This window comes from Astyanax mexicanus, chromosome 13, assembly GCF_023375975.1.
Source record: "Astyanax mexicanus isolate ESR-SI-001 chromosome 13, AstMex3_surface, whole genome shotgun sequence".
NCBI lineage: Eukaryota > Metazoa > Chordata > Actinopteri > Characiformes > Acestrorhamphidae > Astyanax > Astyanax mexicanus.
The window spans coordinates 5,712,061-5,994,096 of NC_064420.1; the positions used below are offsets into that span (position 1 = coordinate 5,712,061).

General features: G+C 37.9%; 3 protein-coding genes across 10 annotated transcripts; 1 reads left to right on the plus strand and 2 right to left on the minus strand.

Annotated features, from left to right (window-relative positions):
- Positions 1 to 1,589: 1,589 nt before the first annotated feature.
- Positions 1,590 to 9,955, minus strand: slc48a1a (solute carrier family 48 member 1a). Its single transcript, XM_007258796.4, has 3 exons — positions 9,729 to 9,955; positions 6,863 to 7,030; positions 1,590 to 5,783 (listed from the first exon to the last, which is right to left on the minus strand). The coding sequence occupies exons 1-3, from the start codon at positions 9,856 to 9,858 to the stop codon at positions 5,647 to 5,649; spliced, it is 435 nt and encodes a 144-aa protein (XP_007258858.1). The 5' UTR covers positions 9,859 to 9,955; the 3' UTR covers positions 1,590 to 5,646.
- Positions 9,956 to 18,984: 9,029 nt separating this feature from the next.
- rapgef3 (Rap guanine nucleotide exchange factor (GEF) 3) lies at positions 18,985 to 109,256 on the plus strand. Of its 6 annotated transcripts, none has more exons than XM_022677261.2 (28): positions 18,985 to 19,174; positions 34,896 to 34,975; positions 51,891 to 51,935; positions 67,191 to 67,297; positions 67,625 to 67,746; positions 69,026 to 69,206; positions 74,195 to 74,279; positions 74,359 to 74,419; positions 77,255 to 77,331; positions 77,494 to 77,640; positions 79,657 to 79,769; positions 80,155 to 80,243; positions 86,297 to 86,375; positions 87,272 to 87,422; positions 89,072 to 89,154; positions 89,581 to 89,611; positions 91,670 to 91,769; positions 92,412 to 92,546; positions 94,878 to 94,975; positions 95,276 to 95,401; positions 100,093 to 100,274; positions 102,588 to 102,678; positions 103,890 to 103,940; positions 104,053 to 104,140; positions 104,266 to 104,330; positions 104,767 to 104,821; positions 105,020 to 105,091; positions 106,200 to 109,256. In XM_022677261.2, exons 1-28 carry the CDS (start codon positions 19,078 to 19,080, stop codon positions 106,316 to 106,318), a joined length of 2,730 nt encoding a protein of 909 aa, XP_022532982.2. In that variant the 5' UTR covers positions 18,985 to 19,077; the 3' UTR covers positions 106,319 to 109,256. The 6 variants fall into 6 exon arrangements, with proteins under 6 accessions (XP_022532982.2, XP_022532983.2, XP_022532985.2 ...); XM_022677262.2 differs by having other exon boundaries at positions 18,986 to 19,174; positions 91,691 to 91,769; XM_022677264.2 differs by lacking the exon at positions 18,985 to 19,174 and adding an exon at positions 29,006 to 29,147.
- Positions 109,257 to 112,614: 3,358 nt separating this feature from the next.
- itga5 (integrin, alpha 5 (fibronectin receptor, alpha polypeptide)) lies at positions 112,615 to 212,886 on the minus strand. 3 transcript variants are annotated; one of them, XM_022677267.2, is made up of 30 exons: positions 212,385 to 212,886; positions 183,972 to 184,102; positions 174,101 to 174,201; positions 171,841 to 171,964; positions 170,270 to 170,331; positions 170,118 to 170,163; positions 169,657 to 169,785; positions 168,085 to 168,129; positions 167,600 to 167,643; positions 167,401 to 167,454; positions 165,375 to 165,427; positions 162,397 to 162,605; positions 161,312 to 161,512; positions 160,790 to 160,835; positions 159,342 to 159,455; positions 154,924 to 154,979; positions 152,968 to 153,125; positions 152,728 to 152,865; positions 144,667 to 144,734; positions 137,691 to 137,838; positions 135,924 to 136,016; positions 133,623 to 133,702; positions 132,705 to 132,785; positions 132,474 to 132,579; positions 130,794 to 130,952; positions 126,555 to 126,656; positions 121,108 to 121,221; positions 116,923 to 117,024; positions 116,676 to 116,798; positions 112,615 to 114,728 (listed from the first exon to the last, which is right to left on the minus strand). In XM_022677267.2, the coding sequence occupies exons 1-30, from the start codon at positions 212,576 to 212,578 to the stop codon at positions 114,648 to 114,650; spliced, it is 3,162 nt and encodes a 1,053-aa protein (XP_022532988.2). In that variant the 5' UTR covers positions 212,579 to 212,886; the 3' UTR covers positions 112,615 to 114,647. The 3 variants fall into 3 exon arrangements, 1 of the variants encoding a protein (XP_022532988.2); XR_007441601.1 differs by lacking the exons at positions 112,615 to 114,728; positions 116,676 to 116,798; positions 116,923 to 117,024; positions 121,108 to 121,221 and adding an exon at positions 122,704 to 125,416 and having other exon boundaries at positions 125,752 to 126,656; XR_007441602.1 differs by lacking the exons at positions 112,615 to 114,728; positions 116,676 to 116,798; positions 116,923 to 117,024; positions 121,108 to 121,221 and adding an exon at positions 122,704 to 124,870 and having other exon boundaries at positions 125,543 to 126,656.
- Between the last annotated feature and the right edge of the window lie 69,150 nt (positions 212,887 to 282,036).

Below are 282,036 nucleotides of genomic sequence, written 5' to 3' on the forward strand. Positions count from 1 at the left end.
CAGACTTAGAAACTGCAAATAAACAGAACGCCAGATAATAGCTCCTAAAAACTATTTTGGTTTGTTTTACACTTTTAATTTGTTACATGATTCCTTATGTGTGCCTTAATAGTCTGGATGACTATAAAAACCTTCAAAAACATTGAATTAGAAAATGTGTCTAAACTTTTACCTTGTGATAATATGTAAACTAAGTACAAAAAGGTTATTTTATACCAGTGCATCTCTAAATATTTTCCAATAATAAAATAAATAAATGTTTATAATAGATCACTCTGTGTATAATACATATATATAATGCATGAGTTTCACATTTTAAACTTAATTATTGAAATAAAGTAACTTTTCAATAATATTCTAATTTTTTGAGATGCACTAGTATTTAGGTTCAGCTTAAACACAACTTGGAGATCAGGTAAATTGGATACTCTAAATTGTCCAGAAAAATTGATTACTCTAAAATTGATCTGGTGTGTATGTGTAAAGTGTGTGGTATGTATGTAGGTTTGTATGTGTGTAAGTGTGTGTGTAAAATGTGTTTAAATGTATGTATGACTGTGCCCAGATATGGATTGGCACTCCGTTCTGGGTAATTGCTGTAGTGCCCGATGCAGTACTCCCGGTGGAAGGTCGTTTCCGGTTGAGAGTATGCTGTGCGCTTTTGGCTGCCGCTTCTCACCGGTGTGTGGATGAGTGTTGATGTGTAATGTTGTGTGTAAAATGTGTTAATTGTAAAGCGTCCTTGGGTTTCTAGAAAGGCGCTATATAAGTTGAAATTCATTCATTCATTCATTCAAATTATCAAATGATCCATTATAAATTAGGTTTATCTATGACAGTTTTTGAAACACATCAAAGGCGTAATTCACTACTCTAACTCATTGCCACATTTCTTCACAAAACAGTCTGCACTCAGTTCTGGACATGTAAAATCTTTAATGGGTCTATGTGCACTTAGACAGTAGTACAATTTAAAAATCACATAAACGTACATACCTTCGTTGTGGGGATGAAAAGAAATAAAAAGTGACATTAAACGATGTAGATTTTTGAGATGAACCATATAAATATACACTTAGTGACCTAAAGAACACTGCACAGCAGTTTTGGGTACATATTAATATTGTTTTCTACCTTAAATATCAATCAAATCATCTCAGATCACTAGATCTCACCCAGAATGATGAACATTTGGCTGCATAAATGTGAACTCATTTGGATGCAAAGTGCAAAATATCGATATATTCCTTGAACTCTTACTCTGAAGACTTAATAACAGATTCAGATCTCATAGAAGAGGGAAAGGCAGGCATTTATTCATGTTTAAAAGACATCAGTGCATCATCGAGCAGTATGCTCAAAAAAACCCTCCATTAAAAAAATCCATTGTTTAATTTAAGAGAATTTTACTGTAACATTTTAAAATGTTTAATACTGATACTAGGCCTGTCACGATAACTGTTTTTGTTTGGACGCTATACTGACACATATATAAGACCATTTTATGCCACTCATATAATAAAACTATAGTATCATACCGTAATTTCCGGGTTATAAGCAGCTTATAAGAGTGTGCGGTACTTCGGTACTTTACCCTCTCATAAATTTATATTAGGCTTACAAATTAATTATATAAAAAGTCCCAAACTGTCCCAAAATCCATTATATACACCAGGGGTGTCCAAACTACGGCCCGCGGGCCATTTGCGGCCCATTTCCTTTTTTGGAGCGGCCCGCGAGGTATTTTAGAAATAGAATGATAGTTGGCCCGCTGTTAAGCAGGTTTTTATAATGTGAGATTCAAAGTTTGAGCGCTAGGTGTCAGAAACGGGTAAAAGAGTCTAAAAGCGGAGAGGGTGCGCATTTCTAGCGCAGAAAAACAGGGCAAAGAGTCTAAAAGCGGAGAGAGTGCGCATTTCTAGCGCAGAAAAACAGGGTAAAGGGTCTAAAAGCGGAGAGAGTGCACATTTCAAGCGCAGAAAACGGGCCAAAAAGTCTAAAAGCGGAGAGAGTGCACATTTCTAGCGCAAAAAAATGGGACAAAGAGTCTAAAAGTGGAGAGGGTGCGCATTTCTAGCGCAAAAAAACGGGACAAAGAGTCTAAAAGCGGAGAGGGTGCGCATTTCTAACGCAAAAAATGGGACAAAGAGTCTAAAAGCGAAGAGGGTGCGCATTTCTAGCACAAAAAAACGGGACAAAGAGTCTAAAAGCGGAGAGAGTGCGCATTTCTAGTGCAGAAAAACGGGCCAAAGAGTCTAAAAGCGGAGAGAGTGCGCATTTCTAGCGCAAAAAAACGGGACAAAGAGTCTAAAAGCGAAGAGGGTGCGCATTTCTAGCGCAAAAAATGGGACAAAGAGTCTAAAAGCGAAGAAGGTTCGCATTTCTAGCGCAAAAAAACGGGACAAAGAGTCTAAAAGCGGAGAGGGTGCGCACTTCTAGCGCAGAAAAACGGGCCAAAGAGTCTGAAAGTTGCCGTAATTAAGGAGTTTATTATTAAGAGACATCATAAAATTAAACATTAATTTGAAAAATCTTAGTTTAGACAACACTGTCAAAGATAAAGATAGTAAGTCAAGTAAAATGGTGTGTAAATGAAATAATCAGGAAAAATGTATTATTTAAAGTGGTATATTTGATTATTTGTTTTATTACGGAGTGTGGCCCGTGACTTCAAATATATTTCTCCTTCTGGCCCCCAACAAAAAAAGTTTGGACACCTCTGATATACACTTTTATATTATATTTCTTTCCTCATTTTTACAGTGTACAGTTGGAATTAAGTCAATAAACACAATTCTTTTTTGTATTGTATTATTATTTGACTATTATTTATTTTATTTATGACTGAAATGGTTTGTATTCACATTGCTTTGATTGCAATAACTAAAATAAAGCAGCGGAACACCTCTGCTGAAGCACAATTTAAGCTAGGCTACCGGTAGCGACACCTCGCAAAATCTGGACACTATATTATGTAACTGTAATGCTTTCGCATTGATAAGCACCAAGTTATAAATTTAGATAACTGATGGCAAGCACAGCAGCCCTGTAACAGATCATGAGCAGAAAATGCCTTTTAAACTGGCAGACGCTGTAATTAATCTACTTTTTTTTCCCATGTCGTAGCATTGTTCGCGGTATGTAATGTTATTTGTATACATAGCCTACTTAATGGCTTATAATATAATGGCTTATAATGTTATAATCAGGTGCGGCCTGCATATGTACACTTTTTCTTTTTATTAGTGGGTGCAGCTTACATTCAGGTGCGCTCAATAGCCCGGAAATTACAGTAACAATATCAATAATGCAGTTACATCCTTTAAAAGAACAATGAACTTTTAATCATTCTGAATATATTAAGACATTTAAACATTTGAATAGAAATATATATTTTTATATATTAACAAAACAACAAACAAACAAACAAACCTAGATAAAATAAGTTGTGTTAAAATGAGTTGGCATGGACAATATCAAGGTAAGCAAAATAATTATTCAAATTAAGGTCATATCCATATATTGTATGATAAATTAGTAATATAATTATCGTGACAGGCCTAACACTTACTTTCCTCAAAGCCCACCTATGTGTCCTACTTGGACAGGGGCCAAAACATTATGAACATAATCAGCCTAAATAAGCTTTTTACTTTACGCATTTATTTGATGATTAGTGGCTTTTGTTGACATTTACTGCAACTCCCAATAAGGTGAACATACAGCATTAACTGCATAAAAAAACCTTAAAGAAATATTACATATATAATAATATAACTCACATTCAATACATAAAAAATATAGATTATGGCCTTCAATGCAAATAGTGTTTATACAACATGTAACCAAATGCATTCTCCTACATTAAATCAAAGAACAGAGTCCACAATCATAGATATAAATTTCATCACTGCTCAAATCATCATTCATCATCAGATACTCTCTCAACCATTCACACATATATATACACTGTAAGCCTGAATACGTTAAATATACTTAAAAAATGCAGGCAATCTGTTGCATCAATTTTTTTTTAAAGTTAATTAGACTTAAAACTAGGGGTGATGAGACTCTCATCTCACAAGATGAAGCAAAGCATTGGATTCACGAGAACAAGACCAGATTTTAACAATATATATTTTTTTTAAGTTGAAATATATGATTGAGAATATTTGATTTGATTAAAACTCGCAAAGTGCAAAACTGCAGGTGATTTTTTTTGTTTATATTTTGTAAGTAATCATCTTGTAATAGATGTCAAACTATTTTTACCCTGATCATGATGAATTATGTATGATTTATCATATGCAGTAAAATATAGTATGCAATTACCTGACAACTTCTCTCCTGTATGATCTCACATGAGTCCCTTCAGACTTTACAACTATCACCAGAATCCCCTCAGTGACGATTCTGTTTTCAAATGGCAATCAACCTTGAGGATTCTATACGGACCCGGCAACCTATGACCGAATCTCTATGTTTTTTTACAGCGTTGCATCAGCATATTGCCTCCACAAGTGTCCACGGTTTTGCGCTCTGTGTGTGTGTGTGTGTGTACAGCGGCTCATTCAAGCAGTCCAGCGCTTCTGTTTTTCGTCCAAAATTGATCAAACATTTGTTTTGGTTACCTGTGAATAAGTCTCGCGAGACACATTTAACACCTGAAGAGAAATATTGTACCATTTTAATCTACTTAAACTTTTAGTAATTATGCTGAATTATAAATTAATTTAACTGATTTGTATTTCATTTCAAATGCCTTTTTTGTTCAATTTTCCTCATTATTTAATTCAAGTAAACTATAGATTTGAAATACTTGTAGAAAACGTGATGGAGAAAGAAAACACTATAGTATGAACAGTACAATATACAGGGGTTGGACATTGAAACTGAAACACCTGTCATTTTAGTGTGGGAGGTTTCATTGCTAAATTGGACCAGCCTGGTGGCCAATCTGTATTAATTGCACATTATTGCACCAGTAAGAGCAAAGTGTGAAGGTTCAATTAGCAGGGTAAGAGCACAGTTTTGTCCAAACATACCACGTCTTGCTGGCGCATCTGTGACCAAGACAGCAAGTCTTTGTGATGTATCAAGAGCCACGGTATCCAGGGTAATGTCATCATACCACCAAGAAGGACGAACCACATGCAACAGGATTAACTGTGGACGCTGTAAGAGGAAGCTGTCTGAAAGGGATGTTTGGGTGCTAACCCGGATTGTATCCAAAAAAATTGAACTCACTTATTGTATAAGTTGATTCAACTCAAAAGTCTTAGTTGGAATGTACATTTGTGGCCACAAATTTAAGTAGTTTAGTTAAGTAATGATTGGACAGGGTTTACAGTGTATGTATACAGATAAATGTGATTGGTTTAAATATTAAATATCATTCTTGCGGTTAAACAATGTAACAGGAATGGGATGTAGACGTAGATTTCCTACAGGACTGATTCTGGAAAGAGGGAAAGCTGTTCTGGGGTATCCAGGGTATCCAGGGTGGTATTCTGTAGTGAAAACAGGAAGATCATCTCTCCGCGTCTTCCTGCTCAGCAAGCTGGATCTCTCTCTACCCACCTTGAGATTGACAGGCGAGCCGCCGACGGGCAAAACCAATACATTCAGTTCCGAACAAGCAGCCAATCAGAAGTCACTGAGGATGCTGATGTCAGCAAACTCCTGGCGGTACCGGTAGGAATACAGGCCGAGGAGGAAGGCCCACTTGAAGGTGAGGAAACTCCAAACACACGACAGATAAAAGCTCTGTGGGTCTGTCAGCGCTGCGGATAAGAAAAAGATAGATTAGCTGAAGTGAACAAACCGATACTGGCACCGTTTCTGCGCAGTGACGGCATTGTTTGTTCCAGTAGATTAGACAGACTGCATTTGTGATAGTGACCTAATAGACCTAGACTGCACTAGAGGTCGTTGCATGCTTCTGCCTGGATTTATACCCTTCTAATATCTCCTGATCTGGTAGTAGAAGGTAGTTAGTTAGAGGTGTTAGGAGAGTAAGTGCTCTTTGAAGAGCTCTGTCTTCAGGAGTTTATTAAAGATAGCGAGAGATTCTCCTGATCTGGTAGTAGAAGGTAGTTAGTTAGAGGTTTTAGGAGAGTAAGTGCTCTTTGAAGAGCTCTGTCTTCAGGAGTTTATTAAAGATAGTGAGAGATTCTCCTGATCTGGTAGTAGAAGGTAGTTAGTGTGTTAGAGGTGTTAGGAGAGTAAGTGCTCTTTGAAGAGCTCAGTCTTCAGGAGTTTATTAAAGACAGTGAGAGATTCTCCTGATCTGGTAGTAGAAGGTAGTTAGTTAGAGGTGTTAGGAGAGTAAGTGCTCTTTGAAGAGCTCTGTCTTCAGGAGTTTCTTAAAGATAGCGAGAGTTTAGCGAGAATGAAACATGAAAATCAGCACAGGTTTTCCTAGAGACGCGAAGTAGACGCTTAAGAACACTGTTCTATGTATCATCACAAAATAATTCAGTAGTTAGTTTTAATTTAAATCAAAAGTGTTATGTTTAGAGAAAAGAAACGACTGCATTCTAGCATAAGAACCTTATTCTGTCTGTGAAACATGGTGGTGGTAGTATCATGGCTTGGACCTGTTTTAATAACATAATAATGACAAGGAGGGGGCCATGTTTACTTTGTAGTAGACTTCCAGTGATATACAGATTACAGTGACAGTAAAAATAAACACTATATATATATATATATATATATATACAGTAATAAAGTAATGCAGTATAATTCTAAGTTTCACTGGAGCTTCATAACTACTTCCACAGAAAGTGGGTGTGGCAGAAGAAGGTGGATAGGACCATTCTGACAGCGTGTTTATATTATATACGTGTACATAACTCACCTTGCTTTTTAGTAATCGCAAGAGTCATGAAAGTGGCGAAAGCAGCGACAGCCAGCATGGAGAAAACAGCACTGGCCACCATGAAGAGCTTGAGTCCCTTTAGCCATGTGCGCCAGTAGTCCTGAATATACATAACGTGTGTAACCAATACCCACAGAGCCAGCACTCCTGTAAACACACACAGACAAACAATAAAGTACAAATTATTAATCTCCTTTAATTAAGTAGAAATGTTGATTATCTATACTTTACTGCAGTAATTATTTTCAGATTACTTTTTACTACTACTCCTTACATTTTCACACATTTACCTGAATTTTCTACTCTTTACATTTTATAAATAGCCTTGTAACTCCTTTTTTATTTCAGCTTGTTTTTATTCTGGCTTCTCATCCTTCAGAAAAAAACCCTATATAAATCTCTCCATCCAGACAGAGTGAATCTGATTGTAGTTAGATGAGATGTATAAACATATACACTCTCTGACACCATATTGGTTTTTACATGATTCATCACACCTGCACACAGAGCTGGGCAATATGACGATATTTTAGAAAAAAAAATGCTGACCAAAATGCACATTTCTCTACAGATTTCACTGCAGAAAATCCTGTTGAACTCAGTATTCAGTATATAGTTTAGTATAGTAGGTTCAGTATATAATATATAGTATAGTATGTTCAGTATTCAGTACATAGTATAATAGGTTCAGTATTCAGTATATAGTAAATAAAAGGTTTTAGTATTCAGTATACAGTAAATAGAAGGTTTACTGTTCAGTATATAGTCCAGTACAGTAGGTACAGAATTCAGTATACAGTTTAGTATTGTAGGTTCAGTATTCAGTACAGTAGTTCAGTATTTAGTACACAGAATAATATTGTGGGTTCAGTATTCAGTATATAGTATAGTACAGTTGTTCAATATTCAGTGCAGTAGTTCAGTATATAGTATAGTATGGTATGGTAGGTTCAGTTTTTAGTACGGTAGTTCTGTATCATGTGTATTAAATTGTATAGTGGGTTCAGTATTCAGTACAGTAGTTTCAGAATTCAGTATACACTATAGCAGGTTCAGTATTCAGTAAACAGAATAATATTGTAGGTTCAGTATTCAGGATATAGTATAGTACAGTAGTTCAGTATGAAGTACAGTATAGTATGTTCAGTTTTCAGTACAGTGATTCCGTATTCTGTATATTAAACAGTATAGTGGGTTCAGTATTCAGTACAGTAGTTTAGTATTCAGTATATAGTATAGTATAGTGGGTTCTGTATTTAGTATATAATATGGTACAGTAGTTCAGTATTCAGTATATAATATAGTATAGTGGGTTTAGTATTCAGTATATAATGTAGTACAGTAGTTCAGTATTCAGTATATACTATAGTATAGTGAGTTTTGTATTCAGTATATAATGTAGTACAGTAGTTCAGTATCCAGTATATAATATAGTATAGTGGGTTCTGTACTCATTATATAATGTCGTACAGTAGTTCAGTATCCAGTATATACTATAGTATTGTGTGTTCTGTATTCAGTGTATAATGTAATCCAGTAGTTCAGTATCCAGTATATACTATAGTATTGTGTGTTCTGTATTCAGTGTATAATGTAGTACTGTAGTTCAGTATTCAGTATATAATATAGTATAGTGGGTTCTGTGCTCATTATATAATGTCGTACAGTAGTTCAGTATCCAGTATATACTATAGTGTAGTGAGTTTTGTATATAATGTAGTACAGTAGTTCAGTATTCAGTATATAATATAGTATAGTGGGTTCTGTATTTTGTATATTAGTTTAGTATTCTGTATATAATATAGTATAGTTGTTATAGTTATTATTCAGTATATAGTATAGTATAGTATTCAGTAACTTAACGTTACAGTAGTTTAGTATTTAGTATGGTATATAGTAGGTTCAGTATTTAGTACAGTAGTTCAGTATTCAGTATGTATTACAGTAACTATATAGTTGGTTCAGTATATAATATAGTACAGTAGTTCAGTATTCAGTATGTATTACAGTAACTGTATAGTTGCTTCAGTATTCAGTATACAATATAGTACAGTAGTTCAGTATTCAGTATATAATATAGTACAGTAGTTCAGTATTCAGTATGTATTACAGTAACTGTATAGTTGCTTCAGTATTCAGTATACAATATAGTACAGTAGTTCAGTATTCAGTATATAATATAGTACAGTAGTTCAGTATTCAGTATATAATATAGTACAGTAGTTCAGTATTCAGTATATAATATAGTACAGTAGTTCAGTATTCAGTATATAATATCGTACAGTAGTTTAGTATTCAGTATACAATATAGTACAGTAGTTCAGTATTCAGTATATAATATAGTACAGTAGTTCAGTATTCAGTATATAATATAGTACAGTAGTTCAGTATTCAGTATATAATTTAGTACAGTAGTTTAGTATTCAGTATATAATATAGTACAGTAGTTTAGTATTCAGTATATAATATAGTACAGTAGTTTAGTATTCAGTATATAATTTAGTACAGTAGTTTAGTATTCAGTATATAATTTAGTACAGTAGTTTAGTATTCAGTATATAATTTAGTACAGTAGTTCAGTATTCAGTATATAATATAGTACAGTAGTTCAGTATTCAGTATATAATTTAGTACAGTAGTTTAGTATTCAGTATATAATTTAGTACAGTAGTTTAGTATTCAGTATATAATATAGTACAGTAGTTTAGTATTCAGTATATAATATAGTACAGTAGTTTAGTATTCAGTATATAATATAGTACAGTAGTTTAGTATTCAGTATATAATATAGTACAGTAGTTTAGTATTCAGTATATTGTATACAGTGTATCAGGCGGTTGTTTACCTGATAAGCCGCCCATCGCCGCGGTCCAGGGCTGCCAGTAAAGCACATTCCAGACGATAAAAGCGGAAAGTCCGAATAAAAGGCCGAGTGTGGCATAGCCGGTACTGATATAGACCCGGTTCAGACCCATTAATGTTCCGATACTGTAAAATCACTGCATTAAAACCAGGCCAGCTCTGAGAAACGGGCCGGAGCGGATTACAGTGTTCATATGATTATGTAATACCACAGCTGTCTTATAGCGAGACTGATCACTTCCCACACAGAGAACCACTGCTGACCGCTAGAGGGAGCCCGCGAGGGAGTTCTCAATGAATAGCGGTGAATAGAGCTAATAGGCTAAAAAAATACAGCTAACTACTTCTACAGGATATTTATGTAATATCACAAATTAGAATAAAATTGTTCACTAAATATGTAAAGAGAACTTACCTGTATGTTTTTATATTTCTACAGCAAACGGGTTTAAGACAGTAAGGCGCTAGCATTATTGCTAATCTGTGCTGGCTGGTTAGTGAGCTCATTCTGTGGCTGTAGATCCAGCGCTTTTAAAAAGGTAAACATATTTTTTGTTGGTTCTAAAAAAGTGTTTATTGTTTACTGTTGAAAGAATTAGAACCATATTCAGTATAACAAAGATAAAGTATTAAAAATCTATAATTTTGCTTAAATGCTCCATAGAAACCCATTCTTTTTGGTCTCAATTGGGAGCGCCCTCTAGTGGTCCGAAAACCCGGAAACACATCTCAAGTTGGTTTTCTCCTGTGTGGAAAATCGCTAATAGTAATAGGCAACGCTTCTTCATGCTTTCCTCGAGCTCCATATCTTCATACCTCACGAGCTGTGCGCCATCTACTGTAGTAATAATAATAATAATAATAATAATAATAATAATAATAATAATAATAATAATGTAAAACTATTTTTTTTTTCTTTTTTTCCTTAAATTTATTTTCTACATTATATATTAATATTAAAGACAGGAAAACAATTAAGTTACACATATGGAATTACATAGTAAACAGTAAGATAAGAGTTTGGCTTCAGCATGTGTTATTGTATAGCTTGATTAGCTTGATTAAATGATTAAAGAATGAGAAGATGTGTGCTGAAACCTTTTACTGATACTATATATTTCCAGAAAAAGTAAGATGATAAATATATGTAAATTTGTAGTTTTGTAGTAGAGTCTGAACATACCTGTCAAGTTTTAGATTTAAAAATAAGGGATATTTTCCTCTGTCCGCTTAAAGCCGTCCCACCAGCCCAACGAAGGTTCAGTATCCCTTACATTTTAAGACACATGTAAACCACCTACACACTGCAATTAGATTATCAGAATCTGAAATGTTGTGGACATTCCTACATATGTCATTCTTTTAATACAGCCAAATTAAAAACCCTTTTCTAGATATAAAAAAAAAAAAGTTAAGATTTCATGTCTTTTTTGGCATAATGCACTCTTTTATATGATATATTTTTTATTTATTTAATGGATTTAAAATTGAACAAAGGGTGCGCAAATTCTGCAAAATTACTGTTGGTGACCTAAAAATAGTATCATGAGCTTTTACTAAAAGGACATGGACCAGATATATTCCATCAGTAAAAATTAGTCCTAAGGGGCCTACACAATTAATAACTTTTAATTAATACTTCTTTCTTTTGATCACTCCACCCCTGATCAGTTCAGATAATTTCGGTCCTCTCACAAGCTGTATTTTTTTTTTTTTTTTAAAGGTTTAATCTGTGTGTTTTATTTCAGAGACGAGTATTTTTAAGCAGCTATCAGAAAAATCTCATCATAGTTTCCATTAACCTACCGTTGCCTTTCTTTAAGAAAAATCGCTGAATATCCAGATATGTTTTAACATCAGCTGCTCCGACTAGCTGCTTGAACTCACAGCGACGGGGGGGGGCTTCCCCACACTGACCCTCCTTTGCAAGCTGATTGGCTGTTTCTCCTGAAAGGCGGGACTTTCTCCTTGAACCGGCTCCACGATTGGTTAAGAGACACAGAGCGGTCAGTGCCCTGTCTCCTCAATAATATATATTTTATTATTTTGATAAAATACGGGAAATTTACGGGAAAATACTAATACAGGAGGACGACGGGAAAGAGGAGTAAAATACGGTAGTTTCCCGGCCAAAACGGGAGACTTGACAGGTATGAGTCTGAATCAGTCAAGACTCAAACCGGGACATGTCGAGTCAAGACCAAGACTCTTTAGTAGTCGAGTCTGAGTCAAGACCGAGAAAAAACGAGGTCTGGAATACATTAATGTATCTTCTCCATTTATATAAATGATGATTAATCTGTGTCTCCTCTAAAACTTAATCAGAAGTCACCACATGAAGTCAACTGAATCAAACTCTATTTATTTTTAATCATAAAATGCGAAAACAACCACAGTTAACCCTCAAACAAAAAGTATTAAAAAAAGGAAAATTTTTTCACAACCAGCAGCAAGCAAACTTCTGAGCTCGTCACTAAGGTTAGCTAGTTCATTGTTAATGTAAGTTAGCTTGTCGCTAACGGTTGTTCTCTCCCCAGTAACATTAGTATTTTAGCTAGCTCGTCGCTAAGGGTAGCTAGCTTGTCACAAGGTTTAATACTCTCCCTGGTAACATTAGTATTTTAGCTAGCTCATCAGTAAGGTTAGCTAGCTTAGCTAGCTTTCTAATGAACTTCACCTTAGACCAAGGACTCAGACTCAGCCGTTCTCGTCCACAGTCTCCAAGACCAAGGCAAGACCGATTCCAAACTCAGAGACACTGAAAAAGGTGTATTACCACCCACAGTGGACAGTTCAGTTGGTAGTAATGATTGTGACTGGCAGTGTCTGGCTAGAATTGTCCATTTGAACAGAACCTGATGGGACACAATACTAGTTCCTGTGCTATGCCTTTCCGCATCTCAGTGTACGTGCACCATGTTGAACTCACACTTGCAAGACGAATATTTCCTTTGTGGCCTCTGTAGTGGTTAGACAGCGCACTTCCTGCACATTTACGCTTACCAGAGTACTTACAGGCAGAGTATTAACCCCTTAAACCCCTGAGGTTTGGGGTACCACTCCAGGTTACTACCTATTTTATAAATAAATGCCATCGCAGACACCAGATACCTTCTAGTCGGTACTGAATACAAGGTTTGGGAATGTATTAAGAGTTTTCAGACCTAAGAAGAAGAAGACTTAGGGGACCCTCAAATTAACCCTCAAATGGCTTTGTCTAAACCCAACTCTAATGTTCTGTGTGGTGTAATTTAGTATAGAGTAAAGGCAGCAGGCATTTCAGTAACAATTGGTTAATGATAAAAAGTTTAACAAGAAGCTCTCAGTCATGGTTACATACTCGCCAGATAGTTACTTAGGCCATGTAGTGCTGTTCCACACAATAATTATGTATTTTTTGTTTTGTCACCCAATATGTATAGTCTTACATCCCTCTCCCAATTCCACAGAGTTAGTAAGTTAGCATCCTAACTTGTGAAACAGAGCATACTAACTAAATTCAATAAAAAAAACTGTGAGTTTTTCACCTGACTCAAAGGTGTAAAAAGTGAGATTTAAAATATTTCTGTAGATGTTGAAGTATCAACCAGAGACTGTAAAAGAAAATGGACGCCGTGTCGCTGTTCCCATTTATTCAGTGAAAATGAAGCCAAAACCGTCCGCCATGTTGGCAATCCTGGTACCCGAGTCTGCGCATTAGAGACCAGTAGAGGGAGAAAGACTGTGGAGAGACAGCCTACTCATTTGAATAACCCCGCCCCTGAGGGCTGCCTCGAGGTGACAGGCTGCAGAGCGGAGCGGAGCGGAGCTGACGGTCTGTTATTGGTCCCGCCCATAACTAACCCTTTTACAATAACCACACCTTTTTAAATAAAGCTGAATAACGTTTTAAAAATCGAATTCTGTGGAGATATAAAAAATGAACAATATAAGCAGAGGTCACATTAGCTTCTGCATTTAAATAAAGGAGGTAGAATTACATTATATTGGAAAACAATGTGATTGAAAGTTGTTTGTTTTGCCATTGAAACCTATGGGGATGGGGGGGGTTACGCAACTTTCTGCAACCGAATAGCAGGGGGCGCCCGACCTGTGGTGGCTTCACTTTTGAGAGATGATGCTCTGTCCAGCTATACACAGTCTATAGTATCAACTCAAGTAAAAATGTAAAAGTACTGGTGTCCAAACTACTTAAAGTATAAATGTAAAAGTAATGTAAAGCCCTATCCGAATAGGATTAGTTTTTCAGAGGGTCCTGGGGTAAGTTTCTCTTTTATGGGGGGTTCTTTTTTATTTTATTCCCATCCGGATGGACCATACATGTGTTTTTCTCAGACGTCCTCTAAGAAAATAACAGGCTGAATTATCTACTGTTTTTCGCTGAACTCTGGTCCCCCAGTAATTTTAGTCCTGTCCAGACACACATCTCTGAATTTCCTCACCTTGCATTTAATAAAATAGCTATTTGTCCTCTGCCACGCACCGTAATTACACTGTGGTCACGTGTTTCTACGGAGATCCACAGAAATACAACAGAGAGTGGAAATGGAGGAGCTACTGAACTTTATGTCATGTGACCGAGAAAGCCCAAAAACTCACTGGTCCTCCTGTTCTTTCAATCGCAGCCTGGATGCAAGAGTTTTATCACTGTGTAGAATTGTAAAATATTTTTCACAGACGCCCCCCTGAGAAACTAATTCCATCCAGATAAGGCTTAAGGGAATAATACTATTAAAAGCTTAGTCCACACCACAACAGCCTATAGTGCACTACTATAGTGCAATTATATTTATATTAGTGGTGTTAATTCAAATAATTGTACATACTTGTATGTTTGAGGGGAGATAAACTCAATGTTTACTTTATTGTAAGGATTTCTGTATCTAGTTTTAAGTAATTCTTAATTTGCTGGGTAATAAATGGCATTTTCACACCTGTAGTTGGTTGATGAGTTCGTTCGTTGGTCAGAGCTGTCTGGTATGGGAGCAAGAAAACAAATATAGTGAGAAGATTCTGTGTTCCAGTGTGTATACCTGTGCAGTGAATGCAGCACATACCATGCTCAGGGTGTAAACAGTATGGAGCAGCAGAGACAGCATTTTATTAAAGTAGTAAATTATATGGTTAATATATCAGATTAAACTTCGCCTTATCAACAGTTTAGCTCAATTAAAAAGAAGTATATTTGATAGCAGGTCGGATCAAGACCATATCACATTCTAATCACACGGAAACCGCTTAAGAAAATAAATCTGCACGTTGGGGTCAAACTTGGTGACAATTAATTTGATAAAAAAAAAAAAAAAACTTGTTACTGATTCCAAATTAGTCGTCCATTTGAATCAGATTATTATGTACTTGCTGGAGTGTTGCGAGACATGTGCAGGTTCGTGTATAAACCAATAGGGAGTCTAAATGGTATATGTTCATATTAGAGGTGTCAATCAGGTAAAAAAAATAATCAAATTAATCACAACATTTTTCTGTGATTAACTGTGATAAATCACACTTGTTCTTCGTAAGACGCTTTTTTAATAGTCGATATTTGAATTGAAATAAAAGACTGAGTGTAAAAAATATAAAATGCAATTATATTACAGCAGAAGTTGGGGTCAAACTTGGTGGAGTAATTAATTAGCATAAAAAAGTAATAACCTGTTACTAATCCCAAATGAATCGTGTGCAGTAATGGTTTAATGTTGTCTGCCCTAGTTTATACTTCCTATTCAACCACAATCAGATTCACTCTATGTAGATGGAGAGATTTATCTGGATAGATGTTTATTTGAAATCATGCTAAATAACTGCTCAACGCATTATTAAAAAAGTGGAAAAACAGTATGAATTTCAACTTATACAGCGCCTTTCTAGAAACCCAGAAAGCTTTACAATTAACACGTTTTACACACAAGGACATTACACATCCACACACTCATCCACACACCGGTGAGAAGCGGCAGCCAATAGCGCACAGCGTACTCTTAACCGGAAACGACCGTCCACCTGGAGGACTGCATCGGGCACTACAGCATTTACCCAGGACAGAGTGGCAGTTCATATCTGGGCACAGTCATACACACACATTTACACACACACACACAAACCTACATACATACCACACACTTTGCACATACACACCAGATCAATTTAGAGTAATCAATTTTTCTGGGCAATTTAGAATATCCAATTTTACCTGGGGTGGGTTTCCCGAAAACGATCAATCTTAGGGAATAACGAACGAACTAACGAATGACGTGAGTAAAGAACGAGCCATTTCTGCGAGTGTTTCCCAAAGAGCTTCGCAAAGTGAAAATTAACGAACAAGGTTAAAGAACGTCTTTGTTGACTCCTCCTCCGACACAGCGCGCTCAATCGATCCACAAATATCGATTCAACACTGCATATATGCAGTATTTATTCACTATTAGACCATAAAAACGTAGAACTGTGTTGTAATCATCAACATTATACATATTCTGAAATTTAAATTACAAAAGGATGTACTTTGGCATTAATAAAATACTCCTAAAGATACATATGACTAAATAAATAATAAAAAATCTAATCTATTTTAAAACATTAAACTTTTCTTACTTTTTAAAAATTATTATAGTTAATATATATTATATTAATAGATGTTATACTAATATTATTAATAGTAATATTGATAGTAATATTAATGTATTATTATTATTATTATTATTATTATTATGAATAATTATATAAAAATAATATAAAATATATAAAAAATAAATTATATAAAAATAATATAATAATACTTATACGTATGTATATAAAAATATGTTTTATATACACTCTATGAGGCTCCTGCTCATCCTAAATCACTCAGTTGAGTTTAGGTCAGGGGATTGTGAAGGCCATGCACCTTTTTGTTTACTAGACAATTCCATATGCGTCAATTAATCGTTTTCATGGTTTTAATATTAATCGCCAATGTAAAAAAATAAATAAATGAGACGTGTCCAACTTTTGACTGGTACTTATATATTTGCGAGTTGACACACCCCAGAGTTTGCCCAGATGAACGGCCACAATGTTGGTTAGAAGCACCTGAATAAGGAATATTATTAAATATTACCTGCACATTCACCGATACCCTTTACAATACGTATAGGTGGGATTAAAGACACCGCAGGCGTCCCCTGCACCGGACCTACTTTGCAGCTTTGCTTAAACCGTGAGCATCATCTGCAGGAATTCACTGATTGCATTTCTTGCAGCATTAATGTCAAGAACTCCAGCATCGCTAATCTGGATTTTAATGATTTATTCGTGGGTTTGATTGGTCAATTCCAATATGCCCAGTTATACTACAAGCCACAGACAAAGTTGGCATTATAATATAATATAATATAACATAACATAACATAACATAACATAATATAATAATATTGATAATTATATAATAATATAATTGATTATAATTAATAGTAATATAATATAATTGTTCAACCACGGAAATAATATTTTTTCTTCTTCAAAATTGGCGGTCCCTGGTGTTTAAGGTGCTGAACTGCAAGTCGAGATCCCCTAACGAAGCTCTTTAAGAATAACGACTGGGTCAGAGCACTCGTTAATCTGCGAGTGAGTTTACGTAGTACTTTAGTTACGCACGGGTTTGGGAAACACTCTTTAATTAACGATCAATCTTAAGTACGAGTTAACGAAGTTCTTAGCGTTACGAAGCTTTCGGGAAACCCACCCCTGATCTCCATGTTTTTGGACTGTGGGAAGAAACCGGAGTCCCCGGAGGAAACCCACACAGACACAGGGAGAAACATAGAAACTCCACCCAGATAGGGACTTGAACCCAAGACCCCAGTGCTGGGAGGCGAACGTGCTAACCACTAAACCACCGTGCCGCCCAATTTTTTTGGGGGGGAAGGAATGTGTCTGGAAAAAAATCTTAAATGATAGTGATCGTGATCACACAACACTAGAATATGTTTAATGATGAAAGTAAGAGCATTTCCACACACATAATGCAAATAGAACTCAGAATAGAACTCTGAATATACCGCTGTGTAAATTTAAGAAATCATTTTCACACATGGATTGAGAGAGTTCACCACAGAGTCCAGACCTGAACCCCATTGTGAATCTTTGGGACGTGCTGGTAAAGACTTGGTGCAGTGCTCCAAATCTCCATCACATACCAATACAAGATCATGAGGGAAAATGAATGCAGCTCTGTACAGAAATGAATGTTGTGACACTGGCAGAAGCTTGTGGAATCAATGCGAGAGCTAATGCATGCTGTTATCAAAGCTAAAGGCGGTCCAAACAGATATTAGATATAGAGCGTGTGACTTTTTTTTTTTTTTTTTTTTTTACAACAGACAGTGTATAAACTAAGAACCTTATCATTCTGGATTTTTTTTGTTTGTTTTACATGAGAAAAAAGGGGGTCCGCATTGCTCGGAATGTTCTTGTTGACCCTTTGAGTGTGTGATACATTTTCAAGCGCAGATTTTTAAAAACGCAGATCAATATTACACTCGATAATCGATGCGTGAGTGCTGTGTGACAGAGGGCACTTTTTGACAGCACATGGATTGATGCAGCTTCGCATGTGTGATCAGCTGGAAGGCCCGGCTGTGTGTGTGTGTGTGTGTGTGTATGAGAATGAGAGTGTGTGCAGACAGACATACACAGCTGTGTCTTGTCCGTTTCCCTTAGTCACTCTGCTGCGTACAGTAAGGTCAAGATGAGGTTTACACAATTTTTTTTATGTGATCACATGTCATGAAAAACATGATCATAATTATCATTATCATTCTAATTTACATTATTCTCACATTTAACAATATAATACATATAACTAAGGATCGAATATAATAATTTAATCTAAATAATCTAAAACATGGCAAATTGTATAATAAATAAAAACCATTCTGCACTTTTAATTGCCAATTTTTGTATTGTAATCCAGCAGTGGGTTTGTATTTTTTAGTATTTGATAGTATTTAATCATATATAAATTCTAAATTTTGTATTGTAACTCAACAGTGTTGATAGTATTTTGTAGTATTTTGTACAATATTATATATAAATAACAAGAATAACACACACATACACATAAACACACACACATGCGTACAGCCCCAGGAGTCATTTCACATGGCCAATCACAGAAGGGCAGGAAGTTGGCAAATATCTTACTTGCACTCACTCGACAGAAATCAGCTCAGATACATCCTCTCCCTCCATCAGACAACACCAGCACAATCTGAGTGAAAGAGAGAGAGAGAGAGAAAGAGAGAGCATAAGAGACAGATAAAGATAGAAACCGACAAAAAAAAGAAAGAAAGATGGAGGATGAGGAATCCTGTTTAATAGCCTGGAGTAAAAAACGTACAGAACAAAGGAGAAGTGCAGAAGCTGCAACTCGGGACAGCATCACTACAAGTAAGTACATCTTTACACCTGTGGGGGGTACTGAATTTTCAGCATTAGTGATTAGTGCTAAATCATTTCTCCAAAAAACATTTAATTTAGAGCATTTATAGTGGTATTTAGACAGCCACTGATTGTGAAAGCTCTTCTACTTAAGAGAAAGGTAAGAGAAAGATCTATAAATGATGGTGGAAAATAAGTATTTGGTTATTAGCATATTATATTATGTCCTCTATAACATTATATTACATTACATTTGTCAGACGCTTTTGTCCAAAGTGACTTACAATACTGATGTACGTATAGTAATAGAAGTTAGAATAGAAGGGTCTAAAGGAGGTCAAATGGAAATAGTGGGATAGAAGAGGAGGAAAGAAGGCGACGTTCATTGGAGGAGCGCAGCGGCCGGGAGGTAGCGTAAGCCTTCAGGAGTGATCAGTGCAGGTAGGAAGGAGCTGTTCTGTCATCACCTTTGTAGGTGATTGTAAGAGCTTTGAATTTAATACGAGCAGCAATTGGTAGCCAATGGAGCTCAATGAGCAGTGGGGTAACATGTGCCGATTGGTTTTGGCTGGTTGAAGACTAGACGTGCTGCTGCATTCTGGATGATCTGGAGTGGTTTTACTACAACAGGCCATGAGACCAGTTAGTATGGCATTCCAATTGTTGAGGCGTGAGATGACCACTGCTTGTACCAAGAGTTGGGTGGCCTGTTGTGTAAGAAACGGTCAAAGTTTTCTGATTTTACACAGTGCAAAGCAGCAGGATCGAGCAATACTTTGTAACATAACCTTTGTTGGCAATGAAAGAGTTCAAATGTTTCATGTAAGTCTTCAACAGGTTTGCACACACTGTAGCTGGTATTTTGGCCCATTCCTAGGACTAGGACACCCCAGGACCTTAAAATGCTTTTTATGGAGCTACTCCTTCATTGCTCTAGTGTTGTGTTTGGGATCATTGTCATGCTGGAAGACCCAGCCATGTTCCATCTTCAGTGCATCAGCAATGCTCTCACAGATGAAAGGAGCTTTTGGCTTAAAATCTTACCATACATGGCCCCATTAATTTGTCCATTAACTCTTTAATTTACCTTTTGAGGACTCTATTCAGTGCTCCAGATTGGGCAGCAATGTCCTTTAATAGGTCCTTGATTGCACCATACTTAAAACTTAAAAAAAAAAAGGGTCGGTACTGAATTGGAATTAAAATAGCCTTTGGAATGCATCTACACATCTACATACCTATATAACTTCTGAGGTGTCAACTTCTGAGGTTAAAGACTGACCTGTGTGCTCATGGCAAGGTGATGTAGCGAGGCCTAATAGTTGAAGCAGATGGATGGAACGTTCCATTTTTGAAGTCGTGCAGGTATTTAACATTCTTGATCCATATTGTTACATATGTACTGGGAATGCATAATAAATGGCATTACCACCCACAGTGGACAGCACAGTACTGGATTGTCATGATTGTGACTGCAAGCTTCTGGCTATAATTGTCTATGCAATCAGGCAAACAACTTAAATTTACAGAAGTCAAATACATATTCAGTGCAGGTCACTGCAATGTTTATTACCTTTCATGGACATGGCTAAACTCATGGGACACAATAATCATTCCTGTGTTATGGCATGTGGCATGTCAGTATCGGTGTAAACTGTATTACGTAGTAAAGAAAAAATATTATAAGAAATGAAGGTCAGTCAATCCGAAACATTTCAATAACTTTGAAAGTATCCTCAAGTACAGTCACTGCAAAAAACCATCAAAAACATTATGATGAAACTGGCACTCATCAGACCTGCCCAAGGAAAAAAAGAGCAAGAGCTTCAAAGTTACCAGCCTCAGAAACCACATGTTAACAGCACCCCAAGATAAGAGCACCTAAATGCTTCTTCACAGAGTATTTTGGATTCTATGTAACTTTTTAGTTACTACATGATTCCTTATGTGTTCCTTCACAGTCTAAATGACTTCAGTATTCATTTACATATATTTACTACATACTACATAAAAAAATAACACATAAATAAAATAAAAAACATTGAATGAAAAAGTTGTGTCCAGACTTTTGACTGGTACTGTACAGGAGATTAGATTGTGGGCAGCAGTGTTTTTTTGTATAGGTTTGGGCTGGTGTTACAGTCAGCAATTGTTAAGAGTTCAGTAGAAGTGAAAGTGCTGTAATGCTGAGAAGACAGGAAACAGAAGAAAATACTGTGGGTTTAGATGTGTAAAAGATTAAAACAGTTGCAGACCTATATACTTACAACCTTAATTCTGTATATAATTAAACTATTTTAATTAGATATTGGATATATATTAAAATATTACTCAACTACTTTAAATTAAGTGAACATTTGCAGCCACAAATACAGTTCTTTGATCTTTGAGTTGAATGAACTTAATGAACAATAACTGAATTCAGTTTGTTGGCATAGCCAGCTTCATTTCTATTGGGTTCTGGCACCAGCAATTTGCATTCTGTGTGTCCCCCAGAGTTTCTGACGTTCACCATCAGTGTGTAGTCTTTCCCCCATAGGCTGCCTTAGGTAAACTTGTACATCGTCTATTATGGTTAAATGTCTGACCTCAATGTTGTAGGCTGTAAGAGCAAGCATCATTTTCTGAGCTGCTAACTTGTGCTGGTTGGGTCTTACTGTTATACTGTTTACTTTATATAGTGTATCACAAAAGTGAGTACACCCCTCACATTTCTGTAGATAAGTACAATGAAAAGTAGTCTGTGTGAAGCTTTTGAATGTGATGCTGATCACATGCACTCAGCTTCTTTGGACGACCAACGCGAGGTCTGTTCTGAGTGGTCCCTGCTCTTTTAAAACGCTGGACGATCTTGGCCACTGTGCTGCAGCTCAGCTTCAGGGTGTTGGCAATCTTCTTGTAGCCTTGGCCATCTTCATGTAGTGCAACAATTTGTCTTCTAAGATCCTCAGATAGTTCTTTGCCATGAGGTGCCATGTTGGAACTTTCAGTGACCAGTATGAGAGAATGTGAGAGCAGTGCTCAATTTGGACGTTTAGGCTTGTAGTCTCTTAGGGTGTAATCACTTTTGTTGATGGTGGTTTAGACATTAATGGCTGTATATTGAGTTATTATGAGGGAAGAATAAATTTACACTTATAAAAGTTATATAAGCAGCACACAGACTACTTTGCACTGTGTCAAAGTGTCATTTTTTCAGTGTTGTCCCATGAAAAGATATACTTAAATATCTATCTATCTTCTTTCTTCATCTAACTTCATCTAGTTCCTTACTTTAGATCAGGGTTGTCCAAACTACGGCCCGCGGGACATTTGCGGCCCGTTTTCTTTTTTGGAGTGGCCCGCGAGGTATTTTAGAAATAGAATGAAAGTTGGCCCGCTGTTAAGCAGGTTTTTATAATGTGAGATTCAAAGTTTTAACGCTAGGTGTCAGAAACGGGCCAAAGAGTCTAAAAGCGGAGAGGGTGCGCATTTCTAGCGCAGAAAAACGGGCCAAAGAGTCTAAAAGCGGAGAGGGTGCGCATTTCTAGCGCAGAAAAACGGGCAAAAGAGTCTTAAAGCGGAGAGAGTGTGCATTTCTAGCGCAGAAAAACGGGCCAAAGAGTCTAAAAGCGGAGAGGGTGCACATTTCTAGCGCAGAAAAAAGGACCGAAGAGTCTAAAAGCGGAGAGGGTGCGCAAAAAAGTTTAGACACCCCTGCTTAAGATCCTCTAAATGTATACCTAAAAGACAAAATTCAAACCAAGTGATATAGCAAAAATCATCAATTAAATTAACTTACAATTTAGGCATAATTACCTTTCTAAGTTGTACGTTTTCAGTAAACTTTACTTAAAAAAAGTAAACTCAACTCATCCAGACTTACTTTGTACTGTTCTTCACACCACCATCACTCATTTCAACTCAGCTGGCATAAAGTGGCCTCTCCCTTGTTTCCGAGCTGGCAGTTGGTTGGCAAAGGAAGGAAAGAACTAAGGAAAGGTGGATTTATAGAAGGATTTATGACAATTACTGTGTACAGACTGTTCTAAAACATGAGCTACTGTCTTTATTTAGCTGTGTGTGAGTCTGATCATGCGAATGTGTGAAAAAAATCCTGTAAAAATACGGGCAAATTACAACAGTAAACCTTTTTAACAGTACAGTTCAGTATTTGGTTTATATTTGGGCATGTCAACCTTGAGTAAAACTCACATCTTTTCTATTGGCTACTGGAAACATCTTTTTGCATACTGGAAGTGTCCTCTTTTCACTGACACTCACCATCAATGTGTAGTCCCTACACTTCCCCATGGATTACCTTCTCATAAATATACTTGAATTATAATTGTATGGAATGGTTGGCTACTTGGACTCGGTGTTGTAGGCTGTAAGAGCAAGTTATTTCTTTGCTATTGGTAGCATTATACTTAAGTAGTTACTGAATGGAATTATAAACATATTTAACACATTATAAGCATATTATACGTTTTTATGGGTTCTGAATCATAAGCATAGTACATCACATGCTGTGTTTGTAACATGTTAAATGTCAATACCAAGAAACTAAGTTCCAGCTTGTATATTGCATTATAGATGCCTATAGCCTACTTAGATGAGCTAAATTTAGCCAAAGTGCTTTCAGTGGGCCTGCACAGTTAAATTTAACACATAACATGTGGTCCCACTCGCTACCACGTTAAAATAACTCTACTACAAAAGTTAATTAGCATGCACCAGTGTTAATTTTTTTTTACTACATAGGCAGAATTTAATGTTTTATTTATCATCTCAATTTAATTTTTAATTTATTTTTTTATTACTCTGTTACTTTTTAAATTCTATAGACCAGAATATACTATATACATGAATTTCTAACATGTTACATATACCCCAGGAAAAAAAAGGCCTGAGAAAGCTTTATTTAAACAGGAGAATCCATGAAAGACTACCAAATAAACAATGATTTTTTAAATAATACAGCAAATCTCCAGTGGAGACCCTTATCCACCCTCGAACCCAACACCAAGAGAGTGAATAACACGCCACCAGAGACCACTGAAGTCGTGTCGTCATTTTGTAGTCGGCGCCATGTTGTTTATGCCCATATTTGGGGTCCCTTTGGGGTTCCGTGTCTAAGCGGTTCAAGTCAATACGGGATTTGAATGGGCTTTTCAAAAACTGGCCTCTGTCACATTCTGTGGTAAATAAATATGTTCAGAACCCTGTACGTTTTATTCTGTGTACATTTACCTCCTAAATATCACTGGATCCTCTGAATTTCGAGATCGTTTAAGGGGAGTAATCAGAAAAATGCTAACTTTAAGCTAATGCTTTACTGACGTCATAGCACAGCGGCTGGAAATGACCCCGGACTGGATTCTGTATCACAACAGTGAACTCCGGTCAGATCGCGGATTTGATTATTAGCAGATAACAAGAGAAAGTTCAGCAGCGCTTCCCCGAAGGGTTTAATCACTGACCTGTTTTAGTGATTTTATGCTGTATCACTCTCAGCTCTCCTCAGTAAGCGCAGTTAGTTCATTAGTTGGCTCAGCTGTGTTTAATACGCTGTATATTTACTGCCGGAGTTCTCTGGTGTTGCGCCGAAAACAGTCCCCTGCTAATCTCTGCAGCGGCGCCGGGAGTTCAGTTCACTCCAGTGCTGTAGCATTAGCTTAAAGTTAGCATTTTTCTCATTACGACTCTTAAACGATCTCGTAATTTAGAAGATCCAGTGATGTTCAGGAGTAAAATGTACACAGAGAAAAATGTACAGGGATCTAAACAGATTTATTTACCACAGAATGTGACAGAGGCGGGTTTTTAAAAACCCTATTCATTTTTCTCATTGGGAAAAAATGCTTAGACACGGAAGCCGTACGAGGACTACAGAATGACACACAACTTCAGTGGTCTAGTGGAAACGACAAAATTCAATTTACCTACAAGCATATATAACCCATATATAAATATATATATTATATATTATAAATATATATAAGCATATATATTTGTTTGCTTTGCAACAAAATTAGTATAAAAAAAATATTTATTTTTAATCCTGATTCCACATGCAACATCATTAAAACACAATTTTGTGTGTGTGTGTGTGTGTGTGTGTGTGAGTCAGAGAGACACAGAGATGTTGAAAATAGCACTGAGGGAATGTACTCTATGTTTCAGCAGGGCGGTGATGATGGGCTGCAGGAAATCCCACTCCCTCTCCCACAGGAACTGTGTATATACACACACACACACACACACACACACAGACCCACAGAAAGACAGAGATAACACTAAAAGTATCTTTCCCTTTAGTGTTTTCAAAGCTAATTGTGTGAGATAACAGGATGAAAAAAGATGAGATAAAATGAAATAAATAGAAATAATCGTCATCAACCCGCTCCCTATAACCACAGTCACTCCTGTTATTTTCTCATATCCTCTGAATCGTGAATTAAAGGAGAAAGAAAAACATTCTTAATTTGTAAATTAAAGGACCGTAAAGGATTTTGTAAGTGATAAAATTTCAGGATGTGTCATTAGATATGAACTCTTTCAGACTCTGCATCCATTACAATGGACATTATGTATTTTTTCTAATTTTAAATGTTTTGTTGCACATCAGATTAGACCTTAACCCAGCAAATAAATAAGTTTATAGACCAATGAAAAAGTAACTTGGCCCCGCCCACTGAACTAGAAAACATTAGTAATAGAGCCCTTGAGGCAAAGGAACAGTTTAGAACACATTATATATATATATATATATATATATATATATATATATATATATATATATATATATATTTTTTTTTTTTTTTAAGGTTTAGGGATGGTTTGTGAAACAAAAAGGTCAACATAAATGATAAATTATAACACACAGGCTTCCAATGCAATTAAAATAAAATAAAAAAAACAATTAATTATGATTATAGTTAATTGGAATATATATATATATATATATATATATATATATATATATATACATATATATATATATATATATATGTATATATATATATATATATTATTATTATTTTATTTATTTTTTTTTTTTACTGAAAGGGTTAAAGAAACATTTAAATGTAAACACAGTTATTTCTTGTCAGTTGAGCTAAGGCCAGTAATTTATAACTAGATCTGTGTGGTATGTGACGGATATCTGGGTATGACGTCTGACTCCAACTGCTGCTTATTCCCCAAAATTACCTCCACTCCAGGTTGCCAGGTTTGCAGTTTATAGACCAATGAAAAAGTAACTTGGCCCTGCCCACTGAACTGGACAAACATTAGTACTAGAGCCTTTGAGGCAAAGTAACAGCTAATTTTTACTAATTTAATGTGATTTAGAACACTTTTTATTCATGTTGTTTATGGTTTATGAAAATAAAAGATCCATATGACATTATAAAATACTCCACACTAACACTTTTACAATGCTTAGTAACACAAAAGGTCTTTAGTTTTTTAAGTGTAGCAGGCATTTCAGGTAGTTGGGGTAGTGGAAGGATGTACCCTGCAGTATCTGCAGCTAAACACTAGATGGCAGTTAGAAGCTGTGTTGGATAAGAAGGAAAGGTTATAATGTTTTGATGTTGTGTTGCTTTTTTTAGACTGAGCTGAGATGATCTATACGAGTTTTGGAGTTTTTTGGAGTTTTGCCATTGTAATGACATCAGGTACTGTCAGAACTCTTGAGATGAGTTAAACCATGGCTGAATCAGGGTTTCGGTGATACAGTCTTACAATACATCTGAAACATCTTGTCTCCATGTGCTGATAATCATCTGTGTTAGTTTAAGATTGATCTCGGTCTCCTGTTTGTTTTATTAAAGTGACAGTCCATAGGTGAGTCCATTTTGGTGAGAGTGGTAGTTGCACCGAGCATGTGAAAAGTACTTTTAAAACGTGCATTATGGCGCAGTCTTTAATCGGAATGAAGGTATAAATGAAAATGTAAATATGTGGACCCACAGCAGCAGATGATATGTCTCTTCAAACCCTCACTGATCATCAGTCAATTTTGCATTTCATTTGTAAATCAAGGGAGCAGAGTCTGAAGGAAGAGTGGAGAGACACACAGTCCAAACTGCTCGAGGTCTAGTGTGAAGTTTCCACCAATCAGTGATGGTTTGTTTGGAGAGACATGTCTGTCATCTGCTGGTGTTGATCCACTGTGTTTTATTATCAAGTCTAAAGTCAGTGCAGTTTTGTTTTCCCTCAAAATCTTACAGCACTTCATGCCTCCCTCTGCTGACAACTTTAATAGAGATGCAGATTTCATTTTCCAGCAGGACTTGGCACACTGCCCACACTGCCAAAAGTACCAATTAGTCTTAAATAATATTCAAACTTTTTTGAGACACTGATTTTTGGGTTTTCATTGAAATAAAGGCTTAAAATAGATCACTGTCTTTAATACATCTATATAATATATGAGTTTTACATTTTGAACTGAATTACTGAAATAATTAATAATAATTAATAATAATACATATGCTATCCCCATGTTGGGTACTATAAACTGATATACTTTAATCTCCAAAAAGGTCGCACATTACAATATGCAATACCAGTCAAATGTTTGGACACACCTTTTCATTTAATGTTTTTTTATTTATTTATTTCTTTAATGAATTCATTTTCAACATTGTAGATTAATATTAAAGAGCTGGATGAGCTGGAGCTTCACAGTGTTGCAGCTACTATTGTTTATTTTCTTTCCTACATTAAACTAATACTTATCCAGTCATTCACACTATAAAGAAAACATATAGAATCATGGAGTCACTGAAAATTATTAAACAAACCAAAATACTCTGTGAAGCATTCAGGTGATCTTACCTGTGAGGCTGATAACTTTGATAAACATTGATAATCCTGTGCAACAGAGGGAACTCTTGCTCTTCCTTTCCTGGGGCGGTCCTGATGAGAGAGAGTTTTATCATAACGTTTTTGATGGTCGTTGTGACTGCACTTGAGGATACTTTCAAAGTTTCTTTCTTAAAATATATTTTTCTTTACAAAGTCGAGTAGTTCTTGACATAATCTGGATTAGAACTTTACTCAAATAGAGTTATTTACTGTATACTTGTAACTCTACCTCTACACAACTTTACAACTGATGCTCTCATCTGATGACACATTAAGAGACAAGAAATTCAAGTAATTAACTCTTGATGAGTTCAGCAGCACAGCTGTTAACTGAAAGCCTGAATTCCAGGTGACTCTACCTCATAAAACTGACTGAGAAAATGCAGCCAAGATGTGCAAAACTGTTAATCTAAGCAAAAGGAGCTTATTTTGAAGTTTAATGTACTAAATAATTCCATATGTTTTCCTTCATAGTTTGGATGACTTTAGTATTAATCTACAATTCAGGACATTATTTAAAATAATGAAAAAAAAAAAACTAAATTAATCACCAATATCACCAATGTATGGTGCGTCTAATCTTTTTACTGGTACTCTATAGTCATTAAACTATTCTATAGTGCATGTAAAGCACTGTTCTGACAGCTCAAGTTTGGGACATGTCACATAGTGACTCGCTCAGTAGGAGAACAGTAGACAATAGCACTCTATCTTAATGATGCTATCTGATCAGGGGTAACTGTGTGGTGTTCCTTATCAAAGCAGAAAAACAGGGCAGACGTTACCACGTGGAGGTCACGAGCGGGAAAACTGGATTCCTGAGACTGTTTCAGTGTGTGTGTGTGTGTGTGTGTCTCTCTCTCTGTCTCTCTCTCTCTCTTTCACACACACTTTCTCTTTCTCTACCGCACACACACACACACAGACTTACACACATAAACATACACACAGAGAAACAAACGTCCAACAGTGTGCAGAGAGGCTGAGAGGCTCAGAGTCAGAGCTGCTGAGCTGCGGCTGCGGAGCTCTGTGACCCTGTAGGCCCTGGTGAGGACATGTGAAAGACTTACGATGTACAGTCTACTCAAGCAGCTTCTGTTCAGGCGGAGGAAAGGCAGCATCGGTGAGTTCTGTTGGGCTTCTTCCAGGTGATGTGTGGGAATGTGTGAGTATATATGCGTCAGTGTGCGGGGGAACGAGAAGAACATACTGTGTGAGCGTGAATGTGAGTGTTTGTAAACGTAGTGGAGTGTGAAGGCTGATGGAGGCTGATCATACACTATAAAATCGATCTGCTGTATTTATTGAATTAATTAAGCTAACCTAAATAAATGAATGCAACAGAAATTTAAATCTGATTTCTCTTTTTTTATTTCTACTCCTTGTTTTCAAGTGTAAACCTCCTCTTTTTAACCCTTGTGTGGTGTTCGGGTCTGTGGGACCCGTTTTAATTTTTCATTAAATGATACAAAAAAAATATTTTTTCTAACTCAAACTCATTGGCATTGGCTCATTTTTTGTGAAAAACATATATCATTTTCGATAAACACACACTGTACACCCCCCCCCCCTACACATTTATATTGCATACAGTATGTTTGGCCAAGGGCTAATAAACATTGCTTCATTTGTAAATTTAAAACTAAACAAATTTTCTACTCATATCTTGAGTTTAATTCATTTTCTTTTACATTTTATTAAAAACTAATAAAAAAAAGAGTAGCACTTTTTGAAAGAAATGTAACATAAGAAAGGTAAAGGGCAAATATTAACCATGTAAGCTGTTTATATTGCTTGCAGTTTAGGTGAAGCGAGCATGTGTAAAGCATTTTAATGTAAAATTGCTTAACTTTGCTGAATTAAATACAAGTAACAAAGTGAACGAGTAACAAAAATATGAACACCACACAAGGGTTAACAGGTTATAACAGTTATAATAGGAAGGGGTAAAATCATTTAAGCACCCGATACAGACACAGATATACAATTGTGAACTGGAAGTATACTTAAGAGCATTAAAGAATGTTTAAATTAGGTAACGAATACTAAAAGTGCATTTTGAATTTAATATACTTAATATACACATTCAATATACAGGGGTTGGACAATGAAACTGAAACACCTGGTTTTAGACCACAATAATTTATTGTGGTGACAGACAGTTCTGGTGGAAACAGGAGAGTTGAGATGCACATTGAATTCTGCCGTCATTTGATCAGCCGCGGTTTTATGTTTTTTATTGGATGCAATCCGGGTTAGCACCCGAACATCCCTTTCAGACAGCTTCCTCTTACAGCGTCCACAGTTAATCCTGTTGGATGTGGTTGGTCCTTCTTGGTGGAATGCTGACATTACCCTGGATACTGTGGCTCTTGATGCATCACAAAGACTTGCTGTCTTGGTCACAGATGCTCCAGCAAGACGTGCACCAACAATTTATCCTCTTTTGAACTCTGGTATGTCACCCATAATGTTGTGTGCATTGCAATATTTTGAGCAAAACTGTGCTCGTACCCTGCTCTTAGAACTGCTGATAATGCAGCATTGCTGAGTAGCATCACAGCATGCTCGTAGGAAAGTGCAGAGACTCGGTTCTGATGCATCAGCTCACAGATGCAGCCTTGTGCTGATCGACATCACCCTGGGAGTGATGTGGGGATAGAGCTTCATCTACCCACACAGAGAGAGCAAGGCCAATTGTGCTCTTTCAGGGCTCCGGCAGCCGATGGCAAGCTACATGAACGGGATTCGTATCGGTGATCTCCTGATCATAGTGGCATCGCTTAGCCTGGACCACCCGGAGCCCAAATGAACTTTTTAAGAGTTGAATTTAACACTGTCCTAGATAAAATATAGTCCCACTGACTAGTCCCAGTGTTAAAATTGAGTTAATTCAACATTGTATGTAGTCATATATTAACTAATTATATGTAACCCGCATCAGTGTTAACACATCTTACCCCACAGGCTAAAACAACTTTCAAAATTGTTCATTCGGTATTTTTTCGTTTATTCGTTTGAATCTATTTTTGATTTTTGTAATTTTTTTTTTACTTCACCTAAAACTATATACTAGAGTATCTATAAAACATTATCAAATGTGAGCTATACCACAGAATTAATTATTTTTTTATCCTATCTAAGCTTTAATAGATAAAAAAGCATCAAAACCTGAAAAAAAAGCAATGGTTCTCCACAATCCAACCCAACACCAAGTGGGTGATTAACGCTTCACCACAACTAAATCCCATTTACCTATAAACACATATAAGACACACACACACATAATATAAAAAAAAAACCCAAATCAAGTTTACACTGTGATTTTAACACTGTAGATTTTATTGTGTAGGAAGGATCATAATGTATGAATTATATATTAGAGACAATCCCACATTGTGTGTGTGTGTGTGTTGCACTCTGAGGGGAGGTGTGTGTGTCAGTGGTAGAATCTGGTGGTCTTCTGGTTAGCTGTATCTGTTATTATGGAGAGCTGTTTGTTTCTGCAGGCTGTGCTTTCAGTCTGTTATAGGAACTCAGCCAGACAGAAGAACACTCTCTCTGGATTATTTGGGGAAAGTTTGTTCTCCCTGGAGGGAGTCTGTGTTTTTGTTTTTGTGTATTAGATAAAGATCCACAGAGTCAATGTTTATTGCGAGAATTGCTGTTTTTGGGACTGTTTTGGACAAAAATCTGATTTTGACAATTTTGCCTCAAATATAAATGCTTCTTTTAGTGCTGGAAGGTTAATTAAATAGTTTAGTTAATTGATTTACTGTTTTAATGACAGTTTCTAAATGGGGTGTGCCATATTGTTTTGTACGCAATAATAATATAACCAACATTTAAGCAATAATACACGAGAGGGAGTGCTATGACGTGTCATATTGGCACTTCTGTGATGCGGTATGCGGTATGTAATACATGGAGTGCATTACCGGCTGATAATGTCATTCATAAAACGCCTCTCAGCCAATCAAATTACAGGATCGGAACTAACTGTGGTATAATTTTGAATATCCTGAACGATATCATACCCTGAAATATCATGCCATATCACCCATCCTATCTAATTATCACATCAGGGTACTATATATATATATTTTTTTTTTTTTGCTGTTTTTGGCAAAAGAAAAATTCACACTGTTCCTATTTCCCATTATATATCTACTAGAAACAGATTAGTATCATTTATTTTACTTTAATTCTGGATATATGGAGATAATTGGGCTGCATAATTATTAGCATAATCATGACATTCTGGATCACTGACTTCTGTTACAAATCTGATAAAATTCTTGTATTTTTTAATATCTCAGTTAGCGATGTGCTATATCTAATCTGAACTAGGCGTTAAAGTAGCTGAATATAGCATTCATATGGAGCCCCTAGAGGGATATCATGTTAAAAAAAAAAATGCGTGCCCACAGCTTATTAAGGCATGGGAACAAGATCGTAATGCGTGGGAACGAGATAATTAAGTCGTAGCCAGAGAATAATAAAGCTTGCTTTTCTGTAAATTAATGCCCATAACGAAACTGAATAGTACATCAAAGTGTTTTGTTTAATTGAGTGTTTTGTCATATTGCCAAGTGTATCGGTATCACTAAAATACAATGAATAATCGTGATATTATTTAAGGGTCATATCGCCCAACTCTAAATCCTTGATTCGATTTTATTTCCGATTTTAGGGTCACGATTCGATTCGATTCTCGATTTTCTTTTTGCTTTATTTTTTTTTTACAGCAGACTGGCCTATGCCAGTTTTAGATTAGTCTATGGTCAGTCCTTGGTTTGATTCATCTAATTTACAATATCTTATTTCAAAAGGTGGGCTTGATATAAGTGATATAAAGTGATACAAGTGATCTGTAATACACCACATTAGGCACTAATGGTCAAATTTAAATAATTTAATTAAGATATATATGTAATGCCATCTAGTGGCTTTTTTGGGTAGCAGCAGTGTGCACTATTAAAACAGCAATGTAAAACATAACAAAATGAATATTAAAAAATACAGAAACAGTCATGTACAAAATAACAGAACAATTAGAGCCTTAACAAACTGACACCCCTACAGCGTATCATGCCATAACCGCTCTGAACGTGTCTGTTTAGAGGAGGTGAAGAAAGAGAAGGATAAAGGTCTTTGTGAGAGAGGCTGGATGAAGTTTGTAAACAGCACTGCGGCTCCTTTCTGGCCCACAGAGCTCCTCCCAGGATGGGCCGCCCCGCTCCTGGAACAATAGACGGGGTTTTAAATAAGCATTATGTAACAGGACCAGGCCCAGAGTCAGAAATTACTCACGGCTGGACAGCAGAACGCGTGAGGAGGTCTGCTCGGACATTCCTCAGATGGACATCTCCATTATCTGACCTGGGTGTGAACTCTGGAATGTGAGGACCCCTAGTTCCCTATTGGGTCGATCCCTAGTGGATGCTGTCTGTGTGTGTGTGTGTGTGTGTGTGTGTGTGTGTGTGTGTATCAGTGTTTTTCTCAGTATGCACTCGTTTACAGCTCATTTTTTCTCAGATGCAGCGCCAACAGAAACACATAACATTTACTGTACTACCTCATATCTATGACTGATTACTTCCACACTTTCTATAGTTTTTGTTTTTTATATATTTATGTATATATTTTTAATTTTTTTGTTTAGAGTCTTATATCCCTCAATGTGCTCTTGTATTGTACTACACTTATTGTTTGTTTCTACTGTGTTGTGTAACTGCTACTGGCTGCCATCCATCCATCCATCCATCCATCCATCCATCCATCCATCCATCCATCCATCCACCCACCCACCCATCCATCCATCCATCCATCCATCTATCTATCTGTGCCACAAGCATATAACTCTGCTTTAAGCATGCTGGTCATACTGTAAAAAAAATAAAACTGATTGCACTGAAAAAAGTAAAGTTGAGTAAATATAACTTATTTTCCAGTTACATTTACATAATGTCTTTTATTTAAGTGTACTTTAAACCCAGCTTTTTTACTCAATTTAATTGAGTTGTGCTGACTTTAAATAGCATAGTAACCCTAATGTGTAAATTTATTTTAGTAATTCAGTTCATTATATAGATGTATTACACACAGGTTGATCTATTTAAGCGTTTAGGTATTTTATTGTTGATGATTATGGCTTACAGCCAATTAAAACCCAAGAATTTAGAATATTATATAAGACCGATTGGTACTTTTGGCAGTGTGGGCAGTGTGCCAAGTCCTGCTGGAAAATGAAATCTGCATCTCCATAAAAGTTGTCAGTAGCAGAGGGAACATAAAGTGCTGTAAGATTTTCCGGGAAAACACAAACTCTGCACTGACTTTAGACTTGATAATAAAACACAGTGGATCAACACCAGCAGATCACATGTCTCTCCAAACCAAACCATCACTGATCATCTGTAAATTTTACATTTCATTTGTAAATCAAGGGAGCAGAGTCTGGAGGAAGAGTGGAGAGACACACAGTCTAAACTGCTTGAGGTCTAGTGGGAAGTTTTCACAATCAGTGATGATTTGGAGAGACATGTCCATCATCTGCTGGTGTTGATCCACTGTGTTACATCAAGTCCAAAGTCAGCACTTAATCCTTCCCTCTGCTGATAACTTTTATGGAGATTTCATTTTCCAGCAGGACTTGCCACACTGCCCACACTGTGCTTGTCCTGACCTTCCTAGTGTTGGGAGCATTGCCAGAGAGTGGGTGGGTTAATTAGCTTAGAATAACTGGAGACAACATTTGTTCATATTTTTTTAAATAAAAATGAAACAAAAATGAAAATTGAAAACTTACTAAACTGTAATTTTTCAGCTTTTTCTTGTTTTAATGCAATTATTTTCTTCTGCATTCCAGTGGCCTCTGCAGGAATCTGCTCACCAGACCCTTTAGTAGTGTCTTCATTGTTGGCGCCCGGGAGAACAGCATCTGACCAGGTAAGATAAGGCTAGTCAAACTGATATATTTTCTTTATTTTGGGTCTCCATTTTTGTTACTTACATATATTTTTACAGTATGTGCATTATATTGCATATAAAAGTAGTCAGAAAGCCAGGCTAAAAACTTAGCACAGCTAAAGTGGTTTCCATTGGTTCCTAACATGCTACTGTGGTGTAGTTGATGGTTGCTATGGTGTAGCTATACTGTAGGTGTTGGTTGTAAAGGTTACTACTGCGTTATTATGCAGTTGCTGTGGTAGTAGGTTGGTTGCTAAGGTTTTGCTAAGCTGTTGAAAGGTCTTAGTATTGAGAAGGTGTTGCTAGGAGGTTGTCATGGTGTTTACTGAGGTGTTCCAGGAATGTTTCATATGGTTGCTAACAAGGGAGTGAACGGGAGTGAATGTGAGGAACAAGGGATGAAAAAATGTAAAATAAACCAATCAGCATGTCACCTTGTACTGCCTTGGGCTGATTGACCTCACCCATTGGAGTAACATGGGGAGAGAGCGCCATCTACTGTACCCACCCAAAGAGAGCAAGGCCAACTGTTGGTAGCCAATGGCAAGCTACATGAACAGGATTCTAACCGGCGATCTCCAGATCATAGTGGCAGCGCTTAGCCTGCTGGACCATTTGGAGTCCCATTTACCGCAAATTTGGTGTTTAATCTGAAAATATTTCAAAACATGGAAAAATAATGATTCAAATTAAAATGAATCAACTACACCATTAAATATTTTAAGTTAATCAGAATTTAATTAAATTCAGATATACAAAATGCAGATTGAAAAACTCATGTCAACTTTAAAGCTCCATATTAGCTTCACACTTAGCATGCTGCTGTGAAACGAGGCGTGTAAGCATGCCGCCTTATCCCCTCCAAGGTTTACCAGGCAGCTGTGAGCTACAGATAAGAAAGTATAGAAGAGAGAGGGAGAGAGAGAGAGAGAGACAGAGAGAGAGAAAGAAAGAGAGGGAGAGTTACAGAGCTAGAGAGAGTTAGAGAGAGCTAAAAACTGAAAAACAAGGTACAGAGTGTAATACTGTGTCACCCTGAGGCTTTAGTTTACATTAGCAAACGGTTCCAGCCCATAATTAAAGCTGCACTCATTATAAAATCATTCTACTGTACTGTATGGTGCTAGAAGCATTAGATACATTCTACACACTATGAAAAATATGTACAGATTTTTACTTAAAAGACTACAAACCTTATATTGAGGTACAACAAGTTATAAACATTTTTATCAACTTAATACAAGAACATAATGATCCAAAATTGTCTGGGTTTAGATGTTTAGATGAAAATATATATATTTTAAATATATTTTGTTTATTAGTACAGTGATACAAACGCACCTTTTGGCTGGTTAAATAGTACAAATCTGTACTTCCTGCTGTTAGGAAAGACTTTATACTTCAGAGGGAACACATCTGACCCTTTGCTATCTCAGCAGGCAGAAAACACAGGTACGCCACTGACTGATTAAAATCCTGACAACAGTCAACTGTCCTTCAGTTCCTTCCCTATCTTGGCTACGAATTACACTGTACTCATTACGCACGCACAAAGACGCTTAGCAGTTCACAAACCCAAACTTTTATATTAAGAATAAACGGAATGCACAATAAAATAACATTGCTGTTCACATTAGTGAGCTGCTCATGCACCTTCAAAGCACTGTGCCAATAAAATTCCAATGCACCAGAGTCAGAGCGTGACTGGCTCTTAAAGGAAATTGGCAACTTACACACTGATAATAGCAGTATTTTGTCTTTAATTGTGTGTATTTACTGTAAAGCTTTGGGTGTAGTGTTATTTAAGTGTTTATGTTTGCAGTTTATATGCATTGTAATGGTGAAAAAGTGCATAGTGGTGGAGCTAGGAGGGAAAAGAAGCTAATTTCTGGTTTATTAGGGGACACACAGACATGAAAACACTCCATGCGGGATAGAAGATGTGTTTAATTCATCAATAATTCATAAATAATTCATTTAAATAGCAACGGTGCTTGTGAATATGTCTACGCTGGTGCCTGTGGTGGTCTGGAAATGAGGTGTGTTTAGGTCAATTTCTCGTGTATTGCTATCTTAGCAACGGAAAACACAGAGGTGCACCACTGACTGAATAAAACCATACAAATAACAAGAGTCAAATGTTCATTGCTATTTTGGCAGTGAATTGTCAACACAGGTGCATCCCCAATGTGCATATACCCACCCTCACTTGCTATGCACACATGCACATACAGCAGTGCACAAACCCATAGCGCATGCCTGTTGACAGCAATGCAAACTTTTACATCAACAATAAACGCAATGAACAAGTGTGAGCAAGCAGGTCAGTTTCCTCTGCTGAGAAGCGCATAAGCGCTGTGCCATTAAAATAGCAATCTGCCAAAATCAGAGAACATCTGTTTTTTAAAGGGAATGGCAATTGACACTCTGATTGGTTTATTATAGTTGGGGGGGGGGGGGGGATGAAGTGGTGATGATTCAACATCCCGACCTCACTAATACTCTTGTTGCTGAATGCAATCAAATCCTCACAGCAATGCTCACAGAAAGAAAATTCAACTAGAACAGCCTTTTTCTCTGGAAAGTAGAAACAGTTACTCAAAAAAAAGCAGGATAAACTCTTTTTAATCACATTGAATGAGCAGGTGTCCCAATACTGCAGACATAGTGTGCATAGTTTAAACCTTAGCTAAGCATATTTACTCAAAAACCTTTAGTGCCCCCGGCAAAAGCCTGCAGTGCTGGTGGAATTAACAGGTTAATCAAGGTGGGTAAAGCCACCTCGAAGCAGTAGCCTAATTAGTGTGCACTTAATGAGAGTGCATTCGTGTGAGCTCAGACTCGCCTGTAGTGTAGCGACACGCACGTAAATCACGTTTCCCTGTGATACAATTATGCTAAAAAGAGAAAGAGAAAAAAAAGGGAAAAAAAGTTGCTAAATGGAACAAAAACACTCTCTTTGTCAGAACTCAGGCTCAGTCCCAGTTGCACACTATGCACTAATAATATAAGATTGCTATCCGGATTTGTACTAACAGCAAGTGATAAAGCAATCATATGCCAATATATATATATATATATATATATATATATATATATATATATATATATATATATATATATATATATATATATATATATAAATACATCATTGTAGGTTTTCCAGACAACGTAATCAAAGCATTTGCACGAATTATCTATTTTTTTGTAGTATTTTATCAAATGTAATAGCTCCAAAGTCTTTGGTCGCAGGCATGAGTCGAAGGCGACACATGACCTCCAATGTTCTATTGCTTTTATACAATTTTTTTTTTTTTTACTAAATGAATAAAGAAAATAAAATACCCACAAAAATGTATAATGAATATGCTTTAATACAGACTGTGCATTCCACCAAAATGTAGTTCCACAACAAGGGAACTGTAACAGAACTGAACTAACACGACAAAACGGCGTATGGTTTAAAAAGTTAGCTTGAAATCAAAATTGGGGTGAAAGGGGGTTAGTAAACGTTAGGACATAACGCTGAAACTCTCCTCTCCCGCTCCGCTGAGTTGTCTTCAAGTGAAAGCTCGGAACGAATTGTTGTATAAACTTGTTGTAAAATCCATTAATAAAAGTTTTAACCTTAAGATGGTTAAAATGTAATTGAAAACTGTGCAATGAATCGAGAGCCCTAGTTATAATGTGTTTAATCAAAGTAATATCTTAAATTATGTATTGTTTTCTATTTCTTTTAAATAATATATTTTTTTTTCATTGTAAATTCAATGCTGACTATATTAAAGCTATACAGGAATACATGTGGAATTATTTATTAAACAAAAAGTGTGAAACAAACCAGAATATGTTTTAGAGCTACTAAGCAGCACATTTATCTTTGAGGACAGATCTGCACACTCTTGGTGATATTTTAATCTAAGTGTCTTCATGAGGGAGAATCACCTGGAATAGTTTTCTCAGCGTCTTGAAGGAAGGAGTTCCTGGAGGTGCTGAACAATAGTTGCTGCTTTTCCTTCACTTTTCATCCCAATTAAATCACCTCAAATCACAATCTCAGTTCACCAGGTTTAGATGAGGGGATCTTTTTTTTTTTACTGTTTACTACATAATTCCATATGTGTCCTTTAATTGTTTTTATGTCTTTAATATTAATCTACAATGTAGAAAATCAATTAGATAAAGAAATATACTATTGGCAGTTAAAGGTATTCAGAACATTTATAATAGGCTTAATCTGGAGTGTTTTGTCTGAATACAGGTGGAAAGATAGTCACGCTACCAGCCAATCATAGCGCATGACAGCGTATACCACTAGCCAATCATAGCGCAAGGGGCGGGCACTGTCAGAAAGCGTGTAGGAGTAGGAGAATAGCCCCGCAGAGAGCAGCGCGAGGCAGCAGTGCGGGGCAGGCAGGTGCGCGAGCCGGGCAGTGAGTGGATGTAACGGGCAGCTGGAGCGGAGCTGTGCGCGTGAGGATGGTGGAACAGATCTGGATCAGTACATTTGGCCATGTGTGGAAACTGCAGAGCTCCTGAGCCGCTTCTGAAGTCCAGCCCGTGTTTAAACATGCATCTGTTTCGGAGTTACAATTACCAAGTGTTCCCTGATCGATACTCCATGGAGAAGAGCACTGTCCGGGGCATCAGCTGGGTGAGTGCATCCATACAGTGCTGAAAGGAGCAGATGGGTTCTGATTTTAGCTTTAAAGACGCTGCAAAAGCTGGTAAATACATAAAAAAAAACATACAGCTCTGGAAAACATTAGGAGACCACTTCAGTTTCACGGACAATTTCAGCTTTCAAATTTCAGACCTTAAATAATACAAATAAAACATATTCATATCAAGTTTTAAGAGTTCAGAAATCAGTATTTGGTGCATTAACCCTGGTTTTTAATCACAGTTTTCATGCATCTTGGCATCATATTCTCCTCCACCAGTCTTACACACTGCTTTTGGATAACTTTATGCCTTTACTTCTGGTGCAAAAATTCAAGCAGTTCAGTTTGGTTTGATGGCTTGTGATCATCCATCTTCCTCTTGATTATATTCCAGAGGTTTTCAAATTGGTAAAATCAAAGAAACTCATCATTTTTTTTCCAGAGCTGTATATATATCGAAAGACAGTTCTCAAAAAGAGTCAAAAAAAGTACTGACATTAATAAAAATCAGGTATAAGTACAGATACTAGGGTCTAAAATACTTCTATACAAGCTTTTTGCTCCTTAAGTAAAAGTGTAAAAAGTGTACTGGTTTCAAAACTACTTATAACATTAAAGTAAAAAATATATAAAGAGAAAAAATGCCATTAAATACAATATCTTATGTCACCCCACACTATAATGTATACAATATAATATATTGTATTTTTCTGGTCGTATCATAATATATAAAAACATGGCATCAAATATGGATATTTGTATTGAAACATAGATACTCTAAACGTATTAAGACTCATCCCCCAATTGTTCTCACTAAAGTTACTGCTCATTCCTCCACCTGGTGGCGCTATAATCAAATGAAAAGTGTAAATCTGCGGTGAAGAATATTGGTTGTTAAAATCTGCGAAACTGACACCAATAAATCCATAATAATTCCTGGTATTTGCTTATTTAGGAGTATTTTATCCTCATCAGTAACAATAACAGATGCTGGGATGTATCGTAGAGAGTTGTCTTGTGATATATCGATATATCACAGTATCGTGATATCATCGTAATATCGTATCGTGGGATGCTCTGTAATTGTCATCCCTAATTGGACGTATTGGTTATGTAGCTTGCTTAAGTTGTTCATGCTTATAGATAGGATAGACTATACCCTAAAGCTATAACCTAATGAAAAAAACAGCATGATCAGATTAAGCTGGTCAGACTGGTTAAGCTGGTTGACTTGAGGACTTGATCTTGCAATGCTGTTTTTTTTTTTCCTCAGAAAAAAATCCTATTTTTGAGACCAAGCACTCGTCTTGCATAAAATGTATCAAATGTATTATAAACAATACGTAGTGGTGTCAACTGATTAAAAAAAATTTATTGGATTAATCACAACAGATTTTTTTCTTCTTATTTCTGCTTAAGACTAAGCTTTTAATAATGGGTAATTAAATGTAAATAAGGACGTTTTCACACCTAATGGTCAGGACCAAAATTTGAAACAAAGTTTGTGTGTTTGTTACATTGTATGTACTCTATTTGGTCCGGTTAGTTTTGGTTTCACACTGCAGTTTAGCGAATAAAGAACTTATGAGTTAAATAATGAGTCATAATATTAAAAAAGACAGAAATAATTGAGAGCTTGAAGGGAGAGAATTAACTCTAGCTCCATATTCCACTTTCAACAACATGAAAAGCAAACGTGCCAGCAGTGCCGGCTGTGTTTAAATGTGTGTGTGTTTTTGTGTGTTCATGTTCACATGCAAAAAGATGTATTCTTTATATCAGCATGAATAAAACTAATCTACCTTCTGAACTGGGAAGTAGTGACGCTGTGTTTGCATTGTTAAATAAAACCACTAATACATTAGGAGGAAGTATAGCCAAACCTTAACTTGATGATTCATGTGCATTAAAAAAAGAAAGTTTCCATATTAATTGTGTGCATTAACAAGACAGCTCTAATAATAACCTAAAACATTGGAGTAGAAGGTAATGTTTTAGTCTAAGTGTCATGAAACATCATCCTTTATTTCTCCATACTGCATAATCCATACCGCCTTTCCATCTTATACTTTTTGTATCACCATTCCACAAAATGTTGTCCCAGAACTTTTGAGGTTTCTGTAATTCTTGGCAAATTCCAGCTTGGCCTCCATATTCTTCTTGATACAAATTTGCGGTTCGCATCACAGTAGATTGTGATAACTTCACTCCTGCCCCCTGGAGGTTGTTGCTGATGTCACTAACAGTTGTTCAAAACCTGTTACACCAGTGATGACTTTCTTCTTTAGGACATTTCAAACAGCTGTACTTGCTCTCTCAACTTCAGAATTGCTTGTTTTTCACCCATAGACGGCTCTATGTTATAAGACTGGTTTGAAGCATACCATGTAACCAATACATTGGGAAGAAAGTGTGTGTGTGTGTTTGTGTGTGTGTGTTTGTGTGTGAGTGAGAGAGAGAGAGAGAGAGAGAGAGAGAGAGAGAGAGAGAGGGATTTAACACTTAACCACATCCTCCGGAGGGTGGACATGACCCCAAAATAAAACACAGCGAAGCTTCTGAGGCACACACTCACAGCCTTCCATTGTCCTCGCAAGGGTGTGTGATATCTGGCCAAAAAGTTTATTAAGAAAGTAACTATTTATAGCTTATTGTCAACCTCAAGGTTCGACTGCTTACAGTCTGAGAAAGAATGTGTGAGAGGTCTTTTCTCTAAGCCTGGCAGGCTAACGCGGAGCTTGTGTGAAAATCCAGCTCTCAAAACTTGCTTCTTTTTGTATGTGTACTGTTATTTTATAGGGCAGTAATACAATAGGTTTATGAGGCACATAAATCATAAAGATTCTGCATATAACATATAAATCAGTAGAATGTCTGTGTTTGGTTAGATTTGGTTTTATCCTGCTCTCTAGACCTACTTGGCACTCGTATTAGCATGTATTAGTTATAGGGAAGCTAAAGATCATGGATTAACTGTGTGAAAGCATTAAGAGCTTTGAGAACATTAATAGTGAACACATTATACGCTAATGGTGTAAACAGTGCTTTGTTAAATGATTTGTACAAATATGGATTTATAACAAAATTACAAAATAAATCTAGATTGGGGAGTGGACAATAGTAATTAAATGCCGCACAATTTACCCCTTTTCTAAAGACATATGATAAAGCCCTAAAGTTAACTTATTTAACAGAAGTGTACCAGAAGGGTTACACTTTATGAATTAATGGCATGTGAGAAGTGCTCTGGTGTTTCTATTTAGCCCTGCTTTAGATCACTGAATTAGAGGTCTCTGAAGAAAGACAGGATTTGGCTCTTGCTCATAAATATTCATACATGCAAACATATCGCCTCTGATTGACTAACATCACTGCAGCAGAGAATGTGACCTGCCTGCCCCCATTTTACGGCTCTAAATCTCATAGGACATTTTTTTCAGAGATACAGCCTTAGTTATAAAGATATAGCTCTGAGTGCTAGGTAAAGTTAACCCTTAAACTTCACGAAATCACTGGTTGATGTAGACATCATAACATCTCTCTGATCAACTTGTATTTCTGAGGATTTTCTTTTACTAGCTACTGCAGACAAGGGAGGCTGAAGAACAGTTTCATGTGCAGCATCATAAAAAAAAACAAGAAAAAAATGGATTGAATGGAATGAAACCTTTTATCTAATAGCATGAGATCTCATCACACCCCTAGCAGGGGAAGTACTGATATAGCCACTGATATGTAGATTTATGAACCTAGAAACATTTGAGTGAACAGATAGCAGTTAAACACATCCCACATTGTGTGCTAATCTGTGGTATTGAGCAGTGTAGTAAATGTACTCTGATGTTTGTCACCTGCCTCTCTGATTAACGCATGGAGACAGAATCTGGCATCTCTACGCATTCCAGCACAGAAGGTGGTGAGTTGCAGAGACTGAACAGGGCATAGTTACCCACAGTCTTAAAGAGGAAGGCAACAGTGTGACAGAACACAGTGCAGAGGAGGGTTAACCTGCCTGTGCTCGGCCCACAAATGTTTTTTTTTTCTTCTTATATAGCAGTGTTTGTGTGGTTGGGCAGCTTTTTCAGTATGTTGGCAAAATTCACAATCTAATAGTGGAGTGTGAAACTTGTGGCGAGAGACAGTTCTGGTGTTAACACCCGAACATCCCTTTCAGACAGCTTCCTCTTACAGCGTCCACAGTTAATCCTGTTGGATGTGGTTGGTCCTTCTTGGTGGTATGCTGACATTACCCTGGATACCGTGGCTCTTGATACATCACAAAGACTTGCTGTCTTGGTCACAGATGCACCAGCAAGACGTGCACCAACAATTTGTCCTCTTTTGCTCTTTTAAACTCTGGTACGTCACCCATAATGTTGTGTGCATCGCAATATTTTGAGCAAAACTGTGATCTTACCCTGCTAATTGAACCTTCCCACTCTTACTGCTCTTACTGGTGCAATGTGCAATTAATGAAGATTGGCCACCAGGCTGCTCCAATTTGCACATTTTGAGCCACACAAAGGTGTACTTTTCCCATCGTTATGATAGCAAAGACACATTGACATGCCCTAAATCAAGCTGTACGGTGCACGGCTGACGGCTTGCATATAGATCACTAAAATAGGAAAGCTTATCACATAGAAAGTTACGTTCATTACACAGATTTACAGTCCTGCCCAGGACAATTTTAGCTAATTTTGTGTGCAAATTTGAAAAATTTCCCTAGTACTATTATCTAGTCTGTCCTCACAATGTGACCTTTTGTACACAAACAACAACAATAAATATAATAGTCATCATTCTGTCGAAATGTTAACATTTGGAATAGGAAGATTTTTTATTTAGATTTTTTTAATGACATTTGAGTGGATACACAAATATAAAAGCCACTACATTGCATCAAACCATGTTTTCTAAGCATGATATACTGAAAGAATTATGCAGTTGAATCCAACTGTATTTAATTTATTTTACAGTTCCCAAGAATAAAGTAAATCATATCAGTAAATCTAAATGCTCCATTTAAACTCAAAAAATATCTCATCAATTTTCATAAAATTGGTTAATGAAAGTTGGATTTATTTAAAAATTGAGATACACAATAACACTGGTGACACAATTCAACAGGACAAAAATACATTCGTTGTAAATTTTTGTTTTTTTGTTGATTTTCATATATTTTATAGGATTGTATACAGATAATTGTTGATAATTATTTATTTACTTTAATTTGTACACAGAAGTTTTGCTGTATGGAAGACACTAGTCCACTTCATCACAAAGACACATTGTGAAATCTTTCTCAGGTCCTCATTAGCCTTAGTCAATAGCCCTGGGTCATTTCCCTCCTGTTCTATAGCATGTGATCCAGCCAGCAGCAGCGCAGCAGAGCCTGCACAATTTACTCAGTCAACAGAGGCAGTGGGTGGAGAGAAACTGCCAGGATACACATGATAGCAGAAATTCACACTTTAACACTTTATTCTCCTCTATTTGCTTTGGGAAATCAGGCATGGAGAATTAATGGAAGAAGATTTACCTGTTCTACCAGGTTCTACCTGCTTCAGTACAGTTTATTTTTTGATTATTATTATTATTATTATTTTTCAAAGTTTAATAAAAGCACTGCTGCCCAATATTTGACAATGAACAATAAAAACAACATATTAGTGCTGTCATATTTAATGCAGTAATGCATGCAAATAATCTTGAAACTTTAACACATTTAGTTCTTTAATACAAATGAATAATTTAACTTTAATAACCAATACAATAAGCATAATAAGCATTTTTACTCTAGTAAACGTCTAGTGACGTATAAGAAATTTCGGAAACACTTTCTTTGAATGTCATCTTTATAAGACTCTATAAACATACTCATAACACATTATAATGCATTCATAAGGCATTATAAACATGGCTATACATATTTATAAAAATGTATAATTCATTATAGCCATGTTTATTATGCATCATGAACTGTGATTATAATGCATGAATAGCTGTGTTTATAACATGTTATACATCAATACCAAGAAACTCAGTCCCTGCTTGCAGACTGAATCATGACTAAAAAAAGCTTCCAACTTATAAACACACCCTCAGTAATCCTATAAATATATATTTTAACCACTCATAAATTATTCTTGTCTTGAATATAATATTAATCATAGTCAATATAATGTATTATAAAAGTGCCAGACTTTCATTGTAGGAGTAGATTATTAATGACAGATATATACTATTTTAACATATATATTATCAGCACAGCTTATAATGTATTATTATCACAAGTCATAATGCTTAAGAAACATGGCTATAATGGGTTATGTGTTTTTATAAACATTTATAGCCATGTTTATAATGCCTTATGAATGCATTATTATATGTTATGAATGTGGTTATAGTGTCTAATAAAGATGACACTTATAGAAAGTGTTACTGAAATTTCTTTAGCACTGTGAAGCTGGAGTGGCTACTGCTAAGTTCCAAAGGTAGATGAATTTTCATTTACCATATTTTTCATACTATAATTTTCCATTTTTCATACTAAATGTCTATTTTCTGGTCTATTTTCATATATAAGGTGCACCGAATTATAAGGCTGTTTATGCGACACTAGTTTGCCTTCTAATTCAGCAGGTCTCACTACTGGATAGTGGGGGTAGGTTAACTAGGTTAAGGAAGCTAAGCTAAGCTAAGCTAAGCTAAGTAAACAACACTGTACGTTAATTCTTAAAAAAAAGACTTTCTATCAAAGTCAAACAAGCTCTGGAAGTTAATCTACACAGATCTCTATGTTAAAAAGAGTTTATTTGGGTAAGTACAGCACTTCTGTTTATTTACAGTAAGCCTAGATTAGAAGCTGGAGTATTAGCATTAGCCGCTAACTGCTAGCGCTACACCGAGGAACCCTGGGTGTTCTGGTAAGCCAGGGTGATATTAGCTAGCGGTTTGTGTCACATAGCTTGTTTTAACACAGTAAACATGCAGGCTACAGGTTGATAATACTCACCTCTGAATGACAAAAGAGCTAGCATGGTTAGAAGCTAATGCTCATACTGCTCTAGCAGTGGTAGCCGGGGCTAGCAGCAAGCTACAGGCTGAAAATAAATACTCACCTCTGAACAGCGAAAGAGCTAGCACTTAGCATAGTTAGCAGTTAATGCTAAAACTGCTCCAGTTTCTGTGCTGGAAAAACTGTATTGTTTTACAGTTTATTTTCTTTACAACCTGACTGGTAAAGTTCATACATAAGGCACACCAGATTATAAGGCGTACTGACGATTTTAGGGAACATTTAAGGATTTTAAATGTGCATTATAATGCCTCAATAATGCCTTATAATGGCTTCAATAATAACATATTCTGCATTAATAATAAACTACAATATATATACAAACTATAACTACAATACAATATTTTTGAGAAATATCTCTTTTGATTATTTACATTTTGAGTATTTTAGGACCATGTATAGTGTTTATGGAACTATTTAAAATATTTATTAAAATTATTTGTAAAGGAAGCCGTGTTATAGTTGACGTATCTATTTTTAAGGTCTATTGTTAACATTGTTTAGCTGTTTTTCCGTTAATAAAGTCTGATTTCTTCATATATTGTGTAATTTTGTGGGACAAAGTAAATCCAATAGTAATCAATGCCTTAATTTAAGGCTTGTTTTATAATAAAGGTACTCCTTTACAGTAGAGTAAGTCACAAACCTATACATAAAAAATATATAAAAATACAGTGAAATACCGTTAAACTGTCAGAATCTTGATTACACTGTTATTATTCTTTTATATTTTTTTTATTCCAGAGAATAGGCAGAGAATAAAAACATTTTCCTAACTCATAAAGCCCAAAATGCTTCAGTACAAATGCAGATTTATAAACAGACCAGTGCTGGTCCTATTTAACACTTTCTCATTGCACAATTTAGATATCAGAACACCATGAAACTGCTGACCTTGAGAGGTCATAAAAGCTGAGTTATAAACATGTCCTGCCAGCAGCAAAGCGGAAGTACGAATTGGTTTAAAACATTACATAGGGCCTAGTGTGAAGATGTTTCTGTGCCGAGTTTCCCCAGAGCTGACACTGTGCTAAAACTGACACAATGAAGGCAGTGTATTCACAGGCATGCTTATAAACACAGGTGTTGTTTTTTGCCGCTTGATACAAAAGGAAAGGCCACTCAGTTCTTAGGTCTTGTGACGTATCTACCATTTTATTCAAATATTGGACACACAAAGTGCATTATTTATGAGAGATATTGGAGCATCGACTTCCACTATAACATGATGAAACTCCTTTATTTCTTTAAATTGCAAGAAGTTGATAGTTTGGTGCATGTGAATGTAATGTTATAAATATGAAACAGTCTAGATACTAGTCTTGTCATGTCCTTGCCCTGTTTCCCTGTGTTTCCCGCCTGTGCTCGTGTTCCTGTGAGTTTGTTTAAATGATATTCTTTTTTTCCTGTGTGTGTTCTTCCCCAGTACTTTTCCATTCACGTGTCTCATTTGTAACTCCGCCCTCCTCATTACCTGTTTCCCCAGGTGTCTCCCATTTCCGTTTCCCTCCTTGTGTATTTATACCCCTGTGTTTCTGCGTTACCTTTGTCGGCCTTTGTTGTTTCTTATTCAGCGTTTTTTTTATTGTTTTCTTCCCGTTTATTCTCCTTCTCGTTAGCACTCTTGTTTACTTCCCTAGTTTGTTTTATTGTTTTAAGTTAAGTGTTGTTTCTTTGTTTGTTTCATTGTATGTAATAAATGTACCTGCATTTGCGTCTGCCTCTGCTTCCTTAAAGGGGGACTAAACCCCCTGATTTTCCACCCTTAGCTGAAATTAGAAAAATGCTAAAAAATGGGAGGGGTAGTTTAGGAGGGGCACTGGTTGATGTATGGGTTTAGAGACGGGGCAGAAGGGAGAGCTGGTTGGGCTGAGCAGTGTGCCTCTGATAGCGATGAAACACAAATGAATGGGCGGTAATTTTGAGTTATTGATTTGCACATTGTAAGTGTTTGCTAAAATTACATGAGTAAAATCATTAGGATATTATGATATCATTAGCGTCTTATGTATGAATTTTTCCAATTAGGTATTAAAGAGCAGTAAAGCCACTCTGCTGAAGTACAGTGTTATACAGGAGTTTCAGGTTAGTTCTCCAGCACTGGAGCTGGAGCAGCATTAGCATTAGCCGCTAACCGTGCTAAGTGCTTGCTCTTTCACCATTCAGAGGTGAGTATTATCGACCTGTAACCTGTTGCTAACCTCGGCTAGCACTGTTGGAGCAGCATTAGCATTAGCCACTATCCGCACTAGATGATAGCTCTTTTGCTAGCTGCTACTCAGGGTTAAAATTACAACTTTACTAAAATAACATGAGTTAAATCATTAGGATATTATGAAATAAGTACATTTTTACTAAAGTTATTTGAGAAAGTACTGAATATTGTTACTTTTTAGAGTATGCCAGCTTTATGCCATATTGAAGCAGCATGGGTAAACAACATTACATATACAGTAGCTGAGAGCAGGCTTTGATTGCAGGAGAATTTGATGGCTGCGGGAGGTTGCGTGCACTTGATAAGTACAGAGACACAAGCTTCTGAGATGTGCTTGATTGATGATCCCATTATGCATGCGCCTCAAGACCTAATACATTCTCAAGTGACACATTAGAGCCCGTCCGATCTCTTAAAGAGCTTTGACTTTGAAGTGTAGCCGTGGCGACAGCGTGGCTGCTGTCTGCATCCGTCTGCGATGCTGTCGCGATTGACATTTTTGCATAAAATACCTTTTTACGAAAGAATGAATCATTAGCATGCTTGTTGGATTATAAAAAAAAAAGATAAAATACTTTTGCAAAAATAATTAGCATTCTTGGCCGTGCTGTTTGGATGCAGGACATGTTTCTGTGCTGCTTATGCAACATATACTGCATATCTGTAACTCCTCTGGCATGTTGATGAGCCGGTTCTGACGGACTGAAGCCTGTATTGATTTGATGTAACGAAGAATAAACGAGCCTCATTCACGATTCGTCCATCTGTCTGTCTGTCTGTCTTTCTGTCCTGTCTGTCTGTCTCTCTTTCACTTTCTCTACTAGAATACTCACAGCCATGAGTCATGAGAAATTCCTCACACATTCCACTATGTATCATAATGGTTTGGAGCTGGTTAATGAGTGTGCGGCAGGTGGAGGATTATAAACTGCACATGCCTCAGCAGCCTAGCATGCTTTCAGACATACAAAGAATATCACTACCGTTTTTTTTTTCACTTAAAATCCTTAAATTTGTCCAAAAATCATCAGAACGCCTTATAATCTGGTGCGCCTTATGTACGAATTCTACCTGCCAAGTTGTAAGAAGCAGTAAAGCCACTTAGCTAAAGTACAGCGTTATACAAGAGTTTCAGTTTAGATCTCCTGCAGTATTTGGAGCGGTATTAGTATTAGCAGCTAACTGTGCTAAGTGCTAGCTATTTCTCCGTTCAGAGGTGAGTTTTATCGACCTGTAGCATGCTGCTAACCTCGGCTAACACTACTGGAGCAGCATTAGCCTTATGCACGTAGTGCTAGCTCTTTCGCCATTCAGAGGTGAGTATATCAGACTGTAGCCTGCATATTTACTGTGTCCAAAACAAGCTACAAACCGCTAGCTAATATCACCCTGGCTTACCAGAACACTCAGGGTGTAGTGTAGCGCTGTCAGGCAGCATCTTTAAATCTAAGCTTATTGTAAAAAAAACAGAAGCGCTTTACTCACCCAAATAAACAGTTTTCAAGACAGAAATCTGCATAGATTAACATCTAGCACTTAAAAAAATGTTTTTTTTAAGGATTACAGTTTTGTTTACTTAATTTAACTTTACTTTACAGGTGTCACCACCCAGTGGCTAGACATGCTAAATTAGATGGAAAATATGTCGACACCTCTGATTCTAACTAGTATCCAGTGTGCCTTATGTATGGAAATTGACCCGAAAATATATGTTCATTAATCCAGTGTGCCATATAGTGCAAAAAATACAGGTTAACACATCAGACACTGTTACGCCCTCGCTATGTTTTCCTGTGTTTTCCCCGTTTCCTAGTGTGTTTCTCTTGTACTTTTCCATTACGTGTGTGTAATTTGTAGCTCCGCCCCTCGTTACCTGTTTCCCCAGGTGTTCATTGTTTCATGTTTAGTATAAATAGTACTTGTTAGTCTACGTTTGCTGTCGGTCTTTGCACCTTCCCGTGTTGTCTGTCTCGCTTAGTTATTGTTATCCCTCGTTTCTTGGTTTTTGCATTTATACGCCCTTGTTTATTTCTTGTTAGTTGTGTTCACGTTTATTTTCTAGTCACGTTTAGTTCCTGTTTGTTTCTTTGTTTATTTTGTATATATTTATGTAGTTACCCCTGTATATATCCCTAGCCGTGTTTTGTTATATTCTGTTTATCGTTATTCCTTGTTTGTTTGTTTATGTACATATTTATTTTCGTCATTCCCCTATTTGTTTATTTGCTATTTGTTATTTATTAAAGTTATGTCTTACCCGCTCAAACGTCCGCCTCCCGTCGCAACCCAGCGTGACAGACACAGCTTAAATTCAGTCTTTTTTCATTTTTTAAAATGTTCTGCATTGTAGATTAAAATTAAAGTCATCCAAACTATGAAGAAAGGAAATATTCAGCAGAATATGTTTTATATTTATATTCTTCTAAGTAGGCACCTCTTGCTTAGATGACAGTAGATTATATAAACAAAATCTACGATCTTAGAGTCGACTTCTAAGATACAGTAACTAAAATATACACCAGTGAGTGTGAGTTACGAAGTGTAAATTAGCATTTTATTTGAATAATTTACTAAAAGACTGCAGAGAAGTTCCTCAATTTAAAGTGAAAGTTTAATATGTGGAAAGTTCTTCCGCACGGCTCTTTTGCACATGCTCACTAAAGAATCTGAAAGGCTGGAGTGTAGTTTATTTAAATGTGTTTAGTAATAGATTTTTTCATACTAAATTACAACTTTACTAAAATAACATGAGTTAAATCATTAGGATATTATGAAATTAGTAAAGTTCACTAATGTTATATAAGAAAGTAGTGTTGTTTCATTTTACAGAGTATTAATTATGTGACCTATAGTAACAGCACTATTAAAATAAAATGTTTTGCCCCTGCTCTGTTCATTCTGTCTGCCTCACTCTCTCTCCTTCTCTCTTCACAGACTCCGCTGCCCGAGGCCTTGGATACACAGGACACTATGAAACAGGTATGTACTGAACGTCCCAAATCAACAGCACGGCCGCACAGTTCTGCGACCTACAACCAGCTCGACCTCAACATTTCTGACTCCTGGAAGTCGCTGATATCACACACATGTGCAGGAGATTATTAAGGGGAGGGCCTCCGCACTGCAGAGATATGGGGAATGCAGGCCTCGTCAAAACATTGCGCAGTGGTCTATATGTGCTATAAAGGGGTCTGGATTTGTTTAGGGTCTTTTTTAGGGTCAAATGTTAGTTTGGTTTGCTTTTAACCCACATACCCTGTAAATATCACACTGTAAAAAAAGAAATCCCCGTTAAATTACATTCAAAACTGGCAGCAGGGTTTCCAGCTATTTTCTGTATGTTTTACAGCGGCTATACTGAATTCTCAGTTGCAGTTTCTGAGAGTTTTAAAACATACAGCCAAATACTGTAAGATACAGTTGCTTACTATTTATTAAACCACAATTAGTTCCGACCCTGCAATGTGATTTGCTGAAAGGCATTCTGTGAGTGCCGTTATCAGCCGGTAATGCACTAAATGTATTACTCCGCCACATACAGGTAACTTTGCAACGATGCGGCACTTACAAGCCAAACAGCGCAGCTACAAACAGAGCAGTAATGGAACTGTGTTTATAACCAAACAGATCGTATTTTCTCATCCTCTTTAACTCAAAATCTTTCAATAAACAGTGATAATGGAACTGTGTTATAATCGCAATAATACACTTGAGGTTCATGCTATAACATGTAATATTGGCACTGCTGTGCTGATCTACTCTATACTCGGCCTGCGGCACTGCCAATATTTAAGCAATAATACACTTGAGGTTCATGTTATAACGTGCAATATTGGCACTGCTATGCCGCAGGCGGAGCTTAAAATATCCTATATTAGCTGGAAAATATATACACGTAAGCTTTTATTTTAATAATAACAACTCTTAACTTGATATTGGTGGCTGATAATGTGTGTAGTAATGCGTATTTTCAAATCTATTTATATATTTATTTGTGGGATCGCATTTTTGCCTGCGCCGCCTATTAGAGACATGGCCTAGCGTTTCTTCACTTGTGCCTCTGTGGGATCCAGCGGCTCCCAGTGGTGTATAATGGCATTGCATTTGGTTTGTATTTGGTTTGTAAGCGCTGCATAATTGCTAGGTTATGTGTATGTATGTGGTGGAGTAATACATGGAGAGCTTCGGTTACAGTGCATTACCAGCTGATAATGTCACTCATAAAACACCTCTAACTCTCTTATAATGCACGTTATAGTACTCTCTCTCGTGTATTATTGCTAAAAATTAAACTTCTTATTTTATACTTTGGAAAATGGTACTTGTTCTTACAGCCTACAACACAGAGACCAAACAGTTAATCAAAATATACTGAATGATCTACAAGTTTATAGTATATATTAGGTAGCCCAGAGGGAATCACTACACACTGATGGTGAGTGTCAGAAAATAGGGGACACACTTAGTATGCAAATAGATGTGCCAGAAGCCAATAGACAAGAAACTGCCAATGGCAACAGACTCAACAAACTCAGTTATTATAAGTTGGTTCAACTCAAAGATCTCAGTTTGAATGTATATGTGCCAACAAATGTTCAGCTAACTCAAAATAGTTGAGTAATGTTTAGAAATATATAATTTTAATTCATTTGAGTTCAAACAAGTTCAACAACAGTGTAGATAACAGTGTCTTAATTGCATATGCATTCCCACAGCATGATGTGTTTGGCGGTTCATATGGTGCAAAGAGGTGTTGATAAGGTTCCATTACTTGCTGGCTACAGGGCTTCATGGTAAATCTAAAGAAGCAGAGCATTTTTTAAAGCACTTCGTCTGAGTCTTATCAGAGCCCTTTTAAGAGGAGCCTTAATCAGAAAGCTCTGCTGTGGATAAGAGGCCTGAAGCAGTGGAGCTTGGTCAAATCCTGATTGAGCCCTGCCTCATTTTTCAGAGCTGGAGTGGTTTTAAATTTGAATGATGTATATTTATATGCACACAAGCTGGCGATGTTCTGGGTGCATGCCCACATCCACTGTAAACACCCTCCACTTCACACCTATTTTCTTCACTCTCTACACCCACGACTGCTCTGCTAAGCACAGCTCCAACACCATCACCAAGTTTGCTGACGACACTACAGTCATTGGCAAAATTACCAACAATGATGAAGGAGCATATAGGGAGGAAGTGGAGCTCCTGGCAAAGTGGTGCACCGTCAACGATCTCTCCCTCAACGTCAACAAAACCAAGGAGCTGATTGTTAATTTCAGGCGGGGGAACAGAGTGCACGCACCCCTGAGCATCGAGGGAGCAACAGTGGAGAAAGTCAGCAGCTTCAGGTTCCTTGGTGTCCACATCTCCGAGGACCTCACCTGGTCACTGAACACATCTCACATCATCAGAAAAGCCCAGCAACGCCTCCACTTTCTCCGGCGGCTGAGGAGTGTCGATCTACCGCAACAGCTCCTCTGCAGCTTCTACAGAGCCACTGTAGAGAGCATCCTCACAAGCTGCATCACAGTATGGTACGGCAGTGCCACTGCTGCTGAACACAAGGCCCTGCAGAGAGTGGTGAAGTCTGCCCAACACATCACCGCAACTACCCTTCCATCCATGCATCACCTCTACAACAAGAGATGCCTGAGGAAGGCTATCAGCATCTCCTCCGATCCTACCCACCCCAGCCACTTCCTGTTCCAACCCCTGCCTTCCAGGAAAAAGGTACAGGAACATTAGAACCAGAACCACCAGACTGAAGAACAGCTTTTTCCCACGTGCTGTGAAACTGCTGTCTCCAGCAACACTAACTTCAACCTGAACAGTACACAGACTGACCACTGACCACTCCCAGTTTCCTACATGGCCACTGATTGCTTCAGCACAGAGACTGTATGCACTTTGCACTTTAATCATTTCACTTATATGCACTCTGCACTTTAATCAACCTGGCCTGCCTCTACTATTATACACATATGGACTATATAGAATGTACCGCTGTCACTACTGCACTTTAAACACTTTAACTTTAAACAGTACCTCATCACACAAACATAAACATACCAAAATAATCTTATTGTAACTATTGTTTGTGTCCCATGTACTTTTGCCCTATAAGTGTGTTTTATGTCCCCTGTACCTTCTGCCCCTACACTGTGTGTTTTGTTTTGCACTTCTCTGTATCTATCGTCTGAGCACTATTTACTCTGTCCTACACTTTTCTTGTCTGCACTGGAGATCTAGCCTAATAGTGTTTCGTTTTACTGTACAACCCTGTATCAGTATAATGACAATAAATTGAATTGAATTGAATTTTAATATTTAGCTTTCAGGTCAACCTGAACAACACAAACACAGGATACCTGGATTATCATCTGTCACTCCGTTTAATGCTTAGAACATATCATATATTAATACAATATGAAACACATGCTTTAAAGTAAATGGAAGTTGTCAGATCATCAACAGTTTTGTTGGTAGCCAGGTTTGGATGGTCTATATTGGGAAGGTTTGGTGAGTTTGGCGTGTTGGGTGTGTTTGGTGTTTTTGGAATGTTGGGTCTCTTGGATAAGTCTGGCATGTTTGGTGTATTGGGTGTCTTGGATGAGTTTAGTATGCTTGGTGTGTTTTGGGGTGTGATGAGTTTGCTGTGTTGGGTGTGTTTTGGAGTGTATTGGATGAGTTTGCTGTCTTTTGGGGTGTGGTGAGTTTGCTGTGTTGGGTATGTTTGGTGTGTGTTGGGTATGCTTGGTGTATGTTGGGTGTGTTTTGGAGTGTATTGGATGAATTTGCTGTGTTTTGGTGTGGTGAGTTTGCTGTGTTGGGTGTGTTTTGGAGTGTATTGGATGAGTTTGCTGTGTTTTGGGGTGTGATGAGTTTGCTGTGTTGATTGTGTTGGGTGTGTTTTTGTGTGTGTTGGATGAGTTTTTGAAATGTTGGGTCTCTTAGATGAGTTTGGCATGTTTGGTGAGTTTGGCAGGTTGAGTGTGCTGGATGAGTTTGGTATGTTTGGTGTGTTTTGGGGTGTATTGGATGAGTTTGCTGTGTTTTGGGGTGTGGTGATTTTGCTGTGTTGGCTATGTTTGGTGTTTGTTGGGAATGTTTTGGGGGGTGTTGGATGAGTTTGCTGTGTTGAGTGTGTTTGTTGTGTTTTGGGATTTGGCGAGGTAGCTGTGTTGGGTATGTTTGGTGTGCTTGGTGTTTTTTGGGTATGTCGGGTGTGTTTTTTGGGTTGTGTTGGATGAGTTTGCTGTGTTGAGTGTGTTTGTTGTGTTTTGGGGTTTAATGAGGTAGCTTTGTTGGGCATGTTTGGTGTATGTTGGGTGTGTTTTAGGGTGTGTTAAGTATGTTTAGTGTGTGTGTGTTAGGTGTGTTTGGTTTGAGGTATGTTGGATGAGTTTGCTGTATGGTCGGGTATGTTTGGTGTGTTGGGTATGTTTGCTGTGTTAAGTGTGTTTGTTGTGTTTTGGGATTTGGTGAGGTAGCTGTGTTGGGTATGTTTGGTGTGTGTTGGGTGTGCTTAATGTTTTTTGGGTATGTCGGGTGTGTTTTGGGGTGTGTTGGATGAGTTTGCTGTGTTGAGTGTGTTTGTTGTGTTTTGAGATTTGGTGAGTTTGCTGTGTTGGGTGTACTTAGTGTTTTTTGGGTATGTTGGGTGTGTTTTGGGTTGTGTTAGATGAGTTTGCTGTGTTGAGTGTGTTTGTTGTGTTTTGGGGTATGTTGGATGAGTTTGCTGTGACGGGTATGTTGGTGTGTGTTGGGTATGTTTGGTGTGTGTTGGGTATGTTGGTGTGTGTTGGGTATGTTTGGTGTGTGTTGGGTGTGCTTGTTGTGTTTTGGGGTTTGGTGATGTAGCTGTGTTTGGTGAGTGCTCTGATTGGTGGTGTGTGTTTTCTGCTGCAGAGTGTGGGCAGAGTCTGTGTGAAGTAATGAAGGGTGAGTGAGGAGGCTGTGGGAGGTTTGTTTTTCTGTTACTATGAAGAAGATCTCCAGTAGGAATGTTACAGGCGTTTGTTTGGTTGCTCTGGTCACATGCTTTTCTCTGTAGGGAGGAGGATGAATTAGAAGTGTGAGATCTGAACACACAGCTTATTTACTCTCATTACAGTGAGTTACACTAGCGCTGTGTATTGATGATACGGTACTTAACATACATACAGCAGTTATAATTCAATATATTGCAATACTGTAAGCAAAGTAAAATACTGAATAGTTTGGGAGAAAGCGGTTATTGCATAAAGCACACCATCATCTGCATAAAATATAAAGAAATGTTGGTAACACTTTCTATGAATGTCATCTTTATTAGGCGCTATAACCACATTCATAACATATTTTAATGCATTCATAAGGCATTATAAACATGGCTATAGATGTTTATAAAAATGCATAACCCATTATAGCCGTGTTTGTTAAGCATTATGACCTGTGATCATAATACATTATAAGTTGTGCTTATAATATATATATGTTAAATAGTATATCTCTATCATTAATAATCAATACAATATCAATACAATGAAAGTCTGGCACTTCACTTAGAGCGCAGAAAGACCTGTTATAATACATTATAATTGACTATAATTAATATTATATTCAAGACAAGTATAATTCATGAGTGGTTAAAATATATTTATAGAATTATTGAGGGTGTGTTCATAAGTTGGAAGCTTTTTTAGTCATAATAAAGTCTGTAAACAGGGACTGAGTTTCTTGGTATTGATGTATGACATGTTATAAACGCAGCTATTAATGCATTATAATCACAGTTCATGATGCATAATAAACATTGCTATAATGAATTATAGATTTTTATACATATGTATAGCCATGTTTATAATGCCTTATGAATGCATTATAATGTGTTATGAGTATGTTTATGGAGTCTTATAGAGATGAAATTCAAAGAATGTGTTACCAAAATGTTTATATTTGAACCAATCTTAACATGTAAACTAATGATTAAAAATCGATACTGTTTTTGAAATTTAATACAGCATTGCAAAACATAATATTGCGATAAATCAATATACCAATATTATCTTATAGCCCTAGTGTAAACATTAGCCAGCATCCTTCCAGTCCACTAATGGTTGATGTTCTGTCCACAGTGTTGTAGGTTATAAGAGCAAGTTACCATTTCCTTTAATATAAGGCATGAATTAATAATCCTATGATTTAGGATGGCAATATTATGCATGATTACACATTGATGGTGAGTTAGAGGTGGGCCATTTTTATTATTTAAATAAATAATGTAACGAACCAATGTGAAAGGACATATGCCGGAATTTAATGTATAATAAAATTCTGGTGATATTTTTAATTTTTAACAGTGTACTGTTTAACCTCATTCATACTTACATACAGATGTGAGAATTTGTAAGCTGTCCTCTGAGGTAACACCTTATGATCCAATATCCAATTGCATACCACTGTCCCATGACTTTTGGCATGTAAATGTACAGCTGTGGAAAAAAAAAATCTGAATTTCTGAATCAACATTGTTGTTTTATTCTATAAACTACAGACAACATCTCTCCCAGATTCCAAAAAAAAATTGTCATTTAGAGCATTTATTTGCAGAAAATGAGAAATGGCTAAAATAACAAAAAAGATGCAGATCTTTCAGACCTCAAATAATGCAAGAAAACAAATTCATATTCATAAAGTTTTATGAGTTCAGAAATCAATATTTGGTGGAATAACCCTGGTGGTTTTTAATCACAGTTTTCATGCATCTTGGCATCATGTTCTCCTCCACCAGTCTTACACACTGCTTTTGGATAACTTTATGCTGCTTTACTCCTGGTGCAAAAATTCAAGCAGTTCAGTTTGGTGGTTTGATGGCTTGCGATCATCAATCTTCCTCTTGATTATATTCCAGAGTTTTTTAATTTGGTAAAATCAAAGAAACTTTTTTATTTTTTTTCCAGAGCTGTATATATTTTAATCAGAATATGTAGCAATATAATACAGCATAGAGTCCGCAGTAACTACAGTACAGTGATCAGTTCTGAAGTGTGAGTTTCCACCAACGCCTCCTCCACCTCTGCGAGTGAAGGAAGGAAACTCGGTCTCTGGCTGTGTTTTCCATTTGTGGGCGACGCTACTAGCGTCAAGAGCAGTGGCAGCACAATGACCTTGGTGGGCTGGAAGGAAAACTCCATAACTGTACTGTACACACACACACGCACACACACACTCAAACACACACACAGAACAATATAGGTGGGCAGGCAGGCCGGGTAAAGAATGGTCACTTAAGTATAAACAACAGTTATGAAGAATATCTTTGTTCTACTGTTTTGTTTTTCTATATCATCCCCGAATTCCTCTAAAGAAGAATGAAGGCAACCCAATACAATAACATAGTGATGGAAGATTTATTTGCATCACAGTTAGGGCTGTAACGATAAGTCGATATAATCAAAATGTCAATTATTAAAATACATTTTATTCATTTTAATGTTGCCTAAAAAGTGCTCGAATACAATCAAAATGTTCCACATTTATAGAGCCACAAAACCGTAAACCATATTTTTTCCATTATTAGCTGAAATGTGTTCTTTTGATTTAATGAAACATACTAGACCTGATTACAATTTTTATAAACATTTTTTAACCTTTATAAACTCTTTTATTGTGGTCATTTCTGCCTCTGCATCGCCCTCTCAGGTTCAACTGTGCTATAGCCGTGGATGATGTGTCCATGTATTTTGGTACACAATAATACCGCCCCCTGCGGAAGTCCAACCACACTCTGATAGCCAATCAGCTCTCCCTCCTGCCCTGCCCTCTAAACCCATACATCACCCAGTGCCCCTTCCAAACTACCCCTCCCATTTTTTAGACTTTTTTAATTTTGAGCTGAAGGTGGAGTCAGCAAAAATCAGGGTTTTTAAAGAACATTAAAATCCCACATTCAGCTGTTTTTTTGTGTGTGTTATATTTAAAGTATCGGACGTCGTGATAGGAATTAATGACTTTTCGACTAATCGAACAAACCAACAGAAGATTAGTTGTCTAACAAAATAATTCAGAGAACTTTCAAAAACACAAAAGAATTACAAATATTAAAATTAGAAGAAAGAGAATTTTACTCTATTTTAGCTGCACATATATTAAATCTAAGTATAGTATATTTGTTAAAATAGTATATAGCTATCGCTAATAATATAGTCCCACTTAGAGCCGTTATAATACATTATAATTGATAATTGACAATAACTAATGTTATATTCACGACAAGAATACATTATGAGTAGTTAAACATATATGTATAGGATTATTGAGGGTGTGTTTATAAGTTGGAAGCTGTTTTAGTCATAATACTGTCTGTAAGCTGGGACTGAGTTTCTTGGTATCGATGTATAACATGTTATAAACACAGTTTATGATGCATAATAAACATGGCTATGATGAATTATACATTTTTTATGAATATGTATAGCCATGTTTTTAAAGCCTTATGAATGCATTATAATGTGCTATGAGTATGTTTATAGAGTCTTATAGAGATGACATTCATAGAAAGTGTTACCCAATAGGTCACATAGTTTATAACTATCTGTGAGGGTAATCCGTGATTGGGCTGTACTCCAGAGTTTTTCAGCAGGACAGAAAAGTTGCCACGGCCCTGTGTTTGACACTACCATCAATTTCTTATTTTTATTTTTATTTTTTTACCGTGGGACCAGGCCAAAGAGGGAACATGACAGGAGTAAGATTTACATCTCTGGGTCTGTAGACATAGTGTCTACTCAGGCCACAGTCGGTGGGAACTAAACAGCATGTAGAAGGTCATATACCACCAGAAAAACATTGCACAATATTAACAAATATACTTATTTTTCCTACATTGTAAATTAAAACTGAAGTCATCCAGACTATGAAGAAACACAAGTAAATTTAAAAGTACAAAAAACAACAACAAAATACTCTGTGAAGCATTTAGGTACTCTTATCTGTGGTGATGTTAACTTGCGGTTTCTGAGGCTGGTAACTCTGATATATGAACATATCCAGTGCAACAGAGGAAACTCTTGGTCTTCCATTCCTGGGCCGGTCCTGATGAGAGCCAGTTTCATCATAACATATTTGATGGTCTTTTGCGATTGCACTTGAGGATACTTTCAAAGTTCTTGAAAAAAATTGCATTAACTGACTAGGGGCGTGCCATATCGTATCGTACGCCATAATACCGCCAAAAAATTTCGATATCGTGAACGATATTATACCCTGAAATATCGTGCCATATCACCCACCCCCAATTATTACATCAGGGTACTACTTTTATGCTGTTTTTAGCAAAAGAAAAATTCACACTGTTCTCATTTCCCATTTTATATCTACTAGAGACAGATTATATCTGTCCAGTCTCATTTATTTTACTTTAATCCTGGATATATGGAGATATGTAGAACGCATTATTAGTACCATGACATTTTGGATCATTGACTTCTGTTACAAATCTGAGTAATTTCTGGTAATTTTTAAAATCTCAGTTAAGGGTGTGCCATATCATATCGTGTGCAATAAGAACATTTTTATATTCATTTTGGTGCACTAGTGTATTCTTGCAATCATTTTTTTAATTCAGTATTTTGTCATATCGCCAAGATGAAAATACCATGAAATATCGTGATATTATTTTAGGACCATATCGCCCAACCCTATAACTGACCATTTGTTGTACAGTACTTTACTTAATTGAGTAGTTCTTGCAATAACATGGATTAGAACTTTTCTCAAATAGAGTTATTCACTGTATACCAACTTTACATCTTCACAACTTTACAACTGATTCTCTCAAACTAACATTAAGAGACAAGAAATTAAAATCATTAACTCAACTTGATGAGTTCAGCACAGCTGTTAACTGAAAGCCTGAATTCCAAGTGACTCTACTTCTAAGTGACTCTAAATCTGACTGAGAAAATCCAGCCAAGATGTTTGAAGCTGTCATCTAAGCAAAAGGTGCTACTTAGAAAAATCTAAAATATAAAACACATTCTGGTATGTTTATTTTTTTTTTGTTGAATAAATAATTCTATATTCTTTTCTTCATAGTTTGGATGACTTTAGTATTAATCTACATTGCAGAACATTTTAAAATAGTAAATAAGTGATAAGTGGATAAATCAAGTGGATCAGATGCAGCAGTGCTGCTGGAGTTTTTAAACACTGTGTTTAATCACTCACTAGCTGATCCACCCTGTAGATAGTCTGAGTTGAAGTGGGAATCTTTTGCCCAAACTAAAAAAGGCAGACGGCACATATATTTTATCTGACTGGTTCTATATGGGCTGGTAATACTTTTAGTGTGATTTACATTGTGTGATTTAAAAGTACGTAGAAATGCAGTTTACATTGTTTCACATGTGTTTACATGAGAACTGTGGAGGCTGCTGCTCTCTGGACTGATTAGACAGAGGTCAGCCAATCCCTCATGGGTCAGAAACCAATTACATCATCATGGGTGAAAGGCTCAGTCTGAGGCTGAAGGGGAAGGCAGTATAGAAATCTCTTCAAGTGATGTAAAACAACAGTATAGATATAGATATATATAGATATAGATATACAGTATCTCAAAAAAGTGAATACATCCCTTAGTGTTTTGTAAATTTGTACTTATATCTTTTTGTGCACAGCTTGTACAACAGTATAAATTTGCTTTTCCCCTTTAAAATAACTCAACACACAGCCATTCATGTCTAAACATTGGCAACAAACGTGAGTACCCCCCCCCCCCCCCCCCTAATTAGGAAGGCCAAATTGTGCCAAATTACCCATTTCCCTCCCCGGTGTCATCAACTCATGACTTGTTAGTGTTCAGGTGTGAATGGGGACCAGGCTTGTTAAATTTGTTGTTTTGGGCACAATTCTCTCATACTAGCTACTGGATATTCAACATGGCACTTCATGGCAAGGAACTCTCTGAGGATGTGAGAACCGTAATTGTTGCTTTCCACAAAGATGACCTAAGCTTTAAGACGTTTGCTAACACCCTAAAACTGAGAAACAACCCAATAGCCAAGGTCACACGGCAGTTAATAGAATAGTTTCCTTCCTCAGAACAGGCCAGGGGTTGACCAAAGAAGTTGAGAACTGTGACCTGCTTTCCGACCTTTAGTTCTAACAGTTCTACAAGGACTACTGGTTCATTCTTTACAAACTAACATACAGACACCCTGGCAGAAGCTGGAAAGAGACCGAATATGTCTGTGAAAGCCAGCAAACGAGAAAGAGAAACGAATCCGCCTGAAACATTTATTACACTCTACAACTGTAGGGGGAGCCCACGAGCACAAAATCTCAATCCTAACTAGTGGAGCTTTAAATACAAATAAAATCTGAAAAAATCTGGGGGTGTTCTTAAACTTTTGTTATGTTAAGAATACTGCACACCTCAGGATTAATAAATAATCTGAATTGAGTTGAGTAGAATATCTGAATAGAAATGATGACTCTATGGTTAATCCCTGTTCTTTACTCCACTGAGCTTCATGAAGCGCTGCTTTATTCTCAGACTGCACAGTTTCACGGTTTTTGGCTTGTGTCTGATGATCAGTAGATGTGGCCTGGCAGGCATACAGAGAAACATTGGGGTGCCATAGCAACAAAGATGGCACGCTCTGTTAGCTGCCTGCATCGCAGCTTCCCTCAATGAGGTCAGGCTCTTCCACTCCAGCTTTTGCAGTCTGTTTGGGTGCTGGAGCGGGACGGGTGGTCCGGGGGGGGGGTCCGGCTGAGGGAGAATGGGATAGGCAGGGATAGAACAATTACTTGACAGAGATTTAAATTAGCATTTCAGAGCAAAATATGTTTTTTTAATTGAAATTGTTATTATTAGATGTTAAAAATGTAACTATAGTTTACAATCACTGCGTTTTTTTATATCCTGATTACATAATGCCAGTATTTAGCCCTGGAAAAAAATGAGAAATGGCTGAAATAACAAAAAAGATGCAGAGCTTTCAGACCTCAAAGAAAACTAGTTCATATTCATAAAGTTTTAAAAGTTTAGAAATCAATATTTGGTGGAATGACCCTTCAGTTTTCATGCATCTTTCATGTTCTCCTCCACCAGTCTTACACACTGCTTTTGGATAACTTTATGATGCTTTACTCCTGGTGCAAAAATTCAAGCCGATCAGTTTGGTGGTTTGATGGCTTTGGATCATCCATCTTCCTCTTGATTATATTCCAAGAGTTTTTTAATTTGGTAAAATCAAAGAAACTCATAATTTTTACGTGTTTTTTATTAATGTTGACCACAATCCAAAAACAGGAGAGACACTAATAAGTGATATTATATACAGCCATATAAATGTAGGCCTATCTTCAAGCACACCAGCCCTCCCTTCCCTTGGGTGTAGGACTGAATGTCATGTAAAGGCCTGTCCTCAGTGTTAAAGGCTAAAAGAGCAAGTTACCAGATTATTTAAAATAAAGTCTTACTTCCTGCTTGCTGAGAACTGTATTCTAAAAACTCTTTATTTATATTTTCCCATATAAAATAAATATAAGCTTATATAAAAAAGTAGGGCTTCTACTAAAAGTCAACCTACTCCTCCCTCCTTTAGTGATGTTAGTCATGCTCTTGGCAAGACTCACATTGATGTGTGATGTTTAGTTTTAACTCCTGAACAGAGTTAACAGATTAACTTTTAAGATTAAAGATTAAGAGTGTTATTTTATCCCTCTCCTAGAGTCTATTAGATTCCAGTAAATGTAACATTTACAGATTAAGAGAATTGGTTAGCCTGGGTTAGAGATAAAAGAAAGAGTGCAGGGAATGAGGGAAAAGAGAAAACAGAGAGAGAGAGAGAGGTGTATAAACAGAAGGGCTGAGGATCTTTAAAACACTTTCATCAGCCTCTGCAGAGGAGGTGTGGGAGAGCCCAGCAGTGTGTATATTACACGTTCTTACCAACCACTCACCCACACACACACACACACACACACACTGACCTACACACACACACACACATACCAATACACAAACACACTGACCTATACACACACTCACCACTACACAAACATACTCACCTACGCATACTCTGACCTACACACTCTCCAATTCACAAACATACTCACCTACACACACACACGCAACACACACACACACACACACACACACTGACCTACACACACACATGCTCATACACCTTCATAAACACACACTCACCAATACACACAAACACTGACCTATACACACACTAACCACTACACAAACATACTCACATACACACACTGACCAACACACTCACCAATACACAAACACACTCACCTACACACTCACCAATACACAAACACACTGACCTATACACACACCAATACACACACGATCATACACCTTCATAAACACACATTCACCACTACACAAACACACTGACCTACACACTAACCACTACACAAACATACTCACATACACACACACTGACCTACACACTCACCACTACACAAACATACTCACCTACACACACACTGACCTACACACTAACCACTACACAAACATACTCACCTACACACACACTGACCTACACACTCACCACTACACAAACATACTCACCTACACACACACTGACCTACACACTAACCACTACACAAACATACTCACATACAAACACTGACCTACACACTCACCAATACACAAACACACTCACCTACACACTCACCAATACACAAACACACTGACCTATACACACACCAATACACACACGATCATACACCTTCATAAACACACATTCACCACTACACAAACACACTGACCTATACACACACTAACCACTACACAAACATACTCACCTACACACACACTGACCTACACACTCACCACTACACAAACACACTCACCTACACACTCACCAATACACAAACACACTGACCTATACACACACTAACCACTACACAAACATACTCACCTACACACACACTGACCTACACACTCACCACTACACAAACACACTCACCTACACACTCACCAATACACAAACACACTGACCTATACACACACTAACCACTACACAAACATACTCACCTACACACACACTGACCTACACACTCACCACTACACAAACATACTCACCTACACACACACTGACCTACACACTCACCACTACACAAACATACTCACCTACACACACACTGACCTACACACTCACCACTACACAAACATACTCACCTACACACACACTGACCTACACACTCACCAATACACAAACACACTCACCTACACACACACTGACCAACACACTAACCACTACACAAACATACTCACCTACACACACACTGACCTACACACTCACCACTACACAAACATACTCACCTACGCACACACTGACCTACACACTCACCAATACACACACACACTCACCTACACACTCACCAATACACAAACACACTGACCTATACACACACCAATACACACACGATCATACACCTTCATAAACACACATTCACCACTACACAAACACACTGACCTATACACACACTAACCACTACACAAACATACTCACCTACACACACACTGACCTACACACTAACCACTACACAAACATACTCACCTACACACACACTGACCTACACACTCACCACTACACAAACATACTCACCTACACACACACCAATACACACACGATCATACACCTTCATAAACACACATTCACCACTACACAAACACACTGACCTATACACACACACTCACCACTACACAAACACACTCACCTACACACACACTCACCTACACACTCACCAAGACACATACACACGCTCATACACCTTCATAAACACACACACTCACCAATACCAATACTCACCTGTACAATCACTAATACACGGACACACTGACCTACACACTCATCAATACACACACACACTAACCTATACACACACTTACTAATACACAAACACATGCTCACACACCTTCTCCTATACACACTTTTAGCTTCTATACATACACTTTCTCTCTTTCTCTCTCAAATTAATCCAAAACAAAGAAGCTTGATTGACATAACAATATTAGGTTATAGCATTCTTTAAAGAATTAGCTTAATTATCAGTAAGGACACACACACACACACTCACACACAACTTTCACACACATTCAGCTCCATAAACACTTTGAAAAACAAAAACTGCAGTCTGAAATTTTACATTTAATATTTCATAAAAAATAAAATTAATTTAAATTAACATTTGATTTTCTTATTATTATTTTTTTATTCTTTCCAGTTTTTGTCAGATCGGATCTTGAAGGCGGCGCGGGTGGTGTTCAGTGCACTGATGGAAAGAAATCCAGGCCTGATCAGAGACAGGAAGCACCACCTCAAAACCTACAGGTATATATTAATTCATTCACTTTTTTCAGATTGATTTCTGTGTATCTCTGTGTATTTTATAGTGGATTATCACAGATTTTGCTTTCCTGAAGAACCTACTTTTGTTGATTCATTAAAGACCCACCCAGAGAGAGCAAGGCCAATTGTGCTTTCTCTGGGCTCTGGCAGCTGATGGCAAGCTGCATGACAGGGAATCGAATCATAGTGGCAGCACCTTAGACCGCTGAACCACTTTGCGCCCTTTTGTATGCCAATTAGGTCGAAAAATGCTGGAATATTCCATATCATATTTCTGTGTGTGTGTGTGTGTGTGTGTGTGTGATACAGACAGTGCTGCAGTGGGAAGGAACTGGTGGATTGGCTGATTAAACTGAATGACTGTTTCCAGTCACGGAGTCAGGCAGCCGGCATGTGGCAGGTTTTAGTGGACGAAGGCATTCTTGTTCACAGTAAGTACCACATTCAAGAAATACCCTAAACTTTTAATTATAGATATTTAAATGTCAATAAAAGATTCAATATAAGAAGTGGAACTAAAGTACCAGTCAATATTTTTTGTTCAATGTTTTTATTATTTTATTTTTTCTTACATTGTAAATAAATACTGAAATCATCCAGATTATGAATGAACACTTCACACGCTTACTTGCACACTTGCTTGGTAATGTGAATCATTTCTGTAAAAAAAAACAGTTGTAGAGTGTAATAAATGTTTCAGTCGGATTAGTTTGTCTTTCTCGTTTTCTGGCTTTCACAGACATATTCAGTCTCTTTCCAGCTTCTGCCAGAGTGTCTGTATGTTAGTTTGTAAAGAATGAACCAGTAGTCCTTGTAGAACTGTTAGAACTAAAGGTCGGAAAGCAGGTCGCAGTTCCCGTGAGCGTCGGTCGCGGCCGCCTCGGAAAACTTACAGAGTCTGGTTTGAGCTCAGAGGAGCTCCGGCACAGACAGGAGAGCACCGCTATTCCTCCTATTACACCTCAATGCAGCGCTGCAGTGAGTTTCAAGCTGTAATTTTACTTCTTTAAAAAGATCAAAAATCAAGTCTTTAAATCAAGTCCTACCTAGTGCTTCTTTTCAGGTCTTTCAGGTCAATTAAGTAACTTGAAATGGTAGAAAATCCAGTGAGCATAGATGGTGTGAAAGTTAGCTGTAAACTTCCAGGTCTTTTAAAGGAGAACTTTGGATATAGTAAGACATAATAAAAAGTACTTACCTTTTTTAAATATCCACCTCCGCACTCCTACAGCTTTCTGAGATCCAGTAATTTTGTGCTTATTGCCCAGCACTCTGTACAATGGCTGTGTTGGGGCATATTTTGCCTCGATAAATCGCTTTTTACACAATTACCCAGGCTCAAAGTAGCTTCACACCTCATTGGTAGGAAAAAGTAATGACTTTTAATCATGTTTTACTACACAATTTTACACCTTTAAAATAATTATTTAAAAAAAAAACTTTTAAAATGCTAAAAGTATAAGTATTTTCTTTAAAGAAATTACAGAGGATGCCAGAGAGCAGTTAGTACTGTTTCTTGCACCTTTAAAAGACCCTTTTTGAAAAATTGAGAAAACTGCTACAGGAAGAGTCACGTCTGGCCGACCCACATGGCAACAGCTTCAGCCTTTAGCTCAGCTTAAAATGATAGGGTCGTAAACAATAGGGCTGTTCAAAACTTTTGACTTGTAGTGTATTTTTTAAATTGTCTTTTTCCTTTTTTTATTTTAGTGAAACAAGAACTGAACTTCCATGACAAAGACACACAGTTTTACCGCTTCATGGAAACAGAGTTTGACCTAAATCCCTCGACCAATGAGAAGGACTCAAAAGAAGATGAGCTTCAGGAGGGTCTGGCGCTGTTAGTACAGATGGGTCCTGATGCTCTTCTGAACATGATACTCCGCAAATGGTAAGAACCAGAAATCACACATGAACGTATTATGATATTATCTACTGTGTGCAATACAGTCAACTGTTTACTTATTACTGCTTATTACTGCTCTAGATAGATAGATAGATAGATAGATAGATAGATAGATAGATAGATAGATAGATAGATAGATAGATTTATTTGATAATTGCTTACCACAACACATACATACATGTATAGTAAGGAAGTAGAACTCCTTCTCTATTGTACCTAAGTACAATAATAATTTTTTATGATTTTTCTTTATAAATCATTGGTTGTTTGTATCAGCAATTTCAGTTAAATATATCATATATTAGACAAACACAGTGATTAATGAGAAGTGAAATGAAGTTTATATGATTTACAGAAAGTGTGCAAAACTAAACCTTTTTTAAACTAAATTTTAGGCAGGTGTATACGTTTGGGCACATAGGTTTTGCACACATATTTCCAGTTACAGCTGAATTCACGCTTTAAAAAGTCATTTAAATGCCTGATTAAAGGGCCGATTACTGTTGCTTTGCTCTTTTCCTTGGGTTTTTAGTGTTCGTCGCTGACTCAGCTCTTGATGGGTCCGGATGCAAGACAGTGCGCAGGTGGGGGTGGGGCTGGTGACGTCATGGGCCCTGCATTGTTTAATCTTGCGATATATATTGGCAAAAAAAGAACATTTGCAATGTAACATTTTTCCAACATTTTTACTGCTCTAGATAGATAGATAGATAGATAGATAGATAGATAGATAGATAGATAGATAGATAGATAGATAGATAGATAGATAGATAGATAGATAGATAGATAGATAGATAGATAGATTTATTTGATGATTGCTTACCACAACACATACATACATGTATAGTAAGGAAGTAGAACTCCTTCTCTAAGTACTAAAATGCTACATATGTTTCTATATCTACTGGAGTACTGTTTTATCTCATCGTTCCACTTTTACTTCACTTTTACTTTGCTGCTCTCGCTTCTGCCTTTCATTCTGAGAACTTTCCACTGCTTTCTGTAATAACTACACTAATAACACAGTACTGAACTTTTATTTTCAGTATTTTAGTACTACATTTTACAATAAAGCACTTGCAATAATTAAAAAAGTACCGAAAATATCAAATACTTTAGTACTTCCACCTAACTGCTTAGAGTGCTTAAAATACTGCTGGGAAATCATGCTTCTTTTAATCTTAGTTATCTATATTCATATTTTTTTAGATTGTGTATATTGTTTGTTTATTTCCCGACACTTCTGTTCTGTTTTCTGCAGTGCTGTAACATTGCAAATTTGCCTAAAATAATAAAGGATTATCTAACTTCTCTAACTTTTAACTATAGTGCCATGAAAAAGTTTGGGCACCCCTGAAAATTTTTTATGATTTTTCTTTATAAATCATTGGTTGTTTGTATCAGCAATTTCAGTTAAATATATCATATATTAGACAAACACAGTGATTAATGAGAAGTGAAATGAAGTTTATATGATTTACAGAAAGTGTGCAAAACTAAACTTTTTTTAAACTAAATTTTAGGCAGGTGTATACATTTGGGCACATAGGTTTTGCACACATATTTCCAGTTACAGCTGAATTCACGCTTTAAATCCCAGGAAAACACTCTTTTTAACCTTTTAAAAAGTCATTTAAATGCCTGATTATAGAGCCGATTACTGTTGTTTTGCTGTTTTCCTCGGGTTTTTAGTGTTCGTCGCTAACTCAGGTCTTGATGGGTCCGGATGCAAGACAGGTGGGGGTGGGGCTGGTGACGTCATGGGCCCTGCATTGTTTAATCTTGCGATAAATTTTGGCAAAAAAAGGACATTTGCAATGTAACATTTTTCCAGTATCGTGTATTCCAATCGGAAACCATCAAACCTGACTGAACTGGAGGTGTTTTGTAAAGAAGAATGGTCCAAAATACCTTCAACCAAAAGCCAGACTCTAATTGGAAGCTATAGGAAGCGTTTAGAGGCTGTTATTTCTGCAAAAGGAGGGTCTAATAAATATTGGTGTAATTTTTCTGTTGGGGTGCCCAAAAATTATTCACCTGCCTAATTTTGTTTAAATAATTATTGCACACTTTCTGTAAATCCTGTAAACTTCATTTCACTTCTCAATTATCACTGTGTTCGTCTGTTTTTTGATATATTTAACTGAAATTGCTAATCTGAACAACCAATGATTTATAAAGGAAATGATGATAATAATGATCAGACTTTTTCATATCACTGTACATTACCTTAGTGGATTATAGAGTTAGCAGCAAATAATGCTAAAAGGAATAGAGACAGTTTCAGAGTTTTGAGTGTGTGTATGTAGAGTGATGGGGGGGTGTTGTTTCAGTACAGTCTTTGTGTTGTGTGTAAGGAGTGGTGGGTTGATTTCAGTTCATTTAATCCCTGTGTGGGTGTGTGGTGAGGGTTCAGTTCCGTCTCTGTGTGTTAAGAAGTCTGATTGCCTGGTGGAAGAAGCTTACCCCTCGCCAGAAGTCTATTTTCATATCTTTCCTATACATTGTTTAAATAGCAACACTACACTGATGGGCGTGCTGGTCTGGTAATGAGGTGTGTTCAGTTAAATGTCTGGTGTATTGCTATCTTGGCAATGGAAAACACAGATGCGCCACTGACTGAATGCAACCTAGACAGATGCCATCACTCGTTAATTGCTATCTTGGCAGTGCCACAGTGCACAAACCCATAGCACATGCCTGTTGGCAGCTATGCAAACTTTTACATGAATGAGCGTGAGCAAGCAGATCAGTTTCCTCTGCTGAGAAACATTGAACATGTCAAGGTAGCTGCGCCCCAGTAATAGCAATGCGCCAAAGTCAGAGCTCTTAAAGGGACTGTGATGCAAGTAACACAACGTTTGGTTCAATTCATGTTACGCCCAAAGCACAACCATTATTAATTAAGAGAATTAGTACATGCCTTTTGTGCTTTTTGAGCTGCACAATGTGTACTTTTCCTGTCGTTTCGATAGCAAAGACACACTGACCACTTGCCTAAAGATCAATTAAATAGGGCCTATATCTGATTTGTAATTTGGTGACCGTAGTGCATTTACTTAAGGACAAAGTTAAAGACAGCTGACTGAGGGTAAATAGGTTTGAGGATTAGACTTTGGCAAATTGCCCTGAAGGAGAGCATGCAGTTTTGTGGCTGTCAGGCAATTGAAACCCTATGCTTTGGGCGTGAACGAAAATGAATGGAAGTGACTAAGTGGCACGAGGGATGGAAAAAAATGACGAATAGAGAAATATAGGTCAGTATAGCTGTGGGTTAGAGCTTAGTTACCTGCCCTGAGGGTAGGGCTGTGCGATGTGACAATATATTTAGTGTGACGATAGGAAGATGTCTATTGTTTAATACATAATCTCTATCATCTGAATTGTGTTGTTGTAAAATACACATTTTACAGCAATCTTTTTTTGTTTGGATAACTGCACCACACAAGAGGGTTATTCTGAATAGGAGTTACTCGGCCATATAACATTTTACTGAACTAAACATGTTGTGTTATGCATGTTAAAGCTTGGATGAGTGCCAATACATCAAAACAGTGCGAATATAAGTTAATTCAGTATGTCGAAATCTGGTTTATGCAAAACCAAATGGACATTTTGACTTCTCATTACTCCAAAATGCTACAGCAATATCACGTGAAACATATACGTTAAATACATATTGATATAAGATATTCCAAATTCAGTAGTGTGATATAATAACCCTTAAACTCTATGGTCTATATACAACTAAATAGGCAATTTTACTACATTTGCCATCCCAATAATTCAAATTTTTACTGTCTAATAATTCTTACAGAATACTATTACAAGTACATATCTACGCTTTTGGGTGTGGTGATCTGTAAATGAGATGTGTTCAGGTAAATTTCTGCTGTATCGCTGTCTTGGCAACGGATAACACTGGTGCACCACTGACTGAATGGGACTCAATCAGATGTCAACACTCAGACATTCATTGCTATCTTGGCAGTGAATTATCAACAAATGGAGAAGCAGAGAAGTGCTGAACAGCACCCCTTAAATAGCAATGCGCCCATTAATTCAAATTCTTACAGTTTTATTATAATTACAGAATAATATTACAACTTTTCTTTAAGTCTTCAGTGGTGTCAATTGATAATCCTTAGATTTTCTTATTTTATAAGAGTTTACATTTCCGTATAAATACAATCAAATAGACAATTTTTCTTAATTTGCCATCCCATTACTAATTATATTTGGAGTAATGTAGGTAGTATTGAAACTTACATGATTAATACTATGTAAAAGTGTTTTTCAAGACTTCAGTGGTGTAATTTTTGGTGTTATTTTTCTTATTCAATACGACTTGTGGTAGAATTGTGGTCTAAACATAACACTAAAATATTTAAAATATAGTTTCAAATATAGTGGATTTGAAAACAGGTGTTATTTTATTTTTTGTAAGAGAAAGGTCTGGCTTTCCAATATTTTAAACTGTTCTACAGATATTTACTTGTAGTTGTCTGGTGTATATTTGGTGATTAGACCTGGTTAAATTATCATTTTTGAGCTGTAACTCATTTTCTGTCTCTGAGGGGTGTGAAACTGTTGACCAGTACTGTATATTGGGATGTGATTTTTTGGACATATCGCACAGCTCTGCTTGAGGGAGTACATGAATTTTGTGAGTGAATGGGAAAAATAAGCGTCAGCATGGCTGTGGATGGTGGCTGGTGGAAAATGGGGAGACTGGGATTTGGTCTGGATTAAAATGAATGGGAGGGAATAAGAGCAAATAAAAAAAGATAAAAATGACAATTAATTAATTACTTATTTACTCTTCCCACCAAGACAGAGCATGCCCAGTTGTGCTCTCTCAGACTCCTGCTGCTGATGGAAAATCGGCATGATCTGGGATTTAAACCAGCGATCCTCAGATGATAGTGAAACTTTTCTTTTTGTAAAACGTTCTGTTTTCTATCTTATTTCAGTCCAAGCCAGAGATCATCTGAGGATGTGGAGGTCATCTATGAGGAGCTGCTGCACGTCAAGGCTGTGGGCCACCTATCCACCTCCGTGAGTGATCAGTCCTCATCAAGTTCTGTTCTGATTTCCCTGTACATCTCTTCATTCATTCATTAATTCATCTCTCTAGGTACGGAAGGAGCTGGCTGCAGTGCTGGTGTTCGAGTCGCATGCCAAGGCGGGAACAGTGTGTGAGTGAGAAAACATGGCTGACGTTTGAGCAGCAGTGGGCGAGAGCGGAGGATAGCGCTAGTGACAGTACCGACACTGACGCCCGTACACAAATACCAAAAAACACACACACACACACACACACACACACACACACACACACACACACACACACACCACAGTGACGTAAAGCAGATGCACTGGTTAAGGTTATCTCATAACGTAACATCATGGCGTTTATTTAATCCAGTCTACAGTCATCACTCAAAGAGCAGGTCGTCCAGCTGCTGCGTTGATGATGATGATGATGATGTTGATGATGTAACAGATGCTGTTAATGACATTATTACACTCTTCAGTTCATGGCGTGTGAATCATAAAAGTTATTATTTAATCAGAACCCATAAAATCTCTACTAGAGGAAGTAGTTTCCCCATCTAAAACCACTGTAAAGAGAAGAGCAGACACTCAGCATGAACTATCTAATAATTACTGACTCTCTCTCTCTCTCTCTCTCTCTCTCTTTCTCTCTCGGTATATCCTACAGAGATAAACACAATGTTCTTACCATAAAGGAACCATACCGTGTTATATACAGCTTTGGGAAAAAAAGAGACCACTTAAAAATGATGAGTTTCGTTGATTTTACCTAATTGAAAACCTCTGGAATATAATCAAGAGGAAGATGGATGTTCACAAGCCATCAAACCAAACCAAGCTGAACTGCTTGAATTTTTGCACCAGGAATAAAGCAGCATAAAGTTAACCAAAAGCAGTGTGTAAGACTGGTGGAGGAGAACATGCCAAGATGCATATATTACTGTGGTTTCTCAGCCTTGCTCCAAGTTCAGTAGTGGGTTCTGATTGGACAGTGATTACATTTATGTAATTTATTTTGGCATGAATACCGTGCTGCTCCTAGACAAAATGCAATCCTGTGCATTGTGATTTGCTTTTGAACATTCACAGCACCACAGAGTGGAATACAATGCCAAGGATTGTGTGCAATTCTGACATGAATTCTGTCTTCGGTTTTAAAACTTAAATACTTTTGTATTGTTCTTCAATGAAGAGATCAAGTGCAGTGAAATGTAATGTATAATTGATTTTGCATTTTGTTTTGGCACATGCTCTTCATTTTAATGAGGAAAAGCAATGCACCTTGTGGATTGTATTTACATTTTTCCACAGTATAGTGTATAGTATATAGTGTTAGTGTAGAGCTAGCTAACATTAGCAGCGAGCTAGCTAACATTACTGGGGAGAGAACTAAGGTTAGCGTAGAGCCAGCTAACATTAGCGGCGAGTTAGCTAATGTTACTGGGGAGATAACTAAGGTTAGAATAGAGCTAGCTGACATTAGCGGCAAGTTAGCTAATGTAACTGGGGAGATAACTAAGGTTAGAATGGAGCTAGCTAATACTAGCGATGAGCTAGCTAATACTAGCGACGAGCTATCTAATGTAACTGATGAAATAAATAAGGGTAGAATATAGCTAGCTAACATTAGCGGCAAGCTAGCTAATGTAACTGGTGAGATAAATAAAGGTAGAATAGAGCTTGATTACATTAGCGGCGAACTAGCTAATGTAACTGGTGAGATAAATAAGGGTAGAATAGAGCTTGCTAACATTAGCAGCGAGCTAGCTAATGTAACTGGGGAGATAACTAAGGTTAGAATAGAGAAAGCTGACATTAGCGGCGAGCTAGCTAATGTAACTGGGGAAATAACTAAGGTTAGAATGGAGCTAGCTAATACTAGCGACAAGCTAGCTAATGTAACTAGTGAAATAAATAAGGGTAGTATAGAGCTAGCTAACATTAGCGGCAAGCTAGCTGATGTAACTGGGGAGATAAATAAGGTTAGAATAGAGGTAGCTGACATTAGCGGCGAGCTAGCTAATGTTACTGGGGAGAGAACTAAGGTTAGAATAGAGCTAGCTAACATTAGTGCAAGCTAGCTAATGTAACTGGGGAGATAACTAAGGTTAGGATAGAGATAGCTGACATTAGCGGCGAGCTAGCTAATGTAACTGGGGAGATAACTAAGGTTAGAATAGAGAAAGCTGACATTAGCGGCGAGCTAGCTAATGTAACTGGGGAAATAACTAAGGTTAGAATGGAGCTAGCTAATACTAGTGACGAGCTAGCTAATGTAACTAGTGAAATAAATAAGGGTAGTATAGAGCTAGCTAACATTAGCGGCAAGCTAGCTAATGTAACTGGGGAGATAAATAAGGTTAGAATAGAGGTAGCTGACATTAGCGGCGAGCTAGCTAATGTTACTGGGGAGAGAACTAAGGTTAGAATAGAGCTAGCTAATACTAGAGACGAGCTAGCTAATGTAACTAGTGAAATAAATAAGGGTAGTATAGAGCTAGCTAACATTAGCGGCGAGCTAGCTAATGTTACTGGGGAGAGAACTAAGGTTAGAATAGAGCTAGCTAACATTAGTGCAAGCTAGCTAATTTAACTAGGGAGATAACTAAGGTTAGTGTACAGCTAGCTAACATTAGTGGCGAGCTAGCTAACTTACTAATGGCGAGTTAGCTACATAATCAGGGAGAGAACTACATTTTGGGGCTTTAATTATATTTATTGGGGTCGTAAAGGTCTTAAAAAGCATTAAATTAGACTTTTAAAATGGAACAAGAACCCTGTATTTTAGTGCCATATCGCCCACATCTAGTCCCAATACTTTTGCACGTATTGTGTATTATTTAAGTAGTGTTATGTTTGTAAGTATTATGCTGGCATGAGTTTATATCCTGCACACTGTTATGACTAATACAGTAAGTGTGTGTGTAGTTCACAGCTGATGAGCCCTCTTAAAACAATGTGCTATTATTTTATAGTGTTCAGCCAGGGGGACAAAGGCACGTCCTGGTACATCATCTGGAAGGGCTCTGTTAATGTCATCACACACGGCAAGGTAAACACATCAGGGTGACCCTTTATCACACTCACTACATCACCAGGGAATGTTCAGCACTGTAGGGGACTGTGGGGGACATTTGAGGGTAATTATAGGTCTCAGCATTGTTCTAAAAACGTGGGCCCTGCATGTGTGTGTGTGTGTGTGTGTGTGATACAGGGCTTGGTGACCACCTTGCATGAAGGAGATGATTTTGGCCAGCTTGCTTTGGTGAACGATGCTCCTCGTGCTGCCACAATCATCCTGAGAGAGGACAACTGTCACTTCCTCCGAGTGGACAAGCAAGACTTCATTAGAATACTGAAGGTAAATTAGTGTGTGTCTGTGTGTGTGTGTGTGTATAGAAAGTTATCTTCATTTATACAAAACCAGCCTCCTATTTCTATGAATCGAGACAGACCAAAATACAGGAAATTGAAGATCAAATTATAATTTTAACTACATATTTTAAATAACTGATAAAATCAAATAAAAAACTCCAAAAAATGGGTCGTTTGTAGCGTTTGGCCCCTTAATAGACAAAAACTGATATTTTTACTTGTTCTGGCTCCTGCGCTTGTGCAGAACTCTACATCCTATCCACATCTTCCATATATTGATACCTTTCCTTCTGAAGAAAGATATATATATATATATATATATATATATATATATATATATATATATATATATATGTACTAAATATGATTCGATTCCCTCAGTGTCTGTTTCTTAAGGCCAGACATCAAATATATAGTACCAATCGTAATGACAGTCATATGAGAGCAGCCTCCTATTTCTATGAATAGGGAGTGACAAATATACTAAAGGTTAAATTACTCTATTTTAAGCGTTTATTTATTTTATTGTTGATGATTATGGCTTACAGCCAATGAAAACCCAAAAATCAGTGTCTCAGAAACTTAGACTATTATATAAGACCAAATGGTACTTTTGGCAGTGTGGGCAGTGTGCCAAGTCCTGCTGGAAAATGAAATCCGCATCTCCATAAAAGTTGTCAGCAGCAGAGGGAAGAAGCATGAAGTGCTGTAAGATTTTGTTGGAAAACACAAACACTGCTCTGACTTTAGACTTAATAATAATAATAAAACACAGTGGATCAACACCAGCAGATGACATGTCTCTCCAAACAATCCATCACTGATCATCAGTAAATTTTACATTTCATTTGTAAATCAAGGGAGCAGAGTCTGGAGGAAGAGTGGAGAGACACACAGTCCAAACTGCTCGAGGTCTAGTGTGAAGTTTCCACCAATCAGTGATGGTTTGTTTGGAGAGACATGTCTGTCATCTGCTGGTGTTGATCCACTGTGTTTTATTATCAAGTCTAAAGTCAGTGCACAAAATCTTACAGCACTTCATGCTTCCCTCTGCTACTGACAACTTTTATGGAGATGTGGATTTCATTTTCCGACAGGACTTGGCACACCGCCCACACTGCAAAAAGTACCAATTGGTCTTATATAATATTCAGATTTTCTGAGACACTGATTTTTTTTATTTTTTTTATTGGCTGTATGTATCAACAATAAAATAAATAAACGCTTAAATTAGATCATTCTGTGTTTAATACATCTATATAATATATGAGTTTCACATTTTTAACTGAGTTACTGAAATAAAGTTTTTTTTTTGCTACTAATTAATTCAATATGTTTTTCTTCATAGTTTGGATGACTTTAGTCGGTACCACTTTAAAATTAGACTACCTTTATAAAGGGTTAATAAATGGGGGTTTATAAATGGTTTACAATTATGTTATTAATGGTTACTAATTAGGTTGCAAATGCCTTAAAAATCATTAATAATCAGTTATAACAGATATGTAGAAAGGGCAACAATATAGATGTCTGTGGGTTCACTATTTGGCAAACAACAGGTCATTGTTGCCCTTTCTACGTATGTGTTATAACTGATTATTAATGATTTTTAAGGCATTTACAACCTAATTAGTAACCATCAAAAAACTAATTGTAAACCATTTATAAAGGTAGTATTATTTTAAAGTGGTACCCTTCAGTCTTTAATCCACAATGCAGAAAATTTAAAAATCATTAATAATCAGTTATAACACATACGTAGAAAGGGCAACAATATAGATGGCTGTGGGTTCACTTTTTGACAAACAACAGGTCATTGTTGCCCTTTCTACGTACGTGTTATAACTGATTATTAACTATTTTTAAGGCATTACAACCTAATTAGTAACCATCAAAAAAATAATTATAAACCATTTATAAACCCTTTATAAAGGCAGTCTTATTTTAAAGTGGTACCCTTTAGTCTTTAATCTACAATGCAGTGTTGTGTCTGCCTTTGCAGGATGTGGAGGCTAATACAGTGCGTTTGGAGGAGCATGGGAAGGTGGTGCTGGTACTGGAGAAAAGCTCAGGGCAGGAGTCGCCCCATCAGGGCGGATCAGGAAGCGGCAGCAAGTAAACAAACCACATCTCTGCACTCAGTCATATTGTTCAGCACATCCGAGCACGTTGCGCTCACATTAAACCAGAACCAAAGCTCAATCAGAAGCCTGAAAACAAGCTAATTCACTGATCAGAGGAGGAGATGATTAAAATAATGGTTCTATTGTGTGAAATGACTGCTAATAAAAGCTTTTTATAAACATCTCCAGAGCTCTTCTTCACTTGTTCAGCTGTAAAAGGCTGGAAAAGCAGTGGATTAGTCAGACAGCCTCAGTTATCTACAGTCAGCCAAACCTAATTCATTCTAAATGGAAATCACTGATGAAGTGGGCCCTCATCAGTGCTGCCGTGTTACTGCCGATTGTGAATCGCTCACACTTTTCTATTTGTTACTCAGATACACAGTGATGTCAGGAACACCAGAGAAAATTCTGGAACATCTCCTGGAGACCATCAAGCTGGATACTAATGGCAGTGAGCCAATAGGTACGACATCTATTCGTTTTCTCATGATAATGTGTTTTAATGAGTAAAATAATAATGCTCAAGTTTTATATGCCATGTTTGTGGATGATGGACAATCATGTTTAATGTGTTTCCCTGTTTATTGCGTTCCCATGAAAAGAAAAGAAATGGATTCAAAGCACTTAATCGGGCATAATATTCATAACTAGAATATATGAAAAAAAAATGTTAGGTGGTTGCTGTGGTTTACTAGGTGGTTGAAGTTGTGTCAGTAGGTGATTGCTAGGTAATATAATAATAATAATATTAGAATTTAGAACAGAAATGAATAGTAGAAGTACAATAAATTAGAAAATGGCAACCGATTTACTAATCGGTTGCTGCGGTTTACTAGGCGGTTTCTGTGGTCTTACTCACTAGTTGCGGTGGTGTTTAGAACTGGTTGACATGGTGTCACTAGCAGGTTGCAAAGTAATATAATAGTATTAATAACTGGAATATATTAGAAAAGTGTTAGATGGTTGCTGTGGTTTACCAGGTGGTTGCTACGTGATGTAATAACACTATTAGGATTTAGATGATGAATAGTATGAAATGAATAGTAGAAGTAAAATATATTTGAAAAGTGGTTGCTGCGGTTTACTATTCGGTTTCTGTGGTCTTATTTGCTAGTTGATGTGGTGTTTTGAAGTGGTTAACATGGTGCACTAGGTAGTTGCTAAGTATCATAATAGTATTTACATTTAGAACTTGAATAGTAAAATGAAATAAATAGTAAAAGTAGAACATATTAGAAAAAAGGTAGGTGGTTGCTGTGGTTTACTAGGTGGTTGCTAAGCAATATAATAATAATAATAATATAATAATAATTTAGAACTTTGAAATGAATAGTAGAAGTAGAATATATAAAAAAATGGTAGGTGGTTGCAGTGGTTTACTAATTGGTTTCTGCAATTTACTCCCTTGTTGCTGTGGGGTTCGAAGTGGTTGACATGGTGTCACTAGGTGGTTGTTAAGTAATAAAATAATGATAATATTGACAACTAGAATATATTAAAAAAAGTGTTGGGTGGTTTCTGTGGTGTTATTTGTTGGTTGCTGGAGTGTTCCTAAACAGATGACATGGTGTCACTAGGTGGTTGCTAGGTAATAAAAACAGTATTCATAACTAGAAGTGTTCCGAAGTGGTTGACATGGTGTCACTAGTTAATTGCTAGATAATAATAATTCGAATTTAGAACGTGAATGTTGGAAGTAGAATATATTAGAAAAGTAGTAGGTGGTTGCTGTGGTGTTTCTAAGTGGTTAAGTGGTTAATACATTGTTAATACATTGTTATGGCTGCTAAGTGGTTGCTGTGGTACACTATATGGTTGCTGTGGTGTTTCTAAGTGCTTAGTTGGTAATATGTTGTTAAAAAGTGGCTGCTAGGTTGCTGTGGTACACTATATGGTTGCTGTGGTGTTTCTAAGTGCTTAGTTGGTAATATGTTGTTAAAAAGTGGCTGCTAGGTGGTGGCTGGGGTACACTATATGGTTGCTGTGGCGTTTCTAAGTGGTTAGTTGGTAATATGTTGTTAAAAAGTGGCTGCTAGGTGGTTGCTGTGGTACACTATATGGTTGCTGTGGTGTTTCTAAGTGCTTAGTTGGTAATATGTTGTTAAAAAGTGGCTGCTAGGTGGTTGCTGTGGTACACTATATGGTTGCTGTGGCGTTTCTAAGTGGTTAGTTGGTAATATGTTGTTAAAAAGTGGCTGCTAGGTGGTTGCTGGGGTACACTATATGGTTGCTGTGGTGTTTCTAAGTGGTTAGTTGGTAATATGTTGTTAAAAAGTGGCTGCTAGGTGGTGGCTGTGGTACACTATATGGTTGCTGTGGTGTTTCTAAGTGGTTAGTTGGTAATTTGTTGTTAAAAAGTGGCTGCTAGGTGGTTTCTGTGGTACACTATATGGTTGCTGTGGTGTTTCTAAGTGCTTAGTTGGTAATATGTTGTTAAAAAGTGGCTGCTAGGTGGTTGCTGTGGTACACTATATGGTTGCTGTGGCGTTTCTAAGTGGTTAGTTGGTAATATGTTGTTAAAAAGTGGCTGCTAGGTGGTTGCTGGGGTACACTATATGGTTGCTGTGGTGTTTCTAAGTGGTTAGTTGGTAATATGTTGTTAAAAAGTGGCTGCTAGGTGGTGGCTGTGGTACACTATATGGTTGCTGTGGTGTTTCTAAGTGGTTAGTTGGTAATTTGTTGTTAAAAAGTGGCTGCTAGGTGGTTTCTGTGGTACACTATATGGTTGCTGTGGTGTTTCTAAGTGGTTAGTTGGTAATATGTTGTTAAAAAGTGGCTGCTAGTTTGCTGTGTTACACTATATGGTTGCTGTGGTGTTTCTAAGTGCTTAGTTGGTAATATGTTGTTAAAAATGGCTGCTAGGTGGTTGCTGTGGTACACTATATGGTTGCTGTGGTGTTTCTAAGTGGTTAGTTGGTAATATGTTGTTAAAAAGTGGCTGCTAGGTGGTTGCTGTGGTACACTATATGGTTGCTGTGGTGTTTCTAAGTGCTTAGTTGGTAATATGTTGTTAAAAAGTGGCTGCTAGGTGGTTGCTGTGGTACACTATATGGTTGCTGTGGTGTTTCTAAGTGCTTAGTTGGTAATATGTTGTTAAAAAGTGGCTGCTAGGTGGTTGCTGTGGTACACTATATGGTTGCTGTGGCGTTTCTAAGTAGTTAGTTGATAACATGTTGTTAAAAAGTGGCTGCTAGTTTGCTGTGGTACACTATATGGTTGCCGTGGTGTTTCTAAGTGCTTAGTTGGTAATATGTTGTTAAAAAGTGTCTGCTAGGTGGTTGCTGTGGTACACTATATGGTTGCTGTGGTGTTTCTAAGTGGTTAGTTGGTAATATGTTGTTAATAAGTGGCTTCTAGGTGGTTGATGTGGTACACTATATGGTTGCTGTGGTGTTTCTAAGTGGTTAGTTGGTAATTTGTTGTTAAAAAGTGGCTGCTAGGTGGTTTCTGTGGTACACTATATGGTTGCTGTGGTGTTTCTAAGTGGTTAGTTGGTAATTTGTTGTTAAAAAGTGGCTGCTAGTTTGCTGTGTTACACTATATGGTTGCTGTGGCGTTTCTAAGTGGTTAGTTGGTAATATGTTGTTAAAAAGTGCCTGCTAGGTGGTTGCTGTGGTACACTATATGGTTGCTGTGGTGTTTCTAAGTGGTTAGTTGGTAATATGTTGTTAAAAATGGCTGCTAGGTGGTTGCTGTGGTACACTATATGGTTGCTGTGGCGTTTCTAAGTGGTTAGTTGGTAACATGTTGTTAAAAATGGCTGCTAGGTGGTTGCTGTGGTACACTATATGGTTGCTGTGGCGTTTCTAAGTGGTTAGTTTGTAACATGTTGTTAAAAATGGCTGCTAGGTGGTTGCTGTGGTACACTATATGGTTGCTGTGGTGTTTCTAAGTGGTTAGTTGGTAATATGTTGTTAAAAAGTGGCTGCTAGGTGGTTGCTGTGGTACACTATATGGTTGCTGTGGCGTTTCTAAGTGGTTAGTTGATAATATGTTGTTAAAAAGTGGCTGCTAGGTTGCTGTGGTACACTATATGGTTGCTGTGGTGTTTCTAAGTGGTTAGTTTGTAACATGTTGTTAAAAATGGCTGCTAGGTGGTTGCTGTGGTACACTATATGGTTGCTGTGGTGTTTCTAAGTGGTTAGTTGGTAATATGTTGTTAAAAAGTGGCTGCTAGGTGGTTGCTGTGGTACACTATATGGTTGCTGTGGCGTTTCTAAGTGGTTAGTTGATAATATGTTGTTAAAAAGTGGCTGCTAGGTTGCTGTGGTACACTATATGGTTGCTGTGGTGTTTCTAAGTGGTTAGTTGGTAATATGTTGTTAATAAGTGGCTGCTAGGTGGTTGCTGTGGTACACTATATGGTTGCTGTGGCGTTTCTAAGTGGTTAGTTGATAATATGTTGTTAAAAAGTGGCTGCTAGGTTGCTGTGGTACACTATATGGTTGCCGTGGTGTTTCTAAGTGCTTAGTTGGTAATATGTTGTTAGAAAGTGGCTGCTAGGTGGTTGCTGTGGTACACTATATGGTTGCTGTGGCGTTTCTAAGTAGTTAGTTGATAACATGTTGTTAAAAAGTGGCTGCTAGTTTGCTGTGGTACACTATATGGTTGCCGTGGTGTTTCTAAGTGCTTAGTTGGTAATATGTTGTTAAAAAGTGTCTGCTAGGTGGTTGCTGTGGTACACTATATGGTTGCTGTGGTGTTTCTAAGTGGTTAGTTGGTAATATGTTGTTAATAAGTGGCTTCTAGGTGGTTGATGTGGTACACTATATGGTTGCTGTGGTGTTTCTAAGTGGTTAGTTGGTAATATGTTGTTAAAAAGTGGCTGCTAGTTTGCTGTGTTACACTATATGGTTGCTGTGGTGTTTCTAAGTGGTTAGTTGGTAATATGTTGTTAAAAAGGGGCTGCTAGGTGGTTGCTGTGGTACACTATATGGTTGCTGTGGTGTTTCTAAGTGGTTAGTTGGTAATATGTTGTTAAAAAGTGGCTGCTAGGTGGTTGCTGTGGTACACTATATGGTTGCTGTGGCGTTTCTAAGTGGTTAGTTGATAATATGTTGTTAAAAAGTGGCTGCTAGGTTGCTGTGGTACACTATATGGTTGCTGTGGTGTTTCTAAGTGGTTAGTTGGTAATATGTTGTTAAAAAGTGGCTGCTAGTTTGCTGTGTTACACTATATGGTTGCTGTGGTGTTTCTAAGTGGTTAGTTGGTAATATATTGTTAAAAAGGGGCTGCTAGGTGGTTGCTGTGGTACACTATATGGTTGCTGTGGTGTTTCTAAGTGGTTAGTTGGTAATATGTTGTTAAAAAGTGGCTGCTAGGTGGTTGCTGTGGTACACTATATGGTTGCTGTGGCGTTTCTAAGTGGTTAGTTGATAATATGTTGTTAAAAAGTGGCTGCTAGGTTGCTGTGGTAAACTATATGGTTGCTGTGGTGTTTCTAAGTGGTTAGTTGGTAATATGTTGTTAATAAGTGGCTGCTAGGTGGTTGCTGTGGTACACTATATGGTTGCTGTGGCATTTCTAAGTGGTTAGTTGATAATATGTTGTTAAAAAGTGGCTGCTAGGTTGCTGTGGTACACTATATGGTTGCTGTGGTGTTTCTAAGTGCTTAGTTGGTAATATGTTGTTAAAAAGTGGCTGCTAGGTGGTTGCTGTTGTACACTATATGGTTGCTGTGGTGTTTCTAAATGGTTAGGTGGTTAATATGTTATTAATAAGTGGCTGCTAGGTGGTTGCTGTGGTACACTATATGGTTGCTGTGGCGTTTCTAAGTGGTTAGTTGGTAATATGTTGTTAAAAAGTGGCTGCTAGGTGGTTGCTGTGGTACACTATATGGTTGCTGTGGTGTTTCTAAGTGGTTAGTTGGTAATATGTTGTTAATAAGTGGCTGCTAGGTGGTTGCTGTTGTACACTATATGGTTGCTGTGGTGTTTCTAAATGGTTAGGTGATTAATATGTTATTAATAAGTGGCTGCTAGATGGTTGCTGTGGTATCCCAGAAAGATGCAATTTTGCAGAAATAATTGCTGAATAATCGACTAATCGAAACAATAGTCATCAGATTAATTGACTACCAGAATAATAATTATTTGCAGCCCTAATCTGCAGAGATGTAGCATAAATCTGTCAGAATAATAAAAAGAAATTAAAAGAAGAACAATATTAATTGAGTAAGATTATAGTAAAACAAAGAAATAATATACAAATGTGTATTATAACCTTATTATGCACATGAATGAGTCATTTTCTTTGGTATGGTGGGAGTTAGATGTGCTGAAACAAAATGTTCTACAAAGATCAGACAGACCAAAGGAAGAGGACAGACAGAGAGACACCCAAACAAACTGCTGTTTATTGTTTTTTCCTAAATTCACTCTGAAAAACAGGAGTCAGGTGTTCCTGTGTTTTCCAGACAACTGGGAGAGGAAAACAAGGCCTCTTTAATGAGATGAGTGTGTGTTTGTGTGTGTGTGTGTGTGTGTGTGTGTGTGTGTGTTTTCCATGTCGTTGAAGATCCCTGTGTTAGTGACTTCCTTCTCACACAGCAAGTCTTCATGCCGTCTGCGCAGCTCTGCCCTGCACTGCAGCACCAATATCCAATCAATAATCTATAACAATTCAATGCTACTGATTGGTATTACTCTTATTCACACCTCTCCTTCTTTGTGACTGATATAGATCAGTATTTACAGATTAGGGGCACTACTGAGTAAGCTGGAGTCACGTTGACCTCAGAGTTTCCGTTCCTTTTGCTTTTTTCCCGTCAAATTGGGCTTCTTTGAAAAAATACAGTACAGGTCAAAAGTGTCTCATTCAGTGTTTTTGTCTTTATTTCATTTTTTTTTTTTTGTGTTCATGCCAGCAGCTCATTCTTGTTTCTCTGGTAAGAAACGATGCCTGATCAGAAGCCCATAACCTATAGCTATAACCCACAGCAGCTCAGCCCACCTGGCTCTCCCTCCTGCCCTGCCCCTAAACCCATACATCACTGCAGTGCTTCTCCCAAACTACCCCAACCATTTTTTTAGCATTTTTCAAATTTGAGCTGAGGGTTAAGTTAGCTGCAATCATAGGTTTTAGTTACCCTTTAAGAAGTAATAATATCTTCGATAGGCATATCGTCGATATAGTAAGAAAATGATCAAGATACGATAAAATATCAATATATCGACTAACTGTACAACACAGTGAATTTTTAATAAACACAGAAAAAAACTTTATGAAGGATTTTTAACATTTTTTAACACAGTCTCTCTCTATATAGTGCATTACTAATGAAAAAGTAAGGTTCAATGTAGATGTGCTTGTGGGTCAGTGTATGGGAAAAAAAAGCCTGGGAAAATATTCATGCTGCAGTAAAACTGTATGAATTAAACATGTGACTAAATTTTTTTTTTTTTTTTTTTGAGTCACGTATTTAGTCTGTAAGAAAATGAATGGCTTCTTTGATTGTATGTGAAATGCATATCTCCTTAACTCATGCTGCACTTACCACGCTGAGCCCTCAGAAGGCTCGGAGCTGGAAAAGGCTGCCTACGCTCTCAATACCAAGCAGAAGATTGTGAAACTGGTGGGCCAGTGGGTGGCGCTCTATGGGCCACTGCTTAAGGAGGACCCTGTGGCCTGTCAGTTCCTGGAGGTGTGTATAAATAACTAAAGGATTCTGGTTTAGTGCTTACAGTAATTATTCATGCTAATGCAGATATTTTGCTGTATACAGGGGCAATGCATGGGTATGTAAAGATCCGGGTCTCAGCCGAGTTAATTATATTATATATATTAACTATATTTACCAGCAAGCTGATTGGCTGTTTCTCCTGAAAGGCGGAACTTTATCCTTGAACTGACTCCGTGATTAGCGTTAGCGTGATTATCTCCATATTAATTAATTAACAGCTGAGCTGAGCAAAATATGATGATTCGGGGCTACTGGAAAATTATTCGGGGCTAAAGCCCCGGAAGCCCAGGCCAGGTGACAGCCCCTAGCTGTATACATAATGTTCAAATAAGCCATTAAGTACACTGACATGCCCAATGTGATTGTGCCATATGCCCTGGAAGTTTAGAAAAGTTGCACTGTGCTGTGGGATATGTGGGCGGAGTCTCCTTCACTAAATGTGGATGTGACTTCCAGAGCCCACAGTTCTTTTTTTTTTGGTCAAAGTCTATATGGGCTTGGCCTTGGGTTCAAGGAAATCCTTGAGGTAGAAGTAACTTAGAAGTGCCCAACAGTAAAACAGCAAAACAGCAACAGCAAAAATGAGTCCCCAACCACCATGCTGCTAGTATTAGCATTAGCAGGTAAGTATATTGAAACCATAGACTGTGTATAGCTGGACAGAGCATCGTCTCTTAAAAGTGATGCCACCACAGGTCGGGCGCCCCCTGCTGCTGTTCGGCTGCAGAAAGCTGTGTAACTCCACCCATCCCCATAGGTTTCAATGGCAAAACAGACAACTTTCAATCACGTTTTTTTCTAATATACTGTAATTCTACCTCCATTATTTAAATGCAACAGCTAGTGTAACCTCTGCTTATATTGTCAAATTTTTATATCCCCACAGAATTCGTTTTTTAAAACGTTATTCAGCTCTATTCAAAAAAGGTGTGGTTATGGTAAAAAGGCTGTTTATGGGCGGGACCAATAACAGACCGTCAGCTCCGCTCCGCCCTGCTCTGCAGTCTGTGTCCGCGAGGCAGCCCTCAGGGGCGGGGTTATTTAAATGAGTAGGCTGCTCTCCACAGTCTTTCTCCCTCCTCTGGTCTCTACTGCGCAGAATCAGGTACCAGGATCGCCAACATGGCGGAAGATTTTGGCTTCATTTTCATTGAATGAATGGGAACAGAGACACGGCGTCCATCTTTTTTTACAGTCTCTGATTGAAACCAACAAAGCCCATAAGCATTCCAGCTTTAGCATCAGCACTGTAGATTAAGCATAGCATTAGCATGTTAGCAATAGCATACTAAAACCAACATTAAGCTCATAAGCATCCTAGCATCAACATAAGCATAAGCATAAGCATTTCTACCTCCTACCTGATTTCCCCCATGTATACCCAAGGAAGGACAACCTCCAACAGCTCCCCCCAAAGGATAGGAAGAGGCATAACAAATACTAGTAACCAGGTTGGTTACAACCCTATTAATACGTACCATATATTCCCTATGACTTCTCTGACCCTGTATTATGAAGTGAAGTGTGAACACACATACTTTTTCACCTCTAATGGATGTATAGTAATGTATTAATTTTAATTAGGATTAATATTAATATATGCCCAACAGAAACTGAGGGAGGAGGTGATGGCTGATTTGAGACTCTCCAGCATGCTCAAAGAACAGCTGAGAGACAGGAGGAAAAACAGAGTGTAAGTAATAAACACACGCAGACACATTTTGTACTTGGGCACTTGTGAATTCAACATCAATTAGAACTAAAAAAATATAATCCTTTAAATGGTCCTTTGAAGCTGATGTACGTAACTTTTTGGCATTAGGGGGATTTAGGGCCCTCTCTGGTGAGAATGGGTAATTGCACAGAGCATGTGGAAGTATCACTTTGTTTTTACTATGAGTGAATGAGCCCTTCTGCAGTCTCCATTGCTCTACCAGCTGCTGTGCAGTTGTAGTGCAGAAAATGAGCCAAAGAGTTGATAAGCGGCGAGAGTGTGCAGTTGTAGTGCAGAAATTGAGCCACTACTGTACTACTACTGTACTGTAGTGAGTAAACCTGCTAGCTGTACTCCATAACCTTGTGCTGTGTATTTACAGTCTCGTGTCTGTTCTCCTTGCAGGCTGGAGAATGGATGCCAAACACTGACGAAGGTGAGCTCCGTTCTGTCTCTGGGAAAAGTGCAGAGATAAAGTCCGAACAATACGAGCGCAGTGAGAACTTTATGACACGGCGTGATAAATGCTCCAGCCACTGGAAAAGTCAACAGCTGAGAGCTTTCCCGGATAAACCCGGAGAACAAAAAGAAACAGAGTGAGAGTGAGAGAGTGCTTTGATAGTGCAGAGAACCATTACTGATTAATGCCAAATGATGTCAGATTGGTGAATACAGGCTTAATGTGGTCTACCATGACCACAAGTATGAAAGTTTGGGCTAGTTGAAGCTTTTCTTGTTAATCTTATGGTTCATGGGTTGATTTTAATGAAATATTGTAACTCCAGATTTAATTGTACAACCAGTTACACAAAGAATTGACATCATAATAAAATAGATCATTTTCACAAGACTATCCAGACTATGAAAAAACACATAAGGAATAATGTAGTAACTTGTAACTAAGTGTGAAACAAAATACTGATAACTTGTGCTTTCTGAGGCTGGTAACTCTGATGAACTTATCCTGTGCAGCAGAGGTAACTCTTGCTTTTTCTTTCCTGGGGGGGTCCTGATGAGTGCCAGTTTCATCATTACGTTTGTAATGGTCTTGAAAGTCTTTCTTTTCTTAGTTAAGTAGTTCTTGCCATAATATGGATTAGAACATTACTCAAATATTCGCTATTCAGTGTATACCTGTAACCCTACCTCTTCACAACTTTACAACTGATGCTCTCAAACACATTAAAAGACAAGAAATTCAAGTAATTAACTCTTGACGAGTTCAGCACAGCTGTTAACTGAAAGCCTGAATTTCAGGTGACTCTACCTCATAAAGCTGAATGAGAAAATCATCATAGTTTGGATGACTTTAGTAAATGCTATAGTCTACAATGCAGAAATGATAAAAATATTGGAAAACCACTGAATTCAAGGTTTCTCCACACTTTTGCTTGATAAAGAATAGAGGAAAATGTGTAAATTGGCAATAAAGTTACACTTATATAGCGACTATTTAGACATCAAGGAAAAGCCATGGAATTTGAAAAAAGCAATTCCCAGGCCTGGATAAGTTTCAGAAAAATAAAAATGCACAAGGTTTTGGAAAAGTCATGGAAATCTTTGTGTTTTCGTTTATTGATGGAGAAATTCTATTTTGAGGTAACAAAAACACCAGCACAGAGTTAATTCAGTAATTTAGCCTTACACAATGGAGCTCCCTGGATAATATACATGACATACATTTTATTATTAAAGATTATGTGCTATTATTTTTATCAGATTCATTTTAGGCCTACTATAAAAATTGAAAAAAATGTCTGCACTGATATTTAAAAAAATCGTACAGTCATGAAAAGTTGTCAATGCTCTGAAGGCATGGAAAAGTCATTAAAAAAATTGAAAAATGTATTGGTTAACAGTGTATGAACCCTGACTAGTAACATTTTACACAATCCTTCTTTACACACAGCATTTAACCACTTTACATGAGCAAGGAACCTGCAGCCAATCACAAACAGCATACTCTTAACCAGAAACAACCATCTCTCCATGTTTTTAGACATGGAGAGAACACAGAAATTGCACCCAGACAGGGACGTGAACCCAGGACTCCAGGGTTAGGAGGTGATAGGCTATCCACCAAGCCTCCATGCTACCATATGTAGAATAATTCAACAGTTTGAAACAACTACAAGCATGTTATTATTGTGCGTAAAGGGTTCACTGTAGGGGCCTGGAGCTGATTACATCGCCTTGAAGAACTTCTACCACACATACCACACAGGCCATCCTGTTCCTATCTCTTACTGTGTGTTCTCAATCATCACATTCCTGCAACGAGAGAGGCATTAACTCCGCGCACCCCCAGCACTCTGTCAATCTGTCATACCCGAGATAATAAACCCTGACAGATGAAAACGTTGAGTTATTGTTATAGGTATAACTGGGCAGTAGCAGCCACATTCACAGCTCACTGTTCTCTTCCAAAAACAAGTGTAATACTTCTGAGAAGCTCTGCACATGCTCACATCTGCTCAACATGTTCTGTGCTTAGATTATTGTCCATGTCTTGCAGCTGAATCAGAAATTCGACTGGTTCGCTGCTTACGAGGAGCCCCTTGGGAAGTGTGAACCAATCAGAGCTCAGGATAAAGGTCTGCAGTTTTACTATGTATAGATTTTATAAATGTGTCATTAAGGCTTTGGTATAAAGACATGTTATCTACATTGCTTTGCTTTTAAACACTTTAAAAACAACCATTAACTGCAGGAGTTGGACAATGAAACTGAAACACCTCACAATAATGAGCCGTGGTTTTATGGTTTTTGGATATCCGGGTTAGCCCCCGAACATCCCTTTCAGACAGCTTCCTTTTACAGCGTCCACAGTTAATCCTGTTGGATGTGGTAGGTCCTTCTTGGTGGTATGCTGACATTACCCTGGATACTGTGGCTCTTGATACATCACAAAGACTTGCTGTCTTGGTCACAGATGCTCCAGCAAGACGTGCACCAACAATTTCTCCTCTTTTTGGTATGTCACCCATAATGTTGTCTGCATTGCAATATTTTGAGCAGTAAAACTGTGCTCTTACCCTGCTAATTGAACCTTCACACTCTTACAGCTCTTACTGGTGCAATAATGTGCAATTAATGAAGATTGACCACCAGGCTGATCCAATTTAGCCATGAAACCTCCCACACTAAAATGACAGGTGTTTCAGTTTCATTGTCCGACCCCTGCATGTGGACTGTCCTGCAGCTCTCAGTAATGAGCTCTGTTAATGTGCTTACAGTGTTATATGAGATTTTCAAACCAGACCACAACACTGTGACGCTGATGCTGCCTGTAAACTCCTCAGTGAAGGACATTTTATCTGCTGTGGCGGAGCCTGGAGATCACGTACTGGTCAAAATGAACTCCACAGGAGGTAAGGATGGCGCTCTGTCATGTACTGGAGGTTAATTAGACGTGAAACCTTTAGGAATATTGTCTAAAGGTCTAAGGTAGCCTGAGGGTAATGACTGGAGTGTCAGAAACTGGAATAGTATTAGCATTAGCTGCTAAATGCACTAAGCGCTAGCTCTTTCGCCATTCAGTGGTGAGAATTATTAGCCTGTGGTCTGCGTGTTTACTGTGTTAAAACAAGCTACGTGGGACGAACCGCTAGCTAATATCACCCTTGCTTACCGGAAAACTCAGGGTTTCCTCAGTGTAGCGCTGTCGGGCAGCATTAGCCGCTAACCGCGTCTAGCCTTAGTGGAAATCTGGATATCTAACTATTTAACTTTAAAATATTTTTTTTATTTTTTAAAGAATTACAGATTTGTTTACTTAATTAAGCATTATTTAACTTAGTTAGCTACCCCACTATCACCCAGTGGCGAGACCTGCTGAATTGGAAGAACATGGCGACCCCCCTGTTCCTTACTAGTGACGCATAATGCGCCCTATAATCTGGTCCTTATATTGCAGAAAATGTGGTGGGTATAATCTGGTGAAAAAAATATACTTAATTGTACTTAAAACATATTGAGAAATGTCTTGATAAGCTGTAAATATACTTACAGATTTATGTACTTTATTAATTAAAAGTACATTATTATTATTCTTTTTTCAAATGTAAAAGTAAACTTTTATCATACTTTTAAAAAAGTACAATATAGTGTATTTTAAATAAACAGACTACAATAAAATACACGTTTTGTTTAATGTAATTCAATATACTTCTAACATATTTATTTCCACATATACTTTTGTAATTTTTTAGCAAAGTGTGATTTACTACATTGGTAAAATGTTTTTAAAATCTATTTAGGTATTACATTAATATAACCTTTAAAAGTTATTTCAATGCTCTGTAATTATAATTAGAAAAATATAAATATAAGTTAATTATAGTATACAATGTGAAATAACACATTTAAATTTAATGAAATAATTAAGTACATTTGTAACACGCTACACATTGTAGTACAATATATTAAAATATATTTTATACCCAATGAAGTATACTATAAGTGTGCTACTTGCAAAAGACAGGAACAAGAAGCATATTTGTACTCTAATGTAAATAGATCACATATATTTAACTTAAATTCTTAGTACCTATCTAATATACCTGGTGTTTAATAGGGAGACGGTCGTAATACTCATTAATAAATGTATTATAATTTTACTGTAAGCATATTTAAAATATGGAGTTACATACTGTACATGAAGTAGTATGTTTAAATGTTATTTAAGTATATTTAAAATAGTTCTTTTTAGTACAGATACACTTTTTAAGTAAGACTTTTGTACTATTTTTATACTATAATTAAAGTATAATAAGTACAAAAAAAATTGTTCCATTTTAGCACTCTTTAAATATACTGATTATTAATAATGTGGCTACAAGAACACTTTAGTGCACTATAGCATAATAATGCTTAGTATACTTTAATCTACTTTTTATTTCACTAGGGTGATTGTGTTTAATACGTCACTGATAAGTACAACAAAAGTAAACTAAAATCATACTTGCTTAAATTTAGTTTAAAGGAAGTATACTAATAGTACACTTAACCCCTTAACGCCTGAATTAATGTAGCTGTATATGAAAAAATGTTTCATGTGTGTTTTACCTTTAAGTAGATAGTAAATATTGTTGAGATTATTAATTTCACTTTTGCACAAAAATAAATAGAAATTTTGGTATGTTGCAAATTTGCAACAACAGGCAATCTGGTCTATTTGGGGTAAATTTGGTATGTTGCAAATTTGCTACAGCAGACATAATGGTCCATACTAAGATAACAATAACAGAGTAATATAACAGTGAAAAATCAATGTTTTATTTATGCACCCAACAGCAGGCATTCAATAATAAATAACACCAATTACTGTCACCAACACAATAACACAAATATTACAGGAAACATTTCATTAATTTGAATTCTAGATTCATTTGAATTGTAAATTGTCAAAGGTTCCTAGGTCCGTGGCGAATATGCACTAACAGGCATTGGGGGAATGCAGGCGCTATCTTGGCAGGTTGATTGAATCAAACGGTTAGTCGCATATTTGCAACAACAGGCGTTAAGGGGTTAAATATATTATTTTTTTGTAAGGGGTGCCTTATTTTCAAATATTTAAAAAAAAAAATTGCAACCCTAACCATACAGTACAGATGTTTTTTAAAAAGTTAAAGGTTTATGGGGTTTATGGAGTGTATGGATTTGTGTTTTAACACCGTTACTGTGCTCTCCGTCTCTTTCAGACAGGGTTCAGCTGAAGCTGGAAGCGACAGCCGTCTCCACGTCTCTGGGGCTGAACGAGCGACTCTTCCTCTGCACCGCCTCTCAAGTGGAGCAACTGGTGAGAGCTCTTACCTCAGTAGAACACTTCACTGTAGGAGAGGCTCGCTCTGGCTGACTGCAGCCAAGATTCTGCAGCTGTTGTCCACATACTGTAACTATAAACGTTATAAATGATAAACCGGTAATCCATAGCTGCTGTCGGAAATCTGGAATAGGAATAGGCTGATTATAATGTAGAAATCGCATTATTACCATTAAAACAAAAGTGAATTTGATTGTGAAGAGTAGTGACCTGTGGCCGAGCTGAGCGTCATGGTCCGAGAGGCTCTGAGAGTTTGTGTGTGTTTGTGTGTAACAGGAACCTCTGAAGGAACAGCTCGGTCCAGAGCAGAGCACCATAGACACACTGGAACAGATGTGCTCCAAGGATATCGCCAGCCAGCTGACCAACTATGACTGGGAACTCTTCACAGCCATGCATGAAGTAAGAAGCATTAGAGACACGCGTCTTTCTGGACACTTTGTTGTTCTTAGTATGAACAGCAGTTTGGTTTCTTAAAGTTAACATTTTTGCCAGTAACAAATTATAAATTTAAGTTTGGAGAGTGTCATGCGCTCGCTATGTTTCCCTGTGTTTTCCCCGTTTCCTAGTGTGTTTCTCCAGTAGTTTTCCGTCACGTGTGTCTAATTTGTAGCTCCGCCCCTTCCCCAGGTGTTCAGTGTTTCTTGTTACTATTTATAGTACTTTTGTCTATGTTTATCCGTCGGTCTTTGCACCTTCTACTGTCGTTTGTCTTGCCACGTTTCAATAGTTTATTCACGGTTTTTCGTCACACTCAGTTTATCTCTTGTTTATTTCTAGTTTCTCGTTTATCACGTTTATTCCCTTGTTTATTCCTTGTTTTGTACATATTTACGTATTTATCCTTGTATATATTCCCGAGCCCTGTTTATTCATTTTCTGTTTAGTATAGCTCTTTGTGTTTTCCCCTGTTTGTTTATGTTTATACATTTTCTAGTTTTTTCCCTGTTTGTTTGTTTATATATATATATTTTTTGTTTATTAATAAATTCTTCGGTCTTACCTGCTTTTACGTCCGCCTCCCGTCTGCTCCCTCGCCTTACAGAGAGTGTCACATTTATTTATTTATTTTTTTTTACATTAATTCTGTTAACGAAAAAGCGTTAATGCACACTATTATTCTGAATTAGTAACGTTATTTTTTAATGCAAGTTCATTACCCCACTAAGTTTGACCCTAACTTGCACTGTAATCTGCCCCGCCCCCACCCAATGCAGACTAAAGCACTTCAACATGGACAACACAATACGTTCCTAGTATAGCTATACAACTGTACACATTTCCACAGGCCATTTAAATGGCCATCCCCCCACTGTGATGTGCATGTGTGCAATACCAAACACTTCCTGAGATTTTTATACTCAGCAAATGAAGTTCTAATTCAGAAATTCTCACCGTCACGTTTTCATTCCTATCTTAGTTACGCGGGTGTGCTAAGTGCACATACACCCCTGTTAATTACACACACAAGTACATGCAGTGGCACACAAACTCAACTTTTATATCAGGAATAAATAGAATACACAATAAAATTACTTTGCAGGTCAATTTCTTCTGCCGAGAATGCAGAAGTGCTGCGCCGTTAAAATACCAATCTGCAAAGACAAAGTCACAGTGTACCTGGCTCTTAAAAGGAATGGCAAGTGTTAATGCATGTTATGCCTAAAACACACCCATGACTAATTAAAATAATTCATACATACCTTTTGCGGGTTTCAAGCCGTGCAGGAAGAAAAACATATGTAAATATTAAGTAAAAAAATATTGTTAAACAAATGAATATGTTTTAGATTTTAGATTCTTCAAAGTAGCACCTCTTGCTTAGGTTAGACAGTTTTGCCCATCTTGTACAGCATTTTCTCAGTCAGCTTTATGAGGTAGAGTCACCTGTAATTTCAGGCTTTCAGTTAACGGCTGTGCTGAACTCGTCAAGAGTTAATTACTTGAATTTCTTGCCTCTTAATAAAGTGTTTGAGAGCATCAGTTGTAGAGTTGTTATAAGGTGAATAGCTCTATTTGAGTAATGTTCTAATCCGTACTATGGAAAGAACTACTCAACTAAGTATAGAAAAAGCATAATGATGAAACTGGCTCTCATCAGGACCGCTCCAGGAAAGGAAGAACAAGAGTTACCACTGTTGCACAGGATAAGTTGATGATAAGAGTTACCAGCCTCAGAAACCACAAGAGCACCTAACACTTTTTAGTTACTACATGATCCCTTATGTGTTCCCTCATAGTCTAAATGACTTCGGTATTAATTTACATTTTTTAATGCAGTGTGAATAGGGACATAGAGTTTGTACAGCAGGTTTAATATGAAAAATTCATTTGATTCCTCTTATCAGATACAAAGAGTATATAAGACACACAGAACACACATATCACAGTCATAGCAGGATACAGTCCTTCAGTCTGAGACACAAGTCTAATCAGATATGGAGTGTCAGAGACAGAATGAGTCAGGACAAAAAATGTCTCAGCGGCGCCTTCTGTTTCATCCGTGAGGCTCAGACTGCTGCCACCTCATCTCCTGCGCTTACACAGACACCTGCCCCGGCCTTATCTCATCATCACCTATCAGCAGATCTTTAGCCTATTACTCAGTACTCTAAAAACAACAATGCTTTACATTGACTTCTTTTTAAATGCATTCATGTTTCCAATGAACCCTTCCTAACTTCCACAGAGTTGATTTTAACTCCTTTTCAGGGTTTATATAAGGTTGGTTAAAAAAAAGTATTTGTCCCCCTATAGATTTATTTTGTTTTTGCCTCTTTTCTGCCATATTTGGGCATATAGCTCAGACAAACGCAGATGTGCAATATAAACTTTAACAAACAAAGGGACAGGACAAAGAGTAGTCAGACACAGCAGGGTCAAAACCTGTAAACAGGAGCATACAGGAAGACACATACTGTACCAGAGTTGAATAAACAGTCCAGAGATCAGTACACAGTAAGGGCAGCAAAACAGGACATGCAAAAAAATCCAGATATGAGTCGAGGTACACAGAAAAAAGATAATACACAGAGATCAAACAAAGTAGAAAGGAAATGTGCTTTAATGCAGGTCAGACCAAAACAGTACTCAGCAATGAAGCTGAGTTCTGGGCAGTCTTATTTACCTGGCTCACCAAGAATTAGTACTCAGGCGATCAACTTCCTGAAGGAGTCACATGATCATGAGATTCGTGAGTGGTGTGTTCTTGGTATTGTAGTCTTGTGGCTGGAAATCGCATGTAGAGCTGAGGTTGGAGTGTGGGGGAGACAGGTGCGTTTTCAGCGGCAGGCGTGACATTGTCATAATGATATTTTTCCGATTATCAATCAAACTTTAATATCAGACAAAAATATCCTGAGTAAATATAAAAAGCACTTTTTAAATAATAATTTGATTTATTAAAGAAAAAAAAACATATCCAAACCTAATTGCCACCTAAACCTAATAACTCTTGGCGGCAACAACTGCAATCAAGTTTTTTTTTTTTTTTTTAATAAATGGACAAATCAAAATGAACTAAATATAATAGTTTTATATTGGCACCATTGAAAGTTATTAAAACATTGATAACTTAGCAACCAACCAATAACCGTATCTAGTAAACAGCAGAAATTTTGGTTCCAAGTTGTCCAAATATTGAGAAAGGGAAAAAAAAAACGTGATTTTTGTGCTTATGTTGCGTTCCATTTACTTAAAGTATGGTAATATGTGACTGATTAACATCATTATTTTTAAAATAAAAATAATCTTGCACTTACACAGTGCTTAGTAAGACCAAACAGAGAAAAAAATCTAATTTGTTGCCTTAAAATTAGATCATTTCACTTGCTAAGCTTTATTTTTTTTGCAGGTAATTATATAATTGAATAGTGTTGATACTCGTTGTCTCCAACCAACACTGTAAACTAAAATCTAAAAACTAAAAACTAAATCTTAGCGAGTGAAATTACTAATTTCAAGGCAATCATTTTTTTTTATAAGAATTTGTCTTACTAAGCATTATGCAAGTGTATAATTATTTTGCTTATTTTAGGAATAATAATCTTAATCAGACTTACTTAGTTATTTTTTTTTACTTTTTTTTATGTGATTTAAACTAAAAAAAAATAGTGATTTTAGAGAGGATTTATAGATCTTGAGATTTTATTTAAATTATTTCAAGAAATTTTAAGAAAATTGCTTATCCATTGTCAGATTTTTCGTTTTTTTTAAATATAATCATATATGTTGCATTTTTTATATATTGTGTTTAGTTTTTCCCAATGCATTTTTTTGCAGTGAAAGGAGTAAAATAAATGTATGTTTATTTTTAAGTTTTATTAATTTCTGTGCAGTTGGGCAGTATATTGGTTTATATAAATAATCAACTCAAATACCTGAAATACTCTGAAATTTCATCTCTCCAGTTTTTGCTGTAATTTCTAAAACTTGATTTTAAGTGATTTAAACTCGAAATAAGCACAAAAAGTTCAAATTTAAGATAAAAAATGAGTGATTTTAGAGAGGATTTATAGATCTTGAGATTTTATTTAAATTATTTCAAGAAATTTTAAGAAAATTGCTTTTCCATTGTCAGATTTTTCGTTTTTTTTAAATATAATCATATATGTTGCATTTTTTATATATTGTGTTTAGTTTTTCCCAATGCATTTTTTGCAGTGAAAGGAGTAAAATAAATGTATGTTTATTTTTAAGTTGTATTAATTTCTGTGCAGTTGGGCAGTATATTGGTTTCAACTCAAATACCTCAAATACCTTCACCTTCAGTTTTTGATGTGATTTCTGCAGTATTTATGCTGATGTCATTTATTTTATTCATGTAGAAATGATGTCAGCTTTAGAACAGGCTATGTCAATACGCTCTGCACAGTAAACGTTCCTCTTTTTTAAAAATGTGAACATCGCGTCACTCGGCTGAGTCTACAGGCAGGTACTTTAACTCTCAATGTCATTAAAGGACGGGGAACTGGTCGGTTTGCTTTGTGAGAGTTTTAAGTTTGCCAGGAGCGACTGTGCTCGTTTATGTGACGTTCTGGACATAATGGCACAAATCCAGACCGATTATAACCTTCTTATTGCTGTTGCTGCAGGTGGAGCTGGTCTACTACGTTTTTGGCCGGAACAAGTTTGCGGGCGTCACCACGGCTAACCTGGAGCGTTTCGTGCGGCGCTTTAATGAGGTGCAGTACTGGGTGGTGACTGAGCTGTGCTTGTGTGAAGACCTGATGAAAAGAGCTCTGATGCTCAAGAAGCTCATCAAGATCGCTACTGTGTGAGTGTTACACAAACAGCACTATATATATATATATATATATATATATATATATATATTTATATATAATATTCAGAAAACATTTAAAACTGTCCTCAGAAAACAATTTTTAGAAAATAGATATATTAAAAAGTGGAAATGAGGTTTCTTTATGGCTTTCTGCATTCATTTGTCATAAAATGAAATGGATGATTGAATACAACTCTGTAGAAGTTGGGTGATGCAACAGGACAATGACCCAAAACACAGAAGCAAATCCACAACAGAATGGGAATCGCTAAATTAAAACAAACATTTAATCCAGGGGTGTCCAAACTTTTTTTGTTGGGGGCCAGAAGGAGAAATATATTTGAAGTCACGGGCCACAGACTCTGTAATAAAACAAATAATAAAATATACCATTTTAAATAATACATTTTCCTGATTATTTCATTTACACACCATTTTACTTGACTTACTATCTTTATCTATATTTGACAAACTAAGATTTTTCAAATTGATGTTTCATTTCATGATGTCTCTCAATATAAAACTCCTTAATTACGGCAACTTTTAGACTCATTGACCCATTTTTCTGCGCTAGAAATGCGCACTCTCTCCGCTTTTAGACTCTTTGGTCCGTTTTTCTGTGCTAAAACTGCGCACTCTCTCCGCTTTTAGACTCTTTGGCCCGTTTTTCTGTGCTAAAACTGCGCACTCTCTCCGCTTTTAGACTCTTTGGCCCGTTTTTCTGCGCTAAAACTGTGCACCCTCTCCGCTTTTAGACTCTTTTGCCGTTTTTCTGCGCTAAAACTGCGCACTCTCTCTGCTTTTAGACTCTTTGGCCCATTTTTCTGCGCTAAAACTGTGCACCCTCTCCGCCTTTAGACTCTTTTGCCGTTTTTCTGCACTAAAACTGCACAATCTCTCTGCTTTTAGACTCTTTGGCCCGTTTTTCTGCGCTAAAACTGCGCACCCTCTCTGCTTTTAGATTCTTTTGCCTTTTTTCTGCGCTAAAACTGCACACTCTCTCTGCTTTTAGCATCTTTGGTCCGTTTTTCTGCGCTACAACTGATCACCCTCTTCGCTTTTAGACTCTTTGGCCCGTTTTTCTGCGCTAAAACTGCGCACCCTCTCCACTTTTAGACTCTTTGGCCCGTTTTGGCCCGTTTCCTGACAGCTCACTGTGTTCTCTAGACATATTGAACTTTGTTCCTAAAAATTCCTGCAGGCAGTGGTGCTCCAACAGGCATTTATAACTAATCACTCTGCTCCCATTCGTCACTCCGCACCTTCTACTGACCAGCTTCATTCATCCTGACCCAGCCTCACCCTGACACACTTTAAACCACACAGTCAATCTTTAGACTGGGATTATTTAGAACTGGCCCACATTTGTGATGTCACTTTATTCAACGGAGTGTTTGCAATGACCTACTTCTAAAGTGATCCATGTGAGGAAAAATACTTTTGTTCTTAGAATACTGAATGAAAGAAAGAAAGGTCAATAAATGTAATCATTCACTTTTCATTTTCTTCAGCATGGACTCTTAATCACCAAAAGTATTCACTCTGGCAACCCGATGGATTATTCTAGGTTTGGTGGTTTCCAGGAGAACAGTACTTGTCGGACTGTTGTCTGTATTATGCAAGTGAAAAAGTTTGGTAGAGGGGGGATTATGATTTTGTCGTGGAGTTGTTTTTCATGTTTCGGGCTCCATCCCTTAGTTCCAGTGAAAGGAACCAAGAGATTTTGGACAATTTTATGCTCCCAACTTTGCGGGAACAGTTTAGGGACGGCCCCTTCCTGTTCCAACATGACTACCGCACACCAGTAAATTTATTATAGAAGAACTTGACTGTCCTGCACAGAGTCTGGACCTCAATCCGATAGATCACCTTTGATGGATGAATTAGAGTGGAGACTGTAAGCCAGGCCTTCTTGTCCAACATCCCCATCCCCAAATTCCTGTAAAAACACACTCCTAAACCTTGTACAAAGCCTTTCCAGAGGAGTTGAAGCTGTTATAGACGTAAAGGGTGGGCCGAAATTATATTAAAAGCTATGGATCAAGAATGAGATTTGATTAAATTTATATTCACGTAAAGACAGACAAGTGTATACTTTTGGAAATATCATGAATTTGTAACATAACTCACTTTACACAGTGAATGTACACAGAAAGCGGTGGTCCTGGATTGTAACTGTAAATGTACAAATTAATTTAAATAAATATTTCAATCAAATAATGGTCAGTAAGTTTATATGTGACTTTGGTGTTTGTAATAATCTTTTGCTGCTTTTGTTAAAAGAGGTAATGTTTTCTTTTGCAGGTTAAAGGAGCAGAAAAACCTCAACTCGTTCTTCGCTGTGATGTTCGGTCTGAGTAACAGCGCAGTGCATAGACTCTATAAGACGTGGGATGTGAGTATGTGTGACCGTAGTATCAGTATAGTAATTAACAGCTAGTACAAATAAAGAGAAATAAATACCAAAAAAAAAAAAAAAAAAAGTCGGGGAAAAATTGTCGGGGGCTCTGAGTGGTCAGCTGCTGGAGCCCTGAGAGAGCACGATTGGCCTTGCTCTCTCTGGGCAGGCAGATGGCGCTCTTTCCCCACACCACTCCAAAGGGTGATGTCCGCAGCACAAGCGTCTGTGAGCTGATGTATCTGAACCGAGTCGCTGTGCTTTTCTTCAAATCTTCTGTGATGCTACTCAGCAATTTTGAAAAAGAGGCGGAGTCTGACTTCACATGTATCAGAGGAGGCATGTGCTAGACTTCACCCTCCTGGTGTTGGGGCATCACTTGTGATAGGTGGAGTCTTAATGCATGGGTTGGTAAATGGCTGTGTAAGTTGGGGAGAAAATGGGAAAAAAAAAAACTGGGCAAAATTTCTTAGAGTGTCTCATAGAGGCATGTCTAGCAGTCAACCGTCTCTCACCAAGAGGAACACTACTCAGAAGTAGCCTCTTTGTGCTTTTTATAAGCAGTGGGGGAAGCACTTTTACACCTTCTTGTGGCAAGTCAGAGTGTATAACTTCTTGGTGCATTAATTATTTTTTTTATCAACGAGTGCATACAAATAAAGGCCACACTATGCTATCTAGATTTTAAGAAAATGAAAAAAAAACAAGACCCTAATTTACCCTTAATAAATACTTAAAATTTGTTGTTTCCCATAAAGCTTCAGATGTACAGTATCAAAGTTTGGACACCCCTTAAATTTAGTGGTTTTCATTATAAAATGTTTTAAACATTGTAGTTTAATGCTAAAGTCACCCAAACTATGAGAAAGACGTTTTGGAATTATTTAGTTAACAAAAAAGTGTTAAACAAACCAGGATATGTTTTATCTTTTGCTTAAATGACAGCATTCAGTTAACAGCTGTGCTGAACTTTAAAGTTAGTTAATTACTTGAATTTCTTTGTCTCTTAATGTGTTTGAGAGCATCAGTTGTAAAGTTGTGAAGAGGTAGAGTTACAGGTATACAGTGAATAGTGAATATTTGAGTAATGCTCTAATAATGGTTTGTTTAATGCTTTTAAGTTACTACATAATTCCTTATGTGTTCCTTCATTTTGTGTGGAGTTGAGCTGATAGTCCTGATTTTTTTTATATATATATATGTAACAGAGAATACCAAGCAAAACCAAGAGGATCTACTGTGCTTATGAAAGATTACTGGTGAGAACATATTGCACATTCATATTTCATACATTCATACATGTTCATGATCAAATATGTCTGATCAAACGATTGAAATGATTTTAATAAATGTCATTTTTCCTGTCTGCAGGATCCGTCCCGCAATCACAGAGCTTACAGACTAGCCGTGGCAAAACTCAACCCGCCGTATATCCCCTTCATGCCTCTACTGCTGAAAGGTACGACCTTCAGTCCAGCAAACTGTTTTAGAGATGTTTTTTTACATGTTTTTTATACAAATATGATGATTTAAATCATTGGGCTTTTATTATGTTCATATGTATGTATGTATCTCTCATTTCAGACATGACATTTATCCATGAAGGAAACAAGAATTACACTGATAGTTTGGTTAACTTTGAGAAAATGGTGAGTTTTTAACAAAATAAAAGAATTAAGTTTTTTTTGCAAAACAGCAAAAAATGTAATCCTATTAAATTTTGTTTAAATTGATTAATGCAGTGATTTTTTCCTTGTTTTAAATCCTGCAATTGACTGTAATAAGTGTCTTATTCCATTGAAACATATTTTTGCGCTTTTTAAGCTTTTTTTTCTTAATAAAAACTAAATCATCATTATTCCCTGAATTAAACAAGCACAGGAATTTATAAATAAGGTATTAAGTCTTATAATAATACTTTAATCATCTCAAAATGATACATATTTGATATATAGATTACTTTTATAAGAATTTCACTTGTTGAGATTTCATTTCTTGCACTGAACTCAATTTCTAAATGCTAAATACTTTTAATTAATTGTCTAATTAATTATAATTCACTGTTTCTGTTCTGAATACAATCAGCGTATGATCGCCAAGACAGTGAAGATAGTTCGAGGATGTAGGAGCCAACCCTACGGTAAGACTACTGCGCCCCCATGTGATAGCTAATATATATTACACGCTGGGTTTCTCATTTAAATCCAACTAAAAGGAAGATGACTTTTCTTTGTTAAACCTGGGTTTTTTAAAATATGAAATTACAAAAAATATTTTTTTAATAATGAAATAGAACTGAATTTAGTTTTGTATGTGAATCATTGTCCTCTTTTTATAGTGCCCTCATCTCCACAAAAAGGCCTAACAGAGCGGATGTTCCTGGAGGCTCCTGCTATACGAATATCCACATGTAAGTCCTAGATATCTACAGGGGTTGGACAATGAAACTGAACACCTGTCATTTTAGTGTGGGAGGTTTCATCATGGCTAAATTGGAGCAGCCTGGTGGCCAATCCTCATTAATTGCACATTATTGCACCAGTAAGAGCAGTAAGAGTGTGAAGGTTCAATTATCAGGGAAAGAGCACAGTTTTGTTCAAAATATTGCAATGCACACTATTACATTATGGGTGACATACCAGAGTTCAAAAGAGGACAAATTGTTGGTGCACGTCTTGCTGGAGCATCTGTGACCAAGACAGCAAGTCTTTGTGATGTATCAAGAGCCACGGTATCCAGGGTAACGTCAGCATACCACCAAGAAGGATGAACCACATCCAACAGGATTAACTGTGGACGCTGTAGGAGGAAGCTGTCTGAAAGGGATGTTCGGGTGCTAACCCGGATTGTATCCAATAAAAACATAAAACCACGGCTGATCAAATCACGGCAGAATTCAATGTGCACCTCAACTCTCCTGTTTCCACCAGAACAGATTGGCAGTTTCTCCTGAAAGGCGGAACTTTATCTTTAAACCGGCTCTGTGATTCGCGTTAAGAGATTTTCCATTCACAGCGGACAGCGGCCTGTCTCCTCACTAATAATACAGCTGAGCTGAGCGAAAAGATTCGGGGCTACTGGAAATGTATTCGGGGCTAAAGCCCCAGAAGCCCAGGCCAGGCGACGCTCCTGTGTATTATCATACATATAAACAAGAAGCTCTTACAGGAAATGCCGACTAGAAATAATTTTTCGGCATCGATTTGGCGCCCCTAGTGCCTCTAGTGCAGCGCCCCTATGCGTCGCATACGCTGCATACATACCCCCTTTTTGCGCCACTGGTAGTAGTGATTGGATCACTTCATAACTGGTCTCTACCTTATGTTGACGAAAATGTCAGATAATTTTGTCATCGTTTTTATTATTTTATGCTGTTTTTATTTAGTTTTCGTCTCGTTTTCGTCTTGAAAAAAGGGTTGTTGACGAAAACTATGACGAAAATGATTAGTTAACAAAATCAACACTGTTTGCTTCATTACAAAGCATATTCTTGTCTTTATTTCCTGTCCTTCATTCAGATTCTGACCCGTCCCTGACCTTACGCAGCGTCGCCAACATTCGCCACTACATCCAGAACCTCAAAGTCATCGACAACCAGAAGAAACTGACCCAGCTCTCCAGAGCCATCGAGCACTGAAGGATCAGGCTCAGTCCTGCCTGTCCTTTACCAGTTCAGCTCTGCTCCATATTGGAGGCGGACCCTGACCCAGTGTTATTACTCCTGACAAATCCATGATGACCCTACTGATGTAAGGTTGATGACTGGAAGATACTGACCATATTATTGCTCACTGTAGAGGTGAGGGAAACTGATCATGAATTAAGCTCTAAAGATTATTAATGCTGACCTACCAGTGTCCAGGTTTTCTTTTTTAGACAGCTATACTTGTTAGCGGTGTAACGATGCTCTCTGCTCACGATTAAATTCACGATATTTGGAACAAATTGACAATAAAACATATTTCTTAATTGTAAAAAAAAACAATGCAAAATGCACTTTGTAATAATGTTCCCTAAATAAGTAAAAAAAATACTATTTATTATTTTAATCATTTGTTTTTTTTAAGCAATCTAGAGGGAAAACATAATTGTATAAGCTAAACAGTGATGGGCAAAATGATGTGTATCCTTACTCGAAATGGGACTATATATCAATATTATTACATAGCAATATATTGTATTGATACGTGGTGTCAGATATTATATTATATATTTTTATTGAAACATAGAGGCTCTAAACTCTCCACATTACTCCACATGGTGGCGCTATAATTAAACAAAAAAGGTAAACCTGTGGTAAAGAATATTGGTAGTTAAATTCTGTGAAACTGACACCAATAAATCAGTTATAGATCAAGTATTTGCTTATTTAGTATTTTATCCTCTTCAGTAACAAAGATGTTGCGAAGTATCGTATAGAATTGTATTGTGATATTGATATTGAGTATCAGAGAATCACAGAATAACACCATATTATCAAAATCGTGGGCATCGTATCGTGATAATATCTTATCGTGAGATGCCCTGTGATTCCCAAACCTAAACTCTACTGAAGTATTTACATTTTTTGGTGACTTTTGGAATTGTATTGACTTCATTTTAAATTCAAATACTTCACTATACTACCGCTACACTTACAGAGCTAATTTTATCTCTCCAGGTTTAGTTTTAAAGGAGAACTTTGGTGTAAAATGTACTTTAGTTGTAGTAAAACATGATAAAAAGTACTTAACTTTGATGAATAGCACACCTCTGCTCTCCTACAGCACTCTGAGATCCAGTAATTTTGTGCTTTTTGCCTAGCACGCTGTACAATGGCCTTATTGGGGCATATTTTGCCCCTGCAGATAAATCGCTTTTTACACCGTTATCCAGGTTCAAAGTAGCTTCACACCTCCTTGCTAGAATCCAGAGAGCCCTGATATTAAAAATCGGGACATTAATAACTTAAAAAAAAAAAAAAAGTGCACAAGAAGCTTATTAAAAACACTGTATAAATCCTTTAATGCGAGCTTTTAGCTCCGAGCGCCGCCATTACTGTACTGATAATAACATAGACATATATATATATATATATATATATACATAGACTGACTCCGCATAGCCTGCCTCCTGCCACATATAATAATCACAACTCATGATTATTATACAATTTTTACGTAATTTACACTCGGTTTGGTTTGTTACAAACCAAAGCAGAGATGTAGTAATGATTCAGGATGCTGTCACACATTAAAAAAAACTTGCTTTGAGCTACTTTGATTCTGGTAAAACAGTGTAAAAAGCACAAAATTACTGGATCTGGATCTCAGAAAGATGTAGGCGAGTGGAGGTGTGCTATTCAACAAAGGTAAGTATTTTTTTATCATGTTTTACTACAACAAAAGTCCATTTTACAGCAGAGTTCTCTTTTAACCAGTGTTAAAGGCACGTTACTTTGAAAAAGTAATTAGTTATAGTTACTATTTACTTCTCCAAAAAAGTAACTGAGTTACTAACTGAGTTACTTCACTATAAAAGTAACTAGTTACCAGTAAAAGTAACTATTGCGTTACTTTTGTGTTAGTCGCCATCTCTCGCTATGCGCTCTAAACACCCACCCACCTATTTTTCTCTGATTGGCTGAAGATGTAATCTTACTATAACTTAGCCAATCATTGCTTAGGCAGTTATCTCATCCTCCCCTTCCCTGTGACTCACACACACAATGCACACACACACACACACTTGCGCCTTTGTCTGTATGTGCGAAATTAAAATAAAAATGTTTATTGAGTGGCTAAAGTAACATGCAGTAACGGGGTGTTGGAAATGGTAACAGCGTTATAGTTACAGTCAAAGTAATTAGTTAGATTACTCGTTACTGAAACAACGCTGTCATTCCCATCACTGCCTTTAACTCTCATAAACCAAGAAAAATCAAGACAGTTCCTTCAGTCGCAGCTCGAAAACCAGCCATCCAGTCCTCATAATCCAAAAGGAATGAGTACGATTTTTGAATTTAAGCTCTGGAGGTTTAGAAACAACAGATGCTCCAGTTGTGTCCCAATTTTGTACCTGAATTTGAGCTAGTAACTCCATTACAGACTACTCAGAACTACAGTCAAACACACCCCTTTAGGAGGCAGCAGTGAAAAATGATGGAAAGCAAACTCTGGCTGCTGGTTGGCTTAAAAAAATGATTGATATTTAAAAAAATATATAGAGTCTGAAATGATTGCTATATCCTTTATATATAGCCCTTTGCTTACGCCCACTGGCTCTCCAGGCTGCACTGGCACGATGCATCGTTACACCCCTAGTTCTCGTATGTATGTAGCTGTTTTCTGTTAATCAGACTGTTTGTACCAGTGGCATTATCTCTCTCTCTCTCATAAAGAACCTGTAAAATACTGACAGTTCACTTCATCGCCAATTTCCAAAAGAGGCCAATAAATAAACTTTTTGTACAGATTTGTAACTCATGCTGTAGATAAGCCCAGATGTTTTGTAGATCACTATAAACTTGTATCAAATGTATTTCATATCAAATTGTATAAGTTTATTTTTGCTAAATAAATTATTGAGATACTGTTTCCAGGAATGTTTATTTGACATTAAAACTACAGTATGTACTGCACCATCAATTTACATAAAATTACGTTTCAGTTTAAAGGCTCGAGAGAGACTGATCGCTTTGTCTATTAAGTTAAGCCTCCCTTCCAAACACAGGGTGCAAATATATGGAGCTTGAATTCTGACGCAAATACACATTTTTTTTTATTATTTGCATTTTTTTTTTTACATATTTCAATCAAATTTATCAGGTTTTTGATTGATTTTATGTTTTATGTTTTAAGATAAGTTTTTTTTGTACTGAACTTGAGGTGAAATTCACTTTTGAAAAAAAAAATACTTCAAAATTTTCAAAATATGAGATTTTTAAATTGCAAGCAATTCAGATTCATAAATTCACCTCTTGCAAAAATGCATATTTTTGATTTCTTAAATAAATATTGTACGTTATTTTGAAATTTATTTTTCCCCAACAACAAATTTCACCACCTTACAGGTCTAAATCACAAAAGAAATATTTTAATTAGCAAATTACGATATAAAATATTTTCAATGGATCAAAACCAACATTTTTATTCAAACCCACATTCACAAATAAAAGTGATCTGTATCTGTGTTTAATGTGAACGAATACGTCCCTGAAACGCTATCTCACATGCGCACATTGATACCTGTATAAACTCTATATCTACATCTCCTTCTTCACAAACTACAAAAAAACTCATATTAGAGAGACTAGAGACTTGTAGCATTATTAAGAAAAATGGATGTGTTTGTTAGCAGCTCATATGTGGAGGAGCATCTTTTGCTAGAGTGAAGAAACAGTAAACAGCTGGTCTGAAGTTCATGCTCAGGTCGAGGAGAAGATAAAAGCCCAGGTGGTTTGCTTTTGCTGTTTTTACAGCTACAGCTGCACAGCTGCACCAAGAGATGTGTGGATACGAGAGAAAACATGTAGCGCATGTAGTGCAGTAAAACCAAAAAGACGCATGAATTCAGATTTGCCACGTTCACACAGCCATGAAAAAAGATCTGAGCCATATTAAGCAAAAAAAAAATCAGATTTGAACTACCTGTGCACATTCAAAGTTCTCAGTGGCTCGTTTTAAATGCCAAGGCTCCGGATTTCTACCAATACAGCGTGGAGCTATTTTGAGCTTCTTATTGGTGCAGAAATAGTGATTTCTTTGCATGGGTTGTGCTGTGCCCCATACTAGCATTGTAAGCCTGTCGGGAGCATCGGCTAAAAGGCGAGTTTCAGCTTCATTTCTGTGAGTTTTTATCATCATTTTGATATCACAATGATATTATTTAAAGTGAAATTAAGTATAAGTATAAACTTATAAATTGTTATTTTGGCTATCCCATGTATTCATCTCGCTGCTAAAACAACTCCAAATAACTCCAAATAACACCACCAAGACCACATCTGTAAAAAACTGGAAGATTTATTTGAAATGCAGATTGTAAAATACCATACAAATAATTACTTTAACATCCCTCCAATTCTCCCCAATATGGGGTGATCTAATTTATACGTCAAATACGAGTTTCAGCTGACAAAATTCTCCTTCGCCAAATTATATTTACAACTTAAAAAAAAATTAAAAGAGAAAAAAAAAAGAATATTGGAGAAATAATAGAAATAAAGAAAATTAGATATAACCAGTGCTTCCTCCTGATACAACGCAACAAAAAAAAAAATCAACGGAGGTATAAATAAACGTTAAAAAAGAAAATCTAAAAAAAAAAAAAAAAAAAAAAAAAAAAAAAAAAAACAACAGACTGAGAACAAACCATTCAAATATTTGTGTCTTAAAGAGTTTCAGCTCCATATTTTTCTAAAAAAAAAACGCAAAAAATGCGTAAAAAAAGGATTGTCTTAATGCTTGCTGATTAATGTGTCGTAATTTTAGATATTAGCAATATTTCAAAATCACATCACGCACTTTTTAATCTCTTTACAATTTTAGATTTCTCCCTCATTCATGGTTCAGGGTTGCCAGGTATGTGATCTACAGTAATCAGCTGCAGTATAATAAAGCTGTGCTGTTCAGACCTGGAGATTTTTCATCGCACCACTTTTTGACAGACTTTTTATAAACGATATCAAATGGTCACATGATCACCTCTATACGACACCGTGTTTCTGATGAGCAAAACTCAAACCAGTTCATCAGGCTGTGGTCTGTATGGAAGCATGACGAGGAGTAAAGTATGAATATACACAGTGACAAAAAAAGAGCAAATAATATACAATAAACACAAAAAAAAAAAAATCAAAAATCAGAAATAACAGTATTGCACTTTACATACAGATCCTCATTCAAAACCTCTGCCTAAACTCAGTAGCTTTCCTATTGAAGAGACAGATCTAGATTGTATCTAGTTTGTTTACAGATTTATTTTTGATTGTTTGAACAGCCAGAAATGGTTTTGAAAACTGTCTATGTTCACACTGCTGGCAAATCGAGTTTGTTAGACCCCCGGACTTTCGTTACCCTGGATCTGGTGGACACACTCGCTGTTTGATACGTTGTTAGTGACGCAAAAGAGCAAAACATTTCATGTGTTTTTTTTTGTTGTTCAGATTATTCAAAATCGATCTGGGTAGAATCTACATATGCCAAAAATGCCAGATTTCATGTGGTTTTTGGCTGTTCACACTACACAAAATTAATCTGAATACAAACTAGATAGGTTTTGGCTGTTCAGACTTTTCAAAACTGATCTGCTGCCAAAAATCTGATTCCATGTGGTTTTTGGTTGCTCATCAGCATCACTGTTCACTCCAATAAGAAGCTACTGAACAAAACATCCTCTCATTCTCTTTCTCTGACATCAACACACAATACACACAATACAAACACACACACACAATACACACATAGCCACTCTCATACACTCTCATACAAATACACACATACTCATACTAATACAACATGTACAAATAAAGGTTCCAAAAAATGTTCTCTGAAGCAAAAGGGCTGTACACTATATTGTATATATTGTTTCGGCATCGTGATCATACACTGCAAAAATCACATTTCTTAGCAGTTAAATCCTCTTAAATTCAAATATGTAATAGCTTGATTAAAAAGTTACATAATCTACTAAAAGTGTCCGTTATTTCCTGAATTAAGCAAAATGATCTGCCAATACAATAAGACACTTTCATTAGATTAAATTACTTAGAAATGCTTAGAAATAATGAGTAATTCTTAGAATACTCTATAAACTAAAAATGAGACACATTAGACTATATTTAAGAGGATTTTACTTGCTAAAATAGACTTAAGACTTATTACAATGTTAATACAATGTTCTACATACAGATGCTATTATTGTATTGTTGAGAAATCTTGCAAAAATTCTGAATTGTTTTTTTTTTTTTTTTTTAAATCATATCATACAACAAAATATTGGGTGCAAATGTCTATTTTTCCAATTTTGCGCAGCTTTAATTTTAAGGAATATTAGTTTTATAAAATACAAAAGTACTGAAGGTGAATTTTCTATATTTTAGTTAAATTGGCTGACTGCTGAATAAAATATAAATATTTAATAGGGTAATTCATATTTTTGTTATATTTTAACAATGTTTTTTTGTGTGTTTTGAAGGAGATTGCTGTTATAAAAAAAAAAAAAAAAAGAAGTAAATTAAGATTTTTCAGATTTAAAGAAATTCAGATCCACAAATTCAAACTATTCAGAACTCAAAAGTCAGAAATATGAATTTAGGCCAAATGAAAAAAATCCTGTATCGAGATTTGAATTGATGTATCTAAAATTGTATGTATCTGAATGTTTAAATCTGAAATTCAACATTTATTGAAATTTCTTCTTCTTCTTTTTTTTTTTTTAACTTCACAACACAAAAAAAAACATTGCTGAAATTCGAATAAACTGTATGAATTGTGCCCTTAGCTGTTTTACAAGCTGTTCTACTGTAGAGAACTTTTCAGGAAGCTTTATTTTTTAAACAGACGGAACTACAGACACGACATGAACTCTAATGGTGTAACATTCAGTCCCTGGGTGAGACCGCTGCCCTGGACTGGGATTGTCTTCGCTGGGTTCGGCTGTAGAGCTCTCTGACTGGTGCGTAAACCAGTTCACCTCCAGACAACCCCGGTCCAACTCTATACAGTGGCTTTCCTGCACTCTGAACGCGGTTCCGGCTCAGGCTCAGGCAGGACGGGTTCCTGGCGGACGGCGGCTGGAGGGCAGGAGCGTGCTCTGTATACACCGGCAAAGCACAGCTTCGCTTCAAGGCAATTCTCAAAGGTTTCACAGGCTCGCCGTGGATCCAGTCATGTCCCGGATGACGGTTTCCCTGATCTGAGCGCTGCTTCTGATCCACCTTATATCACCTGAGACAGACACCAACATGTATCAACAGTATTTTTTTTTTTGTCTGTGTTTTTTTTTTTGTTGTTGTTTGTTTGAGATACAGAGGTGAGAAAAGCAAAAAAAAAAATAATAAAAATATATTTTTAAAATCCCAGATCCTCTGAAAAAAACCATTAGTATCATCAATCCTCCGCTCTCAGCTCTTAACCGCTAGTTTGGACGAGCAGAAGAACATAAGGAAGACACAGGACAAAGGACACAGCAGAACGTCATTGTGTGATCGTGTAAAATAAAATAAAAAGAACACGGTGATGAGGTCTCACGTCTGTGCTTATCTCACCTCTTCATCATGTAATAAAATGATTCAAATAAAATCAAATCAAAGAAAATAAAAGTGTAAAAGTCTTTCTTTGGTTGTGTGAAAAATACTGCAAAACTAAAACCGTGTAAATGTAGATAAAATAACGACCCAGTCCTGGACACGCTCCACTGCTAGCACCACAAATAATGTTAACAAACAAAGACAAAAAAAAAACTGCAAACTGTGAATATTGCATACTGCATACTACGAGGACGAGTGCAGGGAAATAAAGAAGATTCCCCCTTCAGAAGAAGTCTCCTCTTTCAGTCGAGGACATCCAGACACGCCTGTTCTCTTCCTCCTTCTCTTTGTTTTTTTGGTTAAACCCTAAACCCCAAACCTTCTGCCAGAATCTTCTTTAAAAAAAAAAAACACTGCAGTGGAGTTCCTGGCAGGGCGTCAGGCGGAGCGTAAGGCTACTCTCGGTGAACGAAATCCAAAAACCACAGCAAAAAACAAAAAGCAACAACAACAACAAAAAAAAATCAAAAAGAATTTAAAAAGACATTCATTCGGCTTTGAGTCCTCAGGGTCTTTCCGTCCAGTGCAGTGCAATGGAGATCCAGTGGTGTATCCTCCTCACTCCTCACTCTCTGCAGTCTGGTCCTCTTTACACAGCAATTCGTCTCTCTGTCTAAACGGCTTCTCACACAGTCTCTTTTTTACGTTTTTTCTTGCTGAACAGAGGCGAGTCGGTTTAGGCCTCAGATGCAGCCTGGGGTTTCAGCTGGGCTTTCTCCATGGCTGTTCCGTACGGAGTCCTCTTAAAGAAACCAAGCTAATAAAGAGAGAGAGAGAGATAGATGAAGAGAAAGAGATAAAGAGAAAGAGAGAGTGAGGTTAACTCAAAGGAAACATCTGACATTTAGTACACATTCGAATTGTCCCAAAAAGTAACACTAATGCTAATAATAATAATAATAATAATAATAATAACATAAATGCTAATAATAATAATAATAATAATAATAATAATAATAACAAATAATAATAATAATAATAATAATAATAACAAATAATAATAATAATAATAATAATAACAAATAATAATAATAATAATAATAATAACATAAATAATAATAATAATAATAATAATAATAATACATTGAATTTATATAGCACTTTTCATACATAAAAATGCAGCTTAAAGTGCTTTACATAGGAAAAAAGAGTAAGAAGTAGCACACAAGCAAGCAAGACATAAACAAAGTGAAACACTGATGAAATATAATACTCAAAAACAAATGAATAAAAATTATGATACAATAATAATCCAATCAAAACCAGACAACCATCTAATTAAAAGCTAGAAAAATAAAAATGAGATAATAATAGGGTAATAATAAAATCAGAACCAAATAATAAAAGTGATAATAAATAATAAGAATGATCTAATTAAAAGCTAGAAAAATAAATAGATAAGATAATAATAGGGTAATAATAAAATCTGAACCAAATTATAAAAGTGATAATAAATAATAAGAATGATCTAATTAAAAGCTAGAAAAATAATAATGAGATAATAATAGGGTAATAATAAAATCTGAACCAAATAATAAAAGTGATAATAAATAATAAGAATAATCTAATTAAAAGCTAGAAAAATAAGAATAAGGTCTAATTAAAAGCTAATATAAAAATGTTTATTTTTTTATATTTTACTTGAGCACTTTAGGTCATTAGTGAAAATTAAAATTAAAAAGGCTTTTTGCAATTTGATTTCCATTACCACACAGGTATTTCACAGTCACATCTAAAATGAATTTAAAATGCTAGTTGTAAAAAGAAAAATAAGCTTCACTTTGGCCTTTCCTTTTCTTAACCCTTGTGTGGTGTTCATATTTTTGTTACTCGTTTACTTTGTTATTTGTATTTAATTCAGCAAAATTAAGCAATTCTACATTAAAATGCTTTACACATGCTCGCTTCACCTAAACTGCAAGCAATATAAACAGCTTACATGGTTAATATTTACCCTTTACCTTTCTTATGTTACATTTCTTTCAAAAAGTGCTACTCTTTTTTTTATTGTTTTTTTAATAAAATGTAAAAGAAAATGAATTAAACTCAAGATATGAGTAGAAAATTTGTTTAGTTTCAAATTTACAAATGAAGCAATGTTTATTAGCCCTTGGCCAAACATACTGTATGTAATATAAATGTTATTTTGGTTGGGGGGGGCTGGGGTTGATGGGTGTACAGTGTGTGTTTATCGAAAATGTGTTTTGATATATGTTTTTCATAAAAAATGAGCCAATGCCAATGAGTTTGAGTTAGAAAAAATATGTTTTTAGTATCATTTGATAAAAACAAATGATAACGGGTCCCACAGACCTGAACACCACACAAGGGTTAACTAACTGCATGATCAAAATCACGAATCAAAAATGAATGATAATGTTTTTTTAATGGGCTGCATGTCTTACAGAATTAAAATAAAAACACAAAATATATAAATCAATAGCAAAGTGACAGTTTGTGATTGAGTGTTTGGCATGGACGGCACTTTAACTGTATATATATATATATAAAAAATAAAAAAAAACGGCAAAGGAAAATTAGTGCTATCTGCTGGTGATTTACCTTTTATTTCCTACTTTTCTTTTTCATTTTCAACTTCACCAGCATGCAAATACATGTAATTTTTTATTTATTTTAGTGTTTTCATTTCAGTTTTATTTTTGGCAAGATTTATCTCACATATCCTTCATCATGCTGCACTTACCTTATATAGAACATAGATCAGCAGGGCCAGCAGCAGAAGTCCAGCCAGTATAGCCAGTATGATGATCCACAGGGGAACATCGTACGGACTGTCCGGCTTATTCCACACCACAGGAGTGACCACCTGAAGAGACAGAGATCAGCACCAGAAGATTCAATCAAACATCAATCAATCATTCAAACCACACAATATGAGAGAATTAGAATTTCAGTAAACAATATGTCAGATTTTATTTGTTTTTTTTTACCTTTTTAGAACCACTCGGATTCTCTTTGGGTAAAATGGCGTACGGCATCTTTTCCACCTTAAAACTGGCCAAGCACTCCAGAATAAAGTTCTTATATGTCTTCTGCAGAGAAATAAAAAATAAAAAAACATCAGAAAATGTTAGAAGTCGTCTCTCGGCTGGACCTTCATTTCTTTAGTTGAGTAGTTTTTTTTTTTTTGCCATAATATAGATTAGAAGCTCTTTACAACACAACTGATGCTCTCACACACATTAAGAGGCAAGAAATGTGAGAAATGAATTCTTGATGAGTTCAGCACAGCTGTTAACTGAAAGTCTGAATTCCAGGTGACTCTACCTCATAAAATTGAATGAGACAATCCAGCCAAGACGTGCAAAACCGTCTAATCTACTTTGAAGAATCTAAAATATAAAACATATTCTGGTTTCTGTGTTTTCTAAATCCATCCAAACTATAAAAGAATGTGTCCAAACTTTATATATATTTTGATTTTACCATGGAATATAATCAAAAGGATGATCACAAGCGATCAAACCAAGCTGAATTGCTTGATTTTTTTTGCACCAGGAGTAAAGGCATAAAGTTATCCAAAAGCAGTGTGTAAGACTGGTGGAGGAGAACATGATGCCAAGATGCATGAAAAAAAAAAACGGTGATTAAAAACCACCAGGGTTATTCCACCAAATATTGATTTCTGAACTCTTAAAACTGTATGAATATCCTCCTGAGACCTGGACATTTGCCTGACATTTTTAATTTCTCACAGCTATTTGGGATTACTACGACCTAAGAAGTATAAAAAATAATCTTTGTCTTTGTAAAGGAAGTCATATGGGGACAGTAGTTTATTTTAACATTTAAAAAAAAATCATCCTTGCCATTTGGGATCAGAAGGACACAATTAGTGCCAAAGAGAGAGAAAATAAACTAGTTTCAAACATAGAAATGGAGGATCATTTTTACTTGGCCCTATTTTGTCTAGAATGGCTGTAAAAACCTTTGACCGGGCTTCCCGCCTTCTGTTTGCAAACAATTGAGCGTCATGTTGTCATGTTGTGACCACTAGATGGTACGGGCAGTGTCTCTGTATGAGGCCAAAGGGTCAATGTTTTAAAAAATTAAGAAGTATCATGGTTCAGAGAAGCAGAAATGTAATGTCCTCATATGAGGACACTGGGTCTCAAGAGGATATGAACTTGTTTTTTTTTGCATTATTTAAGGTCTGAAAGCTCTGCATCTTTTTTGTTATTTCAGCCATTTCTCATTTTCTGCAAATATAAATTCTCTAAATGGCAATATTTTTTTTTCCAGAGCTGTATCCAGTACACATACTGCAAAAAAAAAATGGAAATTCCATTAACAGCCACAAGGTGGTGCTGCTGCCTAATTAATGCAGTCCGTCTGCCCCGGTCTCAGTTCTCACTAAATCCCTGGACATTCCAATCCTATGAGAAGTGAAGGTTGCCAGCTAATGAATTTTCAATGCACTCATACATCCACTTTACACACTGGCTCGAGCTGCACAGAGCATGTAAGAGCTTTCTCAAAAGAGCTCCTGTTAGGAGATACTGTCTGGCCTACTCTCATACACACACACACACACACACACGGATACACACACACACTACTACTGCTGCTGATCAGCAACAGACACACTCCATACAGCAATGCCCAACCAAAAACCAAATCTCAACCCTGTACCATCATCAACTCAATAACTAATACAGATTAATACAATTAATTTTTTGAGTGAATGACACCACTGACATAAATCTCATTTAAAGCAGCACTAGGCAGGATTTCCTTGATCTTTAATCTTTTTAATATTTTTAAAGAATTCAAATTACAACTTGAAACTCACTGCAGCGCTGCATTGAGGTGTAATAGGAGGAATAGCGGTGCTCTCGTGTCTGTAAGTTTTCCAAAGCGGCCATGTCCAATGCTCGCGAGAACTGCGACCTGCTTTCCGACCTTTAGTTCTAACAGTTCTACAGGGACTACTGGTTCATTCTTAAAAAAAACTAACATACAGACACTCTGGCAGAAGCTGGAATAGGACCGAATATGTCTGTGAAAGCCAGAAAACAAGAAAACGAGAAAGAGAAATTAACATTTATTACACTCTACAACTGTAGGGGGGAGCCCACGAGCACAAAATCTCAATCCTACCTAGTGGAGCTTTAATGGAGCCAAATTAATATTGGTTCTCCAATTTATTTATTTACACTCAAACACCCATAACTGAAGCTTAATCTTGAAGACTATGAAAAATGGTGTTTAATCACAAGCACATTAATAAAAATAGCAAAAAGAATATAACCAGTTTTTACAACAAAAAAAAGGGAGAAATGGTTGATGTATATGGTTTTCCATTGGAAGAGCTCACTTGTGGAGTGACCCAGTCTCTGAAGTGCCAGTAAGAGAAACTGTAGGGCTCAATATTAACTCTGACAGTCAGTCAGTGCAATCATGAGGCTGATTCTGAGTGGTCAGTCGTTTGGAAAAACCTTTCATTTGAGGATTTGGAGACTGAAATATGGCTCTGTGGCAGACAGATGGCTTTAGCATAGACTGAGGACTTCTATGGCACAGTACAGTGTGATATGAAATGGTATCATATGGTATTATATGGTACAGTATGGTGTGATATATGGTACAGTATAGTATGGTAAAGTATAGTATGATATATGGTACAGTATATCACAGTATGGTACAGTATAGTGTGATATGGTATAGTATAGAATGGTGTAATATGGTACAGTACAGTGTGTTATGTTACATTATAGTATATTATGCAGTGATATGATCTGGTACAGTATAGCATGGTATAATATGGTACAGTATGGTGTGTAATGGTACAGTATAGTATAGTATGGTACAGTACTGTGTGATATATGGAACAGTATAGTATAGTATGCTGTGATATGATATATGATAGTGTAGTATGAAAATAATATGGTAGAGTACAGTGTATGATGGTACAGTATAGTGTGATATGGTATAGTGTAGTATGGTGTAATATGGTATAGTACGGTGTGTAGTGGCACAGCATAGCACAGCATAGTACAGTATATATATGATATATGGTACAGTATGGTACAGTATAGTGTTAAGTGTATGGTGTAGTATGGTATAATATGGTACAGTACAGTGTGTTATGGTATAGTATAGTACAGTATAGTGTGATATAGTATGGTGTAATATGGTATAGTACAGTGTGTAATGGTACAGTATAGCACAGTATGGTACGATACATAGAGTATGGTGTGATATGGTACCATGTTTCCAAATGGTACAGTATGGTGCGATATGTACAGTATGGTGTGATATGGTACAGTACAGTACAGCACAGTATGGTACGATACATAGAGTATGGTGTGATATGGTACCATGTTTCCAAATGGTACAGTATGGTGCGATATGTACAGTATGGTGTGATATGGTACAGTACAGTACAGCACAGTATGGTATGATACATAGAGTATGGTGCGATATGGTATCATGTTTCCGTATGGTACAGTATGGTACGATACGTAGAGTATGGTGTGATATGGTACAGTACAGTACAGCACAGTATGGTACCATACATAGAGTATGGTGCGATATGGTATCATGTTTCCGTATGGTACAGTATGGTACGATACATAGAGTATGGTGTGATATGGTACCATGTTTCCAAATGGTACAGTATGGTGCGATATGTACAGTATGGTGTGATATGGTACAGTACAGTACAGCACAGTATGGTACGATACATAGAGTATGGTGCGATATGGTATCATGTTTCCGTATGGTACAGTATGGTACGATACGTAGAGTATGGTGTGATATGGTACAGTACAGTACAGCACAGTATGGTACCATACATAGAGTATGGTGCGATATGGTATCATGTTTCCGTATGGTACAGTATGGTACGATACGTAGAGTATGGTGTGATATGGTACAGTACAGTACAGCACAGTATGGCACCATACATAGAGTATGGTGCGATATGGTATCATGTTTCCGTATGGTACAGTATGGTACGATACGTAGAGTACGGTGTGATATGGTACCATGTTTCCGTATAGTACAGTATGGTACGATATGTAGAGTATGGTGTGATAGTATGGTACGATATGGTGTGATATGGTACAGTACAACAGCAGAAACTGTTCTGACGTTTTTTTGGGGCAACTTACCGCAATGAAGGTTTCAGCCCAAAGGCGTGAGCGCACTTGCAGGATGGCGCTGGTCCCTCTTTCCAGCAGACCCACGTTGCACTGCAGCGTCCAGCACTCGACATTAGAGCAGGACTAACACATACACAGCACAGAGAGAAAGAGAGGGGTGGAGACGGAGGGTTAGAGAAAATCAGGGCATGATTCAGAGAGCACTAATGGTAAAGATGAATGGCGCTTTGCTTTTTCTTCCCTTTTTTTTCCTTTCTCTGCCGCTCTGAAGACTGCAGTCCTTTCATTTCCATAATTATTCTTATTTTCAAGCAACCGAGACCATAAAATCTGCGCTCGTTACATCGGGGTAAAGCAGGGTTATGAGCAAAAGATTATTCCTGGCACGCGCGATTAACAGTACCGCAACTGCAGCGGCGTCTCAAGTTTTCCCATCAAACCGAGCTCATTAAAAGCCATTAATTAAAAGGGAAAGTGTAAATATGTCAAGGAGGAGTCAGCTGGTGGGAAGGAGACGCAACCATGAGACTGATGATAGCGTTACAGGCCAAGAGCGGTGACAAAAGGCCCAATGTTAAGCTCCCAGCACGAGGACTGTTTCAAATTAGTACTAGTCACAGGACTATAAAACGCTGCCTACAGTCGCTGCTAGTCAAATTACGGACCCACCGCTGAACTCCCACCCCCCCCCCAGCTGCCCGGCTGCTACACGTCTGCTCAATCTCCCACTGTTAATTAACTCTAAATTAGATATATATCCTATATATACACATATAAATAATTCATTCAGACGCTCCTGATGATTAGACAACCATGTCCTGGTAGATTAGAGGGAGAAATTAGATGATCTGTGTTGATTTTAAGGGAAATTGCACAAATTGGTGCATTGTATAAGTGATGTGCTGATTCTGAAAAGTAAGTTAAGCATTTAAAGGAAAAAATGCAAAAACAATGCAAAAAAAAAAAAAAAAAAAAAAAGGACCATTCTTTAAGACTTTTTTGTGGACGATATATTGTCCCAGAAATTATTGCGATACATGATATTTTTTATAATATTAAGACTATTAAATGCCACTGAAACAAATGATAACAGAATAGCATAAAAACGCAATTATACATATTTTAAAGACAGCAAAAATTGAATGAATCATTTATTATAATTACTTAGGGAATTATATACTTTTTTCTTCGCCTACTTTAGTCCACACTGTGTGTATGGAGTCTCAGTTATTGAAGCATGACCGGCTAAAATACTGTTCAATGTTATATATGTGAGCAAACATAGAAATAAACACAATACACGAGATCACGATTATTACAAATTATTGAGGTCATGTTCATTTATTGTACAATAAATCGATATTGCAATTATTGTGACAGGCCTACTTTAGAGTAATGTGATGTAATTTCTCAAAGGATATTGTAAAATCACATGGAATATTCACAGTATCATAAATCATTACCTGCAGCACTACCAGTACAGCCTGGCCTATATTTAGGAGTGTGTTTATGGGAATTAAAATAACTTTTAGTGTCTTGTGCATTGACCTAATTGTAGAAGTAAGATACGTAATTAAAAATATTAATAAAAATTACTAAGAACACTGAAAAAATAGCATTTGTTACCAGTCCCCACTCTCTAACTATAAACGTTACCATGAAATATAATTATTAAAATGCTTGTAATCTGTAAATCTTTACATTTTTTTCACAATACATCCATAATATTTAAGTTAAAACACACATTTTAGTTGTATTCTTGGGTTTTACTCAGTCCTGTTATTGTAACACATCACCCCATTTAAACAATATCTGGAACATTCTACAAGTCACATCTACAACAGGAAGTGACATCAGCAGTTTTTTCTGAAGACCACAGGAAGACCAAAATTAAGTTCCCTCATTTGTTTTTTTCTGTATATTTGATCTTATTGTAACTATAACCGAGAAGGTCATCAACATTAACACTCACTCATGTTACTTAAATTAATTCTTAGGTCTTATTTGTTTATTTTTAAAATACACATTTTTCTCAGTGTCCTCATGCTATTAGCATAGCCGCCATTTAGCCATTTTTTATGTTTTTGCTAATTCTATGCTAAAAACTCCTAGAAATTCTTGTTGATTTTATTCTTGCTACTCAAAACATAAAAAGAAAGTAAGTGAATGGGTACCAGTAACAGGAGTGAGTTCCAGTAACAGGACTGAGTGCCAGTAATAGGTGTGTTTTAGACTCTTTGGCCCGTTTTTCTGCGCTAGAAATGCGCACTCTCTCCACTTTTAGACTCTTTGCCCCGTTTTTTCAGCTAGAAAAGCACACCCTCTCCGCTTTTAGACTCTCTGGCCCGTTTTTCTGCGCATTTCTCTCCGCTTTTATACTCTTTGGCCCGTTTTTCTGCGCTAGAAATGCGCACTCTCTCCGCTTTTAGACTCTTTGGCCCGTTTCTGACACCTAGCGTTCAAACTTTGAATCTCACATTATAAAAACCTGCTTAACAGCGGGCCAACTTTCATTCTAGTTCTAAAATACCTCCGTAGTTTGGACACCCCTGCTTTAAATAGTTAAATACATTTGTTATTAGATTCAGAGTTGAAAAAGGATTAAAAAAATTAGTTTAATCTGTAAATAGGCAATTGTAAAGTACTGACATTATCTAGGATCAAAGCTCATCACAGCCAAACCAGGGTCTGTATCTACAGCTGACCTCTGAGCTGGTTTATACGGCTTGGCTTAACCCCCACATCACATCCCCACCAGAAACACTAGAAGCAGGTTGCAGAAAAGCCCTGCGTGTCGTAAACTGCAGGATGATAAACGAGGGCAACTGAGCATGACGACCTGCAGAACAAAAGCCTCCATTCATCCGCTCAGGTACAGGGGGATGACCAGCGCTAGCAGCAGTTAGCGGTGACAACAGAGCCGCTGTGTGAGAGGTGCTGGGTGTGGTGGGTAATGACACAGCGAGGGAAAAGGTAGAGCGAGGACACCCTGGAGGGATAATCACGGCTGAAATTAATAAGCTAACTGATGTATCTCACAGACGTACACAGAGCCATCAGAGCCCCTTTCAAGCGGGCCGGTCAACCGGAGCAGATCTCTGACCCACAGGACCCGATTCAGTCCATTACATGACTTAATGGCCAGGTCTTATGGGTTCACTCCGGGGTAGCAGGTCTCGAGAACACTGAGCCTGAACAGATAGCAATACATTAGCAGAGCCTTGCATATACTATATGGACAAAAGTATTAGGACACCGGATCATTCACTGTTTTTCTTTCAAAAGCAAGAGAATTATAAAATAGTTCATCCTGCTTTTGCCGGAGTCTCAACTGTCTGGAGAAGGTTTTCTATCAGATTCTGGTGAGGATATTGGATGAATTTCCATCACTCCAAAGAATACAGTTCCATGGTTTATACCCCAGTAACCAATGCTTGCCATTAATAGGCATGGTGCCAATAGGTTTATGTGTATCTGCTATTCCTATTCTATTGGCAGTACTCCTCTACAAGGTCTATACTCTCCTATACACCCCACCATACTCCCTACTGCCTACCTTACTCTACTTCACTAGAGTAAGGTACCCTACTCTACATCCCACCGTACTCTACTCTATCCCCTACTATACACCTACTCTATTCTACCTCTCACTCTACTTTACTCCCTACTCCACTATACACCTTACTATACTCAACTCCCTACTCTAACTCCACACCAGTTTCTGTTCCACTCTATTTTACTCCTTACTCTACTCCCTACTATACTAACTAACCTTTTCCTTACTCTATTATACTGCCTCAATTCTAGTGTACTCAACTTATCTCCTTACTGTACTCCACATCACTATTCTACTATACTCCTTACTTTGCTCCCTACTCTGTTCTACTATACTCCTTACTCTATTCTTCAATCGTACTTACTTTACTCTACTATACTATACCTCCTAACATACTCCCTCCTCTACTATACTTCCTAACATACTCCCTACTCTATTCTACTCCCTACCCTACTCCATGCCACGCTCGTTTATTCCACACCAGCCCTTTTCCACTCAACTATACTTCTTACTATACTCCCTACTATACTAACTAACCTTTCCTTACTCTATTATACTGCCTCAATTCTAGTGTACTCAACTCATCTCCTTACTGTACTCCAGGTCACTATTCTACTATACCCCTTACTCTGCTCCCTACTCTGTTCTACTATACTCCATACTCTACCATACGTCTTACTCTACTCCCTACTATATTCTACTATACTCCTTACTCTATTCTACAATAGTCCTTACTTTACTCCCTACTCTACTATACTATACCTCCTAACATACTCCCTACTCTATTCTACTCCCTACCCTACTCCATGCCACGCTCTAGTTTATTCCACACCAGCCCTTCTTCACTCAATTATACTTCTTACTCTACTCCTTACTATACTAACTAACCTTTTCCTTACTCTATTATACTGCCTCAATTCTAGTGTACTCAACTCATCTCCTTACTGTACTCCACGTCACTACTCTACTATACTCCTTACTCTACTCCCTACTCTATTCTACCATACTCCTTACTCTACTTCCTACTATATTCTACTATACTCCTTACTCTATTCTTCAATAGTCCTTACTTTACTCCCTACTCTACTAAACTATACTTCCTAACATACTCCCTACTCTATTCTACTCCCTACCCTACTCCATGCCATGCTCTAGTTTATTCCACACCAGCCCTTCTTTACTCAACTATACTTCTTATTCAACCTTACTTGCTAACTTTTTCCCTTCTCTATTGTACTCCTTACTCTATTCTACTGCCTGATCTACTCTACTATACTCACTATAGTCCTTATTGTACTCCCTAATCTACTCCTTACTATACTGCCTACTCTACTCCCTAACTTACTCCCTACTCTATTCTACTATACTCGTTACTCTACTTTCTAACATACACCCTACTCTACTCCTTACTCCTCTCCCTGCTCTACTATACTCCCTACTCTATTCCACTGTACTTGTTACTTTACATTCCAACATACATTCTACTCTACTCCTTACTCTTCTCTCTGCTCTACTATACTCCCTTACTTATTCCCTACTTTATTCTACTCCTTGCTCTACTCTATTGCCTATTTTACTCCACTCCCTACTGTACTATACTCCTTACTATACTCTACTCCCTACTTTACTACAAACTGTATTCTACTTTTTTCTGTACTATTACACTTCCTAGTCTAATCCTTACTCTATTCTATTTTTTCCTCTACTCCTGACTCTACTCCTTACCTTACTCCTCCATGCAACGCCCTACTATACTACAATCCTTACTAATAAATACATAAATAAATATATTAATGAACTTAAGAGTGATTCATGTGTTCAGTTTTTTTTTTTTTTTATCAGTAATTCTTCACACTCCCACTTGTGTTGATGTGTAAGATTTGTGTGCTTGAGATCTCACCAGGTTGGTCAGTTCTGCGAGGTCTCCCTTGTGTGTTTCTCGCTTTTCGATGTGGTGCTCCTGCTTCGGGGAGGACGGCTGCTCTGTGGAGGACTGCTGAAGCTGGAAGGAGAGGATTGGGTGTAAAAAAGAGAGAACACTGAGCGGAAATTCACCACCCTTTTGGGTAACGCAGACACTGACCTCACTGTTAAACCAGTGACACCCATTGACTCAGTATGGAGAGGAGTCAAAGGGAGGGACCTCTCACTCACTTCCACACAAAATTTCACAAACATATCATGCAACGTTCCCCTCGCAACCAGTAACCCGACCACAAACACCGGAAAACAGACTGCTTCTGGAGAGCTACTGTCCAGCAGGATACACCCCATTCTTAATCTGTGGCTACGTTCAGGCTGCAGGCATATTGGGTTTGTTTCTCAAATCAGATCTGCTCTTTTCTTGAGTTGACTCTCCACACATTCAAAGGTGAAATAAAATATTTAATTTGTTTTCTGACTGTCTAGACAATCAAAAATCTTGATACAATTAGGACTGTCACTATAATTCCATTATCGACTTATCGTACAATAAATAGACATGACCTCAATAATATTTGATAATCGTGATATCATCTATTGTGTTTATTTGAATGTTTGTTCACATATATAACAGTATTTTAACCAGTCATGCTAAATGACTACATACAAACAGTGTGGGCTGCAGTAGGTGTAGAAAAATATATATTTTCCAAACTGTGATTATTTAAAATGCTGTTGTATTTAAAAGAGTATAGTTGCTTTAATATGCTATACTATTATAATTTATAAAAAAAAATTTATCGTGACAGACCTAGAAACAATCAAGATATGCCAAAAATGTGATTTGGACTGGCAGTCTGAATATAGCCTTACACACCCCATTCAACTGATCAAGCTCTCCTGGAGGCAGTATTCGAATGGATTAGGTGGGATTGATTAGTGGAGCTGGGCTGGAGACCCCCGCTGTAGATGAATGACCACACAGGCATCCAGTCCATCAAAGGAGGCAGAAGCAGTGAATCAGAACTAATCCAGGAGCACTGTGACTGGTTTAGATGAAGCAGAAGTCTGTGTTTATATATGTATAGAAGTGGCAGATCAAGCAGAAGACTGTTTATCATATAGAAACTGCAGTGGGCACTAAAAATACCATCGGAGGATCACAGCTTAAGGCTTACTGTCCTTTTAATGGGGATCAGGGGGAGCTAGGGTTTGAAAGTGTGCGTGTGTGTGTGTGTGTGTGTGTGTGTATACTTCCATATACTCCTATATGGAATATATATATACTTCCATACTGCCTCCTATACTCCCTACAATAACATTTACGTTCCTACACTCTCTTATACTTCCTGAATTTTTATAAACTTTCTTATACTCTACTATATACTCCCTACAGTACATGTACTCCCCTACACTTGCTCTACACAAACCTATACTCCCTTTATTGCCAACAGTCAACTATACTTAATATAGTACCATATATAGTCCCTATACTTCCATATACTCCCCCTACACTCTCAACACTGTACCGTATAGTTCCTATATTTCCGTCTACTCCCTTACACTTTACCATATACTCCTTATACTTCCTTATACTTTCCCTACACTCCCTTACAATCTACCATATACTCCCTATACTTCCTAATACTTTCCCTACACTCCCTTACAATCTACCATATACTCCCTATACTTCCTAATACTTTCCCTACACTCCCTTACAATCTACCATATACTCCCTATACTTCCTTACACTTTCCCTACACTCCCTTACACTCTACCATATATTCCCTATACTTCCTTATACTTTCCCTACACTCCCTTACACTCTACCATATATTCCCTATACTTCCTTATACTTTCCCTACACTCCCTTACACTCTACCATATACTCCCTATACTTCCTAATACTTTCCCTACACTCCCTTACACTCTACCATACACTCCCTATACTTCCTTACACTTTCCCTACACTCTACCATATACTCCCTATACTTCCTAATACTTTCCCTACACTCCCTTACACTCTACCATATACTCCCTATACTTCCTAATACTTTCCCTACACTCCCTTACACTCTACCATATACTCCCTATACTTCCTAATACTTTCCCTACACTCCCTTACACTCTACCATATATTCCCTATACTTCCTTACACTTTCCCTACACTCTACCATATACTCTCTATACTTCCAAATACTCCCCCTACACTCTCAACACTGTACCATATAGTTCCTATATTTCCGTCTACTCGCTTACACTCTACCATATACTCCCTATATTTCCTCATCTTTTCCCTCTTTGCCTATGCTGTACCATACACTCCCTTACACTCAACCATGTACTCCCCACAGTACCATACTCCCCACACTTCCTATTCAATAACCTATACGCCTTTTATTGCCAACACTCCTAAATACTAAATATAGTACCATGTAATTTCTATACGTCTTTTACACCCCCCTACACCCCACTCTGGTACCATATAATCCCTCTACTTCCATTTACTCCCCCTAAACTCCCTATACTGTATTACATACTCCCTACTGTACCATGTACTCTCCTACACTTCACTATACACTAACCTTAACTTCTTATAACACCATATACTCTTCTACACCCCCCTGTACTAATGATTGCACCCTATATCCCACACTATACTACCATGTATTCCCTATATTACCCTTCACTAGCCTATACTACCCAATGTGTCTATATTATGTAAAGTATTAGTGCTTCTTTTATCAGTTGACACAGGTAACTGGAAACAACTGATCCGATGGATTGCCAGATCATAATTAATTTTTTTTTTTACCACCAAAACTTCATAACTGCGCATAACTTTTGTAAAAGGTTAGGATGGAAACCTGGACTGTGTGTGTATGACTGTGTAACAGAGAGAGACAGCAATAGGAAACTAGGAGGGGTTGATCATGTATAGTTTTGGGCCCGTCTGAAGGAGCGGGCCGGGCCTGTGTGTGATTGATTAAAGATGTCCTACAGGTTTTAATTCACTTACTCATTAACAGGCTCTTCTCCTTCTGAGGTCTGCTCAAAACATCTGCACTCTCCTCAGATCTCACCATGTTTGTGTGTATGCACATACTCGCACACGAACACACAAACTGCACATGTGGTGCAACGTACAGTACAGTAACCCAGACTTACTGAAAATGCAAAGCCCAGAACTGAACTAAAGACTGAGTACCATATTTTTCAGACAATAAGGCGCACTGGATTATAAGGCGCATGAAGCGACACTAGTAGGGATGCCTACATTGAAGTGAGCAAGGGTGTCGCCATGTTTTCCTTCTAATGGGGAACTGCCTTAGTAAACAAAACTATAATTCCAAAAAAAAAAAAACCGAGCACTGGATGTTAATCTACACAGATTTCCCTACTGAAAACTGTTTATTTGGGTAATTAAAGCGCTTTCATTTATTTAGAGTAAGCTTAGATTTCCAGTATTTTCTCCAAGGGTGAGCGCTAGCCGTGGTTAGCAGCACTAGCCAGCTATGCTTAGAAGCTCTAGCCAACTGTGGTTAGCTGGGCAACCCAGCCCTGGTCAGCAGCATAGCTAGCCGTGGTTAGCATCGCTAGCCAAGTGTGGTTAGCTGTGCAACTCACCCCCGGTTTAACTGCAGTTAGTAGTGCTAGCCAGACCCAGTTAACAGCGCTACCCAGTCCCGGTTAGCAGCATAGCCAACTGTAGTTAGCAGCGCTAGCCAGCCCCAGTTAGCAGCGCTACCTCCCTTATTCTCTGCAATTATTTGGAGCAGCTTTACTGCTCCTTACAACCTGACCAGTAGATTTCATATATAAGTTGCACTAGATTAGAAGACGCACTGACGATTTTTGAAAAAAAAAAAAAAAATTAGGTCCCTCTTATAGTCTAAAATATATGAAAATATAGGGCTGCATGCTATTCTGCATATTTTTACCCAGAAAAGAGTAAATAAGTTATACTGGGCTGATACAATCTGCTTCAGGTAGATATGTCATGGAAATAAAAACAAAAAACTAAATGTTTATATATCAAACAGCAAAAAGTATCATATCACAAGATTTATTGTGATATATACGTGATCACAATTAAAATGCATCCATTTAAATTCACTCTCATTTACATTTTTCTGCCATTAATCAATTCTAATCATGACAAATGACTAATTGGCACTTTTACATTTAGAACAGAGATTAAGTAAGCACGTCTTACCTTCAGGTTCATGGGGTTGACTATGTTGTGTGTGGTGCAGTTTACAGGCCCCTGAGTGGTGACCTCCAGCGGGTACAGGAACCTGTGGCCCTGCAGCCTCATCGGGCACTTCAGCTGGAGGAGCGTGTGGCTGACACGACTCGGACCATTATTCACCAACTGCAGAGCATGCAACAGAGAGAGAGAGAGAAATATATATATCAACCCGAACTCAACCCACACAATACATACTGTACCTGCATATTATTTATAAGAAATTTTAAATAGCCAAATCTCTGTCTCGCTTTATACACTAAATACATACACTAGATCTGGAATGATAATTAGTTTATTGATTTATCATCCAAAATATATCGTTGCTGACCAATGAAAGGAAAAAAAGCATCTCCAAAACAGCAGCTATACAGGAGAGAGATAAAACCCTTTTATATTAATGAATTCATTGTAAAAGGAAGTTTATTTATGTTCATTTTTGGAGAGTTTCCATTAGTTCATTTATCAAGAATTTTGTGCAAGAAATAGTGCAAGAGACAGTGTGTGTGTTCAAATTATGTAATGAATAAAACAAAAATGAAGATTTTCATTAAACAGCAATATAATAGGCATTATTAGAATTACATTATTAGAGTGCAGCAGTGCTGCTTGAGTTCTTAAACACCTCAGTGTCACTGCTAGACTGAGAATAATCCACAAAACAAAAATATCCAGCCAACAGGAGAAGGAGAAATATATTTGAAGTCACGGGCCACAGACTCTGTAATAAAAGAAATAATGAAATATACCACTTTAAATAATATTTTTTTCCTGGTTATTTCATTTACACACCATTTTACTTGACTTACTATCTTCATCTTTGACAGTGTTGGGTAAACTAAGATTTTTCAAATTGATGTTTAATTTCATGATGCCTCTTAATATTAAACTCCTTAATTACGGCAATTTTTAGACTCTTTGGCCCGTTTTTTGCGCTAGAAATGCGTACCCTCTCTGCTTTTAGACTCTTTTATCCAGTTTTTCTGCACTAGAAATGCGCACTCTCTCCGCTTTTAGACTCTTTGGCCCGTTTTTTTGCACTAGAAATGCGTACCCTCTCCGCTTTTAGACTCTTTTATCCAGTTTTTCTGCACTAGAAATGCGCACTCTCTCCGCTTTTAAACTCTTTGGCCCGTTTTTTTGCACTAGAAATGCACACCCTCTCCGCTTTTAGACTCGTTTTTCTGCGCTAGAAATGCGCACCCTCTCTGCTTTTAGACTCTTTGGCCCGTTTCTGACACCTAGCGTTCAAACTTTAAATATCACATTATATAAACCTGCTTAACAGCGGGCCAACTTTCATTATATTTCTAAAATACCTCACGGGCCACTCCAAAAAAGGAAATGTTTTTTTTTTTTAGCACTTAGTGGAACTGATAAAAAAACAGAGAGTAGAGACAAGGAGGTGGTATTAATGTAATGGACGTATACAGTAGAAGGCAGACAGAAGGATGACATCTTCTAATGTTTAAGTACAGGGAAGAACATGATGTCACCCTCCCTTGAAACTTAGTGCTAGTGTCTTGTCTTGTCTTGTCTTGTCTCTACACCCGTATACAGAGGAAGCTGCTCTATCAAGAATAATGACAGGCCTCTTCGGCCTCTTCGGCCCCCAGGCCGGCTGGAGGACACGCAGGGAGACCGTACCTCATAGATGTGCTGCACTTGAGGCCCGAGTTCCTGTTCCATGGCCAGATTCTTGGTTGTCCTCCATTTCGGAAGTGGAAAGAAGACTTTATCTGGTCGAGACACACTTTACGAGCAACAGAAAGGAAAGAGAGAGAGAGAGAGAGAAGTGAGTAAAGAACTGATAGAACTTTCCAACAAGAGTTCCAGAAGAGTGAAGAATGAGAAACACCGGGAACAATGGGAACTCACCCCTGCAAAATAACATCAGCCTTCACTACAACATCCAACTTGTAGGGGACGACCTCACTTTGGGAGTTATTCTCGTTTTTACTGCAAACGGAAACAGAGAGAGAGAGAAAGAGTGAGAGAGAGAGAGAGAGAGAGAGAGAAAGAGAGAGAGAGAGAGAGAGAGAGAGAGAGAGAGAGAGAGAGAGAAAGAGTGAGAGAGAGAGAGAGAAATAAACTTATTTATTGAAAAAAAACTTGGCATGCAGATATCTAAATAATTACATGTCTTGTTTGGGCTTATTAGACACTGAGTCTTGCAACAAAGGCTCTCAGAGGCTACTCTTGGGTAGTGTACCTCTTGGTGAGAGGTCACTGGCTAAAATACATGCTTCTATGACACACAAAGACATTTTTTTGTCCAGTTGACAGACTTTATAAAGGGCATTTTACAGCTCTGGAATAAATTAAGACACCACTAAAAAGTTTCTTTAATTTTACCAAATTGAAAACCTCTGGAATATAATCTAGAGGAAGATGGATGATCACAAGCCATTAAACCACCAAGCTGAACACCTTGAATTTTTGCACCAGGAGAAAAGCAGCATAAAGTTATCCAAAAGCAGTGTGTAAGACTGGTGGAGGAGAACATGATGCCAAGATGCATGAAAACTTTGATTAAAAAACACCAGGGTTATTCCACCAAATATTGATTTCTGAACTCTTAAAACGTTTTACTTAAACATATATCTATAAATGGAAAAATCAAAGAAACGCTGGATATTACAACAGGGTATTAGAGTCTCCTGTTAAATACAATACAGTTTTCCCAAATAAACCTTTCCTTTCACTCTAATATTTGAATATATTTTAAATAGATTAAAATCATTACATTTAAGAGAAAAGAGAAGTGTTGATGAATAATGGAAGAACAGGTCATACCTGCGGATCTGTAGATCAAACTGCACCACCTTGCGAGTGTCCTTCAGTCGTGGCACTGTGAACCGCAGGCCTGCCCACAGCTGGATGATCACATAAAAAAAAAGAAAAATGACGTTACAAAGTTTAAAGCCGCCACAATTTCCACCCCGCTGTACTCCACACCTGGCACAGGCAGACGCTGACGTAAGTGTTAATGGAATGGTGCTTCACTGCACCTTATGGCAGGCTGTAATCCAAAAAAGCTGACCTGGGGTCAGTGCTTTTACCCTATAGAATCTGAAATTATACCTTAAGCTCACTGATTTGAAGCCAGATGTGGCACACCTGCAGAAACGTTCCTGCTGCCTCCATTCACACTCATTCTGTTATACTGTAGAGTACCTTTTCCAGTCAGAAAGCACTCCACTACACACACATACACACCAACACACACACACACTACACACACTACACCCTCCAACACACACCCTCCAACACACACCCTCCAACACACACCCTCCAACACACACCCTCCAACACACACACACTCCAACACACACACACTCCAACACACACACACTCCAACACACACACACTCCAACACACACACACTCCAACACACACACACTCCAACACACACACACTCCAACACACACACACTCCAACACACACACACTCCAACACACACACACTCCAACACACAAAGCAACATAACACACACACTCCAACACACACACACTCCAACACACACACACTCCAACACACACACACTCCAACACACACACACTCCAACACACACACACTCCAACACACACACACTCCAACACACACACACTCCAACACACACACACTCCAACACACACACACTCCAACACACACACACTCCAACACACACACACTCCAACACACACACACTCCAACACACACACACTCCAACACACACACACTCCAACACACACACACTCCAACACACACACACTCCAACACACACACACTCCAACACACAAAGCAACATAACACACAACACTCCTCGCACACACTCCTCGCACACACTCCTCGCACACACTCCTCGCACACACTCCTCGCACACACTCCTCGCACACACTCCTCGCACACACTCCTCGCACACACTCCTCGCACACACTCCTCGCACACACTCCTCGCACACACTCCTCGCACACACTCCTCGCACTCCACGACGCACGCACACTCCACGACGCACGCACACAATCCACGCAAACGCACACACTCCACGCACACACATACACACACGCACACACTCCTCAACACACACACCCCCCACAACACTCCAACACACCCCAACACACTCCAACACACTCCAACACACTCCAACACACACACCCCACAACACACACACCCCACAACACACACCCCACAACACACACCCCACAACACACACCCCACAACACACACCCCACAACACACACCCCACAACACACACACCCCAACACACACACCCCAACACACACACTCCAACACACACACTCCAACACACACACTCCAACACACACACTCCAACACACACACTCCAACACACACACTCCAACACACACACTCCAACACACACACTCCAACACACACACTCCAACACACACACTCCAACACACACACACACAGCACAAATTTTAATCGGGCCCATTAGAAAGTGTTTGTACTTTCTTCGTTTTATGATACAGTCTATAGATAATAACAAAGTCACGCTACCGCTCTGGTGGTCTCCTTTAAAACACTAAAAATAACCAGATTAAATAAACACATTCCAATTAGAATTACCTAACATGGACTAAATGGACATCGCGATGAGTGAATTTAACACCTCTGACGTCAAACCAAACTTCAATAAGGAGGCGTGGCCGCGAGCACGACGACCTGACGCGGTTAATAAAGCCACCCAAGTAACAGCCCTCCTCCACCAAGCCATTAAAAAACCCACAGCTCTCTCCACCTCTACACAGAGCCATTAGGGGAAGTCCGAGCCACGGGGGAGCAGAGCCAAAACGGCCATCACTTCCTGCTTCCTCCATAGGAACATTTTTCAGCCCCCCAAATGTTGGCCAACACTCACAGCAAGCAATAGTTTCCTGTTACCAGCCTGGAAAGGCTCCTCTGAAAACACACACATCGGACTAATGCAGCCAAATGAGGTCAGCTTGAAAGAAGCAGGACTGTTTAACCCACTTATATTCATTTATATCAAGGTTTTTAGGCAGAAAATAGTTAAAAAAAAAAAGAAATCGTAAAATATTGGTTCTCACCACCAAACAAAACCTCAATATAAAACAAATACATTCAATAACTTACATTGGTGCCAGACTTCATGGGATTTCCCAGGTCACAGCTCAGATATCGCGTTTGGTTCTCGGTCTCGTAGCTGCAGGTCAGCTGAGTCAGACTCTACAATAGGAAAAGTAAAAGAAAGTGGTTACCAGTGATGACAATACTGACCACTAACTACTGACCACTTAAAACTGACCACATACTATCAATTTCAGGAGGTGCTCAAATGTTATGGGAATCCCAAGAATTCATCATTTCACAAATTTTCTTTTCACGTTAACTGTAACTATTCAAGCAAAAGCGTTTCTGATCAGAATGCACCATTAACTTAGCATTAACTTTGTTTTTGTTTTTTTCCATTCAATTGAATAAAATAAATAGCCTGAATTGTTTTTTAAAGATTTAAAAAATACTTAGATATTAATTTTTATACCCCCAACAAAGATACTAACAAAGCACAATACATAGGATAGGAATTGACCATAGCAGTGCTATCCTCATCATGAATTTTCCTCAGAAATACTATTCTAATCATGAATTCACATAAGCAGTGCTATCCTACTCATGAATTTATCTTAGCAGTTCTATTCTAAAAATAATTTACCTCAGAGGCGCTATTCTAATCAGAAATATACCTCAGTGGTGGAATCATACTCATGAGTTTACCTCAGCAGTGCTGTTCTAATCACCAGTTTCCCTCAGCAGTCCTATTCTAATCATGAATTTACCGCAGCAGTGCTATTCTAATTATGAATTGACCTAAGCATTACTATTCTAATGATGAATTTACCGCAGCAGTGCTATCCTAATCATGGGTTTACCTCAGCAATGCTATCCTAATCATCAGTTTCCCAGAGCAGTGGTATTCTAATCACAACTTTCTCTCCGCAGTGCTATTCTAATCATAAATTTACCTCAGCAATGCTATTCTAAATGATAGATTTACCTTAGCAGTGCTATCCTATTCATAAATTAACCTTAGCGGTGCTATTCTAAAGACGAAATGTACCGCAAAATTGCTATTATAATGATGGATTTACCTTCGCAGTGCTATCCTACTCATGAATTTACCTTTTCAATGTTACTCTCATCATGCATTTACCTCAAAAGTGCTATCCTCACCATGGATTTACTTCAGCAGTGCTATTTTAGTCATAAATGCACCTCAGTACTAATACTCAAGTAGCAGTACTCAATACTCAGTCTTTTGGTAAACAGATAAACGCTAAATTAAAAGTTCAGCTAACTTTACAATTCTAGCCCTGTACAGTAGGTAGTAAACTGTGAAGGTAGTAAACCAAAAAATTAGTGAAAAACTATTTATATTACATTTAATATGTGAGTAGAGCTTAAAAATGAATGACCATTAAGTGTGGGATTGCCAATGCTAATGCTATTGAATAAATCTTAGCATTACAGGAAGCACTACAAAATGAATTAAGCTTTTAAGCTTATTATTGCTTAATACTGCCTTCACTAATTTAATAGCCAAATAATTATGTTTGTCAAATATTCAGTGCTTCGCTTTTTTGTAATTTAATTTATTTTTTTATTTATTTTGCTTTTTATCCAGGTTTTTATTTGAAATTTAATTCACCAAGACTAAAATTGACCTAACATGGCTCATCATCCTGCACCTCATATACAGCTTCTACAATGAAAGCCAATAAAAAGAGTCATTTAACTGCTTACAGAATAAGCCAGGCACGTCTAAGCTACAAGCCCGCGGGGTTAATAGGTGCTGCCTGCTGCACAGCTGTGGGGTGGGCAGCACCTGTCCCCATAAGTCACCTCATTATTGCGAGCGATTCCGCTGTAGTCCACCTCCGGAGGAAGCACCACATGCAACTCAGCTTCATAAGCTCCGCCCCCATCGTTCCGGGCATTGAAGGTCAGGGTCAGTGCGTTGTCGTCCCCCATGTACACTTCCTTCCTGTCCCTGAGCATCCCAAGCAAAAAGTAAAAACAGAACTGTTAAATACTGCATGATAATTTACTGAGGTAAAAGGTCAAAGGCTGACTTGGGTCATTGTGTTGTCAGAAACAAGATCATTGCTTTAGTTTTTTATGTTTTTGATCTATAAAAGTTAAAAAAACAGATAAAAACAGTTGAGAAAAGTGGACAAACACTTCTAATGACTGTGCTTGGCTAGTGCACCAAGTTACACCCATGTGCAAATGCACATATACAGCTTGTCTAGTCACTGTATAGAATTAGATCCATATAAAGTAATTAAATACTGTGTAAACTGTATAAACCTTTTGGGCTAATCTAGAGAAGTATAAAGCCCCTCTGTATTGAGCTGTAAAGCAGTGGAAATGTGTTCTACAGAATAAGAGACGGTGCTCTATCCAATACTTTTAGATGTCCATATACTGTACATTATATTAATTCTGGAGTTTAAGGGGTTAACAGCGCAAGGAATGCAATAAACAGGAACACATGCCGAAACAAGAATGTGTTATTGTCTCATTGACAAGATAGCAGGTGACTCTTCCGGAGTGTTCTGTATAAAACTCAGATTGGACAGACTTTTAAAGTTGTTTTAAAGCAGCAAGTCGTATTTAGTTTCCAGGAAGCCCCACCCCCTGCTTTTTCCTTTTTTTTCTTAAGTCAGTCTTCAAGTGTAGCAGACAAACCTAGCAGACAAATGATGGAAAAAAAAAAACAGTTGGGAAAAGAGGATATCTGTCCCTGTATGTCCAAAAGTGAGGAAAACCCTTTTAATGACTAAAAATAATAATTAATAAAGCTTGTCTAGTCACTATAGAGAATTAGATCCATATGAACTAGTTAAATACTGTATAAACCTTTTGGCACCATGACTAATGCCATGCATGGGCTAAACTAGAGGGTATAAAGCCCCTCTGTATTGAGCTGTGAATCAGTGGAACTGTGTTCTATGGAATAAGAGATATAATAGAGGTGCTCTATCCAATACGTTTGGATGGGATGAGTTGGCTAGTTAAGGATAATTAAGTTATTAAAACACAGAATGCAATCAAATCCTTAAAGAATCGATACATGAGCAGATGTCCCAACACTTTTGTCCACATATACTGTAGATTATATTAAGCCTGGAGTTTAAGGGGTTAACAGCATAAGAAATGCAATAAACAGGAACAGATGACGAAACAAGAATGTGTCATTGTCTTATTGACAAGATAGCAGGTGAGTCTTCCGGAGTGTTCTGTACTGAAATCAGATCGGACAGACTTTTAAAGCTGCAGTCGTCTTTAGTTTCCAGATTTTTTTTCCAGATAGTTTTTACATTTTCCAGTGTAGCAACAAAGTCATACAGGACCCAGAGCAGAGCCTAAGCCTGACGCTGTAAAACATCACCTCCTATAGCTCCTCTCCTCTCCTCTACTCCTGCTCCCACCCTTCCCCACTTTCCTTCCCCTGCTTTCTCTCTACAACTCTGAATACAATGAAAAATTCCATACCAAGGCCACGCAGATGCTTCCAATTACTGCCTGGCTTCGTAAAGTTGCTCTGAAGCACAATTCGAACATGGGCGCTGCACTGGTAGAGACTATAGGCTGCTCCCGGCTGTTCCTATCTTCCTTTAGGTTAAATATTGCAGGTCAGCATTTTATTTCTAAAGCAACAGGTACAATCATGCTGGTCACAGCTTCAACCCCTCTTTTTCAATGAACAGATGTAATAAACAAGGTGTGTCCAGTTTGTGCACTGACTTTAGACTTGATGTAACACAGTGGATCAACACCAGCAGATGATGGACATGTCGCTCCAAACAAACCATCACTGATTGGTGGAAACTTCACACTAGACCTCGAGCAGTTTGAACTGTGTGTCTCTCCACTCTTCCTCCAGACTCTGATTTCTCCCTTGATTTACAAAAGAAATGTAAAATTTACTGATGATCAGTGATGGTTTGTTTGGAGAGTCATGTCATCTGCTGGTGTTGATCCACTGTGTTTTATCATCAAGTCTAAAGTCAGTGCAGTTTTGTTTTCCCACAAAATCTTACAGCACTTCATGCTTCCCTCTGCTACTGACAACTTTTATGGAGATGTGGATTTCATTTTCCAGCAGGACTTGGCACACTGCCCACACTGCCAAAAGAACCAATTGAATTCTCTGAGAGACATTGATTTCTGGGTTTTCATTGGCTGAAAGCCATAATCTTCAACAATAAAATAAATAAACGCTTAAAATAGATCACTCTGTGTGTAATAAATCTATATAACATGTGTTTCACATTTTTAACTGAATTACTGAAATAAAGTAACTTTTTAATGTTATTCAATTTTTTTTATTCTAAAATGCATTAGTATATATTTTTCTAAACATATTAAATCTCAATTAAGATTATCAGAATAGTCTTATAGTTAGTAACAACCAGTAAAGCAAACTGCAAAATCTTAAATTAACTCAACTTAATACAGAAATCAGCTGATGCATCTCCATCCACTCCAGCTCACTGAATTATTCTCTTTTTCAGGCCATTCTGCACCACATAACGTATTCCTCACACACTAGTACACTACTTCGGATGATGTATTTAGTTACAAATTCATGCAGCTACAATAAATGAATGATAAATCACCGCTGGGGAGCACCGTGAGACCGAGCATGGAAATGGTTTCAGTGTGAGCAGAGCGAACGAAGCCCGGCCGAACGTCCTGAACCTGGAACTGAGAGGCAGCGCTGTTGTAAGTTACATGCCTTGGCAGAAGATTACGGTCGGGACCAAAACCTGGCTGTGTTCTCCAGAACGTCTCGGGAGAACTCCCTCTAGACCGGGCGTCTCCTCTTCTCCTCTTCCCCAACTCATCTCAACAGCTTCCTTCACAGCTCAATTTACAGACGCTCAGAATGTAAATTAGGTGAACAGAAAATAATGAAGTCTGCTGGGCCGTCACCATCGCTTGATACAACTTTTAACTTCATTATACAACAAAAATAATAGATTCATATTTACTGTCTCAGTGAATTGGCGAAGATTAGTTGGCGTGCATATGCAATATATGGACAAAAGTGTTGGGACACCTGCTTATTCATTATATTCTTTTTCATCAAGGGTATTAAAATGAGACTTTAGCCCTATCTGGATGGGATTAGTTACTCACAGGGTCGCGGGGTGATTTTTTTTTTCTTTTTTATGGGGGGGGGGGTCCTCTCTGATTTTATTCCTGTACGGAACAACCATGTATGTGTTTTCTCAGATTTCCTCTAACAAAAATTACAGGATGAATTACTAACTGTTTTTCACTGAACTCTGTGGTCCTCCAGTAATTTTATTCCCGTCCAGACGCACATCTCTGAGTTTCATCACCTTGAGTTTAATAAAATAGTTATTTGTCCACTGCCGTGCACCGTAATGACACTTTGGGCACGCGTTTCCACGGAGATCCCTTTTAAACACAACAGCGAGTGGAAACGGAGGAGCTACTGAACGCGATGTCACGTAAACAAGAAAGCCAAAAAACTCATTGGTCCTTCTGTTATTTAGATCCATATAAAGCAATTTATCTCATCATCAAATATGTATTTGGTAGATACAGAGATCGCCGGTTCGAATCCTGTTCATATAGCTTGCCACTGGCCACCAGAGCCCTGAGAGAGCACCAATGGCCTTTAGGTAATTGGCTGTGTAAATAGGGGGGAGATAATGGGGGAAATATGTTTTTTAATTGGTATAAAATATTAGGTCTTTTTGCATATTTTTTTTTTTATTTTGGATAAATAATTTTGATTGCTGAATGTTTGGTGCATCCCTAAATATCAAATTGATATTGAGTTTGTTTAAAGATCCTGGTAATATTTATCTATGACATATAAGGGTCTTAAGTGACAATAATATCGGTAATCACATTTATTTCTAGGACAATATATCGTCCAAACAAAAATGGTTATTGTGACAGGCCTAAATCACTCTATCGATATTTTGTCCCACCCCTACTTTATGCCCTTCTAGCCCACACCTGGCATTAGACATGTTTGTAGGTTTATGTTTGTTTATCTGCTGCAGTGAGTTCTATGCTATTGGCAATATCTCTTTTACAGGGACCTGAAAAGCCTGAAGTCTGCATGTGTGCATTTGCACATCTGTTCCAATGGGCAAACTGGTGCAGCTTAAAATAACCTAATGCATTTATTATAGAAGGTGTGCTTTTGCTTTTGACTCTGTTTGTGGCGTGCTTGCAGAAATGGCTTCTTTCGCATCACTCTCCCATACAGCTTCTCCTTGTGCAAAGTGTGCTGTATTGTTGACCGATGCACAGTGACTCCATCTGCAGCAAGATGATGCTGCAGCTCTTTGGAGGTGGTCTGTGGATTGTCCTCGACTGTTCTCACCATTCTTCTTCTCTGCCTTTCTGATATTTTTCTTGGCCTGCCACTTCTGGGCTTAATAAGAACTGTCCCTGTGGTCTTCCATTTCCTTACTATGTTCCTCACAGTGGAAACTGACAGGTTAAATCTGTGAGACAACTTTTTGTCTCCTTCCCCTGAACAACTATGTTGAACAATCTTTGTTTTTAGATCATTTGAGAGTTGTTTTGATGAGCCCATGATGCCACTCTTCAGAGGTGATTCAAATAGGAGAACAACTTGCAATTGGCCACCTTAAATACCTTTTCTCATGATTGGATTCACCTGGCTATGAAGTTCAAAGCTCAATGAGGTTACCAAACCAATTTTGTGCTTCACTAAGTCAGTAAAAAGTAGTTAGGAGTGTTCAAATCAATAAAATGATAAGGGTGCCCATACTTTTGCACCGGTCAAATTTTGGTTTAATGCATATTGCACATTTTCTGTTAGTACAATAAACCTCATTTCAATCCTGAAATATTACTGTGTCCATCAGTTATACATATATCAAACTGAAATGGCTGTTGCAAACACCCAAATATTTGGGTGGCCAAACTTTTTCATATGAATGTATACTGCAGTGCAGTTGCAGCAGCTGAACGCAAACAAACAAATATGTTTCCGTACGTAAATGAGAGGGTAGGAAAAGGGAGTGAGGTTATTTCTGTGAGAATAAAGTTGCAAATCTGTAAAATCAAAGTGGGTCTGAATGCTGTAAGTACAGAGAAAGGGGGTATATGGGTATCAGCGGCAAAGCCAACTCCCTAAATATTCCTAACCCATCCCTTTCATCTGCTCCGTCTGATTTTCTCCCGCAGGAACCAGCTGCCAATTCCAGCACCTGTAGCACAGCTTTCTATATTGGGTTTTACATTTTTTTTCCACATTTTTGTGACTGATAATCTCAACTAGAGGATCTTTCACTATTAAAGCCCATTGGAGAGAGCATATTTTGAGAGAGCATAAATAGAACATATACAGCAGAATAATAATATAATTTAAAGTCATAATAATGTGTGACTGACAGCCCTCCATCACATTGCAAAGCACACACCCTTAAAGAGGGTGTAGCAGAGAAGTAGCATTTTATTAGGTTGAAATTATTTTGAACTGCATTTGTGATTCACAGATATTTAGAGTTTACTAAAATTCTGATATCTTTAATCAAGTTACCAAACAAAATATAGATACAAGTTTTAGCTTACTTTAACTTCAGGATCAGCTTAACCTTCAGCTCTCTGGGTTTACTTTTATTACTAGCGGTTTAGCTTAATCAGCTATTCAGGTTTAACTTTAGCTCTCCTGTTTTAGCTTTAGCTCTCCATGTATTGGTTTAACTTTAGCTCTCCAGTTTTAGCTTTAACTATACAGATGTAGGTTTAACTTTAATTCTTGATTTTTAACTTTAATTCTACATGTATAGGTTTAACTTTAGCTCTCCAGGTTTATTTTTAACTCTAAGGATACTTACGTATCCTAGATACTTAGCTTTAACTATACAGATGTAGGTTTAACTTTAATTCTTGATTTTTAACTTTAATTCTACATGTACAGGTTTAACTTTAGCTCTCCAGGTTTATTTTTAACTCTCCTGGTGTAGGTTTAACTTTAAATCTTCCGTTTTAGCTTTAACTTTAGCTGTCCAAATTTACTTTTAGCTGTTGACCTTTAGCGTTAACTACACAGATGTAGTTTTAACTTTAACTCTCAAGGTTTAGCTTTAACTCTACATGTATAGGTTTAACTTTAGCTCTCCAGGTTTAGCTTTAACTCTCCTGTGTAGGTTGAAATTTAAATCTCCAGGTTTAGATTCATCTTTAACTCTCCTGGTGTAGGTTTAAATTAATATCTTCAGGATTAGCTTTAACTTTAGCTCTCCAGGTTTACTTCTAGCTCTAGATCTCTATCTTTAACTACACAGATGTAGTTTTAACTTGAACTCTCAAGGTTTAGCTTTATCTCTTCAGGTGCAGGTTCAGCTGTAGCCTGCCAGGATTAGGTTTAGCTCACCAGATTTATATTTAACTCTCCAGAGTAGGTCTTACCATCAGGTCTCCAGGTTGGGCTTTAGATTGCCAAGTTTAGCTTTAACTTTAATTTTAGCTCACCAGGATGCTTAGACTTTTTTTTTGATTAACTTGATCAGAAGGAAAAGTCAGATTTAGGTTCCCAAGGGCTTTAATAAGAAGCTTCTCTGGAATGAGGGAGTGATTTATATTTATCAGAAATAGTTAACTAATAAAACAATAGCAGGAATAGATAATTTCTGATTTTCTTAATTGCAGACATAATAGTCTACTGTTTTCTCTGTTTCAGCAAGTACAAATGCAAGTTTGCCAAATGCACAAACTTGCAGCAAAGCTTCCACCGTCCAAAAACATTCCCCGGCATGTGCAGAATTACTGCTTTCTGTGCTAAATGACTTACCCATGCACAGAAAGTTTCAGGTCAGGGACGCAGATGTTGTCCTCTCCACAGTCCAGTAAAATCTGGGCCTGGAACACAAGCGTGACAGGAAAAACAAAGTGTGAGGAAAATAATTTCACAAATTAAAACATTACATTTTATGTATTTAGCCACAACAAGCCTCTTATCCTGGGACAGAAATAAGACCAGGGGAATGTTGTTGCCTTTATATTTGTAATCAGTTCATTATTAAAGTGTGGCTTCAGCATAGATGTCAGGCCATTTTAGCAGATTTTACATTCTTGTAGTCTGAAACATCACAAATTTCATCCAACTCACCTCTAATTAATAACATAGAAACCAAAAATCTGTTACAACAGTGATTTAAATAAACATCTAGTGAAAAAAAAAAAACGATCCAAATAATCAAATTAGCTTTTATCTGAGCACACAAGTATTCAAAAAATAATCAAAACAGCCTTAATAACCTTAAACATTTACACAAAGCTTTTAGGACACACCACAGGAATCACACTACATTTACAAGGTTAGAATAAACAACACTTAAGTTTCTGAAACATTTATAATACCACAAACCTGAAGTTCTTTTCAGGTCACTTTCTTATTTAAAACAATAAGCAATACTTAGGCTTTGCAGTTTACATTACAGGCAGGCAACAGGAATGTAGCAACTCAATACAGTGTGCATCAGGTTAAGGGCCGATCCAGGCACAACTTAATGGCTAAATATGGAAAAATAAACTATTTTAAACTTCTGGAGTCTTTTAGGTGCCATTAAATTGCATTATTTACAGCTCGCAGTAGTGAAATGCATTCTAAAATGGAAACAAAACAGTGCAGAGTCTGAGCTAAAGGTCTGGCTAAGTATATTATATTATGAGAAGAAGCTCAGCATTTGGAGAGATTAGTCTAGATTAAATTAGATTCACATTTACCGTAATTGAGACAGTAATGTGTGGGTTTATTTTGTTACATTTACACATTGGAGTTATTGATTTTACACATTGTTGTATAGTCTAAATAACAAAGTTCACTTTGACCTTGACAGTTTAAATAAAAGCCAATTTAATGCAGACCTATGGTTTCTAGGATTCAAGCAGTTATTCAAGCAGACTGCAAATGATTTAGTATTAAAAAAATACAAAAAAGTACAATTTATAAGCATGTTGGTTTGTTTAATTACTTGTGAGCCTGTATAAATGTGCGTTAAAGCCCTTAAAACAATTGTGAAAATCTTCATTTCAGTCACATAATCATTGTGTTATTTATTTATTTATTCAGTAAAGTATTTATTATATATTTAATAAAATTAATGTATTATTTATGTAGTAAAATGAACATTGTTGTTTTATTCTATAAACTACTCCCAAAATTCCAAATAATTCCAAATAATAAAGTTTAGAGATCATTTAATAGCTCTCCTGGGTTAGCTTTAATTTTGTAGGTTTAGATTTAATTTTATATTTTTAGCTTTAATTTTATATTTTTAGCTTTAATTTTGTAGGTTTAGCTTTAACTCTGTAGGTTTAGCTCTCCTGGTTTAGCTTTAATTTTGTAAATTTAGCTTTAGCTTAAAGGTTTAGCTTGAGCCCTCCTGGTTTAGTTTTAGCTCTAGAGGTTATATTTAGCTCTGTATGTTTAGCTTTCATTTTATAGGTTTAGCATTAAATTTGTAGATTTAGCTCTAAAGGTTTAGCTTTAGCTCATGAATTTTAACTTTAGGTCTGTAGGTTAACCTTTAGTTTTGTAGGTTTAGGTTTAGCTCTGGATGTTTAGCTTTAATTTTGTTGGTTTAGCTTTAGCTCTGTATGTTTAGATTTAGCTCTGGAGGTTTAGCTTTAATTTGGTTGGTTTAGCTTCAGAGGTTTAGCTTTAGCACTCCAGGCTTAGTTCTAGTGCTAGAGGTTTAGCTTCAGCTCTCCTGGTTTAGCTTTAACTCTACAGCTTTAGCTTTAGCTCTAGATGATTATCATTAGCTCAGGAGGTTTAGCTTTAGCTCTGCAGGTTTAGCTTGAACTCTGTAGGTTTAGCTTGAACTAGGAAGGTTTAGCTTAAACTCGGAAGGTTTAGCTTTAGCTCTAGAGGTTTAGTGTTAGCTCTACTGGTTTAGCTTTAGCTCTAGAGGTTTAGATTTGGCTTTGTATGTTTAACATTTGCACATTGGAGCCTGGAGAAATGCAGGCCCAGACATTTAGCTATGTGCTCCTTGCTGTTTATCCTAGATGACATCAAAAATATGAAAATACACCAACTATAGCCCCTAAACGAACAAACCTTCAGTGAATAACAAAATAACTAAATAAACTGCCGGAGTTAGTGTCAGATAATTCTACAATTATTTATAAATGTCTATTTTATTTATTTATTTTTTACTTCTAGCTTGACCTCTCATCAAAAACTGTCATGTTATGGTGCATGATGTGCACAATAGGCCTGATGTGCATCTGCAATTTCTCTAAAAGAAAATAAATATACTTTAAATAGTTACTAGAGATATTTTCCGGGGGTGATACTGATGAGAGCCAGTTTCATCATAACGAATTTGTTGGTCTTTGTTTTGAATTTTATCACATTGACTGACCTTCTACATTGTTGAGTATTTTTTTGCTATAGTCTGGATTAAAACATTACTCAAATAGGACTATTCATTGTATACCAAATGTACCTCTTCACAACTATATATATATATATATGTATATATATATATATATATATATATATATATATATATATATATATATATATATATACGTATATATAATTTTTTTTTTTTTTACTTCTAGCTTGATGACTTCTCATCTGAAACATGTTACAGTTCAGGATGTGCATGATATGTTTGATGTGCATCTGTCTGTCTGTCTGTCTGTCTGATTCCTTGAAGGACAGGGACCTGCAGAAGCTTCCACAGAGTAACCTTACGAAAACCACAATCCACATCATAGCCTGCACCCACCAACCACGAGCTGGACGCACCCAACGCCACCCAGCTAACCACACACACACACACACACACACACACACACACACACACTTCTACACTCCAGTCATAAACACAGCCGGGGAAAAATAAAGAGCTCTCAGTACGGAGTCACGAGCAGGGAAAGCCCTGACACGGCTAATTGCTTCCGCATGACGCTGCGAGTCCGGCGTGTGCGGGGATGTTGCAGATGACGATGAGGATAAGAAATAGAAGAGGGAGATTAGAAAGAGTGCAGAGCTCTCCCTGTAATCAGGCCTTACTGGGCTCTAATTAAAGCTGTGGAGGGAGGCCGCCTACTCCACAACTCAAAGCCGTGTGCTGGCCTGCTTCCAAACTCTGGAAGACGCTATTTTCATTAATCACAGCAGCAAAACAACACTGAGTATACGCCAAAATCACATATATACATATATACAATATGAGGAAAGCCAATCTACAAATAAAACAGAATAACATAGAATAACATACATCAGTGTCAACAGCCAAACACTGCACACAGCTTTCATTTCCAGAGGGGTTTTAACTATTTCAACTATGTACAAGCTATGAACAGCAATAATACCCACCCTGAATCCCAAACACGTTGGGAAACTATGTGAAATAAACCAATGTTAACAGAATTAAAATGTTACTCATATTTTATGAACGAAAGAACATTGGCGAATGTGCTGTATAGCCCAGATAAGTTGCATTTTTTTTACAACAATGGCTTTATTACTGCACTTCACCTGTCAAACTAAGACTTAGTCCAATGTTAAGCTGAGCTAAAGGTGTTGCCATGTGGGTCAGCCAGACCTGTATCTTCCTGTACCTGTTTTTTACCTGTGTTTTACCTTTGTTTTACCTGTGTTTTAAAGGTGTAGGAAACAGTACTCATCGCTCTCTGGCTTCATCTGTAATTTTTCTAAAGAAAAGACTTCTACTTTTATTAGTTACAGAGTTATCTACATTTCTGTCACTGTAAACTTTTGCTCTTCATTTTCTTTTGTGGTCCTGATGAGAGCCAGTTTCATCATGTTGTTTTTAAAGATCTTTGCAATTGCACTTCAAAAAAAAACTATCAAAGCTCTTAAAATGTTTTGGATTGATTGACTTTCATTTCACTTAGTGTTGTTTTTTTCTTTACTTAGTTGAGTAGTTCTTGCTGATCATAATATGGATTAAAGCATTACTCTATAAATAGAGCTATTTACTGTATACCTACTGTAACTCTACCTCTTGAAAACTTTACAACTGATGCCCTCAAACTAAAATTAAGAGACAAGAAATTCAAGTAATTAACTCTTGACGAGTTAAGCACAGCTGTTAACTAAAAGCCTGGATTCCAGGTGACTCTACCTCATAATGCTGACTGAGAAAATCCAGCCCAAGATGTCAATGGCGTGATCAAGAGGTGCTACTTTAAAGAATCTAAAATACTTGACTGGTACCATATATTAACCCCATTAGAAACTAAAGGACAATACAAACTCTGAACCTCTCACTAGTCTCAAGACACTCCCACATCAGGGATGAACACGTCACAGAAACAAGCTCAAAACCAAATCATAAACACATTTTAAACAAACACAAAAGAACACAAAGCAGATTCAGAAGAAAGCCTGAGAAGCCTCTGCTTCATGAAATCATGACTGAACTTTGGCCCATGGCAACATGTGGAGCCAATTAGCCGTGCTTGCCAGTAGAAATGGTGAGATGTGCTGCAGTATACTGTATATAGTTCCGTGTAAAAGTTTGGTCACCTCTGGCCAAGCAAGCTTGTAGAATATGCTACGTAAAACAGCAGGTACCAGTCGGATCTTTTTGCTCATATGTGACATACATAATATATGCTGCCATCTAGACAACGTCTCTTTTAGGGAAGCCCTTATTTCATATTTCAGTAAGGCATGCAGGAAAGAGCAGCATTTATATTTTAAAAAAGCACATTTAAACTACATCTAAAATTAATTTTAAAAAGTGCCTATGGCATGTGCAAAATAATGTACAAGTACCATATTTTTCACAGTATAAGTTGCACTGGATCATAAGTTGCATCTTCAATAAACGTCCATTTTCTGGCCTATTTTTTTATACATAAGGCGCACTGGATTATAAGGCGCATCATGCAATACTAGTAAGGAACAGCGGTGTCGCCATGTTTTCCATCCAATTCAGCAGGTGTCTCTGCTGGGTTGCGAGACCTGTAAAGCTAAGCTAAGTAAACAAAAAAAGTCAAACGAGGGCTGGATGTTAATCTACATAGATTTCTCTACTAAAAATTTTTTTATTTGGGTGAGTAAAGAGCTTCTGTTTAATTACAGTAAGCTTAGATTTCCAGATTTCCAGATTTCCACTAAGGCTGGGTGCATAAGAATTAGCATTAATGGGTAACTGCTAGTGCTGGCTATGGTTAGAGGCTAATACTGCCTGACAGAGCAACACTGAGGAAGGCTGAGTGTTCCGGTAAGCCAGGGCGATATTAGCTAGAGGTTTGTCCCACAATGCTTGTTTTAACACGATCATGAGCAGTATACCTAGCGTTTAGCGGTTAGCGTCTAATGCTAATACTGCTCCGGCAGTGCTTACCAGGGCTAGCAGGAGGCTACAGGCCAATAATACTCACTTCTGAATGGCAAAAGAGCTAGCACTAATGCTAATAATCGTGCTGGAGAACTAAACCAAAACTGCTCCTCCATTGCTGACCATTCCAATGTATATTTAGAACCAAATTCACACACCAGGTACCTACTTACAATAACTTACGACGTGCCTGTGAGTTTATTGCTTAAGCACAGTGTTACACTAGCTTTGACAGCTGCTTTACTGCTGCACTCTGCAACAGTCTGAGGGTCTGCACTTTAGATCTCCGATCCAGCAAGCCAAACACACTACGTCCCTACCACCTTTAAATGAAATCTAAATTAATTGTATCACTTAAAACAAGGAAATGTCCTTTAGAAAGTTGAATATTCTTCTAAAAGTCAAGATTTAAAAGGATTTAACTTTGCAGTGTAGCCTGTTTCTATTTTTCGCCTTCCACGAAACGTGCACAACATACAGTATGTAAATGAAGCCACATGTTGAGCACCCCAAAAAAAAAAAAAAAAAGCTTCATCTCACAGTGGTATCGCTTTCACAACTAGGAAAGCTGGCACAGTACAAACAAACTCCAAACATATGTAGCCATGTGCCATATGGGCTGCGAGGGCCGCACCCTAACGCGCACCTCCACTGTGCCGTTCCGCAGCAGCCAGAGAGCCGGTCCTGGTGGAACAGTGTAAAACTCTCCCTCTGCTCTACATGCTTAACATTTTCCCCCACTTTCAAACTGCTTTCCAGACCCTCTGGAGCACTTCCCAGATGTATGTTTTGAAAATGTGGAGGGGAGTCAGACTCAAGTTCAGAAGGGGGGGGTGGGGGAGTCTGGGTAAATTCAAGAGCAGCTCATTCAGTGTTTGTTTTAGGGCCAATCAATACAGTGTTTATTAATTATTAAAGCAATATCAGATTTAGTAAGAGTGAAATTGCATAATTACTCTAGTGTCTGTGCGTCTGTCTGCAGTATCTATAGTGTCTGTCTGTCTATCTATATCTATAGTTTCTTTCGTCCTGTCTGCAGTATCTGTTGTGTCTTTCTTTTTGTCTACGGTGTCTAGTGTTTGTCTGACTGTCTGGAGTATTAATAGTGTCTTTTATTCTGTCTGCAGAATCTATAGTGTTTGTCTGTCTGTCGGTCTGTCTGTCAGCATTATCTATAGTACCTGTCTCTCTGTTTTCAGAATCTATAGTATCTGTCTGCATTAACTACAGTGTCTCTTTGTCTGTCTTCAGACTTTCTAGTACTATTCTGACTGCAGTATCTATAGTGTCTTTCTTTCTGTCTGCAGTATCTATAGTATCTGTCTGTCTTCAGAATCTATAGTCTATGTCTGTCTGTCTTCAGAATCTATATTATCTGTCTGTAGTATCTGTACTGTCCATCTGTCTGCCTGCATCATCTAAAGTATCTGTCTGTCTGTCTGTCTATCTGTGTGTAGTGTTTATAGTGTCTTTCTTTCTGTCTGCAGAATCTATATTATCTGTCTGTCTGCATTATCTATAGTAACTGTCCATCTGTCTTCAGAATCTATATTATCTGTCTGTAGTATCTGTACTGTCCATCTGTCTGCCTGCATCATCTAAAGTATCTGTCTGTCTGTCTTCAGAATCTATATCATCTGTCTGTAGTATTTATACTGTACATCTGTCTGTCTGCATCATCTATAGTATCTGTCCGTCTTCAGAATCTATAGTGTATGTCTGTCTGTCTGTCTATCTGTGTGTAGTGTTTATAATGTCTTTCTTTCTGTCTGCAGAATCTATATTATCTGTCTGTCTGCATTATCTATAGTATCCGTCTGTCTGTCTTCAGAATCTATATTATCTGTGTCTGTTTTCAGAATCTATATTATCTGTCTGTCTGTAGTATCTATAGTGTCCATCTGTCTGTCTGCATTATCTATAGTATATGTCTGTCTGTCTTTGTAAACTATAGTATGTCTGTCTGTCTGAAGTCTATCTGTAGAGTCTGCCGGTGTATCCAGCATCTATAGTATCTGTGTGTCTGTCTGCAGTATTTATAGTGTCTCTCTGTCTGTCTTCAGAAACTATAGTACCTGTCTGTCTGTCTGCAGTATCTGTAGTGTCTGTCTGTCTGTCTGCAGTATCTGTAGTGTCTGTCTGTCTGGCTGGCTATCTTCAGAAACTATAGTACCTGTCTGTCTGTCCGTCTGCAGTATCTGTAGTGTCTGTCTGTCCAGCTGCACTATCTGTAGTGTCTGTCTCTATTTCATCTATCTATTTCATCTGCTGTATCTGTCTGTGTGTAGTATCTATTTTATCTGTCTGTCTGTCTGTCTGTCTGTATGTCTAAAGTATCTATAGTCTGGTTAGACACAGTGTCCTCCCTCCCAAAGTGCTTCCACCACTGCCATATAAAAAGGCTATCAGAGGTTACTTTTGGGTAGTGTACCTCCTGGTGAGAGATCACTGACTGCTAGACATGCCTCTACATTGCACTCTACTAGTGATGCAACATGGCACACTAACCGGATACATACCTTCTGTTCGATGAGCTCAGTGGTCTGGTAATTGAGGATGGGGCGCAGGCCGTGCTTATCTGCTGCAGCCTCTGGATCCAGACTGAAGTTGAGAGCGATAAAGATGGAGGAGAGCTTATCCCGAAACTCCTTCTCATCCTGCGCCCAGTCAGAGAGGAAAAAAACAGGTTTTTATTTATTTATTGGGAGTTTAGAAGTGAGGCTATGCTTAATTATATGGCTGATGATGATGTCACTCACCCTTAGGTAGATGTCAGTTTTGTGGCAGACGGTGGCATCGTTGGGTACTGTGAGCTTCCTCTGCAGACTGGCCTGCTGGGTGTCCAGAAACAGAGCTCTGCGGACTGCCCCCTTCTGCTTCTGCTTCATCCGGTCCAGCTGCACCTCCACATTAAACACTACAGCAGAGCAGTACGGCTGATTACTACACCATACTACTACACACCCCCACACATATACACAGCACAGCACTGACTGACATTTAACTCGGTTAAGAACATCAACAGAAAGTCACTGATATGAAGAAAAAAATATTATGGCAAGAACTACTCAACTAAGTAAAAAAAAAAAAAAAAAAAAAAAAAAAAAGGAAGAGCAAGAGTTTCTCTGTTGTACAAGATACGTTCATCAGACTAGTTAAAAGCTCCCCAGATAAGAGCTTCTAAATACTTCACAGAGTATTTTGGTTTGTTTAACACTTATTTATTAAAAATGTGTAAATATAAAATGAAACACTAAATGAAAAGGTATGTCCAAACCTTTGACAGGTATTGTACATTATAACCACATACTACTTATTCTGTAGATTTATATATCATATAATATGCCACAGTATATTATATACTATATTCAGCTCTGGATAAGAGACCACTTATTAATGATGTTTTTCCTTGATTTTACCTTAATTATAAAGCTCTAGAATGTAATCAATAGGAAGATGGATGATCACAAGCCATCAAACCAAACTGAACTGCTTGAATTTTGCACCAGAATGCACCAGGAGTGTAGAGCATAAAATGATCCAAAAGCAGTGTGTAAGACTGGTGGAGGAGAACATGATGCCAAGATGCATGAAAAAACCAGGGTTATTCCACCAAATATTGATTTCTGAACTCTTAAAACTTAAGATATAAATATGAACTTGTTGTTTTCTTTGCATTATTATTTGATGTTTGAAAGCTCTGCATCTTTTTGTTATTTCAGCCATTTCTCATTTTCTGCAAATAAATGCTTTAATTTACATTATTTTTATTCGTAATTTGGGAGAAATGTTGTCTGTAGTTTATAGAACAAAACAACACTGTTTAATTTAGTTAAGTTTTCTTTATTTTAATGACTATAAAGCTCTGCATCTTCGTTGTTATTTCAGCCGTTTCTCATTTTCTGCAAATAAATGCTCTAAATGACCATATATTTATTATAGAAATGTTGTTTAATGCTGTAGTTCACAGAATAAAACAATAATGTTCATTTTACTCAAACATAAACCTATAAATAGCAAAATCAGAGAAACTGATTCAGAAACTGAAGTAATATTTCTTATTTTTTTTTTGTATAAAGCTGTATAAAGTTGAATATATAAAGTTTGTTTAAAATATAAAGTTGGTTGAACAAGCTAAATTGATCATAATGTATTATCAAGTTATTATTTAATGTATATATATATATATATATATATATATATATATATATATATATATATATATATATATATATATATATATATATATATATATATATATATCAATTCACAGCCCCACTGTTTATCCTAATAAAATCATAATATCTGTATATAAGAGTGAATTCTCAGACCATAGACTTGGGAAACCTCTCACAGTGGAACATGTGGCAGTGTTGGGTATATTCTACTGGCACAGGAGTGAAGTAATTACAGAATAATTACACTGTAAAGGTCGTGTAGGAAAGAAAGAACTAAAGGCACACGGATACGGATGAAAAAGAAACTAATAAAAAGGGGATAAAGGGTCGTGACACCGGGGCTACAGATACCAATACAGTTCAGAGGCTGGGTTTCTATCTGTGTCGTAAACGGCTCAGCGGAAAGCGAAGAAACGGGGAGGAAAATCTTTTGAAGGTGATAACTAGAGAGATTTATTCTGAACTACCTTAGTGAAGCTCTGCTTTCTGAGTGCTTTTGGGTGTATAATAAGAGGCAGATGTGGAGAACTGGCTCACCTAGAGTCTCTGGAAGGTGCTTCCCATTGGCTGAGAGGCAGAAGCTCAAGTTGACGCTGCAGAAAGTAAAACAGATATATAGCGACATGATGAGAGAAGCGTATGCATGGCAATAATTCAGTAGCTGTCCAAAGACTGTTCTTCTTATGTTACTGCGCACAATGTTTATATTCAGGGACATATGATGGACAATGAATCTAAAACACCTGGTTTTAGACCACACTAATTTATTATTTATAGCCGTGGTTTTATATTTTTTTGGATACAATCCAGGTTAGCACCCGAACATCCCTTTTTTAGACAGCTTCTTCTTACAGCGTCCACAGTTAATCCTGTTGGATGTGGTTCGTTCTTCTTGGAGGTATGCTGACATTACCCTGGATACCGTGGCTCTTGATGCATCACAAAGACTTGCTGTCTTGGTCACAGAAGCGCCAGCAAGACGTGCACCAACAATTTGTCCTCTTCTGAACTCTGGTGTGTCACCCATAATGTCATGGTGTGCATTGCAATATTTAGAGCAAAACTGTGTTCAGTGCTCTTACCCTGATAATTGAACCCTCACACTTTTACTGCTCTTACTGGTGCAATAATGTACTGGTGCTCTTACTGGTGCAACATGTAAGTTAAATGATATATTTTTGTCTCTCGCAGTGACTAAATTGCAAAGGATGCCACACAAACACTTAGTCAGCACCACCACAGCAGCATATAGAGTGTGAGGGGGAGGGGGGGGGGTGTTGAAAAGATAACAATACGATGACTATTAAAGGCAGGTCTAGACTATTCAGAGACTACTCCGATTACATGTGAGGAGAAATTCCCTACAAACCAACAGTTTACTGGATTTCTTGAGTCTATCTATTTGGTCATGTTTTATAAGTGGTACTAATGTTTTGCAGGTAAACTCCAGTCCATTGCCACTGTTAAATAATGCCTGGAGTCGTAAGCAGACTTTGCTATGGCCCCTTGGGGAGCAGAAGGGGCTTAAGGGGCTCAACTCAAGCTGATGGCAAGCTGCATGACCAGGATTCGAACCTGCGATCTTCCAATACCAATCATAGTGGCAGCGCTTGTACATAAAGCGTCCCTGGGTTTCTGGCCCACACTGCCAAACGTACTAATTGGTCTTATATAATATTTCTTTCTATAATATATAATTTTCAGATTGTTTGGGGTTTTTATTTTATTGGTTATAAGCCATAATCATGAAGAATAAAATAAATAAACGCTTAAAATAGATCACTCTGTTTGTAATACATCTATATAATATATGAGTTTTACATTTTTAAACTGAATTACTGAAATAAAGCAACTTTTCAATGATATTCTAATTTTTTGAGATACACTAGTACAGCGTACAGTACGTCTCCATTCATAAAAAAGGTAAATTTTAATTTTTTTTCAGTGATTCAGTGTACTGTAAAAATAACCCGAGTTAGAAAGGGAATCACAAAGAGTAAAACAAACAAACAAAAAAAAACCAATAGAAGGGAGGAGCAGAAAAAGTGAGGCCCAAAAACAGCAGGGAAAGCAAAAAGGAAAAAGAGGAGAATAAAAAGTGAAAAAAAAAAACTTTATAAAACATATGACCCAGCACAATTCAGACAGCTCCAGACCTGCACTGCAGTAAACCCAGCTGCCTGCTCCCATGTGAGCTCCTAAAGCCGAGTGTGTGCTCTGCATCGTGTGTGTGTGTGTGTGTGTGTGTGTGTGTGTGTGTGTGTGTGTGTGTGTGTGTGTGTGTGTGTGTGTGTGCTCGCTCTCACACGCATGTGCACGGCAGTGCGTTCTGATGTTTCCCAGCTGTGTTCAACTACTAAACAATCTCCCATTCAAAGCCAGCCCTCCTCTCTCTCTCCCTCTCCCTCTCTCTCTCTAACCCATCTCTCTCCCTCTCTCTCTCTCCCCCATCTCTCTCTCTCTCTCTCTCTCTCCCACTCTTGCTGTCTTTCTCTCTCACTATCTGTCTCTCACTGTCTCTCTTTCCTTCTCTGTGATCTATCTCTCGCTCTTTTTCATTGTCTCTCTCTAACTCTTGCTGTCTTTCTCTCTAACATCTGTCTCTCTCTCTAACTCTCATTATCTATCTGTCTCTCTCTCTCCTTCTCTGTGATCTTTCTCTTGGTCTTTTTCATCGTGTCCCTCTAACTCTTGTTGTGTCTTTCTCTCTCACTATCTGTCTCCCTCTCGCTAACTCCTGGAATCTTTCTCCCTTACTATCTGTCACTCTTTCACCATCTCTTTTTCACTATCTCTCTCTCTGTCTCTCTATCTATCTCTCTATCTAGCTCTCTTCTTCTCTGTTATCTATCTCTCGCTCCTTTTCATGTCTCTCTCACTTCTGCAGTGTCTCTCTCTCACTATCTGTCTCTTGCTAACTCTAGCAATCTTTCTCACTATCTGTCTCTGTCTTTCAGCATCTCTCTTTCACTATCTCTCTCTCTCTCTCTCTCTGATCTGTCTCTCGTTCTTTTTCATTGTCTCGCTCTTTCTCTTGCTGTGTCTTTCTCTTTCACCGTCTCTCTCTTTCTCTAACTCTTGGAATCGTTCTTTTTTTCACTCTGTCACTCTTTCTCCATCTCTCTCTATCCCTCTCCTTCTCTGATCTATCTCTCGCTCCTTTTCATTGTCTCTCTCTCACTATCTGTCTCTATTTCCTTCTCTGTGATCCATCTCTCGCTCTTTTTCACTGTCTCTCTCTCTTGCTGTGTCTCTCTCTCACCATCTGTGTCTCCCTCTCTCTCTCTCTCTCTCTCTCTCATCTATCTCTGGTTCTATTTCATCGTCTCTCTCCAACTTTTGCTGTGTCTTTCTCTCTTTCTCTTTCTCTCTCTCTCCCTCTCGTAATCTTTCTCTCTCACTGTCACTCTTTCACCATCTCTCTTTTCTCTTTCTCACTCTCTGTGATCTATCTCTCACTCCTTTTCAGCATCTCTCTCACTATCTCTCCAACTCTTGCAATCTTTCTCAATATCTGTCTGTCTTTCACCATCTCTGTTTCTCTCTCTCTGTGATCTATCTCTCGTTCTTTTTCACTTTCTATATCTTCTATATTGCTCCCTAACTCAATTTATCTCTCCGTCTTTCTCTCGTCTTGTTTCTTTTTGTCTCTCTCTGTGATCCATCTCTCTCTAATTCTTGCTTTTTCTCTCCAACTCTTGCTTTCTCTCTCTCTCTCTTTATAACTTGCTTTATCTCCCTCTCCCTCTCTCTCCCTTTGTCTTTCAATCTCCCCGACTTCTCGCTCTGTCTCTCTCCCTCTCCCCACCCTTCTCTCCACATTGCCAGGCAACAGGCTGTAATCAGGATGTGTATACACGGTTTCTCCTGTATGAATCAGAGCAGCAGAAATCTGAGCACAGCCTCGACCTCGCCGAAGCAAACGCAGCCAAACACCTCCTCCTCCTCCTCCTCCTCCTCCTCCTTTCCTCCCCCTCTCCCTCAGCAGACGAGTGGAGCGCAGGATGCACATTTCCAAACATGCATGCTGGAAGTGGAAAACTGCCATTTCATGCTTTTCACCAGAGTCCTGTCTCTCTGCCCTGCCCTCTGAGAGCGAGCTTTATGTGAAAGTCATGCTGAAAGTTAATGCTGACAGCCTCCATTACTCTGCTGTCCTGTGTGCTGCCCTCATTCTAAAATGTGGCCTGTTCCACCAATCAGTGCCTCTAAAAGTTTACCTGGATTTTAATTTAGGTAACAGGCCAGATTACATTAAGTCTAGTGATAAGGGGGCATCAATAATCCAATCAACACATTTACATGAACTTGGGTAGTATTTTATATATATATATATATATACACACATATATACACATTTTATATATATATATATATATATATATACACACATATATATATACATATATTTTTAACTTTACGGGTCAGACAATAAACTGATTTCTGCTTTGCTTCTCGTTAGTGCTAGACGATATAGCCAAAAATATCACAATATATTTTTAATCAAAAAAAAAAAAGGTAGTGTGATCAAATAATAAAAAAAAATAATATTAATATCAGTTTTTACATTGTAATAAAACCAGCAGCAGCTCTACAGACTAGGGTCAGTGCAGGATAGGGATAGGGGACTTCTTAGAATTACCTGTTAAACTCAATTAAGCAGTTACCATTCAAAAAATAGGTTCTAAATTTACTGGCCAGGCCGAATTCATGACAGCCCTGCTTTAAGCCCTGTGTGAATTGTTGGCCAATGTGTTACATTACACAACTTATTAAACATATTAATATTGTTTTTGTGTATTGCTGTGGTTAGAATAGGAGCAGAAGCTAACACAGCAGATTTCAACAAACACACGACATACAAACACACATAGCACTGTAGCTGAGGTAACTGAAATAATAGAATTATAACATTTTTGCATTAAATTCTGTAAAACAGTGATCAGGAGACATACCAGGAGACGTGTATGGTCTGGTTCCCACTGCTAATGGCACACGCCCTCTCTTCGGGGTTTATCATGGTTGGATACACACTTAAAGTAGCACTGGTGTTGACTATGGGACGAGATCTGAGAAGAGAAAAAAAAAAACATGAAAAGATGCATCAAAATTGGTCTGCCCAATATTGCAATATTTTTTTTTTCTACAATATAGAGTACACACTCTGAATTCAGGGGTTTTCCATTATTATGTCATCTGCTGGTGTTGATCCACTGTGTTTTATTATCAAGTCGAAAGTCAGTGCAGAGTTTTTGTTTTCCCACAAAATCTTACAGCACCTCATGATTCCCTCTGCGGACAACTTTATGGAGATGAGGATTTCATTTTCCAGCAGGATTTGGCACACTGCCCACACTGCCAAACGTACCAATTGGACTTAAATAATATAAAAAATTTGTAAGACACAGATTTTTTGGGTTTTATTGGGTTTTATAAGCCATAATAATCAACAATAAAAGAAATAAACGCTATAAGGCGCCCTTGAAATCCTTTAATTTTCCCAAAAATTGACAGTGCGTCTTATGTTTACCAGTCAGGTATTAATACAGGAGTTTCAGGTTAGTTCTTCAGCAGTATCAACATTAGCCACTAACCCTGCCCTCTTTGGGCATTCAGAGGTGAGAATAATCAGCCTGGAGCCTGCTGCTAACTCTGAGTAGCACTGCTGGAGCAGCATTAGCATTTCCCGCTAACCGCGCTAAGTGCTAGCTCTTTGGATGTTCAGAGGTGAGAATAATCAGCCTATAGCCTGCTGCTAACTCTGAGTAGCACTACTGGAGCAGCATTAGCATTTCCCACTAACCATGCTATGCTATTCTAGCTTTTTTGCCATTTAGAGGAGAGTATATATAAGGACTCTAGCTTGCTTCTAACTCTGGCTAGCACTGCTGGAGCAGCATTAGCATTTCCCGCTAACCGCACTGCTAGCTTTTCGGCCGTTCAGAGTTCAGAGCATTATTGGACTGTAACCTGCTGATAAGCCCAGGTGAATTACCTGAATGACCTGCTGATTTAGAAGGAAAATATGGCGACACCCCTGTGCCTTACTAGTGTCGCATAAAATGCGCCTTAGGTATTAAAAAAAAATAGACCAGGAAATAGACGTTTATTGATAGTGCAGTGTACAGTGCGAAAAAATACAGAGTTTAAGGAGTTTCACATTTTTGACTAATTTACTGAAATAAAGTAACTTTTCAATGATATTCTGTGAGGATTTGTTGAGCTGCACTAGTAGTATATCATGTGGTCCCATTCCACAGGATACTACAACACTTTTTTTGTCCTATATAAGTGTATTTGTGAATGCAAAAGTCATGGGACAGCAGTGTGTCACATAAAATTTCTTTTTTTTTTTTTTTTAAGATTATACACAATTTACTATTTAAAATGAACACAGACTTACCTGTACAGAACTGCCTTATCAACTCCAAACGCTCCCACAATGAGGTCTGAAGGGAAACATGAGAAAGAGACGACAGTGTGACGCCACAATGCTCTACATCAGTGCAAATAATGACACATTTTATCAATCAATCAATCAATCGATCAATCAATCAGCCTTTATTTAAACTCGGAGTACATTGATGGTGGCCCTCATTCACAATGCAGCCGAGCAATTACATAGGGAAGGGATTGGCAGCAACAACAACACCTTTTTTTTTTTTTTTAAATAAAATAAGTAATAAAAAAAATAAAAAACAGCATTTTAATAAGGTATAAGCATTATTTTAAAAAAGGACAATAATTTTAAAAATATTGAGATATAAAACAAATAAGGTAAAAATAATAATTTAAGAGTAGGAATCATAAAATGATAAGTGAAAAAAGGTAATAGAAGTAAAAAAAAATTAACTACAGATAAATAAATAAAAACTAAACACATTAAAGAGATTTTTTTTTAAAAGTGAAGCCAGGTAGTTCTCACCAGGGTAGCCATTCTGGTCCAGATCTTTGCCTCCTCGCAGGGCAAAGCCAAAGCTAGCAGGTGGGGCGGGAGGGGCATTTGACGCCCACTGTCCAGCAAGAACCTGAGAGGGTTTGTCCCTGAGTCCTTCAGCATAGCCGTTATAGATAAAGACCTGCCCCTGCTCATCTTTCCCACTGAACGGACTGCTGATGGCCACGTCTGACGGATTAAAAGATCAAGCGTATAATTAATACAACAATAACAAGAGCAGAATAAATAAATATGCATAAGTCTCTAGTAGGGGTGTGACGAGATCTCGTGATATTTCTCGTTAGGCTTAAACCTGTCTCGCGGGGCAAAAAAAAAACACTTAAGTGTGGACTTTTTAAGAGGGATCTGGCAACCCAGTAGCGAAAGCGATAGAGTATGATGGCTGAGCAGTGAGAGCAGCTCTCAGCAGAAGAGGAAAATTCAGGTATTTGTATAGAAGATGCTTCTGCTACTTTTAAGTTTAAGTAAGTCTGGCTGCATTTTGGCTCCAGTGGAAACAATAAACGCTAACAGAGTGACCAACAAGACACAAACCATATATAAATACTGTACATAAATCCTACACGTGACTGTTTCATAGGCAGTTGTACTAATCCCTTAGCTCTGTACTGTATTTAAAAACATGTTCTGTCTCTGTTTGCACTTCAAGCATAGTCTTAATATGACTGGTTATGGTTATGCATAGTTAAATTACAAGAGATTTAGGAGACAAAAACAAAAAACATAGTCTTAATATGACTGGTTGTGGTTTGTGCTTATTGTTTGCACTATATAAGAGCTGGAAAAGTTGTATTTTTATTTTTTATTCTTATTCTTAGTTCTATTTCGTATAGAATCAATGTGTGAGAGAAACCAGTCTGTTAAGTTTGCGTTATGTGATTTTGTCAAATAAAACTCTAGTTTTCAAGCCATTTTTCATTTTTGACATTTTATTTAAAATGTTATTTTTAAATCTCTTCTCGTCTCGTTCTCGTGAACCCAGTTTTGTGTCTCTTCTCAATTCATGATACTAGTGTCTCGTCACACCCCTAGTCTCTAGTGTGTCTCCTCACCATTAAAGCCATCCTGGTTGAGATCTCCAAGCGGCGCTATGGAGCTCCCAAAGCGGCCAAACGTCTGAGTGCCGGTGAGGTGAGGTAGCTGCGGTATGAGTGTGAGCGGGCCGGTCTGCAGGTACACGTACACACGGCCCAGCTCCTCCAATCTACCGTCCGAATCACGTACCATGAACATGGGCGCTCCAACCAACAGATCCATCAGCCTGGGAAGAAGAAGAGCACAGAACATAAAATGATAAATGATCTCTGCATTTATTGTTTCTTCTGCACTTCCTGTTCATCTTATCAGATCCACTGATCATATAGAACTAATTACAAACTGTAGTCTTGTATCTGTTTCTCTATATACTTTATTATTATTATCCTCCTTTCACCGTGTTCTTCAATACTCAGGACAAAATTATTATTATTAATATTTGGGTTGTGGGTCATTCGTTGTTTAGCACTGCAGTGATTAGCACTGATTAGCATGGTGGTGGTGTATGAGGTGTTAGTGTGTGTTGTGCTGGTGGTACAGTGAGTGAATCAGATACTGCAGCAGTGCTGCTGGAGTTTTTAAACACTGTATTTAATCACTCACCACTGACAGAGGTGTTCAAAAACTCCAGCAGCCGATGCATGGTTAGCTGATTGATTTTATGCACAAGTGGCAATTGGACTCAATAAAATACCTGATATACACATGAACTACAAACAGAGTGACCTATTTTAAGCGTTTATTTATTTTATTGTTGATTATTATGGCTTACAGCCAATGAAAACGCCAAAATCAGCGTCTCAAAAAAATTGAATATTACCGTATTTTTCGGACTATAAGGCGCACTTAAAAACTTTTAATTTTCACAAAAATTGACAGTGCGTCTTATAATACGGTGCGCCTTTTGTATGGATTTTACTCGTCAGGTTGTAAGGAGCAGTAAACACACACTCCGTGCAGCGTTATAGAGAGTTTCAGTGCTATACAGAGTCCAGAGCCGTGCAGCTCCGAGGCTGAGCAGCAATAGCATTAGCTAGATGCTAACCGCTAAGCTAGCTAGCTTATTCACTGAGATCAGTATTATCTAAATTTTACTCGTCAGGTTGTAAGGAGCAGTAAACACACACTCCGTGCAGCGTTATACAGAGTTTCAGTGCTATACAGAGTCCAGAGCCGTGCAGCTCCGAGGCTGGAGCAGCAAATAGCATTAGCTAGCTTATTCACTGTTCAGAGATCAGTATTATCTAAATTTTACCCGTCAAGTGTAAGGAGCAGTAAACACACACTCCGTGCAGAGCAGCAATAGCATTAGCTAGATGCTAACCGCTTAGCTAGCTAGCTTTTTCACTGTTCAGAGATCAGTATTTTCTAAATTTAGCACTTTTAATACTGCTGGAGCAGTATTATTAGAGTTAGATGCTAATCGCTAAGCGTTCACCGTTCAGAGGTGAGTTATCGGCCTGTAAGTCTGTGCTGCTTTGCCTGGCTAGCATTAGCTAGATGCTAAGCGCTAACTCTCTCAGAGGTGAGTTTTATCAGCCTGTAATCTGCTTGTTTACAGTGTTAAAACAAGCTACGGGGGACGAATCGCTAGCTAATATCTCACTGTCTTACCAGAACACGCAGGATTACTCAGTGTAACGCTGTCGTTTAAGTTTGGGTTAACTTTACTAGTTTAGGTGACTAGCTAGCGTGCTAGCGGATAGCTATGCTAACGCTGGTGCAGCAAGCCTTAGTGGACATCTGGAAATCTAAGCTTACTATAAATAAACTGAAGCACGTTACTCACCCAAATAAACAGTTTTCAGGAGAGGAATCTGTGTAGATTAATATCCAGCACTCGTTTGACTTTGAAAGAGCTAGATTTATATATACTGAGACGCTCCACCGGCAAGCGACCACCCCCGGTGGGGGAAGGGAAACATGGCGCCACCCCTGTTCACTTTGATATAGGCACCCTTTCTAGTGTCACTTAACGCGCCTTATAATGCGATGCGCCCTATGTATGGAAAAATAGCAGAAAATAGGCGTTCTTTGATAGTGCGTCTTATAATACGGTGCGCCTTATAGTCCGAAAAATACGGTAAATAATTGGTAATTGGACCAATTGGTACTTTTGCCAGTGTGGGCAGTGCGCCAAGTCCTGCTGGAAAATGAAATTTGCATCTCCATATAAGTTGTCAGTAGCAGAGGTTCAGCATGAAGTGCTGTAAGATTTTCCGGGAAAACAGAACTGCACTGACTTTAGACTTGATATAACAGACATTGATTATTCACTGATTATTATGATATTTAGTTAATTCATACGTTTTACTTCATAGTTCTGTATACATTTTTTTTTTTTTACAATTCCTAAACCTTCCTAAATGTACAATGTACTGTAATCAAGCTTAAACAAAGAATGATACTCATTGTGATTATTTAGGGCTGTGTCCAAAACACTTGCCTATATAGAGTATCTGCAATAGGGGTCAGGGCAATATGGCCCTAAAATAATATCACAATATCTCAGGATATTTTTTGCGAAATTCGATATTCTAGGCGATATGACAAAATACATTTTAAGAATATATTACTGCAACAAAATATGTAAAAATATTTAGTATGAATGCATATAGTAGAAACCATAAATGTCTGTTTTTACTGTTTTGTAAAATGTACTTACAAAGACCCTGATTCTGCATGAAATAATAAAATAAAATAAAAATAAAAAATATAAAAGTAAATAAAAAGTGTCATGAAATTAAAACTTATTACATTTAGTGAATGTGTATAAACTGCACACAAACAATTAAAATTAAACACATTAAATAGCAAAACAAATCCACAATAGACTGCTTTAAAGAACATCGTGATATCATGATATGGAGTTTTTAACATGATTTGTGTCACATTATTAAAAAATGATTTCTTTTAAATGTTTGAACAATGGCAACAGTAATGCTTAAAAAAAAAAAAAAAGAAAAAGCTATAGAAATGAGTTCTGGTCACTAACCCGTCATTGTTGATATCTGTAGTAGCTACAGCATAGCCGAAGTAGGAGCCCATCTGAAAAAATGTTTGTGTACGTGTTAAATCACACATTTACACACCACAAACTATTCACAGCCATTACGAAAGAATGGTCACGTCCCAAAAACCTCTGGAGTGTTTTTTTTTTCTTAACTCAAACTTTAAATATGTAGATAATTAATAATAATAATATAATTAGATGGCACTAACTCAAATGATTGTTGCTGTATTGTACTGTATGTACAGTACGCTTTGAGCACGACTGACTGGTGAATGTATATCAAGCTGTATTTACTCAGCTGAGGCAATCAGAGACATTAAAGACTTCACAAACGTTCCTTTTTTTTTTTTTTTTTTTTTTTTTTTTTTTAAAAAGCAGACTGCTCATTTCTGAAAATTGCCTTTAAGCTCTTGCCTATATAATCAGGCTTTACTGCTCACCACAGGGCACTACAGCATCATTAATGCAGACTTTTATAGGAAATTATTTTGCTTGAATCATCAGTGTGCTGCTATGGTAGTACTGGGCTTTAGTATTTCTTACAGCAGTTCTTTTTCCAGGGCAAAATCTGTATACAACTCTCAAATATCTTTTTCTAACTTTTTTTCTATTATAAATGTATAGTGGTTAAAATGTAAATAAAACAATGCTGTTAACATTAGCACATGATCGATTAATCTGGAAACTTTACAGCAATCATTAAACACTGTACCCATTTTGGCCCCAACGTTCAGCTGTAATTCATTCTGTTTAAAGAGCCTGGTGATGCATTAGCTCTTACTAGTAGTGTAAACAACATCGCTACTGTTGAGTTACTTAGATTAGATTACTTTATTTATTTTAAAATATGGATTAAATCTCTTCGCTGCTTTCCACCCTTTCTTTGAGACAGAGAGAGAGAGAGAGAGAGACAGACAGAGAGAGAGACAGACAGAGAGAGAAAGACAGACAGAGAGATAGACACAGAGAGAGAGACAGAGAGAGAGAGACAGAGAGAGAGAGACACAGAGAGAGAGACACAGAGAGAGAGACACAGAGAGAGAGACACACACACAAAGAGATACAGACATAGAGAGATACAGACATAGAGAGAGCCAGACAGAGAGATACAGACACAGAGAGAGACACAGACAAACAGACAGAGAGAGAGAGAGACACAGATTTAGAAATACTGGCACAGGGAGACAGGCACAGGGAGACAGGCACAGTGACTGACACCGAAGACAGGCACCGAGAGACACAAAAACAGAGAGACACAGAGTCAGAGAGAGAGACACAAAGACAGAGAAAGAGAGACAGACAGGCACAGAGAGACAGGCTCAGAGAGAGACAGACAAACAGAGATACTGGCACAGGCAGACAGGCACAGGGAGACAGAGAAAGACACAGAGAGACAGGCAGAGAAACAGACACAGAGAGACAGAGTCACACAGAGAGACACAAAGACAGAGAAAGGGAGACAGACAGGCACAGAGAGACAGGCACACACAGAGAGACAGGCACACAGAGAGAAAGGCACACAGAGAAGCACAGACACAGAGGCACAAAAAAGAGACAGACAGGCACTGAGGCACAGACACAGAGAGAAACAGACACAGAGAGACACAGAAAGAAAGGCACAGAGAGAGGCAGGCCTAGGGAGACAGACAGGCCTAAAAAGACGAACACAGAGGCACAAAGACAGACACAGAGAAACAGGAACAAAGAGACAAGCTTAACGACAGACTCAGAGATACTGGCACAGGGAGACCAGCACAGGGAGACAGTCACTGAGAGAATCAATTTTTGGTGGGCTGAGTGTCTCAGCCCTCGGTAGGCGGAGACTACAAACTTTTAGAATAAATTGCATTAAAATAATTAATATTTAATATTTTATTATAACCAGAACTTCATATTATGCAATAATTTGTAATTAAAAATGACATACATCATCATATTGATATTTATAAATCAATATTTAGTCATACAAATAACAAGACAGTAGTTGTGACTGTGCTGTATGACTTACCTGCTCACCAGTGAAGGTTTTCAAGGTCTCCAAAGAGCCATTCAGAATAGACACCTGAGGAGAAAATCAACACTTAATTCTCATATATATATATATATATATATATATATATATATATATATATATATAATTATTTTCCTAGAAAGTGAATTAAGTGAATAATCTATTTAATTTAAAACAAAATCCAATTTCCTTTTACCTGGCCATGGAGACGCACTCCTCTGGGAACTCCTGTCACAAAGTCTGAGAGACAGAGAGCAGAGAGGAGAAGAGGGAGGAAAAAAAACGAGAGAGAGAGAGAGAGAGAAAGAATCATTAAAACCTAAAGAGAGAGAGAGCGAATCATAAAAGATTTAGTAGTGGAAACATGGAGATGTCTGTGACTCTCAGGAACTTGGAGAATCCTGGCAGGGAGACGCTGAGACGCTCTTCGGGCTCTATTTTTCTATTTGCTTAAGCGAAATAGAGTTGTGGAGTTTGTGTAATCACTACACTTCCTATGAGAGGTTGTCTAAACATTGCATCACTTGAATATTTGATGGCGTTCGTATGGAAAACGATGCGTTTCATCACTATTAGCGGAACCGTAATCTAAACAGAGCTGCACACATTTCATTTAATATTTAATATAAACTATCATCACCCCTGCTGGTGAAGGATTTCGGCGATTACATCATCTCTTACCTTCCTCATTATCTCCGCTGAACTCTCCCACTGCCACAGAATAACCTAAAAAAACACAAGACAGGACAAGATAAAGAGTTACTCTTAGAGGAAATGGAATCATCCACTGTCTAATACAGGGCTTCTCATCCTTTTCCACCTCAGATAAGAAAAGTAAAAAGCTATTTACGTTTATTTAGTTATTTAAAATGTTTAAAACCTGAGAATTCAAGTCAAAACATTTATTTTCTCCCCTTTCTCTCGGTCAATTTTGTCCCACCCATTCAGATGCTAATCAACTGTATGTCCACAATGAAGGTGAAGACTAGCACACTCCTCCGACACATGTGAAGTCGAAATGCTAGTGATGCAGCAACATCCAATGCTACTCAGAGGAAAGCGCAGCGACTCGGTTCTCATACCTCAGCTCACAGATGCAGCCTTGTGATGATCGACATCACCCTTTGGAGTGATGAGGAGAAAGAGCGCCATCTACTGTTCCCACCCAGAGAGAGAGCAAGGCCAATTGTGCTCTCTCAGGGCTCCGGTAGCTGATGGCAAGCTGCATGGCCAGGATTTGAACTAGCAATTATTATTTATTTTTTTCTGAGGAACAGCATCACCACTGTTTGAGAAACTTTTGCATTTCTGGTCATCTGTATACCGCTCAAGATTGAGGTACGAACAGATAGCTGGATATTCTCCTTCAGGACTTTTTGGTAGACAATGGAATTTATGGTTCCAATTATCACAGCATGTTTTTAAGGTCCTTAAGCAGCAAAACACAACAGACCATCACACTACCACCACCATGTTTTACTGCATGAGGTATGATGTTCTTTTTCTTAAATGCGTTGTTACTTTAGTTTATTACTGTAATGGTACATATTCCTTACAAAAAAACTTTGGTCTCGTCAGTCCACAAAGTATTTTTCCCAAAGGTCTTAGGGATCATCAATATGTTATATGGCAAAATTGCCCATTTTTGTGAAGTCTCTTTCTGATGGTGGAGGCATGAACACTGAATTTAACTAAGGCAAATGAGACCTGCAGTTCCTTGAATGTAGTTTTGTGACCTCTTGGATGAGTCGTCGCTGTGCTCTTGGGGTTACTTTGGTTTGTCGGCCATTCCTTAGAAGGTTCACCACTGTTCCACGTTTTTGCCATTTGTGGAAAATGTCTCTTATCGTGGTTCGCTGGAGTCCCAAAACTTGAAATGGCTTTATAACCTTTTTTAATTTGTTCCTGATTTTCTTTGGACTATTGGCATGATGCCAGGCTTTTGAGTATCTTTTGGTCTACTTCGTTTTGTCAGGCAGGTCCTATTTACGTCATCTCTTGATTGAAAACAGATATGGCAGTAATCAGTTCTGGGTGGGGCTAGAAAAATGCTAAAGCATCACTACTGGGTAGCATCACAGCGCACTCAGAAAAAAGCACAGGAACCCAGCTCTGATACATCAGCTCACAGATGCTTGTGATGATCCACATTACATTTAGAGTGATGGGGAGAGAGCGTCACCTACTGTACCCATTTAGAAAGACAATGACTAATTTATGACCAACAAAAACAAGAGTACCAATTATTCTTACCCATGTAAGTGTCGTCAAAGACGATCTCTTTCTTTTGCTTGGTCTGAAACTGACCCATCACTGACGTGAGGAAGAACCCTGGGTAATAGGCCTTGACGATTTCCTCCTTCACAGCAGAAATCAGTTGTCCTGAGAAAAAATAAATTAAATATTTAAAGTTATTGTCTTTATAATACTTTATAATATCATAAGCATGTGTGCTTATGTAGCGAAGTAGTATTTAAGCTTTGGTGAGAGTGCCATTAACGTGCAATACTGGCACGCTTAGATTTCAGTCTCGAACTGAATCACATTGGAGAATCAATAATAGTTTTTTAGGTTTTATTTTACAGTACAGATAAAAATTACATATTTTTTAGTTATTATACACTTGTAATTAAGTGTATATATATATTCCAAAGACTGGCAATTCAGTTTAGTGACTTTTTACTTATAATAATTACTATGCATTTGTTTCATACCTTGCCAAAAATAGCTGCCAGGTCCACCAAGTACTACCTTCCCATCCTAGATCAAAATTAAACAACAAAAAAGCAATTAAATTTAAAATGTATTAAAAATATATGTTGACATGAATGGTTAAAAAATATATAAATAAATATAAAACACTGACCTTAGTGAAATCTGCACTGAATCCACCTTGACAGTAACCTTGGCCCTTTTCTCCATGAAACTCTGGAACACATACGTTACATTACTTACTAAAATATAAAATCATCTTAAAAATAACAATAAAGATCAAATAAAACCAACAAAAAAAATACAGGGTGTATTCAAAGTAAGGAAACACCCAGACAAAATGAAAAAAAAAAAAAAAAAAGGCTTGGCCGACAGAGATCATTGGGGGAGATCATTAATATGACAAGCATCTTGAATGCCGCCATCTTGGATTTGACTTCAGATTTATGAAATAGGAATGATGGCTTCTGACATATCAAACTGGTAGAGAATTTTTTTTCAGAAAAGCAGTGGTGTGCTTCATTCTCATGTTAAACAGTGAGTTTAGTGTCTCAGAAAATTTGAATATTATACAGTGTGTGCCGAATACTGCTGGAAAATGAAATCCGCATCTCCATAAAAGTTGTCAGTAGCAGAGGGAAGCATGAAGTGCTGTAAGATTTTCCAGGAAAACAAAACTGCACTGACTTTGGACTTAATAATAAAACACAGTGGATCAACACCAGCAGATGACATGTCTCTCCAAACCATCACTGATCATCAGTCATTTTTACATTTCATTTGGAAATTAAGGAACTAGAGCAGGGGGGTCCAAACTAGGCTTTTATAATGTGAGATTCAAAGTTTGAACACTAGGCGTCAGAAACAAGGCAAAGAGTCTAAAAGTGTAGAGGGTGCACAGTTTTAGCACAGAAAAACGGGCCAAAGAGTCTAAAAGCGGAGAGAGTGCGCAGTTGTAGCGCAGAAAAATGGGCCAAAGAGTCTAAAAGCGGAGAGGGTGCGCATTTCTAGCGCAGAAAATCGGGCCAAAGAGTCTAAAAGCGGAGAGGGTGCGCAGTTGTAGCGCAGAAAAACGGGCCAAAGAGTCTAAAAGCGGAGAGGGTGCGCATTTCTAGCGCAGAAAATCGGGCCAAAGAGTCTAAAAGCGGAGAGAGTGCACAGTTGTAGCGCAGAAAAACGGGCCAAAGAGTCTAAAAGCGGAGAGAGTGCACAGTTGTAGCGCAGAAAATCGGGCCAAAGAGTCTAAAAGCGGAGAGGGTGCGCATTTCTAGCGCAGAAAATTGGGCCAAAGAGTCTAAAAGCGGAGAGAGTGCACAGTTGTAGCGCAGAAAAACGGGCCAAAGAGTCTAAAAGCGGAGAGAGTGCACAGTTGTAGCGCAGAAAAACGGGCCAAAGAGTCTAAAAGCGGAGAGGGTGCGCATTTCTAGCGCAGAAAATCGGGCCAGAGTGTCTAAAAGCGGAGAGGGTGAAGTTGTAGCACAGAAAAACGGGCCAAAGAGTCTAAAAGCGGAGAGGGTGCGCAGTTGTAGCGCAGAAAAACGGGCCCCCAACAAAAAAGTTTGGACACCCCTGAACTAGAGTCTGGAGGAAGAGTGGAGAAACACACAGTCCAAACTGCTCGAGGTCTAGTGTGAAGTTTCCACCAATCAGTGATGAGTTATGGTTTGGAGAGACATGCCCATCATCTGCTGGTGATGGTAGATAACATTGTAGCAGGTCATTTACCTGTGCGGCAGGGAGCATATTCCACAAACTTGGTGAAGTTTCTAACAGACAGATAGCAGGAGCCGGTGACATCTGCCTCAGGCGTGTCCTGCTTGGTTCTCCAGGAGTAAAGAGGAGCACAAGCCTGGGGGCGGTTATTAAAAAAAAAAAAGACATCAGAGATCAGAGAGTTTAGATCCATGGCAACAAAACACGAACACACAGTTTAACCTAGGAAAGATCCTGAGAGAGGTCAGTGCTACATCTGGAGTAAACTAACTGTAACATAGAAACCATAATAATTACAATAATTATAATCTATAACACCTGGGATTCTGATACCACACACATTGTATATACAGGACCTTGTCCCTTAAACAAACTTAAGCCAAACTCGCAAATCGTTCAGATAGGGTTGGGCAATAGGGCCAAAATAATAAAATAACAGTATTCTTGGTGATATGAAAAAACACTGAAAAACATTTATTTATTTTAAGTATATACTACTGTAACAAAATAAATGTTAAAGCAATATATATTAACAGTTTTAAATAGGGCTGAACGATGAAGGCAACAATTACTACTGCTATATTTGGTTGTTTCATGATATGTAATAGGATATTCAAAATACAGGAATTTTCACCAGATATCTCCAAAATTATTAAATGCAACATTCTATAATGTGTGTCCAATATTGGAGTAAAAAAAATTATGTTGGGCAGATATAAGATCTATAAGATCATAAATATTTTGTGAAAAATGAGAACAGTGTATTTGGTGAATGCTAAAAACAAACATTTTCTGCAAGTTTTTATTAAATTCGCCACTTTTTCCATCATTAAATACATTTACCAGCCTTAAAAACATATTTTTGTCTTTACAAAAATTATTTTGTCAATTACAAAACAATTAAATCTAAGTGTTTCATCTCACTAGACGTACCAACAAAGCACAACACAACAGACATTGTTCGTAAAAAAATTTCACAGTGAATAATGGACTGCTTTTAGGGGGGTTAGGGTCTTAAAAAAAATCTATATTTGATGACACATAGCAGAAATGCATCGCAAACAAAAACAGTACGATATATAATATAAATATCGATACTTTGTCGCACCCTACATTCAATACAGAATACGGCCATTATCCCAATTTAAATTAATAGCAATATATTGTGTGCAATATTGTATTGCGTACATTTACAATATACTTCAAGTGTTTTAAAAATGCTGTTTAAAAAACACAAACTTACATCTAATGCTTTTATGTTATATTTATATACAGCTTCATTACAATTGAAATATACCTAAGTTGCTGTAAGCTGTTCCAAAATAGTACATTTAGTATGTATTTAGCCGCATATTAATTTTAATGCTAAAAATACAGGGGTTACACAATGAAACTGAAACACCTGGTTTTAGACCACAAAAATTTATTGTATCGACAGACAGTTCTGGTGGAAACAGGAGAGTTGAGGTGCACATTGAATTCTGCGTGATTTGATCAGCCGTGGTTTTATGTTTTTTATTGGATACAATCCGGGTTAGCACCCGAACATCCCTTTCAGACAGCTTCCTCTTCTTACAGCGTCCACAGTTAATCCTGTTGGATGTGGTTGGTCCTTCTTGTCAGGTGGTTATGCTGACATTACCCTGGATACCGTGGCTCTTGATGCATCACAAAGACTTGCTGTCTTGGTCACAGATGTGCCAGCAAGACGTGCAGCAGCAATTTGTCAGTGTCCAACCCCTGTATGTGCTTTTCTAAGTTTAAAAATATACTTATTTATTTAGTTATCGCTTTTTACAACTTATGAGCAGCACCACAGTGATGCCAATAATTGTGGCGACAACAGTGGCAAGGAAAAACTCTCTTATATTAAGAGGAAGAAGAAACCTTAGGAGGAACCAAGACGCCAAGGATCAGGTTCTGATACTGATCTTAAACTAACAGCAGTAGATTATTCTGATAAACCCAGATCTAAACTGATGGTTAAAGAACACAGACTGAAGCACAGCCGCACACACTCGGGTTACTGCAGATATCCGGCCATATACAAGCATTACACATGTATTAGATTCACGCTGAGCAGAGCAGAGGAGTCTATAAACAGAGCAGCAGACTCATCAGTGTGGGAACTCTGATAAGATTAGCATTCTGGCAGGAGACAGAAGAAGCTCTAGGATCATAACTGATACCCAGCTGTCAAACATCAGCACTCCCTCTGAAGTATTTCCCCACATATATACACCCACGTTTCTACCATCAGCTCTTCTCTTACCAACACCGTGTCTTTGTGGGCCCGCACTGTCGCTCCGAACCACTGGTGGGACTTGAACTCAGCCTGGATCTCAGTCTCGTTCAGGGTCACGTTAAGATCTCCTAGAAAACAGGTGAAAAAAAAGAGGCAAAGAATTTAAGAAAACGTTCCACATTAAAAGGAAAATTGATGAGGTTCTTCTAGACAGAATGACGTTATTGTACTTTAGCAGCTGATTAAAGAAATAAGGAGTGCTTCCCTGAATACAGAAGGATCAAATGTTCTGGAGTGGAAAGGATAAAATGACCTCAGTTGCAACGCAAGACGACCGAAAACGAGAAGTTCTTCACAACCACAACTTGAAAATGAGACTTTAGTTAGTCGCAGGGCACACTAGACGTGGGCAAATACACAAATGGTATATCATATTGCTGTCTTTAAAAGGGTATGACTGCTTTTTGATGACTCATCATAATTTCAGTGGCATTTAACGGTCTCAAAATTACAATAATATTGTTTATTGCACTATTTTTTTTTTTGCGATAAGGCAAAACAATGATTTTTAAGTTAGAAAGATTTTTAAGTTAATTCATGTGTTTCATACTGTTTTAGATTATTATACAAGTCATTACAGGGCGAATGAAGCTTCTGGTCTGTAGGAGAAAGAAAACATCCTCGCAAGTTTTTAAGCCCTCGGCCCGAGCCCTTGATCTCAAAAGTCTCGGGCGTGGTGAGAGTCGGTGAGAGTCTTGTTTTACAGCAAATACAAGAGACATGCCCCAGCAGAGAGCAAGAGGTAGGCTAGTAGGCTTTCACAATCCCCTGATCTAAACCTGATGAACTGAGATGGTGATTTGAGGTGATTTAATTGGGATGAGCTGGAGCTTCACAGCGTGAAGGAAAAGCAGCAACTATTGTTCAGCACCTCCAGAAACTCCTTCCTTTAAGACGCTGAGAAAACTATTCCAGGTGACTCTCCCTCATGAAGACACTGAGATTAAAATCTCACCAAGAGTCTGCAGATCTGTCCTCAAAGAGAAGAATCTATAGTATAAGAAGTATTGTGGTTTAACATTTGTTTTTACTAAATAATTCCACATGTGTTCCTGTATAGCTTTAAATGTCTTTACTAATAAATTAATAAAAAACCATGTATGCTCAGAGGAAAGCGTTGGATCCCCAGGTCTGATACATCCAGTTAACAGATGCCTGTGCTGGCCACCAACATTAAATTGGCAGAGATGAGAAGAAGAGAAGAAAGCACCATATACTGTAAACACCCAGAGAGAACACAATGGCCATTTGTGCTCTCTCAGACTCTGGCTGCTGATGGCAGACCACATGACCTCATCTTGCGATACTCCTCTGCTTAAACAACAAAACAATAGTTGGAATGTTCATATCGATCAGTAACATCAGTTGACACAAAAGAAAAAATCAGCTAAACCCAACAGCAACATTCCATAAGTTATTAACAAGCCAATACTTTGGTTAGATCTTTCATAATGATGTCTTTTGCCACAGAAATGTCTTGCGCCAGTTGCACCATAATTACAAGCATGATGCAACGCGGCCCTGTAGTGTGGGTGGGTTGGGAGTGGGATAGGGTTAAGGGTGAGGGAGAGAGGGATGGGGGAGAGGGGTGGCTGGCGGTAACATCATCTGTTATTGGCTCTTCTCGGCTGGCTGTGTAGTGATCTGGGTGAAGGGGCCTGATCTCAGCCTAACGAAAAGAGGAAAAAACTGAAAAGTTCCAACCGGTTCCAAGCAAAACAGCAGCTCTGGCGCTGCGAGGCAGGCGATTCATCACAGCGCTCGCCTGAACTCACGTGCTCTCTCTCTCTCTCTCTCTCTCTCTCTGTCGTTCCAGCATTTCTCTCTGCTACTTACCTTCTTCCCTTCTTCCTCATCCATGGCACCATTCGACTGCTCTTCCCTTTCCTGTCCACCTTATCCTTCTCTCAGATTATACCTTCATCATCTTCTTCCACTTCAACTAACCCACCCTCTCCCACTCATTCCTCCACCCCCTCATTCTCCTCCCTTCTTTCTTCCCTCTATTTATCATCTCTCAATTTCATCCTCTCCCCCTTTCTCTCTCTCTCTCGCACGTCTCTGCCCTTGATCCCATACAGAGATCCGACTCCTCAGTAGAAAAACCATAGGGATTAGGACCCTTTAATAACATTACAGGATATCTTGGTCTTATGGTCACCATCAAAGCTCTCTTTCATTCCATCATCCTTACTCTCTCCATTTCATCCTTACGCATTCTCTCGCTCTATGCCAAAATAAAGAGATCTACCAGTTTGGACAAGGAAAACAGAGGAACAGAAGAACAGAAGCCATGCCCATTAGATTCTCTAAGCCAGGATAAGTAAAGGAGATCCATACTCTGTAACGAAACTAAAACACTACATAAGAAACACTGTGCCTAAAGGTCTGGTTTGTTTAAATATGGATGGTCATATTCTAGATAGAGGTAGAATCCATAGGTTGAGTGTCCCGATTCTTGTTAGGATTGATGTGTAGACTAACTTTAGAGGCGTAGGGTGTCCAAATACTTGCTCGGTTAGAGGAATACGGTGTATTATTTTTTGTTGGGACAGAGGGGTAGAATCTAGATGCATAGGGTGTTCTAATAGAAGGGTAGGGGGTCTTGAAATCTATAGGGGTAGGCTGTCCCAATTCTTGTTGAGATAGAACTTTAGGGTGTTTTGCTTCTTGTTGTGATAGAGGGATATTCTGTATTGATTTTTGTTGGAATAGAATTTAGAGGGGTAGGGTGTCCTGATTCTTGATAGGATAGAGGGGTAGAATTTAGAGGTGTAGAGTGTCATATTTCTTGTTGGGATAGCGGGGCTGGGTGTCCTGATTCTTGTTGGGACAGAGGGCTGGAAAATCTAAAAGGGCATGCTGTCCTGATTCTTGTTGGAATTGAGCATTAGAATCTAAAGGGGCAGGATGTCCTGAATCTTGTCGGGACAGAGGGGTAGAATCTAGAAGTGTATAGATTGTCATTTCTTGTTGGGATAGAGGGCTAGAGAATCTAGAGGAGTTGGGTGTCCTGATTCTTGTTGGAATAGAGCGTTAGAATTTAGAGGGGTAGGAAGTCCTGATTCTTGTTAGGATAAAGGGGTAAAGTCTAGAGGTGCGTAGATTGTGATTACTTGTTGGGATAGAGGGGTTGGGTGTCCTAATTCTTGTTGGGACATAGGGCAAGAGAATCTAGAGGGGTAAGGGGTCCTGATTCTTGTTAGGATAGAGGGGTAGAATCTAGAAGTGTATAGATTGTCATTTCTTGTTGGGATAGAGGGCTAGAGAATCTAGAGGTGTTGGGTGTCCTGATTCTTGTTGGAATAGAGCGTTAGAATTTAGAGGGGTAGGAAGTCCTGATTCTTGTTAGGATAAAGGGGTAAAGTCTAGAGGTGCATAGATTGTGATTACTTGTTGGGATAGAGGGGTTGGGTGTCCTAATTCTTGTTGGGACATAGGGCAAGAGAATCTAGAGGGGTAAGGGGTCCTGATTCTTGTTAGGATAGAGGGGTAGAATCTAGAAGTGTATAGATTGTCATTTCTTGTTGGGATAGAGGGCTAGAGAATCTAGAGGAGTTGGGTGTCCTGATTCTTGTTGGAATAGAGCGTTAGAATTTAGAGGGGTAGGAAGTCCTGATTCTTGTTAGGATAAAGGGGTAAAGTCTAGAGGTGCGTAGATTGTGATTACTTGTTGGGATAGAGGGGTTGGGTGTCCTAATTCTTGTTGGGACATAGGGCAAGAGAATCTAGAGGGGTAAGGGGTCCTGATTCTTGTTAGGATAGAGGGGTAGAATCTAGAGGTGCATAGATTGTCATTTCTTGTTGGGATAGAGGGGTTGGGTGTCCTGATTCTTGTTGGGATAGAGGGGCTGGGTGTCCCAATTCTTGTCTGGACAGACGGCTAGAGAATTTAGGGGGTAGGTGTCCCGATTCATGTTAGGATAGAGGGGTAGAATTTAGAGATGTTTAGATTGTCATTTCTTGTTGGGATAAAGGGGTTGGGTGTCCTGATTCTTGCAGGGTCAGAGGCATCGAGAACATAGAGGGGTTGGGTGTCTGGATTCTTTCAGGGACAGAGGGATAGAGAATCTGTAGGGGTAGGGGGGTCCTGATTTTTGCCGGGATAGAGGGCAAGAATCTAGACGGTAAACCAGTCAGGACAGTAGACTGATAGTGGGTAGGGTTATAAATGAAAATTCGGCTCGGGCTAAACATCATCAAAGTGGAAAAAGTCAACTGTTTTGAAACAGTTTGGTCTAGATTAAGTGCTTCAACTGCTCTTGCAACAGGGCTTATCTTTCTCTTAAGTAAAAGCCAGATCCAGACGCCAATTCCTACAGGACAGTAAGGGTTAGTTTGGGGGATGGTGGGTCGGAAGGGTTTGTACACTCTCCTGACTTTGAACTTTGTGACTCAAGAGCCATTAGTGGAGGATATAGATCTGTGAGTGTGTGTGTGTGTGTGTGTGTGTGTGTGTATACACAGGGTGAAGGAAAGCACAAGTCAAATGGACAAATTCAGTCATCACATCAGCCGTCCCTCTGGGAATTTTGAGAGAAAGAGGGCGGAGAAGAGGGTCAGAGCCTGAGGGTCAGTTAGTGTCTCTCTGTCTCTCTCTCTCTCAGAGCTCTATCACTCACTATCCTTCCCTCCCTCCCTCCCTCCATCACTCACTCCCTCGCTCGCTCCTTTATCAGAGAGGAAGAGGAAAGAGTTAAGCACTCATTTCCGTTAATTTCCCTCTTCCATCGTTTATGCTCTCCATCTCTGACAGTAAAGGAGGAGGATGTGGTTGAGGGTTATTTGGGCCGGGGGTAAGCAGTAAACCCCCAACCACCACCACCACACAGTAATTATGAAAACCAGCGAGGTGGTCGGTGACCACTGGGTCCCCACGAAAAGCCAACTCAGTTCAAAAGTCAAAGATAATCTTTCCAAACTTCATCTTCTTTGCTCAGCTGATCACATGACCAAAAAAAAAAAAGCAGAAAATGACAAAACAAAGAAAATCAATATTACAGCATATGCTACTGCCCTGCTGCTGCTGCTGCTGCTGCCCTCAGGCTATAATGTAGGGGTGGGCAATATGGCCCTAAAATAATAATAATATCACTTTATTATTGTCATGTTAACACACTTTTATGCCACTAAGATAATGATAAATTAATAGCATAACAGTAGAATTAAATTATGTTTTTTTAAAGTTTAATATTTAAGAATATATATCATATAAGTTTTGTACAATAAGTTGATAATATACTCATCATAACAGACTTATACAGTATCATAATCTAATGAAATAAACTTGTTTTTAAACAAAGTTGACATGATTGGGGGTGTGTCCGTATATTGTACGATAAGTCAATAATATAATTATCTACATTTAAAGGAAGAAAAAAAAGGTATAATTTAATTGATACTACTTTAAACAACAGTATTAAACAACAGTAACCTACCAAGACTCTGATTCTAGACTCTTTTCTTAAGAGTCAGGTGCTCTATGACTCTTTGGCAAATTGGTATTTTAACGGCGCAGCATTTCTGCGCTTCTCAGCAGAGGAAAATGATCTGCACGTTCATGTTGTGAAGGTGAGTGAGCAGGATATTCACAGAAACAGACTGGTTGTCTGTCTAGGTTGTATTCAGTCAGTGGCTCACCTGTGTTTTCTGTTGCCAAGATAGCAATATGCCGAAAATGTACCTGAACACATTTCCTTTCCAGACCAAAACACCTATTACTGTAGATATACTTACATGCATTGTTGCTTTTTAAATGGTGCAGATGCCAGTAAGGCTGCAACTAATGAATTTTTTTGTTGGTGGTCAACTTATCTGACGATTATTTTTATTTAATTTAATTTTTTTCGATTAGTCAACGATTATTTCTGACATGTTCTTCATCTGTAAAAACAATAAAAACAGCTGAACATGAGATTTAAAAGGCATTTAAGTGTCTGGATGTTGTTTAAATGTGGAAAATTATTGATATTTAGTAAGTAAAAATATAATCTGTTGTGTTTGTGCACTTTTGGACACACAAACTGAGTTGAATTCTGTCTCCAGCACTTTGTGTAGTGCAGGACTCTTATAAATTAATGATTCGTCGACTATGACATTTGTAGTCGACAAATTTAAATAAATCGACATTGTCGATTATATCGACTAATCGTTGCAGACCTAGATGCCAGGCGTGAAAATAGACTATTCACGGGGTGTACATAAATATGGAACATGGAAATAACTGTAACGACAAAGGACAAGTTATTTTAAAGCATTTGCACGTAAAGAGAGACTAGGGATGCTTTTTTTTTTTTTAAATGTCAATATCCAAACAAAGATGCTGTTTTGAATCAATAAACTGACTTTAAATCATAATATAGGAATAAGGGATTTGCTTTGTGTGAACAGCAGCATTACAAGCAGTAAATCTTCACTAGTGTTTCTCTGATTCTGCAGGAAACAGCCAGCAGCCGTTACTCCACACTGAACACATGCCACTGTTCCGGACATGTGTAGAACGAGCTCAGCTTGGCCTGGTCCGCAGAGCTCCAGCTGCATCACTGTCTTCTGCATTACTGTCTACACGCCACGTCTGACAAGTCTACGTCATGCTACTTTTACTGAACTTCATATACAGTGACCTATATATTTAATTAAGTTCTCATTATTCATCTAGTCTATATATTCATAAGCCTGTACTTAAAACCACTGCTACATCTGAGACATTCACACTGTCAAGTGAAAACTACAAAAAAAACTCATACTTTCAGCTAAGGTAAGATATGTTATGCTAAAATAAGTTAAGGGAAGGTAAGATATGCTAAAATGAACTAAGTTAAGGGAAGGTAAACTATGCTAAGCTATGCTAAGTTAAGCAAAGTTAAGTTAAGCTAAATTAAGCTAAACTAAGCTAAGGTAAGCTATGCTAAAATAAGCTAAGATACGCTAAGTTAAGGTAGGGTAAGCTAAGATAAACTAAGCTAAAGGAAGGTAAACTATGCTAAAATAAGCTAAGTTAAGCAAAGTTAAGTTAAGCTAAATTAAGCTAAACTAAGCTAATAAGCTATGCTAAACTAAGCTAACATAAGCTAAGCTAAGTTAAGTTACGGTAGGGTAAGCTATGATAAATTAAGCTAGGGTAAGATATGCTAAAATAAGCTATGATAAGCTAAGCTAAATTAAGTTAAGGTAGGGTAAGATAAACTAAACTAAGCTAAAGGAAGGTAAGCTATGCTAAAGTAAGCTAAGTTAAGCAAAGTTAAGTTAAGCTAAATTAAGCTAATAAGCTATGCTAAAATAAGCTAAGATAAGCTAAGCTAAGTTAAGTTATGGTAGGGTAAGCTATGCTAAAATAAGATAGGGTAAGATATGCTAAAATAAGCTAAGATAAGCTAAGCTAAATTAAGTTAAGGTAGGGTAAGATAAGCTAAACTAAGTTAAAGGAAGGTAAGCTATGCTAAAATAAGCTAAGTTTAGCAAAGTTAAGTTAAGCTAAATTAAGCTAAACTAAGCTAATAAGCTATGCTAAAATAAGTTAACATAAGCTAAGCTAAGTTAAGTTACGGTAGGGTAAGCTATGATAAATTAAGCTAGGGTAAGATATGCTAAAATAAGCTATGATAAGCTAAGCTAAATTAAGTTAAGGTAGGGTAAGATAAACTAAACTAAGCTAAAGGAAGGTAAGCTATGCTAAAATAAGCTAAGTTAAGCAAAGTTAAGTTAAGCTAAATTAAGCTAATAAGCTATGCTAAAATAAGCTAAGATAAGCTAAGCTAAGTTAAGTTACGGTAGGGTAAGCTATGCTAAAATAAGATAGGGTAAGATATGCTAAAATAAACTAAGATAAGCTAAGCTAAATTAAGTTAAGGTAGGGTAAGATAAGCTAAACTAAGTTAAAGGAAGGTAAGCTATGCTAAAATAAGCTAAGCTAAGCTAAGTTAAGTTAAGCTAAGCAAGGACTGGCAAATATTCTAAAATAAAATAAAACAACTTACTTTTTTTTTTACTTTACAGTCTCATTTTAAAAGCCACACCAGCACAGATTAACATTTTTTTTCTTTTTAGTTCTTACTGTATGTAACAACTGTAAATTCACTTCAATTTATGGTATATAGATGTGCCAAAATACATAAACTACTATTTTTTTGTACATGTATTGTTTAGTCAAAAGTGTGCAGCACATTAAAACTTGTATAAAAGCATTATAAAACCCCTAATTAATATAAAATGTATACTCTCAAATGGTCCTATTTTTTAAAATCGCATTAAAACAGTAATTTGATTAACTGCATTAATTTGATTAACCTTCCAGCTGTAATTTAAACTCTTAAACCTGATCCTTACCCCTGAAACAGAGGGGAAGCTGCAGGAAAAACACATAAGTAACCCACTTAAGCTGAGCAGCAGATCCGTCAACACAGGAATTGTTCAGCAGAGGAAGCTGAAACTAAATCCTGAATCCTCAAACCACCAGAACAGAAGTCCTGGTAAACAATTAGTAATTACAGCACATTCTTCACCATTGTTCTTCCTCAGGACTAAACGCCTGCAGTCAGACATGTGATCCAGACCTGAAGCCACAAAATGAAGAACTCTACAAACCACTGCTTATCCAAACTAATGAGAAACTTTTAAACAATAATGTTTAGATCAGGTATATATATATATTATCTGCTCCACTAACATGCTGGATTATGCTGTTAAAAAAAGACTGGAAACTAGAGGTGGGCAATATGACAATATTTAATCAAACTGTGATTTTTTTTATTGCATCAACAATATAGGTATATCGTATCGTATCATACAAAATTATATCACCAACATTTTTGGATACTGTGAACGATATTATATCCTTAAATCACAGCGCTAACATTCGGAAGAAAACGCAGCAACTCGGTTCTGATACATCAGCTCACAGATGCCTCATGCTGATTGACATCACCCTAGGAGTGATGAGTGGAGAGAGAGCGCCATCTACTGTACCCACCCAGAGAGAGCAAGGACAATTGTCCTCTCTCTGGACTCTGGCAGCTGATGGCAAGCTGCTAAAAGTGGGATTTGAACAATCAATCTCCTGATCATAGTGGCAGCGCTTTAGCCCACTGGACCACTCGGTGTCAAAAATGTAATATTAATTAAATAAGACATTTTCATCTATTTTATTCCTCAGACCGTTTATTTAAATAATGTATTTTTTCTAAACAAAATACTGGTGGTAACTACATACTAGGCTTTTCATGATCATTTTGAAATATCACTGAAGAAATATACTGTGATGAACATATATTATTGTATATATTTTAAGGCCATTTTAACGCTGACATAATTAGAATAAAATGGCATAACAATGCATTTAAACTCTTTAAAATACAAAAAAAAATTGTAACTAATCATAGTTTGGGAAATATATATGTTTTTCTTCACCTACTGCAGTCCTCACTGTGTATATGGAGTCTCAGTTATTGAAGCATTGGTCTGGTATTGCATGACTGGCTAAAATACTATACACTGTTATGTATGTACAGTAAACACACATACAAATAAACACAATAGGCAATATCACCTTTATCAAATATTATTAAGTGATATCATGTCAATTTAGTGCTTGATATTTTTATTGTACGTCACACACACACTATCTTTACATTCATACTTAAAAACGTCCGCAAAATAAAGAGTCGTATGCTACAGTTTCCCATTACGTCAGATGGAAAATAGAACAGGACCTTATGTAAACTCTCTCCAAACTCCATACAGCCTCTATGAAAAACAGGGCTATGAGCAGAACATGGATAGTTTAGTTGTGTAAAGAGCTGCTGATCAGAGAACAGGTTTACTGCAGGTTTCTGAGACTCACCCTGTCTGTCGAACTCTATGCTGCTGCAGTCTTCCCGGCCTCGGCTCCACGGGCAGTAGAACACCGAGCCCCCCTCTCGGATCCTGGGCTGGCTGGTATTAGCCTTGGGTGCTCCAACTATGACTGATACACTGCAAACCAAAAAAGATGAGCAGACATTTTAATATCACATGATGGAATATATAATAGAGAGAAACTCACTATTTCAGAGTGTATATATATTTATCCTGTATTTTCATTTCTTCACTATTGTTACTTTTAGAGATGCACTGAAACCAAAACCAAACAAACACATTTTTGCAGGTTTTCATTCATTTTACCATTGAATGGACTAAATACATTTGTAAATAAGTACAAAAAAGGCTAGGAAAAGGCTAAACTACAATTTAAAGACTGTACTAAACACTCTATTGAACTTGCTTAATATGTCAGCAGGTATACCAACAGCTATCCTTTCAATAAATTCAAATTCAAACAAAGCACAATACATTTACTGTACCTCAGCAATGCTATTCAACTAATTCATTTACTTTAGCAGTGCTATTCAAATAATTCATTTAATTTTGCAGTGCTATTCAAATATTAAAATTACTTTAGCAGTGCTATTCAAATAATTAATTTACTTCAGCAGTGCTATTCAAATAATACATTTACTTCAGCAGTGCTATTCAAATAATTCATTTTACTTTAGCAGTGCTAATCAAATAATGAATTTACATTAGCAGTGCTATTCAAATAATTCATCTACTTTAGCAGTGCTATTCAAATAATTTATTTACTTTAGCAGTGCTATTCAAATAACAAATGTTTACTTTAACAGTGCTTTTTAAATAATTAATTTAATTTAGCAGTGCTACCCAAATAATGAATTTACTAATCAAATAGTAATCAAATAGTTAATTCACATTAGCAGTGCTATTCCAGTCATAAATTCAACTTGGGGCCTCAGCAGTGCCATGTTAAAGCAAAATGTAATTTAATTTTTAAAGTTTAGACAGACATTCTTTTGGTAAACAAGAGAATGCTAAAGCTAAGTCAGCTAACATTACTATCCTAGACCTGTACAGCTTGGAAAACAGGAAGAAACACTTTGAGAAAAGATAGTAAACTGCTAGCAAGTGTGACAAATGATGCTGAACACTTGTTTTTGTTTAATCTGCACAAATAGAGCATAAATAAATGAAATTAGACCTGGTGTTTTTCACTCCCTGTTCTAAGTGCTAAAAGGGGAGGAGGAGTGGTGGTGGCATGTGGGTCTATTGTTGCCAAATCTATGTTTTTCCATTAGAGGAAACCCTGAAACAGGACTTAAAATAAACTAGTAATTTTCAGGATAAATTATTTGGTCTTTGCACGTTGGCAGCCTAATAATTTTGGTTGCCAAATACTCCAGTGAATCCCTAGTTCTTTTTTTTTAAGCGCTTTTAAAAATAGAGAAATAGAAGGCTAAATATAGCATCTTTTTGTTTTTATAATGTATTTTTTTTATTGTCCAAATCGAAAAAATGGAACGAATAATTGATTTTCCTAATACGGAGAAACGATTGATGTATGATTATTCGCTGGAAAGGCTCAATTAACGAATGAATGACTAAAACTGAAGCTCGGTTTGGAAACTGGACTTGGTACAAATGTACTGTAGAGCACTTTGTGTTATGTAACTGTGGCCATGTGCAATTGTTGGTTAGTTTTTTGGCTAAACACCACAGTTTCACAGTCCAAAGCCCAACACACACACACACACACACACACACACACACACACAAACACACACACACACACCAGCCTGACTGGGTAACAAATGGGAAAACAAGAGCTGAGGCTGCTAAAGTGGAGTCATACCGGTGTTTCAACAGCTGTGTTTCTCCCAGAGGGAAAAAAAAACACACACACACACTCATGGAGTCATGATTGCCACACACATCCAATCAAACCCACTTTGTGTTAAAAGATACATTAGACAATCTGATGTTTTTAAGTTTAAAAAAAAAGTCATAGTAGTAAAACTTGAAAAACGACCTAATTTTTTTAAAAGCCTTTTTTTAAACTTCAGCCAGAGTCTGTACCAAGTTTGTAAGGACAGTCACTTTAACTCTGATTGGTTAATAGAGGGTTTGGGCTTTGTTAGAGTAGCATTATGCTAAATCTACGGCTCTGGGGGGAAAAAAACACTTAAAAATTGTGAGTTTGTTTGATTTCAGCCAATTGAAAACCTCACAAGCCATCAAACCAAGCTGAACTGCTTGAATTTTTGCACCAGGAGTGTAGAGCATAAAAGTTATCCAAAAGCAGTGTGTAAGACTGGTGGAGGAGAACATGATGCCAAGATGCTTAAAAACTGTGATTAAACCACCAGGGTTATTCCACCAAATATGAATTTCTGAATTCTTAAAACTTGAAACAATGAATATGAACTTGTTTTTTTCTTTGCATTGCTTGAGATCTGAAAGCTCTGCATCTTTTTTTTTTTTGTTATTTCAGCCATTTCTCATTTTCTGCAAATAATTGCTCTAAATGACAATATTTTTATTTGTAATTTGGGAGAAATGTTGTCTGTATTTTAAAGAATAAAACAACAATGTTCATTATTAACTTATACAACACACTTGTTGTATATAGTCACACCCCTACCACAGGCGGTTAATTCCATGACCCCTGCGGTTCTTATCTACGTCCTCTTTTCCACAGCGCCGCTTTAATGGAAACGGCACAGACGTGTGCTCGCCGACTCTGAGCTTACTATCGTCCTTCCTGTCATTAAGGCCAGGCCGGTTAGGCGTGCTGAAGGGGGCACTGAGGGCTCCTGTGGGGGAAGGGGTGAGAGTGTGTGGGGGAGGGGGGGGGGTGAAGCTACAGGAAGAGAACACCCTTTCCTGCCCCCTGGGCTCAGTCCATGATGCGGAACGGAGGACTACCTCACAAAGCCTATATTCAGCCAGGAGACCTCACTGCACGCCCTGCGTCCACTTTATATCCTCTATAGAGATAGTGTCCTGTGTCCAGTGACCAGCACAGGTCCTGACCACCGCTGACCCACTGGATATACACAGCAGAGTAAGCAGAAACTTAACGTAATTTATACAAATCATTATAATCTTGGGTAAAGTAATAAGGTTCATAAATAAATAAGGCACAAACTCTATATACCATCAGAAGTTTGGAAAAAAAAGTTCAGGGGCCAAATAAACTATTAAAATCTTCAGCTAATAAATAAATTACACCTCATTCAATGAGTTTTCTTTCTTTTAATTTAATATTGAAGAAAAAAAAAACTAATTCAACAACCCAGAATATGTGTTACACTTTAAACCATGTTTCAAATTATTATGCAATTCATTTTTTTTTTTTTTTTTTGCAATAAATCTAAATGGTCAATGCAAATGACAGTCAGTATAATTCCGCAGTCACAACCTGTTTAAGTATAAATCCAATTTCATTGAACACACCTCCTAATGATAACAGTACTTGCACTGTTTCACAGTTTTATTCAGCAAGCCACAGGTTTCAAGCAATATGGGAAAGAAAAAACATCAAAAAGTATCTCTCTGCTGCTAAAAAGCATGAAATAATGCAGTGCCTTGAACAAGGTATGAAAACCCTTTCAGACAGCTTCCTCTTACAGCGTCCACAGTTAATCCTGTTGGATGTGGTTGGTCCTTCTTGGTGGTATGCTGACATTACCCTGGATACCGTGGCTCTTGATGCATCACAAAGACTTGCTGTCTTGGTCACAGATGCTCCAGCAAGACGTGCACCGACAATTTGTCCTCTTTTGAACTCTGGTATGTCACCCATAATGTTATAGTGTGCATTGCAATATTTTGAGCAAAACTGTGCTCTTACCCTGCTAACTGAACCTTCACACTTTTACTTCATGCTCTTACTGGTGCAATAATGTGCAATTAATGAAGATTGGCCACCAGGCTGCTCCAATTTAGCCATGAAAGCTCCTTAAATGAAAAGAGGAGTGTCCAAATTTTTGACTGCTATTGTATTTTTGAAGTCAGATGCCATATTTAGGAATTCATTTCAAATTCATTTCACATTCAGCTCAATCTACAAAAGTGCACAAACACAACAGAATACATATTTGCTCACTAAATATCAGAACTAAATATCATGGTTTTCAACTGCACTCCAGACCCTGTGGTTCTATACTGAACCCCCAGAAACTCTTCAAAGAGCTCTTTAGAAAAGGCAGGCGGGGAAAAAAAACCTGCAGAAGATGAAGGGATAAAAGAGAGGCCATTAAACAATGAAGTGTCCCGAAGGTCAGTAGGTTTCAAGGCCATTGCAGAGGACGGCCTCCCAGGAAGGACGCCGAGCTCTGACTGCGTAGAAGAAAACACTAGCAGGCCTTCCACTTGTTTTCGTAAAGGGGGAAACCACAACACTGCACTCTTCCGCTTCGGAGAGTGGATCCTGCTTTTCCGCCATGTGTCTAAAAGGTGGAGCATCCCAGAGGTACCGCAGAGTTCAGTCTGAGAACCAATGCCATTCCCACTGTAGCCTTTCCCTCCTTTTCCCAGCTAAAAAAAAATACTTTTATAATATTCCAGCATTTTGATTTATGCAACACACACTAGGACACCTTGCTCCATGTATGAAAATAAGCTATTTTTATTATTCAAGCACAAAATACTGGAATAATTGAATTTGATACTATGGCGGACCCTTGAAAAGTCAGCGTCCGAGACCTTTCTGAGATTCTGAGATTCTTAGTCATCACTCCAGCACTATTTATTCCGATTAAAACATACGATTGTTCATTTGTACCCTTGTTGCGGTTTGTTTGAGCAGGTGTTAAAAGAAAAAATAAAAAGTAATCGCACTCAGTTATGGACCAAAACTGATGGAAACTTTCAGACTTTGCTCTAACTGCCATAATTCACATGTCCTTGCCTTGTCCTTGAGCACACTGGCCAGTGTTCAACCTCACTCACACCTCAGATAACACCTCACAACTTATACAGGTGTGGGAATTAATTCACATATTGTCTCCGGTTAACACTTACAATATTTTGGTTACAGACAAAACAGAACACCTTTAGAGGTTAATAATAATGTAATGGCTGATTGGTACATGCTGCTACATTCTTTTTTCACCTCACAATATTTAATATCTGTAAGGCGTCACACAGCTGCAGAGTCAGCACACACTACTGAACACCCTCACGCTTCTCAACTTCTCAAGTTCCTGGAGAGAGCTGCGTACAAACACTGCCGCTCTGCCTGACTGCTCTAGCACGCTACAGTTTCTTACAACGACTGCACTTTCCATATCGTAAAACACACCATCATAAAAACACACTGAGTCGCTGACTGCTGACTCAAACTAACAACATGAAAACGAATTTCCTAAACACCAGCAGTAAGGAACCCAACATTTAGTGTATCTACTTAAACTACACTAGTAGAACTTGGGCAAAACATAAAATTGATGAAATTAATAAATGTGCAACAATGAAGTGCAACATTTACGTGGTAGTAGTGCTGCATGATATTGGAAAAAAACTGTACATAGCAAATGTTCTTTTTTCAACTATATCTATATCGCAATATTAAACAATGCAGGGTCCATGGCCTCACCAGCCCCGCCCCCACCAGCATGCTGTCTCACGTCTGGACAAATCAAGAGCTGAGGAGTCAGCATTGAGCTCTCAAAACCCGAGAAAAAAAAGCAAAACAACAGTAATCAGCTCTTTAATCGGTGGAAAAACAAGGTAACAGAGCTCCGATTTACAGCAATAAGTCTCTTCTCTTAAAAAGAAGGATAAAAGGCTGTAAAAAAATGAGAAAATAGATAATAGACAGCAGCAGTGAGTAAGGGGCTTCTGTGGCAGAAAAACGAGGTAAGAGAGCTCTGGTTTACAGCAGTACGACTTTTTCCTTAAAGAGAAGTAAAAAAAGGCTGTGAATGGATGGGAAAATGGACAACAGTAGGCTTCAGTGTTGGAAAAAACAAGGTAACGGAGCACTGATTTGTGGCAAAGTGACTCTTACGATAAGGAGAAGTTCATATTTATATTTAGAAATCAATATTTGGTGGAATAACCCTGGTTTTTAATGCATCTTGGCATCATGTTCTCCTCCACCAGTCTTACACACTGCTTTTGGATAACTTTATGCTGCTTTACTCCTGGTGCAAAAATTCAAGCAGTTCAGCTTGGGTTGATCATGGTTTGTGATCATCCATCTTCCTCTAGATTATATTCCAGAGGTTTTTTAAATAGGTCAAATGTTATTTTTTCCAGAGCTGTATATGTCATATTGCCCAGCTCTAAGCAGGTATAATCCTGAAGTCTGGACTCTAGAAACCTGGAGCTTTCAACACGACTTCCAGCATCAAAAAACCAAACAGGAAACATAGAAAACAATAGAGAAATGCTTTCATCAACTCACTGGAAATTGCTGTGTCTTCCGCATTACAAAAACCTAGCTTGCCTCACACAAATACAAACACACACACACACACACACACACACACAAACATGATACCGATCAGCAACAACTGTAAATAATCAACAATTAGCAAGTAATGGGTCTTTATCAGGGTGAGGATCTGTCTAGCCTAAACTGCTTCTATCCCAGCCAAAGCCTTAAACGCTAGGCTAACATTAGCATACTGATAAGAGCAGGATTGTTCTTGGCTGGAGAGCTGGATTTGGGGATAAAATGATGTGTGTGAAGAGCAGGATGGCCTAACTCCTTTGTAGGGCATCCTGTAGAGAGGATATAAGCCTATTAGCCTACATAGATAAGGAGGTTCAGGCCTACTGTGTGTGTGTGTGTGTGTGTGTGTGTACACTGCTTGAGAAAAAAAAAAGTCTCCACCTGGATTTAAGTACGTAAATGGTGTGGGTTGGTTGGTTGATGCTGCAGTTGATCTGCAGGTTTAGGTTCAGCAACAGTATGTGCTGAAAGAATGAGGTCAGCTGACTACCTGAATACACTGAATATAGACTAGATTATTCCATCAACGGATTTTATATTTCTTCCCTGATGACACGGCCATATTCCAAGAGGATAATGTCAGGATTCATGGAGCTGGAACTGTGAAAGAGTTCAGGGTTCAGGGAGCATGAGATCATCATTTTCACACATGGATTGAGAGAGAGAGAGTTCACCACAGAGTCCAGATCTTAACCTCATTGCTCCTCAAGCTTCTCCATTTCCACTCGCTGTTGTGTTTACGTGGATCTCCGTGGAAACGCGTGCCAAAAGCGTAATTACGGTGCGTGGCAGTAAAATAGCTATTTTATTAAAACGCGAGGAGAGGAGTGATTGTTCCAGACAGGGCTAAAATTGTCGGAGGACCACGGAGATAAGTGAAAAAAAAAAGTAGATAATTCAGCCTGTAATTTTACGTGGTTGTTCTGGATCGGAATAAAATCACAGAGGACCCCCCCCCCCCCCCCCCCATAATAGAGAAAATTAGAGTCCTTAGAGTGCCAATAGTTTCATTAAAAAATTGATATTTGACAATTGGCCAGTTGGCAATCAAAATATACAAAATACAATATATTGCAGAGTCTATATATTGTTAAATCCCTTTTCAGCAACGCTTAGAGAATTTGTGAATTTAGTGCTGGAATGAGTATCTCAGACTCACAATATCATGAGATCATCGTTATTGTGAACTGTCAACTGTCCTGTAATTCCCACCTAAAGACGACCACAGAATTTAGATCTTTGACATTGAAATGTATTTAATATGTATTGATGCAAGAACACTGGAAAAAAGAATGCCACACAACCTCACAAAGTTCTGTTTTTTTTTTCTCTCTTAAAACTGCCAACTCACGATCCTGTTCATAAAAGGAAGACAATTTATACAGTATGTTTTGCAATAAGAGCTCGGTTTGGTGGGATAATGCAACTGTATCAACTGTATTCGTTTTACTGGTTTTAAAAACAATGTGCGACATTTTGCAATAAGGTCCGGTCATAAAAGTGAGACAGTTGGGGGCAATGAGTGATCCGCTGAAGAGCTGACTGAGGAAAAAAACAACAACATTAGCGTTTTTGCGGTGTCCCTAAATGCACCGACCACCTCCTCTCCATGAGAGCAACAGTCGCCAGAGCGCTAGCAGTTTCCACAGCACATGGACGCTAATTAAGCTAACCCAGCAGTCAGCAGACTGTCAGAGTCCAGACTGAAAAAAATGTGTTTACCGCTAAAATGCTAAACGCTAAGCGCTAAGCGTCCTCATTTGTGGCTTTGGTAATAAGACCAAAGTTAAAGCGATTAAAACGAGCGGTGAGTGCGCCACAGACCTCTCAAACAGCAGAAGAGAGAGAGAAGTTTGGTTAAAAAGCTAGCAATGCTTTCTAGCGATGGGGAAAAAATGCTAAATGCTAAATCCCACCCAGCCCTGCCCCTGCTGCACTGCCCCCAAAACATTCTTTCCCCTGTTCCGCACTTAATTGTTTTCCTCACAGCTGCAAAACTTGTGTCACTTGAACACTGTTGTAATTACTTAAAGCCGGCTGAGAAACCACACCGGCCTGTTTGGCAGAGGCTAGGAAATCGCAACCGGTCTCCATCTGCCAGCACACCACTGTAAAGGACACGGAAACATCAGCAGACTAGACTCATGACTAGTTAAAAAAATAAAATAAAAAAATAAAATACCCCATAAATTCACAACCAGACAAAAATAATATACAATACTGACCCTTTGGGTAAAATCTGGTGCAATTCTGGTGCACATTTGGCTCAGGATTGGGACAATACATTGATTTCACAATATATTGTATCGATATTTGTCGTCAAATATCGATATTTTTATAGAAGCACTCGCTAAACACTGTTTTATTTATTTGATTAGCGCCACCTTGTAAAATAATAGAGTAAACCTGTGGTACAAAATATCTGTTGTGAAATTTTGTGAAACTGACACCAATAAATAGATCATTCCCGGTATTTGCTTATTTAGAAGTCACAAAGTGACTCATCAAAATGTTTTGATGAAACTGGCTCTCATCAGGATCACCCCAGGAAAGAAAGAACAAGAGTTACCTCTGTTGCACATCATAAGTTCATCAAGTTAACAGCGTATTTCGATTTATTTAAAACTTTATTACATGATTATTTACAGCTCTGGAAAAAATTAGATCACACCTAAAAATTATGAGTTTCTTTGATTTTATCAAATGAAAACCTAATTGGAATACAATCAAGCAGAAGACGGATGATCACAAACCATCAAACCACCAAGCTGAACTGCTTGATTTTTTTGCACCAGGAGTAAAGCAGCATAAAGTTATCCAAAAGCAGTGTGTAAGACTGGTGGAGGAGAACATTATGCCAAGTTGCAAAAAAAGCATAAAACTGGGATTTAAAAAAACTTTATGAATATGAACTTGTTTTCTTTGCATTATTTGAGGTCTGAAAGCTCTGCATCTTTTTATTATTTTATTTTAGCCATTTCTCATTTTCTGCAAATAAATGCTCTAAATGACAATTTAATATTTTTATTTGGAATTTGGGAGAAATGTTGTCTGTAGTTTATATAATTAAAACATCAATGTTCATTTTACTCAAACACTTTACAATGTAGGAAAAAAGAAAATTTTAACTTTAAATGAGAAGGTGTGTCCAAACATGTAACTGGTATTTTATATCAATATTTTCATACACTACTGTCTATGTATATTTATAAATACACCCAATCTAAAAAATATATATATTACCCTGCATTTGTGCTCTACTGGCTCCACAACAGCACTCAGTGGTTGGACCCACTTTGTGATGTCATTTAAAGATGGACACTCAGCTCATAAAGCAGTTATCTTCAGTCCACAGAGATCAGCTTGTTCTACATCGATTTAAATATGTATACATCAAACGACATCAACCAGATATTAGAAGGCTGTTACTACACCAACAGATGAGCACTGTCATGTGAACGCACTGTAACCGCTGCAGGACTGAGAGACTCTAGAGGACATGATAATGACTGGTGGAAATTAAATTGCTCTTTGCAGCTAATTACAGCATCTATCTAAAAATAGAGCATGTAATCAGATTTAGATCAGAGATGTGCATCTTTTATCTCAGTAAGAGAGATCTTGGAGATTTTTTGTTCACCTGAGATGCTGATGTAGCCAGTTACCAACTCTGATTTGTAGACTTTAAGGCAAAGAAGTGCTGATGTCTCAGGTAGCCCTCATGTCTATGCTCCCTTCTGGCTCTCTCGACTTTCGGGTTCACTTTATTTATATCAGCTCACTTTTCAGTTTTCTAAAATATTTGAGGCTTAACTTGAAAGAATAAAAAAGGTGTATTATTTATAGTGTATGATGCATAGTATAGAATAAAATAGTTTATCTATTTTTCCATTTCCTATTTTTTAAATTATTATTTCTGCCTCTAAATCAGAATTTCAGGGGGGGGGGGGGGGGGAACAAACAAAAAAAATTATATTTTCTTGATCTTGTAACAAAAAGTTAGAATTTAGAAAAACAGAAAACTAGATTTTTACTAGGCTAAATGGGATTAAATGAAAAAAAATGAGCAAAAATGTAAAAATATTTATAGTCACTTGACCACAATTGGGAAAAAATGATTATACAAATGACTCAATTCAATTTCAATTTGGTATCAATATATAGAAATAGGTCTGGGCTCTTGAGTTATATAAGTTAGTTAGTTAAATATTCTTTCAAATATTGCGATGCTCATTGCTACCTTATACCCCGCCTACAGTCAGTCTATACCGCATAGTTTAAACAGCCACAGTGCTTGTGAATATATCTAAAATGATGGTGGTCTGGAAATGAGGTATGTTCAGGTAAATTTTAGTTTTTGCAATTATGGGCTTGCCTATATATGGGAAAATTAGGGTCCTAAGTGTTGATTAGCTGTGCCTGCTGCCTGCTCTTCAGACTGATTCCAACACCTGCACCACCTGCATGTGCATTCTTTTTCTGGCCAGGCCAAAAAAACTCATTAGCATAGTACTACCATACTAAAAATGCAGCACAGGACCAGCTGAGCAAAGGTTTACAGGTGGTCTGAGCTGGTCTTTGATGGTTGAGGTGGTAGAACAGCTGCTTAACCAGGCAAAACATTTCCTATAATGGTCAACTAACTGCTTAACCAGCTCATTTTGGAAACCTCCCTTCATAATTCTTAAAATTCATAAAAGTTGTTTAAGGTGGAATATGGAGCTAGTGTGTATTTCAATCCAAGTTCTCAAAAAATACAACCATTGAATATTGCTGTGATTAATACAATTCATTTTTAAAGTAACTGACACCACCTATATAAATATAATTTTATTTGCCAATCTAACACAGATTCTATTATTTATATTTAAATACCCATTATTAAAAACTTAAAGTCATAAGAAGAACAAGAGGTGAAGAACAAGAGGATTACTTGTAATAATAACAGAATACTGTTGTGATTAGGCACCATTTTAAATGTGAAATATTCTGACATTAAGTAAGTAAATATGCTTTATTTGTAAAATCTCTGTAGGGCTGTGTGGCCAGTACAGGTAATGGGAATCCGAATCCAGGTTATGTTCAGTCAGAGAAAGAGCGAGAGAGAGCTACACACTTTGTTTTTACTCTGGGTGAATGAGCTTTCCCTTCTGAAGTCTCCATTGCTCCACCAGCCACTGGCGTTTAGTAAAACTAAGCCGGATCCTCTTTTCAAGCCTGTTTGCGTGAAGTTTGTAAGCGTGATGTGGCCAGAAGAACTCCCGCGAAAATCGACCTGAGACCCCAGTTTTGAGAATGAACATATTAGGTTTAGCAGGAATGATTTATAAACGAAAATGGAAATGATCAGGAGTGTGTTTGGACACTTTTGGTGACCAAGCTGAGTGTGAACTAAGTGAGCGAGCAGTTCTTAACCCCAATTAACATCATCATCATTGACAATGATACATTTATTGACTCAAGATTTTATAAATCATAAATATGAACTTAACTTCCAGTGATTTAGGTTTATTTTAGTTGTCTTTTTTGAGTCTTAATATCCTGTGTAGGCCAGATCTGGATGAGTTCCTCTTACTAAGTTTTGGTTCACGTCAAAGTTTCATCCTCCCACTCTGATGGAGTTTTTCCTTTGCCATTGTTGCTGCTACTGATTTACTCATACGAGACTGAGCCCAGATCTCTGTAAAGCTGCTTTATGACAACATCCACTGTTTAAAGCGATAAATATATAAAACCTGAACCTGATACAGGTACATAAGCAGAATGGCTGAGGCTGAACTCCAGGAACCTACACAGCCGCCAGTGAGAATTAGCCCTGATGCCAGCGTGTCTCGGTACGAGCCGCATTGGACGGCAGCTCGGCAATTACAATACAATCAGCTAATAAAGAGGGAGTTAAAAAGCGGGCTAAATCAGCACTGTCTGGATGGCCTGTCTGCTCAGTAGAGCTGAACCCCACATGCTCCATGCTGCTGTCTGGGAATGGTGGGCTCGGGGATGATGAGCAAAGCAGTTCCAACAACTGGGTCATCAACTGGTACACTGAGATACTGAATGAAGCATAGCTTGGAATGGTTGAAGAGTTTAACGGCAGAATAAAAGACAATAAATAAAAGTTAAGCTACAACTTAAGAGCAAAGATTTCCCAAACTATTACTGGTGTTGGTACAGTATATAATTTTCTAAATACTAAGCAGTTCTTCAACACATTGTTTTATAATATTTAACCCTTGGAACACAAAAAAAAAAAAAAAAAAAAATCGCACCCTGTGTTCTCAACTTAATTACTCAGGAATCCCTTCACACGTCAACATAATCCATATTTGGTTAAAAAGGGCAGAACTTACTCTCTCTCAAAATAGTGATGACATCCCAGTGCGGTAAAGCTAAATCTACAAGAAACCCATTGAGAAAAACTCAAAGGGTTAATAGCAGAATAAAAGACAATAAATAAAGTGGAACTACAACTTAAAAGCAAAGATTTTCCAAACTATGACTGGTGTAGTTAAAATATATATTATATTATATTTTCTAGTTTCTGGCTTTCACAGACATATTCTGTCTCTTTCCAGCTTTTGCCAGAGTGTCTGTATGTTAGTTTGTAAAGAATGAACCAGTAGTCCTTGTAGAACTGTTAGAACTAAAGGTCGGAAAGCAGGTCGCAGTTCTCGCGAGCGTTGGTCGCGGCCACCTCGGAAAACTTACAGAGTCTGGTTTGAGTTCAGAGGAGCTCCGGCACAGACACGAGAGCACCGCTATTTCTTCCTATTACACCTCAATGCAGCGCTGCAGTGAGTTTCAAGCTGAAATTTTACTTCTTTAAAAAAATTTTAAAAATCAAGGAAATCCTACCTAGTGGGGCTTTAATATCAAACAGCCCCACCAAACACTTCAACATCTTAAGACTAGAGTACTAGATCTGAAGCACTACCTGCTCTTCTGTTGTGTTGTTGGAGTTACAACTGAACCCACGCCCACTTCTGTTGATCTGATAAACACCCCCGCCCTCCACCCGCTCCACACAGGCTGAATTTTAATGTAACCACGAAAGCATTTCCTCCCAAAGGATATGTCGGCTGCAGCAGGAGGCCTGCAAATCACCGTTCCTGGACCAGGTGCGGAGGAGTCAGCCAGAGCCGCTCAGAACTTGGCTTGACTCACAAAGAGAAAGCTAGAATTCAAGCCTTCCTCCTCTTCTGCCAATTATCTTACTACAGCTCACCTAATAACAGCCATCTGAACCGTATGAGCTAACGAACGCTGTCAGAATAAATATTTCAGCCCGTGGATTGAGATTAGAGTGAGATTAGCACTTACTGGAAACACCTTATCTACATCAAGAAGAGCTCACAAGCTTTTGCAACCAGTGGTCCGCTTAAAGTACTTTTAAAGTACATTTTTGTAAAATATTTCATTAGATCTTTTCTTAGGACTAAAAACACGGAAGACATGAGACTCATCGATACATTGTAAAGTAGTCACTGTACAGCAGGGGGTCGGGAATATGAAGTGTAATGGGATGGAGTGCTGCTACAGACTAGTAGCTCTCCAGCCCAGAGGGTTGTTGAACCCAATTGCAGAACAGTTGATCTCAAAGCAGGTAAACCAACCCAAGAAGAAAGGGGAAAAAAAAATAATGAAATAAACACACCGCTCCTCAAACGGATCAAACCCATGTCTTCAGGGTTGCAGCCCAATACACTACTGCCCTTATAAGGAGATAGGGAGGAAACTAAAGTTACGCCGAGCGCAACAGAGAGACATGGGAGGAATGTAAACAAAAGCTCATCAGAGAAGCATATTACCCTTTTTTATAGTTCAAAAAATCTTGTGCTCCCTCTTTGTCCCAATTCACTAGCTGGGGCAGTGGTAGTGTATTGGACCGCAATCCAGACGACACAGGTTCGATTCCATGTGAGGAACGGTGTGTTTATTTTATTTTATTTTTTATTTTTTCTTGTGGGTTTACCTGCTTTGAGATCAACTGTTCTGCAATTGGGTTCAACAACCCTCTGGGCTGAAGAGCTAATAGTGTGTAGAACTCCATCATATATTACAGCTCAATTTTCAAACAGATTTTTTTTTTTTTTTTGTGGCCTGCCATGTAATGGCTTGAAAAATATCTGGCCCACGGCCAAACATAATTGCCAACTCCTGGTCTACATCTTTAAGCTCTAAAAGCCAGACTTGAGGTGCTACATTAAACTATAACAGATATCACACTTAATGCCACAACACTTATTTGTTCGAAATAAGAGCATCCATTTTTTTCAAGAGAACTGTGATGAATCAACTAGTAAATCAATTGGTGTTAATCAACAGTGGGATTATACAGTTTCTTACCACTTCTAACAATAAGGGTCTTATCAAATCAGTCCTACATATAGTACTGTCCAACTTCTACCTATGGAAATGCTACCTTTGTGTTTGGATGTGCAAAATGGTACAATGCATTATCATCATCATCATCATCATCAACTGGTATCACTAACAATTCTATCAAATTGATAATGGAGATCATGGATAAAATCTGGAATATTTTAGTCAGATTTGCCAAAAATCAAATATAAACCTTCAAATTCTTAAGCTTACTAGTTTATGGACATGTAAGAATTAAACATTCATAATAATCGCATGCTAAAACATCAGTCTTCTGAGGTAAATTCAATGCAGCACTAGTGTTAAAGTTAAAGTAAACTTCTAGGAAGGAAACCCCAGCTTCTCAGCTTCTGTACAATTCATAAAGAAAATCACTGACCGTGTCATTTTACTGCAAGCCATATTTTCACAAGCAGAAAGATGACAGCGCGGAGAATGCACTACAGCTACGCAAACATAACGTGAGGTTTCACTCCTTGTATTTACAGAAGTTAAATTCTACCAAAATAAGCACTCTTCACACCTCCACAGGACGCAGAAACATCACAAGGCGGGCTGCAAAGAATGTGGGCAGTTCACACCACTGCAGAGCACAGCGGGAGTGCTGATGTTCACACTTACAGACAGTGAGAGACCGAAGCTTCTGAGGACGGATCATCAGCTAAACTATCAGCTATCAACTGTTTATCTGAGGGAGCCATTCACAAAGATTTTCTGGTGGAAACAGGAGAGTTGAGGTGCACATTGAATTCTGCCGTGATTTGATCAGCCGTGGTTTTATGTTTTTTATTGGATACAATCCGGGTTAGCACCCGAACATCCCTTTCAGACAGCTTCCTCTTACAGCGTCCACAGTTAATCCTGTTGGATGTGGTTGGTCCTTCTTGGTGGTATGCTGACATTACCCTGGATACTGTGGCTCTTGATACATCACAAAGACTTTCTGTCTTGGTCACGGATGCGCCGGCAAGACGTGCACCAACAATTTGTCCTCTTTTGAACTGTTGTGTGCTTTGCAAAACTGTGCTCTTACCCTGCTAATTGAACCTTCACACTCTGCTCTTACTGAGATTACTAAGATTGGCCAGCTGGAATAAACTGGTCACCATAAAAAATACTAAGTGTGACAAGGCCTCTTCCTGATTAAGTTGCTCTTTGGAAGCATTTCCAAGCAATTTCTTTTTAAAACCAGACACAATAGGAAGTTAAAATTAAGATTTCAATCTACCCAAGTGTTCTCCAGAACAAGTGAGCTAAGGAAGAGTGAGCTGAGGCTTTCCGCTGCCCAGACGTATGACCCAATACTGCACAGAGCAGCTCCAGGGAGCTCTGATCCAACACATGCAGCTTTCTTCCGTAACATGAACAAAGACAGAGGTCTATTATACAAGCGTGCCCTTTCTACACAAGCACCAACCCCCAGACCACCTTTCAACAGCACAGGCCCAACCAATCACCCGCAATCAGACGCCGGCTGAGCCTGTACAGCATTAACCCTTAAAACAACACGCTCACAGCTCACTACAGCCCAGTGTTTCCACCAGGCCTGCAGCCAGACGCTGCCACCTAAACCACCACCACCACCACCACAGCGGCGCTACTCCCAAAGCACAGCCACGAACCAAAGGGACAAAGAGCCGATACATAACCAGAACAATTCAGTCACATGGAAAAGTTTCAGTCCTGAGCGCAGGTACCTCCACACAGAAGACTCTTTGTACAGCATCCATGGAAAGGACTAATCACAGCGCAGGGAAAACGGCTGAGGAAGAGTTTGGCAGCCAGTATACACAAACACACACACACACACACACATATATATATACACACACACACCCCTATCCAGCTGGACCCTTAACTACAGAGAAACATCACCTCCCAAACACAAACACACACCCACACACAAGAAATAGTAGCAGTAAACAAGAAATTGAATAATATCTATGCCCTTTACTATGGAAGAGTTAAAACCCTATACTGCCCTGTACTATTTATACTGTCCTACACCTTATTATACCTTATTATACCCTATTATACCCTATTATACTCTATAATGCCCTTTACTCTTTATACTGTCGTATATTCCCTTTAATGCCCTAAACTACCTTATACCCTTAAATGTCTTATACTGTTCTGTACTTACTATACTACCCTATAGCCCCTATAATGCCCTGTACTACTTATACTGTCATATACTTCCTATAGTATCCTATAATGCCCTATACTTCTTATACTGTCGCATATTCCCTTTAATACCCTGAACTACCCTATACCCCTAAATGTCTTATACTTTTCTGTACTTGCTATATTACCCTATATCCCCCTATAATGCCCTGTACTACTTATATGGTCATATACTTCCTATTATACCCTATAATGCCCTTTACTCCTTATACTGTTGTATATTCCCTTTAATACCCTAAACTACCATATACCCCTAAATGTCTTATACTGTTCTGTACTTACTATACTACCCAATACCCCCTATACTACTTATACGGTCCTATACTCCCTATTATACCCTATAATGCCCTATACTCCTTGTACTGTAATATATTCCCCAAATATAATACCCTAAACTACTCTATAGCCCCTATAATGCCCTGTACTACTTATACTGTCATTTACTCCCTATAATATCCTATAATGCCCTTTACTTCTTATACTGTCGCATATTCCCTTTAATACCCTAAACTACCCTATACCCCTAAATGTCTTATAATGCCCTGTATTTACTACACTACCCTATATCCCCTATCATGCCCTGTACCACTTATAGTACATACTGTACTATACTCCCTATTATACCCTATACTCCTTATAATGTAATATATTCCCTTTAATACCCTAAAATACCCAATACCCCTAAAGGTCTTGTACTGTTCTGTACTTACTATACTACCCTATATCCTTCTTATACTGTAATATATTCCCCAAATATAATACCCTAAACTACTCTATACCCCCTATAAATGTTCTTTACAACCTACACAATCTTATACTCCCTATAATATCCTTTAATGCCCTAAACTACCCTATACCCCCTTTACCACCTATACTGTCCTATAATATCCTAAATTACCCTTAAAACCCTTATACTGTCCTTTACTTCCTATAATACCCTATATTAAACTAATTCCGTATTATGCCCTGTACAACTTATACTGTCCTATACTTCTTATAATACTCTATACTACCCAATAGTACACATACCATCGTATATAACCTTTAATACCCTAACCATATACCACTATATGCCTTTAACATGTCCTGTACTTCCTATACTACCCTATATTACCCTATACCCCCTATAATGTAATAGTGTTCTGTTCTGTGGTGTAATAAACAGATGCAGCTTCTCGAACATATGGACGAGACCTGGAGCTCATTATCAGTGGGGGCGCCAATAGAAAACAAATGAAGCAGAATTTGTGAATCTTTAAGCAGTAAAATGAAGTCAGGCAGGTAAATCCTTTATCCTCATTTAATGCTTTTTAAGAGCTTGTGTTTTAAATGTAGTCATAATTTCTTTGTTAGAAGATTATTTATTCTGTTGTTAAAATAAAATTAAGGTAAAATGTAAAAATGATGAAGCCATTGTAAAATGTTATTTTATTACAGTCTTGATCAAGACTTATTTCGACCTTCCAGTTAGCTTGCTCGCCCCCCAAGTTAGGCAGCTCGCTGAGGACGTTAATATGCTAGCATGTTAGCCAGCTAACTCACCGCTAATGTTAGCTGGCTCTCTGCTAACCTTAGCTAGCTTTTGGCTAAAGTTAGCTAGCTTTTGGCTAATGTTAGCTAGCTAACCACTAATGTTAGCTAGCTAACCGCTAATGTTAGCTAGCTCACTGCTAACGTTAGCTCTCTCCCCGGTAACGTAAGTTAGCTCTCTGCTAACATTAGTGTATCTTTTAGCTGGAAAATAAATAGGCAGTCTGAGAGAAGGGAGTTTGTGCCAGCTCCCTGTTGGCTCTCTCCCTCACTCCCTGCATTGTTTATTACTCTGATATAAAAAAAAAACTAAATTAGTCTTTGTTGGGTATAAATTATTGGTCTTTTTAACTTTTTGGACAAACATCGGATGTGTTTGTCATTTTTGGCCAAATAATATTCACTTCTAAATATCTAAAACGAATATTATTCCAATTAAAAGAGCTTTTACTAAAAATCTAAATTAAAATACTGCATGAATCAATGCCCGTCCCATTCAAGCATATTGCTTAAGTGCAGACTCAGTCTAACCCTTTCCTATCAGTAAGCTCCCCTCTTATCCACATTCTATGCAGGCCAAGCGTGGAATGCACTACTCCTCCACACTACGATGAATGTGTTTTTCCTTCCAGCGCTAAAACCAGCAGACAAGAAGCTGTACTCAGAATCCAAGAGGATTCATCCAAAATTACTCAATATTTCCTCCTCAAGCGTATTTGACATCACTGGCTGCTTAACTCCAAAAATCCAATCAAGCTCTAGTTGAGCAAGTTAAAGGTTTTGCAATTGCGCCAGATTTCTCCTTTAAAAAAAAAAACAAAAAAAAAAACAACCTGAACTGTCCTAGAGAGGCCCCTCTGTAACAAACGGCCGTCCACTCGATACACAAAAAAACATAAATTACTACTAAAGCATGCAGCTGACAGGCCTGCTCACACGAGAGCATGAACCCCTGGCCTCAGGCGCTCTTCTCCGGTGGTCTCCTCACACTGGCTAATTTTATTAGCGTGAGTCAAGCAGTATCATACAGACACACACATGCATGCTCAAACAGAGCCAAACTATTACACTGTGTGTCTACGGGGGGCCGAGAAGGACGTTTTCAGAAAGATGCTGCTAGGAGCAAAACAATTCAATTCAAACCAATCTTTATTTAAACAATCCAATATATATATATATATATATATATATATATATATATATATATATATATATATATATATATATATATATATATATATATATAAATTGATCTTTAAAATTAGCTAATTGTCCCTGTGTTTTCCAGACAGAGGGACAGACTGAGAGAGAAGGACAAAATGAGAGAAAGAAATAGAGATGGACATACTGGAAAAGGGACAGAGAGAGAGAGAAAAGGACAGAGAGAGATTTGGACAGGGAGGAAGGGACTGAAAGAGGGGAAAACAGAGGGGCTGAGAGGGACTGAAAGAGAAAAAGGGACTGAGAAAGGGACTAAGAGGGACAGACAGAGAAAGGGTTCAAATAAGAGTGGGACCGACAAAGAGAGTGGGACAGAACGAGGAAAAAACGGAGGGTCTGAGACCAACAGAGAGGGACAGAGAGAAGGACTAGAAAAGAGACAGAGAGGGACAGAGAGAGTAGGACAGAAAGAGGGACAAACAAAGAGTAGGGCAAAGACAGTGGGACAGAGAGAGAGCGGGACTGACAGAGAGGGACCGATAGAAAGAGTGGGACAAAGAGAGCAGGACAGACAGAGAGGGGCAACATATACAGACTGGGAGACAGACTGAATGGACCAGAGAGAATGGGACAGAAAAAGGGGGAAACAAAGGGGCTGAGAGGGACTGAGAGGGATCGACAGAAAGAGTGGGACAGAACGAGGGACCGAGAGGAAGGGGTAGACAGAAAGACTGAAACAGATATAGACTGGAGGACAGAGAGAAGGACTGACAGAGAGGGACAGAGAGAGAAAAACAGAGGGACTGAGACTGACAGAGAGGGACAGAGAGAGGGACCAAAAGATAGAAAGAGAGGGACAGAAAAAGTAAACAAAAGAGAGACAGAGAGGGACAGAGAGAGTGGGACAGAAAGAGGGGAAAACAGAGGGACTGAGATGAACAGAAAGAGGGTCAAATAGAGAGTGGGACAGAGTGAGGGATCGACAGAGAGAGAGGGGGACCCACAGAGGGTGGACGACATATACAGACTGGGGGAAAGACTGAAAGGACCAGAGAGAATGGGACAAAAAGAGTGGAAAACAGAGTCACTGAGAGGAACAGAGAGAGGGACCAATGGAGAGAAAGACAAAGAGGGACTGACAGAGAGGGACTGGGGGAGAGACTGAGAGAACCAGAGAAAGTGGGACAGAAAGAGGGGGAAAACAGAGGGATAGAAAGGCAGTGACTGAGAGGGATAGACAGATAGAGACTGTGGGACAAACAGAGAGACAATTTAATTCTTTTTAACACTAAGAGAAAGGGTCACAGGGTCTTTACACAGCTGGCTGAGTGGACAAATTTCTAGTGGGGGTTTTGAAAAAGAAAACAATAAAGGTATTTTATTATTAATTAATAAATATTAATAAAGTAATTAATAATAATAAGTTTTCCATATAAAAAAAAACTCCATCAACCACAATGCAAAACCATAAACACACTTTTTAAATTAATGTTCCTTATCGGCCGCTGTCTCAGGCGATATCTGGGGAGCTGTTAACCTGTGGTTTCTGAGGCTGGTAGCTCTGATGAACTTATCCTGTACAACAGAGGAAACTCTGAGGTAAGTCCTGATGAGAGCCAGTTTCATCAGTAGCTGTTTTCTTTCTAGAACTGCTCTCCAAAAGCCCCTTTACTGGTTTCAGTTTTATTTTTAAGCCTGACTGACTGACTGTCCCTCTCTGATGAACTTCCTCCACAGTTACTGAACTCTGTGTGAAGTTCAGATGAAGTCACCACGGGGCGAGCTGAGCGGAGCGGAGGGGTGGGGTGGGGGGGGGGGTGCTGGTGGGCTGCTGGGGTCATATGGTCTGGAATATGTGAGCCAGACGAGGGGTTTAAACACCATGCAGAATTACATTAGCAGAGGAGAGATTTACCTCATCCACCAAGAACACACACACACACACACACAGTAGCATGCTCTCTCTCTCTCTCTCTCTCTCACACACACACACACACACACACACACACACACCTCCCAGAGAGAGAAAATCACAATGATTAACCCACTCCTGAATCCATGAACACAGTTTTTAAAACAGAGAGGGAGGGAGAAAAGAGAGAGTGAGAGAGAGAGAAATATAGAGTGAGAAATGCAGAGAAAACGCAACAGAAAGATGAGACAGAGAGAGAGAGAGACAGAGAAAAAAGAGGAGAAAGAGAGACAGAGAGAAATTGAGTGAAAAATAGAAGAAAGAGAGAGAGAAAGTGAGGGAGAGAGTGGGAGAGGGAGAAAAATAGAGTGAGAAATGCAGAGAAAAAGCGACAGACAGATGAGAGAAAGAGAATGAGAGAGGTAGAGAGACAAAGAAGAAGAGGGAAAAAGAAAGAGAAAGAAAAAGAGAGAGTGAGAAAAAGAGGGAAAAAGAAAGAGAAAGAAAAAGAGAGAGTGAGAAAAAGAGGGAGAAAGAAAGAAGGAAAAAGAAAAAGAAAGAGAGAGTGAGAGAGAAAATGGAAAGAAAGAAAGAAAGAAAGAAAGAAAGAAAGAAAGAAAGAAAGAAAGAAAGAAAGAAAGAAAGAAAGAAAAAGATTGAGAGAGAGAGAGGGGAGCGCAATAGCACACGGTAGAGAGAGAGAAAAAAGGAAAAAAGAAAGAGGGAAACAAGAAAGAGAGAGAGAGAAAAAGAGGGATAAAGAAAGAAAGAAAGAAAGAAAGAAAGAAAGAAAGAAAGAAAGAAAGAAAGAAAGAAAGAAAGAAAGGTTTGAGAAAGGCGGGGGAGCGCAAGAGCACAAGAGAGAGACAAAAAAGAGGGAAAAATAAAAAGAAAGAAAAAAAGAGATACAGAGAGAAAGAGGGAGAAAGAAAGAAGGTAAAAGAAAGAGGGAGAGAGAGAAAATGGAAAGAAAGAAAGAAAGAAAGAAAGAAAGAAAGAAAGAAAGAAAGAAAGAAAGAAAGAAAGAAAGAAACTTTGAGAGAGGGGGAGTGCAAGAGCACAAAAGAGACAGACAAAAAGAGGAAGAAAGAAGGAGGGAAAAAGAAAGATAGAAAGAAAGAGAGGGAGAGAGAGAAAATGGAAAGAAAGAAAAAAGAAAAACAAAAGTTTGAGAGTGGGAGAGCACAAGAGCAAGAGAGGAAAAGAAAAAGAGGGAGAAAGAAAAGGAGAGAGAGAAAAAGAGGGAGAAAGACAGAGGGGGAAAAAGAAAGAAATAAAGAAAGAACGAGCACAAGAGAGACAGAGAGAGAGAGACAGAGAGAGAGAGACACTCTGGGAACAAAGACAGTGGAAACTGGAGCTGGCAGCACGTCACTGAGTGTAAAGGCTGAGTAAAGCTCAGTGCTCTTGGCCAGATGTAGAGCAGTGAGTCGACAGACAGAGCAGAGCTGATTTTATCAAACTCCATCCAGTCTGAATCAGCTCTAGTTAATGATTACACCCACAGTAGAGACCATCACGACCTGATGCACTTAGTAGAGCCCAAACGAGTGTTAGTGTTCATAATGAGCAACGTCAAATTTAAAAATTATTTGCCTCCAAATTTGTGGACTAGTAGTCGCATTTGTAACTGCACTGCACTACAACACAGTTTCCCAGGCCGTTTAGTTCCTGTGTGCCTTACACAGCAAAGCAAACGCAGGTCTGGATTGTTTAAACATCTGAACAGACGTTTTTACATGTCTGTGGATCACTTGATTAAACAGTGTAAAAGACTACAGCAGCAGTAAAACTGTACACAGACAAAAGCACTGACAGTACGGTCCAATTACGAGTTGGTTCACCATCAGCAGCCAGAGTCTGAGCGAGCTGGGAGTCTGGCACTTTTCTCTTGAGTGTGTTGTGATGCTGCATTAGTGGTAGTGGCACCAAATACGTAAGAAAATAAAATAAAATTAAATACTATAGCAATATATCGATAAGGCTCTCTAGAAATATGCAGTGCACATGCACTTGTCACAAAATCTCCCAGAATTCATTGTGAATTCTTTGATGTGATATGACATTATGAAAATCTAATAGTATAAAAATACAATTACATCCTTTTTACAAAAGCAATAAGCCTTTGATAAATAAGTATAATAAGACATTTCAATAGGCATATATATATTAAAAAAAATACATATCCTTAAAAATAAATACATAAATAAAATAAAAACACTGTTTAAAATCATGTTGACCTACCAGTTTATTCACATTAATGGGCTTTTTTTCTTTAAAAAATATAATGGAGTCCATTTATTGTATAATAAGCCGATATAGTAATTATTTTTGACACCCTATTTATTTATTGGAGAATTTGCACAGGTTGCCAAATCATTCAACTTTTCACCCTCAGCAGCTGCTGGCAAATTCCCACTAATGAAAGACAAATATGATTCAAAAGCCTAAAATAAATTATGACTTAGAAATCAAGCTAACATCATATCCGAGTTTAGAGTATAACTCATTATAATAACAAGAAGATGACCGTCACTGTCGCTGAGACATCCGAACCAGAGACATCTTCAAAACGAGGACACTGACCGAGCTCTGCCCTTCCACCAAATCAGATTACACACATAAGTGAGATAGATAAGTGTGATTCATTATTTATACACACAGCTATTAGAGAGTTCTATTCTAATCTATTCGCGTTTCCGTTTTAAAAATGACACATCCATTACCCCACAGCCGTCTCCCAGCGGAGACCTAGCAGACCTGCTCTATAAACCACTGCCTGACTCGACCAACGGCGATACAGCGCTGGATAAAACACTGCAAATTAAACACAGTTATAACTGCAATCTTCATTCCATCATTGGAAATCCAGTCCTACCGCCAGTGAGCTCATCCTGTCCTCTAGTCATGTCCTAAAAATGGCTTTAATCAAATCCTGACATCATTTTTTTTTTATGCACATGATCACAGATGATAAGCAAGATTATACAAATTAAAGCATATTTTGCAATGGTACGATATATCGACGTATATCGGCGTATAAGGACGTGCAATGTCACTTAAGGCAATTAAATCAAACACGTCATGTTGCAATGTTTTGATTCTTGACACAAGAAGTAGATACACAGCGCTGTCTCTGTGTCTGTGGGAGTGACAGACTGCTGCTGCCTGAGAAGCGCAAGCACGAGGGGGAGCGCGAGAGAGAGGAGGGGGGCAGGAGTAAACATAATGTAACCACATGGCCTCCATGCATATGGTTGAACACGTGCTTGTAAACATGGGCGCGTGTCAAAAGCTGTGCACCTCAGTTCAGCACAGTTTTGCACAGATATTTCCAGTTACAGCTGAATTCAGGCTTCTAATCCCAGAAAAACTAACGCTCTTATTTACCTTTTATAAAGTCATTTAAATGCCTGATTAAATAGCAACAGCGCTTGTGAATATATCTACACTGATGGGAGTGGAGGTCTTGAAATGAAGTGTGTTCATGTAAATTTCTGGCGTATTGCTATCTAGGCAACAAAAAACACGGGTTTGACACTAAATGTATACAAACTAGACAGATATCATCAACAGTCAGTTTTTTTACATCAACAATAAACAGAATACAAAATAACATAACAAAACGTAAATTACGTACTCGTGCAGCTTTACGGCATAAACACACGTCAGTGCGATGCACTGTTAAAATAGCAATCCACCAAATTCTGAGCGCACCTGGCTATTAAAGGGAATGGCATATGACACGTTGCTATTCGATTGCATGTTTTATTATATTCATTATATGGCTCATTGCATGCTTTGCCCAAAACACACCCATGATTAAGAGAATTACTACATGCCTTTTGCGCGTCCCAAGCCACACAAGGTGTACTTTTCCTGTCGTTATGATAGCAAAGACACAGTGACACGCCCTAAATCAAAGCTGCACAGTGCAGGGTTGATGGCAGCGCACTAAAATAGGGAACACAGCCTTAAAAAGCAGTTTTAATACTCTTTTACATTGAATACTGTAACTTTTATTCAAACTATGCTGCAATTCAACCAATTACACTTGACTCTTATATTTTCTCTGTAATGAAACGTACAGTAGTGTCAGTATCCTTTAAGCGTTGATGATTTATATTATTGATATATATATATTTTTTTAAGTATATTGTCAATATGATAACAATATATCTTCATATTGCCAAGCTCTAGATCCCATACATACACTCTTTCACACACTTTATAAAATGTTTTGGGGTGACCCTGGACAAACACTAAAGCTCACGTTTTAAAAGTGGTCCCCAGCTGGGGACCAGGCTTTGATCTATATGGCACTTCACATATTGAGCTGGGATTCAAAACAACAGTTGGAGACACCTCAGTGCTCCTTAAATAACCCCTGCTGAGCTCAGACTGGCCAAGTCCAAAGCTACGTTAGTTTAAACTGTTTAAACACCTCGCTATTGTTACAGTGACAAAAGCACTGTCTCGTGTTGTTGATTGGATAAAGCCATAAAATAAAAATACAGAGATAGTTCAGCTGATGATGGTCATTTCTCATCAGTCCTACACCTCACATATATCATATTAGAGCTGCAACAAATGTAATAATATAGTCAAAATAATCAATATAGATTATATAGATTATAAAAAATTTAATCACTTCACTACACTAAGTGCTGGGGACAGAAATACAATATTTAATGGTTAAAAGCTCAGTTTAAACTCAGCTTGATCACCAAAAGTGCCCAAATACAAAAGATAACATATTTAATCACTTAATATCAGAACTTTTTACAACTTATTAGAGCTTTTAAACAGATTCTAGGCATTAAAAGTGCATTTAAAGGGCATTTAAGTCCCATGTTCAGCTGTTTCTGTCGTTTTGAAGCGATATAGAAAAAAGAAATAGGAATGAGAGAAGTACCCATGTGAAGCATGGTGGGCATGGCAGAAATAATCGTTGACTAATCGGAAAAAAAAATCGTCAGATTAATCAACTATCAAAATAATCATTATTTGCAGCCCTATATCATCTCAGAGAAAGGGTTTACAGAGAGTTCTAATCTACAGTAAAAGGAAATGTAGAGGAGAAAATCAAATGTTCAGCACTGCTATCTAATAAACCACTTCTGACACCAATCTTTACATTTAAACGAATAATTAAGACCCAACACTCAGTATTTGAGAATCAATACAGTACTACACTTCGATATACAGATATATTCTCATACAACTAGGATTAATCAGCTTATTTCTTAACTGATAAATGATTGACTTGATTGTTTGGTTCTTAAACTCTGGAAATAACTAGAAACAAATCCACTACAGTACATACAACAATGCTATATCCATGCAAGCCAATTAAGAGCTTGTTTAGTGACTGATATTCAAAATGCCCTGAATTTTATTTAATTAAATAGAACTAATTACATGCTTTCCAATGAAACATGTATGGTCATTTTGCCCACCTTTAACTATACTCATTCATAGAAACTCACTGAGCAACAAAATGAATTACATCCATTGTTAAGTATACAGTAGTATTGAAAGTAGTGGTTATTATACTGTGTATATTTGCTTTATATTGATATTGTTGGGTGGGGGGGGGAAAGCAACCAAACAAAGAGTTTCAAAACCAAACAAACAATCCACGAATTAAGAAATCAGCAATGATACGCTATCAAAAAAAGTATTGGCTGAAAATAAATAGTTCAAAAGAGCTTCACCTTCTTATACACTGTGCAAAGCTTTTGTTTAGCCAAAAAAAATCCTCATTCATTCCTTTAAGAGCCAATTAATTACAATTATATTAGAAGGACAAAGAAAAAAAAGAGATCAATAACCTAAAAACACCTTTTATTGCCTCAAAGGCATCATTAGTGTTGAAATTCTGACATTGAATCATTGTTCATTCAAAAGCTTTGAATGGTCAGTCTCAGCTCCTCTACATTCACAATGCTCAAAAAAGAGAGAGAAAGATGCTCCTTTCAAATCTTAACGTTTTAAGAATGTTTCATTTACTTCACTGTGGGAATGTTTGTTCCTAACATTGGGGGGACTTTGTACAAAGTTTCGTACAACATTTTTAGAAAGCTCCATTAACGGTATTGTGGAAACGTTTGTTCCTAACATTGGGAGAACTCTGTACAAAGTTTCATACAACCTTTATATATATATATATATATATATATATATATATATATATATATATATATATATATATATAAACGTTCCATTAACGGTATTGTGGAAACGTTTAATCTTAACATTTGGGATAACTTTGTACAAGGTTTCATACAACTTTTATTTTAGAACGTTTTTTTAACGTTAACGTTACTGTGGGAACGTTTGTTCCTAACATTGAGAGAAGGTTTCATACCACCTTTTTTAATATATATTTATAACGTTCCATTAACGGTATTGTGGGAACGTTTGCTACTAACTTTGGGGAAACTTCGAAGTTTTTTAGGTTTTGTGCAACGTTTTTCGAATGTTCGATGAATGTTGCTGTGGGAACGTTTGCTCCTAGCTTTTAGAGAACTTTAAAAGAGACAATGTTGTGGGAACGTTCCATGTTAGCTGGGATGTCCATAACGTTACATACAGCAAGACTTTTTTATTTATTTATTTTTATTTATTTATTTTATATTTATTTAAAAATATATATAATTTACATTGACACGTTCCCATTTAACCTGAGCTGCGTTTTTTTATTGTACTAAAAAAAAAAAACTTCCACAACAATAGAACCACACACACATACGGTGAGAGTAGCGCACGCTCGCACGCGCGCGCACGCTTACCTTGGAGACTCGGTCATATAAAAGTCCACAGAGTAGCCGAAGTAGCTCCCCGCGGGTCCGCCGTACACCGCCGGGTTCTCCACATCCAGGTTAAAAGCGACGCACAGCGGTAAAATCAGCGCCACCGAGAGCAGAACCGGGCCGGGCGGAACCGAACCCGCGCGGAGCCGAGCCGCCCCGGTCTTAGAGCCCATAGTGTTGATTGTTCTGTGAGAGAGAGAGAGAGATCCGCTGTAGGTTCGGTGGAGACTGTGGGTCGGGTCGGTTCAGTTCTGAGCAAAAGCCAAAAACCAAAAGTTGCGCGCGTGTGACCGGCGTCCTCCTCCCGCAGCCTGCAGTCCGTCGCGAGCTCTAACCGAGGAGCATAACGTTAACCACCTACAGATACAGATACTGGTACTGATAGAGCTCCACAGTCACACTGCTCTACTCTACTCTACTACTCTCACTCCCTCTCTCTCTCCCTCTCTCTTTCTCTCTGTCCTCCCTCTCTCCTAATTGAAGCAGTACTGCTGAGAGGAGTTCCCAGACTCGTGACTAAACTGCTGGAGAGGAGGAGCCACCAGCCCAGATACCACCAACTCCTGAAGCAGGGATTCCTACTCAATAAATAGTCCCCCTATCACACTTTGTAGTGTCTACATCTTCTTAATATTAATATCAGGGCAAAAAACTAACCTTGCAACCAAGCAAACTTTACTGAACTCAAAGAACCAAACAATCAATTAATTAACAAAATCATAAATTAATCTAGAATGAAAGTGATCATCAACTGGAAATCTTCTAAATCTTCTAAATACTTTCTAAATTCTTGAAAAGTTTTGGAATGACTGACCTTCATTTCTTTATTTTTTCTTTTCTTAGTCGAGTATTTCTTGCTGTAATCTGGATTCAAAACCTTTAACCTTTAAATGGACATTAATTCAATGACAGAATATTTTCTCACTCTCGCTCTCTTGAATTGAAGCAGTGCTGAGAGCAGGGACTCCTACTCAATAAATAAACCCTTTATCATGCTGTGTGCATCTACTTAATATCAATATCAGGGCAAAAATTTAACCAAACAAACTTTATCATTTAAAATGAATCATTACCTGAAAATAATGTACTTTTATTTTTCTTTTTTTCTTACGTTGTAAATTAATGCTGAAGACATCCAGCAGTAAATCTAAAAGTGTTTAGGTTTCTCTTATCTGTATTCCTTTTCTGGGGCGGTCCAGATAAGTGCCAGTTTCACCATAACATTTTGATGGTCTTTGCAACTGCACTTGAGGATACTTTCTAAATTCTTGACATCATTTCTTTTCATGTTGAACTGGTTATAAACCTTTTAAACATGCTCTACCTGTATCTCCAGGATCAGCTCACAGTAGCAGAAATGCTAGTGCTTTACAGTGTAAAACCTGTTTTCTTTAGGTAAACTAAAATATACGGGCAGGCTTTCTTTTTTGTAAAATATATTATTCTACTTTCTAAAATTAAAGTTTTTAGATTTTAGCTCCATTCACCCAAATTTATAGAGGGCTCACTCACAGGCTCCCTCTAAAGTTTAACAGTCATTTATTGATACAACAGAAGGAATGGTAGGGTTGTCTGACTCTCCATAAAAAGCTCTGGTGTGTTTTTGACTGTGGTTCTCTTTCTGTGATTCCATTGGCTGTATGTAGCCGCTGCTCCTGACTTGTAGTCAGAGTCAGATATTAAACATGTTGAACATTTGCCGAGCGTCTGCAACTGGTTGGACTGGTCAGCAGCGGATTGGCGAGCGTATTTCAGGAGTTTACACTACGCGACGGCACGAGATTCCCGATTTCCCTCTGAGCTGAGCTTTTGTCCGCGTTCAACGAAAAACTGTCAGCGACTAAAAAAATGGCCCGAAATTGTGTAGTGTGAACCTGGCAATCCTCTCTCTTTCTCCTAATTGATGACTAATGCATTTATTCACTCATCTAACTGTGGGTCCAGACCTAAAAAAAAATGGTTTCAAGGGTGAAATAACTTCTGAACAGGGTGGTAATTCATTGCAGAGGTGTTAACACAAGACTGTATTAAATGAGAAATTTATTGTGTTTCCACAACACTAATCCAAGTGTTTATTTTTCTTCTCAAAAGAATTCTCATAGACATAATCTGTATAACTACAACCCCTGGCAAAAAGTATGGAATCACCAGTCTTGGATGAGCACTCCTTCAGACATTTCATTCTGTAAAACAAACTCTGATCAAAAACATGATACAATAATAAGGTCATTCCAAAGTGCAACTTGTTGGCTTTCAGGAACACTCAAAGAAATGAAGAAAAAACATTGTGGAAGTCAGTGAATGTTACTTTTATTGACCAACCACAGGGAAAAAAATATGGAATCACTCAATTCTGAGGAAAAAAGTATGGAATCATTCAAATTGAAGGTAGAAAATAAGGACACACCCAGTCAATTTCCTTTACCTAAATGGACACCTGCCTCAGATTAGATCTGCTCGTTAGTCTGCAGTTAAAAACACCTGCAGTCATGACACCTTGGAGGGCTGCTGGACGAATTAGAGTGGCAAGAACCATGGCTCCAACAAGAGAAATGTCTCTTGAAACAAAAGAGAGGATTGTGAAACTTCTTGAAGAAGGTAACTCTTCACGCATGGTTGCTAAAGATGTGGGCTGTTCACAGTCAGCTGTATCCAAGATATGGACCAAATACAAACAGCATGGAATGGTTGTTAAAGCCAAGCGTACTGGTAGACCGAGAAAGACATCAAAGCGTCAAGACAAGCAACTTAAGGCCATTTGTCTTGAAAACCGAAAAAGTACAACTAAACAGATGAAGCATAAATAGGAAGAAGCTGGAGCCAATGTATGTGACCGAACCGTAAGAAATCACCTAAAGGAAATGGGATTTCAATACAGGAAAGCTAAAAGAAAACCATCATTGACACCTAAACATAAAAGAACAAGACTGCAGTGGGCTAAGGAGAGGCAATCATGGACTGTGGATGACTGGATGAAAGTTATCTTCAGTGATGAGTCAAGAATCTGCATTGGACAAGGTGATGATGCTGGAACTTTTGTTTGGTGCCGTTCCAGTGAGATTTATGAAGAGGCCTGCCTGAAGAAAACAACCAAATTTCCACAGTCCTTGATGATATGGGGCTGCATGTCAGGCAAAGGCACTGGGGAGATGACTGTGGTTAATTCTTCTATCAATGCACAAGTTTACATTGACATTTTGGACAGTTTTCTCATCCCTTCAATTGAACAGATGTTTGGAGATAATTAAATAATTTTCCAAGATGACAATGCATTGTGCCATAGGGCAAAAACAGTGAAGGCATTCCTTGGAGAAAGACACATTCAGTCGATGTCATGGCCTGCAAATAGTCCAGATCTCAACCCAATTGAAAACCTGTGGTGGAAATTGAAAAAAATGGTCCACAAGAAGGCTCCGACCTGCAAAGCTGATCTGGCAACTGCTATCAAAGAGAGTTGGCACCAAATTGATGCAGAATACTGTTTGTCACTCATCAAGTCCATGCCTCAGAGACTGAAAGCCGTTATAAAAGCCAAAGGTGGTGCAACTAAATACTAGTGATGTATTTTGAATCATCTTTTGTTTATCTGTTTTTCATGATTCCATACTTTTTTCCTCAGAATTGAGTGATTCCATATTTTTTTCCCTGTGGTTGGTCAATAAAAGTAACATTCACTGACTTCCACAATGTTTTTTCTTCATTTCTTTGAGTGTTCCTGAAAGCCAACAAGTTGCACTTTGGAATGACCTTATTATTGTATCATGTTTTTGATCAGAGTTTGTTTTACAGAATGAAATGTCTGAAGGAGTGCTCATCCAAGACTGGTGATTCCATATTTTTTGCCAGGGGTTGTATACAGGACAGCTAAATGAATGATTAACCTTCAGTCAATTAATAAGAGCTCTTTGATGCTGTTATCTTCTTCTTCTTTGATGCTGTTATCTTCTCTGTTATTATCTCACTAACACCACTGTCTTTTTTATCAATGAGTAAACGGAGGTCAAATTCAGATAATACATGAAAGGAAGAGGGTGGCTGTGACGTGAGTTTACCAATAACATACAAACAGCCAGACTGACCAACAGTCCACTGAACCAAAAACAGTCCACTGAATTTAGAGTTTGGAACGTTTGGAGGCTACATATAGGGTTAGATCTAAATTTACTATTACTGTGTCAGTACTGTACACTCCTAATAATGATGGTTTCAAAATTATAATGATTCTTTGGAGTGCTGAAATAGAAATGCAACTTTTGGACCCCCAAGAACCTTACAGAACCATTTTTAAAACAATTTCTTTTACAGTTCTTTAGTAAACATTTGGCATTGTTCCAAAGACTATTTTTTTCACCTTTTTTAACTTTATGATAAGCTTTTTATAGTGTCAAAATTTGTGGTTTAACTTAAAAACGTTAGTAATTGTATTGCATGGAAATTTATGAACTTTCTTATACTACATTATACCATATTTTTCGCACTATAAGGTGCACTTAAAACTCCTTTAATCTTTCCAAAAATCGTCAGTGCGCCTTTTAATCTTTTAATAAAATGCATTTTATGTATGAATTCTATCAGTCAGGTATTATTTGAGCAGTAAAGCCACTCTGCTGAAGTACAGCGTAATACAGGAGTTTCAGTTGAGTCCTCTAGCCCCAGGGCTGGAGTAGCATTAGCATTTGCCGCTAACCGCGCTCAGTAATTCCCCATTTAGAGGTGAGTATTATCAGCCTGTAGCCTGCTGCTAACCCTGCATAAAAAAAGACTTTCTTTTAAAGCCAAACAAGTGCTGGATGTTAATCTACACAGATTAACATCTCCTGAAAACTGTTTATTTGCGTGAGTAAAGTGGATCTGTTTTTTAGGTAGCACAGGTATGGTTTGTACAATTGTTTTGTCTTGTCTTGTCTTGTCTTGTCTAATAAAATGAAAAAAAAGCAAGTAAAGTCAATGTAACTTGCTATAATTAATATTATATTTGTATTTGGGCATGTTTTGGTTGTGGTCAATTAGTTGCATTGGGAAACAGTTTACTCAATGGTTTAATGCAGATGCAGGTATGCATCGACCAATTGTGGCAGTGAGAGGGCGGGGCTTATGGAGTCATGTTTAAAATAGTGCTGTCAACAACATTTTTTTTAACACGTTTATTTTTAACATGTTTAAGATTAATCATCATCCAGTAATTCACTAATTTCACTTTTTTAAGCGACTGATACACAAATTTCATTTTAATTCCATTTTGCAAATCTAACAGTATTAATTGTATTTATACTTAAATATCCACTATTAAAGCTTAAGAAGAGTCTTAAGGAGAAGAAAAAGTGTGATTAATCACATAATTATTCTGTGATTCAAGGTCAATTACAACGAGTTAGTCTGACTTTATCTGGTTGAATTTTTCATTTAATTAGACAAGTCAAGATAAGTGTATGAACCATTCCTGTGCTTGCCACACATATCAACTGCTGCATCAATTAAATCCATGTAAAATCCCAACATTTCACACTGTTTTAAAATGTCTCACATTAATAAGAAGGACTGAAATGTCTGGGAAAAGGAGATAATTAAATAAATAGTACTTCAGTTATATTCATATTTGACACATGCATGTGAACAGGAAGTTGCGTTTCTAGCCTCCAGTCATAACAGTACAACGCACAGTGTTATAAAAAGCTGTGTTGCTAACTGGAAGCAGTGTGTGTGATGGTTTAACTGATTCACTCTGCCTGGGGGACAGAACTGTGGGAGCCAAATTAGGCAGTGAGTCTGTGGGGAGTTAGGAGTATTTAACAGCAGTGCTCCTGAGTGCCTGAGAGGGGCTCTATTTGGGAAAGTGGGGCGTTGAGGGGGCTCACAGCTGTTGGGGGCAAAGGGCCAGGACTGCAGTCTTATCCTGGGCCACTAATCCCTTTTTCACTTAGTATTGTATATGTATAGTCTATCTGTATATATAATTATATACAGCTCTGGAAAAAATTAAGAGACCACTTCAGTTTCTGAATTTATTTGCAGAAAATGAGAAATGGCTGAAATAACAGACCTCAAATAATGCAAAGAATGCAAAGTTCATATTCATAAAGTTTTAAGAGTTTAGAAATCAATGTTTTGGTGGAATAACCCTGGTTTTTAATCACAGTTTTCATGCATCTTGGCATCATGTTCTCCTCCACCAGTCTTACACACTGCTTTTGGATAACTTTATGCCTTTACTCCTGGTGCAAAAAATTCAATCAGTTCAGCTTGGTTTGCTGGCTTGTGATCATCCATCTTTTTCTTGATTATATTTTCTGGTCTGCCGTGATTTGAGCAGCCGTGGTTTTATGTTTTTTGGATACAATCCGGGTTAGCACCCAAACATCCCTTTCAGACAGCTTCCTCTTACAGCGTCCATAGTTAATCCTGTTGGATGTGGTTGGTCCTTCTTGGTGGTATGCTGACATTACCCTGGATACCGTGGCTCTTGATGCATCACAAAGACTTGCTGTCTTGGTCACAGATGCGCCAAGACGTGCACCAACAATTTGTCCTCTTTTGAACTCTGGTATGTCACCCATAATGTTGTGTGCATTGCAATATTTTGAGCAAAACTGTGCTCTTACCCTGATAATTGAACCACCTTCACACTTTTACTGCTCTTACTGGTGCAATGTACAATTAATGAGTATTGGCCACCAGGCTGCTTCAATTTAGCCATGAAACCTGTCCAACCCCTGTAAGTGGAAAAGAAAAGGAAAACTAGGGATCTGGCTACGTCTAAACTGGGAGAAACACTGTAAATATATCTACTGTCATCCATTCAGGCGACAAGTGTGCATGTGTCAGTAATGGCAGATATTTATATCCTCTCCATGTGTTCGCAAACAGACAAACAGACTGCTAACAATATCTCTGACCTTATCTCACTACCCTGCCCTCCGCACGTCCCACCTATCTACCACATCATCAGATCTGCTCAGGAGCGTCTGGGCCGGGCAGACGTAAACACTCTGCTGACCTGATGACATCACTCAGGTCAGAAGTTTGCTTCCCCTGGAGAGGCCAGAGGATACGCAGTGCGGGGGGGCAGATAAGGGTCTGTTTGAGGGGGCAGTCAGTCGTTAGTGTCTGGCTGCATGAAGTCGTGATGAATTCTCTCGCCGGGCAGAAGGCACTTAAGAAAGGGACAGTTGCCCCCCCCATACCCCCCCTCCCTCTTCCATACCTGAGCAACTGTAAATCCAGCACACTAAGCACGCTCTGGTCCATCACCCCTCCAAACATGTGCCACCTGGGAGGGAATTCATGTACGAGTACTCACCGGCCACATCACAAATCAGGAACATCCCCCACCCCAACCCTTAACCCCCCCGAGGCAGGGAGTTCTGAAGTTGTGCTCAGTCACACAGCGATGTGAGGAACGGCCGCACGAGCAGCTCTGACGCGGTCTCTGGGGGACGGGGAATGTTCAGTAAGAATAACAGGAAAAGATTAGGTAATGCAGCTGGATTTGGGTCAGTTTCTCCTCTGCTGGCTTGTTTGTAGTCTGCAGATTATTGCTGAAATGCTGTCATTGCTTCAGGACTTTATGTGTGTGTGTGGGTGTGTGTGGTATTTAAACACACATTAGCAACTAAAGGAGGTGGCCAAAACCATGTCACTAATGGGATTAAGGATAGAGTTGAAGAGTTAGAATGGTATTTTTCTAGTTTTTTCCAACTCTTTCAGACTTCTAGGAATCTTTTAACCCTTTGAGGCATGGCAGTCACTGTCAGTCCAAGGTCCATGTATGTATGAAACATCTGATCCGTGAGGTTGTTTAAACCATGGACTGTGTATAGCTGGACAGAGCATCGTCTCTATAAGCGAAGCCACCACAGGTCGGGCGCCCCTGCTGCTGTTCGGTTGCAGAAAGCTGTGTAACCCCACCCATCCCCATAGGTTTCAAAAACATGCCAAACAGAACAAAAACTTTCAATCACGTTTTTTTCCAATATACTGTAATTCTACCTCCTTTATTTAAATGCAACAGCTAGTGTTATATTGTCAATTTTTTATATCCCCACAGAATTCGTTTTTAAAACGGTACTCAGCTCTATTTACAAAAAAGGTGTGGTTATTGTAAAAGGGCTGGTTATGCGTGGGACCAATAACAGACCGTCAGCTCCGCTCTGCACCCTGTGACCTCGAGGCAGCCCTCAGGGGCGGGGTTATTTAAATGAGTAGGATGTCTCTCCACAGCCTTTCTCTCTCCTCTGATCTCTACTGCTACTCAGACTCGGGTATCAGGATCGCCAACATGGCGGAAGATTTTGGCATCATTTTCATTGAATGGGAAAAAATGCCTCTCTGGCCAAATTTTTTGTACATTCCTCCGCGGTCTCTCTCTCTCACGCTCGGCGTGTCTTTAGTTTCCGCCCGTTCTCGTTTTTCCGCCAGTTCTCGAGTTCCCTTTCTCTTTATAAAGGCGTTTTTTTCCCGGCTGCGTCCCAATTCACTCGTTGCGACAGCGGCCTGCACAGATCTGATGAGCCAAAAAAATAAGAGCATTCGGTGATCTTACAGCACACGTGATTGGTCTGTGCGCTTAAAACGCCGAACACACACTGCAGTGACGCGATGCGTTTTTCACGCTACCTCTCATTGTTTTCTATGGAGAGCGGCAGCAGAGAACAGAGAACTCTGGGAGCGGTAGCGGCACGAACGAGGCGAAGCGAACAGCAAAAAGTTTAGATATTTTGAACTTTATGCAAATGAGAAGCGAGTTTCGTTGGGCGGTAGACAAACAGCACCATGAGGACAGGGCTTCACCGAACACAGCACTTAACTACAACCTTACACTTTCTTGCTGGTGGCAGATAAGCTAGGGTGACCATATTTTCATTTGGGTAAACCAGGACACCTGGTAGCGGGGGGAGGGGGGGGGTGTTGAGGGGTGGATCATTGTGTGTGTGGTCTTACTGTGAGGCTGCACCGGAAGGGGGGGAGGGAGGTCTCCTCGATGACAGTCACGCTGTCTACTGCTCTCTGGTCCAATGAAGGTAATTTAAAAACCAGGACATTTCCTCACTTCCTCACAAAAAAAAACCCAGGACGCCCGGGACAGGACGTGAAATACGGACATGTCCCGGGAAATACGGACGTTTGGTCACCCTAAGATAAACTGCTTGCTCTTTCAGGAGACATGCCCCAAAGCGGCTAGAGAAAGGCAGAGAAAACGATTGGCAGTGATGCCACGTCGCTGCAGTGTGGGCCCGACCCGGACCGCGGCCTGCCTATTACTGACCCCTGCTCTAAGCTGAATGTCAAGGTCATATTCCTATTTTAACAACCTATTTTTTTTTTGTATCTATTGTGATCTATTGTGATTTTACGGCTTGATCTGGCTACTGCTCTTGCACAGATCTCCACATAAAATAGAGGCATTCCCATTAGAGAATTATTCTGACCCACCTCTACTCACAGCATAAGCAACAAGCTGATTGGCTCTTTTCGTTGAAGGGCAGGACTTTATCCCTACATGAAAGCTCAAAGAGTTGAGCATTACAAGAATTCCCAGTCATATTTCGTCTAGTGCAGGGGTGTCCAAACTACGGCGGAGGTATTTTAGAAATAGAATGAAAGTTGGCCCGCTGTTAAGCAGATTTTTACAATGTGAGATTCAAAGTTTGAATGCTAGGTGTCAGAAACGGGCCAAAGAGTCTAAAAGCGGAGAGGGTGCGCGTTTCTAGCGCAGAAAAAAAGGCCAAAGAGTCTTAAAGCGAAGAGAGTGCGCATTTCTAGCTCAGAAAATGGGCCAAAGAGTCTAAAAGCAGAGAAAGTGTGCAGTTCTAGCACAGAAAAACGAGCCAAAGAGTCTAATAAGTCTAAAAGTTGCCGTAATTAAGGAGTTTATTATTTTTTTTTTATATAATTTTATTTCAAATTTTTCCCATTTTCTCCCCAATTTACACGGCCAATTACCCAACCCATTCATTAGGACTCCCCCTATCACCAGTGATACCTCAACACACCAGGAGGGTGAAGACTAACACATGCTTCCTCCGATACATGTGAAGTCAGCCACCGCTTCTTTTCGAGCTGCTGCCGATGCAGCATTGCCGAGCAGCCAGCGCGCTTGGAGGAAAGCACAGCGGCTCGGCTCTGGTACATCAGCTCACAGACGCCCTGTGCTGCAGACATCACCATAGTGATGTGGGGAAAGAGCGCCATCTACCCACCCAGAGGGAGCAGGGCCAATTTTGCTCCCTCTAACGCCGGCAGCTTGATGGCAAAGCTGCATGAGCTGGGGTTCGAACCGGCGACCTCCTGCTCATAGTGGCAGCGCTTTAGACCGCTGGACCACTCGGCGCCCAAGGAGTTTATTATTAAGAGACATCATGAAATGAACCATCAATTTGAAAAATCTTAGTTTACATAACACTGTCAAAGATAGATAAAGATAGTAAGTCAAGTAAAATGGTGTGTAAATGAAAGTAATCATTAAAATGTATTGTTTTATTGCAGAGTCTGTGGCCCGTGATTTCAAATATATTTCTCCTTCTGCCCCCCAACAAAAAAAAAAAAGTTTGGAAACCCCTGATCTAGTGGCTAGTCTCCTCATTAATAACGTCTCTGGTTCTATATTAATGTAATTTAGTCTTGTAGCAGTATATAATATTTGTCTGATTATTTGAGTTAGTACTGGACCCGTATATGAATAGGAAACATGCTGTCAGCGAATGTTTGGCCGTGAGTGATCACAAAACAGGAAGTTGCTCTTGGTTACCACTATGGGTGGTACACTATCCCCTGTGTACATGAACAGCGTTTTGTTCCACCGCAATTTGCTCTTGTCCGTTTCATTCCTCTGACAGATTTTCCCCAAAAAAGGGGAGGAGTGCACTCATGCCTCCACTGTGACATCGCGCAGGCTGCCATAGCAACCAGGAGGCGGCTCAACAAAAACACAGTGGCTCATGCTCCTCTACAAACAGCTGGGAAACTGTTATAAATATAGAACTTATATCTTTAGTCATAGACTCACACACTCATACACACTAAAGTGTGATATATTAGGAGTGCCCAGCCCGGCTTCTGGATGTTTTATAAAGTTCAGATCCAACAGTAACTTAATACACTTAATAAACTTCCTCTTATGTTCATATTTGAGCCTTACATTTGCTTCTTTCATTCACTGTATCAAGAAAGAAATGGAAAACAAAGTGTTTCCTATATTAACTTTCACTTTTATTTAATTTCAGACAGTATAAAACCCAGATATTTCAAGTAGTATCAAAATATTCTCAAATTATTTTCATTTACAGTATTAATATATGAAAATAAGTTAGAATATGTCTATTTATTATTTAAAACATATTTAATAAGCACAAATCACTCTCACATAAAGAGATCTCACCAGCTCTATTCTTACCAGTCTAGTCCGTTTCAGAATTAGCCGTTTGAGGGCTCTGTTATTTTTATGCAAATAAGCTGTTGCTAGCCACACCACATTTTAACACTGAGCATTAACCTATCACACTTTAGTGAATGAACAAGTTTATGCTTAACTGTGACAGAAGCACAAAACTCTTTATTTGAAAGTACTTACATCTTCCTCACCTGCTGACTTGCCACAGACAGTAGGTACAGATCCCTCCCTCAGATGAAGTCTGTTGGCTAATTCTGCTGTGTGCAGAAAACAGATGATCATGCTTGGATGTTTATAGAGTTTTGCGTAATATGTCCCCTTTAAAAAAACTTTTAAAACCTTGAATCTTGGAATCCTTGAAGCAATGAAGTTTCAGGTCTAATTTTATTTTTTTTTTCACATTCTTCCCGCAAACACACTTTTGCAGGTAGGCCAGTTTAGTATGTGTAATTTGTAATGTGTGCAGCATGTGGTTTTGCATTGTTCTGTTAGAACTGCATGATTATCTCTGCAGGATGTTTTCTTGAATAGGGATGGGAATCACAGGGCATCCCACAATACATTCCCAAATAGCAAGCATACGTTGGCTCAACATTGGCTCAACGTCATTGTTTACGTTGGCATGACGTTGGGCAATCACGTTGGTCCAACGTCATTTTGGCCAGTGGGCCTACGTTGGCCTGACGTTGGGTGCCAACCAATATTTTATGTTGGGACAACGTTGGCCTGACGTTGGCCTGACGTTGTGTGTCAACCAATATTTGACGTTGGGACTATGTTGGCCTGACGTTGGCCTGACGTTGAGTGTCAACCAATATTTGGCGTTGGGACCACGTTAACCTGATGTTGGGTGCCAACCAATGTTAGATGTTGGGCCTATGTTGGCCTAATGTTGGCTTCTGACCAGTTAACATTATAAAAAAAAGAAAGAGAAAGAGAAAAAGAAGACAGAATCTATGTAAATTATTTACATTTAAAAATTATACATATTTATTGCTAGTGAGTGCATTTTTTATAAAGTTCAAAAGTAGTTTAAAAGCCAAGTAATAATTACTACAAAAGTTCTTTCTCTTAATTTAAATTAATTAATAATTAAACAGAAAGAGATTATGTATAAGTAATGCTACATATTTTATTTTGATGTTTTTTTTTTATTGTGTATGTAATGTGAGTATACATGTGATTTTATGGGTAACCAGCAGGTTTGTGTTATGTTTCCATTGTGCTCTATTGTTCGTGATGCTCTCAGATGATGTTCCAGCTGTTTTAACCCCGAAGACACTCAATGACTGATGGGTAAACTTCCCTGTCATCTTCCTGTGTAGAGATAAACCGTTACTCACCCCTCTCCATGCAGTCTGACGCTTCTTTGAACTGAACACTTTCACTCCCTACGGTTTGGAATCTCACTTAAATTGTCTGAACTCCTCATGTAGTCCACTTCACAGGGAACGACTGGGGTGACGGGAATGCCTGTCCTCCAGTATGGATGTTGAAAGTTGTTTTTGACTGTAGTAAACTTCAGAATATATTACATATTTAATTTATAGCCTCATATTCCTCTGTGTATCCTCATGTAATTAGTGTTTGGTATTAAACTGCCCAAGCACATATCTTCAGCAGGGCTGGGCACTCATTTGTTACATTCTCATCATAGCAGATTATGCTTCATCCTGGGACTTCATCCAAAACATTAATAGCTACTAAAGGACACACAGCTTCATTTATATTTACAGCAAGTAACTGCCTTATCTTTAAATATGGATGTAGAAAAATGTACCCTTGGGAGTCATTTAGGAATTATTATTTTTTAATTATTATTATTCTTTTTACTATTTATTACAGGTATATAGCTTGATCTCAATTGTTGTTATCTGTGAGGGTTGAGGTTGTGGTGTAGGTTAGGTTTATGTTTATGTTTAGATTTTGATTGAAGTGTAGGTTCATTTTAGATTTAAGTTGAGATGTAGGTCATTTTTGGTTTAGGTTGAGGTGTAGATTAAGCTTAGGTTTAAGTTGAGGTGTAGATTGAATTTAGGTTTAGGTTGAGGTGTAGGAAGGTTTGAGGAATAGGTTGAGTTAGGATGAGGTGTAGGAAGGCTTAGGTTGAGGCATAGGTTGAGTTTAAGTTTAGGTTGAGGTGTAGGAAGGTTTAGTTCGAGGAATATGTTGAGTTTAGGTTTAGGTTGAGACATAGGAAGGTTTAAGTTGAGGCCTAGACTGAGTTTAGGTTTAGGTTGAGAGATTTAGGAAGGTTTAGGTTGAGGTGCAGGAAAGTTTAGTTTGAGGCATACATTGAGTTTTGGGTTGAGGTGTTGAAAGGTATAGGAAGGTTTAGAATGCAGTGTCGGTAGGTTTAGGTTAAAACATAGGTTGAGTTTAAGTTAAGGAAATTAAGGAGTTAAGGGGTAGTAAGGTTTAGTTTACGGAATATGTTCAGTTTAGGTTTAGGTTGAGGCATAGGTTGGGTTTAGGTTTAGGTTGAGGGGTAGTAGGATACATTTCGATTTAAGTTGTGTTGTAGGCTAATTTTAGGTTTAGGGTGAGGTGTTGGAAGTTTTGGGTTCAGGCATAGGTTGAGTTTAAGTTGAGGGGGAGGTATAGGACGGTTTAGTTTGAGGCATAGGTTGAGTGTAGGTTTTGAATGAGGTGTAGGAAGGTTTAAGTTGAGGCATATGTTGAGTTTAGATTTAGGATGAGATGTAGGAAGGTTAGATAGGTGCATAGATTGGGATTAGCTTTAGGTTGAGGTGTAGGAAGGTTTTAGCTTAAGGAATAGGTTAAGTTTAGGTTTAGGGTGAGGTGTAGGAAGGTTTTAGCTTAAGGAATAGGTTAAGTTTAGGTTTAGGTTTAAGTGTAGGAACGTTTAGTTTGAGGAATACATTGAGTTTTGCGTTGAGGTGTTGAAAGGTTTAAGGTGAGGCATAGGTTGAGTTTAGGTTAGTGTGAGGTTTAGGAAGGTTAAGATTGAGGCATAGGTTGAGTTTAGGTTTAGGATGAGGTGTAGGAAGGTTTTAGTTTAAGGAATAGGTTAAGTTTAGGTTGAGGTGTAGGAAGGTTAGGTTTAGGTTGAGGAATATATTGAGTTTAGGTTCATGTTTAGTTGTTGTAAGGTTTAGGTTGAGGAGTAGGTTAAATGTAGGTTTAGGATGAGATGTAGAAAGGTTTGGGTTTTTGGGTTAAAGCATAGGTTTAGTTAAGGTTTAGGTTGAGGTGAAGGCATAGGTTGGAAATTTAGGATTAGGATGAGGTGAAGGAGGCTTAAGCTTGAGGCATAGGTTGAGTTTAGGTTTAGAAAGATTTGGGTTGGGGCATGGTTTGAGTTTAGGATGAGGCGTTGGACAGTTTATTATACTTGGTAACCAGGGTTTTGGGATATGCAGCACTCAACATGTTTGCTATATTAAACTTGTGAGCCGAGCATTTGGGCCAGAATCGGGCCTGGATTCAAACCGAAGTCGGACCAAAGCAATTCTGGCATGTGGTGAGTGATTTTTGTTTTCTGGGAGTGCTTAGAGATCCATTTGGGACTTGGGAGAGCATGCACAGTATCATGGATATTTGAGTTTTCTTATCTTTGACACTTTTAACTTTTACTACATCCTTCATCTTCTCAAAAACTCATATCAGGACACCCACACAACTTATTCAGAGGCACAAAAACTGTATTTTAAGAGAGCGGACCTTAATAAATCAGTGTTTACACTGATGGAAGCATAGTTGTTCCCCCTTGTTACGTGATATTTGATGAGTGTTGTCTGAAGGTCCTCTGGATTTGGGATAAAATGGGCCTCTATCTTGGTGTTCTGGGAGAAAGCAGAGCCGTGTGCAGTGCAGGTTGGTGTTGGCCGTGTGCCTCAAGCTTTATCAATGATTGAGTACACAATTAAACGTGTGTGTGTGTACACAAAAACACAGCAACACAAACACACACACACACACACACACAGAGACCCCTCTTCACCTAACTCTTAATACACCCCAGTGATAAGCATCAGTGAGACAGGAAATACCTTAAACATAAAGACCTGCCTTCACTTCCTGTCTGTGCAGCTGATTCTTCCACATACACAATCGTACTGTAGAATTCCTTTCCCCCTGCTCTCTTTCTTCTTTAAGCGTTCCCTGTGGGGAGAGGAAGGGCGGGGGCTGCGGCTGATTGCTGCAGACGGCGTGTAACGCTGAGGGTTGGCAGACGGTTTCATCACTGAGGAATGGGGTCTGGGCTGGTAGCTGAATGATGGAGTCCTGGGAAGAGCTAACAATGAAAAAAAAAACATATGAAACAGACTCCCGTCTGATTCACAGTACAGAGTGAATTACAGTGGTATAATAAAGTTTTGGCACCCCTGATCATTGTTGTGATTTTCCTTTATAAATTATTGGCAGAGGTGGAAAGTAATTAATTACATTTACTCAAGTTACTGTAATTGAGTAGATTTTATGAGTAATTTGTCATTTTTAAAGTAGTTTTTAAAATAGGTCATTTTACTTTTACTCAAGTACATTTTGACTCATTTGACACAAGTCATTTACTTTGCAACATTGGAAAACTCCCAATTACTGAGTAACAAATAAAATGCTGAGGGAAAAAAAAAACAATTCGAAAAAAAGGTAGCACGGATGCTCGGGCGTGGAATAACGAGGCAATAACGACCTCATACAATACAAAATGAGCCCCGCCCTGCCAGACAGAGCTGTCAGCTTTAAAATTTCCACATCAAACCTGAGAAAACATGTGGTGTAAGTACTTTTATCATTAAACAATCTGCTTAAATGTAAAAAAAAAAAACATGTAAATAGCAGTTAAAGCACAGCAATGGCAAGTTTAAAAATAATAATGAACTGTAAAACTATGAAAATACAGTTTATAGTCACCTATATTACCATAACTTTTTAATAGTAAAGAAAAAAAAATGGATCATAGAAACCTATACCACTTGTTTTATGGGGCGGTCTGAACAAATATTGCCTGAAAGGTCCAAATTATTATGTGGAATAATAGTTCATTAAAAACAATTTAATTTATGATTTGTACTTTTTTACATCAAATAATTAAAAGTAACTATGTAACTTTTACTCAAAGTACATTTTAAATTGAGTACTTTTTTACTTTTACTCGAGTAGATTTTTAGATGGGTACTTTATCAAAGTTTAGCAAAGTAAAGGTACTTTTACTTAATTACAATTTTTCAGTACGTGGTTGTTTGAATCAGCAATTTCCGTTAAAGTGGCAGTCCGTATCATTTTGTTTCTAAAAGAAGAAGCATTTCTGAGTAGAGAAGGTATAAAATACTGTGTTTAATGGTACCAGTGTGCTGGAACGACCATCCTTGTTTCGGGTCGCTTTTCACACGAGTTCTTCTGGCCATGCCACGCGTCTTTACGTTACACGTACAGCCTCTAAAAGAGGATCCGGCTCAGATTTACTGAACGCGAGCGGCTGGTGGAGCAATGGAGACTTCAGAAGAGGAAACTCAGAGCTCAGTAGCTCATTCAATCGTAGTAAATACAAAAAAACAAAGTAGTGAAGTTTCTGACTGAGTGCACATACTTTCTCTCTCTCTGACTGAACATAACCTGGAATCGGATTCATCCGCTCTGAAAGGAGACCGCATCACAGCCGCCCAAATTAAAATGATTCTTCTTCTGATTGAAACTCACTAATTCTAATTCTATCTTTCTTTATCACAAAATTAAATCTATAGGGGCCATTTCACCAAATAGGTGCCCATTTCTGTCCCCAAGAAATTGTATAAATGTATAAATGTGCACACAAAATAACATACAAATACATTTTATTTTTTAAGCATAGTGTCTTGTACATTGACCTAACTGCAAAAGTAAAAAATGTAATTAAAAATATTAATAAAAACTATTTAAAACACTGAAGAAATAGCATTCGTTACCCTTCCCTGTTCTCTAACTATAAACTTTACCATGAAATATAATGATTAAAATCCTTCTGAGATGTCATTTTTTGCACTGTTGTGACTCCAAATTTTATCTATGTTTTAAAAATCGTTTTTTTTTTTCGTAAAAAAATTGATAATATTTAAGTTACAGTAAAATACACATTTTAGTTGTTTCCCTGGGTTTCACTCAGTCCTGGTACCGTAACACATTACCCCATCTGAAACATTTTAAATGACAGGAAGTGACATCAGTTGGTTCTTTTGAAGACCATGGGAAGACAAAAAAGTTATAAAGTTCCCTTTATTTGTTGTTTTTTTTTTGGATATTTTATGTTATTGCAACTATGACTGAGAAGGTTAATCTCAACACGTATTCCTGTTACCTAAATTAATTCTTAGATTTTTTTTGTTTATTTTTTTAATAATAAAATTTGGGGAAAATCACTAGAATGTGCTCAGTGTCCTCGTGTTATTAGTATAGCCACCATTTAGCTATTTTTAATGTTTTTGCTAATTCTATGCTAAAAACGTATTTCTGTTACTTTTATTCCTGTTACTCAGAACATAAAAAAGTAACAGGAGTGAGTTGCTGGTAACAGGAGTGAGTTCCAGTAACAGGAATGAGTGTCCTTAACAAAAGTGATTTTTTTTGTTGTTGTCATAAATATCAATTATTTGAACATGCAGTCAAACATTTCTTTAAAATAAAGACTTTATTTAGAGAAAAAAAAAATGAGTGGACTTGCTTTAAAACATGCTTTTAAAATATCACGAGTCACATACTTGGCTTAAAAACCATGTAAAAAAGTAACGCTTCCCAAGTTTGGCCAGTACAAACTTTTGAATAGTTAAATACATGTGTTATTAGATTTAGAGTTAAAAAATAAAAAAAAATAATAAATAAATTTTAAAGCGTTACAACAAGCAAATGGAACCCATTCAGTGGTGAATTTCTACACTTTTATCCAGGTAAAAGAGACAAACTCAGCTAGCTTTAGCCGTTAGCTTGCTACCCTCCTGATGAGTCAGCACATAAATGATAAAAATGATGCATGCTCTCCCCTGTGATGCTGATTTAAGAATTACCACCTTGTTATACAATAAGATTAAGCTGCCCAGTGACCATATGTTGCAGATTATTCAATCAGAAAAGGGTGATTTTATTAGAAATGTAGCTCCGTGCCGAACACTGAGATCCAATTAGCTTTAGTGTAAAATTTAGAAAGGTAATAAAGTGTAATAAGAAACTCCCCCACTAGTCTTCACTGAGTCATGCCACACTCCTCATCATTTCCGTCTAAAGTTACCGAGCTCCTGTTTTCTTTCCCCAGCTTTCTGCCTCTTAAAGATTTAACAGTGTCTCCTAAGCACAGCAGGGTATTACTCTGGAGAGCGTGTTCACGCAGACGCTGGGAATACTTCATTTTTACGTGTGCGTCACACGCGGCGTGTAGTAACAACATACATACAACATATTTATTAAGAAAGTGACTGCAGGATATAAATGACTTACAAACAATGTTCTTTAAAATACCCCACTTTACCACTCAACAGAGCAAACAAGCCTCTTCTGAAAATGTGGTATGTGTACATATATGAGAGTGTCATATATGAAATATATGGCTTCATATAGTAAAAACGTATATATGTACATATTTGTGCAAACTATATATAAAACCTAAACAAAACTGGAACAAATTTATAAATTGACATATATGTCTGTAAGGTAATGAATGTGAAAATATATGTCTGGTTCAATGAAAATGTATGGTATATTTTTACAAATATTGGTACCACTTTAAAATAAGACTACCTTTATAAAGGGTTTATAAATGTTTTACAATTAGTTTATTGATGGTTACTAATTAGGTTATAAATGCCTTAAAAATCATTAATAATCAGTTATAACACATTCGTAGAAAGGGCAACAATATAGACGGCTGTGGGTTCACTATTTGGCAAACAACAGGTCATTGTTGCCCTTTCTACGTATGTGTTATTAATAACTGATTATCAATGATTTTTAAGGCATTTACAACCTAACTAGTAACCATTAATACACTAATTGTAAACCATTTATAAACCCTTTAAAGGTAAAGGTAAAGGTAGTCTCATTTTAAAGTGGTACCGAAATATTTATATATTAAACACCTACAAAGAACAATACCACTGAAATATACTTTTTAATTATTTAAAAAACATTTTTAAGCATACCATATTTAAAATATACTGAACATGCAGCAGCATAGTCTTCAGTCCCTTGGAAATAAAGCCAAATCAACTCTCCCTCCTGCCCTGCCTCTAAACCCATACATCACCCAGTGCTCCTGCCAAACTACCCCTCCCATTTTTAAGGCTTTTTCTAATTTGATCTGATGATTAAGTCAGCAAAAATCAGGGGGTTTAGGGCCTCTCTAAAAAGTGATGTGGGAGGGGAGGGCCATTCCAGAGAAAGCAGGACTAGTTGTGATTTCAGGGACTTTCAGTCATACATGTAAACGCTTGGTTTAAAGAATGACATGAAACATAGAACCATATGACATCATTCCACAGAGGGAACCAGTGGTTAGAAAAGTCAACAGTGATCTGAGCTCTCTGGCAGTGGCTGTGTAAAGTGTGGGAATGTCTTGCAGGTCTTGAATAAGCAGAAGTGAGAAGAGTATAATTAGCACTGGATTTTTATATTCACAGAGCTTTACTAAACACTAAAATTATACTGAGAACTTCTCAGGGTTCCTCTGCTGGCTGGTTGATTGTAGTGTGATGAGTTGCTTCACTCATCCCCATAGGTTTCAAAGACAAAACAGCCTCACTTTTATCTTACATCTTGTCTTTCCAGTTAGATTTCCTGCGCTAATATTATCACAATTGTTTTTTAAAATAGAAATAATTTTTCTCTTATATAAAACATCTACATCTACCTGCCAATCCAGAATGATACAGGTTCCTAGCTAATATATTTATTTCTTTAAAGGGGCATTAAACCCCCTGAGTAGTTTGTGAGGGGAACTGGGTGATGTATGGGTTTAGAGGCAGGGCAGGAGGGAGAGCTGATTGGCTGAGCTGCAGCAGCAGCAGCTGACCTGATTTGCATATTGTGATATTGGTGTCTGCGTACCAAAGTACACGGACGCATCATCCACACACTTGAAATAGCACAGTTGAACCTGAGAGGGCGCTGCAGAGACGAAAATAACCACAATAAAAGCGTTTTTATAAAAAAAAATTAAGCAAGACTGGTATGTTTTATTTTTTTAAATGAGCATAAAAGGTTTAGTGGCTTTTTAAAAATGTGTTTTACTTTTAATATAGAAAACTGGATACAGGATGGGAAGTTAATGGGTTGATATTTGGATATTTGCCACTTTATTTGACTCCCTGTTGTTCTTTTTTTTTTTTTTTTTTTTTTTGCTTTTTCAATACTTATGTATTTGTGTTTTGGCCTATAACTTAATTTCTACTTCTTGATGTATGGTTATGCATTCATACTATGAAAGTTATGAGTGTGTTTTACTTGTAAATGTCAAATGCTTTAAAAAATAAAATAAAATAAACAAAGCTTTAAAAAAAAGAATCTATAGTTTCCCCACAATAAGAATGTGCTAGCACCAAGTGCCATTTCCACAGTTAACCTTTAACCCCAATTCACAGCACAGTGTATTTGAACACAGTTTAGAACAATGCAAATACGGCCACCCTCCAGAACCCCGTAACTCCATTGAGGTCCTGCCAAGCATGTCCCGCTGTATTTACTCTGTCCATTCGACTCTTTAAGAGTAATGTTCACCCCCTGACCCCCCTCATGTGTTATTGGGCCAGTCTTGTAATGGAGCAGCCCTGAGGCCTGATTGGGAAGGAATGTGGCCATAAAAAGTGTGTGTGTGTGTACGTTCAGGACTGTGGGCATGCAATGCACATGTGTGCGGGTGCAGAATGCAGAATGCAGGCGGGCAGCGAGTGTACACTGGGGGGGGCGGGGGTGGGGGGTGATGGGGGGTCACGGGGGAATGATGTTTCTCCTGTCATACGACCCCAAACACACACAGTTAGAGTTTTCCCACACCCACGGCCTTCCCAGACCAGCCTGAGAATAAGCATAAAGTACATACACACACACACACACACACACACACACACACACACACACACACACAAACTAACACATACCATGAACCCACTATCTGTTACAGCTCAAATGAATTAAATCTGTTTTACGTAAAACTGTATATTTTCAAACATAATAAGTGGCTACATATAGTACAGGACAAAAGTTTGGACACACCTTTTTTTTCAATGCGTTTTCTTTATTTTCATGACTATTTACATTGTAGATTCTCACTGAAGGCATCAAAACTTGTACTATGTACTTAACAAAAAATGACCCGGCCTCCACAGTCACCGGACCTGAACCCAATCCAGATGGTTTGGGGTGAGCTGGAGCACAGAGTGAAGAAGGCAAAGGAGCAACAAGTGCTAATAAACACCTCTGGGAACTCCTTCTTTCAAGACTGTTGGAAAACAGTCACCATTTTAGGTGGCCACCTCTTGAAGCTCATTGAGAGAATGATGCCAAGAGTGTGCAAAGCAGTAATCAGAGCAAAGGGGGGCTATTTTGAAGAAACTAGAATATAAAACATGTTGTCAGTTATTTCACCTTTTTTTGTTAAGCGACGCATAGGGGCGCTGCAGTAGAGGGGGCGCCAAATCAAAGCCCCAAATAAATTTCCTGTCCGGAGAAACAGCCAATCAGCTTGCTGGTTTGCGGAGCGCGGTGGGAATATATATATATAAATATATATATATATATATATATATATATATATATATATATATATATATATATATATATATATATATATATATTTATATACCTGATTTCAAAGTAGAATTTTGAGGAAAACAACTGATTAAAAAAAAATAAACTTTAAACTTCCTACCTTAAGTTTTACCTTATTTTTGTGTTTCTGCTGTTTAATTTGAGTAATATTTACTAATAATATGGTGTGCGCTCTGCTTAAATAAAGGGAGTCCAAACTGTTGCATAATTTTACAGTGAATTGAAAGTTAATTTAAATAAAATCAACGATCCAGTGTTGATTGTACTTGTTGAAGGGTTAAACCATCATAAACAAAAAAAATTAATAACAAAACTATACCCTATGATAGTCAAAATCTAAACTGGACAACCTATTTATCCTGCTTGACCATCTTGAGGTGGCAATGCTGTTGTTTTATCAGCAGAGGAGAACTTTTGTCCAAATTTTTATTGAGTTAACTCAATAAAATCTCTCTATAATCAGTTACTGCATCATTTTAAGTCGGGTTAAATTGACCATTTTTATTATTTTTAAGGCTTTGTGCTTCACCGATCCCTTGTTCTCTCCATATCCACTCATTGTTCTGTGTTTCCTGTGCAGACGTTATTCAGACAGAGCGAAACTTGTGTTTTGAAGAGGGAGGTGTTGGCACTCACAGCGAAAGGCCACAGTCGTCTAAACTCAACACAATGTCCCATAAGCTTCTGGAGCTCGGTGTTCTAGTAGGTGACTCACCACGGTTCTTAATAAACCTCTAACGGACGAGTTCTCCGCAGTGACAGGATCTGCCTTATAAGTCCATGTTAAGTTTAAAGCCCTGTGGTCGTTACGGGGTGACATACAGTGCAGGGCCTTATATAGATGCCACAGAGGAGCATTAGCGTCAGCGAGGTGCACGGCTATTTACTCTCTGATCGAGTGTTTGGCAGCCCAACGCTCCTCTTCCTCCCGAGAGGATAACTGTACCTCTTTGGAAGATGATACTGAGCTGGGAGCCTCTCTCATCTCTTAACAACTGGGTGGTTTGGAGGAAAACTAGGGCCGATCAGGTCAAAAACATTTAGATATCCTGAGATAATTCAAGTTTTAGGTGGTTTAAACTCTGGACTAGCAGCTCTCCAGCCCAGAGGGTTGTTGAACCCAATTGCAGAACAGTTGATCTCAAAGCAGGTAAACCAGCTCAAGAAGAGAGAAAAATAAATAAATAAATAAATAAATAAACACACAGCTCTTTACGCGGGATCGAACCCATGTTGTCAGGGTGGCGCTCCAATTCATTACCGATGCCCTGGCTAGTGAATTGGGACACAGCCAGGAAAAAAAACACAATTAAAAGGAGATAGGGAGCCCAAGAACGGGCAGAAAAACATTATATCGTCATTATATACAAAGTATACACCATGAATGACACATTATCCAAGTAAAAATAGCCCTGATGGGCAATGCTACGCACTGATGGTGAGTTAGTGGTGGGTACATGGACATTACGCAAATAAATGATGCCAATTTACCAGTAGGGAAGATGCATGGGTTAATATGGGGCGGCAATATTTAAAGGGAATCTAAAATCCCTGATATTTGCTGACTCCACTCTCAGCTCAAATTTGAAAAAGACAAAAAAAAAGGGAGGGGTTGTTTGGACGGGGCACTGGGTGATGTATGGGTTTAGAGGCAAGGCAGGAGGGAGAGCTGACTGGCAGAGATTAAGCGTAGTTTTGGATCAGACAGCATTTTGAATAGAGATTTTCCACTTAAAATTAAATATAGTCTATGACTAAACTTAATCCCTCTCCAGGTAACTGACCCCTAAAGAACTGGGCTGAAATCTGATAGGTTCCAGGTGTGTTAAGAGGTAATGATACTTTAAATAGATATGTTTTTCCCAACATGGATTTGTTAAAAATGCAGTGTTTCATGTGAGTGATATGAATGAATGAAGAGATTAAATAAAAGGATCAATATATGTATTAATATACAGTAATCACAATAATAAAACCAAGATATTCTGATCTGAAGAAATGATCCAAAAATGGCAGTTTGACCCGACATACTTCCTGAGTTGCTTCAGCAGTTCAGAATAAGTTACAGATATGTTCATTAATAAAACGGTTATAATTAGAACACAGCGAAACATAGTAAAAAAAAAACATTGGGAATACCGGTGGAAAAGAGCCAGTTCTGAATGTCCGTTTTGTGCTTGTTTCTGTTAAAAGCTTCCAGAACGTCCTGTCTTTGTGTAGTGGAATGCTGTTGTGTTTACTCTGGCAGGCTTTAACCAGTCCATCATCACGTCTTATCGTAAATCATTCGTTTCTCATAATCCTCTTTGCGGAGTTTGAGGGTGCCCAATTGTGTGGCACCAAAAAAAATAAAAATGCCCCATATTCAGACAGGATTAGTTTTACCAGGGGAGATGAAGTCATGTTATTTTACTACAGGACTGGTGTAAAATTTAGGACTGATCCATATGGGTGCATTGGGGCTCCAAGCCCTGCCACTATTATCAGGAGATTGCTGGTTCGAATCCTGTTCATGTAGCTTGCCATCGGGTACCAGAGTCCTGAGAGAGCACAATTGGCTTTGCTCTCTCCGGGTGGGTAGATGGCGCTCTTTGCCTCCACCGCATCTGTGAGCTGATGTATCAGAACCGAGCTGCTGTGCTTTCCTCCGCTGGTGGTGGAGGGGTAGCTAATATTAGTTATAAATTAAGTAAAGCTAAGCTAAGTAAACAAAACTGTAATTCTCAAACAAAAAATACTTTCTTTTAAAGTCAAACAAGCAGAAATCTACACATATTTCTCTCCTAAAAACTGTTTATTTGGTTGAGTAAAGTGCTTCTATTTATTTACAGTAAGCTTAGATTGCTGAATTTCTCCAGCACTAAGGCTGGACCATTAGCATTAGTGGCTAACCGCTAGTGCAGGGGTTAAGAGCAGGCTACAGGCTGATAAAAAGTCTCTACCTCTGAACGGCTAAAGTGCTAGCGCTTATCACGGTTAGCGGGCAATGCTAATGCTACTCCAGCAGTGCTAAATGGAGTTAGCAACAGGCTACAGGCTGGTAATACTCACCTCTAAACTGAAACTCTGCAAACTGAATGTAGTATTTCCTCAAGTAAAGTGAGTGCAATAATCTAGATTCCAGTCCTTGATTTTGTTCTTGCTGAAATTTAAAGGAACAGTTCATGTATTTGATTGGCCAGTCAGCATCACACCTACCAGATATTACAAATTCAGGACTGGATCCTGGATTAAAGTTAACCTAAGTCTCTTAAGTAGTCTGTACTTAGTTAAATGTCTTATTTAAACTCAAATAATTTGTTGCATTAATGCAAACTTTTAACGTGAAAACAATCACATCATTAGGTTGTGCTGACTTAAGGTTCAGTTAAGGTGTTTAACTGATGCAATTAACTTGTTTTCTTGATTTAAAAAAAAACTTAATTAATTTGTGTTACCAGTTGAAACAATTTATTTGAGTTGTATTACTCTGCTGCCTCAGTTCACATGCTTCTCTCACTTTTAGCGATGGTTCTGTATCTCTCAGCTTGTCCAGAAATGCAGGTGTAAAGCGTGTCCTTCAGAGGTGGCTCATTCCAAGGCTCTGATCTCTGATCATTATCTCTGTTCATCACTGTTAAGCATAAACAGTCCATTGTTCAGAGCACGAGTCACGGCCTCATATAAAATATAAAAGCAGCGTCTCCATCCAGCTTGTTTACAGGATATTAGGCATCTGCACTTACGAGTGAATCAGCTCCTCATCCTTCATCACAGAAACATGCAAATTGTCCAACTGTATATTCTCAATTGTATCCAGTCAGCACCTTGTATGGCCATCTGTGTGCTCTCAGAGGGTCTCAGCTGAGTGTGACTCAAGGTGTGCCAGACTAGACTCCTGAGTCATCCACTCAGTGAACTCAGCTCTGAACACTCTGCGGGGGACTTCATTAGTGAGTGATCCCTTTACACTAGTACTAGTACTAGTACCTTAATACTAGTGAGTGATATCACAGTAAGAACCTGTGGTAGAACCACGTAGTGGAGTACTTTAAGTTGAGATACTAAAGGTAAAATATTACTTTAATAAATGTAGTAGTCTTCGCTTTAGAACTTTTCTCCAATAAAAGGCACTGGTTTTAGCTGACTCCACCCTCAGCTCAAATTTGAAAAGTGCTTAAAAATGGTTCTGGTAGTTTGGAAGAGAATCTGGGTGATGTATGGGTTTAGAGGCAGGGCAGGAGGGAGAGCTGATTGGCTGAGCTGCAGCAGCAGCAGTGTGCCTCTGATAGGGATGAGACACAGGTGATTGGACGTCACCATGGAGGCGATATTATTGACTGACTGATTTGCATATTGTGAGTGTCCAAGTTCCAAAGTACATGGACACTTCATCTACGCCTATAGCACATTTAAACCTAAGAGGGCGCTGCAGAGGCAGAAATGACCACAATAAAAGCTTTTTTTAAGCGTTAAATAAATGTTTATTAAAATTTTAAGCAGGTTTAGGGTTTAGTGGCTCTTTTTTTTTGTAATATTTTATTTTTCCAGTGTGTACTTCCAAGAATTGACATTCACAATGTACATTTTTTTCTTTTTTTTTTTTGTTATCACTTCTGGTATCACAATTATCACATAATTTATTTTTATGCCTTGAACATAAACAAAACATATACAGAACAAAAAACTATTAACACTGAGGATGCCTTAAATTATTGTGCAATAAAAATGAAGTAAAACCGATATAAAAAGAAATAAAATATATGTTTTTTTGTGTAGTCTGTTTGTGTTTCAATAAAATCTGGGGTTTGGTTGCTCTTTAACCAAATATTGTTCTTAATATACAGTGCAGGCCACAAGTTTGGACACACCTTCTCTTTTTAAATGCGTTTTCTTTATTTTCATGACTCTTTACATTGTAGATTCTCACTGAAGGCATCAAAACTATGAATGATCACATGTGGAGTTTTATGTACTTAACAAAAAATGAGCTGTCCTCCACAGTCACCAAACCTGAACCCAATCCAGATGGTTTGGGGTGAGCTGGACCACAGAGTGAAGAAGGCAAAGGGGCAACAAGTGCTAATAAACACCTCTGGAAACTCCTTCCTTCAATACTGTTGGAAAACAGTCACCATTTTAGGTGACCACCTCTTGAAGCTCATTGAGAGAATGATGCCAAGAGTGTGCAAAGCAGTAATCAGAGCAATTAAATTGTATTAAATTGTAGATTCTCACTGAAGGCATCAAAACTATGAATGAACACACACTCTAAGAAATATAAGTACAGATTTGTACTTAAAAGAGTACAAAGCTTGTCGCTGGGGCTGTACCTTATATTGAGGTACAAAAAAGTACCTTTCAGTGAAAGTCCTTTTTTGTACCCATGGTTTTTGTGGCAGTAAAGATCATAAAGATTATAAACATTATCATCAACTAAATATGGCTCAAAAACTTGATGATACAAAATTGTCTGGCTTTCAAATAAAAAATGTGCAATTTAAATATATATTGTTCATTAGTACAGTGATACAGAAAACTGAATGTACCCTTTTGCTGGTTAAATGGTACAAATTTGTACTTATTGCTGTTAGAAATGACTTTGTACTTCAGAGGGAACAAATCTGACCCCGTAAAGACCAATATTGTACCTTTGAGGGTACAATTATAAAGAGTGTACCTTTAAGTACAAAAAAGTACTCACATCGTACCTCTGTTTTTTAGAGTGCATGTGAAATAACTAAATAAAAAAGTATACTCTAGTTTCTTCAAAATAGCCACCCTTTGCTCTGATTACTGCTTTGTACACTCTTGGTACTTTGCTAGTGTCCAACATTGGTAAGAACACATGAAGGGAAATAGTGGTCAAGGCTAAAACAAGGGTCTGCTTGGACTTGATGATGATGTTCTTTGGTGGGAAAGAGCATCTTAACTGATTCATAATGAACTTATAAGGCCTGAGAATAATAACATGCATTCAGGGGGAATTATCCAGAGTGCTGGGAAACTGGATCTCATGCTTTCCAACTTATTCAACAGCTCAACCCATGACTGGCTTCAGAGTGTTTCTAGAAAACCGGAAGGAAAAAAGACGAGCAGAGAGAGAGGAAGGAAAGAAAGGCTGAGAAAGGGAGGGTGGGGGTGTGTTGGGAGAATCTGAAAAGGTCTGTAAAAGTCTCTGGACTTATGAGTCATCTTATCCATCATCAAGTTCCACCCATCCCCTGTCTTTCAGGGGTCTTTCAGGGGTCTTTAACAAGCACGCCTTGCTTGCTTCCTTGTTTGTTTTCTAAGTAAAGCTTTTTATTAGGGGTCTTATGATCCCTCCATTTCTCTGAGAAGTAAAAGAAAAAACTCTCTCCACCTCTTAGCACTCGTCTGACCATCACAGCAGCACTTGATCTATCACTGCATGATACTGAAATAGTTCAGAACCAGGGGGGCACTCATATTGCTATCACATGATTGAGATGGTCCGCAGAACACCAGCGCATTAACATTGCTTTCTATTAGAGGACATGTTTGGGCATCGTCTTATCAACACACTCCACTCAACTCAGTCCCTATGAGGAAAGATGATGCCATGAGGCCATGTGGTTGATTAGTGTGGACACTTAGAATTTGTCCAGTGCACTCACAAGTTGTTTAAGCTCATATAAATTTAGTCTGTTTTACATAAAATTGGACATTTTTAAACATCACTCAACTATCTTGACTATCTGACTATCTGAGTTTAGGCTGTTGCCATTGGCAGCTTCTTTTTTTCTTTGGCTTCTGGCACAATCTATTTGCATGCTGGACGCTGTTCCCTATTTTCTGAAACTCACCATCAGTGTGTAGTTATTCCCTTCTGGAAAAGAGTCTCTTCTAAAACTTAATCTGAAGTCAACTGAATCAAATTCTATTCATTTTTACTATAAAATGTAAAAAAAACAATTACAATTTGTCCTCAAACAGCTTATCAATAAGAATAGCTAGCTTGTCGCTAGGGTTAGCTAGCTTGTTGCTAGCTTTTGTTCTTTCCCAGGTAACATTAGTGTGTTAGCTAGCTCATCACTAAGGTTAGCTAGCTCATTAATAAGGTTAGCTAGCTCGTCAATAAGGTTAGCTAGCTTGTCGCTAGCTTTAGTTCTTTCCATGGTAACATTTGTGTGTTAGCTAGCTTGTCCATAAGGTTAGCTAGCTCATCACTAAGGTTAGCTAGCTCGTCAATAAACATAGCTAGCTTGTTGCTAAGGTTGGCTACCTTGTTGCTAAGGTAAGCTAGCTTGTCGCTAGGGTTAGCTAGCTTGTCACTAGCTTTAGTTTTTTCCTTTGTTTCCTGTGTGTTAGCTAGCTTGTTGCTAAGGTTAGCTTGCTCATCACTAAGGTTAGATAGCTTGTCACTAAGGTTAGCTAGCTTGTTGCTAGCTTTTGTTCTTTCCCTGGTAACATTAGTGTGTTAGCTAGCTTGTTGCTAAGGTTAGCTAGCTCATCACTAAGTTTAGCTAGCTCATCACTAAGGTTAGATTGCTTGTCGCTAAGGTTAGCTAACTTGTTGCTAGCTTTAGTTCTTTCCCTGGTAACATTAGTGTGTTAGCTAGCTTGTTGCTAAGGTTAGCTAGCTCATCACTAAGTTTAGCTAGCTCATCACTAAGGTTAGCTAGCTAATCACTAAGGTTAGACTGCTTGTCGCTAGGGTTAGCTAGATTGTCGCTGGCTTTAGTTCTTTCCCTAGTAACATTCGTGTGTTAGCTAGCTTGTTGCTAAGGATAGCTAGCTTGTTGCTAAGGTTAGCTAGCTCATCACTAAGGTTAGCTAGCTCATCACTAAGGTTAGACTGCTTGTCGCTAGGGTTAGCTAGATTGTCGCTGGCTTTAGTTCTTTCCCTAGTAACATTAGTGTGTTAGCTAACTTGTTGCTAAGGTTAGCTAGCTTGTCACTAAGCTTAGCAAGCTCATTACTAAGGTTAGATAGCTAGCCGCTAAGGTTAGCTAGCTCAACCCTAGCTTTAGTTCTCTCCCCAGTAACATTAGTGTGTAAGCTATCTTGTTGCTAAGGTTAGCTAGCTTGTCACCAGGGCTGCCGCTCTGCATACGCAGACAACGCAGCCAGCGTTAGGCCTCAACCATTTTGCAGTTGCAGGGAGCCAAATTGACTGAGAATGAAATGTGTTGAAATTATGACATTATTAAATTTAAAACCCAATGTGAATTATTTATGATACGCTCATCTTTTTTGTCTTTAAACATTGCATGGGGCACCTACTCTACTACTTAAAAGCGGCACGTTATTATTTTTGTGTATAATATAATGCCCCCACCCCTATTGCCTGAAATGGCACGGCTCGGTTTGCTCTGTTGGTTGTTGCCAGATGTGACATTTTCCAGTCAAATAAATAATCAAAAAATGCATGGAGGCGCTAAATCTTGCGCATGTTTAACCATTTTTAAAGTGTATGTGGCCATTCTATACATTCTCCCTGACCAGTTATGCTTAGGGCCTCCAAAACCTTAGCAGCGGCCCTGCTTGTCACTAAGGTTAGATAGCTTGTCTCTAAGGTAAACTAGCTTGTTGTAGCTTTAGTTCTTTCCCCAGTAATATTAGTGTGTTAGCTAGCTTGTTGCTAAGGTTAGCTAGCTTGTCACTAAGGTTAGCTAGCTCATCACTAAGGTTAGATAGCTTCTCACTAAGGTTAGATAGCTTACCGCTAAGTTTGGCTAGCTTGTTGCTAGCTTTAGTTTTTCCCCGGTAACATTAGTATGTTAGCTAGCTCGTCACTAAGGTTAGCTAGCTTGTCTCTAGCTTTAGTTTTCCCCTGGTAACATTAGTATGTTAGCTAGCTCGTCACTAAGGTTAGCTAGCTCGTCACTAAGGTTGGATAGCTCGGGTCGTTAGTGGTGGTCCCTGAGGTCTGAACTGAATGTTTCTTCTTTTTTCCTCATTTTTCCTGCATACAAATTCACGATGATTCACATAAACATATAGTATAACTCCAGCAAGCTGGTGAAAAAGAGCACATTTTACTTAACATCGGACTATTCAAAATGAAAAGTGTTCATTGACTGGATAGTCAACAAAATCAGCTTGTTTTTTCGCTGTTAGCCTATCTGTGTGCAGATTACTTATATAGTTCAGTAACTATAGAAAAAAGGTTCAGTTTCTAATGAACCTTTTTTTAGACAGTAGACTCAGACTCGGCCAGTCTCGTCCACAGTCTCAGTCTCAGAGTCCACCTCACCCCCAGACCAAGACAAGACCGATTCAAAACATGGTTGAGTCTAAGACAAGACTGAAACTGCTTTTTGGTCTTGAGACCAGACTCGAGCACTAAAACACTACTTTCCAGCAGCATTGTAGGCTTCACCGTCCAAAAGGATATGGATGTGCCAAAGTAACAATCTTCTAGGTGAGGTCTTCCCAACCTATGACCTGAGAGCATGTGATTTTGTCCAGCTGTGGTGAAAAAGAGGACATGGGGAGAGACCCATGTTCTGCTTCCCCTGGCTTTTCTTTCCGATGCTGTGAAAAGTTGCTCCTTGTCTTGCCAGAAGTCTGGCTTACATTAGCAGATTTGGCACGGAGCCCCTGCGGCAATTCGCATGGCTGTCATTGCCCAGACTTCGGACGGCCTCCACAATGTCCAATGACTTACAATGGACTCACACACACATACATATATATACACAAACATACAGACATCCACACACACCCTCCCACCATTTCCAAACAGAATACTTGGGCTTCTGACCAGAGCCTGGAACATATGAGCAAGCACTCGCTGGAGGTTTGGAGTGTGAGCGGTTGCTAGGGTGGTGGAGAGAGAGTGTGTGTGTGCGTGTGTGTGTGTGTGTGTGGACGCCGTGTTGAAATACCACGTCATGCTCTGACTGCATGTACTAAGCTGGAGCTGGGGAATTCTGGGAGGGGCGCCGAGAGCTCTTTCACTGACGTTAGCCGAGCTGCTGACCTCCGCCTCGAGCCTCGGCCAGATAGAGGAACTGAGAATAGTGGAGAAAGCCCTAGAAAGGATGGAGGTAACAGATAATGCGGAAGTAGCTTACATATTTATGACACACTGGGAGGAAACCGCTTTAAAGAGAGTGAAAGTTAGAGTTAAGTTGAAGAAACTTTCACAGAGCTTGTGGTTGGTCTGATTAACTTGTCATGTGCAACAGAGGAGCTCTTGCTCTTCCTTTCCTGGAGTAAACCTGATGAGAGCCAGTTTCATCCCTAATGTTTTTTGATGGTCTTTGTGACTGCACTTGAGGATACTTTGAGGATACTTCTTGAAATGTTTCAGATTGGCTGACCTTCATTTCTTAAATTATTATTTTTTTCTATACTTAGTTGAGTAGTTCTTGCCATAATATGAATTAGAACATTATTCTATAAATAGAGCTATTCACTGTATACCTGTAACTCTACCTCTTCACTACTTTACAACTGATGCTCTCAAACACTTTACTAAGAGACAAAAAATCCAAGTAATTAATCCTTGACAAGTTCAGCACAGCTGTTAACTGAAAACCATTCCATGTGACTCTACCTCACTGTACTGTACTGTATACCATTATCTGAATACTTCATGGTAAAGCTACTACCAATTCCAGTTCCATTAATCTCAATCTTTAGTACCAGTTAAGTCTAGATGTGGAATGAAAGAAAAAGGATCCATTGTAGCTGTTTTTTCTCCAGCTTGCAGTTTTGTGCTACCTTAAATGGTGGAGCAGTTTTATCCAGACACCTGTAACTTCTTCACTGTTTAAGCTGAAACCAAAAGGTCAAACAAGCTGGTGTTTGTGTGATTGTGTGAATAAAGCAGCAGTATTAAAAGTGGATCTAAAACTTTAAAGAACTCAATGTAGCACTTTAAAGTAACTACTTCACTTTTTAAGGTGGAATGAAATAGCAAGTATGTTTCACATAGTGTATCGGTGTATTTGGAGTACTAGACAGTATAAAACCATCAGTATGTGTTCATTTTTCACTTTTCTGCTTCAGAGTTTGGTTGGTGTAAGTTTGGTGGAGCTTTTAATGTGCTGGAGAGCTGCTGTGCACCTCTACATATCTCCCCATGGCTGTATATGATTTCTACAATATTATGTGTTATTATCTGTTTATTACAACCTCAAGAAGAACAAGCAAAAATGTACTTTTCTGGAGTTCCAGCAGTTCACTCTTGTGGAGTCTTTTTCCTGTTTTTCATGAGCTGAGGGATAGTTTTCCTGTATTTCCTAATACAGCCAATGGAAATGCCAGTAAGACTCAGAGCACACTGAATCATGAATTTTCTTCAACATCTCCAAACATTGGTTTGGTAAGCCAGACCTATGTGTAATTGCCCTAAATCTAAGAATGTCTCAAATGTTCTCTTCGTTCACACAGATTCAATGTTCTTGACTAGTTTGACTTAAAAAAAACTCATATTATCTGAGATTTTACTGTCTGAGAACATTAAAAATGGACTACAGGATATCAGGCTATTGTGTATCAGTCTTAAAAAAATATTAAACATTATCTAACCTTTAATTTCCGCCTCTGCAGTGCCCTCAGCCAATCAGCTCTCCCTCTTTCCTTGCCTCTAAACCCATACATCACCCAGTGCCCCTCCAAAACCACCCCTCCCATTTTTTAGCCTATTTCCAATTTGAGCTAAAATCAGGAGGTTTAGTGCTTCTTTTTAATGTTGTTTGGAGATGGGGGTGTGGCTTAGTGCTACTGTACCTCCCTGAGCATTCTGGTTTTAGGGATGTTTAGAAAATTGTAAATAAATCAGTTTCAGCAGAATATCTTCATATTCCCAGACATCAACATACCGCAACTCTACTGGATCTGTCATCTGGGGTTAAAGCTTAGGTTCCCCACCCAGGCAGAACATCACAGAACCACAGCAAAGAAAACTGCTGTCTTCTGCCACTTCTGAACCCACATATCCTCCCTGTTTCACATGTTCCTCCGAGTTCAGGAAGGTTGATCAATGGCTCGGCAGAAGGAGGAGCAGGGAGGCTTTAATTCCTGCACTTTGCTTTCTGAACACTAAACATTCCCGTGCCTGGCTTTGGCCCTTCTAATTGCTTCCATCTCTCACAGTTGTGGTGCAGGCAGCGCTGACTGTGTTGAAAACGAACCCTGGGAGGGACTGGTGAGGGAGGGAATGGAAGGGCGGGCAGAGAAACGAGGGTAAGGTCACCTCAGCTTGATTTTAGAAATTAAGTTCTTTCTCACGGTTTTTGAGTCCTCTGGTGAAGTAGTTCAAGGCTGAGAATCTGAAAGGATGCCTGGATTTTTAAATCACAGTGTTAAAGTGAACATATTATGTAACACTCACTTTTTGCGTGCTTTGGTATAGACCACTGAAGTCGTGCGTCATTCTGTAGTCCTTCTGTAGTCCTTCTGTATTCTGTAGTTCTTCCATGTCCAAGAGTTTTGTCTCTATGAGGAAAATGAATAGGCTTTTCAAAAACCTCACCATCACCATCAAAACCATCACATTCTGTGGTAAATAAATATTTTCAGAACACTGCACGTTTTATTCTGTGTACATTTACCTCATGAACATCACTGGATCCTCTGAATTACAAGATTGAAATTAGAACAACGCTAGTTTTAAGCTAATGCTACAGCGCAGTAAACTGACGTACCAGCGCAGGGGACTCTTTTTGGCGCAACACCAGCGAATTCCAGCCGTATGTTTACAGCATATTTACACAGAGCTAATCCAACTAATGAACTAACTGCCCTCACTGAGGAGAGCTGAGCGTGTTACAGCAGGAAATCACTAAAACTAGTAGCACAAAGTTACTCCAGAACCAGCTTTAAACACTGTAGCACGTTGTACAATTTACTGTCTTTATTATGCAGGGAAATCAATTAAAGATGTTTGCTGTTTCTGGCTCAATGTTTTAGTACATTAATCCACGTTAAGATTTCTCCTTATAATAGGTTTCAGTTAAGCATTAGCTTAAAGTTAGCATTTTTCTAATTATTAAAAACTCTTAAACGATCTCAAAATTCAGAGGATCCAGTGATATTTACGCAGAATAAAACGTACAGGTTTCTGAACAGATTTATTTACCACAGAATGGGTTAAAGGCCAGTTTTTTAAAAGCCTATTCATTGTTTACATAGACCTGAACCGCTTAGACAAGGAACCCCAAATATGGGCATAAACAACATGGCGCTGACTACAAAATTATGACACAACTTCGGTGGTCACTTCAAGCACAAAAACCCATCCATCCATTTTCTGTCAATCAGCTGAAATAGTTTGGTGTCAGAAATTGTATGCTTCTATGAACTGTTTGGATGCTCCATTATTGTGATGTCACAATAAGTAAAACTGCATAAAACCACCCGGGAACCACCCTTATCCATCAACCCCCACCAGAGCCCCACCCACTAGATCAGTTGATCCACCAAATTAGGTCTACTGGTTGAGAACTTCAGACAGTACACAGCACGATTATCCAGCAGACTTTGTCTGAGGGAGGGATCTGGAGTCTTTTTAATATCTGAAAAAAATTTACAATGGCATGTGGCAGATAATGATGTAGGATTCTTCTTGCATTTAAGTAAAATAGAAAACCTAGATTTGTCCACACTTTTCAAAGTGATCAGATAATGGTGTCCAATAAACTGCACTTAGAGTTGGCAGACACTAATGTCTACAGTACCAGCATTAAAAACAAAAGCTGTGTAATGCCACCCCTAGTCAAATCCTGAGGGAAAAAAAGAAGACAATAGTAGACAAAAGGCATTTAGCATACGAACACACACACACATGTCTCCTGCAGGCTCTTCGGATAAGAAAGAATGAGAGTGAGAGTTTTTGATTAGAAGCATATTGCAGGGATTCTTGCTTTGAAGTGTTTTTTTTATTGTTTAATGCTCTAGGGTTTGTGTGAACCCCTACTTAGTACTGTACAACTCAAAATGTTCAATTTATTTCTCTGCAGAAAGTGCAGGAAGGTTAGCATTGTTTGAGGAAATCAATCAACCTGAAGGTTTTCATTCAATCGACAAATTCTACACCGCAAAAAATCCATTGGCAAAAGCTAGACAAAATATAATATTATGTAAATAATATAATATATATAATGTAAATTGAGACATAAATATTTAAACTTTTTTTTTTTTTTAGAATTTTGTGGTTTAGATTTGAACACAAGAATCAATATATCTTGACTAGTAATTTTTTGTGCTTATTTTTAGTCTAAATTACTTAAAAACTGAATAAAATCATATTCCTAAAATAAGTAAAACAATCTTACACTTATGATGCTTAGTAAAACCAACAAAAAGATCAGAAAAAAAAACAAGATTTACTGCCTTAAAACTAGTTAATTTCACTTGCTAAGAATAATGTTTTTGCAGTGTAAAGGTTTATACTGCATTCAAGGTTCCCTTCCAGGAGGGACCGTGTTTCTGTAACAGAAAGTTTTTAGAGAATTTGGATCATAGTAAAAAGTTGGACGTGGTCCAGATCTAAAATTGTGCTTCGATTTATAGAAGCAAAGACCAGACATTGAGGAGTCAGAAAAGTAATGGTGCTACAGGTTTAACATCAGCAGGTGAGGACAGGTGTGCTGCCTCTGAGGCCCCATGATCGCCAGGTGTTTCTCCATATACAGGAAGACACACACCACATTGTCTCTGACACGACCAAGACACTCCTGATTCACGGATGGACTTCTGGAGTTCTTGTGAACTCTGTTTTATAATATAATATGTAGAAGTTTAAGGAGTTTAAAAATTCACAGGAAACTACAACTAATAGATATGATACAATTCAGTCAATTAAAATGTTCTTAAATGAACCTTTGTATACGTTTCTGTGTCTGCTTCTGCCTCTGAAGGACACATTTTTCTGGACAAGCTGAAAGGTAGTGATGTAACTGAAAGTGTAACAATGATGTAGATTGGGAAGGAAACTAATAGTTACGGATTTTACACAAATATAACTCAGGTTATGCAACATTACACTGTTCTTGTGAGTATTATCCTACCCCCTTCACCAGAGTCACATAGTGCAGTTAGCTGCATGCTTCCTCTACATTTGGGAATTGTAATTTGTGCTTTTGGGCCAACATTGTTTGAACATTTTTTTCATGTTTCACACAATATGCTTTTACAATATACTATTTTTCTTTATTTTTTACAGTTTCTTTCAGTTTTTAGTTCATTTGTTTTCTTGAAAGACCCTGGCAAAAAAATATATTGAGTATTTTGGGGTATTTTAAAACTTTTGATCAAATTTGAAAAAGGCTAAGAAATGGCAGGGGTAGTTTAGGAGGGGCACTGGGTGATGTATGGGTTTAGAGAAAGGGCAGGAGGGAGAGCTGATTGGCTGAGCTGCAGCAGCAACAGTGTTGACCCAGCAGCAGTGAGACCCAAATGATTGGACGTCAGCAGGGGGGCGGTGTTATTGATTGATTGACTGATCTGCATATATTGATGTATCTGCCTACCAAAGTGAGTACACGAAAACATCATTCACGGCTATAGCACAGTTGAACCTGAGAGGGGCTGCAGAGGCGGAAATTACCACAATAAAAGCGTAAGGAAATGAGGTTATAAAAGATTTGAGCAGGGATGGTAGGTTTCATTACTTCAAAGGAACACATTTCAGCTATTAATAGAAACAATATGTTATTTTTAAAGTTTAGTGTCTCTTTAAAGGTAAAAGTTTTAAGTTTTCATTTTTGGCTTTAAAAGTACAATCAATAAAAAAAGAACAAAAACTAATGAGATTATATTGCTCTTATATAGTAATTCTTTGGATTATGTTGCAGTGCATTGCTTTAGAACAGATAATCAGTGGTTTTAATGGAATAAATCCTTAAAGTATCCCTCCTAACTCTGCCTGAATCCTTAAATAAAGTGTAATTGCGTAAAGTTAAGTGTAATTTTTGCATTTCTGGCCCCCCACCTCGGTGAATCCAGCTGAGTTGATGAGTCACTTACCTGGGGAGTCGGCGCAAGACCTGGCTCAACTCACCCACACAATAGCTTCCTGAATGGGATTGGGCTGGGGAAGAAAGAGTTCCCACAGTCGGGGGGCGAGAGAACCAGCGCCTCCCCCCTGAGCCACGGGTCTCCAGCCCGAGCCTCATCATCAGCATTCATTCCCCCAGCCAGATCACTGAGATCACTGAGATCCCAAACAGATGCCCATTGATGGAGCAGGCTGGTTACTCACACACACACATATACACACATATATACACACACACACACACAGTAATGTGGAGTCCATGACTGTCCAGACGGGGGGTGAGTCTCCCACAGAACGGTCTGTAATGAGTGTGAGACACTGCGTCTGGGAATGAGAGAAAAGGAGAGTGTGTATACCAGTTGTGTGGACTCCAAAAGTTTAAGAAACACACCTAATATTTCTAAAATCATCCAAACTATGGAGAAAAACATATGTAATTAATTAGTAACAAAAATTGTTAAAGAAACCAGAATATTTCAGATTTTAGATTCTTTAAAATAGACACCTCTTCCTTAGATGACAGCTTTAAACATCTTGGCTGGATTTTCTCAGTCAGTTTTATGAGGTAGAGTCACCTGGAATTCAGGCTTTCAGTTAACAGCTGTGCTGCTGAACTCATCAAGAGTTAATTATTTTAATTTCTTGTCTCTTAATGTGTTTGAGAGCATCAGTTGTGAAGTAAAGTTGTGAAGTGGTAGAGTTACAGGTATACAGTGAATAGCTCTATTTGAGTAATGTTCTAATCCACATTATACCATAGTTCGTTGCGACCCTGCAATGTGATTGGCTGAGAGGCGCTTTATGAGTGCCATTATCAGCCGGTAATGCACTGTAACCAAAGCTCTCCATAGCTCAACCACATACAGATAATCTAGCAACGATGCAGCGCTTACAAACCAAATAGGACAGCTACAAACAGAGCAGCAATGTAACTATTTTAACTCACTTAAGGTTTGTGCTGTAATGTGTAATATATGCTCTGCAATGCCAATATTACATGTTATAGCACTCCCTCTTGTATTATTGTGTAAGTTTGTCAAGAATTACTAAACTTAAAAATTAAATAACCCCCCTACTTTAAGAAATCAAATAACTTTGAAAGCTTCAACAAAAACACTCAGGAACGGTATAACTAGTTCTTAAAACTAGTTCTTAAAACTGGAAGGGTGAAGACTAAAACACGTCTCCTCTGACATATGTGAAGCCAGGCTCCGCCTCTTTTTTCCTATTACCAATGATGTAGCATCATTGGGTAGCATCACAGCACACTCAGAGGAAAGCACCCGATCCCCAGCTCTGCTACGTCAACTAACAGACGCCTGTGCTGAACAACATTAGAAGAGAAGTAGCGCAGTTCAACAGATCCAGACCTCTTTTGGTCCAATCAAATTATGGACTGTGGACCAAAACTGACCCAAAATAGTGATCTCTGGATCAGCTGAACCATGACCTGGTTTGTGTAAAAGTGTAAAAATAAAGTTTTTTCAATGGTTCAGATTTTCAGACCAATTATAACAAGGTTATAAGTAGGCTATTGTCACCGAATAAACAATAGAACAGGGGTGTCCAAACTTTTTTTTGTTGGGGGCCAGAAGGAGAAATATATGTGAAGTCACGGGCCACAGACTCTATAATAAAACAAATAATGAAATATACCACTTTAAATAATACATTTTCCTGATTACTTTCATTTACACACCATTATACTTGACTTACTATCTTTATGTATCTTTGACAGTGTTGTGTAAACTAAGATTTTTTAAATTGATGTTTCATTTCATGATGTCTCTTAATATTAAACTCCTTAATTACGGCAACTTTTAGACTCTTTGGCCCGTTTTTCTGCGCTAGAAATGCGCACTCTCTCCGCTTTTAGACTCTTTGCCCCGTTTTTCTGCGCTAGAAATGCGCACTCTCTCCGCTTTTAGACTCTTTGGCCCGTTTTTCTGTGTTATAAGTGCGCACTCTCTCCGCTTTTAGACTCTTTGGCCCATTTCTGACACCTAGCGTTCAAACTTTGAATCTTTGAATTATAAAAACCTGCTTAACAGCGGGCCAACTTTCATTCTATTTCTAAAATATCTCGCGGGCCGCTCCAAAAAAGAAAACGGGCCGCAAATGGCCCGCGGGCCGTAGTTTGGACACCCCTGCAATAGAAGAAGAAAAAGAACTGGTGCAGTGCTGAAATTTGTTTTCCGTATCTACTGTAACTGTAGATTAACTCTTATTTATAAAAGGAATCCGAGGGGAATCTATTACGCTCATTCTGATGTGAAACAAGCCTGTATTTAAAAAGAGTCAAATTCTGGGAGAGAATCAAAATTCGGCAAAACACCTGGAAAGACAACTTGCTGAACTGACAAAATTCTGCAAACTAATCAGTTTCAAAAAATAGACACAGCCAATAAAGCTATTGATGACAGGGCGTAATATGACTGTTATTATGACATTGTTTTGTCTGTTCCCTAAACTAGAGTGTGAAACCAAAACTAACCGAATCAAATATACTGTATACAATTCAACAAACACATTTGCAACTTTAATCAGACTCTAGTCTAGACATTCAGATATAAAAACACTCTAGATATCTATGGTTAGGAATCTGTTTACCCCTTTATGCAGCATAATACCCATTATTGCTGCATAAGACAGAAATGGTATTCCCACTAATCACTGCAGTTTTCTGAAGCACTGGAATTAATCTTCTCTCTCTAAAATAGAAAAATGCTCGGCCTCCCTTTCCCGCCCATGAAGATAACCATGTCCCATCAGAAGAGTGATTTAAACCAGACTCAGTTCAGTGGGTCTTTTATAGTCTGCAGTTTTTTAAATGTGATTTTATTCAGTTTAATTACATTTTTATACTCATGCCTCATGACCCAAACATTATAGAAAATATCAAATAATGAATACTAAAAGAGCATGTCATGACTGAGCTTAACATCACAAACTGATGGACAGACATTCTCCTTTAATTTTTTTGTGGGTAAGAGCATAATTCAGAAAGTTTTCCAGGTCCTACAGCAGCAAAGTAGCACTACCACCACCATGTTTGACTTTTTTAGTTTTATGCCAGATGTAACAGGAAAAACTCCTTCCAAAAAGTTCCACTTCCGTCTCATCTGTCCACAGAATTGTCCCAAAGTCCTGGAGATTATCAAGATGTTTATTGGTAAATATGAGATGAGCCATTGTGTTCTTTTTAGTCAGCAGTGTTTTTCTCCTATAGATACCATTTGCCAATCATTAACACTGACCTTAACCTGCAATTCTTTAGATGCTGTTTCAGGTTCTTTTGGGACCTTCTAGATGAGCTGTTCATGCCCTTTTGGAGTAGTTTTGGTAGGCCGGTCACTCCTGGAAAGGCTCATCAGTGTTCCATGTTTTCTCTATTTGTGAATAATAGCCTTTATGGTGGTCCTTTGGAGTCCAAAACCTTAGAAGCCTTAGAAATTAAATTTTCCAGACTAGACTACCATTGCTAGAAGTCAATGACTTTGTTTTCTTATCTGTTCTTTTTTGAATTTCTTCAGATTAGGGCATGATATGTTGCTTTTTGACCTTTTATTTGCTTCATGTTGCTTAATTTCCTGATTCTACAGGTCTGGCAATAATCAGGCCTGGTTGTGGCTACAGAAATTGACCTCAATTTTACAAAATATGCTGTTAGTCACAGTTAATTCATTTGGGCCAGGTTGGTTTGGATATATTTGGATATATCCCGCTTAATAAATTAAATTATCATTTAAAATGTGCTTTTTATTCTTACTCAAGTTTTCTTTGTCTGATTTTAAAATAGCAAAAAACTGTATATAAATGGTGGGGGGTTCAAGTCTCAATTAGTGGGCTCACTTTGCACCAGGAGTAAAGCAGCATAAAGTTATCCAAAAGCAGTGTGTAAGACTAGTGGAGGAGAACATGATGCCAAGATGCATGAAAACTGTGATTAAAAACCAGGGTTATTCCAACTAATATTGATTTCTGAACTCTTAAATCTTTATGAATATGAACTTGTTTTCTTTGCATTATTTGAGGTCTGAAAGCTCTGCATCTTTTTGTTATTTCAGCCATTTCTCATTTTCTGCAAATAAATGCTCTAAATGACAATATTTTTATTTAGAATTTGGGGAAAAATGTTGTCTGTAGTTTATAGAATAAAACAACAATGTACATTTTACTCAAACATATACCTATAAATAACAAAATCAGAAAAACTGATTCAGAAACTGAAGTGGTCTCTTAATTTTTCTTATAGTCTTCATAATTAAATTTACAATGTAAAAAAATCATAAAAAGAAGGAAACACATTGAATGAGAAGAGGTGTGTCCAAACCTCTGTAATTCCAGCACCTACCAATGAGACTTTAACAACTATTTATACAGTTATCTAAAGAGGGTCATCCACGCAAACAAGCTCACAGACCAAATCCTGGGTTCAATTCCCGGCAAAGTTAATAATTTACTACATTCCATCACTGGTAATATTTTTCCGGCTCCTTCTGGGTGGTTTTTACCATTCCAAACATTCCGGGCAACTTAGCCCAGCAAGGGTCCTCTCACACCGAGGAGAGGCTACCTGCAATTCCTCTTATTAGCCCAGCAGGATGCCCTTAGAACCAGTCACACTGCATGCCCTTAGGATGTTCACGTCCTGTTACTAACGAGAACCTAAAACTACTTACTGCTTAATTTACTCATGTTTACCTCTATATATGCCTGATGCACAGAAAATAGGATTTTAGTATTTCGATTTTTAAAAATTAGATTTTCTACTCTGGTTGAAAAAAACCTTACAGTAAGAACAATGTTCTTTGTTTATTTATTCAGCATCTGTCTTCTGTGTAGTGGATATTGTGTATTGTTCTGTTTACGAATCTTTTTATTACAAAAACTTTAAAAACATGAAGATAAAGAAAATTAATCTAAACACTAAAAGGCTTCCTCCAGAGATGAGCACCTCATACTGGTTTGCTCTTAAATATTTCCAAAAAACTGGTTGTCAATCACTTGAAGTGTAGCCACGCCTTCTCAGAACCAGTTTTTTTCATGAATAGATGAAATGCGTTCCTTTGAAGTAATGAAACATGCAACTTCTGCACTTTGGTACAGACAGTCAGACAATCAATAATACCCTCCCCCCTCTTGATCAGCCCACCACTACTGCCTAGCTCCTAAACCCATACATCACCAAGTGTCCCTACCAAACTACCCCTCCTATTTTTTTGCATTTTTCAAATTTGAGATGAGGGTGGAGTCAGCAAAAATTAGGGGGTTTAGTTACCTTTTAAAAAATGATCACACAGGAAAGATTTATCGCAACATATGGGGATGGGTTGAGCTACACATCATACTGCAAACAGCCAGCAGAGGCGCTAGACCTCACTGTCCTTACTTTTCTACAGTGATTATTAGCACTAATGTAAGCACATGTCAACAAATAGTCAACAAATAAGAAAACCAATATGAGCACATGAAAGAGTGTAAATGGGCGGAGCTACCCATCATACTGCAACAAGCCAGCAGGGACGCTAGACCTGCTAGACTGGCTTCACTTTCGAGAGATGTACTCAGTGTAAAATCCTGCACATTTTACATAGTTCAGAAATCTCATTAGTGTAAATGGAATTTAATCTGACCATAAAACATTTCTCCGGATGTCCATGTGGTCAGCTGCAAACTTTAGTCACGCTCGAGGGTGTCAGGTTTGGAACAGGGGCCTCTTTCTTGGACAACAGCCCCCCACTTCATCATCATGCTCATCAGAGCAGCGCAATATTCTTCAAAAATTTTCAGACTGAATTGTCTTAGCAGCAAATGTACAGTTGCCAGTAAAACATACTATAAAAAGTAGTGATGTCAATTAATTGAAAAAGAATCAGATTAATCACAACAACATTCTGTGTTTAATCACAATTAATCACACTTTTTCCTCTTCTTAATATTTATGCAACTCACTTTTTTGTGTGATTTTGTATTTCCACTTTGGTCTCGACCGTACCTATAAACTTATCTATCAACCCACACAAGACTTCTTCTAAGGGAGGGATCTGTACCTACTGTCTGTGGCAAGTTAGCAGACGAGGGAGATGTTAATACTTTCAATTAATGGGTTTTATGCTTCTATCGCAGTTAAGCATGAACTAGCTTGTTCGTGTTTTACCATTTAGTGCAAGTTAACACTAATATGTGGTAAAATCTCAGCATATACATGGGGCGTGGCAAGCAATAGCCTATTTTCATAAAAGTGACAGCCCTTCAATGGCTCATTCTGAAAGGAACTGAAACTAGTAAGAATAGGGCTGCTGAGATCTTTTCATGTGAGTAAGATTTAGTGTAAAGATTGTATTACATTTTTGAGTAAAACTTGAATGCTGAATTAGGCGCCATAGTAGTGCTGAAATCTGCACCCCCGCCATGAAAAGCACCCCCTCTTGGCAGTGCAGACACACTATCATCTTGATAAAAGCACTTTTTACTTACATACTTACTTACTGAGAGGGTGCTTTTCCTGGTGGGGGTGCTGAATTCGGCACAACACCCCCTCCCACTAACCATCAGTGTGTATTTATTCCTACCTTCCCCACAGGTGACCATACAATATATATTTTATATATTTTTACCTTTTTTTCCACTGAAGTTGAATGTGTTGTGTTAAAATATGGTAAAACACAGGTTAATTTGACCTTGAACCATGAAGTTACTCTACTCACACTGTATGATAGTGTATCGATTCTGCAATTTATAAAAGCAAATGTGTGTTTGGGAGAGAGACAGAGATTTTAACTGTCTATACTAAATTCTTCATCCCTTTTTTATGATATTAAATTCTTTCACATGAAAGCTTCACCATACAGAAGATAATATCCTGCCATTAAATGAACTGTAATGAATTTGTAACAGTGCCGTATCTGATTCCGTGTGCTGCTCTGCCCGTGTGGGAGCGGTGGTGGGCGTCGTCTCGTTTTAAACGCTGGTGTAAAGTGGTGGATGGTGAGATAACGTGTGAGCTCTGTGGGCCGTCTGCCATCCCAGCTGCTGATGGATTTGGTGGGAAAGGGATGAGAGAGTAAGTATCCGGCTCCTCAGCCATAACACACTCTATACTCTCACAATTCCCACTGTAAACCCTCAGCTCTGCCAGATCAGCAGCCTGCAACAAACGCCTGATGGAATGTGGCTGCGTTGTTTTGACTGACTGCTAAATTCATGCGGGCACAGTGTATCTGTGTGCAGTTAAATGTGAAATTTCAATAAATCTCAAAATTCATTTTAAATTCTCACTATAGAATTATAACTCAAGCCAGGTTACAGTGCATTACTATTGTCTGCAGACTTTTTATAATTTAGAATGGACAAATTGACAGTGCTGTAAAAAAAGTATTTGCCTACTTACAGATTTCTTTTGTTTTTGTTTTTGTCATATATACATACAATTTTCACATTAACAAACACACTTTAATATAAGAGAATTTAATAAAGTGACCATAAAAAGCAGTTATTAAATTATCATTTTATTTATTAAGGACAAATAGCAATCCAAACCAACTGGCGCCATGTACAAAAGTAATTGCCCCCCATTAATTAACTGTGATTAACTAAATTTTTTGAAAAGCCGAGATCAATTTCATTACTAGCCACAACCAGGCCTGATTACTGCCAGTCCTGTAGAATCAGGAATCACCTGAATAGAACCTGTCTGACAACATGAAGCAGATAAAAGATCTCAAAAAGCAACTTATTATGCCCTGATCTGAAGAAATTCAAGAACAGATGAGAAAACAGATGAGAAAAAAATCGCTGATCATCTATCAGTCTAGAAAAAGTTACAAATTCATTTCTAAAGTTTTGGGACTCCAGAGAACCACAGTAGGAGCTATTATTCGCTAATAGAGAAAACATGGAACACTGGTGAACCTTCGCAAGAGTGATCAGCCTGCCAAAATTACTCCAAAAGGGCATGAACAACTCATCCAGGAGGTCCCAAAAGACCTGAGAAAAACAATTGAATGATCCCCAGGACTTGAGTAAATATTCTGTAAATGAATGAGACAAATGTGGAACTTTTTGGAAGGTGTGTGTCCCATTATATCTGCCATAAAATCAATCAACATCATGGATGTTTTAAATTTAGAGCGTTCAACCATAGACAAACCTCCTCTTCTTTGGAAGTTGGTGAATAAAGGTTCAATGGAGATATTCAACACTGCACTGTAAAAAAAAAAAAAAAGGTTAATAAATATATCAAAAAATAATTGCATCGAGCATCTGATTGTGGGATTTAGGGTGAAATCAACTGTTGCCTAATTTCCAGAAGTACAACATCCTCCAGAAAAGCCATTAAATATTACTAATCAATTACTGTGCAACTTGTGTTCTAAAATTAAATAAGTTAAATCATGTAGTAAGACTACACACTGATGGTGAGAAGAAACAGGGGACCCATTATGCAAATAAAAAATGCCATGAAGCAACTCCTCCACCAGTCTTACACACTGCTTTTGGATAACTTTATGCTGCTTTACTCCTGGTGCAAAAATTCAAGCAGTTCAGCTTGGTGGTTTGATGGCTTGTGATCATCCATCTTCCTCTTGATTATATTCCAGAGGTTTTAAATTTGGTCAAATCAAAGAAACTCATCTCATTTTATTTTTTTCTATATTATTTTATTACATAAGTAATAAAGTATCTACAACTTAATTTATAACCATAAATAAATTCCTTTTATAAAATATTTATAGACCCTTTATAAAGGAGCCTTATTTTAAAGTGGTACCCACTTTTTTACGGTTTACTATGTAATTCAATATGTGTCCCTTAATTTGTTTTTTGGTCTTTAATATTAATAATAAAATTAATTAAATTAAGAAATACAGAAAGACATTATATGTGAAGGTGTATATTACACTACATATATATATATATATATATATATATATATATATATATATATATATATATATATATATATCAGCGTAGCTGTACATATTTTCTGAATGGGGAGGGGGACCTTCACCAGAGCGTAGTGATGTTGGTGGGGTGGTGCGTGGCGTGGGGATGAAACCCAGCACGGTTGGAATTCAGGGTCATTGCTACACCCCCTTGGTCTGGAGGCTTTGATTTACTGCCCCTCTCCAGCGCACAGAGATTTAGAGTGTCATGCGATGGGCTCTCCATCTCGTAGTCGTGCTTTTTATCAGCAGACCCCGAGCTTCTTCCGTCTCACTCCCTGTTCACCCCGCCCCCCCACCCCCCCACAGAGGAATCCTACAGTCCTCATTTATCTAGGTCCCCCAAAGCGGAGCTGACAAATGAATTCCTGCGGACTTCAGAGGCGAGAGGCTCGAACCGCAGCAGATTTACACCCCTCGCCAGCTGGCCTGTGGCCAGAGGAACTGATAAAATAATTGGCGGTGTAACCTCATCCCAGCCTCTCTCAGAGCTCGCCTTATAGGGAGGGGAAGGAGCTGACTTATACCAAAATCTTTATACACGTGCAGTTAAATGGACTTTTGTTGTAGTAAAACATGATAAAAGGTACGTACTTTTAATAAATAGCATGCCTCCGTTCTCCCACAGCGTTCTGAGATCCAGACATTTTAACAGTTTGTTCAAACACCCTTCAGACTGGGAGACACGGGGCATAATTTGCCCGATAAATTGTTTTTTTTCCACCCTTATCCAGCTCAAAGTAGCTCCACACCTCCTTGCTAGAATCTGGAGAGCACTGACATTCAAAACAAGGCATTAATAACTTAAAAAGTTAAAAAGAAGCTTATTAAAAACCTCTGTTTACATCCCATAACGCTAGCTTCAGCTCCGAGCGCCGCCATATTTGTATTGATAATAACATAGACATATATATATACATATACATAGGCTCCGCATAGCCTGCCTCCTGCCGCCAGCTGCTATGCTATGCGGAGTCTATGTATATATATATATGTCTATGTTATTATCAGTACAGTAATGGCGGCGCTCGGAGGGAGAGCTTACTGGGCTGAGCAGTGTGCCTCTGATAGAGGTGAGACGCAGATGATTGGACATCAGCAGGGGGGGGCGGTCATGTTGATTGCCAGTATAAAATCCTATAGCACAGTTGAACCTGAGAGGGCGCTGCAGAGGCAGAAATTACCAAAAAAACAAAAAGCGTTTTTTAAAGGTTAGGAAATGTTTATAGAAATTTTAAGCAGGACTGGTATGTTTTATTATTTTAAATAACACATTTTAGCTATTAATGGAAAATAATATGGTTTAGGGTTTAGTGGCTCTTTAAAAACATTGCTAAATGTTCTTATAACGTTGGTCTCTGTGAGCTGGGTAGGAAGCACTGTATTAAACAGTGCAGTTATACAGTATGTTTTAATGTTTGTAGTTTAAAGCTCAGACATCCTCCTTCCACCGTTAAACCCCGCCTCCATCTCCCTTCCACTCTCCAAACCTCTCTCGCACCGCACCGGGGGACCACTATAAATAACAGCATGAGCTCATCCCTAATGATAATTAATTACAGGCCGGGGATCCCTGCTGAAGAGCAGGCAGTGGGTCATTATGACAGCCCCCCCTCTCCCGGACCCTCCGTCACCTGTTGAACCCATGCTGAGCGAGATTTCCCACCCGTAACCCGAGAGCCGCTCTCGGCCTGCACTGGAATGACCACTGTGCAACCCAAGCCACCCGGCACCGTGCAGCGTCCCCGATCCCTCCTCATCCCCCTCTAGCTGCCGGACAGAGAGTTCCAGAGAACAGCTTCACATCTGAATGTGTTTAATGTTACACTTCCTTTTACACTGTATTCAATTACAGGCCTATAAACTACAAAAACACGCTGGACTTAAAATACAAGTGTCTCTCTTCGCTTTTTTTCTTTTTCTACACGTTCAGAATATCACACTTCCACCGTGCAGAGTCTGCAGTCTGTGTTCACTGTAAAACAATCCAAATTTAGTTCAATTAAAATGAATCTAAGTGTTTACACAGCACATTATGTAAGTGGGATTTTCATACAGTACACCAGAATACTACTATAAACATTATTAATGTAGCAATCAATCAAAACCTGTTTTTTTTACTTAACCCACCTTTTGTTGGCAATATCTTAAATTATTATATTGTAATCTTAACCTGAGTATACAGTACCAGTCAACATTTTATATTGTAAATGAATACTGAAGTTATCCAGAATATAAAGGCACACATAAGGAATTATGTGGTAATTTAAAAGTGATAAACAAACAAAATACTCTGTAAAAGAAGCCTTTAGGTTAATTTGTGGTTTCTTAGGCTGGTAACTCTGACGAACTTATTCTGTGCAATAGAGGAAACTCTTGCTCTTCCTTTCCTGGGGCGGTCCTGATGAGGTCCAGTTTCATCATAACATTTTTGATGGTCTTTGCGGTGACTGCACCTGAGGATAAGTTCTTGAATTTTTTCTAATTGACTGAACTTCATTTCTTAAATATTTTTTTCATTATTTAGTTGAGTCATAATAAGGATTAGAACATTACTCAAATAGAGCTATTCACTGTATACCTGTAACTCTACCTCTTCACAACTTTACAACTGATGCTCTCAAACTTTACATTAAGAGACAAGAAATTCAAGTAATTAACGCTTGACGAGTTCAGCACAGACGTTAACTTTAAAAAAACGCTTGAGGTGACTCCAGGTGACTGTGCAAAACTGAAAAATCTAAGCAGGAGGTGTCTACTTTTAAATAATTTAAAACATAAAACATATTCTGTTTTGTTTATTAAATAATGATATTTTTTCTTCATAGTCTGGATGATCTACAATGCAGAAAATGAAATTAAAGTAAAAAAAAAAACTGAATTTAAGTTTTGTTTACAAATAGAAAGAGTTCTAGAAACTAGTTTTTTGTAGGCTTGTATTTGAGATAGTGCCAAACATTTAATTTACAGATGTTCCAACATACTGTCCCCTATTAAAGTAACCCAACCCTTTATTTCTTCTGTAAACCTTAAACAGATATTATATATATTATTACCAGATATTTACATCCGGATCTGATACCCAGCCTTTCATAAGAGTCTTTTTCAGCTGATGTATTTTGTTGTAGGGTAAAATGCATGCTCTACAGGGTTTATTAGACCTAATTATTGTTTTATATCTTCTGGTGAAGCTTTTGTTCTTATGTTCTTTAATTCTTCTGTAAACAGTAGATTTCTTCTTCAGGACATTCCAAACATTTGTTTTGGCTATGGGCAATGTTTGTGCAATGGTTCTGATTGATTTTCCATCTTCTCTGTGCTTAAGTTACGCTTATAGGAGTTGGACAATGAAACTGAAACACCTGTCATCATTTTAGTGTGGGCGGTTTCATGGCTAAATTGGAGCAGCCTGGTGGCCAATCTTCATTAATTGCACATTATTGCACCAGTAAGATCAAGAGTAAGAGTGTGAAGGTTCAATTAGCAGGGTATGAGCACGGCTTTCCTCAAAATATTGCAATGCACACAACATTATGGGCGACATACCAGAGTTCAAAAGAGGACAAATTGTTGGTGCACGTCTTGCTGGCGCATCTGTGACCAAGACAGCATGTCTTTGTGATGTATCAAGAGCCACGGTATCCAGGGTAATGTCAGCATACCACCAAGAAGGACCAACCACATCCAACAGGATTAACTGTGGACGCTGTAAGAGGAAGCTGTCTGAAAGGGATGTTCGGTGTAGTAAAAAAATGTATTACCATATTACGTGGTCTACCAACACCAACAGACCATATAACATTTACGTCCTACAGTATTTACAATCTACAGTAGATATATTAGTTATATGGGTCAAATACAAACTGAAGAAATCCCAGACCCCCTGCCAGGCATCCCCCCATCACCCCCACTATCACCACCACCCAGCCCAATCACTCAAAACGGGAAGTCTGCCCTAATGAGGGATCAGAGCTCTAAACTAATACCACCTAATCATAGAACCCACAACAGCTGGACCTACGAGAAAAGCTCAGAGTAGGCTGGGTGTCCCCCCACCGGGGGGGTTTGAGTAGAGGGTTCAAATTTATCAGCTCAGCTCTTTCTATTGGTTGTTCTTGGTGGTTCACTTCTTTTCTATTGGCTTTTCCCTCAGTTTCTGACACTCACCATCAGTGTGTATTCATTTCCCCAGGCTACCCTAGGTAAACTTTATTTTAGTATGTTATGTTATGATTTAAACTGATCTGTATCTATGTAGGAAGCAGTAAAAGCAAGTACCGCTATCCTTTTCTAAGCCCACCTGTTTTTCTTGCGAGCAAAAGCATTGGAAGAGACAAAATAATGTTTGCAATAACTGCATCCTCAATCCTTCTTCTTTTGTGATGCTTTTTTGGACTTTTTCAGTTAATCTGTTTGTTTTGGGGGTTTACTCCCTTCAGTCTCCTTTTAGGCTGTAAAATGCAAGATAGGAGGCAACTGATTACCTCTAATTACTATTTTAGTAAATTCAACTTATACAGGCTTACAGTGAAGATTTTGACATACTATCAGGTACAGTAGGTCTTACTTGGTCTTATCAATATCCTTCGTTAATTACAGTATTTCAGCTTAAAATGTTATATCAGAAAAAAGGGCGCCGAGTGGTCCAGTGGTCTAAAGCGCTGCCAGTATTAGCAGGAGGTCGCAGGTTCGATTCCCCCCATGCAGCTTTGCCATCAAGCTGCCGGCGGTCAGAGGGAGCAAAATTGGCCCTGCTCCCTCTGGGTGGGTAGTGTTAGTCTTCACCCTCCTGATGTTGGGGCATTACTAGTGATAGGGGGAGTCCTAATGAGTGGGTTTGGGTAATTGGCCATATAAATTGGGGAGAAAATGGGAAAAAAATTGAAATAAAATTATATAAAAAAAAAATGTTATATCAGAAATCTTCCTAATCTGGCCGTTAAAGCACAGTTAAACCTGAGCCTTTTTAAGGGTTTGTTTTAAAGAAATTTAATTTATAATTTTAGCAGGACTGGTTTATTTCACACATTTCATCTATTAGTAAACACTGTATTTTAGGGTTTAGTGGCTCTTAAATTTAGCACACAACTTTTTTGCTGAGGTTCAATGCAATCTAATATGAGGCAAGATGAGCCACCTGTTTTATGTTGTATAATTGATTAATTAAAGTAATTAAACTAGTAACTAAGTTTTAGTTGATGCCAAACATTGCATTTCTTTTTTTTTTCTTTTTTTGTTGTATTTTCTTAGTTTTTTTATGATTTTTTTTACATTGTAAATTTAATATTGAAGATTATATTAAAGCTATAAAGGACAAAAGTGTTAAACAACCAGAAAATTGTATAATGATACTTTAGATTCTTCTAAATAGGTAGCACATGTATCTTTAAGGACTTCACACTCTTGGTATTTTAATCTCAGTGTCTTCATGAGGGAGAGTCACCTGGAATAGTTTTCTCAGCATCTTGAAGGAAGGAGTTCCTGGAGGTGCTGAACAATAGTTGCTGCTTTTCTTTCACGCTGTGAAGCTCCAGCTCATCCCAATTAAATCACCTCAAATCACCATCTCAGTTCATCAGGTTTAGATCAGGGGATTGGGTCAGGTGGAGGACTAACACTTTTTTTACTGTTTACTACATAATTCCATATGTGAATCTTACTTGTTTTCATGTGTTTAATATTAATATAGAATGTAGAATATAAAGTAAATTAAGAAATAAAGAAAAAAACACCTGATGAGAAGGTCTTTTCAAACTTTTGACTGATACTGAATGTAAAAAATGTCCCATCTTACCCAACTCTCCCCAAATTGCTTTCATATTTTTGCACAAACAGGAAATAACAATGTATTTCATTTTCTTTAGCAGGAAATGACAGTGAAATACTTTGATACAATATGAAACCTTAGTCAGAATGGTATTCCCATGGCAGGAAGTTTCATCAGAATGGAACAAAATCAGTAAGGTCCACCTCTTTCCCTGACTGGACAAAGCTCCTGACATCCACTCACTATTAACCAAACATCCTTCCACACCCACACAGCCACAGCCTGCCAGCTGGCACACATTTCCACAATAGCCGCAGGAAAATATGACTGTATGAGTGTATCGTGACAAATTTCCCCTCTCATGTTTATTCATAATAACTATTGTTTCATGTTTTTTTTTTTAAGGCACTGTGATACAGTACAGTTTTGGTTTTTAGAAAAATATTTATTAAAATCTGATATACATATATATATATACATATATATATATATATATATATATATATATATATATACATATATATATATATATATATATATATATATATATATATATATATATATATATATATATATATATATATGTATATATATATATGTCTCTACATCGGGAGTGGTGTTCCCAAATACACACACACAAATTAAATGAATGGACCAAAAATCAGACAAAATCAGAACACATGTTCATGTCTCTGTTTAGTCATCAAAACATACAAATAGATATATATTTATTTACTTGTTTCTTCCCACCTCTATCAGTCTTACTTTCAAACTTGTTTTCTATTCGTTTTTTTTCCCATGTTATCTCATCTTCCCCCAATTATCCCCTTTTCATTATCCCCCAGCACCCTCCCACAAATCCCTGTAATTGTAATCCCCCTTAAATATACTCACAAAAAAACAGATCATGTACATAATCAAATAAATAAACAATAGAGTACTAATAGTCCTCCGAAGAGGGGGGGTGGTGGCGGGCCAAAAAAAAAAAAAAAAGGAGTGGTGTTTCCATATTGTATGTACGGTACATGTTACCTGTAAAAATGTATATTATTATCACATTTTCATATTCTATACATCCACTTGATATATGAAGATATAACTTTATAACATATATGAAATACACAAAAAATGGGTATATACACATATATTATAAATACCTATAGGATTTATTTTAATAGGGTATTATATGTTGAATTATTTTATGTGAGACATGTATATTTAATTTATATATAAATGCGTACTAAACACCATATATACATCTCTAGAAAAAAAATAAGAGACAACTTCAGTTGCTGAATCAGCTTCTCTGATTTCGCTATTTATAGGTTTATGTTTGAGTAAAATGAACATTGTTGTTTTATTCTATAAACTACAGACAACATCCCTCCCAAATTCCAAAATAGAGCATTTCTTTGCAGAAAATGAGAAATGGCTGAAATAACAAAAAAGATGCAGAGCTTTTAGACATCAAATAATTCAAAGAAAGCAAGTTCATATTCATAAAGTTTTAAGAAAGTGGAATAAGCCTGGTTTTTAATTACAGTTTTCATGAATCTTGGCATCATGTTTTCCTCCATCAGTCTTACACACTGCTTTTGGATACTTTATGCCACTCCACTCCAGTGCAAAAAAAAAAATTGCAGTTCAGTTTGGTTTGAAGGCTTGTGATCATCCATCTTCATCCATCTTCCTCTCAATTATTTTATATCAGAGGTTTTCAATTTGGTAAAGAACCTAATAATTTTTAAGTGGTCTTCGTCTCACCGCTATCAAAGGCACACTACTGCTGCAGCTCAGCCAATCAGCTCTCCCTCCTGCCCTGCCTCTAAACCCATACATCACTCCTCTGTTTCAGTGTGTAATATTGAGATATGATGATGATGATATGTAGAGCAGAAGTGTATGTTCTATCTGTGACGTTTTCTCTTCAACCTCCCACAAGTCTAAATCTGACTCTTCCTCCTTCAGTCCCCTCATTCCTCTTCTCTCTGAAGGCTTGCTTTCTCTCTCTGAGGCTCAAAGGAAGTGCTCCTTCTATATATACCCCAGAATCCCCTGCTGCTGTGTTCTGTGACTCTTCAGCTTCTAATCTTTTTTTTAGGAAATTAGGAAATGATTAAGGAATACAGCTCTAATATTCATTTGTGGCATTGTTGAAGGATGGTGTCTAGATCACTAGATCAGTTAAACAGCATGATTAGACAGCAGACTTCGTCTGAGGGAGGAATCTGTACATCTGTACATACTTTCCGAATTAGTTAATAATTAGTTTTGTGTTTCTATCTTACTTAAAGAGCCACTAAACACTAACCTTATGTTTGTCCATCAATATCTGAAATGTGTTCCTTAGAAGTAATGAAACATACCAGTCCTCATTCACAATCTTAAAAAAAAACACTTTTATTGCTTTTATTTCTGCCTCTGCAGTGCCCTCTCTGGTTCAACTGTGCTATAGGCATGGATGATGTGCCCATGTACTTTGGTACAAAGACACATCAATCAATCAATATGCAGATCAATCAATCAATAATTCTGACCGTCCCCCTGCTGACATCCAACCTTCTGTGTCTCGCTGCTATCAGAGGAACACTGCTGCTGCTACAGCTCAGCCAATCAGCTCTCCCTCTTGCCCTACCTCTAAACCCATACATCACCCAGAGCTTTTAATTCTACTAATTCTAATACTGTAATGTTTTTTTTTATTAAATGATAAAATACTGTAAATCTGAATACAGTAAGCAGTGGGAAACACTGCTTCCAGAAAGATTTTTCACAGTGTAGTCTAAGTAAAGAAGGTCTTCTACACTCTCCTCCCATACTTCCTTCCAAAACATAATTTTAAAGTTGCTCATCTCACCACAATCTTCATGTGGTGTCACAACTTTCTTCCTCCCTTAAAGTGAAATTCAGATTAAGAGCTTTCCCATGAACAGCATTAATCACCAACACCAGCATTTCTCACCAACGCCACCCTTCAGGAACTTCTCAGTCAGGCACGCTCTCCTCCTGTCCAGCCCTTATCTTCCCACCCGTCATCCACTGATCAAAGCATGATCTCACCCTACTAAAACTAAGAGAGAGTCCAACTAAGAGAGAGAAAGAGAGACGGATTCCCTTTAAAAATCACTGCAGGATTAAACTGGGATTCTCTCTCAGCTGGAGGAGTCACTTGGCGCTCGCGGGACCGTGTCCCGGCGTAGCTGCAGATGAACGCCCTGCATGCATTACTCAGCTATGCATCTGTTTGACCCCAGCCTGCGCAGACCTTCAGAGGCAATAATTATTAAACTCGTGAAGCATCAGAATGAGATGATGTCATCCCTCCCTCCTCTCTCTCTCCTCATGGCTGTCCGCTGACATCACCGTGCACAATCCGTGACAGACGAGGCCGGGATCTGGCACAGTCAGAAACGGCCTGTAAAACAGGGAGGACCTGACAACAGTGGAAACTGAGCCAAGCTGAGAGAGCTCTTCACTGGCTCTTCGCTGACAAACTCTAATGTTTATGAAGAAAACTTTTCCCCACACAGAAAAACGTTAAAAAGAATTCAGGCCCATTGCAACAAGGAAAGCAATCCAATCAAGTGCATGAGGCCCCCAGACAATGACTGGTTATGAATTAAATGCAATGGCAAACTGTGTGAGCTCCCCATTAAATTCTCAGATGGCCAATGCAGGAAAATACAACACCACTTTTATCAGAATCCCCCTCAAGGAGGCCCCTCCCACTAGATAAATACTAGCAAATAACTAGTCTCTAATAACACTTTTACACCAAGGTGGCCCGGCCCAGTTCTGGTTCTCGTACCTGTTTTTGAACCGGTTCGCACCAAACAAAAACCCAACAAAAGTAGGTTTCGGAGGCACACTGCTGCTGCTGCAGCTCAGCCAATCAACTCTGCCTCCTTCCCTGCCTCTAAACCCATACATCACCCAGTGCCTCTCCCAAACTACCCCACCCATTTTTAAGCTTTTTTCACATTTGAAAAAGCTGAGGGTGGAGTCAGCTAAAATCAGGGGTTGTTTATGATTAAACTTTTCCCCCACACAGCTAAAAGTAGAGTGCCGAATTCAGGCCCATTGCAACAAAGCAAGCCATCCAATCAACTGCCTAGGGCCCCGAGTTGGCCTGGGGCCCCCAGAAAATGATTAGTTATGAATAAAATGCAACGACAAACTGTGTGGAACCGGCACCGTAACGGTTCTGGTTCTTGCACCTATTTTTGAACCGGTTCACACCGTTTCTACTAACAAAAGTAGGTTCCGAAACCAGGAATGATTTTTCACAGTGGGAATTGAAGAATACTAGGTTCTGTTGATAACGTATGATGTGACATTTTGACGGTTCCACTAAAACTGGTGGAAACGTGGGCTGATTCGCTGAAAAGCATGCACACAGTTCTTATAAGCCCAAACAGAACTGGTTCAAGAACTTGGATTCATCGATAAAGATGATACAGTTTCAGCCTGTAGCCGGCCAGGTTCCTTCAAACAAAGGCAACAGTGGCTGACTGACAGACAGCCTAAATAGTAGGCAATTTGTTAAAATGACCATCCTGCTTCTCTCAGTCCAATGGTGTTGCTGCTCTTAATGACTGTAAACTGGGCAAAACGTCTTTGAGTGTGTTGTAAAGGCATACCCAGCAGAATGGGTCTCTCACCAAGAGGTACACTACCCAAAAGTAACCTCTGAGAGATGTTTTAGGGCAGCAGGGGTAGTGCTTTTTTCTGCCCTCTTGTTTTGGCAAAAAGTCTTGTTACTCCTATTTTATTTCAGCTTCATTCCGGCTTGTTTAAAAAATCCTATCCAGATAAATCTCTCCATCCAGATAGAGTGAATCTGATTGTGATTGGATGTAGAGAAGTATAAACATACACCATTCCTACACCCTATTGGTTTATACTGTGATCCATCATTACACCTGCACACATCCCCCCCCCCCACCCCCCCACACTCCAGCAAGAACGTAGCAGAGGTATGTAGTCTAGTATGAAGGTGATCCGTGCAGAGACTCAGACAAACTCCAGACAAACTCAAGTCCAACTAATATATTCTTTAATAAATTTACATTCTACTAAAATACATTCGTTTCATTTTCAATGGGCATATTTGCAGCCGCTGAAAAAGGGAGTCTAGTGTACTTAATTAGATGCAGAAGGAAGAAAGGCTTTTGCCCAAAATACGTCATTTATCGCTTAATTTACCCACCGGTTGCTTTAATTTTCTCACATAAGCAACTGAGTCAGACTTTAGCTAAAGTGGAAACTATGCAAATGAGATTTCAGCTTAAATGTTAACCCAAAACAATGTAAAATAAGTTTGAATAGCAAGTTTAACAAAGATGTCACTTGAACACAGCATTTTTTAAAAATATATTACACACAGTGGATTTTTTATTTTTTTTTAGAATAGGAACTTTGAATTTTCTCAAGAATTTGCAGTCAAACGCAGCACAGAGAAAGAGAAAGAGATGAGCAGCAGACCGCAGATGGCTGGAGGAGATAGGAGCATGTATGGCGTGTGTACAGCATGTTTTCAGACGATCTGGTCGTTAGGGAAGTTCCTCTACACATGGTGAAAGTTTCCTATATTGATGTGGTGGTGCAGGAAGAGCACACTGGGCTGTTGCTCAGCTGAAGTGCAGCTGTTTTTCTGTGTCTATTCAGCATAGCTGGGCCATGTTGTCATGTTAGGCCTTTGTTTAGTTCATATTTTGAGAGCTTGGTTCTGTTTCCATTAGCCGATGGTGTAATCCACTGCATATGGTTACAGTTTAGTGACACCAATACTCCAACTACACATTCCTACAGCAGTGGCACTGAAAAAGTATTCATACCCCTTGAACCTTTCCATATTTTTTTATGTTACACCCACAAACTTAACTGTATTTTATTGGGATTTAAAAATTTTTACCAAGCAAAAATCTGTAAAGTAAGTTTACAGATTTGACCCTTAAGTCAACACTGAGTAGGACCACTTTTCACTGCACTACAAACTGTTTTAGCTCTCCATTAAGTTCTTGGATGGCCAATGCAGAAAAAATACAACACCACTGTTATCAGAATCCCATCTCAGGAAGGCCCCTTCCACTAGTTGGTGACAGTAGCCAGCCAGCAAGGTTCGTTATTCCTGCAGCCGGCAAAATATGGAACATGAAGCTGATGTATCCATCAGAAAGCCAGAGAGGAAAGAATCATTTTCTCAGAAAAACAAGGTAATGTCAGCATACCACCAAGAAGGACCAACCACATCCAACAGGATTAACTGTGGACGCTGTAAGAGGAAGCTGTCTGAAAGGGATCCAGGGTAATGTCAGCATACTACCAAGAAGGACCAACCACATCCAACAGGATTAACTGTGGACGCTGTAAGAGGAAGCTGTCTGAAAGGGATCCAGGGTAATGTCAGCATACCACCAAGAAGGACCAACCACATCCAACAGGATTAACTGTGGACGCTGTAAGAGGAAGCTGTCTGAAAGGGATCCAGGGTAATGTCAGCATACCACCAAGAAGGACCAACCACATCCAACAGGATTAACTGTGGACGCTGTAAGAGGAAGCTGTCTGAAAGGGATGTTCGGGTGCTAACCCAGATTGTATCCAAGAAAACATAAACCACGGCTGCCCAAATCACGGCAGAATTCAATGTGCACCTCAACTCTCCTGTTTCCACCAGAACTGTCCGTCACCACAATAAATTATTGTGGTCTAAAACCAGGTGTTTCAGTTTCATTGTCCAACCCCTGTAGCTGTTCTGGGGACAGATTCTCTCACCTGAGCTGGGGATCTCTGCAGCTCCTTCAGAGTGACCATGGGATTCTTGGCTGCTTCTCTAATTAGTGTTCTACTTGCCTGGACTGTCAGTTTGGGTGGAAACTCATGTTTTGGTAGGTTTGCAGTTGTGCCATACTTCTTCCATTGTGGAATGAAGAACAGTGCTTTGTTGGATTGTTAGATGTTTATAGCTTGGGATATGTTTTTATAACTCTAACCCTGTTATAAACTTCTCCACAACTATATGCCAGATCTGTCTGTTTTGTTCCTTGGTCCTCATCATGCTGTTTGATCACTAATGTTCTCTAACAAACCTCTGAGGTCTTCACAGAACAGGTGTATTTATACTGAGACTAAATTACACACAGATGGACTCTTTTTACTAATTAGGAGACTTCTAAAGGCACTGTGTCATTGGATTTTCTGGTAACACTTTCTATGAATGTCATCTCTATAAGACTCTATAAACATACTCATAGCACATTATAATGCATTCATAAGGCATTATAAACATGGCCATACATATTTATAAAAATGTATAATTCATCATAGCCATGTTTATTTTGCATCATGAACTGTGATTATAATGCATTAATAGCTGTGTTTATAACATGTTATACGCCCACACCAAGAAACTTTCATGACTAAAATAGCTTCTGACTTATAAACACACCCCCAATAATCATATAAATATATTTTTAACCACTCATTAATTATTCTTGTCTTGAATATAATATTAGTTATAGTCAATTATAATGTGTTATAACAGGTCTTTGTGCGCTCCAAATAAGGTGACAGACTTTCATTGTGGGACTAGATTATTAATGATAGGTAAATAAACTATTTTAAGCTTATAATGTGTTATGATCACAAGTCATAATGCACAATCAACATGGCTATAATGGGTTATGAATTTTGGTCCCACTTTATAATAAGTGTCCCTAAGTACTATGTAGTTACACGGTAACAATCCATGTTACTACAGTGTAACTACTGATGAAGTACACATTGTTACAGATTAACTACAGAGGTACAGGTTATGTAATTACACATGTGTATTAAGGTTAATTTTGACTTGTGTAAGTACACATATGTACCAGGGTGAGTGTACTTACACACGTGTAATAGTGTGTGCAGTAGACAATAGCTGTTGGATAAGTTTATACTCAAACTGTTACACATGTGTAAGTACACTTGCTCTATTACATGTGTAAGTACACTCACTCTGGTACACATGTGTACTTACACAAGTCAAAATGAACCTTAATACACATGTGTAATTACATAACCTGTACCTCTGCAGTTAATCTGTAACAATGTGTACTTCATCAGTAGTTACACTGTAGTTACATGGATTGTTACCGTGTAACTACATAGTAACTACATAGTACATAGACACTTATTATAAAGTGGGACCTGATTTTTTTATACATATTTATAGCCATGTTTGTAATTCCTTATGAATGCATTATAACATGTTATGAATATGGTTATAGAGGCTATATATAGGGCTAAACACAAATGCACGCCAAGCCACTCTACATCAAGCTGTAGGTACTATTAGGATCAGGCACGTGTTTTTCAGTAGTAATGCTGCACTGTTAAAGGCATTATATGGAAAAATCACTGAATCACAGGAGAGATTCATAGTACAATGTAAAAAAAATACAAGTATTGAAGTCTCTCCGCTCTACGCTGTGTTTTTTCAGCTGTCGTGGCAGACGCTGTGTTTTTCTATTCTCAGCCATTGTTACTTGTATGTCGCTTGAGTGAGACGTGAACACGAGCTGGCCTGTGTTTCTCAGAGAGGGAAATTTCCCAAGGTTAATCTCAGTCCATGCTGAATGGAAAAATACGGCCCAGGAGTTTCTGTTCTTTCTTAAAGGCGGTGATTGGTGATTTACGCCTCTAACAGACGCTGTGGGAGTCTGGATTGTGTAGTTATGTTCAGCAGTTGTTTGTTGCTGAAGGGTTAAAGGAAAACTCCAGTGTGAAATGGAATTTGGTTGTAGGAAAACATGATAACGAGTACAAAACACTTTCATTCATCCCCATCATTCTGAAATACAGCGCAAAGGGTTACCCATGCAAAAAACACTATTTTCATACTACTAACAAGCTCAAACTAACTCCAAACTTCATTGGTAAAATTTTGGAGTCCCTGACATTTAAAATGAGGCACTAAGGGCTTTGAAAGTGCAGGTAGTTTATTAAAAACATTGTTATACACAGAGTACCTTCAGGTGCCGCCATCTTGAATTCCCCATTAGTTGGCTGATGAGAGTATACATTAGAACACTAAAAGTATGTAAAAGTATATTTATTTAGGTAAAGCATAGTAAAAGTCAATTTTCTATTCATATATATATATATATATATATATATATATATATACATATATATATATATATATATATATATATATATATATATATATACTTTCCTGTATTTCCATAAAATACAGAGAATGTTTAAATTAAACATTGTGTTGATAGAAAATATATATAGTGACATATAACAATGCTTCAAGTGTACTTTAGTGTAGTTTTTTCCCATTAGCATTAAAGTGTACACAATATGTACATCACTATGCAAAGTACTACATTTACAATACACTTCAATTGTATTAAACATTACGTTTAAAAAAAAAACACATACTTAAATTGACTAAAATTAAGTTATGGAAAAAGCACTCAAAAGCACAACCTAATGCTTTTTGTGTTGTAAATTTAAATACAGCTTTATTACAATTGAAATATACTTAAGTTGCTATAAGTTGTTCCAAAATAGCATATTTTGTATATATTTAAGTAGGCTACAGTCCAATATACTCGCCTCTGAGTAGTGAAAAAGCTAGTATGGTAAGCGGTAAATAAGGTGCACCGGATTAGATGGATGGATGATTGGATGGATGGATGGATGAATGGATGGATGGATGGATGGACGTACGTACGGACAGACAGACAGATAGATAAATAGACAGAGATCAAGGATTTTAAGTGCTAAAAATACAAATATGGGCCATTCCACCAAATGGGTGCCATTTTCTTGTTCCAAATTAAACTTATTTTTTGTCTTTTTTCAACTCTGAATCTAATAACACATATTTACCTATTGGTACTGGTCTCTAAGCTGAAGACTGTTACAAAACTCATATGACATTAAAGAAATGGTTGACTGCATGTTCAAATAACTGATAGTTATGACGAAAAATCATTCACTGTTAGTAGCACTCACTCCTGTTACTGGAACTCACTCCTGTTACTCGTAACTCATTCCTAATCCTTTTTTTTTGTATCTTTTGAGTAACAGGAATGAAAACATGAAAAATAGCTAAACGGTGGCTATGCTTATAGCATGAGGACACTGAGTACATTCTATTGATTTTATAAAAAAATATATTTAATAAAATGAACAAATAAGATCTAAGAAATAATTGGGGTAACAGGACAGAGTGTTGAGACCTCTTTTGTCAAATCAATCATATGAAATATACAGAAAAACAATACATATCTTACTTTTGCAATGGTCAGAAATGGCATATGGTGGAATATGCCATATACATATTTCACATAAACTGGGTAAAAAAAACTATATAATATTTGTGCCACTCTGTTCTTGAGTCACACTTTTACTGCTCTTCATCTCTCCCTGCATTCCGATGTTCTTTCCTCATTCCTCACAGGGAGGCGTAAAGTCTACTCACACTCTACCATTTGGACTTTAATTCTATGCAATAGACTAGAGGCCGTTGCGTCATCAGTGACACGAAGGAGGCGGAGGGGTGAGCGAAGAACAGCCCTAAGCAGTGGTTATGAATGGTGCCATTTAAACACAATCAGGGCCTGTGGAGCATTAATGATGGCGGGCGCGCTGAGTGCCGGCTGTGTGCTGGCCGAGTGCTGGCGTCACAAGGACAATGTATTCTTTCCATGACTAAACTAAAGCCTCTGTTTCCAGTCCGGCCTGGAAAAGTTAAGTTCAAGTGAAAAGAAATACTAAGTGATGTGTCACTGCAGAGCTATAAGGGTCACTGACCTGCACTGCTATCAGTAATCTGTTCACACTTCACAATAAAAAAAGCATCAGTAGAAGCATTTTAAGATGATAAAACACAGCTAAATTAACTATCTTGGATAAAATATGATACCACTCATAATAGTGTTAAAATAATTTTACCACAACAGTTCATATTTTAGAGTTAATTCAACACCATATCTTCGCTGTCCTATGAAAAACACTTTTTTAGTTTTTTAGTTTACTACAGAACTTGAACAGACAAACTGTCCCTTACACTTGATGAACGGACCAATAGAAACTCTTCAGAATGACCTGAAATAAACTCTTTTTACAGTGACTTCCATTGAAAGTTTAGAAGGTTTTTTTCTCGCTCCTGTATATTTGCTATTTTGGAGATAAGTGTTTTTCATTGGACAGCGATGGTATGAAGTCATATATTGACTACTTAAGCTTTTTCCCATTTTTTCTCCTTACAACCACAAACTTAAATGTATTTTTAAGTGATAAACCAACACAAAGTAATTATACAAACATAATTGTAAAGTGAAATGAAAATGATATGTGATGTGATTTTGTGATGTGCAAAAGTATTCAGCCGCTTTACTCTGAAACCTTAAATAAAATCCAGCCAGTGCAGTCAACTGCCTTCAGAAGTCACTGAATAACTTAACAGAGTGCAGCTGTATGTAATTTAGTCTCAGTATAAATACACCTGTTCTATATCGACTTCAGTGGTTTGTTAGAAAACACTAGTGAACTAGTGAACACTAGCCAGGTCAAAGAGAAAGTTGTGGAGAAATATTTTAAGCAGGGGTAGGTTATAAAACACATACCCCAAGCTTTAAGCATCCCAAAAACGTATTCTACAACTGCAAACCTTTCAAGACATGGTCAATCGCCCAAACTGACAAATCAGGCAAGGAATGAGCACTAGTCAGAGAAGCAGCCAAGAGGCCCATGGTCACTCTGGAGGAGCTGCAGAAACTTGTGCTGCTATCCTCGGTGGACCACTGTTGATTCATTTTAATTCAGTTAGCTGCTTCTGCTGCTTCAATGCCCCGCCCTTTGGCCGCTTGCGTCACAGGTTGGCTGGTTCCAGATCAGCAAGATTGTGGGGCCAGAACAGAACCAGTGTTTTTTGGCCGAGAACCTGTGATTTTGTGGTGGAAACGCAAAGAACCGTTTGGGAACCTGGCACCAGCCCCGGCACCAGCGCCTTTACAGAACAAGTCCCATAGGTGGAGCGAAGCTTCCAATAAAGTGAGTTTTGGCAATGCTGTTATGTTGAAACGGCAGTACCTTAAAAGTAACTTAAAAGTAACTTAATTAATTTTAAAATGAAATAATCCATGAGGTAACTAAGTTACTTTTTAAAGCGGTAATCAATAATCTGAAAATCATAAAAGTAACTATACAATCACTGCTTCCCACCTTCAAAAGTTCCCTGAGTAGGCACCATTTGTTACATTTCAGACACAGCCATGACAGTGCAGTTCCAAAGGCACTGCTCCACAAACTGTTTTTATTTTTGAGTGCGCTGAACACACACAGCTTTCAAATTCTCCCTCTGATGTTATCAGATCTACCAGTTTCTCCAAGCAGCCTCTGTTCCTAAAAATCCCCACATATAAGGAGTTCTATTGTCCTCAGGAGCTCCACTGCTCTTCATGCGTTAACTCTGTGGCATTTCCTCTGAGATTAAGGTATTCCTCAGTCCCATGTTCTAGCACTATCAGCGTTCTCTCGGCTCTTCCGGCCATTGGAAGAGCAGCACAATGGTGAGAGACAGAGAGACAGGAAGGGGTGAACAAGCTGCAGGACTCACTGTGCATGGAGCTCTGCCATGACTCTTCGTTCCCTTTAACCTGAATCAGAACAGCACTCTGTTACATTCCCACTACTGCTGCTGCTGCTGCTGAGCGTTCCAACTCTCCACAACAGAGACTCCCAGAACAGCACATTCAAACCTGGCCTCGGTTTAGATCTGTGTGAGAGGAAGAGATGACTAAGGAGGCCTGTAAATGGTCCGGCATGTTCCTGCTATTTCTTTTTTATTATAATTTCTAATTTTGATACCATTTTCTACCTAATTTACACGGCCAATTACCCAACCCACTCATTAGGACTTTCGCCAATGACACCAGGAGGGTAAAAGACTAGCACATGCCTCCTCCGATACATGTGAAGTCAGCCATTGCTGAGCATCATCACAGCACGCTTGGAGGAAAGCGCAGCGACTCGGTTCCAATACATCAGCTCACAGACGCAGCCTTGTGCTGATCGACATCACCCTTTGGAGTGATGTTGGGAAAGAGCACCTTCTACCCACCCAGAGAGAGCAAGGCCAATTGTGCTCTCTCAGGGCTACTCTCAGCAGCTGATGGCAAGCTACATGAGCAGGATTCGAACTAGCGATCACCCGATCATAATGTCAGCGCCTTAATACGCTGGACCACTCAGAGTCCAGGCCTCGTATTTCTTTATTTTTTCTTTTTTAAATTTTATTCCGCTTTTCCCCCCAAATTTAGCAATTCTGATTATTCCACTCAGCTTTACTTTCTAATCTTCTCCAGTTCTTTACTCTCAAGAAAATGTGTGAGTTCAAATCCAGATGTATATACCTGGAAATAAAAACTGTAATATTCATCTTTTAATGTCAAACGCAAATGTTTTTTTATTTAGTTTACAGCAGAAATAATTTGATTGATCTTATTGTTTCAGTACTTTTGGAGGGAGTGTATGTACATACACACACAGTGGTGGATTACGGTGTTTCGGGGCCCCTAGGCTACACTATAAATGGGACCCCCATAAACACACAAAATTAATGAAATTTATATTAGTGGTTTCAGTCACTTAAAAATTCATTGTATTAATCACAACAATAATCTGTGATTAATCATAAATAAAGTCATGATTTATTTTATATTAACTGTATTATAATATCTCAGGGTAGTACTTTCATTTACACACCATTTTACTTGACTTACTATCTTTATCTATCTTTGACAGTGTTGTGTAAACTAAGATTTTTCAAATTGATGTTTCATTTCATGATGCCTCTTAATAATAAACTCCTTAATTACGGCAACTTTTAGACTCATTTGCCCTTTTTCTGCTCTAGAAATGCGCACCCTCTACGCTTTAAGACTCTTTGGCCCGTTTTTCTTTGCTAAAACTTCACTCTCGTCGCCTTTAGACTCTTTTCCCCATTCTGACACAGAGCGCTCAAACTTTGAATCTCACATTATAAAAACCTGCTTAACAGCGGGACAACTTTCATTCTATTTCTAAAATACCTCGCGGGCCATCTATTGATCATTTATTTTAGTCCTTGTTTTTTATGTGACTAGTCAAAGCATGAGCCAGTAATGCTGCTGATAATGAAATGAAAAATGTGAGTTATTTAAACTGCAGTCACAATCAAGTTTTGTATGGACATAGACCAGCGGTTTAGTTAATTGCGAAAATGTTTTCCCTCAGCAAGCCCCTCTTAAAGTTACATTCAGGCAGAGAGATAGGCTACGCGGAATTATCCTCTCCGCCTCTGCCAAGACACACGTTTTCACCAGACCGCCCCAATTCCAATTGTATTTGGAGCACCTCCCGTCTGGGTTGTGAATGGCCGTATTGAAAGGTAGTGGCGCTGGTTTATTTGTGTAGAGCGCTGAGTGTGCTGGTTCACAGCTCGTCACTGATTGTATCACAGAGCTCCATTATTCAGTGTTTGAGGGCTGAATCAGTCTGAGAGGAGCATTAAGGTGATAGATGGATGGACGAGCGGAGAGAGGGGTCGGTCGATTGCAGCGGGGGTCCGGATTGTAAATAAACCCAGGATCAGCCGGAGCGCTGGACTGGTGAGAGAGGTCAAAAGGCCTGAGTGTTTTTAAGTAAAGGCCTGAGAGGAGAGAGACACAATCGATACACATGACTAAATAGATTCAAACATAGAGCTTTACTTTAAAAAAAATATTTAAACCAATAATTAGTGCTGCTAATATTATTAAAGCTTTAATCCAATTGATTAATCTGCAAAAAAAAATTGAAAGGTTTAATTCCATCGTTTTTTATTCATTTTAAAAAGTCTAGTTGTGGTCTTTCCCTTGTGAAAAAAAAGCATACTTAAATCATGCTGAAACATACCTGTCAAGTTTTAGATTTAAAAATAAGGGATATTTTCCTCCGTCCGCTTAAAGTCGTCCCACCAGCCCAACGAAGGTTCAGTATCCCTTACATTTTAAGGCAGGTTTACAAAAAATCTAAAATAACCACATGTGAACCACTTACACATTACAATTAGATTATCAGAATCTGAAATGTTGTGGACATTCCTACATATGTCATTCTTTTAATACAGCCAAATTAAAAACCCTTTTCTATATATTTAAAAAAAAAAAGTTAAGATTTCATTTATTTTTTGCCTTTAAATGCACTCTTTTATATTATATATTTTTTTATTTATTTAATAGATTTAAAATTGAACAAAGGGTGCACAAATTCTGCAAAATGACTGTAGGTGACCTAAAAATAGTATTATGAGCTTTTACTAAAAGGCAATGGACCACACATATTCCATCAGTAAAAATTAGTCCTAAGTGGCCTACACAATTAATAACTTTTAAATAATACTTTCTTTTGAACACTACTGATCAGTTCAGTTAATTTCGGTCCTCTCCACATTTCTAGTTAAACACAAGCTGTAATTTTTTTATTTTAAAAGTTTTAATCTGTGTGTTTTATTTCGGAGACGAGTATTTTTAAGCAGCTATTAGAAAAATCTCATCACAGTTTCAATGATTAGCCTACCGTTACCTTTCTTTTAGAAAAATCGCTGTATATCCAGATATGTTTTAACATCAGCAGCTCCGACTAGCTGCCTGAACTCACAGCGACGGGGGGCTTCCCCACGCTGACCCTCCTTTGCAAGCTGATTGGCTGTTTCTCCTGAAAGGCGGGACTTTCTCCTTGAACCGGCTCCACGATTGGTTAAGAGACACAGAGCAGTCAGTGCCCTGTCTCCTCAATAATATATATTTTTTAATCTTAATATAATACGGGAAATTTACGGGAAAATACTAATACAGGAGGACGGCGGGAAAGAGGAGTAAAATACGGTAGTTTCCCGGCCAAAACGGGAGACTTGACAGGTATGTGCTGAAATAGGTCTGTACTTAAGTTATGTTATTTTGGAACCACTAATTTTGGAACCACTTATTTACTACTTAGTTGTAATTAAAATGATATAAATTTGCACTAAATACATACTCAGTACTCAGTCGTTTGTTATTTTCGCCACTATTTAATACAATTTAAGTATATTTATGGGAGCTTTGTCCAACCGAACATAAAAAAAAACATATTAAAAGTGCGATTAAAACAAAGATTTAACATCACTTTCACAAAATTCACAAAATTATTGTTTTGTAGCAAATTTGACCGAAGTACTGTTTTATTGCAGAAATATTAACTCCTGTTGACTCATTTAGTAAAAGTATAGTTTTATCATTAAAAGCACAGTTTCATAAAATAATACTAAGCATATATTTTCACTAAGTACATCACCAAAAATCTAAATCAGCACAACCAAATAAAAAAGTAGATTGAAATACAGATTAAGCTTGTGAAAAAGTAGAAAAAGTATACTTTAATTGTTCCACATATATTTCAAGTACACTATTATTAGATATAAATACACTACTTTTTTTTTTTTACAAGGGTTAGTATGAATAAAGGCCATGTGAGCTGTTTTTTGTGGGGAAAAAAAATGCTCCATTCATGTGGTATAAAGCTGTTTTAGTCCTGTGAATGAGTGGGGGGGGGGGGGGAAACAATAGGATTTCGGCTCTTGCTCATGAATATTCGTACATGCAAACATGTCTTTGATTGGCTGACAGCACTGGGACACTAGCAAGACAGACAATAGTTAGAAACGTTTTAAAACAAAAACTTTTTTATACTAAAACTGCTTTTTTTAAACTAAAAACTGCTAAATGCAGTTCAGCCTTAGAGTCTCTGCAAAACATGAA

What these genes read in the sequence shown, in the direction of transcription:
- slc48a1a (XM_007258796.4), bottom strand. Translation starts at nt 9,858, where the DNA reads ATGGGTCTGAACCGGGTCTATATCAGTACCGGCTATGCCACACTCGGC. An exon ending in GGCGATGGGCGGCTTATCAG is followed by an intron (nt 7,031 to 9,728) that starts GTAAACAACCGC and finishes GTGTGTTTACAG; the next exon opens with GAGTGCTGGCTCTGTGGGTA. An exon ending in TGCGATTACTAAAAAGCAAG is followed by an intron (nt 5,784 to 6,862) that starts GTGAGTTATGTA and finishes TCTTATCCGCAG; the next exon opens with CGCTGACAGACCCACAGAGC.
- rapgef3 (XM_022677261.2), top strand. Translation starts at nt 19,078, where the DNA reads ATGGAGGATGAGGAATCCTGTTTAATAGCCTGGAGTAAAAAACGTACA. An exon ending in CGAAGGCATTCTTGTTCACA is followed by an intron (nt 67,747 to 69,025) that starts GTAAGTACCACA and finishes TTTTTATTTTAG; the next exon opens with TGAAACAAGAACTGAACTTC. An exon ending in TGGTTAACTTTGAGAAAATG is followed by an intron (nt 104,331 to 104,766) that starts GTGAGTTTTTAA and finishes GAATACAATCAG; the next exon opens with CGTATGATCGCCAAGACAGT.
- itga5 (XM_022677267.2), bottom strand. Translation starts at nt 212,578, where the DNA reads ATGGGCTCTAAGACCGGGGCGGCTCGGCTCCGCGCGGGTTCGGTTCCG. An exon ending in GAGTGCGTCTCCATGGCCAG is followed by an intron (nt 167,455 to 167,599) that starts GTAAAAGGAAAT and finishes TTTTCTCCTCAG; the next exon opens with GTGTCTATTCTGAATGGCTC. An exon ending in CTGAAACTTTCTGTGCATGG is followed by an intron (nt 137,839 to 144,666) that starts GTAAGTCATTTA and finishes TGGGATGCTCAG; the next exon opens with GGACAGGAAGGAAGTGTACA.